General features: G+C 45.8%; 1 protein-coding gene across 1 annotated transcript; it reads right to left on the reverse strand.

Moving 5' to 3' along the window:
- Window positions 1-186876: 186876 nt before the first annotated feature.
- On the reverse strand, window positions 186877-196278 carry RPS13 (ribosomal protein S13). Its single transcript, XM_078681041.1, has 6 exons — window positions 196131-196278; window positions 195489-195537; window positions 194858-194936; window positions 188400-188569; window positions 188156-188256; window positions 186877-186955 (listed from the first exon to the last, which is right to left on the reverse strand). The coding sequence occupies exons 1-6, from the start codon at window positions 196151-196153 to the stop codon at window positions 186922-186924; spliced, it is 456 nt and encodes a 151-aa protein (XP_078537167.1). The 5' UTR covers window positions 196154-196278; the 3' UTR covers window positions 186877-186921.
- Between the last annotated feature and the right edge of the window lie 92080 nt (window positions 196279-288358).

A 288358-nucleotide genomic window follows, 5' to 3' on the forward strand; every position in this document is an offset into this window, starting at 1 on the left:
GGCAGCATCAATCATCAGTCACGGAACTTAGCTCTTCTCAATTTTGCAGTCTAGAGTTACATTTCCGCACCCCAGTAAGAACACTAGCCCCAGGTGCAGCCCACACAGCACAGTATTAGCCATGCCACTAGTGTGTCCAACCACTAAAATAGGATAACCTAGAGAAGTAAATTCCATTGCCACACGTAGAGCGAGCTAGTGATCATGGTCCACCCCTATCTGCACACTTACAAGGTAAAATAGCAGTCCCAGATCACTGTTCTTCTTCGTCTGCCACAGTAGCCGTGTCACGACAACACTTTTAAAAGAGTTTTGCGTGTTCCATTGCAGCCCTAGGATTCGTAAAAATCTTGGAGGCACTCTCCAGCCTGATCCTCAATCGAACCGGGTAGAGCATGGCGTATGGGATTTCCTCCATCTGCAGCATCTTTTTCTCAGGGATGAACTCTCTTCTAGCCGCTTGGACCGCTGTGGTGAAGTCAGGCAAAAATACCAATTCATTCCCCTGATGCATGATCTGACCCTTTTCCCGGGCCAGGCGGAGAAACGTATCTCAGTCACTGTAGTTCAGCAGCCGTGCAATGATAGGCTGCGGTGGGGCGCCAGGGCCAAGGCTTGCTGCCAGTGAGCAGTGGGCTCGCTCCACTATAAGCATAGTGGATAGATTATCAGCACCAAACATCTCTTTGAGCAGCTCCTCCACATATAGCTCCATTTTCCTGATGTTGGGCGACTCTGGCAGCCCTGTGATCCGTAAGTTACTCCTCCTGGACCTCGCTTCCAAGTCTTCGGTCTTTGCTTGGATGACTGCGAGCACCTTCTCCATATTCAAGATTTGATTTGATTTGATTTGGAAATGTATATAGCGCACTATTGCCCCAAGGCGTCTAGGCGCTGCGCGTGTGATTGCCAGAAAGAGAAAAGAAAAGAAAGTTTAGTTAGAGAACAGCCAGGTTTTTAGTGCCTTTCTGAAGGAAAGCAAAGTGGAGCTATTCTTTATGTCAATCGGCGAGTGAATTGCACAATTTCATTGTGCTCAGAACAAAGCCTCCTCCTCCCCAGTGTTCCTTGTTGAATCTGGGTGTTTGGAGGAGTTTGCTCTTCGCTGACCTTAACAATTCTAGCTGGGGAGTACCATATGAAGTGTTGTTTCAGGGAATGAAGGCCATTCCAGTGCCAGGCCTTGAAAGCTAAACATAAGGATTTAAAGTCTATCCTTTTTTTCACTGTTAACCAGTGTAGCTTTCTTAATCCATGGGAAATTGACTGGAATTTTGGAATGTTCAACAGCAATATAGCGGCCGTGTTCTGCATACGCTGCAGTTGCATATTCTATTTATGTAGGCCCATGTACAGGGCATTACCGTAGTCAAGTCTAGCCACGGCTAGAACTGTAACAAGTGTTTTTACTGCCTTTGGTGGAATAAAAGATTGAATTTTCCTAATTGTCTTAAGCGTCAGGAAGACTGTAGATGATACCTATTGATATGGTGTTGAAAGGTCAGGTCAAGGCTTTGTCAGCGACAGTGTGCAGCTCGTCTTCCACCGTGGACACTTGTTGCTCAACTTCGCCTAGCCTGGTGCTCTGCTTGTCAAGCTTCGCTGCCATATGATCCATGCATAGATTTAGCGCATCAATCTTACGATCAAATGACTGCAGGCTGTGTTGCACCACTAGGAGAGTCGATTCCAGGGTTGCGGCAGTGTCAGAGGGGGCCTACGAGTCCAAGAACTGCTTATTCTGCAAACTGCTCGTTTTGGGCATCTCAAATGTCAGGCAAGAATGCCGCTGCCCGCGTCCCAGGCAGGGGGACATCAGCAGGGTAGCCACCTTAGTGGCCACTAGTCGGAGCCCCCCCCTTCCAGGGCGAAGAGGGGAGGCCAGGTGAGCCTCAGCAGCCCCTCTCCGGGGTCACCTATGACACACTGTCGGGGGAGGGCTCAGCTGTTGGGGGCGTGCCAGGTACTTAAGCCCTGGCCGCCTCCTGATCTGACTCTTTTTTCCCGGTCTCTGCCTGCCTGCTGCGCTGCACCCACCCTATCCTCGTACCCAGCTTCTGGGCAGGCGGCGCGGAGATATTGAGCGTTTTAATGTTTTTTTTGTGTTGCAGGCGGAGTTACAGGGCGATCTGGAGGCAGACGGGTACAGTAAGAGTACCTCTGCGGCAGACTGGTACAGTAAGGGTACCTCTGCCTGCCACAGTAAGGGTGCCTGAGCCAAAGACCTGGAGCTGCAGGAGGTTCCGGGAAAACCACGACAGTGCCCCGTTAGTCCTTCGGGCAGTTGGGGGGGCTGAACCAACCGGGGGTGTGCCATACAGCTCCGCCCTGAAAGGGCAGGAGTATAAGATAAGGATCTACAAAGGTGCTGCACTGTTCGGGCGTCGACCCACCGTGCTGGCTGGCTCATTAGGCGGGTGGGGCAGCGAGGGGCTGCCTGCCCTGGATCACCCGTAAGATAACCCACGAACGGCATACTTGTTGTATGAAAATAAACCTGCAGCAGTTCTTTACCCATAAACAATGTGTCCAGTGTAATCATTATATGGGCAAAATGTGTATTATGTTGGGGGAAGCAGATGACTGAGTGGGCACTATGTGTCTTGTCTGGCTTGCCTATGATGTTCAGCACACCAGCAGAGGCAGTAGCCGGCCTCCACCCAGCCGAAATTCAGCAGAGCAGCCCACACAATGCACGGCCAGCAACACACCCCGATATGGAGCACAGGGGGCCTGTTGAACAATATCTCTACTTCTCAGAGTCGGCACGGAGTCCCATGTCTCACACACACAGTCTGCACTCACTTATAATATAATGTAGCTACTAGCCGGGCCGTTAAGCCGCAAAAATCTGTCCCCCGGCGCGTGTAGTCGGCAGCCGCTCAGCCATACAGCAACACGCTAGTCGTAGGCCGCTTCACCCACGAGCTCCTCAGTGGCCCAAATGTCCGAAGTATTGCTGCACTGTCAGCCCCAGTGTCCACAATCCAGCTAGGAACCGCGGGCCCTCAAATAATAAGCGGCAGCACAGAGAGGAATGTTCAGCCATCAGGGCAGCAATACAATGGCCTCAGCGGCTGACCAAGCAGCAATGTACAATAGTACAGGCGTAGGCCTCTCAATCCGTCGCCGTCATGCACGGAGAGGTTCCACGTCAATCTCCCAGCCGTGGCAGAGCAGTGGGATCCCTAGCCCAGCTCACCGGGAGTCAGCGCCACTCACCGCAGTTCACTCTGGCCGGCACCCGCTCCATTCTTCACTCCGCTTCCACCCCTCCGTTACCCGAGTCCCCTACAACCCCCCCACCATATTGAGGTTCCGTGAGAATCATTACGATGTTCCGAACATAAACGAATATGGGCAAGTAAGGTATCTATGAACCGTAAATGGCGAGTTCAGTAAGTGTACGCGTTTTCGCTACACTACTTGGCGGGGTTCGCCTTATTTACGTGTTTCTGCATCCGAACCTTTGGGTTCCATTTTAGATACGGCATCCATTTTGTTTCTTGCCCTCACGTAGTCAGCGAGCAGGAAACTGTCCGCCTCGTGACCCTTTTGGTCCCAAGCCTTACGGAAGATGCATATTCCTTTCATGCATCTTCTATGACCGGGGGAATGACACTGCAAAGGCAGATGGCTCCGCTTGAGGGTAATCCTCCCACGGAGGCCTATTGTTTCAGCCTTGCATGCGCTCGGCTTGAATCCTTTGATCCTGTGATTATGCCTTCCGATATTACCCTCACACTCGCTCCTCTACTGTTGTCTGACTTCCTTGCAGCTGTTCTTGTCTCTACCCTCATCCTTTTACAGCTAGAGTGGAATGTGCCTAATAGTGAGAAGATGTGTATTTACAGTTGGGAACCGGCAAACGTTATTATCAGTGTGTTCCGGGTTTCCGATGCCATGAATGAAGCCTTTTGAAGTTTACTGTGGGAACTGAGCTGTAACCTTTTGTTCGTAATGTTAGTCTATGTCGAAAACTAGTATAAAAGGAGCGACCCACATATGCAATTTGAAGCAGACTCACAGAACTTACAAATTCGTTGTACTTCTTGCGACTTTTGCCTCCCTGCAGTAATAAACGCTGATCTTTGACGCCGAAGGAAGTGTCCCGTGTCTCTGTCACTTGTGCGCCGAACAGGTATCCCATGAAGGTTATAGGTGTTGTTCCCTGGCACCGCTGGTTCTGTTAAAAGTCCAGTCCTTCAGTTGGCGCCCAACGTGGGGCGACATCAGCGGTACCGGTCCAAAGCCTGACGATCGTGAGGAACTTCGTGTGAAATTTCCGAGGAAAAGGTGCACCCCGCTTCATCGATCCGGTTGTCGAAATAAGTGGTCCGAAGATCTTTCCCGCGAAGATTCCCGCCTCCTGACGGCTGCGACGGACCGATGCCCTGACTGTCGACCTGTTTCGGTGCCCGGCATAGACCTTTCGTATAAGCGAGACGATAGACGGGCCTTCCAGGTGACGCCATTGTGCTCTCAGTTAAGTATTTTGGTGGGTCGCTCCCAGTCCTTAGTTGTTGTCGAGCTCTTTAAGCTTTGTTGTATGCATGGTTCCATTGCATTTGTGGTTCTTAGTTGTGGTTCTTAGTAGTTATTTGACAGTTGCAATTGCCAAAAACCGAGGGTTTTGTGTTTCACGAAGATTTAGCACTTCGGTAACCCTTGAAGTTTGATACTAGGTTAGTGTGCACGATGCCTAGCCATAGTGGTTTTCTTGGTTTCTTCAAATGTTGCGCAATGGATTCCCGGTTGGAGGACTCGTGTCCGATACCTCCAGTTGGAACTCCGATATATGAGCTCTATAGTCGACACGGTGTGGGCCCTATTGTATATAATAAATACTGGGTCCGTTACACGAAAAAGGATGGTGTCCTTAGTTGGCCACCACATGGAAGTTTTGATCTCACGATCTTAGATAATCTTGAAGCTAAATTGTTTAAAAAGAAAGCTAGGCCAGCTATGTTTGATTCCTTCCGGTTGTGGCGTAAAGAGGCCAAGCAGAAAGAAATCAAACAGTCTAAAAAGAATAAAAAAGATGGTATGGCTCCGATAATGCAACTTGTACGACAATGTCAGCGAGATAGAGAAGAATCAGAAATTGAAGTCTCTACTAGATTACACCACATGAGGATAGACAAATGTTATCCGGCTTTACCAGCCAGTTCTGATAAGAAAGAGGAGGACCCTAAGGAGGATCCCCTGTTAACGTATTTCATGAACTCGCCACCTCCATATGCACAGGGTGCTGCGGCTCCTGTTGTTCCTCCTGTTGTTCCTCCTGTTGTTCCGGCGGCTGCTGGTCAGCCCGTTGCCGGTCCTACAGTCGTCCCTCCTACTGCTCCCATGCCTGTACCTCCTCAGCCTCATATCACTGTCACCCCGACTACCTTGCCTGCTCCCACTATGCCTTCCTTCGCTTCTAATGTTGTTGCTCCTGCTCTTCTTTCTCCTTCTCCTTCTGTTCGGAATCGAATCCCTAACACTGTTGCTACCCTTTATTCACCGCTTACAGGTCAGTTATTCCCGTCTGATCTTTCCGAAACTCCCCAGAGACGGAGCCAGATCCCTAGTGGAAGGGAAAAAGAGACATTAGTGACTATGGCACATAGATGGATAAGACACCCTGCTAACTACACTCCACGCATGGTCTTCGACACGTTTTCTCAGTTTAATGAGCCTACGCAGAGATTCGTGTTTGAAGAAATGTGTAACTTTTTAAGAGAAGAATGGTATAATAATGATGTAGACATTGTACCGCCCGATATAACTGAGCTTCAGAGTCAATTTTCGAATGGTATGATTGTAGGTGGAGATGTACGACGTGCTTTAGAGCGATTGTTAGCCCATAGGTCGACAGTACCTTCTCGAGTGTCATTTGATGACGACTCTGAGAATTGGAAAGCGGCTCCTGGTCAGTATCCTATGAGAGAGGTTCCGCCACTTTGGGTGCCTGGTGATCCACAACCTCACCCTCCGGTTTTACCGCACTTTCGAAGAGTGTGGATACACCTCCCATGGAAACGATCAGAAGTTTTGCAAGTGAAGCAATCTTTACCTGATCCACGTAAGAATCCGGCTGGTTATTATAAGGAACTATCCCAATTGGTGGAAGCTTCTGTTATGAACCTTGCCGACATCGACATGTTGTTTGGCAATGTCGTACCACAACCAGTTTGGGCGAAAATTCTCCAAGCAAATCACGCAAATGAGTTAGGTGGTGATTGGGCTGCACTAATAGCGGCTGATGCATTACAAGTCGGTGGGGCTAAGCCTGAGCAGTTGATTTTAGATTTACCTCAGAAAATCATTACACTCATGAAAACTCTCATGCCAGCGATGAGGGTGAACTGGGATAAATTATCAGCTTGTAAGCAAAAGAAAGACAAGAGTGTCTCGGATTTCTTTACAAGGTTTGAGGAAGCGTTTGTCGACCACAGCGGTCAGGACATGGGCTCTGAGGGAGGCCAGCGGTTATTTGTCGACAAGTTCGTGTCGAATTTGTTGCCTGAGCTATGCAACAAATTGAAGAATTCAGAAAGTGCATGGGCCGTTTCAACCACCGCACAGATATTAGCGACGGCTCAATACTACGAGAATAGGGAAAAGGAAGACAGTGATCGTGCCGATAAGAAAACGAAGGAGCTCAAAACAAAAGGTTTTGTTGCAGCAAGCGTATCCTCCGCGATCAAATCAAAATGATTCGCAACAGCAGTATCGACCACGAGCACAGCCCAATAGAATGCAGCCACGTTCTGACAACTCTGACTATAGATCTTCACTTGGGTATAACCAGTGTGCATATTGTAGGCGAGAGGGCCATATCAAGTATGATTGTCCTGCTCTACGTGATCGCCTCAATGGTGTGTCGACTAGAGGGGGTCGTGGTGGCCCCCAACAGTCTTTTCGAGGTAGAGGCCGTGGTAACGCCCAAAGTCAGAACGAGCGCCCTCTTAATTCATCGGACGCAAATAATTGTTTTGATCAGCGCAATATGAAGTCCGATAGATCGGCCCAGTACAATGTGGACGATTATTATACAGAACATGAGATTGTGTCAGACGACCGTTACTAGGACAGCCATCGACAAAGAGAGGGAGTAGTGTCAGTTCCAGTTGATCAGAGAGGGCCTTACGTTGCAGTTGCCACATCTGGCGTCGTTGAGCCTTTTCTGTTAGACACTGGTGCAATGAAAAGTTCCATCATGCATTCAAAACTCCCTGGCGCACCTTTGTCCGGCTTAACAAATGTTTCCATTGGATTCTCTGGCGCCCCGGTTAGCAATCCTGTCTCCAGCCCTTTGCCCCTTACTATTGGTCCTCGTGAGCTGGAGGCTCCATTGATTCTATCTACTGGTTGTGGTGAGAATCTCTTGGGTCTGGATTTGTTAAAACGGTTATATGCGACTTTGTATTGCTCTCCTGAGGGAGTGGAGCTTACATTAGGTCGGAGAGTAATTTCTCCTATGTACTTATCGATCGATAAATTCCCACCGGAATTGAGCTCCCTTCCTGCGTCTCTATGGGCCACGGGTCCCAATGATGTGGGCCTATTGGACATCCCTCCTTATGTGATCCAATTAAAACCGAATGTACGACTGCCACGTATACCTCAATATCGTATCTCTCTTGATGGTGAGCGAGCGCTATTGGCGATTGTTCACGACTTGATCCAAAAGGATGTCATTGAAGAAACTCGGGGAAATGTGTGTAACAGTCCTGTGCTACCTATTTTAAAACGAACTGATCCATCTAAACCTCCTGTGTATCGCTTCATAATCGATCTAAGAGAAGTGAATAAAATCGTGATTCCGCAGTTTCCCGTGGTACCTGATATCACGGCTTTGTTGACCCTGATTCCAGCCTCTGCCTCCTGGTTCACGGTGATCGATCTAAAGAATGCTTTCTTTAGTATCCCGATTGCTGAGGAAAGCAGAGACCTATTCGGATTCACATTAGGTGGTCGCAGTTTTAGGCTAAAACGCGCTCCACAGGGCTACTGTGAGAGTCCGTCAATCTACAGTCAAGCACTTAAAAGTCAGCTTGATGCCTTTGTGTTACCGGCAGGTGCGGCTTTGATTCAGTATGTTGATGACCTATTAGTAGCTGCAGATACTGAGATTATTTGCAGAACTGCTACCGTGTCGTTGTTACACCATTTGTGTGACTTACATCATAAGGTGTCACCTTCCAAGCTGCAATATTGTTGTCAAGAAGTAACCTACTTAGGTCACTTATTGTCAAAAGAAGGGAGAAGGTTGACCCCAGAGAGAATTGCAGCGATTGCTCGAATGACTGTGCCAAGAACTCAGAGAGATGTACGTGCCTTTTTAGGCATTACGTCATACTGCAGACAATGGATTCCAAATTTTTCATTATTGGCGAAACCATTGTTAGCTCTCACGTGCAAGGATGTCCCGACTCCTTTGCCTTGGACTGAAGAGTGTCAGAAAGGGTTTTCTGAGTTACGTGATGCGTTGTGTTCGGCTCCTGTGTTAGGGACTCCTGACTACAGTAAGCCGTTTACACTATACGTTCACGAAAGGGATGGTTGCGCGTTGAGTGTTCTGACGCAACACTTTGGCGATAAGCAACGACCATGTGCATATTTTTCTTCGACCTTAGATCCAGTGGCTAGAGCATTGCCGAGTTGTTTAAGAGCGACAGCGGCAGCTGCGGTATCCATTCGACAGTCTGCTGGTTTGGTCATGAATAACATGCTTACGGTAATGGTTCCACACGCAGTCGATACTCTCTTAAACCGGACAAAAACTCAGCACTTGACGAGTGCAAGGTTGTCTGGCTACGAGCTGACGCTCTTGGCAAGTCATATACGGATAAATCGTTGTAATGTGTTAAATCCAGCAACGCTGTTACCGATTAGCATGGAATCAGATGATGTAGCACCGCATGACTGTTATTTAAGAACCGAGGAGGAGACAAAAGGTCGTGTCGACCTGAAAAACACTCCGTTGGTAAACCCCGATGGTACTTTATATGTGGATGGTTCGTGTTTTAAGTTGCCAAATGGTGATGTAACGACTGCGTATGCTGTAGTGACGTTGAGTACGGTTGTGGAAACTGCGAGATTGAGTCAGAATTCGGCCCAAGCGGCCGAGTTAATTGCCTTGACGAGAGCGTGTGTGTTGTCTAGGGGAAAACGGGTGAATGTGTTTACCGACAGCCAGTATGCATTTGGTGTGGCGCATAGTTGTGGGCGTTTGTGGAGAGAACGTGAATTCTTTACGTCACATGGCACGAAGATCCAGCATGGACGACTTGTGAATGATCTTTTGGAAGCACTTACTTTGCCAACAGAAGTGGCGATAGTTAAATGTAGTGCGCATCGGAAGGTGACGGATGATGTTGGCCGTGGTAATGCGTTTGCGGACAAGACTGCCAAGAAGACTGCTAGAGATTTGACAAATCGAATGTATGTTGCAAGTCCAGTTAGATGGCCGGCAGAATCCAGTGTTCGTGAGGACACAATTGAGAGTGTGAAGGAGATACAGAATGAGGCTACTGAAATGGAAAAGACTCGGTGGAAAGAAAGCACTGGGAAGTTAGACGAGAATGGATGTTGGACTGATTTGTCGGAAAAGCAGAGATGGATGTTACCGGATGCGTATGTACTTGCCGTTGTTACGATGGCTCATGGCACAGCACATATTAGCTCGAAAGGCATATGTAAGTTGTTGTCTCCTGTATGGAAGAATGATGGGATCAGTAAGTGTGCGGAGAGAGTGGTCAAGAATTGTATGGTGTGTCTGATGTATAACCCTGGTAAGGGCACTCCCACTCCACCTGGTCATTTCGCTCCCCCCACGTATCCATTTGAGGTCATTCAGTTAGATTTCATCCACATGGAGAGATGCCATAATTTGAAATATGTCTTAGTTGTGGTTTGTGCATTCTCCAGATGGATTGAAGCTTACCCCCTTAAGGATAATACTGCCCTGTCCACAGCAAAAGTTCTGCTCAAAGTGTATTTTACTAGGTATGGAATGCCTCGGGTTGTATGGTCGGACAACGGAAGTGAGTTTGTGGGAAGTGTGATGAAGAGTGTGTGTCGTGGCCTTGGTATCAATCAAAAATTTCACAGTGCCAATCATCCACAATCAGCGGGTTTGGTAGAAGGATACAATGGTACCCTGAAACTGAAACTTGCAAAAATTCAAGCAACTACTGGTTTATCATGGCCTGATGCTCTGCCCCTAGCTCTGTTATCGACAAGGGCGACCGTGCACTCTCGAGTAGGGCTTAGCCCATATGAAATTGTGTTCGGCCGTCCTGCTAATGTTTGGGGGGTTCCGAGGCCTAAAGAGTTTGATAGGATTGAATATCCAATGTTGATTGACTATCTTTATGATCTGACTGCTAAATTGAGTTTGATTCATCAACAGGTCTTTGAGGCACTACCGGCACAGACAGAGGGTCCTGGTCACCGGCTCCAACCCGGTGACTGGGTACTTACCAGGAATTTCGGCCGAAAACGGAATCTAGAGCCGAGATTCGTGGGTCCCCATCAAGTGCTACTTGCAACGAGGACAGCAGTCCGGCTGGAGGGGAGAAAGAACTGGGTTCATGCAACCCACACCAAGAAGATACCGCTTCCTTTACCAGCCGATACATGGGTGAAGAAGGGCATTTCATCGTCTCAGACTGACGTTCCACTGCAATATGTGCCATTTGGTGATGCTCAGTTAAATAAGGACAACTCAGTGCAATCAGACAATCACGCTAAATCATCAGAAACTTTGACTTCGTCATCAGCATTGGAGAATTCAAGCTCTGATCCGTTACCTGAACATTTGAATACTGTTTCATCGTCAGAACAATTGTTTGAAGAGCAGACTCAACCTGGGAAAAGTCGATATTTTCTTCGACCGCGCGATAAAGACTAATAAAAGAGTTCTATTTTTACTCCCCTTCGTGATTTTACAGTACCACTTACTGTTGCTATGAACATTGTGGACATTTTATATTGTGTTTACTTTTTTTTTTCTTCATGCAGCTAAGAGACTATTATTAAATTAAAATAATTCATTTTGACCTATCATCTGGGTTGGCCGTAGGGCCGTGCGGGTACTTCCTTCTGTTTAGCAGCTATCGACACTAGGTCGGTTTCTTTTGTCGATTTCTGGGAACTCCTGGGAATTGGCAATCGCTACTCAGAACGAAGTGCGTCAAGAACGTCACGGACGGTCTTTAGAGGATGGACTTCTCGAAGCTGTCGGAAAGAGAGAAAATGTCGGCGCAAAGATCAAAAGTGTTTTGCACAAAATGTTTTCTATTTCAGATCTATATGTTGTTCCTAACTGTTTCAATGCTTCTGGTGGGTGGAGTATATTTTGGGATTCAATTATTATTGCCTTCCATTTCACCTACCCCTCCTTCCTATAATCTGAATTTCGCTTCCACTGTTTCTCCACATTCCTTTCACCTTCTGCCCCAACATGAACAAGTCAGACGTGCTGAATTTAGGAACAATTCCTTCGTTCAACTCCTGCACCAGCATCAGTTGGTGGTTAATACAACTAATTGTTGGGTGTGTGGGTTAATGCCACATACCATGGATAGGGGTGTTCCGTATTTGGTTCTTCCATATAGTTCCCAAGGGTTAGCACGAGCATTTCAAATTATGTTCCGTAGTGCATTAGATTCTTACCCCAATCGAGAACCGCGCTCAGCAAGTTTTGGTCCTGGTCCGTACCACAAGCCTCTGGCGACAGCGATCGCTGATCTAGACAGAGACATCTTTGACGTATCACTCATCCCAGAGGAGGAGGTACAGGCCTATAAATACCTTAGCGAAGCTGAGTACAGTATATCAGTGGGTGATAGACAGCTTAAAAGCTCGTCTCCGATATGGATTGTACCTCACATGGGCCATTTCTGTCTGCAGGGTCAGGGCCGAAATCCGAGAGCTCATCTTGGGAAGAGTGCTTGTGTAGATACTTATGTTTTACCAATGCTCTCTTCCCCTGTCTTCCTGACTGCCAAGGGTACCTATTTTGTATGTTATGATCGCGCATATACGTGGTTGCCCCATGACTTTTCGGGTACGTGTTATATCGCGAATCTGTTGCCACCGACTTTTACTGTTGCCTCAGATTACCACAAGAGAATTGTGAGAGGTGTCATTAGTAAAGAAGATACTTCCGGTCAAGAAGCAGGAGACTTCTTTAAGGGTTTCCTTCCGTTTTGGGGCCCTATGGTTAATAGCAGGAATCTGAGACAGTTAACTCGCGTGGTAGAGTCGACTGCCAACATAACTGCAAGTGCCCTTGGTAACCTGACAGCAGAGCTTCAAGCGGATAGGCTTATGACGTTGCAGAACCGTATGGTTCTAGACGTAGTACTAGCAGATAGGGGAGGAGTCTGTAAGGTCATCCATTCTAGTTGTTGTATATTCATACCAGATAATGCTCCAACTGTCTATCAAGCCATCACGAAGTTGCATAAAATCTCAGAGTCCATACACGTGGACGAGGGAGATTGGACGCTACTAGGATGGTTTTGGGGTCTAATGTCGACGTGGGGTTGGAAAATTCTGATGGTCATAGGGGTTGTTGTGGCGTTCCTATTCACATGTTGTCTTTGTGTGCAGTGTGGTCCTGCCTTATGTGGCCTCTGTGCTACTACGTGTATAAGAAGGCCATCTGTTACCAAAGGGGCATTGATGGATAAAATAATGTTCCAACAACATCTGAATGACCTGATGAATATCGAGATCGACTCTGACTTCGATTAGTTTTTGCCTACATGAGGGCAAAAGGAGCGTCTGAGGTTCCATGAGAATCATTACGATGTTCCGAACATAAACGAATCTGGGCAAGTAAGGTATCTATGAACCGTAAATGGCGAGTTCAGTAAGTGTACGCGTTTTCGCTACACTACTTGGCGGGGATTGCCTTATTTACGTGTTTCTGCATCCGAACCTTTGGGTTCCATTTTAGATACGGCATCCATTTTGTTTCTTGCCCTCACGTAGTCAGCGAGCAGGAAACTGTCCGCCTCGTGACCCTTTTGGTCCCAAGCCTTACGGAAGATGCATATTCCTTTCATGCATCTTCTATGACCGGGGGAATGACACTGCAAAGGCAGATGGCTCCGCTTGAGGGTAATCCTCCCACGGAGGCCTATTGTTTCAGCCTTGCATGCGCTCGGCTTGAATCCTTTGATCCTGTGATTATGCCTTCCGATATTACCCTCACACTCTCTCCTCTACTGTTGTCTGACTTCCTTGCAGCTGTTCTTGTCTCTACCCTCATCCTTTTACAGCTAGAGTGGAATGTGCCTAATAGTGAGAAGATGTGTATTTACAGTTGGGAACCGGCAAACGTTATTATCAGTGTGTTCCGGGTTTCCGATGCCATGAATGAAGCCTTTTGAAGTTTACTGTCGGAACTGAGCTGTAACCTTTTGTTCGTAATGTTAGTCTATGTCGAAAACTAGTATAAAAGGAGCGACCCACATATGCAATTTGAAGCAGACTCACAGAACTTACAAATTCGTTGTACTTCTTGCGACTTTTGCCTCCCTGCAATAATAAACGCTGATCTTTGACGCCGAAGGAAGTGTCCCGTGTCTCTGTCACTTGTGCGCCGAACAGGTATCCCATGAAGGTTATAGGTGTTGTTCCCTGGCACCGCTGGTTCTGTTAAAAGTCCAGTCCTTCAATATAGAGGGTATCCTAAAAGGAGCACAAGGCCCTAAGACATACAAATAAAGGATGATGTCACATTCACAAGACAAATCACAATTACAATCTCACACCCAGATAAAATTCAACAAGAGGTCAATCAACATCGGAGATCATTAAGTACACAACAAGGAGCTGCATGAACAAAATCCCAAACTAAATCACACAGCGCAGGACATCAACATCTGTTCCTGGAACGTGAATGGTTTGGCATCTAAAATAGGGGAAATAGATTTCGCCGACTTATTTTGCAGTACGATATACTGCTGCTGCAAGAAACTTGGCAGACAACATATACGCCGATTATAGGCTATAAAGAACATTTAAACCCAGCCAAAAAGGAGTCAACACACGGAAGAGCAAAGGGTGGTTTATCAATATATATTGCCACAGAAATCCGATGGGAAGAAGAAAATATCGACTTAGACTCAAGCTGGATGCAATGCATTAAATTTGAAGTTAATATTGCTTGCACATTGATAATAATGAACATCTACATTAACCCAGCCCATAAGCATAAGGGAAGAAACATGCAACAATTGGCCGCCATCATCAAAACTCTAAAAGCAACACACCCTCACGCCAACATAATATTGTCCGGTGACTTCAACATGAACTTGATGCAAGCTCAAGAGAAAAGTCTACCAAATGGAATAACCGTCAACAATACAACAAGACGCGACACATTGGGCAAGAAATGCGTTGCACTGCTAAACAAACAAGCATTATACACTTTAAACGGTCGAGGCCCGCAAGATAGCCCGGCAGCATTCACAAGAGTGACGGGAAAATCAGGTGCAACCATTGACTACACCTTAGCAGACTCAGATCTATTCCCCAGCATTACAAACTTTAATATAATAGAAAGAACAGAAAGTGATCACTATCCCCAATCATTCACATTAACCAACTTCAGGGAAAAGTCTCTTCCATCAAGTGCACTGACGCATTTTACTCAATTGTACAATTTAAATCGGTTATCATGGAATGAAAACACTGTAGATAAAAGTCATGGAGTCCTGTACAGACTTCCTGACTACTACAGGAGCAAAAGCATTGGGGATAGAGGCTTGGGAGTCTTTAGTTAACAGCTTGCACAGTAAGTTTATACGGTAACCAGTCTAAATATCTAGTTTTTATTATCGACTAGACATAATATCGAGTTAAAAATATAGAATAGACATAATATCGACTAGACATAATATAGCCTACCAAAATATCGACTAGAATATTTTAATATCGAATAGAAAGGACATAATATCGAATCAAAAATATAGAATGGACATAATATCGACTAGACATAATATAGACAACAAAAATATCGAATTTTAGGTAATTTAATATTAATTTTTATTTTTGTGTAATATAATTCTGTAGCGGGTTGTGGGTTTATAGGGGAATAGGGTGGGAAGTAATTTAATTATAATTAATTAAATATGTTAATTTATTTATTGTTATTTATTTAGAATTAATTGTTAATTAATTATTATTTGGTAATTAATTAAAATATAATTGGTAATTAATTGTAATTGATTCATTGATAAATATTTTAATTTTAGTAATTTATTTTCTGTAGCGGGTTGTGGGTTTATAGGGTAATAGGGTGGGAGGTAATTTCATTATAATTAATTAAATATGTTAATTAATTAATTGTTAATTATTTTGAATTAATTGGTAATTAATTTTTAATTGATAATTAATTAATTGTTAATTGATAATTAATTTTAAATAATTGTTTAATTGAGAATTATGTGAATAATATTTTTTTTTCTGTCGCGGGTTGTGAGTTTATAGGGGAATAGGGTGGGAAGTAATTTAATTATAATTAATTAAATATGGTAATTAATTAATTGGTATTGGTTTAGAATAAATTGTCAAATAATTTTTAATTGGTAATTAATACATTTTTAATTGATAATACATTTTTAATAATTGATTAATTGATAATTATGTGAATAATATTATTTTTAGTAGCGGGTTGTTGGTTTATAGGAGAATAGGGTGGAAAGTAATTTAATATAATTAATTAAACATGATAATTAATTAATTGGTATTATTTCAAAATACATTGTTAATAAATGTTTTATTGGTAATTAATTCTTAATTGGTAATTAAAATGTATTAATTGATTACTTTATAATTATGTGATTTATATTAATTTATTTTCACTACGGTGGGGATATTAAAATTTACCCCTATGCTATCCAATGTTTTCCCTACTGTTGCACTCTCTGGAGTTGGAATAGTAAATTTTACCCCTACGCAATCCAACGCTTTCCCTACTGTTGCACTCTCTGGAGTTGGAATAGTAAATTTAACCCCTACGCTATCCAATGCTTTCCCTACTGTTGCACTCGCTGGAGTGGGAATAGTAATTTTTACCTCTACGCTATCCAATGCTTTCCCTACTGTTGCACTCACTGGAGTTGGAATAGTAATTTTTACCCCTACGCTATCCAATGCTTTCCCTACTGTTGCACTCGCTGGAGTGGGAATAGTAATTTTTACCTCTACGCTATCCAATGCTTTCCCTACTGTTGCACTCTCTGGAGTGGGAATAGTAATTTTTACCCCTACGCTATCCAACGCTTTCCCTACTGTTGCACTCTCTGGAGTGGGAATAGTAATTTTTACCCCTACGCAATCCAACGCTTTCCCTACTGTTGCACTCTCTGGAGTGGGAATAGTCATTTTTACCCCTACGCTATCCAATGCTTTCCCTACTGTTGCACTCTCTGGAGTGGGAATAGTAATTTTTACCTCTACGCTATCCAATGCTTTCCCTTCTGTTGCACTCACTGGACTTGGAATAGTAATTTTTACCCCTACGCAATCCAACGCTTTCCCTACTGTTGCACTCTCTGGAGTGGGAATAGTAATTTTTACCCCTACGCTATCCAACGCTTTCCCTACTGTTGCACTCTCTGGAATGGGAATAGTAATTTTTACGCCTACACTATCCAACGCTTTCCCTACTGTTGCACTCTCTGGAGTTGGAATAGTAAATTTTACCCCTACGCTATCCAATGCTTTCCCTACTGTTGCACTTGCTGGAGTGGGAATAGTAATTTTTACCTCTACGCTATCCAATGCTTTCCCTACTGTTGCACTCACTGGAGTTGGAATAGTAATTTTTACCCCTACGCTATCCAATGCTTTCCCTACTGTTGCACTCTTTGGAGTGGGAATAGTAATTTTTACCCCTACGCTATCCAACGTTTTCCCTACTGTTGCACTTGCTGGACTTGGAATAGTAATTTTTACCCCTACGCTATCCAACGCTTTACCTACTGTTGCACTCTTTGGAGTGGGAATAGTAATTTTTACCCATATGCTATCCAACGTTTTCCCTACTGTTGCACTCGCTGGAGTGGGAATAGTAATTTTTACCCCTACGCTATCCAACGCTTTCCCTACTGTTGCACTCTGTGGAGTTGAAATAGTAATTTTTACCCCTACGCTATCCAACGCTTTCCCTACTGTTGCACTCTGTGGAGTGGGAATAGTAATTTTTACCCCTACGCTATACAAAGCTTTCTCTACTGTTGTACTCTCTGGAATAGGAATAGTTATTTTTAACCCCTACGCTATCCAACGCTTTCCCTACAGTTGCTCTCACTGGAGTGGGAATAGTAAATTTAAACCTTTCGCTATCCTATGGAAAAAATCTTGTATATGTTTTGTTAATAATATGTATATATAGATATATATAAATATATTTTAAAATATATATTTTTTTTAAGTTACAATCATTATTTATTAATTTTAAGTTTTTTTAAGTATTTTAAGTATGTTTGAATTAATTATATTTATTATTATAGTACTTTAAAATTACTTTTAAGATATTTTAAAAAATCGATATTTTGACTGTCTATATTTTTTCCTATCGATATTTTGGAGTCGATATTTTTGTACTTACCTGTTTGTAGATAGGAAGTCGATTTTTTGGCATTCTATATTTTTACCTCGATATTTTGACTGTCTATATTTTGACTGTCGATATTATGTCAGTGATCCAGTTTATACATAGCTCCAAAAACCAAAAAGTGGCCCGGATCAGCGTGTCAGAATGGTACACCAAAGCACTAAGGACACAAAAACAAAAACTAAACAAAGCATTGAGACAACTGCGAACCCAAGGCCAACAACCTTCCCGGGAGGCCTTGACAATTATCAAACAAATGAAAAGCAACCTAAAAAAAGAGATTCGGGGCGCTAAACCTAAATACAACGAGCAGCTCTGGACAAAAATGCTCTATGTAAGTCGACAAAAAAACTCCAAGCAATTCTGGGCCCAGATTAACGTTTTATCTAATGGAAAAAATCGGCATTTCCACTACGATATAACAGAGCATGCATGGCGAACTCACATAGAAGCTACTTACAATTCACAGACAGCATCCAGAGTTATATCTGAAAACGAAACAGGGAAGGCGATACAAACATACTATAATACCATCAGCGAAATAACAACAAAAGAGCAGAGGATGCTAGAAACACTGAAACGAACCCCGCAGTCACCAAACCATACGACCAGCAACTCGCACCGGAAAAACCATAGCAACTCACAAAATAAAAAGGAAGGAAAATTGCAGCAAATTGAATTGGAAATATCAGGGTCTGACCAACCAGTCGTCGACACCCAGACCTCACAAAAACAAGTAATGAACATCTTAAAAAAGCAGAGATCAGATGGGGTGCCGGGACCTAACGGTCTGCCAAATGCCCTATTCAAAAAAGATCCACAATTCTGGTCCAAATACCTAGCCATACTGTTTGACAACATATTGGAATCCCACACCATCCCGGATTCCTGGGGAGGAAGTATATTGCACCCAATATTCAAATCAGGGGCTCGTGCAAATCCCTCAAACTACAGGCTAATAGCCCTCATAGACGTTGAGGCAAAAATCTACGCTGCAAACCTGCTTAAGGATCTAGAAGACTGGGTGGATAACATCAAACTGATTCCCAACACACAGACAGGCTTTCATGCCGGAATGGGCACTTTAGCAAACATTTCCGCCGTAACACTCCTGGCTAATCAATCCATCATAAACTCCAAAGTACTCTACACCTGTTTTGTGGACCTCAAGGCGGCCTTCGATAAGGTCCCTAGACAAGCATTTTGGGCAAAAATGGAATCCTGGGGCGCACCGAGAAATCTATTGAACGCAATCATAGACCTTTACTCGAAAACATGGGTTCAAATTAAATTGGGAGATGGACAAAGTCTAACAAACAAAATCACCACCATGAATGGTCTAAAACAGGGGTGCATCTTGGCCCCCTGTTTATTTAATATATTCACAGCCGACCTAGATAACCACCTACTTACAACACTGGGCGATCCTCCAAAACTGGGGAACGTGAGAACAGTAAGCTTGCAACATGCAGACGATATTTTGTTGGGCTCCCAAACGCCTCGAGGCCTACAACGCATAATAATCAAACTGGCAGAATACACAGACCTAAACCAACTTCAGATAAACTTTAAAAAAACAAAGGTCATGTGTTTTTCTAGTCCACGGAAAAAAATACCAAAATTCATCTGGACGATTAACAGCAACAGTTTGGACCGCGAGGAGATATACAAGTACTTAGGATTGACTTTGGATAAAAATCTTAACTACAAGCAACTCCAAGAACATCGGAAAACTAAAGCTAAACAACTACTGTTTGCATTTAAAACCCTGCAAAGAAAATTCAGTGTCAGCTCCACCACCCACTAAAAGTCGTGGCATAAAAATTTCTACCTGCAATCACATACGGTTCCGAATTATTAAATGCAAAGGACGCAACATCCTTGAACATCGCCCAAATTAGCCTCTTCAAAAAACTATTCAACATCCCGCGCCATATCTCACAAGACCGGATAAGACTAGAGTTTGGGCTAAAAAATCAGACCATGACAAGACAGGGAGCGCTGGTCAAATACTATTGGAGAATGCGTGCAGCAGAGGACGACTCCCTGGCACACTACTGCTGGCTGGAGGTCGAAAAGCAATCAAAACTGACTAATTTGGTTTATTCGTACATAAGAAAATCGATTGAGGCTTTAAAATTAGAGGAAGCATGGCAGACCATACCGTCCTATTCGGAGTTCAAACAATTGGTAAACAAAACAGTTAACCAAATGTCCCAAGACCAGGATAAAGCCACGCTGTCCACGAAAACGAATGCATGGACGGTTCTGCCGACATATAAAAAGCTAAATCCCCAACCATACCTTTCGGAACACTTAGTAGAATTAATTGATGTTTCATTCGGTTTACAGAGACTGGGAGTGTATCCAACTAAAGATTTAACTCCCCAAATGGAAATGCACATGGACCTCAATGGACTGTCGCCTTTGCGGACAAGGCGACGAATCTGGGCTCCATCTACTCTGTATTTGTCCAGCATTGTTATCTGAACGGAAAAGATTGCTGCTGCCGCTATTGATAAAAGAACAGATAAGGACATGCAGATTAGCAGTAATAAAATGTTTAGGTCGGTCAACAGTGCAATTGGCATGTAAATCATTAAAGCTCTTAAGACTAGCTGCAAAAGCGCTAGAAAAGAAAGACACAGAACTGGACACAGTAAATGTATAGACTTTTTTCAAAGAAAAGATAAGCACAAGAATTCAATTCATTAAGCTAGAACAATTTCATAAGACTAAAAGGCACTAATTGTACCTTCGCTTCCTTTGTTTTATGGATCAAAAAGTTTAAAATGAAAAGTTTACTAATTAACCAGTATTTATATATGAATTTTAAAGTGCTCATGTGTTTTTAGCGGTTAACCCGCTCTTTGTATGATTTAAACCAAATCAAATAAAGTATTTTTACTCTCTCTCTCTCACTCCGCTTCCACAAATTGTTGCATCAGCGGCCCAGCCAGATTCCAATGCATTAGTGCATATACAGGCAGGGAAGCACCCCAGCAGCCACAGTGTAATCAAAGGCCCGCAGATTGCAGGTCCAGCAGCTTTGTCTTCGTGCACTGCCATCAGCCGAGCCTCAACACCTGGCCCAGTGGCCCCGCCACACAACTTCCAGCGGCCGAGGGTACCTCCAGCAGGATCGATCACAGGTTCAATATCGATCCACGGCCACCATCTAATGCAAGCGGCCGCGACCCCACAGCGGTATCTCTTTCAGCTGAGCCTCACAGGGCCACAGAGCAGCCTTCAAATGAACCCAGGCACACTGCGGGCACCGTGCCTCTTAGGATTGCTGGCACTGCCAAGTCAAATTGCTGAATTATGGGTGGATTGTTAAAATGGCTGGCGGAGTTGCACTAATGTGCAGCCATCTTGCTGTGCGCCCTCTAGCACCCCGCCAGGATCTGTTTTCTGAGGCTTATCACAACTGTCCTTGCATTATTCCCCCTCCTCTATAGTAAGTGTCTGTTATAAAATAGAAATCCAATAGATACCATGTGGAGCATGATATTTTTACGCCTAAGCAAATAACTTGACATCACTATGTAGTGTGGATCAAGGTAGTGGTAAAGTAAATGAAACCTTACCTTAGTGTTCTAGTGTTCAACGATGTAGTATCCACGATGCTGAGAGAGCGCAGATCTGAAAAATGTATAAGTGCACCATATTTACAAGCACGTAGTATTAGTTTAAATATAGATTGCACCAGAGTGTTATATTCATAGAGTGAAAATGATAAAAGTGTTTTAATTAGAATAGAAATATATATATATGTGTGGAAAACTAATGTAGAAACGTAAGGATGTTGTGAAACTCCATGTTCTTCATGTCAAGCGACTATGTGAAGGAGAAACGAAACTCTGCAAACCATTGAAAATGTGTAGGCCCATGGCAATTCACAGTAAATGTATAAGTGCTGCTACACTGACATGAGACGTGGACATAACATTTTTCTTCTAGGTATTATTAATCATAGAATTGAAATATATGTTTTATATAGATGTGTTACTTTATAGAAATGTGTGTTAGTTAGAATACTGTTTAAACAAAGAAATTAAATGTTTTCAGAGTGCAGAGGCCTGTTTCATGTAATTTAGTAGGCCTGAATAGATAAAGTTGCTTCTTTGATCTGCATGTGCTCGTTAAGGAGAGATCGCACAGAGCACAAACGAAGACATAGTTTACGACTTAGAGATATGGTAGAGGCCGGAATTTGGGGCCCACAGTAGAACTGTCTATTTGCAGGTGCGAGGAGCCCTAATCAGTTTGGTGATGAATGGGCTTTGTTCAGAGACGCCTGGCACAGGCCTGGAGGAAGCTTCAGGAATTTCCTGGGGGGTACCGACCAGCGGAGAAGAAGCCTGGGAAGCAAGGTCAACTTTAACGAAGGGTCCAGAGGAGCACCAGCATGGAATTTGCCGCCAGAACCGAAACCACGTGAGGGGCGTCTCTAGGGGCGTTCCTATTGGAAATGTGATTTCGTATTAGGGACAGCACCCCGGGGAGGAGACAGAGCAGATGATCTGGGGAGCCTAAGAAAGCGGATGGGTAGGCAGATAGATTGAACTTAAGAGAGCGATTCACCAAGAAGACTAAGAGAAGTGCGTGATCTTCTTTGGAAGTCACCACGGCTGACACCTTTTTAGGTAAAGATCTTGTTAAGTAGGGATGTCACTTAGTCTAGTGTAGGGACAGACTAATCTGAACTTTTCCTTTCTGTAAATGACTCTTAAGTTGCAACTTATAGCGATACTTGCAACTCTCATGGTATTTGAGATAATTTTGATCATTTCCTTTTGCCAATTGAGAGCATTCTGAGAGTTCCTTTTTATATTGATACCTGTATATCTTTTGAATCTTATTCTGAGATGTTTGTATCTTCAGATATTTTTGGCTTTATAATAAATCTTTAAACTTATTTGTAGTCAGTGGTTCTTTAGAGTGGTTTAAGTTCTTAATTGATTAACCTAGTAGTGGATTGCCTTTTACTCAATGACAGGTACCAACGATCCAGTCGATCGGAGCTGGGATCTGGTAAGATAACAACAGACCAGAAATCCCGCGTTAACAGTTGGTAGCAGAGTGAGGATGGTTATCTTCTTGAGGAAGGTAATCTAGACTAGGTTAGTTTACCCCAAGGCCCCTAGACATCGAGAGATGAGCAGCGGAAGAATCGAGTGCCGAAGAGGGTGCTGACGGTGCGAGAGAAGCAGCAGTATCGGAGGAGAGTGAGTATAACAAGGGTCATGCGTGAACAGATTGCGGTGTTTTGTGTTGTATCTGTATTGTAATGTCTTGCGGAGTTGAATGCCTGTAGTGTGATTGAGAGAAGGTTGTGAGCGCGCGCAACCTGGTACTGGTAAACCTGGTAAACGGGTGAACTGGTGAAAAAGCTTAAGTTCGAGGGAGAGCTTAAGTGGTTTTGGGTGTATCGAACATCCAGAGTAGTTGTCGACCAGAGTAAGGAGGTCATGAGGTACCATTGACCGCCGCAGGACCAAGATAGGGGGAGTGTAAGAGTGAGTGTGTGAATAACGGACGCTGGTCGAAAGTTACTGTGTGCAAGTAACCTATCAGAGAAGGCGATTGTCTGGACGTAATCGGAAAGACATTTCGTCAGTTAAGGTAACAACTATAGTTAGGCTGTGGACGTACAGTCAAGGAAAGTGATCGCTTGGACGGAAGTAATCATTTTTCATAGTATGGATGAGACGCATGCATGACCGAGGAGACGAGCTAAGAAAGGAGGGGAACTGCTGCAAAGGGGGACGAGAGACGTCAGCGAGAGCCGCGCTGTGATTGAGCGGTTGGTGTGACGTCGGATAGAGCCGCGCTCTGATTGGGCGGATAGTGTGACGTTGGCGAGAAACCGCGCTCTGATAGGCCAGTTAGCGAGAACAGCGCTGAGATTGGTGGATTGTCACCAGGAAGTAAACGAACGCGGAGAAAAGTAGAATTATTGTATATTTTGATCATGAAGTGCTTTAAATGTTTGAGAGGGATTTTTAAAAGAAAAAGAAGTGACTCTTTTTACGGGGTAGAGGCACCGCCAGAGGGTACACCGGCTCACTATATGGCAACGAATGTTGGTTTGCACACTATATTGTGGATTAGGGATTGGAACAAGCTTACGGAAGGGAATGAGGAACTGCCGTTCCCAAAGTATGGGACGTTTAAGTTAGAGGTGTTACATCGGCTAAAAGCAACCATGTCCTCATTGTAACCTCCGCCTAGACCAACCCAGTTTGAGGCCCTTAATGCATGGGTTAGGGCGGCACATGACAGGAATCTGAATAGGCGTCAAGGAAGGCTGACGCGATCGGTAAGAGCAGTGGGAGATTCCAAATGGGATGAGGACGCCAAGAGATGGAGGGTACAGGCTATTGAGGTAGATAAGTTGTATCCAGTGAGAGAGGTGGTAGGAGGACAGAACCTCATGGAAGAGGATGAGGAGCGCGATTCGGAGGACAATTTGATAAATAGATTGCTGATGGATAGACCGCCTCCGAGAGTTGGGGAGATAGAAAGTAGAGGACTCGCAAGGGAAGAGGGGGCTGCCATAGAGGGGTATGTACCGCTTCCTATATCGGAATGGACACCTATCAAAGGCGAGGAGACACCTCAACATAGTACAGCACAGAGTGTGGTTGGAAGGTTTGTGGTACAGAAGACACCAACCACTGAGAAGGTTGAGTCTTATGGATTGCCAGATGCTCTCCAAGTACCCGTTACCATAGGACCTATAGTATCGATTTACAACCCTGAGAGAGAGAGAGAGGAAGAACAGATACGGTTAGACAGAGAGAGAGTTGAAATGGAAAGGAGAAATAACACGACAAATGCCTGGAGGCAATTGCCAAGACCAGTAACGTGGAACACCCCATTCGATTCAGCAGTGGGTCCCACATCAGGACAGGAGGGTCAGAGAGGACCGATGGACCTAAGGGGACCACGGCCGAAAACTTTTAAAGAGTTGAGAGCTGACTTGAGGGAATGGAATGGGTCCGCAGAAGCACCGAGCAACAGGTCAAGAGCAGAGGCAGAATGGGGAAGTCGAGGCAACGGGACAGTATCTCACTGCGGGGCTAGCGAAAGCAGTCAGGAGCGTGAGGGTCAAAGTCAGGAGAACAGAGGAGTTACACGTCCTATGGATGATAGGGAACAGCAGGAGCGGAACGGTAGAGGTATCGAGTGTGAAGAGATGTCTCGTCTCTGGGAAAAGGGTGGAGACCAAATGGTACTAGCATACAGAGATAGGTTTAGGTGCGCTCATCACGCACTTGGAGAAGATGTACAACACTGGAATAGAGGGAACAGTGAAAGATCTCGCCATACATCGAGTAGTCAGAGATCACAGGCAAACTGTGAGGAAAGGGGGAGTAATGGGATGTCTAGCCATGCACCCAGAGAAACCAGGCAGGATGGGGAATGTAGGACCATGAGGCCCAATGGAGTGTTTCATCATCCACCCAGAGAGGACGGAACTGCATGGGACCTGGAGGGGTGGGAGCATGGGAGGACTCCTCGTAACTCGCCTGAGCCCAGACGTAGGACTCGGAGCTGGGATGGGAGAGATGTGAATGGACCCCCTAGAGTTAGCATACTGAAAGCTGCAGTGAAGGCCAAAAGACTTGATGTTACCAGCTTAAAATCAGATGTGGACGAGATTATAGATGGTACGTTGCCCTTAGAAAGGATTGATTTGTACGAACAAGATGAGTTGCTGTTTATAGCAAAGGACATTACCCGAAAGGCAAGAGCAATTCATGAAAAACTGTCTGAACTGGCAGACAAGTATATGGTAGATTTGTCCAGAACAAAGACCCTACAGAGTAACCATAGGTTGCAGTATTCGGACCAAGATTTAGATGAGAAGAGAACTACAGGATTAAAAACGCACATAAGGGAACTGATAACAGGAATAAGAGTGTGGAGAGATCTGGACAAATGGGAAGAGAGGTGGGCAAAAAGGGGCACTGTCAGACGGAGCACGAGTGTGATGTCTCCAGAAGGAAGGGCAATGGAGATGGAGGCATTTCCTCTGAGAGAAATATCGAATGGGAATTACGTACATGTGCCCTGGAGTAGAGGAGATTTAGCTGCATTTACCAACTCATTGCCGAAGTTAAGAGACAATCCTGTTGAGTGGTACAAGCAGGTAGAAAGGTTTGTGAAGATCTCCAAAGTATTGTGGATTGATTTGAACACATTATTTGACATTGTGGTCCCAGGAGATTTGTGGACAGCATGCAAGACTAGTGTTGAATGGCCAGCTGCAGAGCCAGAAAGGGATGCTGCTACAAATGGACCGGCTGAAATTGTGATGCAAAAGTATGAAAGGGTAATAACTTGGCTGAAAGATAAGGTGCCACCACAAGACATAGATTGGGTAAAAATAGACTGAACAAGACAGGAACCCAAGGAGACAGTTCACGAGTTTTATGAGAGATTGCTGAAAACATTCAAACAATACAGTGGACTCGATGTAATGGACCCCAAAGATATAGGACAGTTTGTATCAAAGTTCGTTTTGGGGATGAGACCTGATATTTGTTTAATGATTCAGCAACATTTAATTTGCTGGCAGAACAGACCACTGGATGAGATTTTGAGGTATGCGAGGTACTGCAGCGATGAAATAGATTCCAAAGCAAAGAAGCTGAAAGAAAAACTAATGGTAGTGCAGATGCAGTCAGCTGGAAAGGGCGGACAGCAGGGAACAGGGACAATGGGACGGAAATCGAGTAATCAGAATAAGGACAGTGAGGATAACTCGAGACCTAGAATAGACTTTGCCACATTAAAGAAGACGACAAAGTGCCATCAGTGTCACCAGGTGGGACATTGGAGACGCGAGTGTCCCTATAACCCTGAAAACGGAGAATTAGAGGTAGAGGAGGAAGTTCAAGAGGTTCCAGTTCAGGGGGTGACAGTGCCAAAGAAAAAGGTGGCCAAAGGGGGGACGTCGGCTCCACGAGCTCAGTTTCCGCAGCCACCTAAGATTGCGACAGGGGGAAAGGTCTTTAGACAAATGCCTCTTTTTATAGAGGAAGAAAGATGCTATTACATTGACCCTTTGACGGGACAACGTGTAAGCAAAGAAGAGGACTGTACCCTCGGGGCAGTTCTAGAAGTGGATCAGAGAGGACCATTTGTTGAGGCAGAGGTAGCAGGGTGTCCCACAACATTCTTGGTGGATACTGGAGCTACTCGATCAACTCTGAGATCTGCAGTGGTTCCTGATCTACCAATGTCGGGGGAAACAATTCAGGTGGTTGGAGTCGCAAATAAGAGAATGACTAGCCCTTTGACGGAACCAGTGTCAGTGAGGATCGGAAACTACATGAATGAACATCAGTTGGTAGTATGTGATTCTAGTCCTGTGTGTCTGTTAGGAAGGGACTTGTTATGCAAGTTGAATTGCACCATATATTGCACACCTCAGGGAGTGGAGGTACAAACCACAGACGATGATGCGACTTTTAAAGTTGTTAATTCGAGAACATGCATAGAACTGTATCCGACTCTGACTGTGGAGGAACTTCCTTGGGACTTACGCGAGGCAGTATCATCAGAAGTATGGGACTTTACCGGAGAAGAGATAGGATTGATCAAAGGGGTAGAGCCAGTGAAGATCATGGTGAAACCGAATGTCACTTATCCAAGAACGCCTCAATACAAACTGTCCCAAGAGACGATTGCAGGAATAAAACCTGTGATCGATTCTATGATTCAACAGGGAATTCTGAAGGAAATCGTGGGTAGTCCATGTAACTCCCCGATTATGGGTTTGCAGAAACCTAGTGGGAAGTTCAGAATAGTTCAAGATCTTCGAAAAATCAATGAGATAGTTGTTTCATGTTGTCCAGTGGTACCGAATCCATCAGTGATACTGTTTCAGATACCATTCCAAGCTGAGTGGTTCACAGTGATAGATCTTTGTCAGGCCTTCTTTTCAATTCCATTAGATGAAGAAAGCCAGTACCTTTTTGCCATTAAAATGGAAGATCGCGTCTTAACATGGTGTAGAATCCCACAAGGGTTCACAGATAGCCCTTCAATCTTCAACCAGCTGTTGAAGAAGAATCTTGAAAGTCTAATACTGCCACAGAACTCAGTTCTGGTCCAGTACATAGACGACCTACTTGTTGCGTCAGAAACAGAGGAAGCGTGTAAGACAGATTCCATCGCCCTACTGAATCATTTAGCTGAAAATGGACATAAGGTATCTCCGAGCAAATTGCAGTACTGTCTGACAGAAGTACAGTCCTTGGGTCACAGGTTGGAAAAAGGAAAGCGCAAGGTGTCACCAGACAGAATAGAAGCGATAATGAAAATGAGTGCACCTACAACACAGAGAGAAGTCAGGATGTTTCTAGGAATGGTTGGTTATTGCCGACAGTGGATAGCTAACTTTTCACTGAAAGCAAAACTCTTACAGAAACTGACGCACAAGGAGGTGAGTGATCTGGTACCATGGGACAATGAGTGCTTGATGGCGTTCCTACAGTTGAGAGATGACTTATGTCGTGCTCCGGCTCTAGGGATGCCAGATTACGAAAAACCTTTTTCACTTTACTGCTGCGAGAGAGAGGGATGTGCTTTGTCAGTTCTTGTTCAAGTCCATGGGAATGGCCGTAGACCAGTTGCATATTTTTCGGCTACTTTAGATCCGGTAGCCGCAGCGTTGCCCGGATGTCTCAAATCCGTTGCTGCAACGGGTGTCAGCATTGAGCGTTGTGAAAGCATCGTTATGGGACACCAGTTAGTGGTGTATGTACCTCATTCTGTGGAATTGTTAATGACCCGGACCAAGACACAGCACTTGACCAATAGTAGGCTCACGCGCTATGAGCAAGTTATTCTTGCTGCTGAGAACGTGACCCTTAAGAGGTGCTCTGTCTTGAATCCTGCTACGTTGATGCCACTTCCCAATGATATAGAAGGCGAAGAATGTGAAGATCACGATTGCCTTGATGTGACTGAACTATGCACGAAGCCCATACCAGATATTGTGGATGAGCCATTGATCGACCCTGATGAAATTTACTTTGTTGATGGCTCATGTTTAAGGGACGATACTGGTCGGTTGAGAGCAGCTTATGCTGTTTGCACCATTACTGGAGTTGTGGAAGCCGCTTGCCTGGAAGGAATACACTCCGCACAGGTAGCAGAAATCATTGCATTAACCCGTGCCTGTATAGCAGGTAATAAAAATAGAGTCACCATATATACTGATAGCCAATATGGTTTCGGTGTTGTTCATGATTTCGGGCAATTGTGGTCTCAGAGAGGTTACATGACCTCCTCTGGTTCGCCAATTCGAAATGGAGAATTTGTGCGGCTGTTGTTGGAAGCATTACAGGGTCCAGCCGCAATTGCTATTGTAAAATGCGTAGCTCATACAAAAAATACTGATTTTGTGTCACAGGGAAACAGGTATGCCGATGAGGTTGCCCGCTATTGTGCGGAGCATGGATATTCTTTCACGAAAGTGGAAATAGATGGGGCTCAGGAGAAAACAGAACTGAATATGATGTTAGAAACTGTAGACACTTGGGAGGATTTAAGAGTAATGCAAGAGAATGCACCAGAATCAGAGAAACGGGCATGGGAAACAGCAGGTTGTGTGAGAAGCGAAATGGATTTTTGGGTTTCAGCAGATGGAAGGGCAGTGTTACCTGAGGAGTTGGCGAGTCCAATGGCACGACAGATACATGGTCCAGTACATTTGGGAAGGGATGCCATGTTGAGGGTATTCAGGCAAACTTGGTATTGCCCTAAGTTTAGGATTGCAGCAGAAGCGGTGTATAAATGATGCGTTACTTGTCAACAGTTGAACGTAGGGAAAAGGACACCAGTTACACTGAGTCACATTGGGAGGTCTGGGGGGCCTTTCAACAGGATGCAATTGGATTTTATTGAGATGCCAAAAGTCAACCGCCTTAGGTATGTTCTGGTGATTGTTTACCTATTTTCCAGATGGGTTGAAGCATACCCTACACGCAGGTGCGATACACTCACAGTAGCAAAGTTGTTGCTTAGAGAGTTGATACCGCGCTTCGGGGTGCCTGCCTCTCTGGAATCGGACAGAGGAACTCATTTTAACAGCGAAATTGTGAAGATGCTTTGCTCTGCATTGAACATTGATCAGAAATTGCATTGTAGCTATCGACCAGAGGCCTCAGGTGTCGTGGAGCAGATAAATGGGACACTGAAATGTCGATTAGCTAAAGTATGCTCATCAACTTCCTTGAGTTGGCCTGATGCTCTTCCTTTAGTCCTTATGAGTATGCGCAGCACACCCGACAGGAGGACAGGTCTCTCTCCACACGAGGTGCTGATGGGGAGGGCAATGAGACTTCCTTCTGTCCCAACTGCAGCATTATTGAACATTACAGATGACCTGATCCTGGATTATTGCAAAGGGTTGTCTGACGCCATTCATTCTGTGTCTCTTCAGGTACAGGCTGCAGAAGTTCCGTCCTCAAGAAACGTATGCCACGACCTGTGCCCAGGAGATTGGGTCCTGGTGAAGAAGCACGTCCGGAAGAATTGTTTAGACGTGCGCTGGAAGGGACCCTATCAGGTGATCTTGGTGACGAACACTGCTGTAAAGTGCGGAGGACTGCCTAATTGGATCCACGCATCCCACACTCGAAAGGTTACAGCACACCTGGAAGAAACAGCTCCTCTCACAGATGAAAATCCAATAGTGGAAGAAGAATCACAAGAGGGGATCAGTCAAGCTGTGGGGGTGTCTGAAGAAGTTGGGAGCGCAACAGATCTAGAAGAAGAAAGGCAGGACGGTAGTGAAACTGAAGTTGCCACAGAAGGAGAAAGTTGTTGTGACTACGACTCAGACACAGACCAGTACCAGAGTGATCAAGAACAGAGTGTGAGGACAAGAAGTAGGAGAACAAGACGTGGAGAAGTTAGTTGGCCCGAAAGAAAACAAAGGCCGAACTTAAAGCTGACTTCAGAAAGAACTCTTGCTCCTATATCGGAAGACTCAGATCCAGAAGAAAGTGCACAAGAACAGGAACAGGAAGGTCCGAGAAGATCAGGGAGAGTGCGAGTGCCTTGCAGAAGATACGCTACTCCTGAGTGGACCTACCTCGCTACAGATGTCCTCAGCAGGACGCAGAACTGGGAGGGTGAGGGAAGTGACCCTGACCAGAACTGACCCAATCATCACAGTGGAAGTAAGGTTCCTGGTACCAGGAGTGGAGGTCGAGAGACTACTGACACTCAACATCGTCTACCCTCCTCTCTTGAGTGGAATAAGAAAATTGATCTTAGAGACAGTTGAATTTCCGTGTTGCTGTTCAAGGTGTCCAATACTGGAGGGAATCCTTCTTCGTATGGAAATATTTGAGCGAGTGGTGGAACTTCTTGGAACACTCATAGTCTCGGACTATTAAAGACTTTGTAAAGAACTTTGTAAATACAGATTGAAAGATAACCTAGCGCCGAGTGGAAGAAGAAAGAATTAGGAACTTCCCTTTTAGTGGATGGAGAAGGGCTAGGGTTGTCTATTGCTACAGAACTCAGAGACTGTTCTTGCGGAGGGAATTATCAGCTTCCAGGTGTGAACTAAAAAGAGAGACATTGTGCAAAGAAAAGAGACACTGGAGTCCAGCAAGAGACTTTGGCTGAGAACGAAAACCAGAGTTGCACTGTTTTGAGATCATGGAGGCTGGCAACCCGAACCGCAGGGCAAAATGCATAGTAGGCACACTTTTAGTGGTAGTGATTTTTCTTATAGTTTTAGTAGTTACTATATCATATGTAGTGGGACATGAAAATGAAGCAAAAGCAAGAGAAGAAGCTAAAAGAGTATCGACACAGAGGCCTACTACTGCTGCACAAGGTAGAGCTAACACAGAGAAGGAGAAGGCTTTGTTAGATGCTGAGGTTAAGAGATTACACACTGACGAATCCCAGGGGAATTTTAAGTCAAATGCTTATGCTAAACTGCTGTACGAATACGTTGATGTCATGGAGGCGAAGAATTGCTACGTCTGTATGAAATTGCCAGCATCGGTAGATGAGGGTATTAGATACCACCATCTTCCATTGACTTATGGGATCACATGTAGTTTGCTGCTGAGCATATTTTATGAACGGGATGGGTTCGAGTATTACTTCTCGAACTTCGATTCTGTGTTGCCAGAGGTGCCAAATTTTAAACATCTCAATAAGTGGGATTATTACAAGAGTGAAGACAGGTTACAGAAATGTTTCCTACCATGGAGAACATTAGACACTTCACATGCTCGGAGGAATAATTTGACTTGTTCCGTGTCAGAAATTGAGAAAAAGTTTATAGGGCAGGTGGATACTCGATACAGGAGACAAAAGATTCTAAAGACTTCAGGTCAATGGGAAACAGATTGGACTGAAGAAGAAAGAGCACACAAGAGCAAGGGTAGCAGTGGTCCAGTAGCATTAGATCGAGAGAAGAAAGGGAAACTATGTATACATAGGGGTCAAACCTATTACGAGAATGTGTTCGTGGGAGAAGTCAGCTGTGAACATGCTTTCCAGTTGGAGTACTACTCCAAGGACTTCTTGAAGGAGATGCAGGTGATCCCCAATGTATATTTTGTTTGTGGAAGAAATGCATATGTGAAACTACCAGATAATTGGTATGGATCATGTTATTTGGCAATTGTCTTCCCGAAAATATATCATGTTGAAGAATTAGAGTCCAAAAAGGGAGGAGCTCAAGCAAGAGGAAGGAGAGATGCAAGCTCTGAAGTAATTGGAGACATATTTGGAGCTGCATTTCCTCTTTTAGGGTTAATACTGAATGACATCAAACTTAGAAGGTTGGCAACAGTTGTAGATAGATTATCTGCCAGCACTGCTAGATCTTTAATGCTGGTGGAGGGAGAGATGCAATCGATAAGGGCAATGGTTCTTCAGAATCGACTTGCTCTAGACGTTCTGTTAGCCAAAGAGGGCGGAGTCTGTAAGGCTTTGAAGGTCCAGGAATGTTGCACTTACATTCCAGACAATTCAAAACCTCTAGAGAAGTACATACGAAACATTACTTCGATTCATCGTGAGATTGAGGATTTGGCGCAGGTAAATGTGTGGGAAAAAGTAGGACAAGGAATGGGAAAGGTTGGAGGTTGGTTTGCCAACCTGGGAAAGGGTTTTGTTTGGTACATACTGAAACCTATCATCATAATAGTGATTTGTGTAATCACTTTGTGGGGATTGGTGCGACTGTACAAATGGTATAGAGCAAACAGGTTGCAGAGATCCATGCGAGAGCAGGGGAAAAGATTAGCTGCGATGCAGGAGAATCAGTACAGGAGTATGAGGGCTCTAGAAGAGATGAAACGAGGGAATATTGCAACGACTTCAGTTTGACAATTTATACCTAAATGAGGGTGTTGCGATGATGATGACTACTGGAAGTCATCAAAGGGGGGATTGAGAGAGCGCAGATCTGAAAAATGTATAAGTGCACCATATTTACAAGCACGTAGTATTAGTTTAAATATAGATTGCACCAGAGTGTTATATTCATAGAGTGAAAATGATAAAAGTGTTTTAATTAGAATAGAAATATATATATATGTGTGGAAAACTAATGTAGAAACGTAAGGATGTTGTGAAACTCCATGTTCTTCATGTCAAGCGACTATGTGAAGGAGAAACGAAACTCTGCAAACCATTGAAAATGTGTAGGCCCATGGCAATTCACAGTAAATGTATAAGTGCTGCTACACTGACATGAGACGTGGACATAACATTTTTCTTCTAGGTATTATTAATCATAGAATTGAAATATATGTTTTATATAGATGTGTTACTTTATAGAAATGTGGGTTAGTTAGAATACTGTTTAAACAAAGAAATTAAATGTTTTCAGAGTGCAGAGGCCTGTTTCATGTAATTTAGTAGGCCTGAATAGATAAAGTTGCTTCTTTGATCTGCATGTGCTCGTTAAGGAGAGATCGCACAGAGCACAAACGAAGACATAGTTTACGACTTAGAGATATGGTAGAGGCCGGAATTTGGGGCCCACAGTAGAACTGTCTATTTGCAGGTGCGAGGAGCCCTAATCAGTTTGGTGATGAATGGGCTTTGTTCAGAGACGCCTGGCACAGGCCTGGAGGAAGCTTCAGGAATTTCCTGGGGGGTACCGACCAGCGGAGAAGAAGCCTGGGAAGCAAGGTCAACTTTAACGAAGGGTCCAGAGGAGCACCAGCATGGAATTTGCCGCCAGAACCGATACCACGTGAGGGGCGTCTCTAGGGGCGTTCCTATTGGAAATGTGATTTTGTATTAGGGACAGCACCTCGGGGAGGAGACAGAGCAGATGATCTGGGGAGCCTAAGAAAGCGGATGGGTAGGCAGATAGATTGAACTTAAGAGAGCGATTCACCAAGAAGACTAAGAGAAGTGCGTGATCTTCTTTGGAAGTCACCACGGCTGACACCTTTTTAGGTAAAGATCTTGTTAAGTAGGGATGTCACTTAGTCTAGTGTAGGGACAGACTAATCTGAACTTTTCCTTTCTGTAAATGACTCTTAAGTTGCAACTTATAGCGATACTTGCAACTCTCATGGTATTTGAGATAATTTTGATCATTTCCTTTTGCCGATTGAGAGCATTCCGAAAGTTCCTTTTTATATTGATACCTGTATATCTTTTGAATCTTATTCTGAGATGTTTGTATCTTCAGATATTTTTGGCTTTATAATAAATCTTTAAACTTATTTGTAGTCAGTGGTTCTTTAGAGTGGTTTAAGTTCTTAATTGATTAACCTAGTAGTGGATTGCCTTTTACTCAATGACAGGTACCAACGATCCAGTCGATCGGAGCTGGGATCTGGTAAGATAACAACAGACCAGAAATCCCGCGTTAACAATGCTGCTCTAGGTTGGTGTTGTAACATACAGTTACACGGAAGTGTAGTACCTTTATTTACACATAACAGAGATGGAAACATTAAACAGATTTCTATTTTTCTGAGTTGTGAAAAGCAAGAAAGAGGTGCTTTCTTCAACTGTTTGAGGTAAAAAACAGTAGGTGGCAAGACAATATATATCCAAAGCAAATTCCAGATCAATCAGCCTGTAAAGGACCAGTTATATAAAAATGTGCATAGGTGTTTGAGGTAAAGCGAGAATTTGCATAACTTAATAAAGAAGGCAGGCAACAAGGAGTATATGTGGTTACTAGGCCTACAAAATCGAAGTAGTGATAAAATACAAAAGGTAACAATACAATTATATAGATAATTCAAAGTAGAAGGTGATTAATGGGTGCTATAAAATGACACTGAAAACCCCAAAACGCAGAAAATTACAATATCCGAATTTACAGTAAGTAATCTGATGCAAAGCTTGGCTTCCATTTTTGAAAAGCGCATTGAAATGGAAAGACCATGCAAATGACCTGTTCAACATCGAGAAACTCAGCCTTCATTAACAAAAAACAAGTAGCAGGTCATTTTTGGTGAGTATTTCGTTAACTTGAGAGCATTCCAACCATTTTAAAGGGAAAGCTAAACGTTTTCCCTTCTGAGATGTCAGCAGATGGGATCTTAGTCCTAAAGAGAAAATATACCACAAAAAAACACAAAGTCAATAGCATAATAATTATTATAATGTGTTGCCCTCCCAGAATAAACGAAAGTCCAGATGTAACCCCCATAACCCAAAAGAAGCACAGGCATGGGGTGCTAATACCCAGGGTCGGACTGGGACAGAACATCAGCCCAGACACGAAACTAACAAACATTTACAATACAATAGGTCTTGCAATTGCGAGTCTTCGAGCCATTGGCACTGTAAATGGCAATGCCTTATATAAAAAAATTAAAAGGCATTGTCATTTACAATACCAACAGCTCAAACCTTTACAAAAGCAACAGCTATTGCATTGCAGAGCGCGGTGTCTGTGAAGGGGCACCACGCTCATTGTTAAAGTAAAAAGAGTGCGGTGTCCCTGAAGTGGGCGCTGCGCTCATTAATAAAGGTACAACAAAAAAAATTATGAAACCGAGCGTGGTGTCCCTGAAGCGGTTGCCGCACTCAGTATTAAATTAAAAATAAATAAATAAATAGAACGCAGTATCTCTGAAACGGGTGCTGGGCTCAGTATTAAAGTTTAAATAAATAAATTGAAACTGAGCACGGTGTCCCTGAAGCGGGCGCTACGCTCAGTATTAAATTAAAAATAAATAGAATGCGGTGTCCCTGAAGCGAGCCCCACGCTTAATATCAAAGCCTAAAATAAAACATTTAAACTGAGCGCAACGACTCTAAAGTGGTAGCTGCACTCAGCATGCATATACAAAAAAAAGCAGCAGCCATTGTCCCAATTGGTGTCCACTATCAAAATAGTGTTCACCCAATAGATGAAGTCGATTGTGTAACAAGCCAAGTAAAAGATCCAGTCCTTATGGGCAGTAACAAATGGAGACAAGGCGGTACTAAGGAGGGACTAACAAGCCTCATAATCAGTCGGAAGCCATCCTTTATGAAAGACAATGACACAAAGCCAATGACAAATTTGGACGGAGAGTGGGCACGCCTGACACACACCCTAATACAGCATGCCTCGCAGCGCGAGAAGCGCATGCGTGCTGCCCTTAGGCTCGACCTAAAAATGGCTTCCATTAGTGAATTAGACAGCTAAAAAGCTGGCCCACTTTGGAAACCGAGGGAGTTAAACATTAGTAAATGTATTTATTTATTTTATTTATATGACTTATAGAGCGCACAATCACCTAACAGGCATCCTGGCGCTGGCAGCAACAGACTGAAATGACACCGAGACTAACCGTCAACTAAATCATGGGGAACAGCCAGGTTTTTAATCTCCTTCTAAAAGGGAAGAACTCTATTCAAAAATGTTGCAAGTTATGAATGCACTTGTATTTGCTGCTGAGAATGTTTGTGGTAATATAAAGCAAAAATAAATAGTAAAAACCGGGCAAACCAGAACTTAAAACCCAAAACCGCCAAAAAACACATACTAATCTGTCAGATCAGCTCAGCAGGCACTTTTGTGAATAATATTGTATTTTGTGAACCACCTTATGCTGGTTCGCAATCGTAGTGGGTCGCTTTGCGACCTACATCATCAATATTAATGATGTAGTTCGCAAATTGTGACCCACTAAGATTCACTGCTATCACAGGAATGGTGGCCTTGCTGGTGTCAGTAGACCACCATGTCTGTGACTGTGATAGAGCGCGCGAGGCCACCCGACCAATAATTTTCGCCGTTTCCGGCTTCAGGGCCCATATACTTTCAAATCACCATATACATTGACCAGGTGACTTCACGAGCTCTACCAATTTGTGTGTGTGTCCCCTACTATTATTTCTCAGTGCACCCGACTTACCATCCACCGATGCGGGTACCTAATGACCACAATGAATCAGGGAGCTAGCTGTAAAAGGAAAGGCAGCAAAATACAAACCCAACCAATAACATTCAAATACTGTTTGAAATGACCACGGACAACGGGAAGTTTTAAAATGTTTATCTAAAGTTCATTTGCTTCATGTATAAGGTACATCAATATAAGGCAATCAATAACCAAGATAACGTAAATGATATAACTGTAAAGAAATAATGACAGAGTAATCATTGAAATACTGATATAAATGTAACGAGAAGATACTATGCTATTCAATAATATTTAAGCATGGGCGGATTATGTAGGTATAACTACAGGAGGGCCTATAAAGAGTAACACGCTTCACTTAAGGTGAACGGGCCTTTAAACAATCTAGGCAATGAGGTTCTAGACCATATCAGAAAATGACAAACTGCAATGCAAAATATAATTTCTAACAAGTGAGAAGACATAGGAACAAACTTATGGAAAAATGCAAATGACTTTCAATAGTTGCGGAAAGACATGGAAAAATAACATGTGCAATGGTAAACTTTATTGAAGCAAAAGTTAGAAATTCAGAAGGTGCAAGATTTAAGAGGTTCAGAGCAATATTTACCTAGAAAGGTGTGGAAACCAAACCCTGGCCACGGGTCAGTTAAGGACAGGAAACCCTCAAGGAAGGATACCCCTCAAAGGACAGCAGGTGCAGAATGGACACCCCGGATAGGACAGAATACCCTCGGATTAGGAATCAGGACAGGACCTCAGGACAGGACAGCAAACCCTCAGGACAGGACCGCTCAGGACAGGACCGGAACCCACAGTTCGGAAGCAACGCCTGCGCTCCACCCGCTCTGCAGTTATCGATCAAGACCCCGATTGGGTCAGCGAACTTCCAGCAAAGTGCTTCGCCAGCACTTTAAGGTTCAGTAGAACCTTAGTCTATGGTCAAATTCGGACAGAGTGCTCTGCAGCGCTCTGTATCTTCAGTCACCTATTGAGTACGATGGGTCAGTGACAGGTCAGCTAAACCAGACAAGTCGGACGGTTCCCTAGGTGAACCCAGGGTAGATATACAGTTTGGGGACAGTGTACCACCCCCCAATGTTGCAAAGTGTCAGAATCCCTCAATTTCGATTGGTCCTAAGGTAGGATTTGGGTAACACACCAATCACAATTCAACATTTCAAGCCTGTATTTGCATGTTTGGGCACCGCCTAGTAAGATTGGGGTTCCCATGAGAAGCTACACGGCAAACAGTAGCGTAATATTACAATGTAACATATAAGGAGCCACATTCGCTGTTCTCGCAGGGCAGAGGTGACTTTCTCAGGAGCATCTCGCCCATCGCTGCCAACTGGCTATGTTCCATCAGTCAAGGTCTACTGTGCTGCCAAAGTTGCGCAGGCGCAGAAGGGACCTCCAATATGGCTCTCCTTTCACTCAGACCCCCATTCCCCGCGGTACATGAAAAGTAAGCGAAAACAAATTAATACATAATAATGTCATCATGAAAACACATCACAGGGTTTGTACTTTCTACTTATCATTATAAAATATACTTATGCAGGTTAAATGTTAGCTACATTGATACAGACACAAGAGCAGTGGCACGAGCAGTACCACATGATGAGCACAGCTATGGATTACGCATGCGCATAAATTTCCCTCCACTTCTGCAGACGCGTCAGGACACGTGAGTGTGGCTGACGCATGCGCAGTAACTAAAATACAAGCGGCGGCCATTTTAAAGTACACGGGTTAAATGCATTAGAAATACACGTAGGCAAGCTTCGCAAACTTTGCCTAAACAAAAATAAACGTTAGTAAAACATACGTTTTTGTTACCTTATTACACATAAACGAGGTTCTTGACTTCGGCAAGCCGCAAAATATGCGAAGCTTTGCTTCATCAACTGCTTTTTAAAAAAACAATCTTTTTTTTTGTTTTTAATGTAACTCATGTTCCTTAAAGGAAAACGGAATGTGTTAAACAAAAAAAGAAATGTTTTTAAAACTAATTTTAGGAATATGCAGTGTTCTCTTGGACCACTGCCTACTCCAGAAAATGATTTTTGGACCATTCACAAAGAGGAGGGTGTCCTTTGCGCACCCCTTCTCGTTTGCGAACAGGTTACCCCTACATTTTAGTAGTTTCGGTTGCAAAACATTAACACATACCATAAGAAATAGCTATTTGGCAGAGACAACCTGTCCACACCCCTTCTAACTAAAGATTCCTAATGGTTTCCAGAACCAAGTTAGCGATTTGATAGCATGTTACTGAATCGTTTAATGGATTTTCTTGTTGCAAACCCTGAAATTTACTGCATTGCAAGGTTTGAGCCCAGAAAATACGTTTGGACATCTGTTCCAAATTCCTCAATGGTAGAGTATGTAAAAATTAAACACATTATTTTTATAATTTTTAAAGCCTGAATATAGGGCTAGAACTGTCCATTGCTAATACATTTTATTCACAAACTTGTAAATTGACAGGACTGATTTTTCGAGATTAAGGCTGTAGGTAACAGGACAGTGGCATGGAAGGCTGTCAACAGAGTGAGCTGAGCAAACTATACAATTAGGACAGATGAAACAGACCACAACAAAGCAAACATGTTCTTATAGAAGGGATAGACAGGAATTTAGACAGCCACAGGTGGCAGGATATTTCCACATGATTCAGTCTATTTGTCTAGCAGAGGAAAAAATATCTAAGGAAATGACATTTAGTTAACCAGTTCAATCTACAGGATAGGGTATAGTTGAGTTTGTTCACCTCTGAAGTGAGCAGGACGAAGGAACTTACACAATTTCTAGGTAATATGATACCTATAATAATAGGTATAATTTTCCAGAAAATGCTTGTCTGACTTGATGCGTTGCAAAAAGAGTAATGACTTCCAAACCTTAGATGGTGAGATTATACATCCATACAATGGTATTGACCAAAAAGCCCTTTAATTTAATAAACATATATAGCATTTGTGAAAAAATAGATTTAAGTTGTAAAATCTGGTAAATCTAACATGAAGAGAATTGGAATTATCTACCGAAAGGAAATCAAATTTGAAAAATTGTAATTGTACCAATAACAATGTAAAAGACTTGTTACCATATTGCCTCAAGAGGTCAATGGCTTTAGCTGCTGGTAGGATGCCACATTCTGGGAGAAAGTTTAGAATGGCCCAGTGCATTGATGAGAGATCATTCAAGAAGCAAAAGGTGTTAACACTGCCAAAACCGAAGTGATGATTTTCGGTAGCCCCACCTCCCTCTGAAACGACACCTGAGGCCAGTGGACCTCGGACCCACCCCAACACCGAAAAACCAGGCCCACAACCTCGGCATCATCCTGGACAGACAATTTCCCATGAAACCACTGGTCAAAGCTATCTTCTGAGCCTGCTTCCACAGTCTCCGCATGCTCCGCAGAATCTTCAAATGTCTCTCCATCAGCAACAGAAAAACAGTAATGCAGGCCCTCATTACCAGCTGTTTGGACTACGGCAATGCCTTATATGCAGGCACCTACAGTGAACTCATTGGAAGACTCCAGAACGCAGCAGCCAGGCTAATTCTCAACCTACCCAAAAGGACCCACATCACCTAAAAGACCACCACTCGCTCCACATTTTAGAAAAGATGCCAGTCCAAACTACTGACCCATGCATACAAAGCCTTCCATAACCAAGGACCTGCATACTTGAACCACCGCCTGAACTTCCACCAACCACCCAAGAACCTCTGATCCACCCACCTCACGCAGACACTGTGCTACCGCCAATGCCGCACTGGAGGAGACGTCTTCTCCCACCTCGCCGCCAAATCCCGGAATGTCATCCCCTCCACCTATGAACATTACCCTCGCTAACAGACTTCAGGAAGAGATTCAAGACCTGCCTCTTTGACTGAAACCCGCAGCTCAGAGCCTGGGTACCCTCACAGATGATAAGCTGTACTACATAAATAAATTCCTATTGATTAGGGGAAAAACTGTTTTGTGGTCTTGCTTCAGATAGCTTTAACTCTCTGGCAGATGCACTGTTACAAATATGTTAACCCCTCAGTTGCAGAGTTCTCCCGCTCCTCAACTGCTGAACCTTCTTTTTCTTTTTTATGTTTGGGGCACTTTGCACTTAAGCCTTCATAACTTATCAAGTCAATAAATATACAGCACCAACTCTAAATCCTTTTTTCACTATATGTTTGGGATTATAAAGGTACCCAGGTTTTGTGCATTTTCTGCAAGGGAGCAAAGAAAATAGCCAAATATAGCAACATATGAGGGGCTTTGGGAAAATGGGAAAAAGTGCTGTGCAAAAAAAGTGCATGGTCTTTCTTCTAAAATCTTTTGCTCTACGAACATTATTATCTTCCAAGCTTACAGAAGCAAGAGTTGTTAAACAATTACCACAATGTTTGCAATTTTCTAAGGGGTAGTCCATTTTTCTTATTTTTGTGATTTTTACCTATTTGGAAAACAGCTGTGAAACCGATGGGTGAACCCGAAAAGCTATACTGAGAGAAATGTATGAAAACTGTAATGATATGAAGTCAATGCGGTATTTGCATGGTCCCTGGTTCAGTCAGTTCCTGACGTAGGCGATAGGACCAGCCACAAAAGTGGGGTACTATTTCAATCTAGAGAAGTGTGGCAATGCTGAGTCATATGAAATTTTGAGGATGCCCACAGATTCCAGACCTTTTCTTCACAAAAGTATGAGGAAAATGCATGATTTTATCTAAAGTTTGACATTTGCATGGCATTCTGGGTAAGAAAACGTAGCAAAATCAATGCAAGCCACACCATCCCTGAATTCGTCAGGGCCTCTAGGTTTCAGAAATACCCTGAACTGCCCGGAGTCAGAAGAGTGCGGCCATTCACCAAGGTGCGTGAAAGGAAACTGGAATTTGCCCTTTGCCACCAAGTCCAAGTTTCAATACACCCAAAATAATCCAAATTTCCACTCATTTGCCATTGGAATGTGGATGCTGTAGGGCACAGGAAGGCAGAAAGACTGCTGGGCTGCAGGTGTGGAAAATAGGCCATATGCCTGGGAAGGCTCCTCTCCTCATAATTGTTTCCTAAACAAATATCACTCTTGTCAAGTGAGCTTTCTTTCTCTATAGGTGGCAGAAATACTGTGGTTGCTTTAAGGGCAAGGTCAGGCCCGATAACCTTCATTTTATTTGACCATTTTTCCCTGGTGTCTAGTGAACTTTCTGCCCTTGACGTGGGCAAAATTTGGGTAAACACTACAGTCTTCCCCTGCAAAGCCAGAAAGTTTGTGGGGCCTTCTAGAGGTAGAGGTCAGACCTGATGCCTGGGTGTGTGGTCCCCTTGTTTTAAAAAAACAAATATGGCTGGTATTGTTAAGCTCAGAAAGGAGTTTTCCTTGGTTTCGAGACCAGCTGCGGAAGCAATGTGAATTCCACCACTATAACCGCGCAGTCTGACCAACCACTGAAATTTTTCGCAGTTTGTGCGAACACTTTGCCTGGGGTTGAGGGTGTCCTTCGAGATGAGCTCAGTTTTCTCTGGACAAAAAGTTTAGGCTTCTCTTTCTTCTCCTCATAACTTTCCTGACTGACCACGGTCCAGGCGCGGATTGGGGCAGATGGGCTTGCCTCTGGTGCAGATTCGGCGCATCCGCTCTGGCATCCTGTTTAAACACTGGATGCGGCAGGAACTGGAGTGCAGGCACCGGATGCCCCTATCGACCCGGAAGAAGAATTAGTGTTTCTGGTCCGAATTCCCCTCCATGCAATCGGCACAAGCTGCAGAGGGTTTTTAGAAAGACCACAATGTTAGTAGCTGCCCATGACTCAGTAGAAAGCCATCCCTGTGGCGCCTCCAAAATAGTGGCGACCATTTTGTCTGAAAGCACTGGGGTAAAAAGTACAATAAAATTCTAGGGGATCATATCTGGTCCTGCAGCTTTCCCAGATACCAAAGAGTCCAATGATTCTTTTACTTCTTCTAGAGTTAGAGGGGAATCTTAGCCTGGCCTATCTTCCTCCCCTTGAGTAAGCCCGTCCACTTGCTCCAAATATTATTTAATAAGATCAGATGTAGGGAATCGATCTTCCTGTTATAAAGTTCTGTAATAATCCGCAAATACTCTTGTAATATGACCTGGGCTATTCACCAACGGACCAGAGCTATCTTGAATTGTCTCGATAACGTTCAACACCTCTTTATGCCTAGTTCTAAGACCCTTATGCTTCCCTACTGTATAACTGTACTCGTAACTCTCTGTCTTATGTAGCTGGTACTTCTCTGCGACATATATTTTGTTAATATCTGAATTAACAGCGATATTCTTCAGAAAGCTTTCAAGATCTACTTGGCCCTCTAAATATTACCTCACATGAAGGGATTCTAGTTTGGCGAGCACCTTATAGTGTTCCTTAATTTAGTTTGTTTTAACTTTCTGACTGTGTATGCTGAAGTAAATTGTTTCACCCCTGATGCCTGCTTTCATTGTGTTCCATACCATCCCTGTAGGAGTACTACCTCTATATATGTTTAAGACATCTGTCAACCACTCCTTCATGAGGTCAGTATAATCAGGATTGAATAGTAATGCCATATCAAAGGTCCATTGATGCTGGCATCTTTCAACTACAGAAAAACGTAATTCAAGGAACAGAGGAATGATATCCGGAAAGACCAAAGTAAATTTGAATACCCTTACTTTTCCAGAAGACAATAGGAAACCAGAAAGTAATCCAGGTGAACATACTTCTGATGTGGAAAAGAAAAATAAGTGATCCTGAGCTGTATAGCCCTGCCCATGCATCCCTTAGCCCATGCAATTTCAAGAGATGCTTAACAACCCGGAACACCTTCGGCTTTTGTCCTCCATAAAGCTGCGTAGAGGGCGATGCTATTTTCATTTAACAGTTGATGTCACCATACAAAAATATTGGTGTTGGCCAAGATGCTACTTCTGTTTTTTTAAATAATCAATAACTGATGCATCATCATTATTAGATACATATAATGAGCAGATTGAATATCTAAACCCTTCAATTTGACATTCTGCTAAAGCCCATCCACCAGCTTTGTCTGAAACACACATTGTTCGCCACATTGAAGCCATCTCTCGCATATTGGAACCCCCTCACAGTTGCCCTTTGCATGCCATTTAACAACACACAGAGCCTCAAGGTCCCCGTAACTTCGTTTTTATCTACAGAAATATGTCTCCTGAAGGCAGACAATGTTGCCCTCAATGTCCTTACCCTTTAGTCACCTGTATACGTTTACACCTATCATTCAATCATTGAACATTAACTGATGCAATATGCAGTATAGCTATAACATAGATGACAGACTGCCCAAACACTGTGCCAAGGAAGTCCACCCAATCGAGACTACCCAATCCACATGTTACACTGAATACTGCAATATACAACCCCATTGATGTAACATTGTCTTCACTCCTCATTTTATAGTGCTTCTTTTCCCACCCACCCCCCGGACCCTTCCTGCTGGTGACTCCCCGTTTCCCCCTTCCCCACCCCTCACTCGATTTCCACCAACCTGTGTGATGCAGTCCGACCCTCCATGAGTGGTCCGTGCAATAGAACATGCATCCCCCCCACCTATATGTCTGCAACCTACCAACTCTGATGAAATCAGATTGACCACAAAGCCCCTTGAATTATCCGGTGATCTAAGGGCCAGATGTACAAAGCTTTTTTTAGCTTGCAAACACAACAATTCGAAGAATCGTATCGTTTGCGACCTGAAAAAAGCATTTTTTAAACGTACAAAGCCAATTTTTGATTTGGTAATCTATTACCGAATCACAAATTGAGTTTGCGAGTCGCTATTTGAAGTGGCATGCCAAGAGTGTCCCTTCCTCACAGCGAGTCGCACTGGTATGTAGGAATGTTATGCAAGCAAGAATGCGGTCTCAAAACATTCACAGTTACCACCAACTTCAAGTTGGTGGTAACCCATTCGCAAACGGGAAGGGGTTCCTTGGGTACCCCTTCCACTTTGTGAATGTGGGCGCCAACATTTTTTAAGAGCAGGCGGTGGTGCCACGGACCACTGCCTACTCTTAAAAAATGAAAAGGAAACTTTTCATTTTTCTTTTTGAAATGCATCCTGTATTCCTTTAAGGAAAATGAGCTGCATTTCAAAATAATTTTAAAAAAACAGCTTTTTTAGGTTTCGCCTGGCGAACAGCTGCGCAGCAGCGTTTCGCCCAGGCGAAATCTTTTGAGAATAGTATGTGGCTTGTGTCCCTCCTCTGTCTTCCATTGGCTAGCTCCATAAATGGAGGCTAGCCATTGGCAGAGAGAGGCGTCCGTCATTCTGCGAGGCGATTCGTGGGCGTTTCCGTCGAATTTTTCTCATCCCGCCCCCTTGCAATCGTCATTGCGGCGGTGGGCGGATGTTTTTTTTTTTTGTCAAGGTTTGTTTTGGGCATTTCTTTGAAGATGGCACCGGGGCCCGTCGACTTCTCGCATCTACTGGTACGGAAGAAGTCCAGGTGAGTGCTTTGTTTTATTTTTCTTGCCTTCTGCCTTTTGATTGTGCCCGTTCCCGCCCCCCCTCCCGCTGTCCGTGTGCCCGTTCAGTATCAGTATCGCTGCCTTTATCTCTGCAACTGTATCTATTTGCCTGTTGCTCCGTCTGTCACTGCATCTATATTTCTCTTATTTGTATGTCTGTCTCGATTGGCTTCTGTGTCCCTTACTTCCGCTGTCACCTTGTATTCTTTCTCAATACAAGCACCGAGTTTGGCTCACAATATTTTGCTGGGACTAGTGTTTTCTAGGCTCAGCCGCCTGACCTGTATCTGCAGGGCTGAAGTGCGATCAGGCCCAGGGCACAATCTGACCTTGCATCTACGGGGATAGCAGTCTTGACCTTTTACTAAATCTTCAGTAGTCAGTGGGTTTCAGGCCTTTTGCGTGTTTTACAGATAAAAAAAAAAATCTTTAACACATGGGTAATTTAAATACGTAATTGCCGACTTTCTGGGGAAAGTCCGGGGGGTGGGGATGTTAGGCTTGCGCTGATATGATCTTCTCCTTTCGGACACCACTGCATTGCACCATTTGTGTTATTAAGCTTATACATTTACTTATTCAAATGAAACCTGCCGCATGTATTATAACCAGAATGCGGTAGTGATGTCCACACAGTTTCATCTGTAAACGCCGCTCCGGTTGCACAGTGCTTATATCATCATTTACAATTAGCTGAAATATTTGTTTTAGATACTGTGGTTTTGCACAAAGAGTATCTGCTTCTCCCCAGTGGAGCTTTGTTTTTGCCAGAGCTTGTTGTACATTGGTGCAGTGGGTTTTTATTATATATTGACTAATTGCTTGACGTTTTCTACCCACACAGGCAAGGGAACCGGTGAGCTACATAAATACTTCGTTAATATACATAATATTGTAAAGCTATCAAGGGGATTCTTATATATATAAATTTTTTATCCCAATGAATTAAAAAGAAGTCACGGGGGACAAGTTGCTATTTGCAAAACACTTTGTCAATTTGTAGTAAGGCAGAGTTAATCTTTGAATGCCTCTGCAATGGTCCAGACTAGCTTGGCCCTTTTATTTTCTCTGGTGTGACACTTATTTTTGCGGATCTGGTATGCTTCCTGTTGCATTTCACGCCACCTTGTGCTAAGCATGTTTGCGTTAGCTGTGTATGATGTTTTAGATTTGTTGGCATTACACATTTAATCATTAAAGAACGCAAAAGTAAAACTGTCTTGAAACTAAAATGACATTTAAACAGTCCTTAGTATGATATAGGATCATACAATACATTATCTAATGGGATGTCTGCATTTGTGTATCATGTTAATCAAGGAGCATCTGAAGTAATAACTTGTTTCTTTGTGTGCAGGCTGTGTACAGCTGCATAGCATAAATGATTCTCCGCGTTCCGGTTGTCTTACCTGTTAACATTCAGGTCAAGCCTTTTCCATCCTTTTCCATCCAGTTGTTGGGCTGCTATGTATATCTATGTAGTGGCCCACAAAGTAAGTGCACAAAAAGTGACCCGTCGCAAGAGGCACTTCGGTCGTATTACACCTGTTATATTTCCTTTTGCACTCTCATGGGTCCTCCAACTCGTTTTTAAACTCCATACAAATCCCTGTTATCTATTGAACCTGTGTGGAGGTTGACCTGACTTGCATGACCTTCAGGTATTAACTCTTCTTTTGATCCACTTGTAGGATTATTTTGTAATACACCCGCTGTTTCATATTTGAACAAGTTGCACCACATTTATCTGCACAGTTGCACCAAATTTATCTGCACAGTTGCATGGCGTTGCCAATCTTTTTCCAGGTACTGTTGCATGCCCTATCCACTATGCTATGTTTTCTGGTAAACACAAAACACTCCAACTTGAAGGTTTCTGCGACAGTTATCAAATTTGCTCAAAGCAAAGCCTCTGTTGCATTTTATATGACAATATTCCCAGTACCTTTGCTGTGGAAGATTTGTGCAGTGCTCAGAGGGTGTTTGGTTGATTGATGCAGGACTTATGATGGTACAATGTTTCCAACCCATTGCTCATCTTTTACCAATCACTCATTGTGTGTATTTCGGTCTTGTAGTGCAAATTGATTAAAGTGAAGTTAAGACTACTACCATGTGTGGGATTGCATTCTGCCATGTGTGGGATTGCTTAATCAAAGTCATGGACTGGAAACATTTGGCCTTTGGTGACATTGAGATCACCCCCTAGTTAAGAGGTAGAATTAGAAGACACTAGGTAGTTGAATTTTCTTGCTAACAAGTATTCAGTTCACCAAGATGAGGCTTGGTGTAGGATACAGTTCTCTGCTGTTCGCTACAGTTCTATATCTACATTTCCAATTGTTATTTTTCCGATTGACTGTAATGTTTGTGTTTGAACTGGATGATAACACATTTATTTGCAACAACTATCATTTCTGTGATTTATGTGTAATGCAAAACGAGCAATGTGACTGATGTTGACATCGGGTGGATAACTTATTTTGGCACAACATGTGTGTATTTCATGTCACCCCTTTCACTACTATAAAAGACTAGATGCAATTAACTTGCAAAGCACTGTAACTTTTCAAAAAGATTTAAGTAAATGGCTTAAAATATGAAATGTAATACTTCCACCCACAGCCTCAACCGCACACTGTATGCCTAATTTACTGGTCTTCCTTAAAAAGCTCAAAATCCACCCTTGTACAGGGAAATTTTAATACAAGTGACCAAATAAAGATCTCTGGGAAGCTCAAATCATGTTTCTAAAATATCACCCCTTGAATTTTAATGAAGTTCTGCTGCTGGAAACTGATCATTGTATGTGCAGATGCGTGCCTATGATCAGCTAAGGGCGAGCAGGCACCGCGATCCCAGTGAAACACTGCTGCTGATGGACCCAGTTAGATGTGGGCACACCACATGCCTTTTACTCACTAGATTTCTATAACAACATATATAAGAAATTTTGTCAAAAGCAATTAACAAAAGCTCAAACTTTTACAAAAGCGAAACCGTTTCATTGTAAATGCTTGTTTAAAAAGCATTCAAAGACATGTTGGTCTACTGACCCCAGCAGGCCCCCATCCCTGTGAATGCCTGGCATTCCCAATGGGTTGCAAATTGCGCCCTGCCTCAGGAATATTATTGAGATAGGTCCTTTGCGACCCACTGGGAATCGCATACAGTGTAAAACACAGTGTTAATCGCAACATAACTGTTTGCGATTTCCTAAAAGCGAATCACAAAACTTTGCTATTAGGAAATCGCAAACTGAAGTTTATGTACATCTGGCCTTAAATCTACATTCCCAATTTACACAAAGCATTCAATCGAACCCCCCTATACAATGCTATTGTTTAGTGATTCCATGACATATAAAGTCAAGTTAGACTGTCCATAATTCCTTTGCCTTAAACTCTGAGTTAAACACTTGACGAAGTCTCCATCATCGTTCAAACGTTAAGTTTAAAAAATCTGGTTGGACAAAGAAGGCATGGCCATCAGTGTTGGGTTTCATATCCTGCCGGGTAAAATGTTTTAGAAAAAACCATGATGGTCCTAGGCTTGGGGCCAAAGAGGTGGCTCCAGGAATGGTCTGTTTCTGTATCTGAGAGAGGAGGAACTTATGTGCCCTCGGTACCTCCTGTTCCCATCTCCACCCCATGATATCTGGAAAGGCACCTTGAAAGCTTAATGATAAATCCTCTCACGTGGTCTCTCTCCACCCCTTCCTTGATACGAAGTGCCCTTAGGTTTTCTGCCGCTGCCAGTTCTCATTGTCCTTTAACTTCCATTGGACATCGACGAGTTGGGACTCATGGGCCAAAGTCCATTCTCTAACTGAAGTGATTTTGAATTCAAGTCCAGCTGTCTGGTCTTCCGCCTCGTCCTGTCATTACTTCCAAACATGTTTCTGAGGTTCTTCGGGTAGCACCCTGCATTTCCCATATAGTCAGTATGAATCTCTTCCCGGTGGGCTGTAATACAATGATTCATAGCCTCCAAAGCAGGTGAATCCGACTCCTCCATTGAACCTTAGTTCTGAAACAAGGTGTTAGGACACCAAGTAATCCCATTATGATTCCTCTCTTGGTACACATTTGCAGGAAGATTTTGAGAATGTCTTAGATACCTTAGACCCAAAATCTCCAACCCAGTCTTCCTTAGCAGATGCTGAATCGCTTGCATCCGAAATAAAACTACTTGATCTCTCCTCATCCAACCACTCCCTTTCCTCAGAGTCCTCCCCTGAAATGTTGGTAAATGAGAAGAAATGCTCAACAGCATCAGTGTCAGAGTCCATATTTTTATATGGTTTGGATTTTCTACCCTCCTTAGTTATAGCTTGGGTGGGCTGCTGCTTCCGACTGCAGGTGCCCTAAGAGGCAGTGTTGCGGCCAACCGCCCTCTCTGATCCCTGATTAAGCAGACTATCAGGTATATGTGTCTCCAATCCTGAAGCCTCTCTCATTGTTGACATTAAAATAACTGCTACCCTGTCATCCTTACAGAGCACAGTATCAAATCCTTTCTTTCCCAGGTTAGCCCCTGCAATAGCACTCACCTACTGGACTGCCCCTTGCATGGTTGCTTCACCTCCCCCAGGTATATAGAACATCCCCAGCAGCAGCTGCTGACCCTGCCAGCGGGCTCTGCAAGCTTACTGTGTTGTCCGATAAGCAGGCCCTCATATCGGCCACCTTGACCCCCTAAACTGTGATACAGCGCCACGGTCAAGAACAGAACACTCCTGGGCTGTGGATTCTGCATGGTAAACTAAGAGGAAACTCAATAAGATGGCATTCTGGAATAACAGTTTTTACAGTGTCGAGGTGCCCTTTGCTGTCTTTGTAGGTATCCCAGAATCCATTCCCACAACCACAGGCCCTTGGCTCGAGGGTAGCAGTAGGAGCTCAGAGTCATTGCTAGCCCTAACAGCCTTGTGTCCAGCATTCTCCCACTCGCCAGTGGGATTGCGCTGTTTCTGCACTAGGTCGGAAATTGTAGGTCTGTGCCCTGAGCAAGAAGAAGCAGCTGATTCTACAGACACTGGCTCTGCTCCAGACCCACCAAGGGCTTCAAAGCGCCTGTTTTTCAGAACTTCCACCGGCCGCCCCTGTTCCACATTTGAGACTGAATCCATAGTGTGGGTTGTCTCCGCAGCCGTTCCTGGTGGTCTACAGCTCATCGCGTCCCCGCCACCTAGAGCTTAGCAGGCTTTGATTTCGGCACCATGCCTCCTACTCCAAGCACAAAGCAGAACCAATGCAGGGAAACTGAGGAGCGGACCCCTAACGGGGCCTCAAAGTATCTGGGGGTACCGAGCTCTGGCCAAAAGAAGCATTATGCTGATAACAGTGCTTTGTTCAAAGTGGGGAAAAATTAGCAGCACTAAGCCGCTCAGTAATGGGCCATCACTAACATCTTTCGACATTTATATCCTAGCTGGGAGTATGTGTCAAAGGGAAAGGGACACCAAATATCCTTTAAAAAACCCCAGCCCCATTTCTCATAATCACATTATGGATACTTTTACACCTTAGTAAGGCCTGACTGACCAGAATAGTACGTTTGGCAATTATGCATTCGATTCCATTTTAAAAATGGTAACAGAACTTAACAGGAATGTCGAGACATATTTAAACATTGCCAATTTAATAGAATAATTGTGAATTCTGAGGGGGCTCTCAATGATTTTTTTATCCGCTGGGGGAACGGCATTAAAAGGTTTGAAGGCCACTGCTTTAAGCACTGATGTGGCTGTGTTTGTGTACTGAACTTTTTCACGTGTATTTCTTTTCCCATTGTTTTTTGTTCCACACCAAATGCAGGGGCATATTACCAAGGGCCATTATTGCCACATTAGCGGGACTTTTTCCCACTAATGCGGCGAGAATTTTATCGCCCTAATACCAAGCTGTCTCTAACACCAGTTAGCGACAGCTTGTAGGCAATAGCGGGCATTTAGGGGCCCACTTTGCATGTCAGCGATAATTATCGCTAATGACATGCAAAGTGGGCGTGCCAAGATGTTAGCGACTGAAAACAGTCGCTAACATCGCTATCTCTTATTACCTACAAAGGCGTAGTTTTGGAAATATTCGCGCTAAGTGCGAATATCTCCAAAATCTAACACCTGCCCAGAGCAGTTCTTAGCCATGTTATCCAATGGGAGTGGATAACATGGCTAAGATCATTGTCACGATAATGTGTGAATATCGCTGTATTTCCAGCGATATTCACGCATTTCGAATGATTTTTATCGTTTCTGAGATAAACCTTGATGATAGCAAGGTATCTCAGCGATATAAATCGTCGTAGCGCGGCGATAAAATTATTCCCGCTAACCCTGCTTAGCGATAAATATCGCTATTGCTAGGTAATATGCCCCGCAGTTCTCTAATTGCAGTGCTGAGTAACACATACTGATAGATGTATTTGTGAGTCTCTCACTCAGTAGCGGTCGGTGGTGGGAGTAGCTGCCAGGCAGTGACGTGGGGAGGGGCAGGGTGGGGGGTAGTAATCTATGGATTACGGAGGATTACAGGTAAGTAAGCATATAAATCAATAAAACGAATTTTGTTGCGTGCACTGCATCGCATTTGGGGATGCAGTGCGCGCAACGAAATTTGTTTTATTTATTTATCTGTTTACTTACCTGTAATCCTCGTAATCCATAGATTACTACCCCCACCCTGCCCCTGCCCCTCCCCCTCACCACGTCACCGCCCGGTAGCTACTCCCACCACTGAGCGCTACTGCTCTCACTATATAATTTTCACTGGATTTTTTAAAATCTTTGCTTGTACTAAGCATGGATGTTGCCATCAATCTATTTGCGTTATTGATGCATGTATTTTTATAATGTTAGAACTTTTTGACAAAGTTTGTCTTCATGTTTTCTGTATGGCTTTTAACTTTGTATCCAAGCCATGCACGATTACATCCAATTTGTATATGTATATATAAAATACACAAAAGATGATGGGGAATGTTTGCAAATAGGCTACGCCACTGCCAATTACTCTGGGTAGCATTTATTTTCACTCACTGTGCCACTCTGGACAGGAGCTCACTTTTATGCAAATTAGTATTAACCCTGCTCCTCATAGGAACAGTCCAATCCAAGTGTCAGACTAGATCCACTCCAGAAAGGATCACAAGCACCACCGCAGAGGTTTCACCTTTGTTAGGCTTCATCAGTGAATATAGGTTGAATTCTGAGACATAGGGGTCGATTCAGATTCGGGAAAAAAAACGTCCGTACGATTTGTATCCGGAGCCCTCTCCGTACGAATCATACCCGTCCGCTCGAGTCGCGAAGTACGATCCGTATTCTGTGAATCCGTCCGAATCGTCGCGATCCGTACGTATTGCAAGGCTGAAACCGTGAACTGTACGTCTCGTACACATACCGTACGACTCGTACACATGCCGTACGACCCGACGAGTGCGATCCGGACCGGGGCATGAGGACGCGATTTGTACGGTCCATGTCAGGTAAGGGCGAGTCATACGGAAAAGCACACAAACATATACACACCGTACGGTCCGTACCCCCCATGATCGCAGGGGTACGCACCGTACCCCTGCGATCATGGGGTGTACGAGCCATACCCCCCCATTGTACGATCGGTGTACGAGCCGTACCCCCATTGTACGATCGGTGTACGAGCCGTACCCCCATTGTACGATCGGTGTACAAGCCGTACCCCCATTGTATGATCGGTGTACGAGTCGTACCCCATGTACGATGGGTGTACGAGCCGTACCCCCATCGTACAATGGGGGTACGGCTCGTACACCCATCGTACATGGGGTACGGCTCGTACACCGATCGTACAATGGGGGTACGGCTCGTACACCCCATGATCGCAGGGGTACGGTGCGTACCCCTGCGATCATGGGGGGTACGCACTGTACCCGGGGGGGGCGTTCCGTACCTGTTTCAGCGCGATCTCTGCTTTTACGGCTGTTTTCAGCTCCCGTAGAAAAAGGGTCGTACGGTGCGTACCCGACACATATCGTACTCGCTGGGTCGTAAAAACCAGCCGCGAACCGTACAGATGTCGCGTACAGCGGGTTCCGAGGGAGAATCGTACGGAGATTAGAGTCGTACGGTGTCTTGTACGACTCTTACGGAGTACGGCTCCTGGTATGAATCGTACTTCATCGTACGTATTGGGGACGTTGCAGGGTACGATTCGTACGGGAAAAACGCTCCGAATGGCTATTCGGAGTGGTTTTTCCCGAATCGGAATAGACCCCATAGTGAGCAAGGGGCCATATTTGGCCATACCCGTGGCCTTTTAGGGATTTATATTAAAAATATAAAAGCGGATGAGAGGAATGCTTGCAATAGTTCACCACTAGCAATTGCTCTGGGTATCATTCCAACCCTTCTTTTTCACCCACTGAGCCACTCCAGATAAAGGCTTGCCTAATGCAGAACAATACTGGCCCTTCTCCTCATTGGAAGAGACCATACTGATCAGCCAAGGGATACCCTGTCGAGATTCAAAGGACTAGATAGACCGTTGGCGTAAAGATGTTCTACATGGATGACCCCCTACATCATACACGTTCAGAAGATAACACAACCTACCATAGACCACCTGATCAGGGAGCTACAGCTTGGATCCTTTGGCACAGTGAGGAAGGGACACAAGTCTGGCCTTACATTTTGCCACTTAGGGGATTACATCAAGCACGCAAACAGTAATTGGAGGAATACTTGCAAATAGTCTAAACCAACTGACCTGCAAATAGTCTATGCCATTGGTAATTTCTCTGAGTAGCCTTCCAGTTCAGGATGGACTGTTCCCAAGAGGAGCAGCGTCAGCACTGATTTGCATAAGACACGCCGCTATAAGGAGTGGCTCAATGGGTAAAAATCAATAGGTTGGAGGAAGGCAGCCCTGGCATGCTGGAACAACTTTGGATGGGCAGCTTGGTTTTGGCAATTTACAGGTAGAGAACCTAACCAGACTCCAGCTTACCGGGTAGGATGGCAATAAACAACCAATGTTGCTTTCGATTGGCAGTAAGGGGAGAAGGTATTATAGCAGTCAGATGTGAATATACCTTACTTCATCCATGGGTGAATGGCTGCATTAAAGGACAAGTTAAGAATACTCTAAGACAGGCTTCTCCAACCAGTAGCTCTTCGGCTACCTGTAATTAGCTCTCCTCAGTTCAGCCCAGCCTACTAAATTAGAAGCTTTTCGTTCATTTAACTGATATATGTCTACAAACATTGAAAAGTTCATATTTTAGGTAAAAAAAATTATGCATTTTCAGAAATAAACTGATGTTTGGAGAAAAATGTCTGAATTTTCAAAAACGTATTTACAGCTGGTCATGCAACATTTGGTAGACGTATTACTAATGTTATTACCTTTTTTATATATTAGTGCTGGCAAACAATCTAATGCACTAAGGTAGTCACTGCTGGTGATCTTGCACATGGTGGTCACTACTACAAAACGTAATATTAGTAGCTCGGGATGACTTTAATTGAACAGAAGTAGCTCTTACTGCTCAAGAGCTGCGGCGGAGACAGATTCTTATTTTATTGGATATTATGGTTCTTTCTTATAGCATTATTAAATACATCTCTCTTGCAGGAATGACTGAGACCATGGTTTACGGTGTTAGAAGGATATCCTGTATGTTAATGTTAGTAGATTTCAGACAGTCGGTTTGCATTCTTTTGTTGTAGTTTGTGCAGCAGAGTTTCTCTTTTCTTTTAGTGAGGGTAAAGACAACAATGTTAACAAGACCTTTTCAAAAGATAAAAGTGCCTCCGATGAACGGAGAACTTGTGAGACTCAGTAAACTGCGGGATCTTTGTGCAGTCCCAGGTGACAAAATTCTGTTCGTGGCTGTCTGAGGCATTCGGCTGTCCCAGGTGAAACCCACACACCCGGGGGTAGAGCACTCGTCATGGAAGACAACACAAGTCAACGAATTTACTTGACCAAAACAATAAAAAGAAAATAAATATTGGACAATGCTGACATCTAGTGGTGAAAGGAACAACTCTAAAATAAAGTTAGTAGATTCTAGTTGCGAAGAGGAGGATATGCCCGAAATCAAATTGAACAAAATGAAGTAGGAATCATTGGCAGCGTTGCCTAATGTGTGGGTAATTTACTTAGTGAATCCCACAGACACCTCGTTATTTTCCCTTTACTCAATTTAGCATTCGTAAACTGTATAAAAGCACAGTTTATCCTTGAGAGAATCCGGTGATGTACACTTTTGACATTCATAAAAACAGCAATAAACGGCTACATTAGAGTTATAATTGACAGACTTAAAAAAAAACGAGAAAGGTTAGATAAAAGTCCAGAAACTTTATCTAAGTCTTTTCAACACATAGTCAACAGGCCGAAAAGTGATTTTCTGCTTTGTTTTTTTTAAATCTGTCCGTTTTACGCCCGCATCGAAGCCCACTCCCAGATGATGTCTCAGTGCAAAAATAATTTGCACCATTGTAGGAAAGTGGATTATTATTTGAAGTGGACAAGTGTCCACCTCAGAGGATAAGCCCATGACCTGCTAGATGTCACACAAATTATATTAAATAAACCTGTTCTCATTCTCCTGTCCCCCACATCTCCCTGCCTTCCACCACCAATTTCATCCCCTCCTTTTGCCATCGAGACACCCAACCTTCCGTGCTCTGCCCTACTCTCTCTTGAAAATAAGCTAGGCTCTCTTATCACCTCCATCTCCCAGCTTGTAGCTTCCATTTCACTTTTAAGCTCCAAGATTTCCACTTTCCCATTCCCCTCAACTCCTTTGGAAAACTCTCACCTTCCCACGAGATGCACCTCGCCCCATCATAGCCAAGCATAACATGTCGTCTGCAAACATCGTTCACTCACACAAGCCCTTGAATGCCACCCTTCTTCAACTTGCATCTCTGGGTAACCCAACTATCTACACTATTCCGACCATCTCGTCTGTCAGAACCAAGCATCCACCTAAACCCTCCTGTGCACCCCCGTATAAGTACAATATCCCTATGCCCCTTCTTAGCCCAATTACCCATGTCACCAAAACAGTCTCTACAGAGCTGCAATGTCTGTTCCACAACTGCAGATCTGCAATAAAACACAAACTCGAAATCTCTCATACCATCACCCATCACAATATTGACATGTTCTTCCTAACAGAGACCTGGTTCAACGATACCTCTCACTCTATGTTTGATCTCCTATTACCCACAGGCTATTCTATTTTTAGGAATGACCGACCTATCAAAGTTGGGGGAGGTGTTGCAGTCATCTGTAGAAACTCCCTTCAACTTAAGGCTTCTCCCATCAGCACCTTCCGCACTTTTGAATGTCTATCTCTTGAGCTTCAACTACACCACCGCTCACCCCTCAGATTCCATGTCATTTACCGCCCACCTGGCAGAGGCCCTTCATTTATGGAGGAACTCACTGACTTCATCAGCGACCAACAGGCGCGGTGCGTCCATTGGGGCGCAGAGGCGTAGCCCCCCTAAGCCCCATGGACCCCCCGCGTCGTCACTAAAATACAATTAGCAATATTAAAATAATCGCGCTACCCGCCGGCCGGGAATCAGGGAGACACCAGACTTTCCCGGAGTGCGCAGGGGGGCTGGAGGGGGTCGGATGGGCCTGCTGCAGCTGCGCCAGTGGATTTTTGAGCCCACCATGCCCGCGCATGCGCAGATTGTTTCCCTGTGAATTTCCCCTTAGAGAGAGGACCAGGGGGGCGGGGCCGCAGCCCCCGGGGTTGCACAGGGCGACTGGGCGAGCAGTCATGGTGCCCCCCAGCCAATCCTGGCTGGGGGGGCACCAAGTACTTAGAAAGCTTAGTCAGACGATCTGATTGTATTTTTACCAACAGAGCACCGTCATAGGCCACGGATGTACGAAAATAAAAAAAACTTGCATCTTTCCCGGTAAATAATGTCAGCATTTCCTCTGGGCTCTTCTTTATTCACCGAGTCATTCTGTTTTTGTTGCGTTTTTTTTGTACAGTGCCACATGACTTGTATTGATTTTTTCCCTAAAAACTTTAAAATACTCCAACGTTTCATTTGCAGCTGGGATTTATGCAAGCATGAAGGCATGAGGGAAAAGGAAGATTTCTGAAAAAGCTTGAACACCCTGCTTAGTTTTGAGCAGCAGCAGGGTTCGGGCGCTGCCGCAGATGTTGTAGAAAGCTGTGCTGCGGACATTGCCCTGTACAATTACAACTGCCTTTGCCAGGACTCTGGGCAAACCTCTTTCAGCAGCACCTTATGGGATGGCCCTTGATGTTCAATTAAAATGGAAGTTTATGACTGTAAGAGATTGCCAGGAATTCTCGTAGTCAGACACTTTTTCTAATGTGAATTTCCCCCAAATGGAAAAGGTGCAGCAATAAATAATCTGGAAATATACCTATGCACAAGTAACGTTCCCCTCAGTGAAAATATTTTTCCCTGAGGAGAAACTTGCTCCATTCTCTGATAAACTATGGAGAGGAAGGGAAGTGTATCCCGTTCTCTTCCTTGAAAACACTTTCTCGTGCCTTAAAAAGCAATACTTATGTACTACTCCTGCTCATCCATATGTTTAGATGTTTGCCATAATACCTCTTTTGGTAAGGTTCAAGCCACATATATGTGCAAAAAGTAAACGTTTGATTTTAAGGAGGTTCGGGCTCGCTCGCTGCGGTGCAATATGCAAATTAGCTTACACCCACCACTGTCAAATGTCACCAGCCGCCCCTGGCGACTAATACTCGTAAAGTGACAATCAGACCTTCGTGGGTGACTTAAATCTCCACTGGGGCTCTCTGCAAGACTCTTCCGCGAACTTGCTGGCCACCTTCCTCTCTACAAACAATCTTATCCAACACTGCACAGAATCAACACACTCTAAGGGCTCAATCCTGGACCTTGTTACTTCTAAAGCAGGCATGCTTTCTATCGCTACCCCTAGTCACATAGACTGGTCAGACCACCTCCTCATCCCATTCTCTCTTCACCTAGCACACTCTATAACTCTTGGCCAACGTAAGAGGGCTACCTCCTGGTTTCGTGACACTAAAAATATTGACACCGTTTCCCTCTGTGAATCAGCTTTGCTGTCACTTCCAAGGCTAGACCCGAACCTAGATGTTGACGATCTCACCTCCCAATGCCTCTCAGTCCTTGCAGTCGGAATCAATAACGTCTCTCCTCTCCAAAGCAAAAAGAAAAGGCCCATTCCCTCAGCACCTTGGTTCAACATATCTCTCTATGAAGAAAGGAAGCACCTAAGACTCCTGGAGAAACAATGGAGGCAAGCGTCCTCCACCGATAATTTGGCCACGCTTCGTTCAGCAGGATCCAAGTACCACATGCACATCTTCCCTGGGAAGGCATCAAACTTCAGATCCCTCCTTGACTCAGCCAAAAATAGACCCCAAAAAACTATTTGATCTCATCAAGAATACTAACTGCTCTCCCCCAACCTCCAAGTTGGAGGATTCTACAAAGAAAGCTGCGGATTTCGCTGTATTCTTTGACGAAAAAGTAAAATCACTTGTGGATCAGGTCGCTCATCCTACCCCTCCAGAGTAGCGCAAATCACTAACCATTTGGCAGAACTTCGACCCCATCTCTGAAGATGTCCTCCTCAAGTGCATCCTCGAAACAAAGCCCTCCAAACATTCTCTTGACCCCCATCCCTAGTGCCATTGCCATTTACTTCTAAACCCATTCTCTTCCCTACTGGACCACTCTGGTCAACCTCTCCCTCTGTCAAGGCTCCCTTCCTGTTCCCTTCAAAACTGGGCAGGTCACCCCTCTGCTTGAAAAACCCACTGCTGATGCGAATGACCTCAACAACTTCCGCCCCATCACTAACCTACCCTTTCTTGCGAAGATCACAGAAAGATGTGTTGCGAAACAGCTCTCTCGTCATATCAAGGACAATGATCTTCTTGACAATTTTCAGTCCGGCTTCCTCCAAAACTGCAGCACTGAAACAGCCCTGCTGCAAGTGATTGATGAGGCACTGCGGATATTCAATTCGGGGGATCTTGTCTTCTAATTCTCCTTGACCTTTCTGCAGCCTTTGACACTGTCAATCACAACACCCTCCTCAACACTCTTCAAAAGAGAATGGGCATGGAGGGCACTGTGCTTAACTGGTTTGCTTCCTTCCTCTCTGATAGATCCCAAATGATCAAAATAGCGGACAGTCTTTCATCTCCTTTGGCGGTGGGTCAAGGTGTTCCCCAAGGCTCTATACTTGCACCCACATTATTCAATCTCTATTTGGAACCACTGGGAAATCTCCTAAGTAAATCCGGGGTCCACTATCATCTCTATGCAGACGACACTCAAATCTACCTCAAGGTTGCCTCCACTCACGATCTCTCCATCCTAAGCTCTACTCTGGACTCCATTTAAAACTGGATGTCAACTCATGAACTGATTCTGAATCCCTCCAAAACTGAATTCCTCCCCCTCTCCTCCTCACTTTCTCCTCCACCGGTTCAATCATGGATGGACCAGATGAATCTACTGAACAATAAACCCATCATTGTCGACAGCGCAAAATCCCTTGGTGTCATACTCGACACAAAACTCAATCTACTCTCCCACATTAATTCAATTGCAAAGTCTGCTCGATACCAACTGCGCCTTCTTTGGGGGATTTGTCGCTTCTTCCCGGAGCATGACCTTAAAACCCTGGTCCAATCGCTGGTCCTCTCCAGACTGGACTACTGCAATTCTCTTCTTACTGGCCTCCCCAAATCCCACCTGTCCCCCCTTAAGTCTAATCTCCATTCAGCAGCTCGTTTCATTTATGGGCAGGCACGGCCCGTGCGGGGCGTTATACCGGGGCAGTGACGTCAGGCGGGGGAGGGTCAGGGTGGGGGGGTTGTAAAAAGCGGGATATGGACCATTACAGGTAAGTACCGAAAAAAAAATAAAACGAATTTCGTTAACTGGGCTGCATCGCCAAATGTGATGCAGCGCGGGCAACAAAATACTTTTTTTTCTTTTTTTTCGGTACTTACCTGTAATGGTCCATATCCCACATTTTACAACCCCCCATCCTGACCCTCCCCCGCCTGACGTCACCGCCCCGGTATAACGCCCTGCACGGGCCGTGCCTGTTTATGGGGCCAAAAGAAGCGACCACATCACACCCATGTTATCCACCCTCCGCTGGCTTTCCATCGAGGCAAAATCTATCTACAAGACTGCCTGCATCACCCACAAAACCTTGCACTCCTCCTCTCCTCGCTACCTGGCGAATAAACTGAAACTCTCTGGAGGCTCAAGACCATCACGAAATGCGGAAAATCTACTGCTGAACCTCCCACTTTCAAGTAGGAAAGATCGATGGCCCAATCCTTTTCAGGCAACGCAGTGAGAATCTGGAACACACTTCCGCCTCAGCTCTGGACCACCACCTCCTCCCAGGCCTTCAAAACTGACCTCAAAGTTCTCCTCCTTCAAAGACACTTCCAAAGTTAATTCATGCCCTCTCTATTATCTGAAGGAAGACCTTTTAGTATTGAAAATGTCTATTCTCCATGACTATGGAAGTGCCTTCCCAGTGTGTTCTTGTGGTTTGAGAGTCTGCCATTTATTGCAGTACTACCCTTTTACCTGTGTTTGGTACTCTTTTGTAACATGCACACGTCACTTTTCTCTTGTATTACACTGTTTGCTACCTCTTACATTTTGTTTGCTTTCGAAACTTGCACAAGTGCCACCATTGCCTACGTAACGTTTGTTCTTGTGTTTGAGTGTCCTCCATTTATTGCAGTATTATACCTCTACTTGTACTTTGTATGCTTTTGTAACCTGCACACGTCACTTTTTCCTCCTGTAATGCACCGTTTGCTACCTCTTGTATTTTGTTTGCTCACGATTGTCACTTTTGCCTCATGTAATGTAACGTTTGCTTTTGTAATTTGTTCACTTGTAATGTTCTCATGTATCAGTTCTGTTCCTATTGTGAAGCGTTCTGACACCTTCGGGTAAAGTCTGCGCTATATAAAAACGCATAAATAAATAAATAAATGTCACAGACCAGTCAGATAGGCACTGTTCAAAGTATTTAAATAGTATAAACACAGTGGCGGTTCCTCCGCAATGGCAATGGCGGAGGAGGGGGTCACCCCACTGCCTGGCTCAGAGCCAGGAAATGAAAAATAAAATGATGTTTTTGCCGAGACATGGGATGGGGAGGATGAGTGCTACGGGCATTCCCTAAGTACTCATCTGTGTTTGGCTAGCTGTCTCAGGCAGACCAAAACACACATGCGCACTTAGGTTTCTCCAGCCTTTATTGATCATCCGTCCATCAATTGTGCGTCTTTTGCTTCATTGACCATCTGGGTTAGAGAAACCTCCACAGACTCCCTTGCCTGAGCAGAGCGTCTTTCTAGCACACGTAGGCCAATCCCCATGCTGCTGTGCTCCCAGGGGTTGCTGGTGCCAGGAAGAGGAGAGGCGGCGCATCGCTGGAGGCGGCCGGCAGCTAAAGGTAATTTTTTTAATTAAATATAATATTTCTAACATCCCCCGCATGACCAGACCCACGCTCCCACCTCCTGTGTTTCCTCCACCCGCCCCACCACCCTTTGTGGCAGGCGTCACTGGGTATTCACAGTAGAAAAGGTCACACACAACACAATAAAACTCCACAACCAATTTTAAAATAAAGAGGAAAAATCTTATGCGCAAATCTGAAAAAGCTGAACCAGAAATATAAATGTTTTCAAATTTTAAGAGAAAATTGGAGATATAGGGGCATATGTACAACAGAAGGACGGAGTGTGGCATTCAGAAAAACTTACTAACGCCACGCTTCGCAATTCTGACAACACAGGGATGAGCAGCCTAGTCCTAATGCAGGCACCTTTGCACCATAGTGCAAGGGTGCCTGCATTAGGGTAAAATATTGTTTATGTGTGGGAAGGTGTCCCTTTGTGCACATAAACAATCACAAATGATGATTAGACTATGTATAATTAGACTATGTATAATGTATTGTACAGCACACATAGACGTTGCAAATCGTGATTTCTTAAATGATTGTTTATGTGCAGAAAAGGACATCTTCCTGCACATAAACAATCATTCATGGTGTTTTGTTGTTTCTATGTGTGCTGCACAATGCAGCACACATAGAAACAGCAAAAACTAGGTGAAATAAAGCATTTCTCCTCGTTTTGCCATCTTAAGACCAGGTTTTCCGTGGACTCAGCTTTGTCATCATCATATAAGCTTTATTTAGACTATTCAAGTCGTAAAAGCTACAAAGCACAAACGTAAAATTCTTAGTTACTCAAGTTTGATTCTGCCTCCTATTTACGCCACCCTTGTAAATTGGGGGCAATGTCAAAATCAATGGGTGTTGCGGCGGAACGCCCACCACAACACCCATTGCCCACCCACTTCATGCTAACAGTAGCCTAAAAGGTGGCCTGATTTACAAGGCAAAAACAAAAATTGATGGACAGAATGCAGAACAATGTCATACATTCACCCCAGTACAGAGATCTGGACCTAAATCCATCGTTTTTTTGCACTCCACACAACCCCAGGTCAGACATGGCCATATGCAAATCAGCCTTGACCCTGTGCCTCATGGGAACAGTCCAGCCCGAACTGCCAAGCCATGTCTTTCCTGGACCGGAATCAAGCATCCATGGACCGGTTTCTGGCTATCAGCCGTCATCAGCCTGGATAGCTTGACTCCAGTGGTGTGGAGAGCATGCCCATCCCACTCGGGGTGACAAATGCAAAAACAACAATTGATGGACAGAATGCAGAACAATGTCATACATTCACCCCAGTAGAGAGATCTGGGCCTAAATCCATCGTTTTTTTGCACTCCACACCACCCCAGGTCAGACATGGCCATATGCAAATCAGCCTTGACCCTGTGCCTCATGGGAACAGTCCAGCCCAACTGCACTCACCCCCAGTTGACTGAGGGGTGAGTGCTTGTATTGTCAACGCTCCGTCCATCATTTCCTTTGTTTTTTCATTGTTCGCCATAGGTTGGCAGGGTATGCTCAGACGTGAGTCCCTTGCTCACTTTGCCACTGGATTCAAGCAAGCCGGGCTGAAGACGGCTGAAATGCCAGAAACCGGTCCTCGGTAGCTTGTTTCCGGTCCAGGGAAGGCATGGCTTGGCAGTTCGGGCTGGACTGTTCCCATGAGGCACAGGGTCAGACTGATTTGCATATGGCCATGTCTGAACTGGGGTGGCAGAGTGGGCTAAAGAACAGTGATGGATTAAACCCAGATCAGTTGGCTGGGGGTGAGTGCTTGTATTGTCAACGCTCCGTCCATCATTTCCTTTGGTTTTTCTTTGTTCGCCATAAGTTGGCAGGGTATGGTCAGACGTGAGTCCCTTGCTCACTTTGCCACTGGATTCAAGCAAGCCGGGCTGAAGACGGCTGAAATGCCAGAAACCGGTCCTCGGTAGCTTGTTTCCGGTCCAGGGAAGGCATGGCTTGGCAGTTCGGGCTGGACTGTTCCCATGAGGCACAGGGTCAGAATGATTTGCATATGGCCATGTATGAACTGGGGTGGCAGAGTGGGCTAAAGAACGGTGATGGAAAAGACTCCAGAGCATACAGAACGCCTCGGCATGACTCATCCTGGACATCCCCCGCCACAACCACATCTCCGCCCACTTGAGAGACCTGCACTGGCTCCCCGCCAGCAAAAGAATCACGTTCAGACTCCTCACCCACGCACACAAGGCTCTCCACGACCTGGGCCCCAAGTACCTCAACAACCGCCTCACTTTCTACACGCCCACCCGCCAGCTGTGATCGACCAGCCTCGCCCTCGCCACCGTCCCACTCATCCGCAGAGCCACCGCCGGAGGAAGATCCTTCTCCTACCTGGCGGCCAAGACATGGAACTCCCTCTCCATCCACCTACGGCTGACCCAGGACCATCTCTCTTAAAGGAAGCAACTCAAGACCTGGCTTTTCAAGCAGTAACGGTCCCCTCCCAGCGCCTTGAAACCCTAGCGGGTGAGTAGCGCACTTTATAAATCTGTTTGATTGATTGATTGATTAAACCCAGATCAGTTGACTGGGGGTGAGTGCTTGTATTGTCAACGCTCCGTCCATCATTTCCTTTGGTTTTTCTTTGTTCGCCATAAGTTGGCAGGGTATGCTCAGACGTGAGTCCCTTGCTCACTTTGCCACTGGATTCAAGCAAGCCAGCCTGAAGACGACTGAAATGCCAGAAACCGGTCCTCGGTAGCTTGTTTCCGGTCCAGGAAAGGCATGGCTTGGCAGTTCGGGCTGGACTGTTCCCATGAGGCACAGGGTCAGACTGATTTGCATATGGCCATGTCTGAACTGGGGTGGCAGAGTGGGCTAAAGAACGGTGATGGATTAAACCCGGATCAGTTGACTTGGGGTGAATGCTTGTATTGTCAACGCTCCATCCATCATTTCCTTTGGTTTTTCTCTGATTTACAAGGCGGCGTTATGCCATGTGAAGTGGCTTAATGCCATCTTGTAAATAAAGCAAAGCCCCTATCGCCTCAGGAACATCATAAAAAGTGATGTTTCCTTGGCGATAGGGGCTTGTAACTATGTCCCATAGATATTAACATTTTAAGAGAAAATAGTGGCAAGGAGTGAAAAGTGCCAATGATAGTGAATGGTCGCAGTAGACCGGGACCTAAATGCAATTTGAGGCTGACCACGATTGGCCTCTGGCCGGATAAACTGAGTGGTGTTGTCCCTGTGAAAGTCTGGAAGTCAAAGTGTTCCAAAGAGTTTAAGTCCCACTTTAGAAAGGGATTTTGTCAATTTTTTGGAGAAAAGAAATTTTCCCTGGGCAGTCCGCCACTGGAAATTGTAGGCGCCGCAATGGAACTGAAAGCCGGACCCTTCAAGCCCGCCAGTTATGATGCAGAATGAGATGTAGTCATTTTACTGGTGGTGCGGGGAGCCTTGAGAAGGACAAAGTTGAAATTCAGTCTGATGCTGTGGAACTGCCAGTCTGGTACTTTTTTAAGGCGGGTCCTACTGAAGCTCTGGAGGAAAAGTTTTTTAGAGGTGTCCAAACTTTTTTCTGATGCCCGAACAACCACATGAGTCCACTTCTAAGGCCCCCGCCACCTCATGGCGGGCAACTTAAAGACTCTTGTGCTGTCAGGCAGAGGCCAACAGCCAAGTACAGTCTATGTTCAATTGCTTCTGGTCAGCTAGGTATTTGCAGGAAAAGGCGCATTGCGGCTTGTTGTGTTCATGTAGCCAGATTGGAGGCTAGCCAACTGACCCCAGGAGTCCACTTCTTTGTCCTGGTTACAAAAGAGAGCAGGCCGAGTCCTTCAGGGCTCTTATCAGGTCACAGACAGCAGGCCCAGTCCTCTTCTGATCTTCCGTAGGGCCATAAAGTGTTCTAAGGATGATGCCTTGGGTGCCATATTTATGAATGTCACTAGCTAGTGGGTGGAGGAGCCTCCTGGGCACTTCCTAACAATGGGGTGCAAGTTCCCAAGGGCAGAACCCACTTTTTCAGTAGTTCCTGTTTTTCTTACTGCAAAACAGGCCTAACGTGCTATGTGTCAGAGCAAAGCCAAGATGACTAAAGTATTTAGCCACACTAAACTTTGACTCCTAGAGCTGAGGGGATGTATGGGAGTGTCCTAGGGAAACAACACTGTCCTCCCACATCGAACACTAAAATCCAGTTTGAAGCAGGCCCTAGACCCACAACAAAACAGGAGACAGAAGTCTAGTACAACAAAGCAGGGTCTCTCAGTGACCAGAGAGGAGAAATCATTATCTGGTCCTGGAATCCTATTTTCTGCCTTTCAAAAGCTCAAACGTTTTACATGTGTCTCAGACAGACCTATCTGGCGGGATTTGAGACTGTTGCACCAATACCATGAGCACAGTCCCTACCCTGAATACTGTGATGAGCTCAGATGAGTCATCCCTGCTCATTCAGGTTAACCTATTGGTCATTCTGATGTACTGTGAAAGTTCACCCTCATTCACACCAAGTGCAGGCCAACCAGCTGTCAGTTACTAATTCTAATTAGCCTCCTAAAGGCTCAGGCAGCAAAAAGGTTAATTCCTAAAAGTTACTTTCTGTTAATATTTAATAAAATCTGAATTCATTTTTTAATCGGATTTTTAATAACTATTAATGTAGTGGTTTAATTAATTTTCTAGCTGGTTCCTATTTTAATCTTTACTCTGGTTTTCTATATAGGACAACTAGGCCTGAGACAGTAACAACAGCTATTAGGACTTTGTCACCGTAGGGATGTTGTAACATTAATTTTCTACATTTCCCACTTTAAAATACATGCACGCTGCCTTGTGTGCTATAAGGTCTACAAAGGGGTGACTTACTAAAGTTTAAAAGGGAGGTCTTTACCTATTAAAAATACTAGTTTTGACGGTTCTCACTGCAGGTTTCACACTGCAGCAGTCAGTCTCCACAGGGTAGGCCTGGAGACATGTTTTTAGTGCCACTGTAGTGGGTGGCACAATAGGTGCTGCAGTCTACAAGTGCAAAAATAACCATCCATTATCTGTATGCCTTTTGCAGTCACAAGTGGCATTAAACTTTCCATGCCATAGATGTATTTCTGCACCATATACTGTAGCCTTATAGCAAAGTTAAAGGTAACAATCACGTTTTAAGCCAATCGTGAGATGTTTTAGGGGACAGAACACATACAATGGGCACTGGGCAGCAGTGTTCCAGTTTTAGAGTTCAAAATGTATAACAGATGTGCCCCCCAAAAAATGAAAGACTGGGGGAGACCTTCCAAAAGCGGGTCACTTTGCAAATGCCATATATTAGGTAGTTCCAAAATCAATGACTCTAGAAGTATAATTAGCAATATTTTTTGCACTGGAGAGAATGTTGCAGTGAGAGTTTAGCAAAGGTTACTGTTGGAAAACGAGGCAGTATCTGTGAGGCCTGCACAAATAACATGTCACGTTTGTCCTTCACTGGGAACCAAACTCCCTATTGTAGCGCTTGACTCTCAGAGGGTAGCGTAGCAGAGCAGCCAAAGGCTTACTCAAGGGAGGTGGTGTAGGATAGTAATCGCAGTTACAAGTACGCAGGGGGTGAGTGCTTGTATTGTCAACGCTCCGTCCATCATTTCCTTTGTTTTTCTTTGTTCGCCATAAGCTGGCAGGGTATGCTCAGACGTGAGTCCCTTGCTCACTTTGCCACTGGATTCAAGCAAGCCGGGCTGAAGACGGCTGAAATGCCAGAAACCGGTCCTCGGTAGCTTGTTTCCGGTCCAGGGAAGGTATGGCTTGGCAGTTCGGGCTGGACTGTTCCCATGAGGCACAGGGTCAGAATGATTTGCATATGGCCATGTATGAACTGGGGTGGCAGAGTGGGCTAAAGAACGGTGATGGATTGAACCCAGATCAGTTCACTGGGGGTGAGTGCTTGTATTGTCAACGCTCCGTCCATCATTTCCTTTGTTTTTTCTTTGTTCGCCATAAGTTGGCAGGGTATGCTCAGACGTGAGTCCCTTGCTCACTTTGCCACTGGATTCAAGCAAGCCGGGCTGAAGACGGCTGAAATGCCAGAAACCGGTCCTCGGTAGCTTGTTTCCGGTCCAGGGAAGGCATGGCTTGGCAGTTCGGGCTGGACTGTACCCATGAGGCACAGGGTCAGACTGATTTGCATATGGCCATGTCTGAACTGGGGTGGCAGAGTGGGCTAAAGAACGGTGATGGAAAAGACTCCAGAGCATACAGAACGCCTCGGCATGACTCATCCTGGACATCCCCCGCCACAACCACATCTCCGCCCACTTGAGAGACCTGCACTGGCTCCCCGCCAGCAAAAGAATCACGTTCAGACTCCTCACCCACGCACACAAGGCTCTCCACGACCTGGGCCCCAAGTACCTCAACAACCGCCTCACTTTCTACACGCCCACCCACCAGCTGTGATCGACCAGCCTCGCCCTCGCCACCGTCCCACTCATCCGCAGAGCCACCGCCGGAGGAAGATCCTTCTCCTACCTGGCGGCCAAGACATGGAACTCCCTCCCCATCCACCTACGGCTGACCCAGGACCATCTCTCCTACAGGAAGCAACTCAAGACCTGGCTTTTCAAGCAGTAACGGACCCCTCCCAGCGCCTTGAAACCCTAGCGGGTGAGTAGCGCACTTTATAAATCTGTTTGATTGATTGATTGATTAAACCCAGATCAGTTGACTGGGGGTGAGTGCTTGTATTGTCAACGCTCCGTCCATCATTTCCTTTGGTTTTTCTTTGTTCACCATAAGTTGGCAGGGTATGCTCAGACGTGAGTCCCTTGCTCACTTTGCCACTGGATTCAAGCAAGCCGGGCTGAAGACGGCTGAAATGCCAGAAACCGGTCCTCGGTAGCTTGTTTCCGGTCCAGGGAAGGCATGGCTTGGCAGTTCGGGCTGGACTGTTCCCATGAGGCACAGGGTCAGACTGATTTGCATATGGCCATGTCTGAACTGGGGTGGCAGAGTGGGCTAAAGAACGGTGATGGATTAAACCCAGATCAGTTGACTCGGGGGTGAGTGCTTGTATTGTCAATGCTCCATCCATAATTTCCTTTGTTTTGTCTTTGTTCGCCATAAGTTGGCAGGGTATGCTCAGACGTGAGTCCCTTGCTCACTTTGCCACTGGATTCAAGCAAGCCGGGCTGAAGATGGCTGAAATGCCAGAAACCGGTCCTCGGTAGCTTGTTTCCGGTCCAGGAAAGGCATGGCTTGGCAGTTCGGGCTGGACTGTTCCCATGAGGCACAGGGTCAGACTGATTTGCATATGGCCATGTCTGAACTGGGGTGGCAGAGTGGGCTAAAGAACGGTGATGGATTAAACCCCGATCAGTTGACTGGGGGTGAGTGCTTGTACTGTCATCGCTCCGTCCATCATGTCCTTTGGTTTTTCTTTGTTCGCCATAAGTTGGCAAGGTATGCTCAGACGTGAGTTCCTTGCTCACTTTGCCACTGGATTCAAGCAAGCCGGGCTGAAGATGGCTGAAATGCCAGAAACCGGTCCTCGGTAGCTTGTTTCCGGTCCAGGGAAGGCATGCCTTGGCAGTTCGGGCTGGACTGTTCCCATGAGGCACAGGGTCAGACTGATTTGCATATGGCCATGTCTGAACTGGGGTGGCAGAGTGGGCTAAAGAACGGTGATGGATTAAACCCAGATCAGTTGACTGGGGGTGAATGCTTGTATTGTCAACGCTCCATCCATCATTTCCTTTGGTTTTTCTCTGATTTACAAGGCGGCGTTATGCCATGTGAAGTGGCTTAATGCCATCTTGTAAATAAAGCAAAGCCCCTATCGCCGCAGGAACATCATAAAAAGTGATGTTTCTTTGGCGATAGGGGCTTGTAACTATGTCCCATAGATATTAACATTTTAAGAGAAAATAGTGGCAAGGAGTGAAAAGTGCCAATGATAGTGAATGGTCGCAGTAGACCGGGACCTAAATGCAATTTGAGGCTGACCACGATTGGCCTCTGGCCGGATAAACTGAGTGGTGTTGTCCCTGTGAAAGTCTGGAAGTCAAAGTGTTCCAAAGAGTTTAAGTCCCACTTTAGAAAGGGATTTTGTCAATTTTTTGGAGAAAAGAAATTTTCCCTGGGCAGTCCGCCACTGGAAATTGTAGGCACCGCAATGGAACTGAAAGCCGGACCCTTAAAGCCCGCCAGTTATGATGCAGAATGAGATGTAGTCATTTTACTGGTGGTGCGGGGAGCCTTGAGAAGGACAAAGTTGAAATTCAGTCTGATGCTGTGGAACTGCCAGTCTGGTACTTTTTTAAGGCGGGTCCTACTGAAGCTCTGGAGGAAAAGTTTTTTAGAGGTGTCCAAACTTTTTTCTGATGCCCGAACAACCACATGAGTCCACTTCTAAGGCCCCCGCCCCCTCATGGCGGGCAACTTAAAGACTCTTGTGCTGTCAGGCAGAGGCCAACAGCCAAGTACAGTCTATGTTCAATTGCTTCTGGTCAGCTAGGTATTTGCAGGAAAAGGCGCATTGCGGCTTGTTGTGTTCATGTAGCCAGATTGGAGGCTAGCCAACTGACCCCAGGAGTCCACTTCTTTGTCCTGGTTACAAAAGAGAGCAGGCCGAGTCCTTCAGGGCTCTTATCAGGTCACAGACAGCAGGCCCAGTCCCCTTCTGATCTTCCGTAGGGCCATAAAGTGTTCTAAGGATGATGCCTTGGGTGCCATATTTATGAATGTCACTAGCTAGTGGGTGGAGGAGCCTCCTGGGCACTTCCTAACAATGGGGTGCAAGTTCCCAAGGGCAGAACCCACTTTTTCAGTAGTTCCTGTTTTTCTTACTGCAAAACAGGCCTAACGTGCTATGTGTCAGAGCAAAGCCAAGATGACTAAAGTATTTAGCCACACTAAACTTTGACTCCTAGAGCTGAGGGGATGTATGGGAGTGTCCTAGGGAAACAACACTGTCCTCCCACATCGAACACTAAAATCCAGTTTGAAGCAGGCCCTAGACCCACAACAAAACAGGAGACAGAAGTCTAGTACAACAAAGCAGGGTCTCTCAGTGACCAGAGAGGAGAAATCATTATCTGGTCCTGGAATCCTATTTTCTGCCTTTCAAAAGCTCAAACGTTTTACATGTGTCTCAGACAGACCTATCAGGCGGGATTTGAGACTGTTGCACCAATACCATGAGCACAGTCCCTACCCTGAATACTGTGATGAGCTCAGATGAGTCATCCCTGCTCATTCAGGTTAACCTATTGGTCATTCTGATGTACTGTGAAAGTTCACCCTCATTCACACCAAGTGCAGGCCAACCAGCTGTCAGTTACTAATTCTAATTAGCCTCCTAAATGCTCAGGCAGCAAAAAGGTTAATTCCTACAAGTTACTTTCTGTTAATATTTAATAAAATCTGAATTCATTTTTTAATCGGATTTTTAATAACTATTAATGTAGTGGTTTAATTAATTTTCTAGCTGGTTCCTATTTTAATCTTTACTCTGGTTTTCTATATAGGACAACTAGGCCTGAGACAGTAAAAACAGCTATTAGGACTTTGTCACCGTAGGGATGTTGCAACATTAATTTTCTACATTTCCCACTTTAAAATACATGCACGCTGCCTTGTGTGCTACAAGGTCTACAAAGGGGTGACTTACTAAAGTTTAAAAGGGAGGTCTTTACCTATTAAAAATACTAGTTTTGACGGTTCTCACTGCAGGTTTCACACTGCAGCAGTCAGTCTCCACAGGGTAGGCCTGGAGACATGTTTTTAGTGCCACTGTAGTGGGTGGCACAATAGGTGCTGCAGTCTACAAGTGCAAAAATAACCATCCATTATCTGTATGCCTTTTGCAGTCACAAGTGGCATTAAACTTTCCATGCCATAGATGTATTTCTGCACCATATACTGTAGCCTTATAGCAAAGTTAAAGGTAACAATCACGTTTTAAGCCAATCGTGAGATGTTTTAGGGGACAGAACACATACAATGGGCACTGGGCAGCAGTGTTCCAGTTTTAGAGTTCAAAATGTATAACAGATGTGCCCCCCAAAAAATGAAAAGACTGGGGGAGACCTTCCAAAAGCGGGTCACTTTGCAAATGCCATATATTAGGTAGTTCCAAAATGAATGACTATAGAAGTATAATTAGCAATATTTTTTGCACTGGAGAGAATGTTGCAGTGAGAGTTTAGCAAAGGTTACTGTTGGAAAAGGAGGCAGTATCTGTGAGGCCTGCACAAATAACATGTCACGTTTGTCCTTCACTGGGAACCAAACTCCCTATTGTAGCGCTTGACTCTCAGAGGGTAGCGTAGCAGAGCAGCCAAAGGCTTACTCAAGGGAGGTGGTGTAGGATAGTAATCGCAGTTACAAGTACGCAGAAATAACCCTCAATAATTGATTGTCCAGTCTGTATTTTGCTTTATAAAAGTAAGAGTACATTTATTAGATACACACACTACTCAATACTATGCACCGATTTACAAATATACATAAGCTGTTGGAATTACTTTGTGATATTGCATAACATCTCCACCCCTCCCGCAGGGGGGGGGTGGCGTCTTGTACTCCCATGTATGCACATCATCTTGCCCTCTAATGCAGTGGGTTGACACAACCTGGAGCGAGGGCCCTGCCAACTGGCACGATCATCACAGTGGCGACCCACCCCATCATCTAAACAAGCATTATAAATAGGTAATCCTGCCCTGGAGACACATAACCCTGACTGAGCATTTTATACTGACGGTACAGTATGCACCTCTACATCTTAGCAGCTAACAGTCTGGGTTGTTCCTTCCCTAGCGCAGTCGCAAGAATACATGTTTGGGCATCACTTTAAATGAGGTACTTTTGATTGCTGATAACAGTTGTATTGCATTGCAATCACAGCCTCTAAAAGGCAACACAGGTAACATCACAGGATTAAGCATTTACAGCCAGACACCCTAGCAGGAATGTCTGGCAACATAACCCCACTTTGCTTATGACTCCACCTTACACAGGTATTTCACATTACACGTATGACTTACAGTCCCTCTAAAAGAAATACCATTGGTAAATGTACTTCTCATGCAGTTGCACCTCTTCACCTCCAGGGGATGCCCTTTTCCAGACATCTCCAAACTCAGCCCTTCACATTTCATTCCTAGGTGCAATCCTTAATGCAACTCCAGCTGAAGAACAAAAGTTCCAGCCACAGGATGCTGTTGGCACCTATGTTGAGCCCTTGAGGGGTTATTCTTTCCAAGTCTCCAGAGACTTAGGGAAGGACTTTCTTTCGTCATGCTGGGGGAGACTGCATTACCTTGCAGCAACCCTGCACCTTGGCACACCTCTTGCGGTGACCCAGTCCTTCATCCTTTTCCTTGCAGGCCGGTCAGGGCCTGCAAGGGATTATGGGGCGAAGTGCTCCTTGCACACATATTATAGCAGCGGCACTCCCGCTGCTCAAGGGGAGAGCCACGCTGCCCCTGGTGACCTCATGCCTCTTCCCCTGGTCTCGGTGGGAGGCCCGGTCCCACCCAGACACCCAGGTGAGTGATGGCAGCTAGGGAGCCCACCCCAGCTGCCCCAGTTGTGTTTCGGAGGCCCGGTCCCAACCAGGCCCCTCACTCCAGGCTCTATGGAGAGCTACTCTGGGAGCCTACCCCAATGGCTCCTGCTGGCTCCCCCACCATCCAGCACTCTCGTGTGCTGCCACGGGAGCCGGCACTCCTCTTCTGGTCATCCCACGCCAGCGAGCAGACACGGAGAATCCCACAGTTCCGGCCGGAGTGCGACGGCACTCCCCCACCTTCCTCCAGTCACGGGGGAGTGCGGCGGCACTCCCATGGCCTCACCACCCACATCGGGCCCCAAGTTGGGATCCAGGGCCCCCAGCACATTTTCATGGGGAGCGCAAAGCCGCTCCCTGACTTGGCTTTGGCTGTGCGGGGCTCGGAGTTGGCATCCCAGGGCCCAGGGAATCTTCACAGGGAGCCGACGGCGCTCCCTGACGACCTTTTCTGCGAGGGGGGTTGCGTGACGGTGCGCCCCCTCCTCTTCAGCGCCATCTCCGGGAGCCAGGGTGGGCTCCTGGCACTCCGTTTTGGGCATGTTCACATGGAGAGCGACGGCGCTCCCCGGCTTGACTTGCTACAGGGGCAGCCCCCGGGACCTGACCCACCCCGGGGGCACATGCAGGACTGGTGGCGGAGCCCCACCCGCTTTGTCATCGGTCCTCTCAGAGATCAAGGTTAGTCTACCTTCTGGGGGGCGTATCTCAGCCCCCAGGCATCCGATTTTCATCATTGTGGCCTCTTCTTGTTCTTGGTAGAGCTCCCCTGGCACTGGGAGCACTTTCTTTCACCCTCTTGGTCTCCATGAGGGTGAATTCGGCAGGGAGCGGTCTTCACTGGCTCCCTGCTCCAGCCTCTCACCTGGCTCTTCTCCTGGGCCTCTCTTCTACTTGTGCAGAGGCCCAGGCTTCTGATTACTGGTCCTGGTCTTCCCTTGTGGTGCAAGTCAGGATCCTAGGCCAGTCTGGAGGTTCTTCCTTCCAGCTGCCCATGGTGCAAGGCTCCAGCACCAGTCGTCCTAAGCAGACCACACCCCAGAGAGTGCTCCTTTTCCTGTGCAAACTATTATAAAGAATTGGGAAGGAGCTGGCAGGAAGTCTCTGTTTGCTCTATCAAACAGCGACACCTCACTTCCCTGCTCCTGCTACCTCCTTCCTGCCAAGGCCTCTGGGTTAGTTCAAAATGGCATCATCCAGGGGTCTCATGCCACATGGTCTCTGAAAGCCCCTTCCCCCTCGCTGCCTTCCTCCAGATCATCTTGGTGCCTGGCACCAGGTGACAGCTGCTGATGGATTAACCTGTAGCTCCACCCATCCCCTCTTCTTAAAGAGGAGGCCTTCTCCTTTGGAAAGCTTGTCGTGCAGGGCTAGGCCTCTGATGCTACAGCTTGGGGTGGACGGTCATTAATTCAGCCTGGCAGGGTCAGCCCCAGCCAGGCCCTGGTTATGAGCTGACTCAGAGAAATATGACATTTCTGGATGACCCAAAAGCAGTAAAAATATGACTTTGGACTCTGAAGAATACTTCTTCTCACATAAGGTACAGTGGACTTTGTGCGTGTCTGGAATTTGTAGGCCCTAGGAAAGTGAAACTAGCTCCTGTGCTCCCCATCCTCATGGGAGAGTAATGGAGTGAAAACAGTAAAGCACACTGGCTTTCCCTCAAATGTTTCTTCTCATTCAATAAAGCCTATCCCACGTCACCACCCAGCTCTGCATAAGTCCTACCACACCATTCACTTTGTAGCTGCTCCTGGGCTGCGCACGCCAGGAATCTCCCCTGCACAGCCCTTACACTTGTGCACACACATGTACACACGGGTCTGCATGTAACCAAGCCGTTGCCCCTTACTCTTGCTGCAGTGCAGCGGCCTACTTGCGCCAGGGGGACACCGGTAAAATACACATGCAGTCCCTTACATCATGAGTTCACTGTGGGTCAACTTATGAAGCTCTCCCACAGCTGGCTCAACAAATAGGTGTTCAAAAAGTGAAAAATCCGGGCGGCTCACATGGTCAGAACCACCTTCTAACAGTTACCAACTGCAATACAGTGTCGAAACAGCATTGTCTGTGTCCCGGAAAAGGAAAAGCAATGTTTGCACGATGCACTGCAAGTCAGCAGCTGGAACCAATGGATATGCAGTTTCTTCAAAAGAAAACAACTGACAATTAGGTCATGCCGTAATGATTTGATCATGATGTTTTAAGACCAGCCCCAAAAACAAAACAACCCCTAATAATCTCCCTTGCACTCCTATGTAAATTCTCAGAACAATGACTGAATATTCAAACAACCAGAATTCAAGCCATTAACAGGATTGTAAGCCTACGTAGGATTTAACTGAAGGTAGTGCAAGGTCATTATATCCTCTATCACCCTCTATCATGTCAATGCAGTGCTTTAAGTTAAGTGCATGTCATTGTTTCCATTTAATTAAAACAATAAAATACTGATTAAAAACACATTAAGCACACAGTTGAAAAAAAACCATCTATATTTTTACATGTTAAAACCTACTAAAGTCATCTAAATGATAGAAAAATAAATATATTTTACCAATCTTGCATCTAAAGACAATGTCTAAAAAAAAATCTCCTTAAAGCTCATGTGTTCTATTGTAATAAAAGTGCACAAATCTAACTCTAATTTTCGTAAAGCAATCTAGCTTCCCCACAAAAATACAACAGCAAGGCAGAATCAGTCTGCCACTGTGCAAATACCCTTAAATGGAGTGCCTCGTGGGTGTTTGAGCAGAATATTGGAAACGATATCTAGATACAAAAATATAGTTATGGTAATATTGTGATTTCAAAAATATTGTGGGCATAAATATTGAAGGTAAGTATATCATGTTTAGTTTTTAGAATGAAAAAATAATTTATTGATCAGTTTAATAAATACAACTCTTTTCAGTAAAAATAGCAAATCAACAATTAATAGACGTTGACACTATGATTAATTGAATTCATAGAAAAACATGCAAGTAGATCTATGGAAAGATGGCTGATTGGGATAGCAAGATTTAGCAAGCACATAGATTACCTCTTGGCCCACAGAGACAGGGGTCTAAATTTTCGAGGCCTATGTTAGTTTATTTTGGTAATTTTTTGTTACGTCAGGCTGTGTACTTTAAGGCTCGGCCTAGCTCACCTCTAACAATTGATACTGTATCTTTCTTCGTACGCTCAGATTTATGTAAGGCGACAATGGATATGCGCTGGTCGATGCGGCAAATAATAGAGCCTATGAAGTCTTTAAATGCACAGATTTCTTTACAGGAACCGGCCTGCCTGAAAGTACTCAGAGGAGGTCAAACTTATGTTTTCTCAGCAATCGAAGAGGCTAAACAGGCACTTAATACATGGCAACAAGAGAAGGGTGGGAAACACTAAACTGACGTATTTCTGCAGTTAGCTGTAAAATTGTCTTGAGTTGATTAATCAACTATAATGTTACTACTGGTAATGTGGTAGTGTGGTAGGGGCTATAGCTGCGGGGGCTCCTCGGGAGGTTGCGCTGTCTCCCTTTGGCTGCTTATAAGGCAGCCTTTTTGCTAGAGGGGTAATTCTTCCTCCAAGTTACTGGAGTGGGTTTCTGGATGTAGGGTGGGGTAGTTTGGGTGGAAAATCGGGGGGAAATATGTTCAGCAAGACAGCTAAAAAAATATTGATAATTAAAACAATGAGGGAAGAAATAAACTTAGCAACGTGATGAGCTATATTAAGCAGGAAAATAAATATCTTTATGTTGAGTAAAATTAAATGTATTATTTGGAATGTTTCTGGCTTAAACAGTAAACTTAAGAGGCAATTAGTACGGGAGGAATTGAAAACATAATCAGCAGTTGGTAGTATTAACGGAAACACATTTAGCTTATAAGGATCGGAAACTATTCGGCCAGCTTGGCTATGAAACAATGATATGTACTTCACAATCATGCTCTATTAGGGGGGTGGCTATCTTAATCAAAAGGGATTTTGTTTTGTCCCTTTAAAGACTCTAACAGATCGAGCCGGCAGATGGGCCTTGGCCCAGGTTGAAATACAAACTAAAAAGTATGTTATGGGTGCTGTATATGGCCCTAATGTAGATGAATCACTGTTCTTTGACTCACTGAATATGGAACTCTTAAATTGGGAAGGTGAAAAAATGATTATGGGGCACTTTAATTGTATTATTGATTATAGTATAGATACTAGCCGACAGACAGCTAACCGTAGAATGAAAAAATCAAGATCAGCTATAAAAGAAATGGGGAGATTACATTTAGTGATTGATTTGTGGAGATATCTACATCCTAACACTACAGGTTTTACTTATTATTCATCTCTGCATCAGTCATACTCAAGTATTGATATGGCATGGGTTTCTAACGGTATTGCTAGCACAGCTGAGATGATGGTATGCCCGCGCATAACTTCTGATCACAATCCCCTTATGTTAGAATTCCAGGTCACATCTGTAGAAATGAAACTCAAAACTTTCACCTTCCCAAAACATTTGCTCACTAACGAGACCTATATAGAGTTTATTAACCCGTTTGCTGCTTCGAACGTTCAGCGCCAGTGCTGAACGTTCGAAGAAACGGGTGCGGCCGCGTCGGCCGTTGGACGTGCGCAGCACCAGGGAGGTAGCTCGCGCGACGGCAGCAGCGAACGGGTTAATAAGCAGCTTAAACTTTTCTTTCAAGAAAACAAGGACACTTCTACACCTATTATAATATGGGACACATGGAAAGCAGTGGTTCGCGGTCTGACATTGCAATTTATATTGCAGCAAAATAGAATAAAGCAAACCCAAAAACAACAAGATACTCTGCTCATGATACAGGCTGCAGCAGCCCACATTAATGTAGTACAGCAACAACAAGAGTTGTTGCTACGTAAACTAATTGATTTAAGGGTATCAGCCAAAAAAGCACTAAGAGAAAGGATGGTGAATAGATTTAATAAATACCACTCTATACAATATGAATTTGGGGAACATATGGAAAAGGTCTTGGCGCATAAGGTAGCCGACGAACAGGCTAAAACTTATATTAAAGCAATTAAATCAGCTAATGGGACCATACATACAGAACCGAAGGGCATTTTACAACCATTTTTTTTTTTACTATAAGAAACTATATACCTCTGAGATCTCTCCCAACGACCAAGATATACAACAGTATTTTCAGAATATACAATCACCCACATTAAGAGAAGAAGATATAACTAGAATGGGTAACGATATTAGTTACGAAGAAATACATTTGGCAATATCTGCACTTCCTTCGGGTAAAGCTACAGGTGAGGACACTATCCCTCTGGAATTTTTTTAAGTCTTTAAAGAACACCTATTCAAACCCTTCAGGGAGTTAATACAATATATTGGTCAAAACGGAGTAGTACCAGAATCTTGGAACCTGACACGAATCGTTGTTTTTCTAAAGAAGGATAAATCTCCTACTGATTGTGGCTCTTATAGGCCCATTTCACTTATTAATTCAGATGCCAAAATTGTTGCCAACATTTTGGCTACACGATTAGCACCTGTAATGACTGAACTTGTATCAACTCATCAACATGGCTTAATTCAAGGAAGAGAGACTTCGTCTCATATAAATACTGCCATCTCTGCTTTCGATCTAGCCGAAAAAAGAAAGATTCACTTGGGTATGCTGCTTTTAGATGCACAAAAGGCCTTTGATCGGGTGGATTGGAAGTTTTTATGGGTAGTATTGGAGCGAACAGGTTTAGGGGGGAGATTTAAACTTTGGGTTCAAGCTCTGTATGGTAACCCTAGAGCCAAACTGATGTATTTGGGTATACAATCGGAAATATTTTCTATATTCCGTGGTACCCGCCAAGGTTGCCCACTTTCTCCCCTTTTATTTGCACTTTATATTGAACCTTTTATTTTTTCGCTACAAGCTAACCTCCAAATTATCCCACTGAGGCAAGACACAAATATTCTAAAAGTAACAGCTTATGCAGATGATCTGGCTATATTTTCATCTGATCCGGTGGGAGCAATGTCAGAAATAGAGAAAGAGGCAGATGGGTTTGGAAAAGTGGCTGGATATAAGCTAAATGCACACAAAACACAGGTGGTGGTAAATTTTAACACGGGGGATAGCTTAAGGGGGGTAAGTACTGTAGCTGTGTATCTGGGGGTTAGAATAGCAGCGAAGGTTAGTCAAATAATTTCACTAAACTATGAGCTATTGATTAAAGAAACAGCTATTCAACTGAAAAAATGGCAAACTCCCGATTGGTATCATTGGTCGGGCCAATATAATCAAAATGAAGATATTGCCAAAATGTACTTAGGAGGGTCAGCCATTGAGGTAAGGCAGCAATGTGAAGGGGTCAGTGAGACTGCTGACCCCACCCCACTCTGTGACGAGGTGTCACTGATTGACACTTAGCCCTGAGCACTTCAGGGCTTAAAATTGAAGTGCCCAGGTCTTAGACAATAGGTGACACTCCCCCTCATCATGAGAGGCAGGGCCTTGAGGCACTGTTACCAGGCTGAGGAGATCACTCCCACAGAGCTGTGAAATCCTCAGCCTGACTAAGTTCAGCTCAGGCAGCTGGGAGTCTGAGCATTTAGCGCATTTCTAGCTTCTGGCTGCCTGACCTGAAATAGAAAAGTGTCTGTCAGGCTGATCTTTGTTCAGCCTGATAGACACTCTTCTTGCCCGGAAGAAGGTGGGGATAGTCACCTCATAGACCATACAGACGTGCACCATACAGACGTGCCACCGCTGTATGGACATAGAACCTATAATCAGACGTATATCTTGGAGAACAGGAACATGAACCAGATGAACTTGCAATAGCAGCAGTACGGACACTGCAGCAGAGGAGAAAATATACCAAGATAAACATACCGTGACATGTGGCTTTAGGCAAGTGAATTTAGAATCATAGTTCAACTGCACACTTAGAAGTCTGTTTGGATAATCTTCTCACTACGATACAGAAATAGAAAATATACATTTAGATGGCATATACATCAGCCAAAGTGAAAGACTCCTATTAATGCTACACCATGATATTTTAAGCTCAAGTTTGTTTTAGTGCCACAGTGGAGAAACAGTGGTACAGATAGTCATTAAAAACATGACGAGGTAACATGTTGCCTGGTCTATTGTGATACGGTTCGAGATGCAAATCAAATAGGAAAAGTGCTTCTACCACTGAGGTAAATAAAGAGACAACTTTAATTTAAATCTCTGATACAGTCAGAAAACATCACTGTGCCATTGAGACAGTAAAAGCACAGATTTAAGGACTGCAAAGTGGCCAGGAGAATGATTGAAGAAGCTGTAGGAGCGAAGGCCGCACAACCATAGTATAAAAACACTAATACAAATATGCAAAATGCAACACAGAAATTAATAATATTGAATTGCTGGAACAGTTGGTGTAAATAGTGATCAAAATTTTGAAAATGTGGTTGAGTCAAATATTACTTCTAAAAACAGCCCCCGCCTTTTATTGGGGTATATCGGAGTTAGCAATAATAATCCAAGCACCCTTGTATAAATCTCTTCTCAGTTAAGTGAAACATTTGCTGTGAAGGAGAGAAGCAAAGAAAGTAAATTCAAATGTGTGATCGGAAACACATCAGATAAGAAAGAGTGGTCAGCCAGGAGAATGGAAAGGTGACTTTTAGGGCTATAGTGGGCTTCCAGAAACTCTCTTTGAGATTTCCATTGATGAAACATGAGCTGAAGGAGAACTAAATGTGAGGGGGTATTCTTAATGCACAGACTCCCAGCTGCCTGGGCTGAACTTAGTCAGGCTGAGGATTTCACAGCTCTGTGGGAGTGATCTCCTCAGCCTGGTAACAGTTCCTCAGATGCTGTGCCTGAGGAATTTGAGGGAATTTAAAATAATCATATTCCACAGAACTCTTCTCTTCTATACCCAAGCCACTATATTAACATGTTTTTTATCCAAGATAACAGAGAAAAACAATTAATTAAAAACACAGTCCTAGATATAAAATATAAAAAGAAAATATTGGTATACTTACACGTTTATTTTACTAGTTAATACAATCAAGATCCCAGAAGTACCATACTTTTCTAAATGTACCCTGACACCCAAAAGTTCAGAATAAATACTTTCAAGAGTTGACCTTTAGGCATTTTCTTAACTTAGCCTTCAAATATTGGCGCCATTGATGATTTCAAGGTTGTTGTGATAATGGGCCTAGCAGCAACCATGGCAAGGATTTTTTTTAATTGAATATTAGATAGGCCCCTTTATTGAAAGAACAATCAAACATGACTAGGACTGGATTTTAAGTAATGTGTACCTGAATGAATTGACTCATGGTTTTCAAGATTCTCTGCAAAATTCTGTGAAACAATGTCAGGTCCAGAACATATGCAACCAATCTCTCACCAGATTTGGACACCTTGAGCACTATGGATGGGGCTGGCACCTACTTTATGTTGGAGTGCAGGTGATAAATGAAGTATCCATTCGCTGATCTAATAATGCATGTTATAGAAATTGGCGCATCTAATTGTAGAAATATTAAAATAATTGCTCTGTTATTACGATTCCTACCCATTATTATGTATTTTAGCAGAAGAATTGACCTAGGAATGGTGCTGTAACAATTTGCACCAAAATGCTATAACTTTGTGCACAGACTTAAATAGCAACTTGAGAACCTCAGTCCAATTGTCAATGTTGCCGGTTCTATCAATAGCACTCATCAGTTGAGCTTAAAACATTCAAAAACAGCTTTCATAAGTAACCTCCTGCCTAATAAATCATTGTTTAGGCTTCCAATCGCTGGATAAAATCTAGCAGGAGAAAACAACATGGCGCCCTTTAGCACTTCAGAGATGCAAAGATTTTGCAAGACAAAGTAGGAATAAGTTAGCGTCCCTTCCATATGCATGGATACCTCTGTCCATTGTGCTTCGGTCACTATGCCTATATATTAGAGACAGATCTCTGTGCTAATAAAGAAGCGGCAGTGTTTGACATGATTGGCACATCTATCCTAAACACGGTAAACATAGTCTACACATAGTCTAAAGGACCGGGAAGGAAAGCGCTGACGTGAAGACGTGATCAAAAGGAGGAATCCGAAATGAAACAACCTGTAAATGTAATAAGGGTCAGTTGAATTGACTGAATGTGGAGTGGGAGGGTGGGGAATTTAGGGGAAAACGGGTTGGTAAAAGGTTGATGAGAGAAATGTATTTTATGGAAAGCTATGGGTACGGTTGATGTTACACACTAGAATGTAGTTAATTCTAATAATTAATTTGAAAAAAGACCATTATTTTGCTAAGGAACGAAGTCTGAAAATATCTGCATCAACTACAGTGCATTTTCAGAAAAAACGGGTTATCTTCTCCGAGTAGTTCCACACAATGTTAAATCTAAAATCCTGCAGGGAAAGTAATAAACGAAGGGATGAACAGGGGTCTGTATTTATTGGTCTTCAACTCAGCCTATTTGCTGGCTTTTCTAGCGAGATTTGTTGGGGCGTGTGCTGCAGTGTAACCACGCTGCGGTAACATTCAGACTTACAGTAAAAGTCGCCATGTACTATGCCTCGGCACGTTAAAACTGTCAACACTCTGTAAAGGAAATTACACTGTAGAGCATTTTTTTATAACTTTCCGCCAGAAATTATTCGCAAGCAAGACTCGAAGAAAAAATAAACTGTGACATAGACAGGCTGCTTCTAAAGTCAATTGCTTGCAATGCACACATGCTGATAATTATGGCGTGAAAAATGAATCTGTGGGCGGCAAACACCAAAGTGTTTGCAAAAAAAAACATACTACAGATGTATGTGCAAAGCACAACAATAGAACTGTAGCTCATGTGGAGTTTTGTAAGTGTTTGCCAATGGGAGCTCCATCTCTCTGAAATAACCCCTGCCTTCTTTCCTCAATGCAGCAAATTAACCCTGAATTCTTGCCAATTCCCTTAAAATAAAGACGTTTGTACATAGAAACAAAAATGTACTTTTTTGCATTGTGAAAAGTATATTTCGTGACATTATTGAACATCCCCAGCTCAGAAAGGAAAATATGCACCTGCCCTCAGACGTGTAACCAAAACCACGGCAATACATATCAACTAGAGTCCCCGGGTGTGTCACATTATTTTAATTTCCACTGAGGGACTTACAGGAAGTGACAAGTGCTACTGGAAATATTTATTATTTACTAAAGTGTATATCATGTATTGAATTATGTAATCAAATCTATAGTCCAGAGCATAGGTTAATAAGATATCCATACATCAATACATTGTGCAACTTGTAGTCTCCTGCTCTTACTAGAGCGATTTCATATCTTTAGAAATTCAAGGTTAGGTGGCAAATAATGTAAAAAGAGAGAAAGAAATGAGACATAATGCAAAATAGATATCTGTCACTAGTGGAATTAGAGGCTTCATATTTGAGATTCGGAAAAGTATTCTTTAAGAAAATAATTGTATTTAGTGACAAATACATGTGTTTATAATAAAAAGTCTAGAAAGAATAAGTGGCCTCAATGGTAGCTATCCATGTAGATGGTCTTACAGCAGTGGGCCGTTACAGTGAAGGACACAGGAAACCAGCTTAGGAAAAATAGATGTATATGTCAGAGAGACAGGCGACTTTTCTTGAGGCTATCGAAGATTTAAGGATGTTTCTATTTCATTTCACACAAAAAGAATTCTACATTTTATTATCCACCATTGTGAGGCGCAAGTTCTTAAAAAGAGAGGGGGTCGTGGGACGAGAAGCAAGCACTCTGTGCAGAAAGCACAAGAGGAAACATAACTTGGCTACAATGTTTGGTGACAGCCTCAGATATGCGAGACAAGGAACCTAACAAATGTAGATAAAGAAGTAAAAGAAGGGACACCTAAAAAAACAAAAAACTAACAAGAGGCAGCACTACGCACAGAAGTCAAGGGGGAGTTCTGAATTGTTACCCTCCATTTAGAAGGCCATAGCAACAAGGCACTGTGAGAAGAACAAAAAAAGGCAGGATATGGCACTGCAGGGAAAATACAGCAAGGTTACCACCATAGTAAAACCATCTAGATCATTTGAGCGGGAGAGTGAAAAATAATAAGGATTGGGATGGATGCCTCACACTGTGATAGGAATATGAAAAGGACATGTAAGTAGGCCAACACAAGGAGGAGCATCTCCTTCTACTTTAAGGTTGGAACAGTCATTCTGAGTCCCAACTTGCCATAGCCCATTACATCCATTACTCCACACTCACTTTGAAGGGATTATATCAGTAGAGTTTAAAGGTATTAGTAGGGGCGTGGCCAAGCAAGATGGCAGACGTTACGCATTTCTAGGGGTTTCACGACTGACCCCAGCTACTCCTTTGGAATCCTGTGATTAATAGACTCCTGTCAGCAGGTTTAAAACATCAGCCTCTGTGAAGCCATCGTTGCCTGATTCCTACCTGATTTCTGATAAAAAACTGACCCTGGGTGCCGCATCTGCGCAGCTACACCGAAGGACTGTGTGATAGGGCCAATGTGCACCAGGCAGGGGTGTCTGCTGTGAGCCAGTTGAAGTTGCAGGGGCCTGACTGGGGGCACACCTTATCCCATGTCTGAGTGGCCTGCTGAGGAGGGATGTTCTCCCCCGGCGAACGGGGGGACGCACTGTCCCGCTGGGGTTAGGGACGAGACAGCAGCCATAGGGGGAAGTCCGGGCCCGGGAAGAGACTGCCACACTGGATGGGCCCATACAAGAGGGATGGTCCTTCCCCCTCGTGCCCGCCTGGCCCCTCTGTGCCAGTCTGTCGGTCTCCTGTGATTGCATGCGCTCCGGGTGGTAGGTCGTGCAGCGCTAAGACATCCTTGCTCTCTGGACCTGTAAAGGGGAGTTTGTATATGTGCAGCCTGGGTGGGACCCACGGGCTCCTGATGTGTGGTCTTGCCTCTGAACCCAGTGAGCGGCCAAGATGGTTCCCGAGGGAGCCTGGGAGCCGTGACTCTGCCCCCTGGGAATAGCCGCAGCAACAGGCGGGCTGCGACCTGTGGAGCCCGGGAAGAGGGCGTTGCCGCGACGCTGAGGCTAACGGATGGCCTGGCCCGGGGAGCAGGGGCCCAGAGGTGAGGCGGCGGCCTGACCGGCCAAGAGCAGCCTAGAGGGGGACAGGGGGTCCTGCTGCTACCTCTCCCCAGTGACTTCCACTAGCACACCCTGAGAACTTCTGAAAGGGGAGCGCCTTGAGCATGTGGCCCCCAGGAGTGGCGCCTGGAGTCCTGGGTGCAGCGGACCGGGATGAGAGGCATTGGGGAGCCGGCCACATCAGTGACCTCACAAGAGTGGAGCGTGAAGGAGCAGGGACCCATACATCGCTTCGCCTGCTGTGTCAACCTGCCACAGGCACTCCTTGGGTGGTGCACAGCAACTCTGGGCCTGACCCTCGCTCGTTGACTCTCCCCGGTACCCCTCTGGGACTCTGAACTTCCAGGGCTGAGTATGCAGGGCCAGCCAGATCCCCCCGGTGGGGAGAAGACTGGGACGGACCTGGGGAGATCGGAGAGGACCCAAAATTGACTGGAACTGGGCCCACATACCGGCAACAGAAGACTGCTAGCATGGTAAAAGACAGGCCCCAAAGAGGGGACCAACATACTAAAATGGACCAGTTTACGGTCCAGGGCACATCAGCGCGCTCTGAGCCTCCGGGGGCCTCTGCGCTGGCTGCGGCAGGCCCCGCGGGCAAGCCCACGGGTACTCAGATTCTCGCTGCCATAGAGGCCTCGAGTCAGCAGACCCAGGCCAAAATGAACGCAGTTTCGCTGGATGTGGGCATGCTGGGGGTCGACCTGCTGGCAGTGTGGAGAGATCCCTAGCTACGGATCAAAAGGTGTCAACGCTGTAGACGGAGGTCTCCTCCCTGAGGCTGCCTTAACGGAATTGACAGAAAAAACGGCCACACTAGAGCACCGCGCTGAGGACGCAAAGGGGCGCTCCCGTAGATGTAACCTCCGCTTCGTGTGCTTCCTGGAGGGGGTAGAGGGCCCTGCACCCAAACTGTTCCTGAAGAAATGGATTAGGACGACTTTCCCCTCGGCGTCTCTCTCCTCCTGCTTTGTGATAGAGCGGGCGCACCGGGTGCTGGATCCCCCTCGGTTGGTGCATGCGTGTCGCACTATCCTTTCTAAGATCCTCGACTACAGAGAATGCAATCACATCCTTCGAGAGACCCGACGCTGCGGCGATCCAGCCTTTCTAGAACAACTCCATACGTATTTTTCCCAATTACAAACGAATGGTCAACAACTTTCGGTGGTGTGAAGCAGAAGCTTAGGGCAATAAACTTAAAATACATGTTGCTTTACCCTGCCAAACCAGAGTAATCCACCGGGACAAAGCCCAATACTTCACTACCCCTGAAGCAGCCTGGGACTAGTTGGAGGTGAGAGGGGAGAAATGGATGCCCACCCCCGAGGGCTCTGGCAGACTACCCGTAGAGCCCTAGGCCCTGCGCAAGACGGTGAAGTGTGACAGCCTTCTCAACCTGGACAGCACAAAATGGATGCTGCAAGCCAGAGACACATTTCTGCCCTCCTGCTGCTGAGCCAAGCTTGAGCAGAGGAAGGCAGCACAATAGGCATCCTGTCACAGGGCGGTCTGACCACCTCCCAGACAGGATTTAGTGTATTGGGGCTGGGTGGGTGCACTCTGAGAGTGCCTGAAAGTTTGCACTTGGGCCACATTTGTGCATAGTCCAGCGCAAACCAGTTGTGGGAGCCATTGACTCCTTCTCTGGCGCGAAACTGGACAAAGGACATGGGTGTAGCCAAGCCTCGGTCCTGCCCCTTCCCTAGGAGGGTCCCTTGAATCTGTCCAACCCTCTCCTGTGGGTACAAAAGGGCTTACCTGGCTGCAAGACTTTAGATATCACGTGGACAAGATTCTTCTAGAAGAAACCACTGACCTTCGACCGTCTGGACACCTTGAACTTCGCTGGACCTCAACTAGGCTCGACTTCGTCCCCATTTCCATCTGAAGCTTAGTTTGTGCCTTTGCTCCATACAGGACCAGTGGTGCACTTAAGACAACTGAAGAATCTCCCTTGGAGTGAATGAGTCACTCCCCTGCATTCGCAGGCACCGAACCGCAACTGACCGGTCTGTTGCACCAGCGGACACCGAAGATTTCAGCAACACAGGAGGTGGGTTTCTGAAGGTCCCTGAGGTCGATCTGCAATCTCACCCAAGTTTGAGGCCAGTATCCCTGGTGAGGCCTGCATAACCCGAACCCCTGTGCACTGTGTCCATTTGCAGTTGCATATGCTGTTTGGCAATTCCCGAGTTTGTGCATTGGACTCTGTGTAGCCTGACCCTGAGCAGTATTTGCACCAAAGAACTCTGGCCACCTCTCACCGAGTGCTCCGTGGGCTGGTGCTCTGCAATCTAGCTCGAGGTCCCCTCGCAACTCCTGGTCATTCGGCCTCTGGGTCCTCCTGAGGGTCATCTTGATTTCTCATGGGCTTTCCTGGTTGCTCCAGACGTGCCCTGACTCCCCATTGTTTGGTGAATCCCCTGGACCAAGCTGGTCCACACCGTAACCTGTTTGACCTTCCTGTGTGGGTTGCTTTTGCCAAGGCTTGTTTTTTAACTTTTATTTATTGGTATTTCAGAATTAAAACAATACACATTCTGATGCAAAAACAAACATGCCAGGTGTACATACATATGCAAGATATTCAGCTGATCGGAGTACTTACAGTAATCCGAAAACATCATGTGCCCACTATAACAGTGTGAATTGACATCACCAGAATCAAGAAGCAGTAAACATTTAGAGGCAAAAATAGCGCAATACTATATTCAAGTTCTATCCTAGTTTGTCAAGGCTTGTTGGTTCTCCCTTCGGACACCAACCCCTCAGCACTCAACATCCTTCGTGGGACAGCTCACCTCCGGCTCCTGGTCATCCTGGACGTCTCGTGGTCCTCGTGGCTGCAGAGTCAGGCATCCTTTCTCCGCACTGAAAGCACCAGACAATTGGTGGGCATTCGTCTCCCGAGCCCCTGGTCATTCTGAAGTGACCCAGACTCTGTCCCCTATGCTTTCAGGTTCCTTCCTTCCAGAATCCAGGCTTGTATTCCACCGGACCCTTTTCACCTTCACGGCAGCAGTACTTCTTCACCCGGCTCCTCTGGTATGGGTAACTCAGGTACCATGGTATCCACGGGTGGGGTGGCTTTTTAACCTCTTAAGTTCCAAAGGGTTCGCGAAGTCCTCCTAGAAGGGTCCTTAAACTTAAAGTGTAACCGCAGCTTCCCCATAGATTTGTACGGAGCCCGCAGTGTTGTTCCCACACTGCACCCGGCCTCCGTGGGGTCCCTGTCTACTCACCTTGGGTGGCTCCTTGGGGTCCCAGCGATTCTATGTGCCCTAGACCTTGTCTTGATCTCAGTCGTGACTGTTATACCACTATTTTAGTATATGGTTTGTCTCCCCCTGGAGATCAATGTGTACTGTGCTACTTACAACTCTTCTATTGATCTCGTTTTGTGTGCTTTGTGTTCTATCCTCGTGTAGAGGATAGTGAGTGTTATATTAATAACACAACGGAACAAAAGAAAAAAAGCGCCTTGGAAAAACATAGAAATAAAAGACCTAAAACAGCAAATTAGAAAGCTGCAACGTACCTGGCTCAAAACAAACGCCAAACAAGACAAACTTCACCTACATAAAATTAACAGATTATACAAGTCGGCTATCAAAAAAGCTAAGAAAAGGTACTATTCAGACAGAATTCAAAATGCTAAGGGGCAGATTTATGTTAACTGGCGCATCCCCAGGGATGCGCCAGTTAATGTGCGCCACAGTGCGCCACAGCTCCGCCACTCATGGTGCGCCGCATTTACAATGCGGCGCACCATGGGGCAAAAACGGCACAGATGCGTGACACATCTGTGCCGTTAAGGTGGCGCATTGCTGGAGTTGCGTCGCAAGCGCGACGCAGCTCCAGCAAGGCTCGGGGGTGCCCCATCTTAACAATGCTGCGTCAAGACCTACGCCTGCTTCAAGCAGGCGCAGTCTTTTGACGCAGCATTGGCCTGAAAGTGACTGAGTGAAATCTTATAGATTTCACTCAGCCACTTTTGCGAGGCGCAACTGCCCCGGAACGCCCACCATGCGCCGGAACGCCCACAAGCGGCGCAGGGCTTTACAACGTGACGCATCTGCCTAGATGCATCACGTTGTAAATCGTTCGTAGGGATGCGCCATGTTTACGCCCCCTTGCGTGACGCAACAGCGGCGTAAACGTGGCGCAAGGGCCTCATAAATCTGCCCCTAAATGTGCAAATAAAGAATTCTATAAAATACTCAATGAATTTTGCAAACCAAATTGTCTAGAAGGAACTCATCCTGTTACTCAAGATTTCACAGACAAACTGGCAAATCATTACACGGACAAAGCAGACACGTTGGAATCGTACTTAAAACAGAAACAAAGCACCAGCACTAACCCTTGTACAAAACAACCATCCAAGAATGCTCTAATCAAGCCCCTCCGTTCCTTCCAACACATCTCACATGATTAATTTATGGACCTGGTCAAAGCAAGCAGGCCTACCGGCAGCCCTTCTGACCCCTGTCCGCCACAAATTTTCAAGACAATTCTTTTAACACCCTCTGCTGCCACTCCACTAAGAAGAATCATCAACGATTCCTTAACTACTGGAATATTTCCAGAAGAACTCAAAAAGTCATACATACGCCCTTTACTGAAGAAAACAAACTTGGACCCGCTGAACCCCGACAACTACAGACCCATTACAAATTGACCGTTCCTGGGCAAACTGATAGAAAGAGCAGTGTTCGCCCAGATGTCACAATTCATTGAAGAGAATGACATACTTTCAGACTTCCAAACAGGATTTCGTTCGGGAATAGGCACTGAATCTGCACTCCTTGCCATTCGGGATGACCTAAAGAATACAGTTGACCGCAACGGGGTTGCTGCGCTTCTCCTCTTGGACCTCTCAGCTGCCTTTGACACGGTTGACCATGACTCTCTGTAACGAAGACTCTACGAAGCCGGCATAGAGGGCACTGCCCTAGACTGGATTGCGTCCTACCTTCGAAACAGAACTAATGTCATCCATACCCCACCTTTCTCGTCCAAACCGTACTCCACAAAAGCAGGGGTGCATCAAGGTTCTATCATCTCGCCCATGCTTTTCAACATCTACATGAAGTCATTACCAGTACTGATCAATAAATTTCACCTTACGTGCTATAACTATGCAGATGACACGCAAATACTCCTTCAACTGGAATGCCCCAAAGCCATTGGAAAATCGGCAATTTTCAGCTGTCTCAGAGCCGTGGATCAATGGATGGCCTGCAGCCATCTCAAATTGAATGTTTAAAAAACTGAAATACTCACGTGTGGCGATTGGAAACATTACAACCCGCTTGCCGCATGGCCTGATGAACTGGGATCACTGCTTAAAGTATCAAAGGAAGTAAGAAACCTCGGAATGACCATGGACTCCAAGCTGTCGATGAATGCCCAAGTGGATAAACTAGCAAGATCAAGCTTTGCTACTACAAAAACGCTGCGACAAATTATCCCTCATTTGGGATTTCCACACAAGGTCCAAGCTACCATCTCCCTTGTTCTGTCCAAACTCGATTACGCCAATAGCCTCTACCACGGATCACCTTTAACGACCATGAAAGACTACAACAGATTCAGAACTCGGCTGTCAGACTACTCTTGTATATCAAACCGCTAGACCACATCTCCCTGCCTTGAAAGCCCTGCATTGGTTACCGGTTGCCAGAAGGTCCACGTTCAATCTGCTTTGTATCACCCACAAAGCAATACATGGAATGGGACCACTCGTCATCAGGAATAAAATCACCAAACACATTCAACAAAGGAACCTCCGCTCGAAAGGAGCATCTCGCCTAAAAATGCCACCATACAAGAAAAAACCATGGGTGGCACATCCTTCTCTGTTCAAGCAGCCAAGCTATGGAACTCTTTACCCCCAACATAAGGTCCACCGACAACAATCCTTATCTTCAGAAAACTACTCAAGATTTGGCTCTTCCCCCACACAAGCACCATACGTAAACAGAAATTTACAGCATATCCCTCTGTATACAAGACTTTTTTTTAACTATAGATATGTACCTATCTTTGTGTATTACTTTGTATAAACATGTAAAATAATTATGTTGTTGAGAGAAAAAAAATAATAATAATAAATAAATATCATCTTTGGTCTACATTTACATGCTTCCATTGTGCATCTATGTACTTCCAATGTACTTGGATCTGTGTGTCTGTTACTTTTCTCCTGAAAAAGCATATCCAATGTACTACCCTATTACTCATCCTGTGCCTCTATAAATATCTTTAATCTACATATACTTACCTCCTTTATGTATCTATGTACTTTCAATGTAATTATGGATCTATATATTTATCACTTTCTTCTAATTTAGCATTTCCAATGCACTACCCTATTTCTCAGACTATACTTCGCTCAATATATCTTCTAGCCCAACCTTCGGACTCATCTCAAACTTCTTCTACTACTCCTTCCAATGCACTACCCTATCTCTCATCCTATACATCTAGCAATATATCCTCTACATCCACTCTCTCAGTTATCCCTAACCCCATACCACTACTATGATTGCCAAAATAACCCTTTCTAGACTCTCTCCTACTCTACCCCTCCTTGCATCATCTGACACCTCTTTTACTATACCGATCCCCTAAAAAACCTTTCTAAACTCTTCCCTCTGAGTCCTCCCCTCCAAAACTCCTTTTTACTCACCCAAAAGCCTCCTCCTACTGCTAAGACCTAAAAAAAATCCTTCACTCTTTTATCTCTCCACTATCCTTTTCAATTGAAATTAACAGACTAACATGTTCACTTCTCAAATTCCATATTAAACTATACTAATATACTACCCAAGTAACTGAATAACATATCCACTACTCAAATTACTTCATATTTTTTTACTATACTATACTAATTTTCAACAGTAATCCTTTATGGGTTCTGGAGTGGTGTGCTACGCGCCAGAAAAGCGCTTCAACACCCATCAGAGTTAACAAGTGCTATATGAATGCAAATCTTTCTTCCCCTTTTATCCCTCCGCTAACCTTCTCACTCCAAGTAACTGACTAATATCCACCACTGAAATTACTTCATACTTCATATTTCACCATATTAATTCACCACTAATCTTTTGTAGGCTTCCTGTATACTGTGCGCCAACAAGCGCTATATAAATACAAACGTTTGTCCTCCTCTATCCTTCTGCTATCATTCCAAATCCAATTAACTGACTAACCTATCCACCACTTAAAATGTACTTGCATGTTTCACTATACTAATTCAACACTAATCCTCTATGGGTCCCGGAGTAGCGTGCTACTCACCGGAAAAGCGCTTCGACACCTCGTCAGGTGTAGTAAGCGCTATATAAATGCAGGCTGTTCTGGGAGATCTGTTGCATCCTCCATGGGCTCCTCTGTCCGGCAGGAGCATATGGAACAGAGCTTGAACTTCCTTGAGGGACTTTTAGGTGGAACTGCACCGCTTGAGGTTTCCACTCTTTGAAAGGCCACATGGTGATTAGGCCTCTTGCTATATTTCTTCCTTGGACCCTGCCTCCTCACTTACCTGTGGGGAGCCCCTCTGAGGTCCCTCGCCAGCCTGGTAGCCTGGGACACTGCTGTCATATTCATAGGACTTGAATGGTGACACTTGATCGGTAGATTGAGCTCACTCCCCGCCCCAAGGGTGAGCTGAGTCGGCTTTGCACTGGACCATAGGTGGGCGGATACCTAGAGGCCTATTTTTGCTGAGGGGATCTGTGGACTTGATTTTGACGCTGCTTTGGAGTATTCAATCTCCTAACCCCATGGGTAGAAGTAAACAATCAGGAGCCCCACAGGGGAACACCAAGGAACAGTAAATGATCGCGGGGTCAGTGGTACAGCGAAGCACACGCCATGCATCTGGCCGGGTGGACCAGACCCCTGGTCGGACTGTTGAGGAACTTTCAAGAGCAGAACTTCTGGCTGCCATTCAGGGCTCGAGACAGGCACTGGAAAATAAAATAGAGACAGGGGCCCTTGGGGTAAAACTACTCCGCTTAGATCAAAACAAAGTCTCTGAAAAAGGTTTGAGTAGCCGAGGGTTCGATAGAAGGCCTAGAGATAGAGATAGCCACCTTAAGAAAGCAGGTGACTACGGCTGCATAACGAGCCGGAGTTTTGGAGGTCCGGGTGGAGGAAGCAGAGGGGAGATCTCTTCGCAACATTGTCCGAAGGGGTCCTCTTCAGGCACACGTACAGTGAAGCAGATGCATAAGGGCATTCTATCCTTTTACAGGGAACTTTAGATGGCAGGGAGATCACCCTGCTAAATTCAATGCACCCAATGTAGATGAGTGGCATTTCTTTCTAGAGTTACAAGACATTTTAGAGAGAAATCAAGAGGCTTGTATACTTTGGGCAGGGGACTTGAACTGTATCCTCAATGGGTCACTTGATCATTTTCCACCATTAATTGTGGATTCGCTTAGAAGGGTTATGCATAATTTAGGTCTACTGGATGTCTTGCGGTCCCTACACCCTGAGAGTTTGGAATTCACCCGTCACTCTCTAACCCATTATACCTATAGTGGATTAGACTGCATCCTGGTGAGTGGTCTGAACAATTCCTGTTTCCCCGCATTAACACACAAGTAGGTTTTTACTGGACCACGCCACTACACTGTTGTCACTAGCATGGAAGGATGGGCTGATTGGCTTTAGGTCCTGGTGCATACCACCTGACCTTCTCAGGGAGCCGGTTTGCAAGAATGATTTGTTGGGGGCTCTGGAGACCACCTGACCACAGATTGGGGGACAATGACCACTAGAGAAGTTGAGTGGGAAGCATTCAAAGCCAAAATTAGGGGCGCCTGCATAGGGATTGTCTGCGGACTCCCGAGAAGCTTGATAACAAACCTCAAGGTCCTGGAGGGGCAGCTGGCTGACTTCAGCAGTGGGATATGCTCTCTGCTGGGGTGCATGCAACAACTCTAGAGGTACACAGGGAGCTAAACTCACTATGGGATTCATTTGACAAGACCCCCTTGAAGCCCTACCGTCAGCTACTGCATAGAGAAGGAGAGAAATCACACAGTGGTTCTGGTCTGGATCTGTAGAAAGGAAACTGAGATCCCACACATATTACACATCCATAACGCGCAGGAGTGTATACAGAAGAGACGGAGAGACATTCTTTCGTATCTGCTAAACCATTTTAAGTTAGTATATCAGGCAGGGATGGACGTTTCTTATGACAGAATAGAAAGATTGTTGATTGGGTTGGGGCTGCTACAATTGCAGGATACCATAATAGCAGAATTGGAGAGAGATCTTTCCTTAGAAGAAGTGGGTGTTGCCATGAAGGCGCACAATAGAACCAAGGCTCCGGGAGATGATGGGCTCTCGGCTGAATTTTATCACACTTACTCTGCTCTCCTATAGGAGAAATTGCTTGAGGTTTTCCTGGAAGCAAACCATGAGTGAAGGGAGTGTGTGCTTAATAACATTTAGAAAAGGAGCTTCCACTATATTGTTTTGTTTCTGGCTTAAATTCAGGCAATCCAATGTTAACAAATATAACAATGATGAACAAAAAATTTGATTCAGTTGTCAGGAGTCTTAAGAATGTGTCCAGTATCCAACTTTCATTGATTTTTCAATACAATTAATTTTACAGTCAGCCCAGCCAGTGGGTTTTGTCCTCTAAGACATCATCAGGGCTGTAAATCAAATGAAAAGATATTTTCATCACTCATATAAGGGCTATTTGACATTATTACAAAGACATTTATAGATATATCTATAAAACCACCTGTAGTGCCCTCCGCACCTCAAGACTCCACACATATTAATGACATCTATCTTTTTAACAGAAAAACAAATTTTCATTTTCCAATGTTGTCATCATTAGTGCAATATGTACATAGCCGTACACACCACGATTCCCTGGCTATTTACAAAACCTTTTTTTTATTGTATTAACCCCTTCCTAGGACTTTTTTTTGCTATTTTTCACATTTTAATTTATATTACAAAAATACCCTAACTAAATTTGTAAAATCTAAATGTCAGTTTGTTTACAAAGGTTTCCCATTAAAAACGTTTTCCCAATACAAAAACTATTGCACATAACCATTATTGAATTTCAACTAACTTTTGCTTTCCAAACTTGTGTGACTTTTAAATAGCAAGACGTTTAGCCACCGGTTTCAGTGTATTGATGGGTAATAAATCCCTTTACAGGTGGTGTAGTACCCCCTAAATCATTCATGATTATAACATGACAATTATCAGCACAATATAAATTATCTTCGACCCAAAATCACATTTAACGGTCTGTATTCTTTTTTTTGTTTGTTTTTTTTGTCCTCATTAGCCTCAGATTTACTATCTACAGCACTTCTATCTGAAAAAAAACCTTCCCTTGTGCCGGGACAGAAAATTCTGATCCGCCCTTATCCAAAACCCTTCCAGTTGCATGCACTTCAATGCATTTTCCCTTATATTCGTCTCTCCCTACTGAACACCCATGGAAAAAACAGTAACCGAAGATGGGAGGACGATAAAGGAATGGGAATGATATGTGCCATAGTGAGGTTTAGTTTGGGCGTAATCATTGGACCATACCTTCCTATCCACTTCCTGATCACTATCTATTCTGTTTCGTCCATTCCACCATTGGGAGCCAAAAGGCGTATCTCTTCTTTTCTAAAGAGACTGCAACCATCCTAAAAAAATATCCTAAAGATGCTCTCCATTCAATATATATGGGAGAATTCGAGTTAGTCCAGTTCTTGCATATGTCTCTACGTGCCAGCAGCACTGCATAAAATATTAACTTCCGCTTATCCTCCTTATCTTGTTCACTCACTTCCGGGCCACACCAATGAAAACAAGTATAGGGCTTTCCAGGAGCTTTATCTTCAAAATTTCTGTCAGTGCCTTATTAATTTTCATTTCATTTATAATCTTTATTTTGGCTCAATAGAGCCATAAAAGATGCATAAAACCAAGAATTACAACAAAGTCTATATAGAGAATTAAAAATAAAGCTGTCCATATCTTACATATAACACGGATACAGAGTGGAAATCGTAACATTAAAAACATAGTTTAAATATGCTAAAAAGGCATCTAAATATAAAAAGCACATAAGAATCATTACTTAAGTGCCTTATTCACCTCGACCCAGAATACCTGTATCTTTGGAGATCTCTGGAATTTCAACTCACTTATGCTTTTCAAACTTGTGTGACTTTTAAATAGCAAGAAGTAGAGCCTCCCGTTTCAGTGTTGTCATGGTTAATAAATCCCTTTTCGTGTGGTCTAGAAACCCCTAAATCCTCTATAATTAAAACATGTCATTAATCAGCCTAAAATAAATGATCTACCTCTCAAAATCATTTAATGGTCTGTATCTTATTGAAAAGTAGGGCTTAGTCTCCTACGGTTTCCCTATCCAGGCCTTTAATCAACAAATTCCTCATGCTCCAATTCCGTCCACTAATCTTATGAGAATCTGCATATTTACCCACTACCAATAGGGGGAAGAATCCACATTCAATTGTTGCCCACTTCGCTACTGATATTGACTATTCTGTAAATCACCTAATAGTCTACCTCGATTCAGTGTATCCATGCACTTTTGCATGTAGGAGATTAATAGATTGAAGATGAAGGTGCAATCACGATTGTTACTTGGGTAAATACCGGATACTGAAGGGTGATTGTTTTAAAATATATTGGTATGGAAGGCGGTGAACAACAGGATATGATATATGTCTAGTTGATTCTTGATTTTATGGATGTATGATGTAACAACGCATACTTTTACATCGCATGCCTTTACAACGCGGTATTTACAACGAATACCTTTACAACGCATAGTGCTTTGGGGCGCTGGATAGTGAATAGTTTAATTTACTATTCCAACTCCAGTCCCCGTGGACACTAGGGAAGGTGTTGGACTGTAAATTAAACTTATTCCCTATCCTAGAGCGCCCCCCAGCGCAATGCGTTGTAATGGTTTGCGTTGTAAAAGTTGCGTCGTAAAGGCACTGCGTGGTAAAAGTTGCGTTGTAAAGGATGTTTCCCTGATTTTATTACATCATGTGCTTGTTTTAAGATTCTGTACAATGTATGGATTGTCAAAGTACATGATGGACACAGCCTGGATGAATACACCATTGGCCTATAGTTCTTTGATGGCTGTAAATGTTGTTTGTTTAAAGGGTCAGTACAAAAGAGAGTCGGTCTGAGTTACAGGTATATTGATATCATACAGTTCTGTAATATTTAGTTCAACGCACAATCACCATCAAATTCAAAATGCTTGAAAGAAAATTATAAATTATTCATTTAATTTCTCATTGGCATTTATTCATGCAAAGTCAATGTATGATTAATTTGCAGCCAATAGTTCCTAATAGCAAACAGAAGTACTAATATGTAATTGTGAAATCATTACAATCGGTATTCGAATTAGGTGCTCTCAGTGAAGAAGGGAGGGGTAAGTGAAAAAGTGAAGGGGACAGGGTAAAGGTGTTGTGACATAATTATTGCATCATGTTAAAATTAGAAAAACCTCTACAAACAAGTTAATGAGCAAAGGTTCCCAAGTTACATCACACATAGACAAGGAGAATTAATCTCATATTTGGATCCTATGGTGTGTAGAGAAGCAGCGTAGTTCTACGTTTCGACCCCTGGTTACGCTAAAGGGTGGGTTCTGGCCTCATGTTGGGGTCTTCGTCAGGAAGGAGGGGAGAGCCTATGGAATAATGTAAACTTGAATTCAGTACTAGGCGGTGATAATGCATGATTTTATGGGGGAAGAGATGTGGAAATACCTACATCGTGAGACGGTCACCATCTGTTCCGTCTAAAAGTGGGCTCACACCAAGCTCCAAGGATTACTGGAAAAAGTAAAAAATGCCATCAGGGCCCTCGTTCAGATTAATTATAGGGGGTGGAAAGGTTGGGGAAAAGAAGGGAAACTTACTTTCGTGACGTACTCGCAGTCACTAGGCCATTTTGAGCAGATAGATCAATCCTCTCAACTGCGGTCCTGATGAGCTTCTTACTATGATTTAAAAAGAAGCGTCATGTCAGACTCGACTGCAGGCAGTGGAAAAATACATAGACATAAACATGTCTGAGCGCATATGGAATGCCCCCGAGTGAGCTATCTCTATCGTGTGATCGGCTTCCAAAGGGTTCTGGTAGTGTTTACCTTGGATTGGGGATCTCCCAGGAGGGTTACTGCTCCGCCAGCGTTCTGCATCGGACTGTGCTCGCGGTGCAGGCGCTCGATGCTAGTAAGCAAGAGGGGCTCGTCTCACGGGTCCAATCGGAAACGAGGAGTGACTCATGGGCTGCGAGGCTTAAGGGAGCGTCTGTAAAGGTTACAGAAAGAATTCTGTGGGGAAGGCTTACCGGGTTGCATGCCCCTGGTGTAAGCGAGTGGAATGGTTGGTCACATAGGTGACCCTGGCTTGATCGTAAATAAACCTAGGGCAGTGAGGTAGTTGAGTAGCCAGTCAGACAACCCTGGCTTCACATTGAATACAAATAATGTAAACAAACAGGATAAAAAGGCCAACAATTTAAGAGGTCAACGAATATATAATGCACATTGAGTCTCAGTATACATTTAGCAGGCAAATTAAATGTAAACTACATCAGTCAAAAGTTCCATGTGGTCCCGACATTGAACCTAAATGTACATTTGGAAGATAAGACAAATGTTCCATGTAATCCCGACCTGGATAAACATGTAAGATCTTTAGTTAGTCAAGTGCAAGTATACAGGGAGTGGTCTATTCAGAAACAGTACAAGGGGAACATTCCCGTTATCCATAGTCTATTCTGGATTGAGTCCTCCCATTTGTGAGAAATTGGCATCGAGTTCATTCAACCCCCTACTTATGGTCTGAAATTTCTGCATCCATTTGCATTCTCTTGTGTTGAGGATGGAGTTCAAATTACCCCCCCGTGGTCCGAGGGAGATTTTTTCAATTACTAGCCAACTAAGGGACTCAGGTGCATGGTTTCTTTCTTTGAAATGGTCTACCAGGGGAGCCCCCGGTGTGGTGCAGCGGATTCTGCTGCAATGTTGAAAAATACGACTTTTGACTTTTTGCTGTGTCTGTCCAATGTACATGAGGCCACACGGACACAGAATCGCATAAATGACCCCACTTGAGTTACAATTGGTCAGGGACTTCAGATCTATTGTGAGGTTGTTGTACTGTACTTGTTTGGTTTCTAGGCACATCGGGCATGCTTTGCATTTGGTGCACTTAAAATGGCCCACTAACTCCGGTAATTTCCATAGATTCCGAATTGTGGGTGCCGGAGGGGTGTCTAACAGTGATCTCACCACAGAGTCTCTGACATTCCTGGATCTTTTGAAGGCGTGCATGGGAGGTTCAGGGACCTTGAGAGTGTCTGCTACCAAACCCCAATGTTTATTTACAATTTTACGTATGGCATTGCTTTCGGTGCAGAAGGTGGTAACGCATATCATACGTTCTTGTGGTGTTGTTCTTATCCTAGATTCAAGTAGGGTTGATCTGTCCTGGAACCATGCTCTTTTTCTTGATCTCTTGACCAGACGTTTAGGATAGCCTCTATCTATCAGGCGAATGATAAGGTCATCTGATTCCTTAAAAAAGTCCTCTTTGAGGGAACAGTTTCTCCGGAGGCGGAGGAACTGTCCGAAGGGCAAGTTGTCCCTTAATCCTCTTGTATGATGACTTGTGTAGCGTAAGAGGGAGTTTCTTTCCGATGATTTTCTGTAGAGGGTGGTGTAGAGATATCCCTCCTTCTCCTTAATACTAATGTCCAGGAAATCAATCGACTCTCTGTTCAATTGCATGGTAAACTTGATGTCTTCTGATTGATTATTCAGCCAGGTTAGGAATGCATGGAGAGATTCCTCTTGTCCAGTCCATACCATGAGGACATCATCGATGTATCGATGCCATGATGTAATCATCTCCCTGTATGGATTATGTTCTGAAAGGATACAATCCTGTTCCAATTCCGACACATAGAGAATGGCCAGGTCTGGAGCAAAGGCCGCGCCCATGGCTACTCCTTTGCTTTGTTCGAAGAAGTTGTTTTGGAAAATAAAAAAGTTCTTAGTCATTGCAATTTCTAATAGTTCCACCAGGAATTCAGTAGGTACTGGAGTGGGTTGTTCCCGGCCATTGAGTACTCTCCTCATACACTCCAAAGCTGGTCTCTGGGGGATACTGGTGTATAAGGAGACAATATCCATGGTTACCAGAATCTGATCTTGCTTGTTGAATGCTTTCTGATCAATGAGATTGATAACTTGCATAGTGTCTCTTAGGTAGGAGGGGGTGGCCTCTGCTAAGGGCTTCAAGAATATATCGATATACTTGCAGAGTGGTTCTAGCAGAGAACCGCATCCGGATATGATGGGTCTCCCCGGTGGTTTGACTGGGTTCTTGTGCACTTTCGGTAAGACATATATGGTTGGTGTTCTGGGTTGTTCCACATTGAGGTATTGAAATTCTTTTTTGGACAGGAAACCCATCTCTAATGCCTTAGTCGTAATAGCTATGATGTCTGTACGTATATCTTTGGTGGGATCTCGCCTTAATGGTCTATAGCTGACACCATCAGTTTTATTTACGATCAAGCCAGGGTCACCTATGTGACCAACCATTCCACTCGCTTACACCAGGGGCATGCAACCCGGTAAGCCTTCCCCACAGAATTCTTTCTGTAACCTTTACAGACGCTCCCTTAAGCCTCGCAGCCCATGAGTCACTCCTCGTTTCCGATTGGACCCGTGAGACGAGCCCCTCTTGCTTACTAGCATCGAGCGCCTGCACCGCGAGCACAGTCCGATGCAGAACGCCGGCGAAACAGTAACCCTCCAGGGAGATCCCCAATCCAAGGTAAACACTACCAGAACCCTTTGGAAGCCGATCACACGATAGAGATAGCTCACTCGGGGGCATTCCATATGCGCTCAGACATGTTTATGTCTATGTATTTTTCCACTGCCTGCAGTCGAGTCTGACATGACGCTTCTTTTTAAATCATAGTAAGAAGCTCATCAGGACCGCAGTTGAGAGGATTGATCTATCTGCTCAAAATGGCCTAGTGACTGCGAGTACGTCACGAAAGTAAGTTTCCCTTCTTTTCCCCAACCTTTCCACCCCCTATAATTAATCTGAACGAGGGCCCTGATGGCATTTTTTACTTTTTCCAGTAATCCTTGGAGCTTGGTGTGAGCCCACTTTTAGACGGAACAGATGGTGACCGTCTCACGATGTAGGTATTTCCACATCTCTTCCCCCATAAAATCATGCATTATCACCGCCTAGTACTGAATTCAAGTTTACATTATTCCATAGGCTCTCCCCTCCTTCCTGACGAAGACCCCAACATGAGGCCAGAACCCACCCTTTAGCGTAACCAGGGGTCGAAACGTAGAACTACGCTGCTTCTCTACACACCATAGGATCCAAATATGAGATTAATTCTCCTTGTCTATGTGTGATGTAACTTGGGAACCTTTGCTCATTAACTTGTTTGTAGAGGTTTTTCTAATTTTAACATGATGCAATAATTATGTCACAACACCTTTACCCTGTCCCCTTCACTTTTTCACTTACCCCTCCCTTCTTCACTGAGAGCACCTAATTCGAATACCGATTGTAATGATTTCACAATTACATATTAGTACTTCTGTTTGCTATTAGGAACTATTGGCTGCAAATTGATCATACATTGACTTTGCATGAATAAATGCCAATGAGAAATGAAATGAATAATTTATAATTTTCTTTCAAGCATTTTGAATTTGATGGTGATTGTGCGTTGAACTAAATATTACAGAACTGTATGATATCAATATACCTGTAACTCAGACCGACTCTCTTTTGTACTGATCTATGGACCCAGGTCCTGAGTTTTAAGGGCCTACCCCTCCTACACTCACACGTTTGTTTAAAGGGTACATTATATATGACCACTAGAGGTAAGCTTTTTTTTCAGCAATTAGACATACGCACGAAATGCACAAAATTAGTACCTGGATTATTACATAGACTCACGGGTCTCTGGAGCTTTAAAGTTTTTGTCATAAGTGGCTGTGCTCCCAGTTAATTTTTTTGGAATCAGTTGGTCGAAGGCATAAATGGGAGTCACGCTATATTAACAGTGTGTTATGACAAGAAGCCCTGGGTTTGGCAGCATTATCTTACCGACCTTAGAGGAAACTCTCTGAATATATTTTTCAGTAAATATACAAGAATTAACTAGCTATTGAAAGTGCGTATGATATGATCTGAATCATTGCAGAACTCATTTGCACAGACTTATGTGTAAATGTTTTTGATCTGAGCATGATCCCGTACTTAGCTGATTTCGAGATTGGTACGCCGGATGATTTATTATGGTCGCTCTGTACAAATAGTCTGTTTTATTAAGCTGTGGATTGGCCGTGGTCTTTGGCCGACTGGAGAGGAAACTCTGGGAGTATATTTTTATTTAAAAACAGAAAATCCAGATGAGGGGTGTGTGGCCAAGCAACATGGCCCACAGAAAGTGAGCTCCTAAGGCTCCCGGCCGGCCTGCCACATAATTCTGAATATATCCTGCATGTGGGCGCCCTTAAGTGGCATCAGATCTCTGGGTGGGGCTCCTCTTGCTTTGGTGGTCCTGAAAGAGAGCCTGGGGCCCTGAGGATGCTGCATGGATGGAGAAATCCTGGTGAGGGGCAGTCCAGCCTGAGTTGGCTTGTGTGAGGCCCGGGCATCTTGGCTGAAGCTGGACGGGGGGTCTAGTGGAAGAGACCCCCTTACCCAATCGGCCATCTGGACCGTGGGGCCGGGGTTGCCGATAATTTGCCTGGTGGCCGCTGACACATCCTGGACGGGAGTTGGAGGAGGGGGCAGCCCCCTGTGCCTGCCCGGTGTGGGGGCTCCGCTGGCCTGATGTGCGTGCAGGAGGCTGCCTAAGTGACGTGGCAGGGCTGCGCTGGTCCTGAGGCTGCCCTGTAACTGTCCCCGCAGCGACAAGAGAGTTGAGACCCTCGGTGGTCTGCGGCTCAACGTGGAGTCAAGAGATCGGCAGCAGAAGATCGGCCGAGCTGCCAGGGCCGAGAGCCCTGTAGATCCCGAGGAATCCTGAACCGGGACTGCTGGTAGCCCTGCATACGGAGGTGAGGCGAGGTGAGCAGCCGGGGCCCCGGACGAGAATTGAGTGTGGGGCCCCCCTTCTGGCGTGCCTAAAATCACGGCTGCATCTAAAGGCAGTGTGGCCGGCTCAGGCTGAGGGGCTGGATCGGAGCCTGGGAGCCCCGGGACAGGCTTGCTGGCGTGCTACTCTGCGGGTGAAGGGCAGAGGAGAAGGCTGAAGAGTGCTGCTGAGGTACTAGGCTGAAATTGCACAGGAGCCTCGTGGGGGTAGAAGCAGAGGAAGGGACTACCCACCGGTGCGCCTCGGTCCCGATTGGGCCCCTGGGAAACTGCGTGGTCCACATGAACAGCTGTGGCGGAGCCCGGCAATCCTAGCAAAAGAGGACCCTGCTAGGGGAATGCAACCCTTGGAGGCACTGCACAGGCAGGGCGAGCTGCAAGTTGGAGTGGGCGATTAAAGTGGCAGGGCCTCACACATCTGCGGACCTAAGTTGGTCGCTTGTCCAGGCACCGGAAGACCATAACTGTGGTTGTAGAGTACTGGTAAGCTGTAGTACTTCTTCCATTTCCATTGTTCAACAGGTATTCCACAGGTGATGTATATATGTTCTCAGGCGCGCACTTTTGAAGAGAATGTTTCTCTTCAAAAGTGCATCGCTCGTGATGTAGCTTAACTTCTGTATGTTAACTGTTTTGCTTAGAGGGTTAGCTATTGGTCTTCCATTGATGCAGTCGTGCTCCTGTAATATGCTGCCTAACTTGTTACAATAAACTTTAAAGGTTTATTTCAACTATCCAGCCTTTTGTGGATCTTTATAAATGTAAAGCCTCATATTACATTTGGCGACGACGGGAAAACAGCATTTTACCATCATTTGCGCAATTGCTATTCAAAAGGATTTAAAGAAGACATCGTCATACCTTTCTCCTGCAGCGGAAGAAAACCCGGATTCGCTGAGCCGAAAATCAGCCTCTTTCCGGATTTTTAACATTTTGCGAGCCTTTTCAGCATTTGATTGGTCTACGTGTGATCCTCTCACTACACGAACGGAAACGTCACCGTGACGACAGAAGTAAACGTCAGCACGTTTACCCACGTTTCGGCGGCCATCTTTGTTTCCCTAACACACTCGTTTCCCTGGTAACTGAAATGAGGATCGGCACGCTTGAACTCAGCTCGTTTGTTTTTGATTTTTACACATTCATATATCAAGACAATCTTCGCGCAGGAGTGCAAAAGGTATTTATTGACTTGCTTTTATGTTTTATTCCTTCTATAAACAGCTAAGTTATTTAAGGAAGAGATAATTTTTTCCGTTTGCTGAAGTATATTTAAAGACATGGCTACCATTCAACAAATTGTTTACCTGGACCATTTCCTACCCACGCCAGGCAAACCAAAGGAGGCATGGAAACTTTGGTTTAAAAATTTTGAAAACTATTTAGTGGCTATTGGTGCCGATGAATATTCTGCAAAGAGGAAACTTGCAATTTTATACAGTCATTTAGGCTCTGCTGGAAGGGAAATTTTTAACAATTTACCCATTTTACAACCTCCTTCCGGTAATGGAGAAGGATGGAATGAGTACACTGGTGCAATTTTAAGACTGAACAGAAAATGTTTAGAGGAACCTAGTGTCATGATGGAACGTTTTACTTTCATGAAAAGAAAGCAAGACCAACATGAGTCTGTTGAGGAGTTCATATCGGCGTTAAGAAATTTAGCAGCAGAATGTAACTTTGGTCCCTATTTGGATACTGTTTTGCGGGACCAGTTTGTTTATAAATGTTTCCACAAGAAGATTCAGGAAAGAATACTTAGTTGTCGAGACCCTTCGTTGAGTTAAGTCATAGATATGGCAAAAAGCGTGGAAAGATCTATAGTGTCTTCAAGGTGTATCTCTGATGGGAATCTTTCACGTACTGATAATGAGATACAAGTTAATACTTTATTAACAAAGAACAAGCCAGTCACAACTTTTCAGAAGAAATCTAATGCATATTGCTTTAGATGTGGATCTAAAACTCACCTTAGCAATAGTCCCACTTGTCCGGCTTTGGGTAAAAAATGTACATTTTGCAACAAATTTGGTCATTTCAATATGGTTTGTAGAAATAAGAAATCTATTCGTGTTAACATGCTTTCTACACTTGAAGATGATAATGTTGATATCTCTGACTCTATTTCTTCTATTGATTCGGATTTACATGATGTTCCCATAACTGTTGATAATTTGAATAAGAAAATATTGTCCATTGATCTAGTTGAGACATCAACAGACAATATTCGTGCTAAAGACCCAACATGTGTTGTATATGTTGGTGACATTAAGTTAGATATGATGGCTGACTCTGGGGCTCCCGTAACCATCATTTCTGATGTCCTGTTCAATTCATGTTGGAGCAAGAGTACACAACTTTTACCATTAGATATTGTTCCTAAAGGTTATGGAGGTAAGGATATTGATATGTTGGGGTATTTTATATCCATTATTTCTTGTCTGGGCAGGTGTACCTCCACAAAAGTTTATGTGGCTATAGATGGTAAGTGTATCGTAGGTTGGCAAGATTTGGCCAAAATGGGTTTAAAATTAGTACCAGGTTCTAGTACACCTGTACAAATAAATGATACCCCAATTTATGAGATAAATGACAATGAAAGCAAAGAAATTCATGACTTACTTTCTGAATTTCCTGAAGTTTTCAAGGAGTCTGTTGGACATATTACAAAGTTTGAACACTTAATAAGGTTAAAACCGGGTGCCATTCCCATTGTCCACAAGTTAAGAAATGTACCTTTGAATGTCAGAGATGAATTAAAAAAAGTCTTAGATAATTTGGTATCGAGGGAATCATTGTACCCACTGATTCATCTCTCTGGGTCAGTCCTATAGTTGTAGTTAAGAAAAAGGACTCAAGTATCCGTTTGTGTGCAGACTTGCGCTCTTTAAACCAGAATATTATGGTTGACTGTCATCCGTTACCAAAAATACAAGAATTGCTCACAGGCATTTCTGAATCAAAGTTATTTTCCCTTCTTGATCTCAGAAGTGCGTACCATCAGATTCCCCTCACAAAGTCATCGTCTGAACTTACCACTTTCATAACTCCTTTTGGAGCATTTAGATATCTACGAATTCCCTTTGGTTTGGCATCCGCTGCCAGCATGTTCCAAAAATTCATGGATTCCATATTAATTGACATTAGGAATGTACAGGCTTATCAGGATGATGTGCTTATACATTCCAAGGATAAATCTGAACACTTAAAAATTTTAAGGAAGGTACTGTTCCGTTTTAAAGAGGTTGGCATAACTCTTGGTAAAAAGAAATGTAAATTTATGGTTGAGGAGTTAGATTATCTCGGGCATAGCATTTCCCTAGAAGTAATCAAACCCAAACTTTGCTTAACTAAAACCATTTCGGATGTTCCTATTTCCAAAGATAAGGATAGACTAAAATCATTCTTAGGTTTAGCAGAATATTATTCTCGCTTCATTAAGAATTACGCACAAATAGTTCAACCTCTTCGCTTACTACTTAAAAAAGAGGGGAAATTCATATGGTCTGATGAAGCGAATTATGCTTTTAATCTTGTGAAGAGAGTTATTATTGAAGCACCAGCCTTGTCTTCTTTCAACCCCAACTAAAAATGCATCATTTCTGTTGATGCAAGCCAGAGAGGTTTGAGGGCAGTACTTTGTCAACAGGATGGATACAAATAATATACTGTGGGTTTTGCTTCAAGATCTCTTAATTGTGCTGAGTTAAACTACAGCACCATTGAGAGGGAAGCTCTTGCCTGTTCTTGGGCCATAGAGAAGTTCAAGATATATATTTAGGGATCACATTTCGTGCTCCTTAGTGACCACAAACCACTCTTGAATCTTCTTTGTGGTAATGGAACGGGTAAGGCTTCCTCCAGATTGGCAAGGATTTTGTCAAGACTTCATGAGTATAACTTCACGATTAAACATATTTCAGGAGGAAAAAATCTTAGGGCGGATGCCCTATCCAGACTTAGTTTGGTAAATATTGATGTTAAACAACATGAAGAAGATGATATAGAGTGTGTAGTGGCCTCTATAGAAGAACTGGTACTATCACCTTTTTCCATCTCTGAAAGTGATTGGCGTAAAAGTTATTCTAATGACACTGTGTTAGATTCTGTTAAGAATTTAATTGTTTCAGGTTGGCCCAATATTCGTTCCCTACCCGCTTCCTTGAAAGTTTATTCACAAGTTTCAGAAGAACTTTCAATTGTCAATGATGTTATTTTTAGGGGTGATTTATGTGTTCCTCCCTTTGACATAAGGAGGAAAATTATTGAATCATCTCATCAAGGACACTTGGGTATTGGTAGTACCTCTAGAAAGATAAAGGAACATTTCTGGTGGCCTGGACTTGACTCATGGATTGATCAATGTTCCACATGTCTAGTATCGGATAAACATTGGAAAGTACCTCAGTTACCCTTGCATACTGTTCCGTTGCCAAAAGAAGCTTGGCATAAATTGACAATTGACTTTTCGGGTCCTTTTCTTGTTTTACCTAATAGCAAACGATACATTATTGCTTTAATTGATTATTATTCCAAATGGTGTGAATTTGATTTTTGTGAGAACCCAAACTCATTTACTGTAGTTCAATTTTTAAAAAAGATATTTTTAAATGAAGGTCCTTCCAGGGAAATTGTGAGTGATAATGGCTCACATTTTTGTTCATCCATTGTTGAAAAGTTTTTAAATTCTCATGATATCAAACATTTGAAGGTTGCCCTTTACTCACCGTCCTCAAATGGTTTAATAGAAAGAATGAACAAATTTATTAAAGAGGGCATACAAACCGCTAATGCTTCTAATATGGATGTGGAGGAGTTCCTTAGAAGCAAACTATGGTCTTATTTGGTCACTCCCCATTGCACCACAGGAATTTCCCCTTTTAGGTTGCTTAAGAAACGCACTCCAAATGGGAATATTTGCCCATCTTGGATCAAAGAACTTAAAATTAATGATAATTTTTGTTTGGCTTGTCATGATAGAGATATCGTTAAGGAAAACGTTTCCTCCAAGCAATTGGTTCAACAGAAGAATTTTGATTCTAAAATAATTTCTTCCAAACCAGATTTCGTAGTGGGAGATTGGGTTATGGTCAAATTTGATAACAGAGTCACGAAAGGTGTCGTCAAAGTTTTCATTTCCCACTCAAGTCCTGAAAGTCTCTGAAGGGTCTCTTTTTCTGGATAAGAAAGGGTGGTGGAATAAACAAGTTATTGTAAAACTCACATCTAAACAAGCCAAAAAGATTTGTACATCCAAACATTCTGTTGATGTTCCTTCCTGCTCTTATTTTCCCCTAGGGGCATCTTCTGATGATAATTACTTGTGTAATTCTCGGAATGCTTGTTCATCTGATGTTAGTACTGGTCAGGATGTTGATTCTAATTGTGACTCTCACGCAACATCCAGTACTTCAAATGATTGTATTACCTCTAACACCTCAAATCCTGGTTTACCTGTTCCCCAAAGATGCATAGGAATTGTTCCTTTCCCTCACGTTTTAAAGACTATTATTTTCATTGAACCCCCTGCTCTTCATCAACCTCTCTTTCATTTATTTAAGGAAGGGAGAAGATGTAGAGTACTGGTAAGCTGTAGTACTTCTTCCATTTCCATTGTTCAACAGGTATTCCACAGGTGATGTATATATGTTCTCAAGCGCACACTTTTGAAGAGAATGTTTCTCTTCAAAAGTGCATCGCTCGTGATGTAGCTTAACTTCTGTATGCTAACTGTATTGCTTAGAGGGTTAGCTGTTGGTCTTCCATTGATGCAGTCGTGCTCCTGTAATCTGCTGCCTAACTTGTTACAATAAACTTTAAAGGTTTATTTCAACTATCCAGCCTTTTGTGGATCTTTATAAATGTAAAGCCTCACTTTACAGTGGTGTAGCAGAGAGAGGACTGTGGACACTTTGGGGCCAGTATCATCCCGTCTGGCATCAGGTTTGTGGGAACCGCAGAGATACAAGCAGGCCCGACTGAGAGAAAGGGGTTGAAATGGCCATCACCGCCTCTGACATCCAGTAGTCGGAGGTAAAGATCCTAGACAAAGGTCTACATCACTGAGGCATCCGTGCTGAGAACAGTCACTGGACATACTGGAGGCCCGGCCAGATGGGGAAGGACAAACCTACTCGCACGTCCAACCCTAACACCCAGTGCCTCCCTTCGCAGTATATTACAAGGCAGACAAGTACCGATGGGGACAGCAAAGCTGCCGGTGAGCTATCTCGAGCAGAGAGTCTGGCAGCCATCCAGGGGTCCAGAACTGCCTTGGAGAAGCCGATCGAGACTGTTTCAATCGACCTGAATTTGCTCAGGATAGACTTATGCAAGGTCGCAGGCAAGGTCTCTACGGCAGAGGGTGACATCATACAGCTCCAAGGTGAGGTGGCTGCCCTAAAATAGCAGTTGCCACAGCTGTCCAACTCCAGAGGGCATTGGAATGCCTGGCTGAAGCTGAGGAGGGCCGGGCGTGCTGCAGTGACACTAGAGTCCTGGGGATTCAAGAATGAGGAGGGCAAAACCAAACGCTTCCTAGAATACTGGATACGTACCAAGTTCTGCCTGGGGGGGCTCTCGGAGGTGTTTGTGGTGGAGAGGGCATACCGGGCATTTGTACCACCGCCCCTGCCAGGTGCCCCTCCCAGGCGCCCCTCCCAGGCAATAATTACCAATATCCTAAATTACTGGGATAGAAACTGCAGCACAGGAGGCCTTGGACCTAAGACATTAGAATGCAAAAGTATCAGTATACCCTGACTATAGTAGACAGGTCTAGGAGCAGAGACACTCCTTTCTTAGAGAGAAGCAGAAGCTCCAGAACTGCACCTACCGTATATGCTGCTTTATCCCACCAAGTCGAAGGTGATCTCGAAGGGGAAGGCTCACTTTTTCAAATCTCCTGAGAAAGTGTGGGAGTGGTTAGAGATCCGAGGGGACGCTTTTCCCCCATAGGAGCGGAAAGGGCTCCGGAAAGACTGGATCGAGACCTCCGAGGACTCGTGAGGACCAGCACAGGACCCACTCATTGGATAGCAACCAGGCCGAACGACAGAGAATCACGATGGGGGATGATGGAACCATGCAGGTGGAGACCCCGGGTCCGGGGGACTCTCCACCACAGACGTCGGGAGGAAAATCCGCTCTGGAAACGGTCCCTGTAACTCTACTCCAGACAGACAAAGTGATTCCAGAGACCAACATGGACTCAGCTTTGCCTCCACCGGAACTTGGGTGATTGGATTGCCTCTGTAATCTGGGACTCATTGCCGGTTGGTGGACATAAACAGAATCCCCAAGGAACACCCAGCCGCATAGGCGGCGGGTGGATGGGGGAGTGCTGGGTGAGTGGATGGGGGCTCTTTGTCAGGTGGGTGGTACTGGTCTGCTGTTGAGCTGGTAGCCTGCCAGCACAAATAGTTGCTCTGGGAGGCTTTGGACCAGGGGCGGATGGGCTTTACTCAGAGGGGAGTTTTCTTGATTGGCATCCTTACTCTAGTGGCTGGGCAACGCTGGGAGCCTAAAAATGTTAGGGGAATATTTTACGGCCCGGGTTTGGCTGATGAGGCGGCCGTGTAAGCGCTGGCACAAGCATCGGGAGGGCTTAACCACATGCGCGCACTGTTGCAGGTCATTTGCCCATGGGTGGGGGGAGTTACAGGGGGTTGTTCACTTTACATGTTCATATGTTAGTTAAACAGCATACAGTAGATAGGTCGACTAGGCGTGGGATGAAACGGGAGCTCATCTACACAGTACACCACCAAGACAATGGGGACTAAGATCTAGAGCTTTAATGTAAGATGGCTGGGCACAGGCACTAAGCACTACAGGGTCCTTTCATGCCTCCAGAGGCACCATATATTGGTGGCACGCCTACAGAAAACTCATCTGGAAGAGGCAGGAGCTCAGAGGCTTGTGAAAAAATGGAGGGGGCAGATTTTTCACTCCTCATATTCTACTTATGCCAGGGGGGTGCTTGTGTGGGTTGCACCAGGGACACCGTTCGTTTTGCAATACATGTAGGCGGACATTAATGTAAGATACATTCTCCTAAGAGCAAAGATAGATGGTAGGGAACTAGCATTACTAAATATATATGCCCCAAATGTAGACAACCCGGACTTTTACCACTCCCTTCAGGAAGTATTAATCTCGGAATTGGAGGTGCCCCTTATGTGAGTGGGCAATTTTAATTGCGTGTTGGACCCTGAGCTCGATAGATGACATCAGTGATGTCATTTGAGATGTCATCAGTGATGTCACTGACCATGTCATGAATGATGTAATATGTGACATCATCAGCAGTGGATTGCGGGTGCGCGAAATATAGTTAGTACAACTAACTATATAGGAGCAATTTCAATGGTTTGTATGAGTGAAATGTCCAGCTAACTATAACACCCCTAAAACTTATAGTTTTTTGAGTGAATTTCAAAGGTTTTTTAAATGCTAATTCCTAACTATATAAGGCCTGAAACCTATGTTTTTTTCAGTGAATAACAAAGGTTTTTATGTGCTAATTCCTAACTATATAAGGCCTGAAACCTATGGTTTTTTCAGTGAATTTGCAAGTTTTTTTTAATGCTAATTACTAACTATACAAGGCCTGAAACCTATGGTTTTTTCAGTGAATTTGCAAGGTTTTTTTAATGCTAATTACTAACTATATAAGGCCTGAAACCTATGGTTTTTTCAGTGAATTCGCAAGGTTTTTAAAATGCTAATTCTATTAGCGGATAATGTTTAAATATGTTAATATCCTTGTGGGACCACCTGAGCAGCCCTAGGGGGTCAGGTTGTTTCTACCCTGCCCCCTTTTTGCATTCTACACGTTTGTTTTTCTGCTTCTTTTGTGCCTCGGTCTACCTAGCACAAGATGAATGCCAACACTTCCTGGTTAGAAGTATTGACAGCCAATGAGCATGCTGCTTTCCTGTGAAAGGCATGCTGATTGGCTGCCACTGTCTGTCAACACTCCAAACCAGGAAGTGTTGGCAGCCATCTTGTGCCTCGGTAGAACCAAGGCACAAGAAAGCAGTGAAACAAAGGTGCAAAACATGCAAAGGGGGCAGGGTAGAAGCCCCCTGACCCCGTAGGCCTGCTCAGGGGGTCCCACAAGGACCCCCCAGGCCAGAAATATTTTTTTTCTGTTTTTCCCCTTGGTACGCTCAGGGTACGCGTACCTGTAAGCGTACATGGCATCGCACCCAGAGCGTACTCCGCGAAATTAAAAAAAAATAATAATAGTTTTTTTGCCCTTCGGGGTCCTCCTAGACCCCCCTGCGAAAACCTAGGGGGTCAGGGGGTCTCTACCCTGCCCCCTTTTAGTGTTTCCCCATTTTCTTTTTCACCTCTTGTGTCTCTTTTCTACCGAGACACAAGATGGCGGACTCTCCGGACCCTTTGGAATGTTGACAGACACCCGAGAGCCAATCAGCTTTCCGCCCGCGATCTTCCGTGGCGTGCCGGGTGCGCTCTCCGGTACGCGTACCGGTAAGCGCTCGAAGCGCGCATATAGATATGTATGTGTTTTTGAAGTTAATTTTCATAAAAACCACTGGAGCAATTTTCACCAAATATAGAAAAGACACTTCTGCGTACCAGTCCCTACAATTTTGCAAAGTTTGGTGTAATTCCATTCAGCGGTTCGGGCTGTAGCCGTGTATGAACGTCCTATGGAAATTAACATGGGGAAAACACGTTTTGGGACCCCCCTTTTTTCCCCTCGGCCGCTGCTTGACGAATCCCCCCAAAACTTTCAGGGAAGGAGCAGAACTGAGCTGGCCAAAATTTGGGAAAATTGCATGCAATTTCCTCAAATCGACGCCAAAGTTATTCCCAATAGAATGTTAGAATGTTGCGGATTTCCTATGGTAACTAGGTCCTAACTATATATACCTACTGGCTATCGCCAGTAGATTATATATATATATATATATATATATATATATATATATATATATATATATATATATATATAAAAATAATGTTGTCATAAGAAACTCGGACAAGGGAGGGAATATAGTACTCTGGCCTCTCTCCCAATACTTAGCTGAAGCTAACACCCAACTCAATGACATCCAATGTTATCATCACAGTTCTCCCATTAATTACAAACATATGCAGGATAACTTGTGTAGTAAATTACTGGTGTGGAAAAGTCTTGGACTTTTAAACTTGGAAGAGTTTAAATTCCTAAAAAAAGAACATCCAAGAACACCGGTTATATATTTTATACCGAAGATACACAAAGATAAGGAAAAGCCTCCAGGAAGGCCAATAATTTCAGCATGCGATGGCCCCTTGAAAATTTGTCGAAATATATAGACTTTTTCCTGCAAGAACATGTACGAAAGCTGGAGTCGTATGTGAGGGATACTGGAGACTTTTTACTGAAGATTGGCAATGTGAAATGGCAGGATGGCTACCATCTAATAACTCTTGATGTATCATCGCTGTACACATGTATTAAGAACCCTGATGGTCTAAGGGCAGTGGAATATTTTCTCGCAAAAAGGTCAATTGAGTATACTCAGCACAACAAAATGCTCTTGGACATGTTAATTTTCTGTTTAGAGCACAATTACTTTCTTTTCAACAAACAGATGTTTCGCCAGGTTCAGGGAGTTGCCATGGGGGCCAGCTTCTCCCCCAGTTATGCCTGTCTTTTTATGGGCTGTTGGGAGGAGCTGGTCTTCAGAAGGCAATACAACAACACATACAGGGACAACATTGTATCCTGGTTGAGATATATAGACGACCTGATAATAGTTTGGAAAGGAACACTTGAGAAGGCTAAAAAGTTCATTGAATGCATTTATGAAAATGATGTCAATTTAAAGTTTACATCTCTGTAAAGGGTCAGGGTCAGGGGGAGTAGTAGCAACCGAGACAGAGTCAGGAAATAGTGCACGTAAAGAGGGTTTTATTTTTAAATAAGCTTTCCGCCTTTTGCTAGTCACTCTTAATTTGGCGAACTCGTTTGGCTCCGTCCTGACTCCTCTTGGGAAAACCAAGTACTCCAGAATGAAGCCGTCCCGATGTTCTACTGGGTCCGTCTGACCGGTCTTGGCAACGGGTTGGCTCGTCGGGGTCTGGCTCCTCTCTCCGTCCGGACCGTTGGAAAAAAGAAAAAGGAAATCACTGGGGCGTCCTTGACAGGACTGTTGGGGCCGGGAGTGAGGGAAACCAAGTGCTCTGATATTTACAAAACCTGCAGTGCTCGTGAGGGGAAGGGGCACAGAGGCTGTACAATATTTACACTGGCTATTGGGAGTTCGGCTGGCCGCTACGCCCCACCCAGCCCGCTACTTTGCCCCGTACCTTTGTCAGCCACGCTCCTCCCGTGGGAACGTGGCAGGGCGAGTCGCCGAGTCGGTGGCCTCCTGGCTTGATGTAATCAGTTGGGCTCCGCTCGTCTCCTTCCTCTTCTTCTCCAACGCTCGTCTGGTCCGCTCTCCGTCTCCACTCCAACACTCCTTCCGCCTCCGGGGAAACACCGTCCGTCCTCTTACAGGTTCTTCCGCCTTTTGGCTCAGCGTCGCTCTCAGGGGGCGGGGCCATGACGTCCTGTAGTCCAGGGTAAAGGGACCCTGCTCCTTTTCCTCCGGGCGGTACCACGCATTTTCGCCTTCCGTTGGAAACCACTCCCCTGGGTCTGAAGCATCAGTCTGTGCAAGAGGGACAGAAAGGGGGGTCAACGGTACTGCGGACCACCAGTCCAAGGCAACATCCGTGTCGATATCCGAGGGACCCGCCTCCCCGTCACACACCTCCCCCCCTGGACTCTCCCGATCGGGGAGAGGGATGACCCTGGACAGATAATCCGCGGTCCCATTCTCGGAACCCTTTTTGTGCTGCACAGTGAACGAATAGGGCTGCAATGTTAAGAACCACCTGAGTACCCTGGAGTTAAGGGACCTGTTCTGGTACATCCATTTCAGGGGAGCATGGTCTGTTTGCAGTATGAACGGCTTACCCTCCAAATAGTACTGTAACTTCTCAATGGCCCATTTAATTGCGAGGCACTCACGCTCAACAGTGGAGTATTTACGCTCCCTAGGGAATAACTTCCGGCTGGTGTACAAGATCGGGTGTTCGATACCTTCACTATCCACTTGTGACAATACGGCCCCTATGCCGATGTTGGATGCGTCCGTGGCCAAAATGAACGTTTTGGTGAAATCAGGGGACTCAAGTACAGGGGCTGACGTTATGGTGTTTTTCAACAGCTGGAAAGCTACCAGGGCTTCCTGGGGGGGGGTTCTGTATTTCCCTGGTCCTCACGTCTTTCCTTAGGAGGTCAGTTAAAGGGGCGGCCACCTCTGCGAACTTAGGAATGAATCTTCTATAGTATCCAATCAGGCCGAGGAAGGCCCTGAGCTCCCTTTTGGAGGACGGAAAACCAGTGTCCCTAATGGCCTTAACTTTCTCTTCCTGGGGAGCGATGGTCCCTTCTCCCAAAACGTAGCCTAGGTACTTGACTTTTGTAAAGGCAGCACGTGATTTTTTTGGGTTGACGTGAAGTCCTGCGTCCTGTAGGGCCTTGATGATCTCCTGTAGATGCTGCAGGTGCTCTCTCCATGTTTTGCTGTGGACCACTATGTCATCCAAGTAGGCTGAGCAAAACGAGGGATAGGGTTTCAGTACCTGATTCATGAGCCGTTGAAAGGTGGCAGGGGCCCCATGGAGTCCGAAAGGGAGCACCGTGAACTCAAAGAGCCCCTCATCGGTGATGAATGCGTTTTTTTTTCTATCCTCTTCTCGGAGGGGCACCTGCCAATACCCTTTAGTTAAATCTATGGTTGTTATATATACTGCATCTCCTAGCTTCTCAATTAGCTCATCGACGCGGGGGATGGGATAGGCGTCGAAAGCGGATATTGTATTCAGGGCTCTGAAGTCCATACAGAAGCGTTTTGTTCCGTCCGGTTTGGGGACCATCACTATCGGAGAGGCCCAGTTACTGGTGGAGGGCCTTATTACACCTAGCTCCAACATGTCCCGTACCTCTCGTCTCACCGCCTCTCGTCTGGGCGCTGGGATCCGATAGGGCCGTTGTTTCACTATTTTGCCTGGAGTCGTTTCGATGCGATGTTCCACCAGTGTTGTCTTTCCTGGCAAATCTGAAAATATGGACGTAAAGGGGAGCAAGGCGTCACTCAATTCTTGCTTCATTACGTCCGTAAGCTCTGGGTTCACCATTAGCTGCTTGATGGTGGTTTCCTCCGTTCTCTTGTTGGGTACAGCAAAATGGGCACTCCGGGGAGGAGTACCGATCCATTTCTTTAGCAAATTTATGTGGTATGTTTGCGTTTTAGACGGGGAAAGCCGTAGTCTATAGGTGGCATCACCTAGGGTCTCTGTTACTTCATAGGGTCCGATCCATTCGTTTTTATTCGAGATGGAAGGCAATAATACGAGGGCCCATTCCCCGACCTTCAGTCTTCTCAGTCTTGTTCCCCGGTCGTAGTATTTCTTTTGTCTCTTCTTCTGTTGTTCGAGGTTAGTATATGCCAGATTTCGAAGTTTCCCCAGTTTGGACCGAAGTTGAGCAGTATATTCCAAAGGCGAGCTTCTTTCCTGTTCTTCTTGTGTTTCCCAAGCATCTTTTGTTATTTCGAGTAGCGTTCTCGGAAGCCTCCCGTACAGCAGTTCGAATGCAGAACAGCCTAAGCTGCTCTGTTTCTGAGCCCTGAGCACATACAAGGCCAGCGGGAGCAAATGGTCCCAGGCTGGACCTTCTGAGGTCAGCATCTTCTTTAGCGTCATCTTCAGCGTCTGGTTATACCTCTCGACGAGGCCGTCTGTCTGAGGGTGATAGACGGAGGTCTTCAGATGATGGATATCCAGAGTCTTGCAGACCTCCTTCATGAGGCGGGACGTAAAAGGTGTTCCTTGGTCTGTTACGACCTCTTTTGGAAACCCCACCCTGGAAAACAACTCCACAAACTTCTCAGCTATGTTGGCTATAGTGGGGGTTCTTAAGGGAAATGCCTCTATGAATCTTGTCGCGTAGTCCACTATAACCAGCGCGTATAGATGCCCTCTGGGTGACTTTGGTAGAGGCCCGATAAGGTCCATTCCCACCCGTTCGAAGGGGACCCCAACAACAGGCATAGGATGTAAGGGAGCTGCCTGGGGTCGATGGGTATTCCTTCTCTGGCAGATCTCACACTTTCTACAATATTCCTGCACGTCTCTGTAGATTCCTGGCCAGTAGAAATGCCTTACAATACTCTCTGTGGTCTTCTCTTTCCCCGCATGCCCTGCCGTCAGATGGGCATGCGCGAAGAACAGTACCTGCTCTCGAAAGGACAACGGAACCAAGAGCTGTAGTTAGTTTCCGGCTGCGGCTTCTCTGTATAGTAGGTCTTTTTTTATAACGAACCTAGGAAAGGTGGGGTTAGGGCCATCCTGTACTGCATGGGCTGCCTCCCAGGCGTTATACAAGGATCTGTCCTACGACTGGGCAAACCTAAAACTGCGGTCAAGGACCCAGGGTTCGGTAGTGATCAGAGCGGACTGGGGACATGGCCTAGGCAAGGGCTGCTCAGACAGGGTTCTCCGGAATAAGTCCAGAAAGTCGGGGTTATCTACTCCTAGGATCATGTCCTCAGGGAGGGATGGCATTACCCCTACCCTCACTGTACAAACCGGTAGGTCAATAGGGCAAATGGACACCTGAGCAACAGGATAAGGCCTAATGTCCCCATGCACACAACGGATGTGTACAATGACATCCTGTACGTATTGGTTAGGGAGGATAAGCCGTTCTTGCACTACCGACTGTCTGCAGCCCGAGTCCAGTAGTGCTTTAATGTTGTACCCGTTTACCTTTATACTCACGTAAAATGAGGACCCCAACTCAGCAGAGTAAAGGACTGCCTTGGGTAGATAGCCCACTTCCATGGGCTCCTCGGTTTGTCTTTTCCTGGGACAAAGGCGGGCGATATGGCCCCACTCGCCACATTCAAAACATTGCGGCCCACGCATTAAGGGGGCCTCCATCCGTGTAGGCCGTGGTCTGAATGGTTCGGGAGCAGGTCTCGTTTTTTTCTCCACTTTGCAGGCGGATAGGGGTTTTGGATTTCTCTCTTGTTCCCAACCGATGCCCCTGGGCTGAGCTCTAGCATAGTTGGCTGCCATCTCAATGGCCTGTTCTACAGTGAGTCCCGAGTGTTGTCTCAGCCACCTCTGGGATCCGTAGGGGAGAGCTTCCATGAATTGCTCTAAGTATATTCGAGCCAGTACTTCCTCTTTGGTGCTGGTTTCGGGCTTCAACCATTTGTCCGCCATCATTTTCAGCCTGAAGAAAAGGGTTTTGGGGTTCTCACCGGGGATCCCCTTCTCTTTGCGGAACCGGACTCTGTATGCCTCAGGGTCTAACCCCAGGTGATCCAGGATCACATTTTTGATCAGTGCATATGGGGCGTTACCAGCAGGATTTGCAACTTGATATGCGAACTGGGCTTCTCCAGTTAGCAGCGGGGCCAAGAAGAAGGGCCACTTTTCTTCAGGCCACCCCAGCGCTCTGGCTGCTCGCTCAAAGTTCATTAAGAACGCATCAGGGTCTTCACCTTGCACATATTTCTGCAGTGCAATTCCTGTGGGGCTGGGGACATGTGCTCTACTCTCCAGGGGAACGATACAACTAGGAGGCGCCATGGTTTTCTGCATATTTTCCATCTGAGCGGAGATAGTGGACTTGAACAGGTCCCGGTCGGCTTGGGCCGAAGTCATCTGCCTCTCCACCGCCCATTCCAATTTCTCCTGCCCCTTAATGAGATGTTGTAAAAGGGCATCCATCTCAGGATCACAGATGGACTGGGATGGATATCCCACTTCTGACACCAGTTGTAAAGGGGCAGGGTCAGGGGGAGTAGTAGCAACCGAGACAGAGTCAGGAAATAGTGCACGTAAAGAGGGTTTTATTTTTAAATAAGCTTTCCGCCTTTTGCTAGTCACTCTTAATTTGGCGAACTCGTTTGGCTCCATCCTGACTCCTCTTGGGAAAACCGAGTACTCCAGAATGAAGCCGTCCCGATGTTCTACTGGGTCCGTCTGACCGGTCTTGGCAGCGGGTTGGCTCGTCGGGGTCTGGCTCCTCTCTCCGTCCGGACCGTTGGAAAAAAGAAAAAGGAAATCACTGGGGCGTCCTTGACAGGACTGTTGGGGCCGGGAGTGAGGGAAACCAAGTGCTCTGATATTTACAAAACCTGCAGTGCTCGTGAGGGGAAGGGGCACAGAGGCTGTACAATATTTACAGTGGCTATTGGGAGTTCGGCTGGCCGCTACGCCCCACCCAGCCCGCTACTTTGCCCCGTACCTTTGTCAGCCACGCTCCTCCCGTGGGAACGTGGCAGGGCGAGTCGCCGAGTCGGTGGCCTCCTGGCTTGATGTAATCAGCTGGGCTCCGCTCGTCTCCTTCCTCTTCTTCTCCAACGCTCGTCTGGTCCGCTCTCCGTCTCCACTCCAACACTCCTTCTGCCTCCGGGGAAACGCCGTCCGTCCTCTTACAGGTTCTTCCGCCTTTTGGCTCAGCGTCGCTCTCAGGGGGCGGGGCCATGACGTCCTGTAGTCCAGGGTTAAAGGGACCCTGCTCCTTTTCCTCCGGGCGGTACCACGCATTTTCGCCTTCCGTTGGAAACCACTCCCCTGGGTCTGAAGCATCAGTCTGTGCAAGGGGGACAGAAAGGGGGGTCAACGGTACTGCGGACCACCAGTCCAAGGCAACATCCGTGTCGATATCCGAGGGACCCGCCTCCCCGTCACAATCTCAAATTAGTAATTGTCAGGTATCCTTCCTTGATGTACAAGTCAACATAGAGAAAGAAAAGATCAACACTACATTATACAGGAAAGAAACAGCAGGCAATATGTTGCTTCATGCAACAAGTGCGCATCCTACACATTTAATACACAGCATTCCCTACGGGGAAATGCTGAGGCAGCGGAGAATATGTAGTGATGATGGAGAATTACATAGACACCAACAGGAGAGCAAGATTAGATTGTTGGACCGGGGATACAGTCCCAAAACGATTGAGACAGCGATCAGGAAATCTAGATTGAGGGCAAGAGAAGATCTCCTTGAAGTAGCAGGTACCACCTCAAATGAAGAGAAGGGAGGGATACAGACAACAAATGATACCCCCAGACTCATCCCGACGCATAGTCGGCAACATAGAGATTTACGTAAAATTATACAACGTAATTGGCACATTGTGATCGGTGGTTCTCTCCCACAGTACCCAGCAATCACATACAGGAAGTTTACCTCTATGGCAGATATTTTGGTTAAAAGCAGCCCTGAATATAAGGACAACACCGGAAGGTCATTGGCCCGAAAGGGATTTTATAAGTGCCCTAGCTGTAAAGCGTGCTCACATGGCGTCAATAAAACTACATTCATGACAGCCTTCAGCTCAAAACCCCAGACAATCAAGTACCATCTCACATGTAAGAGTGAGTATGTGGTGTACATCCTTGAGTGCAGTTGCAATCTTAAGTACGTAGGAAGTACGAAGTTACCCGGCCACAAGAGGGTTTTACAGCATATCAGGGCTATCAATAACAATGATCCAAGTTACCCGGTAGCATGGCATTTCTGGGAAACCCATGGGGGTAAATCCAAAGATCTAAAGTACTACCTAATAGACAGTGTCCCAATACAGAGAAGAGGAGGGGACAGGGAGGGCATGCTACGCCGGTTAGAGACCCACTACATATTACTATTAGATACGAAACAGCCAAATGGATTGAATATGAGTGATGACTTACATACATATTTGGAATAAATGTCCCTGATGATGTCCATTTTGATCGTGGAGTTACATGAAACAGAGTGCGTGTAACATGATATATCTATGATATGACAAGGTGTAATCAGCAAGATCTGTTCAGAATTACTCATTGGTTCTCTAGTAACATTATGTAGAAAAGGGCACAATAGTTCATTCATAAGAAAATGATTGTGTAAATAATATGAAATCATATATATACACACACATATATATTTTTTTACTACAGAAGTTTTTATCCAGAGATATGTATATTTTTCTATTGACAACGACTTTTATGGAGATTTTAGATATTGAAATGAATTAATTAATTATTGATCAGCCAATTTTAAATATTGGTTATAATTAATTGTGGGAATCATTTATGTGATGTTATAAAGTCGAAAAAAAGCATAGCCTGGAAGACTGTCTCTATTATGAATTTGTGGATAATTTGCTATAGGTTGTGAATAAGTAGGAATCTTTCTAAATTAATTTAGAAATACTGGGGTGCCAGGTGTTGGGCACAGTTCATTTATTTTTAGCACTTCTCTTCAGAATACATTATTATGATATTATTTATGGGGGTTCAGGGGATACAACTGTTAATAGCAATTCTTAGACAAACTAGTAAATTATATTTAAAGGTCGATTCTTTCAGTGGCAAATGAAAGAATATCACAAAAAACATAAATTATTGCAAGAACATGCATACTGACTTATATGGGGACGGCATTTAAACCGAATGATTCTATTGAGATATAAAAACTTGTCAGCAAGCAGGAGGTATGAAACAATGTATTTTACCGTGATAGCTATGTTCGCCCGCGAATGCATTTAAGCAAGTATTGGACAGAGTAAATGTATTTTACATGTATACAAAACCTCCTTTGAAAAAGCAACAAATGGAAAAAAATCGCCAAATTGTTAAATATTTCTTTTATATCTATTGTTGTACAGTCACTTTAAATAGAGGTGTGTCTCATGACATTGTTGTCATGTGATCAAGGCAGGGATCTGCCGAAACGCGTCGTGATGGCTGGTGGCAAAATTGAAATAAACTAAAGCACTGAATTTGGGTCTACCTCGTCTCATTTGCAAGTCCCTTGGGAAGTTGTGGTGGAGGCGAGCTTTTGGAGCATATATGTATATATATATATATATATGTATATATATATATTTATATTACCTACTGGCGGTCACCAGTAGGTAGTTATAGTTAGGACCTACGTTCCATAGGAAATCCACAACATTCTATTTGGATTAACTTTGGCGCTGGTGGACGAATCTTCGCGAATTTTTCCAAGAAAATGGCCTGCTCCGTTCCACTCCTTCCCTGAAAGTGTGGGGGTGATTCATCAAGTGGGGGCCGAGAAACATTTTCCATATGGACCTTTAGCCAGGGCTACAGCCCGAACAGCTGAACGGAATTACACCAAATTTGGCAGAGAGGTAGAGTTCAGTTCGCAGATTGTGCTTTTTGTTAAATCGTGTAAATCCGTTCTGGAGTTCCTGAGAAAATCCAAAGTAAATTCATAGTGATATCTAGAGGCACGCTTATGGAAATCCGTACAATTACGAGCACGAGCTGCATGCTGATTGGATGTCAACTGTCTGTCAACACTCCAAACCAGGAAGTGTTGGCAGCCATCTTGTGCCTCGGTAGCACCGAGTCACAAGAAAACTGTAAAAGAAAGTTGAAAAATAAGGAAAGGGGGCAGGGTAGAAACATGTTGACCCTCTAGGCCGGCTCAGGGGGTCCCACATGGATCTTTAGGCCCCAAAATTGTATTTATTTTTTTAAATAAAAAAAACGCGGATTACGTGTATGGTACTCCTACATGGTGGAAAAGGAAAAAAAAATAGAAGTCCAAATTATTCTTAATTAGCTCCCGGGGGGGCCAAATCCTGGGGGCAATTTTTTCCTATAATGGGGGGCTTGTAAGGTGCCCCGGGGAACGCCACCCCCCGGGGTTTTATTTTGAAGTATGCGGGGCGCTCACGGCACCACCACATGCCCCGGGGACCGCCACCTTTCTGGGGCAGTAATATTTAAAATAGGGGGGTCTGTAACAGCACGGACCCCCCAGCCCCGGGGACCACCACCTCTCGGGGCTTTTTTAATGTTGGGAGGGGGTCACACGGCCTCCCTCCTGGAGCTCGTGATGGCCCTGGGGTTCAACACCTCCCAGGGCCAGCTCCTGCAGTGTCCAGGGGTGCCTACCCCCGGGGCACTGCTGTTTTCTATGGTAGGGCGGGAGCGTCGCTGCTTCCACTTTAGCACAGCAAACCGCTTTCCTATTTGAAAGAGAGAACAAGTTAATATGCTGTCTTTTTTAAGTAGGAAAGCAGATTGCTTTTTGTTAGAGAGAGGAGCATATAAAAACTGCTCTCTCTGACAAAGCAATGCCAGCTCTCGAACAACGCGGGGAGCTGGCTGGGACAGTGGGGGTATTAGGGTTCCCCACACAGTCCCAAATGTTATTTTTTGAGCCCTGGGGATGGGGTCCCTTTGCAGCTCCTTAAACATTCGTGTGGCGACGCACTCTAGTTTCCCAGAGCGTGCGCCCAGTGCATTCTGGGAACGTAGGCGGCCACGGGAGTTGCCACAAGTCTAGCAATGGGCAAGTAGCGTTCCCGGCGCCCGGTACATTAAATCCTCACATTCTTAACTCTGTGTGGTTATTTATTTTATTTTTTTGTCAAATCTGTTTATTAGCATTTAGAATTTCGTTTAATAGTACAGCACGTGTGGCATTCTATATAACTCGTTCACTTATCAACGTCAAACATTCTGCCGTTTGCTGGTGGCCACAAGGCGTTAAGCATATGCTCCCAGCGCTCCGCCATAGGTTCCCTGTGAAGTCCCACCGTTTCCTCCCTGCGTATGGCAGTCCATTCCACTCAGGCCCATGCCTGGAAGGAGGAGGTCCACACCTGCACGTCGGGCGGGTCGTGCGCCTTCCATCTCCTCGTGAGGAGGTGCGCTGCCACTACCATCCCCAGGTCTAAGAAGCGGGACGACACCTTGTCTTTGGGCGGTCTCGGGAAGTGGTGTAGGAGGTATTCAGGCCAGTTAAAGAGAATAGTACGCCCAGTGCCGTTTCTGAGCAGCTCGCTAATGTCGCTCCAGTATGTGCCCAGCCCAGGACAGTTCCACAAGAGATGAAAAAAATCTGCTCCCACCTCCCCGCACCTGGGGCAGGATGCGTCAGACCTGTGGAAATACTTGTTGATGAGTTCAGGTTTGAGATAGGCCCTGTGAACAACATAGAGCTGAATTTGACAAAAGTGCATGTTTCTGGGGATGCGCACCGGACTTTTAAGGATTTTCTCCCATTCTTTATCAGCGAGCGCCAGTCCCAAGTCCCGTTCCCGTTTGCCTCGAAGTGCGGCCAGACTGAGCTCCGTGTGTGTCCGTATGGACGCGGCAAACCACCTGACCAGGTGTCTACCTCTGCCCATAACATGAAGATATTGCAAGGTTAGATGTTGCTCAGGTTCCGCCGTGACGTCTCCCCATCTGGCCGCCATTCTCGCTATTAGGGAGCAATGTAGCAGGAACCCCCCTGGAGGAAGCCCCACGTCAGAGACCAGTGTCTCATAAGGCACCAGGGCACCATACCTATAGAGGTCCCCCAGTGTCTGGACATCTGCCTCCTGCCACTGCTCTAACATAGGGCATGTGAGACCCCTTCGCCACCTGATGAACCCTCCATGGGTATCGCCGGTGCGTATGGAAGCACCTTTCGTGTGAGGAACAGTGCTCTGCGGAAGCATTTGTACGCTACCGCCAGCAGCAGCGGGGCGGGTCGCTAAGTCGCCCTATCCGCCAGCCAACGGGCGTTCCTTTGGAGCTGCGCGGCCAAGTAGTAGTGCTCAAAGCAGGGAGCGGCCAGTCCACCCCTGTTCTTCGGTAGGAACAACTTACCCAGCGCCAGTCGATGTCGGGACGTGCCCCAGATAAAATCTCACAGGACCTTGTTGAGCGTGGAGAAAAAGGAGGCCGGTACAAATAGGGGAAGATTAACGAAATAGTACAGTAGGCGGGGAAGCATGACCATTTTAGCAAGGGCAACTCTGCCCGTGGGCATCAGTGGGAGCGTGGACCAGAAGCAGATCTGAGATCTGAGCGCTGTCACACCCGTCCTAGATTTCCATCGAAGAGTTCAGCCGGCTGGTGGTAGATCGGAATCCCCAAATACTTGTCGGCCTTCCAATGGGACTCTTATGCCATCTAGACAGTACCCCGGATCGTCCACCCCGCTGCCGAATGGGTACAGGCAGGACTTGCCTGAATTCACGCGCAGCCCCGAGACAGCCGTGAATCGACGCAACAGCCGGACCAGTTGTTCCGGTATGCATCCCACATCTCTCACGAACACCAACAGGTCATCGCATATAATGATACCTGATGGGTAGCATCTCCCAGGGGAATTCCGTCTCCCAGGGTCTGCCTCATGGCTGCAGCCAGTGGTTCCATGGCTAGTGCAAACAGCAGCGGGGACAGAGGACACCCCTGCCGAGTTCCCCTGCCCACCGCTACCGCTTCTGAGACATAAAGTCCCAATTGTACACGGACCGCTGGGTTGCGATATAGGAGGTCAACCATCTGCAAGAAGTCCACGTCGAGTTCGAATCTCTCCAGCACCACCGACAGGTAGCCCCATCCAGGCAGTCAAAGGCCTTTTCCAGATCTAACACCAGGCACCCTGCTCTTGGCCATTCCCTTGCCGCTACCCGGAAGTACCTCCGGAGGTTCAGAGACGTGGATCTCGCTGGCACGAAACCATTTTGATCTGGGTGGATTAAGTGGGGGACCACCGGCGCCAGTCGTTCTGCAAGTATTTTTGCGAAGATTTTATAGTCAACGTTAAGCATGGCCAACGGTCGATAGGAACCCAAGGCTGTGGGGTCTCTATTCGGCTTTGGCAGGGATACCAGGAATGCTTCTCGCATGGATGGGGAAACAAGCCTACGTCAATCGCTGTGTGTTGGACTTTGGCCCTTAGGGCAGGTTCACCCCTAGACTTTTCGCTTTAAATGGTGACCTGGCAATGGTGATTTTTGGGATTCTGCGCACTTTCACTGTGTCCCAGTGGAAAGTGCGTGCGCACTCTGAGTGCATGTGCTGAGCTAGGCCTGCCCGCCCATAGGAATGCATGGAGAATGTATGTGTCCCTGGTAGTTCCTGATGTGTGGGGTGTACAGGCTTGAGTCTGGTATGTGTGAACTCGTGAGAATGAATGCTGCGCAACGGTATGTGCGGCTTGTATGTGTCTAGTAGGGAAGCGCCCTTTCTAGACATGGCTGTACGTGTGCAGTGAGGGTGCTGGAGTGTGATTGGCTGGAGCTGGCTGGCATGCCAGGCTCCAGGAAGTCTGGATGGGTCTGCCCGGTGGTGAGTGTGAGATTAGCATGAGTGATGTGTGGGAGGAGTGTACCTGTGTCCTGGATGGGCTGGGTTTTCCCTACACAATGCTGGCTCCGCCCCCCTGTGGTGTGTCTAATGACCCAAGCCCTGCCAGTGAATAGAGAGGGTGGTTGAGGTAAACAGAGTACTCAAGAACCAGCTGCGACTGGTTCCGCCCCCACCCTGCACCTTCAGACAAAGGAAAATGGTGTATAAAAATGGGGCTGTGTCCCCACAGATGTGGTTCTCTCTTTTCCAGGATCCTGAGGGGGCTGTTGCTGCTGCTGGGCCAGAGGACCGCCACTTGGGGTGTCTCCCTGCCTGGAGACCCAGTGAGCTGGCTCTGGACCCAGCCTTGCCCCCTGCCCCCCCTGGAAGGACTTTTGCTGGACTTTGTTGTCCCTAGCGCTGGGGAGCGCTTCCTGATTTTCCTAGCGCCTGGGAGCGCTTTGTTTTGCTTGTAGCGCTGAGCGCGCTTTATTGCGACCCCCTAGCGCTTGTGAGCGCTCATTCTTCTCACCTAGCGCCTTGAAGCGCTGTAATTATCCCTAGCGCAGGGAGCGCTTTAAATTGCCGATAGCGCTTGGGAGCGCTTTGCCTGCCCTAGCGAGTGCCCACCTCGCTTATTAGTAGTTTGCTGCTTTTACCTCGAGGGAGCCCACTCCTCGGTAAAATTCATCCCCCGCCTAGAAGTGCTGGAGACGGGCCGCCGTGCTGCCCGCGACGACCCGGAAGTGGTTGGCCGGCCGGCCAATCAGGGAGCTTGCCGACGGAAGTCCCGCCCCCGCGACCCGGATGTCAGGCAGGCCGGGGGCAGGACAGAGAGTGAAGCCGGAAGCTGCTGCCTTCACGGGGCTCCCGGGACCGAGGGAGAGCCCCGGAGTGCCGCCAGGAGTCAGAGGCAGAGAGCTCTGCAGCCGCCGACGAGACGCGGTGAGTGTTTCCCGGGAGGAGGGGGGCGTCGGGGCCAGTGCGAAGCCTCTGTGAGTCCGAGTCCCCAGGGAGAGACTCCGCCGGCCCCCGAGTCCACGAGGGACTCCAGCTAAAGGGGCGTCTGCCCAGTTCAGAGCCCGGTGGGGCTGAAGTGCTGAGCTCCAAGTGCCCCATGTGTTGAGGAGCCGAGAGAGGCTCAAGGCGACCCCTGCTTGGTTCCAGAGTTCCCCGAGAGGAACTCCACCACCCGCATCAGTGATTAGGAGCTCCAAGACTCCTAGGCCCCATTGTTGTTGCGAGCCCGGAGAGGCTCTAGAGACGGCGCACTTTGTGTTGAGCCTGGAAGGCTCAAGGGGGCATCAGTTGTTTTGAAGAGCCCAGAGAGGCTCGTGAGTCCCACATTGTTGTTTAGAGCCCTGAGAGGCTCAGAGGGGACATTTTATTGCTTCAGAGCCTGGAAGGCTCCAACATTGACCTCAAACATTGTTGCACCAGTTGCCCAGCACATTGTGGGCAACTGCTCCGTTTAGGCCCCCCTGACATTGGACACAGGGCGTCCTAGCCCCTGCGAGGCCAGTTGGCCTAGGGACAGTCACAGGTGGTGACTTACGTGAGTTTGGCGCAATTGTTATTGTTCTGCACCTCTGAATGTGTTTTTATGCGTCATGTGCTTTGTTTTTACACCCCTACAGGTATTGTGATACATAGGTGGTTGTTTTCTCCCTAGTACAGGTGGTGCTAGTGAGGTCCTGTTACCAGTGATTACTGGTTGTGTGCTCTATTTTTATATTTTGTGCTACAGTGATTTACATTCTAAGTGCTATTTCTGAAAGTGTTACTTCTGATTCCTGACAGTGGTCCAGGTGGCCCTGTCTTGTAAATATCCCCTGTAAATTCTGCCCGTGCCTCTGGCACATTGTAAAGTGTGTGTTTTATCTAATGTGTTTTGGTGTAATACAAAGGCTATTTTTATATAACCTTGTGTGGAGTTTCCTTTGTGGTGGGCCTTTGGGTGTTGTTGCTGGGGTGCGTGCGCAAATACTTAACTTACATCGCCTCCAAGTTTAGCCTTGCTGCTCGCGGCACGTTACCTAGAGTGTGAGCAGGGGTTATCTTGGCGTGTAACTCCCTTGCCCTGACTTGGTGGTGGTGGTCTCTGACTGACTTTGGCGAAAGCCCTGGCCAGCCGGGGATCCCATTTCCAACACTGTGTTATATAACTGAAGGAGTCGGGCACTAGAATTTCCCTATTTGCCTTGTAGTATTCGGCTGGCAGGCCATCCGGGCCTGGGGTTTTCCCCAGTCGCTAAAGCTTGAATCACGTCCCCCACTTCCTCCAGCACGAGAGGGGCATTAAGCGCTTCTCTGTGCTCCTCAGAGGCCTTGGGCAGGGCAACAGCGTCCAGGAATTCGTCCATCACTTGTCTGGGGCCAGTACCGCGAGCCGTGTAGAACTGCTTGTAGTGGTCTGTCAGGGCTCGATGTATTTCACGCTGCGTGTATACTATCTCCCCTCTCCCTGCGCGCAGGGCTCCTATCGGGACACCGCGGCCCGCTTTTTGCACCAGCCAGGCCAGCAGCCGACCCGCTCTATCAGCCTTGGAGTGCGTCCTGGCTGTGTGCGCCGCGTAGTTGTGGCATCTGAGCTGCTCCATGAGAGCCGCATGTTTGCCACGGAGGTCGCTTAGCGTGCGTGAATGCCCACCAGCCCCCTCACCCTCCCTCTCGTACCGTAGGAGTTCGGACTCTAGGCGCACCAGGGAAGCAGACAACGTTTTACGGATGTTCCACGTGGCTCCCATGCAGTGCCTACAAATGGCTGCTTTATGTGCATCCCATTCAACCATGGGGTCGCTCGCCGTCCCTGTATTTTCCTCGAAGTAGGCTAGAAGGGCTGTGCCCAGCGAAGAGCGGAACTCAGCGTCCTCGAGCGCGGCAGGCTGCAGCCTCCACGTGGGTACCGGCGGCCGATCCGCCCCCCAGCTAATTTGGAACCATAGGGGGTTATGATCTGAGTGTGTCCTACCCAGGTATTCCGCTTGGCCAGGAGCGGGAGCAGTGATTGGGAGCCAATTATACGGTCTAGCCGGACATGCAGGTCATGAACTGACGAATAGTAGGAGTAGATTTTATCTGCAGGGTGCTGCACGTGCCATAGATCATGTACCCCCCAGTGTGAGAGCCAGTCCCCAAATGCCTGCGCATTCGACATTACCGCTGTGGCCCGGGGGGGGTGGGGGGGGGGGGGGGGGGGAAAGATCTGTCTAGGGCTATATCTAGTATCAGGTTGAAGTACCCGCCAAGCAGCCAGGGAACGCCAGCATGCGGATGGAGGATGTGATTTAAGCTCGCTAGGAAGGAGAGTTGGTCTGTGTTAGGTGCATAGATAGAACCCAGCAGGACTTCCTGGCCATTCAGTCACCCCCGCACTAAGGAGTACCTCCCCTCTGGGTCCACCTGGGTCCCTGCGCAAATGAAGGGAACTCCCGCCCTCACCCAAATCAGTGTACCACGCACATGTGCAGAAAAGTTTGTGCCGTAGATTTGCCCCCTCCAGCGCCTGTGGAGCCCATCCAGTTCCACCTGGGTCATATGCTTCTCCTGGAGGAGAGCAATCCCCACCACATGCCTCTGCAGATAGGAGACGACAGAGTATCGACGTGATGGGGTGTGCATGCCGCGGATGTTCCACGTCATTATGTTAGTGTACGTCATGTGCTGGGACGTAGCACGCCCGGTTGGGGCCAGGGGGACGCACCGGGGGGGGGGGGCCGTGGGCGCCATCAAGGAGGGGGGAGTCCATGTGTCGCATCTGAAACTTGTGAACTGTGACAAACAGTGTAACAAAATGGGCGAATTCCCAACGGGGCATATGTCCAAACCGAAAAGGAATCTACCGCTTGGTGTCGTGTGGACCCAGCACAGTGGCTATGTGGGTGAGCGCGCAGCCAACAGGCAAACCATGCTGCACCCCTATCTCAAACCCCTAGGTGTCCAAGAGGCGCTCAAGGAATGCTAAGGTGTGAAGCGCGTGGAGCCGGTGCGACCCCCCAGCAGAGGAGCCCAACGTGAGCTGTTTGCGCAGCGCCGCTGAATCGCTAGCTTAGGAACCCGCCTGCATACACTAAGCTGTGCATCCTCGCAGGGCAGCACACGCACCAGTGGCTAAAAGTACATAGCAGCAATGCGCAAAACAACAGCAATAAAAGGATATATACAATATCACATTCAGAGACAGGAGTTCCTGCCTGGCCTCCGTAGTCCATAATACAGTCACACAATCTGGTCAGCCGTCTGGGGCGTCACAACGGGTAGGCCCATATCTTCCGAAAGCACAGTGGATGGGGAGGATGAACCGCTTGTGTCCAGTTCGCTCCGCGGCCGGGCATCCAGGCGGGCTGCCGTGCTCGCCACTCCCAGGGTCGCAACCGCGTCAAGTGCTTCCTGCCGTTCTAGTCGCATCTTCTCCAGGCTGGGTGCGACCTGACCGAGTCCGGCACCTCGACAAGCTCCTCTCCTTCTGCGCCTCTTTGACCGCTGCACTTGCCATCCGCCTTCCTCTGGGCCCACGGGTCTCGTTCCTGACCATTGTCCCGTCTCTTCCAGCCAGTCCCAGACGTCCGATAAAGTATCGAAGAAGCAGGCACCTTCCTTAGAGACTACACGGAGGCGAACAGCAGGAAATAGGGCAGTTCCAGTTCTCTCAGCTGCCTCTTCACGGCCATGTATGTGCTTCTTCTCCTCTGCACCGCTGCCGTATAGTCCGGGAAAAACATTACTCGGCTGTTCCCCACTTTGAGGTCACCCAACTTCCTGGTTTCGCGGAGCACCACCTCGCGGTCCCGATAGTTGAGGAGCTTGAAGAGGAACAGATGAGGCCGTGCTCTGGGGCGCGGGGCTTGCGTCGGCACTCTGTGTGCTCTCTCTACCACAAACTGCGGGGAGAGCGTCCCCCGAGGCAAGAGTTCCCGCAGCCAGTTCTCGGTGTACAACTCCGGGTCTTTCCCTTCTTCCCCCTCCGGCAGTCCAACCACTCGAACGTTACTGCGCTGAGAGCGCCCTTCTGCGGTTTCAATACGGTACTCCAGTAGGTGAATCCTGTCAGTCAAATCCTGCAGCACGGTAGCGTGATTCTGTACCACAGGTTGCAGTTCTTGGACCGTCTGACGTTGTGCGGCGACAGATTCCGACAGCTTACGATGGTCTGCATGCAGTAGGTTGAAGTCGGAGGTGACTTTATCTATCCGGGCTTATAGGTTTGTTCCAAAGTGGTTCCAATACTCTCCACCGCCGCTAGTACAGAGTCCATTTTGGCTGCCAGGGCTGCCGCCGGCTCCGTGTCGTCCCGCCTATGCTCCTGCGCGGAGCCCAGATTACTCGCCGGGTGCTGCTTAGATTGGGATTTATCCCTGAGTCTGCCCATCTCCAGCTGCTGCGCCGTAGGCATCCACATGTGGTGACGCACCGCCAGAGAGCAGGGAGAGAATCGCAGCGTCCAAATCTGTTGCCAAGCCGGCAGTGTCGGGAGGAAGCTATGTAAAGAAACAGGCTTTCTTCGCCAGGCGCCCTGTCATCTGCCCCAGAGGGAGTGTGCCGTCCGCCCCGACTCTGGGGCCCCCGTGAGCGTGCCCCCTCAGCAATAAGCAGCCTCTGCTCCCAACCTGCAACCCAGGTTCTATGGGCCTCAGTAACGTGTACTTATGGACTCAGCTCACTCAGCACAGCCCCGACCACCCGACGCCCAAGTAGGGCGCTGAGGCCACCGCCAGAGAAGAGTCCGCTGACCACAATGGCCTGGGTTCAGAAGAGAGGCCACTTCACCAGTCCGGTGGTACCAATCGCAGCGAGCTGCCCTACCCCCGCGCGCTAGGCGCCAGTTCCGTCGGGCCGCAGCACCAGGTATCCGATGCCTACCCTGAGGGTGTCTTCAGTAGTCGTTCCACTTCCACCACGCCCATCAGCAATGCAACACTCCTAGTTTCACTAGGGATCCCCTTACCGGTGCCCCCTCCCCGGCCAAAGGCACCAGTGCCGCCCAGATGTCCTCAGGCAGAAGGGCCCCACGGCGTCGCGGTGCAGGGGTTCAAGTCAACTGGCCCAGGCCCAAACGCCCGTCTCCTTCCCCCTTCGCAGTGCTGCCCGCTCACCAGGTGCGTGTACCTCCAGGAGCAGCAGCAGCTAAGATGGCGCACACACCAGAATCAAGATGGCGCCCGGGCCTCAATATGCTAGGGCACTGGTGCATGGCACGTCCCAGGGGGCACTACCAGGGGGGCCCCCCCAATCGCTTCTTCACAGTCAGCCACGAACACTTTTAGTGGTGGACTGTCGCCATGGCCTCCATAGCCCACACACCGCCTTGCTCCTCCACTGTGGCAGCTAGATTGACGCCAAGCTATGGCCAGCCCAGTGACGCACACCGCTGACCCCCGCCGTCATCCGGGCAGCCTCCCCTCACAGTCTCTCCCGATGTGGCCTCGAGACCAATTTCTCTGACGTGTATCAGGCCAGGTGCGGGGCCCCCAGAGTTAGATCTTGCCAATGGTGCAGTAGCGTTGAGGCAGTTCCACATTATAGCGCCATCTAGGCCTCGCAATCACTGCTGGAGCGTCTCAGGGCGACCCCCTCCAACATGCGGCGTCTCCTCCATGGGGCTTCTCCCGTCCGCCCTGAGCCCCGCTCCTCTCCGTGTAGGCCACCCGACAGTACCTGTAGAACGCAGAATCCTCCACACGCCAGCCGGTCCGCGGCCGAGGCATCCGCAAGGCCTCACGGGCTCCGGGCTCCGGGCTTCGGGGGAGGGCAATAGGCTCCAGTCTCCACAGGCTGCAGGGGCCGCCGCGCCGTCTGTTCACGCCGGCTCACCCCCTGGCTATCTGCTCCTCCGATCGCCGCTGCCCACCGCCTCTCCGCTCATACCCTCCAGTAGCACCAGGCGCTCAGCGGGACTCTCAGGGCGTCAGGGCCCCGACCACAGCGGCGTGCTGCTCCCTCAACCGCCGCCAGGCCCCAGGGCAGTTTTCGCGCCTCTTCCAGCGTGGGTTTCACCTCCTTCGCCCGTCTGCAGGCTCCACAGCTCCAAGCCGAGATCTGCCAGTGCTTACGGGCTCTCCGCTTCTCAGAAGAGATGCTTCTTCTGAGAAAGTCAAAGTAGAATGATTAAAATGGGACCGAACTTTCAACAGTTGGAGTAGGAAGTGTTATGAACCAATCAAATCTCTTCGTTTAAAGTCCTATGGCTTTGCGTACGCTTACGCTGTGCTTACGGTGCTCTTACGATGCGAGTACGCTCGACGTTCCACCGTGATTTGTGTAATTGCTTTTAAAAGTAATATACGATTGTTCAAAGTTTTAAAAAACTATTTTCATAACTACCCTATATAATGTATACTGTTAGTAGGTTCATTAGATACATAAATATATGTTTTTAAACAATTAAAAACATTCGCGTCTTTCGCGTACGGGGTGCCGTACATGACATCACACGGAAGCTTTGATGCTACGCGTAACGTGAAAGCGTATTCGTAGCGTATGCTGAGAATGATTAGCAGTACAAACTATGGTGTGATCACTCTCTCACTGTCAAATCAGAGCACAGGGCGCACTATGAGAATGGTTACAAGTGGTCACTCATTGGAGATCCGATTCAGCTGTGTGGCTTATCCACGTTATCATAACGTTACCTTTTAGCCTGCTTAAGTTTGAGGTTTGCATGAAATACTATGCTATAGGCAGATATGGATCTTTAGACAGCTCTTATCTCCATGAAGCTTGGTTATTACCATTTACATATAGGTTCCTGAGGGAGGGAAAAGAAGTTTATCGGAATGGCGAGGATTGCACAATAGCACCAGATCATTTGTTAATTTGTAAACACATACAATTGCATGGCTCTTGTAATCAAGATGCGCCTAATTTAGCCTGAGTCTTGAAAGGCACTCAGACACCTGCTATCATAACAACGTTTAGTTTACTGGCAAATGGGAGTTATTTACTTTGAAATAATGCAGATTGTTGTGCGATGTTAGCAGGCATCGCTTACATGATTACCGTAACTGAGTGTGTGGTTTGCTATAAAAAAGTTGTGTTTACTCCTCTGCATGGGAAGCTGGATGTTTCCATCTGGCCGTCGATTCCGACCTTGAAAGAAGAGTCAACCAAATGAGCCGTATAAGAGCACTATTGTCTCAAAAAGAGGTTGCTCTTACATCTGCTAGAGAAACACTTGTCCTTTATGTAGCAAACACCCGCACAGAAGTGCATGCTTTATTAAATACAGACGTGCCCCTGCATTTTGGGGAGTTAATTCAGACTATGTTTAATGCGTCCTCGACTACGGGGTTACCTTACTTTTTTAAAGTTATAAGAAGTGGCCTTGTGACTTCTTTTCAAACTATATTTGGTGTCTTCTCGGCATTTTTACATTCAATTTTTTTCAGCATCTTTGGTGGATTCCCCTTAATACTTGCATTAGTTGCCGGTGTGCTTCTATTAATTTGTTTACTTAAATATGGATGCACATCCTGCAGCACACGACAATATTTCTCGGCTGTTGCTGCTCCGCAACCGAATGCTTAGTTATTACGGAGCACTGCCTCTGGATACATTGAGTGCAGATTATGGATTATGGTTTCGATTTTCCTGTTTCACATGCGTTCAACCTGTCTTTCATTGCCTGAGCTGCAATTTCGACTGGGCCCTGGATTTGTGTCTCTGCAGTACGGTGTCTCCCAACGCGGATTATGACCAGCTGATGAGCCCCTTAGTGGTTCATGACTTGCTCTGTTCTGGAGGCGGGATTATGGCTTTAGCAGCGATACATGGAATAATGGGACGTTGGAATGTTTTTGCAGCGGCGCATGACTTCTTGGCACGCAGTTACATTGAAGATGACCCGAGTTTTTCTCCAATGGTGATAGCGGCTCCGGTCGTTGAGGAACATGTATGTTCATTCCCATTATTGAATTGGATGGCTGAAATGTTTTCAGATGAGAACAATGACTTCCTCTTGGAGGCTGTTGCTACATACTGTGCTTATACACTGTTGGAATAAGACTCTTTGATTTTTCTACCTATTCTTTATTATTTAGTTACTGGTTTCTAAGAAACAGCGAATAATTTCTTCGGCAAATTTGAACTCGACTCTGGTTTTCAGGCTTGGACTCTGCGTTCATAATTCACCCACGTTTATATCACGTGCTTCGATCAAGGAAGGGTGTCGTGGGGCTGAGCCTTGCACTCACACCGTGTTAAGTTAGCATGGGTTTATTAGAAGCTTAAACGCCATTTTTGCTTTCCTGCTCTGCTTTGCACACGACACGCACCTGCGATATTGTTTAGAGAAGGCTGAGTATTTTGCTTCACATGAGAATAATTTGTTATGCTACATTTGTAGACTGCCTCGCTAGTTTAGTGTGTATAGTGAGAGCATGGAACATCAAGGTTATCTTGGACACTGTGACTGTTATTCGGAACGATCCTCGCACGTTCGAGCCATAACACATATTCAGCTGTGGCCACCTCTGATACTAGCGCGTTTAATAATGTACTGTGCAGGCATGATTACACACAGTTGCAGAACATTCGTATCCTGACAGTTTGTGCAGAACTCAATGTGATCCACTACTGCTGAGTACCAGAGGTATGGGTCCGCCCATGTAATCCTATGAGACCTTCTGTAGTTATAAACTAACCTGCTAGGTAGAGAGGGTGAAATCTAGGTATATTTTAAATCTGTTTCCCTTTAGCATTATAAGATGCGTTCTCCCTTTGTATTTTATGGAATAGTAACAATGCTGACAACCTTGATCTGATAATATGTTTGCTTGTATTATCTAAGGTACTGCGCTTGAGATTACGGCATTAGAAATAAACATTTCAAACTTGCACGTGTCTTTATTTACTTCTGGTTTTGGACTGGTGTAAGACTATAATGAAAGAGTGCTCTTGTTATCCACCTTACTTGAGGTAATCTAAGTTGCATGTTCTGGGTTGACTAGTCATTGGTGTTTTTGCTATAGTACGGAGAACCAATGAGTCACTGATTGCTAGTCTGTTAGGGGGTTTGGGTACTAAGGTGGGTTTCGGAACACCGTAAATCACTGAGGTCCAAAGTCTTTATGCACAGTTCTGTGTAGGTACAGAATCCCTGCAACAGTAGTTACAACAAAAAGGCTCGATAAAGGGCTTTGGGTTTGAATCAAAATATGAAATTGAAGAATAATTGATAACCCCAGACAAAAAAAGGAGCAAGTGTGCAAATTTCACTGTGCCTTCGGCCGGGGTAGTTGTTACAATAAAAAGGCTCGATAAAGGCCTGCACTTTGAATAGGAATATGAAATAGAAGAATAGTTGATAATCACAGCTAAGGAATGCAGCAAGTAGTTGTGTGTATGTGTTGATTGAGTGGAAGATATCCCTTCACACCCAGAAACCTCAACATTCTTAGCTGATCTTTCCACTTTAGGCCTTGAAATGTATAACAAGGGCCCTACACATAAAGGAGGTCACACTTTGGACATACTCTTCTCCAACTGCCCCGATATACGATGCTATCCTGCTACCCAAATAAGCTGGTCTGACCACAATTTAGTGGAATTTAAACCCTCCCATAAGCCACCGCTCCCACCCATCTGGAGACGACAGTGGCATAAATTAACAGTAGAAGAGTTGGAGAGGGTATGGAAGAACCCAATCTTCACTGAGATAGATAACGTGGATTCGGCTCTCTCCAAACTTATTGACTCTCGCACAATGGCAGTAGACACTTTAGCACCGCTAAAACTGCATAAACAGCATCCCACCTCAAAGCAAGAAATATGGTACATCGAAGCACTTAGAGTAGAGAAGCAGGGATGTAGAAAGATAGAGAAGAAGTGGAGAAAAACCCAAACAGAGGAGAATAAAAGAGCACATCAAGAGGCTCAATCGAATTATTATAAAAATATAAGGCTGGCTAGAAAAAACAGTCTTATCCAGCAACTTGATGAAGTAGGCAATTCCTCTAAAGAGCTTTACAAGATACTACAGACCTTTGTAAAACCGATGGCCTGTGAAAGTTCGGATGATTTTTATCAGCCCCTCTGTGACGACATCTCCCTGTTTTTTGAGAACAAAATAAACACGATCTATGATAAAATCATGATAGCCTCCAGTAACATGAACAGCTCTCCTAGTCCACCTAAATCACCCATACTTGGGGACCATTCATTTACCACCTTTCCATCTATTAACGATACTGATTTCTTCAATCTTATCAGTCACATAAAATCTGGGTCCCCGGATGATTTTTTGCCTGCCAAAATGATTGCCCCCTTGAGCACTTTGATTGGACCGGAGGTCACATTTGTATTAAATCTTTCACTCAAGGAAGTACCTACGGAATGGAAGAGAGCGGTGGTGAACCCTACTCGTAAGAACACGGCATACCCATGGACGGATCTCTCTAACCTCCGACCCATCTCCCTCTTGCCATACTTTAGCAAGATGGCTGAGAAGCATGTGAACACCTGTCTGTCAAAATACATCGAGACAGCGGGAGGTCTGGACCCCTCGCAATCGGGGTTCAGACCCAATCACAGCACCGAATCTGCCCTCCTCTCAGTGACGGATACGATCAGGATGGCACTAGATGGAGGGGGCTCAATGATTCTGGTGCTGTTAGATTTGTCCGCGGCCTTCGACACGGCGTCACATGAGATTCTTCTCGGCCGCCTGCGGGAGGTGGGCATAGGGGGTGTGGCGCTGTCCTGGGTAGAGATTTTTCTCACAGGCCGCTCACAAAGTGTCAGATTGGGCTCCCTTCAATCCATCTCTAGGGAGCTCACCAAGGGAGTGCCACAAGGCTCATGTCTAAGCCCTACACTATTTATTGTGTATGTGGCACCCTTGGCTGGCATTGTGAGAGAATATGGGTTCACCCCGGTGTCCTACGCTGATGACACCCAGCTCCTGTTCCCTTTCCAGTCCCTTACTCCAGCAATAAGGAAATCTTTTGCGGATGGTATGAGGGCGGTTTCTAACTGGATGGCTGTAAACTGCCTTCAATGCAATGTAGGCAAAACAGAGGTGATGTTATTCGGAGAGGCCCCGCTTCTGTGGTCCCCCGAATGGTGGCCTCTAGATCTCGGGCCAGTGCCAAGTCCAAAACAGACCGTTAAAAACCTCGGAGTACGCCTGGATCAGGCACTGGTGCTTAAAGAACATGCCAATCAAGTTGCTGGTCTATGCTTCCACACCCTTCGGACTTCTGCGACGTGTTTTTCCACTCCTGCCTGACTATCAATGCAAGACTCTGGTCCAGACGTTGGTGATCAGTAGACTGGACTACTGCAATGGCCTGCTCATCTCGGCCAATGAGGAACAACTTAATCGTTTGCAAGTAGTCCAGAACACCGCAGCAAGACTGGTACTCAATGCCTTGCCTAGAACCCCCTCCCGCCCGCTTTTGGACAGCCTTCACTGGCTGCCTGTTCGGCAGCGGGTTAAATACAAAATCTGCTGTACCATACACAAATGCCTCTTTGGCACAGGCCCTAAATACCTATTAGACAAGTTCATCCCTTACAATCCTGGACGTTCCCTGCGTTCAAGCAACCAGCAATTGCTTCAGGTCCCCAGGATTAAGAGGGTAAGACAGGGAGGGCGTGCCCTCTCCTACAAAGGTCCCATTCTTTGGAACTCACTTCCACTTGCCCTAAAGACCAACTTAAATTTTCAATCCTTTAGGAAGGTCCTTAAAACAGATCTATACTCGACATCATAGTTCGCTGGTAGTTTTACTATTCAGTTATCAGTCTGGCATCTGCACCTATGCGCAAGCGCGGAGATACCCCTATGGGGGTCGATTCCTGCGCTATATAAGAAAATAAATAAATAAATAAATAAAGGTGAAAAAGGTGAAAAAGGTGAAAAATAAGAAATGCTGGAGACATGAAAACTACCCACTGCCTTGTCAGTGAAGTGGATCTTTGGATTTCCAGCTCATTACACAGATAGGTGTTGGATTCCTCAGTGGGAGCAAGAGAAACAAGTACCACATCTACGTAAGCAAGCTAGTGCACAAAGGACACACAGTGTGTGGTAGAAAGGATGCAAGAAAGGACGCAAGTGTGCAAATTAACCACTGCCATTCACGGGTAGTAGTTACGAAGAAGGCTGAATAAAGGGCCTGCACTTTGAATTTGAATTAAAGAGGAATAATTGAGAACCCCAGCCAAGAAGGGCAGCAAGTAGGTGTGTGTATGTGTGGATGATGTGTTGATTGAGCGGAAGATGAATAAGGTGAAAAATAAGAAAGGCTGCAGACATGCAAACTTTCCACTTCTTTGTAAGGGAAGTGGGTGTTTAGTTTTCCAGTGCATATATATATATTGCTTAAACTCCGTTAGACGCTGCCGCGTCTCAGTCACATCTCTCGAACTGCAAAACGGATAAGACAGACCCAGATTTCGTGCAAATTCAGTGGTTTATTCCATAAAACAGAATAGCACCCAGCAAGCCCGCATGACGTGTTTCGCCTCTAGCCAGAGGCTTGATCACATGATACATTGCTTGGAAAGTGATGAGGGTACTGATAGGGTCTGTACATAAAAGGGTGGCGCTAGATGGTTCTGGCCATACCTCAATTAACCCTTTAGTGGCTGGTACATTTAACAACTTGTTTTAACATTGAAGGCTTAGTGCCCGGTGTTGTTTTAAAAACATTTGGTCATATGGTTAATGCATAATAAAAAACAAACACACAATTATAGTATAAAATTATGTTGTGATAGGGGTAACTCCAATCTCAAAAACTGTGCAAGTGAGCCGAGCAAAAACGTTTCCATCAATCTGCAATATGTGAATACTTGCTGATTACATAAAACGTAACAATAAATGACCTAGTGTCTTTGTTTGTTATACCATTGCTAGCCCCTCAAAAGAGATTGTTTCTTAGACTAACTCATCTAATTACCTACACAATACATCACAATTATACTAACAATACAATTCTGTACAAAAAGTCTCAATCAATATAGTCATTGAAATCATTTTGATCTTCACCAGAAACGAAAAGGACCAATATATCAACACATAGTTATGTTAGGGTTTGGTTAAAGTCCACATTTTTGTCCATCAATGGTTTAGACTCTAAATAAGTATACATCCTCATATTAAATCCTGCCAATAAAAGTGCTTAAAAAGTGCAAAAAATGTGTGATAAACATCTTTAAAAACATTTTCTTTCAGCTCATGGGAGGATTTGAAGGGAGGAATTTTAGTTTTTAATCATTTCATCAACACCCTTACCCCATGGTGTTAAAGAGACAGTTCATTCAAAACTTGATGTAAATAGAATAAAGTGCATTGTGCAATCGTAAGACTAGATGACCACTGTTAATATAATAAGTAGAGACTGCTAGGAAAATACCGTTGATATGTTACAGACAGGTATATAGGTCTTCACTCGCATTAAGACCTCGCGGTGTCTTGCAGTCCAATTCAATGATATATCTAGTTTCTAATAAACGGAGCTTGGCATCTCTGTTTCCTCCTCTTTTGAGTGGCATAACGCAGTCGATGGCATAGTATTGCAAGACTGAAGGATCACTGTTGTGTCGGATCTCAAAATGGCGGGCCACCGGGTAGGCTTGGTCTTTACCCACGATGGCCCGGTTGTGCTGCAGTATCCGCTTGTGAACGGGCAAGCGGGTACTACCCACGTACCTGAGTTCACACGGACACTGCAGCACATAGACTGCGAATTCAGTCCTGCACGACATGCGTTTCTTAATTTTGACAGGCCAACTTCTGAAAGGCACAGTGTACTGCGTTTTATTGCAGCCATGTCTGCACGCTTTGCAGACAGAGCACTTTTTGAAGCCTCCGCTAAGAGCGCCCCAAGTCGCCGAAATCGGTTTCTCCAGTATGTTACTCACCAGATGATTCGACATGGATTGGGATTTCCTATATGTAATATCTGGCTTGTTGGTAATAAATTTCCCAATAACCGGGTCCCCAGTTATTAAATTCCAGTTTTTATAGAAAATCCGCCGGATTTCCTTATGCTGTTTATTGTATGTCGTGATGACCCTAGGTTGAATTTTAGTGTCCTCCACTGCATGAACTCTAGTTTTGTTTTTAATTACAAGGCTTGCTTCTCTTGTAACAGAAAGAGATCTATTGATTGCCCGCTGGATAGTCTTGACAGAATACCCTCGGGACAAGAAGCGTTGTTTGCTCTCCTCCTGAGCCTTGTAACAGTCTAGATCATCACTGCAGATACGCCTGATCCGCAGCATCTCCCCGAAGGGGATGCTGTTGATAAGGTGTTGGGGATGCTGGCTGGATGCATGTAGCACCGTGTTGCCTGCCGTGGGCTTTCTATGGAGCTTTGTATGAAGAATCAAATCTGCAACATACACTTCAGTGTCCAAAAAGACCACCGATTTGGCATCAATATGAGAGGTAAAACACAAGTTTAAACAGTTATCATTCAGTGCATTTACAAAAACATTGGCTTCTGAAGATGTACCTCGCCACACCATGAATATATCATCGATATATCTAAGGTAGAGCGGAACATGTTGTTGCATTATTGTCTCATGGATGCTGCCAAGGGTCTGCTCCTCCCAGAGTCCCATGTGAAGACATGCTAGACTCGGGGAGAAGCACGACCCCATAGCTACCCCTCTAACCTGCTGGTAAATCTGGTTATCGAACAGGAAGTAATTCTGTTCCAGGCACACTTGAATCATAGATAGTAACATTCTATTGTGCGCAGAGAAGTTCATTGGTCTCTTGTTTAAGTAGAATTCAACAGCCTTTATCCCATCAGCATGTTTGATTGATGTGTAAAGGGAAGACACATCAAGGGTTATCAATAAACAGTCAGTGCTCCAAACTACATTATTCACTTTTTTGATAAAGTCAAAGGTGTCCTGAACAAATGAAGGAAGTCCTTTTACCCATTCCTGGAGGAAAAAATCAATATATTTTGAAATGTTTTCTGTTGAGCTGTTAATTGCCGATATGATCGGCCTGCCCGGTGGTTTATTTAAATCTTTATGTATTTTGGGTATTAGATAAAATGATGGAATAACCGGGAAATCTTTCTTCATGAATTTGTATTCATCATTAGAAATTAGTTTGGCACTTCTCCATGCCATGAGTTTCTGGTTTTGGTCTTCCCACGATGCTTTTAAAGTTGGCAAATTACTTTTTTTATAGCATGTACCATCTGAGAGTTGACTTTCAGCCTCAGCTATATATAAGAGCACGAGGCCATAACACAATGTTCCCTACCTTTATCCGCTTGGCGGATGATTATGTTTTTATCTAATTCCAATTTTTTGATTAGATTTTGGTAGCATTGGTTTTTGTTGTTAATCATCATATGTTTTTTATTCGTCGATATGTATAGCTGTTTAAGTTCTTTCACGACCAAATCATGGTAAACATCTATGTTGTCATTGGTTAACACAGGTTGGAAAGTTGATTTAGGTTTGAATGGAGTGTTACTCATACCTTGGTCTTCCCTTGAGGTCACCAAAGGCAAATCCAATACCGGTTCCACTTCCTGTTGTAGACTCCAGATCTCATCAAAGGCACCACGATCCCCGGCTTCCAATAAAGAGGGGCTTTTTTGTGTCCCTGCTTGTTTTTTTCCTTTCTTAGCTTGGAGAGCAAAACATTTTTGCAGTTTGAGTTTACGTACGAAACGGTAAGTGTCCATTCTTACATCCACATAATTAAAGTTGGAAGGTGGACAATAGGATAATCCTAAGCCTAGGATCAGCTCATCATTGGTAGACAGAGTGATATTCGAGAGCTTAACAGCGGATTTGGGACTTAGTTCAAATTTGTTTTGCGTTTTGATCTGTTCCATCTGCCTCTGGCTGATAGGTTCGAGCTGGGCTGCTTTGCGCTGGCGGCATTTCCTTCGGGCATGTCGTTTTTGATTTGCCCAGTTTTGTTTGCCTGAGTCTTGCTTAGGACTCTTGGTCTTAAAGTGTCTCGCCGGTCTTGACATAGGCAGCTCACTTCCTGCGCCAGAGACAGTTTTATTGGCCCTACCGTGGAGGGTCCTGCCACCTCGTTTTCTGCCTCACTGCCCGAAGTCAAACTTGCATCCGTCGATGAAATTGAGACAGTTTTGTTGCCCTCATTTGACTGTCGTACTTTTCGTGCCCGGGCTTTCACATTTTCGTACTTTTTTGCGTACGTAAAAATGTGGCCGTTTACATAGTCAAGGCGGTCACGCTCAAATTTGAAAGCTTTGCGTTTTTTTTATCACCTCCTCATCCTTTTTAACCCTCTGCATCATCTCATTTCTAAACTTGTACGCCTGCTCACTTGGCCCAAATCCTTGAATTTCCACTTCGAGTAAATCAATTTCTGCTTGTAATTTCACTCTGTCGCTTTCAGCGTATTACACTAGGAGGGCCATTAGTTTAGCCGAACAGTCCAAGTTAGTTTCCGCCCATCTTGTTAACATTTGTGGATCAGGTGTCTCGTAGATGGGGGCTAATGTAATTCTCAGCCCCCTCGGCACTCTTCCAACCGCCAGATACCTCGATAAAGATTTGTTTTCCCACCATTTACCTTGCTCCTTTTTTATAAGTTTCTCCATTTTTTTTTAACATATCTCTTAGAGTGGGGTTAGCCTCAATGGTATTACTCGAGGGTGTTTGTCCATGCGGGTCCAAATCCCCAGCCGGGGATTTATCAAACATACTGCCCGCCGCCTCCTCTCTGTGCCGCAACGTATCCGCGGACATTTTGCTGACAACTATACAGTTGTATTATTAGGGTCAATGTACTTTGGATATAAACACTGAGACTACCGTAGCGTCTTTTGTCTCGGGACGCCGAATACTGGTGCGCTAGTGTAGTCTGCACAACTCCTTACTGGAACTTTTCTGAAAGGGTCCTACCTGTCTCGGGCTGACTTAAAAGCTGTTCGGTACTGAGCCGTCGCCGATCAGCTGTGACTCCTGTTTTCAGGGCAGGAAATCCACTCGGTGTCCAGGGGCTTTTCGCGGTCTGCTTCTCGCCGAAGCTCTGTAGATTTGTGTTTCCGGGTTACAGAAACAACTGCTTCCTGCCGCCAAGCCAATCCAAACGAAGGAGGGGTCTGTCTTCCACCACAGAAGCCGGTCACGGTGGTATTATTGCTTAAACTCCGTTAGACGCTGCCGCGACTCAGTCACATCTCTCGAACTGCAAAACGGATAAGACAGACCCAGATTTCGTGCAAATTCAGTGGTTTATTCCATAAAACAGAATAGCACCCAGCAAGCCCGCATGACGCGTTTCGCCTCTAGCCAGAGGCTTGATCACGTGATACATTGCTTGGAAAGTGATAAGGGTACTTATAGGGTCTGTACATAAAAGGGTGGCGCTAGATGGTTCTGGCCATACCTCAATTAACCCTTTAGTGGCTGGTACATTTAACAACTTGTTTTAACATTGAAGGCTTAGTGCCCGGTGTTGTTTTAAAAACATTTGGTCATATGGTTAATGCATAATAAAAAACACACAATTATAGTATAAAATTATGTTGTGATAGGGGTAACTCCAATCTCAAAAACTGTGCAAGTAAGCCGAGCAAAAACGTTTCCATCAATCTGCAATATGTGAATACTTGCTGATTACATAAAAAGTAACAATAAATATATATATATATATATATATATATATATATATATATATATATATATATTCACTGAAAAAAACATAGGTTTCACACACATTATAGTTAGGAATTAGCATTTAGGAATGATGTCATTTGAGATGTAATCAGTGATGTTATGAGTGATGTCACTGACCATGGCATGAGTGATGTAATATGTGACGTCATCAGCAGTGGATTGCGGGCGCGCGAGTTATAGTTAAAAACCTTGTAAATTCACTGAAAAAACCATAGGTTTCACACACGTTATAGTTAGGAATTGGCATTTAGGAATTATGTCATTTGAGATGTAATCAGTGATGTCATGAGTGATGTCACTGACCATGGCATGAGTGATGTAATATGTGACGTCATCAGCAGTGGATTGCGGGCGCGCGAGTTATAGTTAGCTGAACTATAACGGGGGAATTTCAAAGATTTTGTATGAGTGAAATGTCTAGCTAACTATAACATGTGTGAAACCTATATATGTATATAAATATATATATATACACACACACACACACACACACACACACACACACATACATGCATACCATTAGCTAAGACTGCACTGCCATCCTGGAACTCTTTGCCCTCGCCCCCCTCCCCCCCCCCACTGTGTCTCCTCTTTTGGAAGCTTGCAGCTGACCTCTTACTGCCTGAAAGAAGCAGAAAAATTACTTCATTTAGCTCAGACTTTAGAGGTGCAGGTGAGAAGCAAAGCATTTGTTTTAATTCTGCTTTCCAGGATGACTTGACCTTTGTCCCAAAAAGTGGTACATGGATTTAAAATTTTAGAAAACCTTAGGACACCGGAACAGTCCTCTGAGAACCTAGACTACCCGGGGAAATCAGAGACTCCCTGCCCCTTTTCTCTGACTCTTGTTACTGCTTTCTCGCTCTGTGAAAGGTTTTCAGTTGTTTTCTTCCTCCTTTCCCATTTGTGTGTGTTTTTTTACCCTCTCTTGCACTTGGGAAATGTCTGGTGGTGTTAAATAAATGCCAGTCCCCCACAAAAGAGTGCTGGTGACCCCCACCGGCTCAAATTAAGCACTGCTAGCTACAAAGAACTCTGACACCGTGACCCGAAGAGAAGCCTCAGTAAATGTCGGATTTGTAAGTGAACTCAGACTCCTTCTTTGGGGCCTTTGTCCAAGATGGTCATGTCACAAACTATTCCAAAATTATTTTTCCGCTTTTCATGTCAAAACACCTGCACATACTCCTCAGTCTCTCTAGTCAAGGAGTAGCAGCCTGATCTTGTTGGCTCAACATTTGCCTCTGGGTTTCTCCTCATCAACTGATCTTGTTCTGTTTTCGACAGGAAAAACCCTGTGAAGTCAGATTTCCAATGGATCAAAGAAATGTCTCTTCTTTCCTTATAAATAAAGGTTGCTGGTTAAGCTGTGGGGGGCTGGGAGGTCAAAAATGTGATGGTAGTGATGGGGTCATCCTCAACTCTACCCTCTCAATGACGAAGCAGGTCAACGCGGTCTCCTCCTCCTGCTTCAACACCCTCCGCATGCTTCGCTGGATCTTCAAGTGGATCCCCACCGAAACGAGAAGGATGGTCACCCAGGCCCTCGTCAGCAGCAGACTAGACTACGGAAACGCACTCTAAACAGGAGCTACGGTTGAACTCCTGAAACGGCTCCAACGCATCCAGAACGCCTCTGCACGCCTGATCATTGACATACCTCGCCACAGCCACATCACACCCCACCTGAGAGACCTGCACTGGCTCCCTGTCAACAAGAGGATAACCTTCAAACTCCTCACCCATGCACACAAGGTACTCCACAACACCGGACCAGCGTACCTCAACAGCCGACTCAGCCTCTACAACCCCACCCGCCCTCGCCACCATCCCCCGTATTCAAAGAGTGACCGCCGGCGGCTGATCATTCTCCCACCTCGCCGCCAAGACATGGAACACCCTCCCCATCCGCCTAGGGCAGATCCAAGACCTTTGGACCTTCAGAAGACTTCTCAAGACCTGGATCTTCGAACAAGTAGCAGCCCCCCACCGCCTTGAGACCCTCAAGGGGATGTAGTGCGCTTTACAAATGCTTTGATTGATTGATTGAGTGCTGCAGGGCGCGGCTGACCATTCTACAACTTGCATTACCCCAGTAAGCTGCAAGGAAAGGCACTGCCTTGAAAGCTGGATGGACTGCCGGGACCCTGCCATGCTTCCATGACCTTATGAACTTGCAGCCTTCTGCAGCGTGGGACAAGTTTGAATGATGTTGGTTTCCAGCCCACCCTTGTGTGACTACCCTCACCATCTTGGAAATGATCTTTGCCTCTGCATTCAGCAGCTATGCCAAATTCAAAGTTGAGGATTTAAGACTGCGGACGATAAACATACATTGCATGTTCTCCTGATGGGAGGTTCGAGATTCAGGGCTTGGCTTTCACTTGAACCACTGCATGAGAGGTGGCCTGTAGTAGAGTTGTAACTTGCATTGCAGAGAGTTATTTCTATGTATCCTGAACACGGTTATGTATTTAGTTTTTAGAGTTAAGAATGAAAAACAAACCTATACGGTGCCTGGCATATAAAAGAAGCACCACAATCTAAGCACCTGATTCATCAGGATTAATCAAGGACGTGGCAAACGTAACCGACTAGACTTAGAAAACGTGGAAAAAAAACTGAATAAAGCAAATGGTGCTGTAAGGGATGGTTTTTCATATTTTTTTCGTTTGACCAGTTATGGTCAAAGGTGCTAGTATATTTGACATCCATCATATTTCAAAGGAAGATGAAGATACTTTTTTTTGTCATTTAGCATTCGAATATTGACTAGCCCACTGACCAAAATGATTTCTTTAACAACACTCCGAGTAGCACGATTTCCTTCAGGTGTGGGTTCCTCGGTCGAAGTTCCCGGGCTCCTAATAGAGACCCCAGGTACCCTTAATAACCAAGCAAAGCCTGGTTCCCACTGAGGGATCAACGCAGCTCCCCCCATGACGACTAAATTAAATATTTCTCTTACTTTAGCTGGGTTGCTTAGTGCCCTGAACTTGTTGCGTTTCGTGTAATACTAATGAAATTAATTTCCCAGGTCTGCAGTACAGTATATACACGTTGTCATATTTAATTACAAGTAGCACTTGTCAATGCGCCTTGGGAGCAGTGGTAATACTGGCCATCACATTTAAAATTCATTATTCATAAAAGGCATTCTTGCGCAGTGGATTTGCTGCGAATAAAAGCGTTAAAATCAGAGATAAAACGAGGAAAGTGACTTAGTGTGGTGATAAAACTCTGGGGAATGGTATTAAGTAATCAGTAATTAGTTTTTGAGGCGCAGATTCAAGTTTGGGAAGGGTTATACGAGGTAAAAGTAAGTCTTCCAGGATTCTCACATATTTTCTGCAACTTGCAAGCATTTAAGTGCCTGATCGTGTAAAAGAAAGTGCAGATGCCTCCAAGCATGTGTAAATGCCCCTTTTTTGGTATTATGACTTCAGAAGAAATCTCCTGGGGGCATCACAAGAAGGACAGCAGCACAAAAGGAGCCACGATTCAGCCCTATAGTTGCATAATCTGCAGGCCCCTTCCTCTCCACATGAGGCCCTTTGGTTAAAATCGATGGTTCGCAGGCCTAGAAGGCGCATAAACATAATGGCCCACATGCATCAATATCGGCTTTTGCGTTTTCTAAATTGCGAAAAATAGCGATTTGCAATTTAGAAATCGCAAAAGCCTATGCATGAATATTTTCGGGTTTTTTTGCAATTCGGTAAAAATCGCTATTTTTACCGAATTACATAAAAAATGCAAATTTTCAATTGCGAATTCACAATTCCCATTCATTCCTATGGGCCAAAATGCCCATAGGAATGAATGGGAATTGCGAATTCGCAATTTGAAATCGGAATTCATCAATGCATTTCAAGGGTGGAGAGGGGGGTGCAAATGACCCCCCCCGTGCACCCATGAAATGTACTTTTCAGTATAAGTTACAGACACACATGTCCTAAGGACATGTGTGTCTGTAACTTAACAGTTTAAAAAATGCATTTTTGTGCATTTTTTAACAATTTCGCAAATTACCACGAGGTTGAACTTCGTGGTAATTTGCACTTCCAATTTGAAAAATCGCACATTTTTATGAAATGATGCATAGCATTTTAGAAATCGCACAATTGCGATTTCTTATGTGCTATCGCAATTTTAGAAATTGCAAAAAAATTGCAATTTCTAAAATAGCATGATGCATCCAAAACAGCACTTTTGGAATCGCAAACGTCCGATTTTAAGGAATCGCACCGTTTGCGACTCCAAAAATGCTTGATGCATGTGGGCCAAGATTCCTGTGAGCCAGCGAGTTTAAGCTATCTGAAAGGTATGGTTGGGGTAACCCTGGGAGATAGGAGTCATGCAGAACAGACAGAATAGTTGACGAATTTAATGTCCTTAAGTCCAGCTGGTAGGAAATTTGTCTCACCTGCTTCTTTATGGCCCTTTTCCAAACTGCGTAGGAAATCAAGTTTAATTTTAGCGCTGATTCGTCAATTTGTAGGGATCTTTTACACTTTCAATTTGTCAGTTCCTTGGATTCCTGGGACTCATGGAGGTTTCTTTTAGGCACGCTTTAAGGGTGTTGTCCAGGGCTTTTAGTACCCTCATGTAGTACTTCAAGGTATCTGCTTCCATGAAAGAGATATGATCTTCACGGACCCAATGCACCATGTTAAAAAAAAATTGGGGGCAGCGGCCAAAAATCTGGACCTTAGTTTTGTCCTGATTAATTGTAAGGGCATTAGCTTTATTATATTCGTCAAGCTTACTCAGGGCACTTTTAAGGCCAGATCTGGCATGATCCATTATGACGATGTCGTCAGCGTATTATAAAATGTGCAGTTTCGATTTTGATTGGCCCAGTTGAGGCAGAAGCAGGCTGCTGTGCTCCAAGTATCTCCCAAGGTCGACGGTATAGAGATTGAACAGGAGGGGTGAAAAAACGCATCATTGCTTCAGGCCGCCTGTGGTGGAAATATTTGCAGAGACAGTCGAAGGGCCTGTTCTCACTCGCACCCATGTATTCTTGTGCAAAGAAATGAGGGCTCTGAGCAGATTCCCTGGGATTGCCCAAGTGTCTAATTTCCGCCATAGAGTGTTGAGGACCATTTAATCGAAAGTGGCACTATAATTCTATGAAGCAGCAGAAAAGAAGACATCTTTTTTGGGCTGCTTGATGTTTCAGGATAGTTAGGGCGGTGATGTTATCAATTGTGGAGGCAATGTCAAATATGATTCTGCTGATTATATTAATCTGTGTAGATAGGGAAGAAATGGCGTGGCCAGCTATTTCATTCGTCCTTCTCCACATATGCTAGAGGGGTCCTGATCTGGGTGGCGCCCGGGGTACCGTTCGCAATCCAATACATGGAGGCAGACATTCAGGGTCGCTACTTGCTTATTAGAGCCAAGCTGGATGGTAGGGATCTGGTGATTTTGAATTCCTATGCACCCAACATAGACGACCCGATGTTTTACGGGTCTCTGCAGAACGCTCTGATTCACGACCTGGGCACCCGTTGCTTTGGTTTGGGGACTTCAACTGCATCCTTGATCCCAAATTAGATAGATACCCACCCCGGGCGAGCACTAAACCCAGTATGACGAAACAGCTTAAAGAGCTGATGGAAAATGTGGGGGCGGTGGATACCTGGTGCCTCAGACACCCGACACAGAAAGTATACACATGCTTCTCCCTCACACAGAACACACACAGTCACCTGGACAGAGTATTGATAGCAAACGCCGATCCCGCCATGACGGTAGACATAACGAATCACACCCGTTTCCTGTCTGACCATTCCCCAGTGGCTTGCATAGTGCAATGGGGGTCTGGGGTTGTCCGCCCCCATGGACTTGGAGGCTTCCGGTGGACATCCTCCAGGACCAGGTAGGAAAAGTTCACGTGGGAAAAGCCATTGAAGATTACATTGAGATTAACTGGGGGCAGGGAAACCTTTCCCTGGCCACCAAGTGGGAGGCCCTAAAGGCGGTGGTGTGGGGCGCCCGCATGGGACTGACCTACGGGGTCCGGAAGCAGCTGCTCCACGATCTCCAGCAGGCGGAGAGTGCCCTCTGAGCGCCCAACGGGTGGTAGACCCCAACGAATTGCAAAGGCGAGAAGAACAGATCGCACAGGTCGAACCTTAGATAGGGTCGACAAATACACCCTAGGTCAGTATCGGCAGCGTCTCCACAGAGAGGGGTACAAGTCGGGGAGGCTCTTGGCCTGGATTTTGAAACAGGAACAGACCCCCGAACGTATTGTTGCCCTTAGGGACAGCGGCGGCGAGCTGGTCCACTCTGAGAAGGCCCTCCTGGGGGTTCTCCACTCCCACCTGCAGCAGGTATACTCCGCAGATGGAAACATCTCTGAGGCCTCTTATCTCCCCTATCTACAGGGGCTACCTGTCCCGACCCTCTCGGATTCAGATAGGGAGGATTTAGACGCAGGCATTACTTTGCTTGAGGTTTGTGGGGCGTTGGCCCGCCTAGCGAGCGCCAGATCCCCGGGAAGCGATGGGTTTCCTTCAGAATTTTACCAAGAATTCAGGGAGAACTTAGCCCCACTCCTCCTACAGGTGTTCCTGGAGGCGTTCGAAAGGGAAGAACTGCCACAGATTATGGCCCAAGGGGAAATCTGTCTGATCCTTAAACAAGGGGGGGGACAGGCATGATCCCTCCTCATATAGGCCGATCACAATGATAAACTCAGATAATAAAAATCTCACAAAACTTTTGGCCAATAGGCTGGTGCCCCACATGGCGTATCTAGTACACCAAGACCACTGTGGCTTTATCCCCGGGCGTAACATGGCAATGAACCTGAGGAGGCTGGCGCATATCCAACACGAGGTGCAGAATAGGGAAGAACAGACGGTCTTGGTCTCTATAGACCTTGCCAAGGCCTTCGACACCATCGACTGGGGATACTTGCAAGAGGTCCTCCGGACGATGGGCTTTGGGCCCGATTTTGCGAGATGGATCAGAATCCTCTATAGTTCCCCTAGGGCGCGAGTGCGTCTGGGGGGTGCTAGGTCGGAGGAGGGGCGGTTGGGTCGGGGCACGAGACAGGGGTGCCCCCTCTCGCCGCTGTTCTTTGCCCTGGCCATGGAGCCATTTGCGGTCTGGGTTCGTGCGGAACTGCAACAGTGGGGCATTCAAGTGGGCGACACCTGTAATGTTCTGTCGTTATACGCGGATGATGCGCTGTTTTACCTAAAAAAAACAGGGAAGCACTCTCGAGGTTTTTGCGCCTCCTGGATCAGTTTGGTGACGTGTCGGGCCTTCGCCTTAATCGGGAAAAGTCCCTCATCTTCCCGTTATCTGGCTTCGGAGCGGTGCCGCTGGAGGACTTACCGGAGCTTGGACTGAAATGGGAACTAACTAGTTTCCGATATTTGGGAATTCATGTGACCTCGACGGAGGACCAGTCCCTCGCCCGCAATGCGGATAGGGTGCTCGCGTCCCTCCGGCACTCCATATTATTCTGGAAAACCTTACCCCTGTCCCTCATGGGGCGGCTAGCGATCGCCAAGATGGTGATGCTGCCTAGGTTGTTATATGTCCTCCAGAACTCCTTGTGTCCCCTTCCCCCTAGGGTTTTCCGGACCCTGAATACATTGCTCACGTCCCTGCTCTGGGGGGGCGGTGCAGTATAGTGGCCCTAAGCACCTTTGTATGCTCCTACGAGGAGGGGGGGGCTAGAAGCCCCGCGTTTCGATCTCTACTATTATGCGGCGCAGCTCCTCCCGGCAGCTAGGTGGTTTGTGGATGCGGACACATGGGAGACCCAGCTGCTAGCGGGGAGAGCCTCGGCACAGGAGCTCCAGGTGGCGTTGATGCGAGGGTCTGGAGCTGACACTGCACTCCCCTATGTGGTGCGGCAGGTCGCTGCTATTTGGCAACGCTTCATCGAAAGGGTCCTCCGCAGGGCCCCATTTCATAGGGAGCTGCCGATTTGGATCTTGGCACCTATGATGGACCTAGAGCAGCATATGTCCTTCCAGGCGTGGAGGGAAGGGGGATGGGAGACCCTCGCCGATCTGTACCACTCGGAGAGCTTTCTGACTTACGAGCAGGCGGAGGAGTCGTTCGCCCTCGGGAGAGGTCGGTACTTACACTATCAGGGACTGCGCTCAATAGTGCGCTCTGTCTGGCCGCAGTGCCCGGAGATACCCCTGATGACCCACACGTTACATATACTGTTATCCTGTGGCAAAGGACGCAGGTTGATAACCTTGCTCTATGCCGCTATGAACCCCCGGTTCCACCTGCGTGGGCGGCCTGGGAGGCGGACTTGGGGGCACCCCTGGACCAGGGGCAACGTAAGCGTATAGGGCTATTGACTCGGCGGGTGTCTTGTAACGCTCGTTTCAAGCTCATCCATTTCACTTTATGCACCGCACCTACCTCACCCCGAAGTCGGTGAGTCGTTATGCAAGAGACAGGGGAGACAGTTGCCCCAGATGTGGAGTGGGAGCTGCAGGATTCTTACACCTTGCTTGGGAATGCCCGCTGGTGGGGAGCTTCTGGACAAGGGTAGTCGGTCGTGTATCGGCCACAACGGGCCTTCAATTGAACTGTCCCCCCTACACTGCCTGTTGGGACTAGTACCAAACCTAGAAAAAAGAAACTCCCATTTAAACTATTGCATTTAATGTTGGTGCTGGCTCGACGTCGAGTGGCCATCAACATGGATGGGACAGAGGGCCCCCGGGATGGACGCTTGGCTTAGGGACGTGAGGAAATGGACACTCGCGGATGAAACGCACATGCAGGCCACCCGGAAGGATGAGAAATTGCAGGATGATCTGTTAGCATGGCGCATACTGTGTACAGAGGCATTCACTACTGGCGAACAATCATCACATAGTGACTCGGATGGGACCAGTGGCGAACTGTTCTCTGCACCAGGGTCAGAGTCTGAAGGAGGGAGGGGGGGGAGTGATGAGGGGATGCCTGTAGTAGGTACGACATGGAGCCTGACTGTTTACCCTCACGTTGTCCACTATACTTGGATTCATGCTATGATTATCACATGGACTTTCATGCTGACTCTTTTTGCTGTTCCTGATGTTGTCCACACCTGTAATGTGCCATTTATTTATTATTTATTTTAAAAGTTTTATATAGCGCGGACAAGATCTTTGCAGATATCAGAGCGCTTTACATAGAGGGGTACATGAGGGGGCATAGTCATACAAATAAATCAAATCAAATAAATCAATAGATCAAATAGTACAAATAGGTTACAATAGGTTACATAGAGGGGTACATATAATGAGTCTATCGATCTGTGCCCACACGTTTTATGCCTGGAGGGGGGTGGGGGGAGGAGGGGTTGCGGGTTTGTATCTGTGACTGAAAAATAAAATAAAGTTTATTAAAAAAAATCTGTGTAGATAACTAACAACTGTTTTCTGTATAGATGGAGTAGGACTAAATATTCTATGCGCCCCATGGCAATCTACATGAGACTTTGAGTGATGGAAGCCGGGTGGCTCTCAAATGCTTTCATCTGTTTCCCTGCACGCATATTTGCGTGCAGAGAAACAGATGAAAACTCCTCTTTCTGCAAGCAGGAGCTGGGTGACAGCAAAGTTATCTTTGCTTTTGCTGTCAGCTCCCAGCAAGCAAAAGCTATGAGCTAATTCCTGAGGGAGGGTACTTCAGGAGGTAGTATGAGACGGATCTGCGGGGCTGGCGGTCCCCAGGGCCATCCATGGCTTCTCCTTAAGGAGAGCCGCAAGTGCCCCTCCATTGTAATACTTAGCCCCGGAGAGGTGGTGGTGGTCCTCAGGGTTGTGGGGAAGCCCGTATGGGCCCCTGCATAAATAGTAAAGGTTTTGCCCGGCAAGATGGTGGTCCATGGGACTGTGAGGGAACCAAGCTGTCCTCCCTGCATTTATTTATAGAGATTTGCATTGGGGAGGTGGCAGTCCCCAGGGCACAGGGATGCCATGCAGGCTGAAGCGGTGTCCCAAGATGGCTGTCAACACTTCCTGGTTTGAAGTGTTGCAGGCAATCACATTTCAGTACGGGGACTGTCGGATTCTTGGAGGATCTACAACCCCATAAATCCTTATTTTTTTATTTCGCTAAAACTACTGAACCAATTTACACCAAATTAAAAAAGGGGTTCTTTCTGGAAAAAGAGCTACCTTTCTGCCAAATATGGTGTAATTTCGTCCTGTGGTTCAGGATGTAGTCACTACTAAAATCTCCATGGGAATTAACATGGGAGAAACACTTTTTTTACCCCCCGTTTTTCTCGCCCCCATTTGATGGATCACCCCAAAACTTTCCATGTGCAACAAAATTCGTCAAATAGTGGCAAAGATTTATGGCCTAATTAATAATCTGGCAGTCCATGGACCACCAGACTCGTGGGGAAGCGGCAGTGGTGGTCCAACCGCCATCGCACCAGCAGTCAGGCTGCTGTATTATAAGTGTGGTGGTCAGACCACCATTTGAACTCTGCAACCACCAGGCAACCGCATCCCTGGTGGTTGCATGGCAGTCAGGGACTCAGCATATGCTGGCAGTGCTGCTGCGGCACCACCATGCTTATTTTGAGTTTCCCGACCACCAGCCTCACATGGCGGGTCAGCACTCCCATGTAAAAGCTGGTGGTGGGAAAACGGGCCCCCGAGCCTCATGCATGGAGGTGCATGCTCTGGGCACATGCTGTGCCCCCCTGTTTGCAAGCACCCCTCCCAGTTCCCGCACAGCATGGACTTCACAACCCATGCCATGCTTAAAACGTGCTGTGGCGGTCAAACTGCAAGGCAGAATTAAAGGTTCATTGAGCATTTTTAATGCACAACCGCCGGACCGTACACTACCCACATGCCATGCTACGATTTTTACCGTAATCTGGCAGGCAGGCAGCATTTGTGTTTGGTGGTACGGGCGGTGGTGAACCACCCCGCTCCCACTCCTTCAAACTTGTAATGAGGCCCATAGGCGAATCAAAAAAAGCTTTTCCTATGGAAACATGGTCCTAACTATAACTACTTACTAGAGACCACCATATATTACCTACTGGCAGTCGCCAATAGGTAGGTGATTATAGTTAGGACCTAGTTTCCATAAGAAAAGCGTTTTTTGTTTTGCCAATAACTTTGGCGCCATTTGACGAATTCTCACAAACCTTTCAAAACTAGTTTGCCACTCACTTCAGCTAATGTCTTGAAAGTTTTGGAGTGATCCATCAAGGGGAAGCTGAGAAAACGGAGGGCCCTAAACACATTTTCCTTATGCAATTTTCCATAGGGATTTTAGACACAGCTACTTTGGACCAATTGGATACATCTTCAGGAAACTTTCACCCAAAAAATTCTTTTTCACCTAGTTTCTTCATGTAAAGTGTTGGGGTGATACAGGTAAAACACTCCCCACCCTACTCCTTTTTAAACTCAACAACCTACAGATAAATAAAAATATAACACTCCAATATATTACTAAACGAAAAATATGAACTCTACAAAAAATAACTTAACACAAAAAATCTAACAAACATTTAATAAAAATCAAAATTAGGTATTATATTCAATATTAATACTTCAATATTTTTAGCAAAGTAAAATGATGTTGTTACCTGCTAAATCATATCCCTCAATATTATTGTCATTATGAGATTTTATAACAATACTATAGGACAAAAATATTTTATAACAACATTAGGGGTGAACACCATTAAATATAGCAATCCATAATCCTGCAAAAAGCAACGTAAATTCCTCCAGAACTTTAAACTGATAATGCTGAGGTTCCTCGCCAACTTTCAGAAATACTTGACTTGCTGGGTGGATGGGACTATGAAAATAAGCATCATTGAGATCAAGAGTGACTAAAAAATAAATATCTCCTATAGCAATCAATGGAATTTTTATTGTAATGCATACAAATATCTTCACGGATGAGGCCTTACTGTCGAAAGGTACCTGTCTGGGAGTTAGACTCCAACTGCTGCTCGATTCGAAGGACACGCGCCTCTAGCTGAGCAACAAGAGCAGAACGATCACACTCCTGGGCCTCTTAGCCTAGTCTTGCATTGTTGCTTTACTCGCAGCCCATAGGATTCCCATACAGGCAACGGGGACTACATTGAAGTTAAAGTAAGTTCGTAGCTCAGACTCAAGGGATTGAGTGAACGATTTGTTTTGAAAGTATCAGGTATTTATACGCCACATGGGGTGCTGTCCCACCGTAGGGTGCCTAAGATGGAGAAGTAAAGGGGAATGGTCCGAAATACCGCAGGCCAGAATCTGAATCTGATTCAACAATTGGCAGTCAAGGGCAGTAAGAAGGCAAGGTCTATCCAAGAGTGAGTGTGGTTAGCCACCGAGGTGTGTGTGAATTGCCGACGACAGGGGTGCCAGAATCTCCAAGCATCGCAGTGAGACTGCAGGCGCCAATCCCACGGGAGACCGTGGGGGTGCCAGAACTGTCCAGGTCAGGGTCAGGCACTGCTTTAAAGTTGCCCCTATTACTGCGAGCCCTTGTGGAAGGCAGGTGGCTTTGTCCCTCCGAAGCGATATAGCGTCACTGCGGGTCACATGTTACGTATTTGACCACAAGCGAAAAGGAACGATGCAAGTATCCTGAGCAGCTAATAACTGCTTGTGGTCTGGATTTACGACGGATAAAGTAGGTTTTACAGCGGAGCAGCATTAGGGTATTAGGGTGCGATCGCAATGTTGGTCTCCTTGGTCACGCCCCTTTTTACCTTTTTTGGACCCTATATTTACTTTCTGGCTGTGCATTTTAACCCTGTTTGGCAGTAGTAACGTGCCTGTGCCCCCTTTTAACATGGTTGAATTGGCATAATCCTAATTGGCATATTTAACTTGTCTATAAATTCCTAGTATATGGTACAAAATGTGCCCAAGGCCTGGATGATAAATGCCACTAGTAGACTGCAGCGTCTATTGTGCCATCTACTACAGTGTTAACATGGTTTCGTGCCCACCACTTTAGCCTCACTAGAGCAGTGTAAAAACTGCAATTCAGCCTGACAAAATAAACCTTTTTGACAGGTCTCAGCCTTCCTTTTAAATATATAAATCACACCTAATTGTGCCTTGCATCCCACAAGCAGGGTGCATGATACTTAAAAGACGGAGTGTAGAAAAGTGATGTTGCCATATACTTACAAAGTCTAGCAACTAACAGCTATGTACACTGTGAGACAGCCTGATGGCCAAATGAGAAACACTGGTAGAAAATAGTAAATATTAATTCTCCTATCTCAGGGTGGGGACCAGCTAGGCATATGATTCAACAACTCATTTTAATATATATTTAAAGCCCAAGTAAATGGTGAATTTGGAATGTAATAAATATTGAGGTAAAGTAACTTTTAAAAAGTTACCTTTTCCCTGTCTAAAGCAACTGGAGTCTAGTTAGCATAAATCTCCTGCTTCAGCCCTCTGAGTACTTGGCCTGAGTGAGGTTTGAAAACTGCTTCCAGAGCAGAGACAAAAGCCTGGTTGTGTGGAGGGGTTTTGTTCCTCTATTAGGATGCCTATTTAGGTTGTGCCCAGGAACTTACTTTACTACAAACTGACCTTCTCTGTCACAGGTAGATGTCAGGTGACACCTAGACGGGTCCCTTCTTTTGTTCCCCCAGTCAGGGATGCATCAATCCCAATGGGAGGGGTGCTGCCCCCAGACCTGGTTTGGAGTGATCATCGAGGTGAGGCTGCTCATTACCATGGCCATCTCCGGTTGGGCACACAGGCTCTGAACAAGGGGAGGAGGGTTTCACCATTTTGAATTTTAGTAATGAAGGGAACAGTAGGATTGTTTGAAGTAGGGCAGACATGAACTGCTGCAATAAAAGGTAGGGCTACCCCTGAAACTTTTAAAAAAGTCATAGAATTCATCTCAGCAGTCAAAAATGTTTTAGGGAGCAGAAGAGCCCCCTATCTAGAGATATGGCTCTCTCCTCCCCTCTCCGGCACAGATTTCAGATGCCGTGCACCAAGCACACATCTTTGCACGATAGTGCAAGGGTATGTGCTAGGGTCTACTATAGGTTTTGTACTGGAAGGGTACCCTTCAGTACAAAATGCAATGCTTAGACACACTTTACAACTTTTCCTACTTCGTAAGTGTGCTGCACAGTGCCGCATGCATGCAAATTCGGAAAAAAATTGAGAAATAAAAACATTTCCCCTCTCGACGCCTCATTTCAAATGGCATTAACTTTTGGTGCTAAACCCTGTATACCATTGGATTGTTTTGCATCAAAATGCATGGGTGGTAGCGAGAGAATGCCCACGTAATGCCCCCTGGCACTAAGTAACGCAAAGCAGTGCTTCAAGCTGCTTTGCATTATTTCAGGGTACTTTCCAGCCCAAAACAAGTTTTGCACTGGAAAGTAAATTAGGAAAAAAAATATTTGTGCTGGTTAGCATGGTACAAAATGTTTGTAAACCTACCCCTCAGTTTGGTATTTTTACTGTTTTGTGATTTGACAATATTGCTGTTTTGGTACTGCAAAAATACTTTATGCATTGCCCTATGTTAAGCCTGTCATCTGTCTCCCATAACTACCAGGAGGATGAGCTCAGGTTAATATAGTGTCTTTGAGGTTTCACCCTGACAAGGATTGTGATTGTTCCTCAACTAGTAAACCAATTTCTTAAACTCCCCACACAATATAGCCATTAACAGTGCTTGACCCACATCCTGGAAAAGGAAGGGTGGAACGTTAACCTGTTTATTAGCTTGTCACACTGTACCTGAGCTGGTAAAGCCCAGGTCACAGAAACAAAGGAGGGCCTCACATGGCAAGGGCTCTCCTTTAAAGTTTTAATGGGAAAAGACCAGGAAGCTGTGCCAGATGGAAGCAAAGCTTAGGCTCCCAGGGAAGATCTTTCCATGGGCACCTTGAAATCGCTATGTTGGAATGCCCCAGAATATTGTACACGAGGGCTGGGATGGAGGTAGAGTGATAATGTGGCATCGTCAGATTGGGCAGAGAAACCTACTTCCTAGAACTTCCCATCTCCACTCAAAGCACATGCACAAGGGAAAGACTGAGAAGACACTGAATCTGGGAGCAATAACAATTAAAGAATTCTCAGCTGGAAGGAGAAGCTTCCTGATGCCACTATAAGGATGGACTGAAGGAATTTAACTCGAGGTAACCCCAAGACTAAGATGGGGTTCTCTGCCCCTTATACCTCGAGGAACAGTTCGGGGAATAGACATGATGGGGTGCCTTGGAGTGTTCCCTGGTCTGGGAGACCTCCATTAGGAAAGTTGCCATCACTCTAAGAACACATGGGTACTCTGTAAGAAAGCCAAAGCCATGAAACTTGGGGAGTATTGCTAGGAGAGTGGTCTGCTTGTTTGCTGTGCAGGGGCAACACAGTCTGTCCCCACAAGCATAGGAAAGCAACAGGAGCAAGGCAGAAGATGGGTCTGACACAGGGAGCCAATACATTCAACTCCCACAAAAAGCACCTGTCAGAGAAAAAGGCCTGAAGAAAATGCTCCTGGTTGCTAGGAGTGGCCACTGGGTGCAAAAATAGCCCAAGGGCATGTAAAGTGGCCCTATAGGGCCAGAGAAAACAAGAGATAAAGGGCCATATGTAGGTAGCTTAATACCGTTCGGTAAAGGCCGAAAATCTGTAAATGTGCCGTTACCGACCGGTATTTAGCTTTTTCCAATGTAGGTGGCTGGATTTAAGGATTCGGTAATTTACCGATTCAGTAATTTAAGGAATTGGTAAATTACCGAATCCTCAAAAAACCGAATCGGTAAATTACCGAACCCTTAAATCCTATGTAGGGAGCACTCAAGTGAGTGCATTTTTGAGTTAAGGATTCGTTATTTACCACCAACTACAAGTTGGTGGTAAATATCGAAAACCTTTAAAAAAGCAATTTTGTGCTTTTTTACAAGTGCCATGTGGCAGACATACATGCCCTTAGGGCATGTATGTGTGCCACATGTGCACACATGCACAATTCAGGGGTGCAACAGGGTGTCAATGTGAGACACTGCCACCCTTGAATATGTTCCCCCCTATTACCGATTCGGTATTTACCGAATCGGTAATAGTGAATGGCTTCCCATTGATTCCTATGGGCCTCCAGGTCGGTAATACCGAATATTACCGAATCGGTAAAATTTACCAAATTTTTACCTACATACTATTTACCGATTCTGAAATACCGAATCGGTAAAATTCGGTATTTCAGAATCGGTAAATAGAAGTTACCTACATATGGCCCAAAGTCTTGTCCCCTGGGTGAGTTGGGTGGAGAACAGAGTGTAGTGCTTCACAGATACATTCTGAAATTGCCACATGGAAGTCCAAGCGCGCCGGGTTTGGCAAAGCTTCATTTATTGAATTTAGATTAGGAGGGGAGTGTTGGGTCCGCTCCCTGAGATATCTCACAGCCCTCGGACCTCCTCCCCTGAGGCCCAACGCAATCCCTGGAGTTCCAGGGGACCCCACTCTCCAGGACAGAAGACGACCCAGTCCCATGTCTGAAGGGAGCAGAGTGTGAAAACATACTGTCTCCTACCCACAGGCAGGAGAGAACCACGTTGTTCCCGCCTGCAAGTGGGAGACAGAGAGCACTGCTGAGAGTGCTGTTGGCTCCTGCGCCAGACCATGAAGGTACACGGGGAGCTGGCAGTGGCCATAGAGGCAGTAGGACCCGCAACACCCAATGGGACAACATGGGTCAGACCAAGGCGCCAGGTATCTAAAAAAACTATTTTAAATGCAAGAAAGCTTTGTTTTAGGAAGCGCCAGAGCCACTGTTTGGATATTCAAAGATCAGCCAAGAAACCCTCTATAAACCTCACCGAGGGCTCATCATTTGCATAGTTAACTTCCTGTTGTTCTCCAAGAATGGCAGAGGCACCACCTCCATTACCCAAGTGTTTCCCGCAGCTGCAGGAAGTGCAACAGCCCCCCATCCGTGTTGCCCAAAACTCACCCCAAGTCTCCTAGGGGGGCGGCATTTATGCCCCCAGGAGAAGTTTAATTGGATTCAAAGCACCCCTGCAGCTGAATATTTTGCTCTTGGGCAAGGACCCCTGTGAGTGGGTACTGGAACTGCAGAAGAAGGTTAGTAAAAGTAAAGACTAGACTCTGTGACACGCAATTGAACATTTTATTGATAATGCTGATAGTTAATGCATTGTTTTACAGTATAATGAATGCTATTGACAATTTGTGCTGCCCACATTAACTTCAATGGTGGGTTATAACTTGTAGTGAATATTGCTACTGCCCCTCATTAACTGTAATTGTGTTGCAATGGTGGGTTATAACATGTATTGCAGATTAGTACCATCCTCATTGATTTCAGTGAGGTTATGATGGTGAAGTGTGACTTGTAGCTGCTATTACTCCTGTAGTGAACCCCCTGAAAAATCAAGTAGGCCTACCTTTATTGATAAGGACTTCCCCTTATATTGTGTTAATCCATTTAGTATGGGAGGTATTGTGGTTATAGGGTTTAGGACCCGCAGTGGGTGTAATGTCATGATTGTGTCACCAAAGGTATTTCTATCTAGCTTTTCAAAAATAGATGAAATTAATGCATAGTGTTTAGTAGTGTGCGTGTACTAAATGTACTTTTCCTTTTCAAAAGAAAAGGCACTGCCTTGACAATGATTCACTGAATGTTATTGTTGCGTACCAGCAAGCTGGGGTTACTATCCCACACCACCTGCCCGGAGTATGCCTTATATTACTCTGCTCTCGAGAGAGTCAAGTGCCACAATGGAGTAATTGGCTTGAAGTAAAATGACAATTGCAGACTTATTACTTGTTGAATGACTCACATGGTTTGTGTCAGAACCCTGTTCAGAGGGCCATGTGGAAAGCAGGGGTACTGGGCCAACATGTCTGAGTTGAGGCCTTATACTCCCAATGTCCCAGGGGCTGACCTACTGTAGATCCTAGGCAACTGGACTAAGTACCCCTTCAGCATTTGGCTGTCAGTGGTAATGTGGGTTTGGCAGTGCAATGCTCCCTCAGGGGGGAGGTAGATACAGGGGGTGAACCCAGGCTCACAACTCAATATACACGCAGCAGCACTAAATTATTGTTCAGACAAATACTCACATTTATAGAAAAAGAGGTATTTTAATTTTACTGCTATTAACACAAAGGGAAATATGACAACCACAAACAACTTTCATCATCCCCCTGGGGTCAGGACTGTAGTGTTTCTAAAGCAATTCCTTGGGTGCCACGTCCTCCTCGCAGCAGCAATTGTGGTTATTCCCCATTCACTATAGGCAACATCCAGGGTAAGCCCCACTAGTAGTTGAATCGGTCTTAAAATCAAGTGTTCCCCTGCTGAAATGCTATCTTGCAACCAAGTTCCCCCCAGGCCGACTGGCCCGAAATCAGTCTTATCTGCACCTGCTGGATCGAAGTGACCAGAGTTTGCGTGTGCCCCCTCCACGGATGCTGGAGCAGTAGCAGCTGGCTCTGGTGAATTCACTGTATGTGGCCCAGGTGGGCAGTGCTCAATGGCCCTTAGGTTCCGCACACGTGGCCTTGCAGCCCAAGTGACCAATGTTTCTTCATTGTGCCTTCAAGCTAGGTAAGTTCTTTGGTCAGTCCCATGGTGAGTGGTGTGGTTGAAGTAGTGCAAAGGTCCTGAACTTGAGCCTCTGTCATGGTGCAAGTCCCCATAGCGGCTCTTCTTCTCTGGTTAGGATACCGATCAGATCACATTTCTTGCTTGGTCCCGGTGACATCCTCTCTATTCAGGACCACCGTCTCTCCATTGCACATGGGCTCCGACTTAACCAGCACAGCAAATTCCTTCACAGTGCTAACTCGTGGCATACAGGGCTGCTGTCTCACCTCTGCACAAGAGCTACAGGCCACTCAGCACAGCAATCTGTCCACGTCAGCTCCTCTTGGTATACAGGGTCCCCAGTCCCTCACTGCACAGGGGAAATGATCCATTCGGCACATCGATGACCACAGCTTTCTTCACTGCAGCCCCCAAGCATACCTTGTCGCCAGTTCCTCACTTTACATTTGGCATAGGTACGATCACCGCTCACTACACAGCAGTCCTCCTCTGGCACACATGGGTTACTGACTTTTTTCCCACATATGGTCCACCACCCGATCTGTGCAACAGTAGCCTCCTCACACCTCGTAAATGGACTCCACTCAACAGGATTCCCCACTAGACCTTACTTACTCCAACACTCTCCTCTTCGTCACTGGGCACACTGGTTTGGTCAAACAGGCTGGCACTGGTGTCCCAGGGCAGGTAGTCTTTGATTTCCTAGACAATGCCTCCTCACCCAGCCGGGAGACTAGCAGGCTGTGGGCCCCAGTCCTGGTCACAGGCACAAGTCTTGCAGAGCTTTTTCTCCTTGCACAGCCCCACTGACTTCTTGACAGTTGACCATCTTTGGGATCTCAAGCACTTTTTAGTTTATTTAGAGACACCAAATGTGGGGGCGTAGCTTGGATGGCGAGGAGGATAGACGCCTAAGTCCGGAGCATCCACCACCCCGAGCAAACTAGCGGCGATAACAGCGGCAATACTGCCCACAACCAGGAACTAAGCACAAGGGAAGGTATCGGAAGCCGCAAGGCACACAAGGGAAGAACCGATCCAGACCGGGAAGACCGAGAAAGTGAAGAAAACGAGGAAGAAGAGCGAGCGGGGTGCCGTGAAAATGAGCGCAAGATGTCGGCGCGCGATGTGAGGAGGAGCAGCCCACCAGCAGCCCAGTAGAGAAAGGGAGATGTGGCGGAATAAACCTCAGATCAGAGCCACAAGCGATACATACAGCGCGGTGAACAAGAGCTGGTAAGCAAAGCGGGACTAAAACGCCGTCGGGGGAGGAGGTATGTGCATCGCTACGAAAGCGAATCCGAAACCCAAACCGAAACCCAAACCCATTGGGCGCGGCCATTTCCCAGACAAGCAGAGCAGCGGCAAGGTGGCGACTCCAAATAGAGTTGAGTCAAGAAAGCAAGGACCGAAGCCTAGAACCTGCAAAGCCCCCATGAACCCCCGGCGGAATTTATGACACAACCTTGAGCATCCGCGAAACAAAAGCCGGAGCCTGTTTTCAACCTGCAACAACCGATCACAGCGAGCGGACGGAAACAGGAAGCAACAAAGGGCGGGCCATTTTTTTTTTTCTCAGTTAAGACACGGAACTGGCAGAGGACGGCAAACACCGAGCAAATATACAGTGCAGGAAAGCGCAAGTGTCCCGAACGAAACCAGGGCAAAGACTCGCAACGGGAAGCAAGAAAGTGTCATTATTGGCGACCTCCCAACTAACCGCCCAGATATACCGGGTGCACAACGGAAACAGAAATGAGTCAGGAAGGCGGCCATCTTGGGTTGGGCACAGTGAGCCGAGACAACCAAAACGCGGCTGTGATCTAGGCGCAGCCAGGCAAACGAGGAAGACAACTGTAGTACTGAAGCTTGATGAGAGCGCCAAACTAGCCAGAGCAAGGGAACACGGCACGCCGCAAGCCAGCCGCACACCCAGCGAAGCACATAGACCTCCCCCAGTAGCACACAGGCGGAACATTTACCTCGCACAACACACTACGCAAACAGAACAAAGGAAGAAGCAGCAAAGACGCACAGCAGTCGAGGGACAAACGGAAAACAGACACAGGAGACGCAAGCAAAGAGGGAAACCCCAAACCCGAGGGCACGCAGCCGGGCACAAAGCGACCACGGCCGAAACAGAACAAGACCCAAGCCACTTAGGCAAGGCAAAGAAAGCGGTCTGAGCTGGCGGGGGCGAAGACAAGAACCAGAACAGTCAAGTGGCCAAGCAGGTTCCGCGAAGAATCCACACCCACGCAAAGAGGTTTGTCTACAAAAGTAGCGAGGGAAGACCCTGCCAAACAACAAAAAGACGGCAGACTGCACACATATCTGGTCAGAAGAGGCTTTGGAACAATGACGGGTCGCGACGAGAAGAACGCCAACGACACCAAAAAGGTCAGGAAAGACAATCTGGACTCACCAACAAAGCTAAAAAGCGACCAAAAAAACGAAACAACATTAGGCACACTCCTAAGTAAAATCAATGAAGGAAACGACCTAGCCAAAGCCACGAAAATGTCAATAGACAATATGCAACTTGAGCTGACGGCCATAAGGGCCGACCAATGCAAAACAAACGGCAGACTTGACGTGGCAGAAAGAAGGATCGGCGACCTAGAGGACGCCAACCAATATAGCCCACAAAGACCTGGGGCTGGTGATAAAAACGACAAACAACATACAGAAGCTGCTGGCGGAGCAAGACAACAGAAGCAGGAAAGGGGAAATAAGGCTCCTGGGGATACCAGAGGGAGAAGAAGCCCCCTTAGGATCATGCGCAGCCCTACTAGAGGACCTCCTGCCAAAGCTGACAGGCCTGAAGTTCGACAGACCTTTTGAAGTAGATAAGGCCTACAGGGTCCCAGCAACAAAACCCCTGCAAGGCAGAGGCCTAAGACCAATCATATGCAAGCCGCTCCGGGCCCACCACACTGAAGCAATCTTCACCCTTGCCAGGGAAGGGTAGAATCTTAAAGTGAACGGACAGAAGATCATCATCACGCAGGACTTCTCTAAGCTCACAGTTGAAACCAGAAAAGGCTTCCTAGCCATGAGAGATAGACTGCGGAAAGATATCACTTTTAGCTTCGCCGGACCAGCAAGAATGAAGATAACTGACACACGAGGCACCCTAATTTTCGATGAACCCAGTGAACTGAGGAGGTATCTGAGGGGGCCAGTACCAGAGGACATGGAAGCACAGAGTCCAGGAGCCCCCAAAAGAAGAGCCCCATCAGATGCAGCCGAAGGAGGAGAGGAGGAATGCTGACCCTACAAAAGGAAGGCCCATGGGCCAACAAATGACGGTCAACTACATCCAAAGACAATAACCTGATCTACCTCAGGCCAGCACATAAGGCCACGTGCATGTGTAAGAGACACTAAATCCCTACTCGCGAACAACAACTACCTCATTGAACCGACGACAATTAAGAAGACGCAAGACAATGAACCCATATCCTTTTCCCTTGAACTTTTTGTATACAATGCTCGCTGCAGTCAACAATAACAAGTACATCACAGCAACATGCAGCGCGCAATCAAGACAATGGGCTATCAAGCTTAGAACTCGGGGGTGGGGGAGGGAGGGCCCTTGCTGTCGCACGCCCATAGATCGAAGTACGGGGGGAGGGGGAGGGGGAGGGGAGGGAGCAGTCACCAGCTCCAGTACAGAAGTATGCATTTCTATCTTTCCATGCTTTTTCTATTTCTATTCTCCTACTAGTACCCATCTATCACCCAGGGGGGGTCACCTCAGCCAGGTTACACGAGTCCAAACTTTTCAGTAGACACAGCAGAGCAACAACAAATGAGAACACAGGTCAGCCACAGAATGCGAAGATAGCGCACAAACCACAAGCCATAAGAGAAAGCGAAAACAAAACTCCACCATGACCATACCAACACAAAGCAATCTGTCCACTGACCTTAAGGTAATATCCCTCAACGTGAAAGGCCTAAACCACCCTGTAAAGCGAAGGAAGACTCTAGAGTACTTAGCGAAACTAAAAGGAGATGTGTATGTCCTTCAGGAAACTAGACTCTCGCAAGAGGATGCAAAGCGTCTCAAAGCTAGGTGGATAGGCGAAGTCTTCTGCTCACCAGCCAAACAGAAAAAAACTAGGGGTAATCACCATAGTAAGCAAAAGAGCCAACCTAACCCTAGAGAGCAGCCACGTAGATAATGAAGGGAGCCTACTCGTCACGAGCCTGAAGAGAGGGGAGGAGACCATACACGTGGCCAACGTATATGGGCCCAATGCAGACGACAGACTTCTGGCATACTGTAGAATCCAGACTAGCAGATCTCCCACAAGGAGACCTCCTCCTGCTAGCAGGAGACATGAACCAGGTCCTAGATCAGCCCACGGACAGGCACCCATACAGACCTAGTCATGACTCCCAGAACCTAAACATCCTCAAGAACATTTGCACCAAGCTCCAACTCAGAGACCCGTGGAGGCTACAACACCCAGCAGCAAGGGAATACACTTTCTACTCACAGCCCCACAACTCGTACAGTAGAATTGACTACATCTTAATGTCAGCCACGCACACACACCTGATTGACCAAACAGACATAGCCCCAATCACCATCTCAGACCACGCACACATATCCCTCTCCATAAGTGGCAGACACAATGACACACCGAGTCGCAGATGGAGACTCAACAGCGACATCCTGCAACACCCAGGCAACATAACAGAAATCGAGGGGGCCATAAAGGACTGAATTGTATGGAGAAGCACACCTATATTAGTTCGTCTTAGGTGACGTAACTTAATATATATTCCTATTTATTTACAAGCGTGCAGCCGAGGTGGCACGTATGTCCGCACACCGTGCCTCACACTGTACTACCTAACTTGAGTGGTCTAGCCACTCAACCTCTGCGCACTGTTGCTCTATGTGACCTATTCACACTATATTGACTTTTTAGTCATTATTATTCAAAAGAAATCTTTTTCAAACTATACAATCTTAAACATAAACCATAAGTTTATCCATTGTAAACATAATTTTTAATTTGATTTCAAACATCAATTCAAAAAATCAATTGCATATTTCAAATTGTTTCATACAGTATACAAACAATATTCCATTTTCATGAAAGTATAATGTGTTGATGATGCCAGCCATTAATCAGAATCTTGTAAATAGTGGTATTCATGATATGTACCCATTCAGTTTCAGGCCCCTGAGGAAGAGTCTTCTCAGACTCGAAATGCATCGGGCATCATCAACACGTTATACTTTCATGAAAATGGAATATTGTTTGTATACTGTATGAAACAATTTGAAATATGCAATTGATTTTTTGAATTGATGTTTGAAATCAAATTAAAATTATGTTTACAATGGATAAACTTATGGTTTATGTTTAAGATTGTATAGTTTGAAAAAGATTTCTTTTGAATAATAATGACTAAAAAGTCAATATAGTGTGAATAGGTCACATAGAGCAACCGTGCGCAGAGGTTGAGTGGCTAGACCACTCAAGTTAGGCCATAAAGGACTACCTAGAACTCAACGACAACACCGAGGTGGACAAAGGCATCATTTGGGACGCCCTAAAAGCCACAGTACGAGGCAAGCTATTAAACATCAAAGCCAGGATGAACAGGGGGAGAAACAAGAAAATAGCCGAACTAGAAGAACAGATCAGCAACTTAGAAAAAGGGCACTGCGCTAACCTTACAGACAGAAACTCTAACTACCCTGACAAAGAAAAAGTATGAGCTCAATAAGATATTAAGCGAAAGAGCAGGCACGTGGATCAACAACTACAAAGCCATAAATCTCTGCTCCGCCAACAAAGCAGGGAAAGCATTAGCGTCATACCTGAAAGCGAAACAGAGACAACATTCAATTGCGGCAATAACTGATAAGGCAAACAAATCACAAACATCCAACAAGGGAATCCTAGAAGGTTCAAACAGTTCTACCAGGAGCTGTACAGCGCGGACAGGAACCTAGCCACCGACAGCGGGGCGGAACTGCTGAGCAAGATTGCACTACCGACACTGACAGAAGAACAGAAGGAAACACTAGAAAGTGACATCACAGAGGCAGAGATAGACACAGCTATAACAGAACTCAAAGCAAACAAAGCACCAGGGCCCGATGGATACACGGCGGCGTTCTACAAGAAATTTTCGGGACAACTAAAACACACTATGGCTGCCGTCTTCACCCAATGCATCCGCAAAGGACGCATGACAGACTCCATGGCTGAAGCAAGCATTATCGTTATCACCAAAGAGGGCAAAGACCCCAATACCCGCAAAGCTATCGCCCAATATCGCTCATCAATGTAGACTGCAAAATGTACGCAAAAATCCTAGCAAACAGACTAAACGGTGCCCTGCCATACCTCATTCACAACTCACAAGTAGGCTACCTCAAAAACAGACTATCCCAGGACAATACCAGACTCCTCTGCCACCTCATCAACCAAACAACACATAGCACGGACCAAGCGGTAATGATTGCCCTAGATGCGGAGAAAGCCTTCGACAGAGTCTCTTGGCCATTCCTCAACCTGTGCATGGAGAAATTTGGCCTAGGCACCAAATACAGGGGCATGGTTATAGCACTGTACAATAGTCCTAAAGCTAGGGTTGTCGTGAACGGGGGCTCATCGGAACTACTAACACTGGAGAGAGGGACAAGGCAAGGATGCCCACTATCGCCGGCCCTGTTCCTGCTGGCGTTGGAACCACTGCTGGTTATGATAAGGGATAACCCGGCCATTAGAAGTCCAAATCAAAGACAAGACGGTGAAGCTCGCAGCATACGCGGACGACGTGCTTATCACGACAAAAGAACCGTCCACCTCTATTGTTGCGCTGATGCAAACCATAGAAGAATACGCAAGAGTCTCAGGTTACAAACTAAACCGAGACAAATCGGAGTGCAAACCCATGAATGTTCACACAACAAAAGCGGTACTTGGCAACTCGGGCCTAACATGGCAAACAAAACCCCTGAAATACTTGGGACTCCTCTTCGACAAAGACCTTAGGAACACCCTGATCATAATGAGGAAGCCACCCTGAAGAAGGTAAAGGAGAGACTAGACCTGTGGTCCCCCAAATACATAACCTGGTGGGGGAGAGTGGAAACAATTAAAATGATGGTGACACCACTCATCATATACACACTAAGCATGCTGCCTTTGACAACCACAGAAGATTTCCACAAAAAACTCGACAAACTGATAAACAGATTCATATGGAAAGACAAACGACCCAGGATTAGTCTACAGAAACTGAGACTCAGCAAAGACCTGGGTGGACTAAACATCATGAATTTCAAAACTTTCCAAACCGCCTGCCGAGCTAAACAAGGAATCTTCTGGATTACCAACACACAAGACTATGAGCCGGTATGGCTAGAACTTGAAACGAACATTCTAGACGGGCTGAATCCCATTGCCATTCTCACAGCGAACAAACACCCTGCGATGCAAAACCCCATCATCAAACACACTAAGACAGGCCTACTAAGAGTAGACAAGCAGATGGGACAACGTATCAGTGGCACCAAATGGGAGTCAATCTGGTTTAATACAAGAATACAATACAAAGGGAAAACGATGAACTACGAAGCCTGGATCAAGAGAGGTATAACCACCCCATCACAACTGGAAAAAGACAATACCCCACTCACCTTCCACACCCTCAAACAGGCACACAACCTACCGGACATAGAACTCTACACTTTCCTTAAAGTCAAAACAGCCATAACTAAGGCGAACCTAAACAAGGAAACACCCACTATCATACAGTACATGAACAACCTCAATATGGCAGGTCATCAGACATCGCAGATCTACAAACTCCTGAGCCCCAAAACTTCAAAACTAAACACTAAGGCGACAAACTTTTGGGAAACACTGTACAGCAGACACTTTAGTGAGGATGAAAAGGGTAGACTATGGAAGTCAGCCACATCTAACAAAATTACGCCACAACTCGCACAGACAAAATACTGGCTCCTACATAAGGCCTTCTGGACTCCTGCCAGGCTAGCAGAAGCAGGCATAAGGGATAGCGACACATGTTGGAATTGCCGCAAGAAGAAAGGGGACCTAGAACACCTCATCTTCGAATGCCGCAAAGTGAGGACTTTCTGGAGGAAAGTGAGTGAGTTCATCAACACTGTCATAGGGAAAAACATACAACCAGGGTTCATTGTCTAGCCACAGCATTCATGGCGCCAGACTTAGAAAGTAAAGAAGCCAGAGACCTAATAGACCTACTTACCGCAGCAGTCAAAACCATATTAGCGAACTGGAAAAACACAGCCAAAGCAACATTCAAGGTCTGGGTTAACTGGGTCACTTTCCTCAGAGGTAAACTTTCACCCAACCACGTGGCCAACAATGGGATGTGGGCGGCGCTTGACGCGCATCTGGGGTCACACAAACCCCCGTGAGCGAATATCCCAACAACAACTACCGCCAGCACGCAGCTAGACCAAAGAGGGCAACAATATAGTATTGATGGACTCCGCCCCCCCCCCCTCTTTTTCTCTCTTCCTCCTCCTTTCACGCTTCTCGGGCGGCTCACAGAACTTACAGTGAAATCCAGCCTATGCAGAGAATGCAAGCAGAATTTATGTAACCAAGAACGCGCCAAGAACCCCCCCCCCTGCATTACTACTGTACTGTATTGGAAAATGTATTTTCTCAATACAAAACGTTTGAAATAAAGAGACACCAAATGTGATTTAGAGTTTGAGTCTTTGGAGTTTGTTGGGGCTCACGCTATTTTTTTTTAAGTGCCTATTCCTCTGCTCTCTGTTCCTCCATAAAGCAGTCTGTCACAGAAGGAGTGACTCCTAAGCCCCACAACACAGGCTATGGGAGTGACTAGAGTTCACACCTGGATGTCAGCCACAGTGATATGTTATCAAAAGTTAGCCCAGGGCCTGAGCCCTACCCTTTATGATTCCCATTATCAGTCCCATCACCTTCCTGAGATATGTCCAATCCCCTTCCTTGTTATCTCTTTCTGAATCAAAGAGAGCCTTTTAAAGTGCACGGGGGAGCCTGGATCTTCCTTCTCCAGGCTACAGGAATGCAGCAACACACATCTGTCTGGGGGATTCCTCACCCTCCTTCCATCTTGTTTTACCATGCAGCCCTGTGTCTCCCAAAATAGAACTCAGAGTCCTCCATGTATTGTACCATTCACAGACACACAGACACACATACACCCAAGCACATGCACATAACATGCACGCACTCCAAGTGTGTTACATTGTCTGTGCATGTTGCCTTTGTGCGTAAAAACTGGACTTATTGTATGCTGGAGTAAATTGGAAATGACCAACTTTACACCTGTATCCAGGCTCCTAAACGTCAGGCACCCCACCACTTGGCATCAATTGTCAGAACCCTGTTCAAAGGACCACAGGGCAAGCAGGGGTTACTGGCCCAAAATCTGGGGGTAGAGACCTTTTACTCCTGACGACTCAGGACCCAACGACTAGTACCTTTCAGCACTAGACTCTCAGTGGCCCTTGTAGGTCGAGCAATCTTCTTTTGTTTGCCCCTCCCCTGAAGCATGATTTCTTTATCATCCCTTTGACTGGAGCACTTGTATACTTCCATGGTTCAACATCAGAGAAGATCATATTCCTTTTTTTGTCATTACTCCATTTGACTACATGTGTTTCTTGCTCTTCCCCAGAGTGCTGCTTCGCCTCCCACACGTTGCCCCATTACAGTCTCGTCTGTTCACGACCCTGCATCTCCCCGTCCAGCTCAACATTTTTGTCTTTTTTAATTTAAGCAATCCCCATCCCGCACCTCCATCGTCCCCTTCAGTTCCTTGTTTGCTGAATATCAGCAAAATGCATTAGCAAAGCCAAGAAGACTCCCAGCCTCGCTCAAAGAAGTTTTTCAAATTCATGTATTTTTAACGATTGGCAGCTAGCTGCATGCTGCCGTAGTGTCTGCAGATGTCCCCATGTCATGCTCAATGGACAGGAGGGTACTTTGGTACCAACTCTCCCTCGACTTGCCCAAAGGTGAATAAATAAAAATCTGCTCAATGTATTTATTTTGAAAGCGGACAGCTCCCAGTTCCTTACACTGTCCCTTTAGCCCTCTTTCTATGCTTTTCCCAAGGATCCAGGATCAAACCCGTATTTATCATTTGTATTTATTTGTGGAAGTCCCTCAAGTTAGTGGCCTCATGGCTAGTCTACTCGATTTGTAAATAAACGTACTGGTCTGACCGGGCATACGCCAGCCCCAATTATAGTTCCAACTGCCTTAGTTAATATGAAACACCCCTCTGTCATTGCACCCGATCACTGTACGATTCTATTTTCTATTTTAAACTTCACCATGCACAGCCCGAAAAGCTGTTCTAATTTTTTTAATAGCATATTTTATTAGCATCTCAATCTTGTTAACTCTGGTAGTATATTGTTCAAGGAACTGAAACATAATACAGTCCTATATCCGTACCCACCCCAAGTGGCACCCCATTAGCAAAGCATTAGAAAACACTATAAATCACATTGCCATAATGACACCACTGGCGCCCTCCCAGGACCATGCACCGGTCCAGGCCTATCTTCCGTTCCTCTAGTGGTGGGGCATCTGCTGGATTCCATTGTTTGGCGAGATCGCTCTGTGTCCATGCCAGTCCCATCCATAGTAGGGCCTTTTGTACCCGTTGCCCTCAATGTCGTCTCAGGTGTGTAGCAGTGTGAGTTTAGGGTCGGTAGCCAGCTGCCACCACAGGAGCCTGCCCAGACAGACCAGAATTCCCATCCAGAAAGAGAGTAAGAATATGGCAGCTCCAGACCGTGTGGAGGAAGTCTCCCTGGTGAGCCTTGCACCCACATAGTTTGGAGCGTGTGAGGTAGACTATGTGTAGGTACTTGAATTACATGAGAGGGAATTGGGCGGCTATGGCCACGTTTCTGGGGGAGCTTAGGGCCTCTCGTCAAATGTCGTCTGTCTGTCAAAGGTCCCTTGTCCAGGCGGCTCATAGGTCGTGAAGAGTCTGGGGTGTGCATGACCAGTGATTTGTAGATTATGGAAACAGCCAGTTTGTGTTGGATGGGGGATTATTTAGCACCTAGGCCTCCAGGGGACTTCACTCCGGGAGCTCCTTCAGGTTAGAGCTGAATGGCATCTCCGATTTCAGTAGTGGTCGAATTGAGTTCTGTGCAACTCATACTCTTCTTGCAAGCTCGAGATGAGCTTGATAATTCATCCAGTCATGCTGTCTTCCCTGGGTGGTGGTTCTATATAGGTCCCAATCTTTGAAACCTTCTAGGGAGGACACCTGTCGGCGGTATCATCTGGTTCATAGCTGGCTTTCACCCGTAAGGCTCCTACTCCAGTCCTGATTGTGCAAAGGATCACTCCAGATTTGTGTCGTCAGGGGGCACTTAAGGCAAGAGGCCTTCCATTTCACTAGGGTGCAAACGTGATCACCTGCATAGCCCATCTGCTCCCATGCCACTCCAAAGTACCACCAAATGTGGCGCACTGTTTTAGGAGAGTATTTCTGGCGCGGCCAAGCCACCTTCAAAGGTTGACTTGTAGCATTTAATTCATGCAATTCTGAGCGGATGGCATTTCCAAAGACAGCACTGCACAGCCTCGTTTAGATGCATAAATAAAGTCTTGAGTATGGTATACATGTAGTTTTGCAGCTAATGTAGTAGGCGAGGGATTCAAACCATTTTTAGATTTCTGAGCTACCCATGAGCGAGAGTGGAAGCATGACCAGAAGTCGAAGTCATTATACAGTCTGGCCATGTGTGGTTGTAGGTTCTCCTCCCAAGCCCCTCGACTGTCTTTAGTGATGTAGACTCCCAGTTACTGAAAGCCATTTATGCACACCCGGAGGTCTGTGGCCCAGGACAACAATTATGTCCAGCTCCCCACGGGTATAGAGTAGATTTAGTAATGTTAATGTGTAAACTGGTGTACTCCCCAAATGTCTGCAGGACCTGGATGGCACTTGGGCCTGACAAGGGTGGATCTGACAGGAAGATTAGCCCATCAGCAGCATATAAAGTGTCTAAAGTTCAGGGACACCACTAAAAGCCCTGCAACTGTGCCTCCACCTGCGCCCCCTCCACTAGAAGCTCAATTGCCAAAGTGACTAATAGCGTGGAAACGGGACACCCCTGTCGTGTGCATTATATGGGGAGGGCCCGGGACACGAGCCCCCCAACCGACAAGGGCAATGAGGTCAATATATCAGAGTTTGACCAAACTAATGTAATTCAGTCCAAAGTTCCTTTTAGTGAGAAGAGTCAAAAGATCTGGCCCCTCAACAGACTCAAAGGCCTTACAAAAGTCCACTGGAAGTATTCACTTATCCCAGGTATTGGGCCTGCCAAGGCCTGAGTGTTCTGTACCCTTCGGATATTATGTCACACAGCCCAGCCAGGCATAAAGCTCGGTTGGTCTGGGTGGACTAAGGATCCTGCCACCTTCAGCAATCTGTTGTCTAGGGCCTCTGCCAAAGTCTTAACTTTGGTGTTTAGTAAGAAGATATGGTGGTAGGAAGAGCAGTGAGTCATGGGCTGACCAGGCTTGGGGATCCCCACTACATCCACCAAGTGTAGTCAGACCGCTTGGAGTGCCTCTTGGAACAGGTCTGCCATTACTGGGCTCAGCAGGGTCCAGTAAGCCTTCAGGAATACTACTGAGAACCTGTTCAGACCCAGGGGTTTACCTGGTTGGAGTTGGGCCAGGGCCTCCCCAAGTACTTCTGGAGTTACCACCTCCTCAAGGGACGTTCTCTCCTCAGTTGTGAGGCAGAGGGTCGGCAGTCTTCTAAAAATAGATGCCATTACAGGGTCAGAGGGTCCTGTAGTTTTGGAATAGCGCTTGGAGTAATAGGCCACAAATTATACTGCCATCAAGGGTGTTTCAGTGATGTCTGTACCCCAGTAACCCACCATTGGATTTGCCACAGTAGCTGAGCACAGACTGGAAAGTTTTGCTAGCTTGGTCTCCCCAGTGATCAATGCGCCTCTGCCGCACCTGCCTTGACTCGACTAGGAGTGTCTGTTAAATTAAGGATTGGGTGCTTACATTGTTTTTAAGGAGGGCTGCCTTCTGAGTCTTCGCATATCGCTTTTCCTTTTTCCAGCAGTTGGGCTTCGCACCTCGCACTCCTTTTGATTGTGCTGCTTCGCCCCAGTTTGCTAGCTGATGATGACCCCACTCAGTGTGGCCTTGAAAGCCTCCCACAGCGTCTCCAGTGAGGTAATAGATCCTTTGTTGTGCATTATGCATTGATCGATTTCTTCTCAGAGATGCTCTCTTGCTCACAATTGTTTGAGTAGCCACATATTGAGCCTCAATCCAAAGTATGCCATCTGGGGAGTGGTCAGACATGCCTGTGAGCTGCTCTAAATTTTGACCATGGAAGAAAGTAACATGCGGTGCAAACAGTGCACTAATAAACATAACAGGAATTCTTAAAAAAAATATCCCTGACAATCTTATAAACGTCCTCCATTGTCAAAATTTTTGCCACACGTTCTCCGATTTGTTTGGATCTAGAGAGAATGGTGAGAGTAAAAAAAACACTTTAGCCCAGTCTCTGAAGATCAAAACTGAAATCCAGAAGAACGCTTACTGTACAATTACAGCAGACCTAGGGTTATTGCTGATTGTTCTACTTAGCTGAAGATTGATCAGGGATGAAAACACAATTTTGAGCAATCCTACTTCGCACTTGAGAAAAAAAACAGAAAATGCTTCATGGCACCATTAAGAAAGTTAACCGCTTCCGTGCGGCGCCAATTCCCCCCTGTGCTGGACATTCGAGAACAGGGTGCGGTCGTGACGGAACCGTTCCGTCATCAGCACAGCTCAACCGTGACTGATGACGGAATGGTTCCGTCACAAGCATCAAAGGGGTTAATACACTGTACATGACGTTAAGACACCATCGCTCCAACAAACTTCTCAGTTATGTTCGGTCAGTAATAGGAGAGTACACCTCGAGAACGCTACGAGGCATTAAGAAAACAAGGAAACATGGTTGGCCAAAGGTGCAGGATGCAGAATCAGAATGCCACGTAGAAACAAACACAAAATGGTGGCACGCTAATCACACCGCGCGGCCCCCAGCACGCCTGTGCTTGAAATACATCATTGAGCAGCACTGTTATTCGTCAGGAAAATCTCCGCTGTACATCCTCGCATCCATCACAAACCGGTAAGCCTTGCGTGCATTATGTGGCTCGCACACAACTTTTGAAGATTCAAAACGACAGTTTAAATGCGCATTGGAGAGTGTGGAGAATAAACAGTAAAATAAAGTGAAAAAGAATCAAATAGCCTCACCACACATGTCCAGCTTCATCAGAAGGTAGATAGTCTGAATTCCACCCGGGCTGATGAAAACACACAGGTGCCAGCCAAAGACTGTCCACATTGTGCGCATTATCCCCCGAAAAAAACAACTGGGTAAAAATGTAACTGTGACAAAATCACACCATGTAGGCAAGTAGAGCAAAGCCATGCCTCTGTACATCTAAAGTGGACTGCAGGTAACACCCTCTCTGGCAAATCAGTCTCCACACGCAGCAAAGTTCTTTTGAAGAATCAACATTCAGGCTGACCATAGCGGACAGACCAGTTTAGGCAGAACCAAGAGTACAGAGATTTTGCGCAGGCCTCCTGGACATGTAACTCTTGGTGTGCATGCTGTCTTTTGTTCCAACGCTGCAGTAATAGGCACACAATCTGCGCAACATCAATGTAATGAAAGAAACAGGCTTACTGTACTTGTAGGTCACACTGCGCAGCATTCATGGGGTACCTAGTTGTAGAAGCCTCTTGAGACAGGGTACAGCACACTTGTGTGGGGGCTGTCCGATGTGATGGACACTGGTGGGGCTGCACAGCGTGCTGTCACTGTACCAGTTTCATATATGGTCCTTGTAGCATAAAGTCTTTAGAGTGACACAGGTGTGTGTCATCATGTAACCAGTTTGTTTCGTTGTGTACCCGTCGCTTGTGTTAGTCGCTTCTTTATGTAGTGGCTCCTTCCCAGCATGATGTAGGAGGTATCTTGAAATATTTCTTGCCCTCTTGAACCACTGTAGAGCGTGGGAGCATCCTCACCTATTCGCCAGTAATAAGTGTAGTAATCAGGGACCACGCTGGAGATATTAAGTCAACGTAGGTTTATTCAGGCATCAGGAAAGCAGGTAGAACATGTCCAGGTATAAGTCACAGCAAACACCACCGGGAGCCCTGCTAGCTGCTCCGTCCCATCCATCAACTGCCATCCTTCCTTCAGTCACCCAAACATTCCATTCAGAACACTGCCTCAGCAGCCAGGGAAACATGGAAGAGGCAATCCATAACATCAGGATACTACATACCTCTTCCCTAAAATACAGGACAATAGGTGCGTTTTACAGACACATCGGAGGTGGTCGCACAATAGTATATAACTAAGTAAATAGACAACCAAGATAAGTAAAAGTCAAAATAAGTTTATATTAGGTTGACTATTGTGCACTTCAGTTTTTCAGTATGTGCACAGCTTTGAGCAACTGTGCAGGTCTTTGTGGTATTCCATATGATCATAATCTATTTATATGGTTACTGCACTGGGTTGTCCAGTCTGATATTTTGTTTACAGTTCATGGTCATGAGCAGGCATGTTTGGTGAGAGTAGTCTGGAAGATCTGCTCAGATGGACTTTGCCGCTATAGCGATGTCCTTTGTGAGGGTACGTTTCACGATAAATGTTATAGGTGTGAGGAATATCTGTTTAATATACATATAAAAAATAAATGAAATAAATATTTATTCAAAAAAATTATAAAAACAACAAGGGGGTCCAAGACAAGTCGACCAGGGACCTTGGGAATCGATTATTTTAAACAACAGTCCCTAGAGAAGTTCAAAATAGGAAACCATGCAATAAATATAGACTCAATCGTTGCTATATTAAGTGGACATGTCTAGCCGGATAGAGGTCTAATATTTATTTATAAATAGATGAACAGTGGTTAAACAATACATAAGATGGGACACAAGCCTGTGTCCTACTCAACCAAACCGGTACAGCACAAGAAACGAAAGAACAGGAGGCTTAGGCAAAGCTTGTGGTTTGTTACATAGGAAAATTTCACAGTGTCTGAGAACAAATCACGAAGAACACCTTTACAATGTACAAATCGAAAAATGTTGAGTGTCTAAGGTGTTTTAAAGTGTGACCGGTGTTTCGCTCCATTGGAGAAATATACAGATCATCATCGGGACATTCAATTCATGCCGGTTAAGTAGAGCCTTGTTAACCTGGGAGAGCAAGGTGAAGAAGGAATATAGGGGATGGGGGGGGGGGGGGGAGGCATTTGCCCTACTCTGGTTGGCTGGGTTCCCCCATCTGCAAGATGGCCGGGACTGGGAGCCATGCTTCACCTCTCCTCCCCCACCTAAAGGGTGCGGTTGGCAACGGTGGGCACACCTCTCTTCCTCACTTGTTTTTCCTGCCGGTTCTCTTGCTTAAAGTGGGGGTCAGAACCGGTGGGGGCCAGTTGCTAAAAGCAGCAACAGGCCTGAGGAAGCTGGCAAAGGCGGCAAGCCTCTGAAGCTTCCCCCTTAGTGTACCCTGCCCATCCTGGGGGAGAAGGCGTTGCACCTCGTCCCAGAATGTGGATTGTTTCAGACTCCAAGAGCATCAGGCTCTTGACCCAGGGGTCCAGAAACATGACTGTTGGTGGCAGCTGGCGAGCAGCCACTCATCCTGGATACTAGTAGGTCATTTTTCAGGGGGCATCTCTAAGATGCCCTCTGCTCATTTTTCATTAAATCCCACACTGGCATCAGTGTGGGTTTAATATACTGAGAAGTTTGATACCAAACTTCTCAGTTTTCAGTAAAGCCATTATGGTACTGTGGAGTTCGTAATGAAAAACTCCCAGCACCATATACTTTTAATGACATTACTGCACTTAAAATGTCTAAGAATTGGCTTAGACATTTTGGGGTACAGGGCTCACACCTGTACACTCACCACTGGTATAGTGCACCGAGCTAGAGGGATTGCTGACCTATGCCAGGGCAGTGGGTTGTGTGCCATGTCGCCTCTTCACTCTGGTCTCAACCAAAACACTCAGCCTGCAAACCAGTGTGCGAGTGTAAAGGTACAGGGCTTCTTAGGGTAGCACAATAAGTGCTGCAGCCCTTAGACATCTTCCCTGGTCCCAATGCCAGAGGTACCTGTAGTACCATTCACCAGGAACTGGCCAGAGTGCGCCAATTGGGTTTGGTCTTCAATGCAGTTTTAGGGAAAGAACATAGGGCCTGGGTACCGGATTCGCGGGAGCCCAGGACACACTTAAAGTACATCAACAGTTCAGCAAAAAGTGGGGGCAACCACGCAGAAAGAGGGCATTTTCTTACAGTCAAGTTTGGTTTTACTTTTCTAGTCAAGGTTTATATGAGGACATCATGCTTACGATAATATACATTTACCAGTGAATTTTATTGACCTAGCTCCACCCAGTACTAAGATGACCCTTCTCTCGCTCGATACAGCAGGTGGTCTTTGATAGGGTTGACTGAGGATAAATTCAAAAGGCCCTTGCAACAAAAAAAAAACCCGAACAGCCTGCTTGTGTTTTGTATGATACAGGCCCAGTGATGTCCTCCTTCATTGTGGCCAATGATGCAAATCTTGCAGCTCAAATTAAAACCAATGGGAAATTGTTGCATAACATTCACCTTACGCAGGGGGTGAGACAGGGATGTATCCTTATCTTATTATTGCCCTGGCTATTGAGCCCCTCGTTCTGAGAACCACCAATAATCGAGGTCAAAGGTGGGGTGCTTTTTGTCCTTCCTGACTAACCTGAGAGTCCATCTTAGCACTTTTTGAAAACACGTGAGCCTTCTCTTCCTTGTCTGGCTTTCGCATCAACTACACCAAGTCCACAGGGATAAAAGTAGCAGAGCCAACCCAGAGCATATCATACTGCCTTCAGGCTGCAGGTGTCAGATATACAGACACCCTTACATTATCTAGGCATATGACTATCGGCACAGTGCAATGCTTTGAATAATTGCAATCTGCCCCCTTTGCTATCCATCTTTTTAAAGATCGTTTTTGTTGGGACGTGCATGCATGATCTGTCCTGGATTAGTAGGCTCAATAGAATCAAGATGAACTTGCTCTCCTTCCGCTACATGTAGCTTAAACACTGCCTTTGGTTATTCCCAGGGAGACTTTGAAAGATACATTCTCGCCTCCCAAACCTTCATATTGGAGGGTAAATCTCAGTCATCAAGGCCACCCTCTTTAACGGATAAATGAAAGAAGGTTTTTGTTTACTCCACCCTTTCTATCACACAAGCAACAGAACAGATTTAATCAGAAGAGGAAACCTTGCTTGCAAAGAATATTTTTAATGTGCTCACAACATGGTATCTGACTCCGGTTAGTCAAAGCAATGTTCAGAACAATTGACATTTGATGGAGGGAAGGTCAGGGAAAGGGCAAGGGTACAGTGGCTAATATTTGGTGGACATGTCCAAAGGCTCAATCTTATTTGGCAGCCTTATTGATTCTCCCTAAGGATATAGCAGGAGTTGCTCTCCCATTTGATTCAATAGTGATCTTGCTGGGCCAATCAGGTGCAGATAGTGTATTCCATGCATTCACGAATGGAGGGAGACATTCTACAATTTCTCTTAGCAGGTAATTTACCTTAGCCTATTGATAGAAGCCTCACCACCACTGGGCCTGTGGTTGACAAATGTCTGGCGTGTTTTATCATACCTGGCTGCTAAAACATGGAACTCACTCCCCGCTTACCTTCGCCTTACCCAGAACCACCTAGCATTCAGAAAGAACTTTAAAACGTGGATATTTGACAAGTAATCCTCCTCCCCTTTCTAAGCGCCTTGAGACCCTCTGGGTATGTAGTGCGCTATATAAATCCCCTGACTTGACTTGACGATGGAGAAACGGACTGCCCACATTTTAAAAGACTTGGAAACCATTTAAGGAATATATTAAGAATCAGAATAGGGGCAGGAAAATGTTTTGTTCCTGATTTGGTAAAGAAGAGCAGGTACCACAGAATGTCTGGCTCTTTCTAACATGACAGTCATCCAATGGATTATGATTTTAACAATTATTGCCTGGTGTAATCAAAGGAAAAACAGCTGCTTATCTCTGCTGGGAAGCCGCACAGGGGCGACTACGTATTTGTGATTATCCTGGATTACAAGCATAGGGGACAAACAAAGCATGTTCAGAAAACACCAGATGAGGGATCTCAACAGTCAATGGTAACTTAATAGGCCCCAAGCAAACAATTAGCATACACATGGTCCAAGATCAATATGTAAAAATGAGCACCCTAGCTTTTGAAATGGTCTTTGGTGGTTGCCATGCTTAAATATCTTAAATACAAAATGAACTTTTTACATTTGGCATCGTAATGCAGCGAAGAAAAGTATTGAACTATTAAAGATTACACCACGTTACGTGTACTATATACCAGCAGTTCAGAAATTGGACCACAATCAATTGGGGGTTTTAGAAGGCCGATAAGGATGTGCTTTAAAGTGTGCATGGGCAAAAAAGGAAGCTCGCTGCTTTTATGCTATACTGCAAATGCTCAAGGAGGAACAAATATATTGTAGTCCGTTTTTCAAAGACAGACGACAGCACCAACTTTGAGGGACAAATCTGGTTATTCCATTGCTTACCATATAAGTAGCAAACACGGAGCAAGAAGCATCTGATCCATTCAAAAAAATCTAATGTGCCAGTTCATTAAAAACACAACACATGGAATGATTTATAAGCAATAGCTAATTCATGTCATTTCTACAATGGCTTCAAAATCCCCAAGAACAGAGTGCAGATCCTGCTGTGATGGCTGACAGCTTCTGCATGCAGATATGCATCCGAAAAGGTATCATTATAGAGCATTAGACTGTACGTCGGACATAACAGTATGAAATGTCCACTTCTAGTCTGAGGTTCACAGCCTGGAAAAGCGCTCTCCCTGCCATGCTTCACCCCACCAGCCCATTCCAGACCACTGATAACATACTGTCTGAACAACTTTCCCCAACAAATCTAGCAATCTGTGCAGAAGGCTTTGAGACGTACACCTATTGATAGTGTCAAAAATCCAGCTCATCTTTACAGAAAATTACTGAATAGGCAAACTTAGTACTGGAAAGGCGGTGCCTGCATCGAAGGTGTTCGTACCTGCTAGTGTTATAAAAATACACGAAGGCAGTGTTTCTATTACTGTGTATTACAGTTTAGTCTTCTTACCCTGTTCTGGGGCTTGGATTAGAATGTTTCCAGTTATGTAAATGGATATGGACAGGTCTACGCAAAATGTTTGGGATGGACATAGCAAGTTTAGATCCATAGAGGATGTTGGTTGCATGTAGGTGCAGCAGGAAGATGTCACTATTTCACAGGTCTCTTGGTGTAGACAAAGCCAGTTCTGAGGCCTTCACGCATTAAACTCCAGTGGATGTCCGTTATTCGTTTTTTCTGGATAGTTTGAGTTTTCGCAGCATGTCTGGATACATTTTGCGGCTCTTTTATGCAGTAGGAATTTGGACTATATATTCCCATGGCGTTGCAGTGCGAGGCCATAATTGGGAGAGAGGGGCGTGGGAAGGGCTAACGTCCGTAGGGCCAGTCAGAATTTAGTAGTTCGAAGATTCCTTACGGTTTAACTGTGAACGTCGCCATTATTAGCCACTATGTGGAGCTCCAGGGCTGTGGTTAAGGCATAGTCTGTTTTCTTGGGTAAACAGATAAGAGCTGCGCTAGTCCTTTGTTTTTTGGATTGCTTTTACTTTGCACATAAGACTCGGAAGAAAACCCATTGACAGATATCTATAAATCATTAGGCTCTGGGCATGGCTCCGGGCGGCTTCACTGCTCTTTTACAAATTAGACACTCGGTCACCCAACTGCACACCCTAACTGTGGCACTATGCAGTCTTATTTTCTTCGCAAAATTCCTTAAACCCCGATCTTCCAGATCTATTCCACTATGCATTCCCCTTCACCCCCCCCCCCCCCCCCCCCCCACTCCCCCCATTACAACATTAGCCAGGGTTGGGCGAGTTGTGGGATTAAATCAGATGAGAAACATTGGACATGATCTTTACCTGAACGAATAACTTTGCACAAGAGGAACACAGGAGAGACAAAGATGATATATGTGGCAGTAAAGTCCTTGACGCCGCACTTCAGATACAACTGCTCAGCGAAGCGTTGAGGACACTGTAGGTGTATGCATGCTATTCCATATATTGTGGTGCTCCCCCAAATGAACATTTTTGGGACAATCATGGCCACTATTGACCAAATTGAGGACAGAACTCGAGAAAACCTCTATCTATTCTTACAGGGGTTTATACAGAGGATTACTCTTCTCTAGGGGGAGAAGAATCAAATAATCTTCTAGCTCTAGCAACTAAGCGGACTATTTAGATAGTCTGTGGGGCAAGCCAAGTTTTTAAAGAGCCTGACATTCCTTTTTTTGTAGCAGTTGCAAGTAATCACAGAAACAGTTTTAAGATTGCACTTTATTTTTACAGCTTCTTTTTGGTGGGATGAGTCCTACAGGGCTCAGAAGGCTTACTACTGATTGATGATTTGTTACTTAGGCCCCCATTTAGATTTACGATAAAAACAGTGGTTTAGCGTTCTTAGTTCCATTATGCAGAGTTCAGGGTTCTGCATGAGTGGAGTTAATAAAGACTAAGCACCATATTTAAAAGAGCCCACATATTTAAGATGCTTTTTGGAGGTTTCACAGACAAGCATGCTGCCATGTCGTGCGCATGAAGTTTTAATTATTTAGTGTGCTTGAACAGTAAGAGTTGACTATGCAGTGCTGGACAGGAAACATTTTACTCTAGGATTCCAAGAATCTGGGATAGTGAGAGAAAGGAGGGCAGACTACAGGGGGATGAGTCATTAAGTGCAGAATCGGACAGATATCACATTTACAATACAAAAATTATGGATTACTTGCTTGGTCCCACAAACGCTATATTTTAAATTAATGTAGACACTATTAGCTAGCCTTCTGGCTTTAGAACTAAAGACGTTCAAGTCCAAAATTAGATATACTTCCCAAAAAATATTCTGCTAAAGTAAAGAAGCTATTAGGAGGAATATTGCAATGGATCTTGGTAGCATCATGGGAAAAGAGGGCCATTAGAAGCTAATTTAATTAGCGGCCGGCATCCACATGTACTATCCAACACTTGCCCTCAAATACTCCAAGCTGGACTCAACAGCATATTAACTCAGTAAAAAAAATTGGGGATGTTCTATCCATTAGAAGTCTAGGTAGTCAGAAAATGTCCTTGTGCAATATATTTTAACCATACAGAGAAAATTGGGATAGTGAAAAAAAACAAAAAGGCAGATAGACATCGTACAGGAACACACAAGGTAAAGTCAAATATGGAAACAAAAGAGCGGTCTGTAATTTAGTTGAAAAGTTTATTTGTTAGCAGGGCAAAATATAATTATGCTACCAGGGCTGAAGCCGTTGAAGATTCACTGTAAGGAAGAAAAAAGACCAATTAGGACACGGGCTAACAAAGAGTATATAACATTTCTAAACCAGAATAACTAATTAGATTTGCTTTACATGGTTAGTTTCTCCATCCAAATGGGTAATTTTAACTGCTTAACCTAATCCCCTTTCCACTTTTTAGTTAGGAGTTTATGGAAGCATGAGGTAATCGACAACCAAATTAGCATCAATTACAACTTCCCCATTCCTTCGACTTTAATACATGCACTGCATCCAGGAAAGGCAGGCAAAGATTATAAACTGTAGCTATAGATTTGTGGCCTTAATATGCGTTAAGGCTTTAAAATGTAGGTTTTCTAAATCTAGATTTGTTCAACGCAAGAGATAAAACCATTAAAACATAATGCATTAAACCTTCATAGGAGAAGGTTGAGTAGGTAACATACAATATAATATGCACCTACAAGTCAGCCTACAAAAGTTCTAAACCACAAATTCAAAGTATAAAGGGTCTACCACTGAAAGGAATGATGGGCGTGGCAGGTCCTTTCATAAGCCATTAACGCTTGACTAGTTTACTTCGCGGACAACTTAGGTCCAGACTAAACTGATTGCATGGCATTGTGCTAATACATATAACACTAAAGCAACTTTTATTGTAGCATGGATGGACTGATGACTTTGTACATGGGTTCAATGTGGACGGTGCATTACTAATTTTAACAGCGAATACCCAACAATTGGCAAGAGTCACCCAAGGATCCAGCAGACACCAAATCAGGAACATTAAATATGCATCAGGTGGAATCTCCTTCCAAAAGCTATAGTCTAATTCACAACTGACAAATCACTTTACAAATGTTGCCCGCCCAACAAGTCTTACATTTGACAAAGTAATCTCCAGTTGGCATCCTAATATTGGAAAGCTTTCCCAGTATACTTCTGGATAATCATTTTGGGCACGGAACTCCGGTAGGAGTGGACATTACTTTTCTGTCCGTTGTTACGAACGTACATTAAAACACAGTCCCACAGTTTTTCTATATTTAATGCTTAATGATTAACTTATATCCTTTACTCTGTTCTCCCCATACATCTAATCTGTTGAGACCCTTTAAAGCTGGTGTACTGCAGCCCGATGAACCTGTATCTAAAGCAGTCTTGTATCTGTCAAAAGCGCTCCAATTCCACCACACTAAACACGTTTGTAGGAGAATACTCACTACTTCCAGTTTGGCGGTAGCACTCTCCTAGTCTTGTAATAGCGGGCCAGCCTGTGAATTCTGCTTTCGATCAGAATGAGACGAAATTTAGCATCCTTGTCCTGAAAGTTGAAAAATAAAACCTTAACATTTCTCGAAGGGGGGCAAACACTATCCAATAAGCCAATACAATTGTTTAAGCAACTAATGTTGCGAGGCCAACATTGAAAATGTTCAGCCGTTTAATTAAAATGGTATTCATTACCTTACGGTTTCTCTCAAGATGCTTGCGCACCGCAACAGCCTTTTTGATCAAATGATACAGATCTTCGGGAAGGTCTGGGGCAAGTCCTTTGGATTTAAGTATTCTCAGGATTTTGTTGCCAGTAACAAAGCGAACCTGAGCAACACCATGTGAATCTCTCAGAATCACACCTAGAAAAAGGTTTTGCAGGACATAGAAGGTTACAACTCTGAGTACGAACAATTCAAATTGTGCAGCAAATGACGTTCAAACTCACTAAGACTATAATCCACACAGGCGAAGAACCTTTGTTGTTAAACATGCATATATTCAAATTAATTGCAGTGTTTTGTCCAAGCTCTGTAGGTAAAGTAATATCAAAACACCAACCATGCTAAAACTGGGTACAATCCACACCTGTGGAGTTATTGGAACAACCAATGTTAATACCTTTAAAAGAAAAGGGTGAATGCTGCAGGACCACTGTAGCAAAATGGCCACAGTTGTGCACCAGTCATCCAGCATTCAAGCGACCAACATGGGCACAAGGAGTCAAGCAGGATAAATTAAAGCAATGATCTAATTTTTTGGGGGGTGGAAGGGTCTGTCACCTCAGCCAGGCAAGTGCCAAAGTCCAAGGCTCAAGTAATAAGGATAGCCCAACCAATATTTGCCCGTTTAACCATATTTCTAGACATTTAGTGAAATTAATTGCAGTATGTGAAGTTCTCATCAGCTCTCCCTACAATCACCACTTAAACCGTAATTAAATTAGTCAATTAGGTAGAGTACATGAAATTAACTATTTTCTTGCCAGTTTAAAAGATTTGTCAGGAGACTCCTAGTACTGCAATCTCCACACAGTTTGCTACCTCCTTCCTTCAGATGCCACAAGCAGGCAACCCACAACCAATCCATCCAGGCAGATAAGCATTTTAGAGAAAGTAAATCATTCTAACGTACAAGTGTTTACAACTTTAGGTTCATTTAAAAAATAAGCTTGACGTTTGCATTGAATCCGAATCCAGTATCTCAGTGATGTGGAATTCTTATAGCCCAACGCCCGCCCTGCCCATATTGTTCGGGGTCAGAGGCAACAAGTTCTTATGTGCATTTTGTCATTGGGTCAAGTAGGCCACAACCCCCTACAACACAAACCCTTTGGATGCTAGTTTACAGTACCGCATTATGGATCAGGGAAAGGCATTGCCTGCAGTTAAGGTACTATGTGCCCATGTGTTAATGCGGTTCAAACTTGTATTGATAGTTTATTAATGTAAAGCCTTTATTAGGGTGGAAGCTATAAAATGTAAGCTCAGACTGCACTGAGTGGTTCAATTACAACCTTGTTGATTCTTCTTGTTTTACTATGTGTTTGAAGTAATTTTTTAACCAATGTGTAATGTTTTTAATTATATTTTTTATATGAATTGTAACTGAATTGTGGAATAAATCTAACTCAAATTGTTTACCAATACATGTTGTTGACAAGTATTATATTATTTTCTTTCGCCTCTAGAACTACCTTAATGTGTTAATAATTTGCAACTGTCCGTGTGTTACTGGTATTGAGAATTAGTACACATAACTTTGCCTTTCCCACCGATAGTATGGTATGCTGTCTTCCAATATTGATACATAAATAGGACGATACTGTCCATCAACCTGGGACATTTTTGTTCTTTAACTACTCAATTATAAAAAGGTACACACGTTTTTCAATATTTAGCAATATGAGGCTATGCATAATGCTCCCAGAATGCTCTGATTAGATGCAAATATTTGCAGAAGCTTGATTAGATCGAGTGTCTGCTTTCAAAATAAAATGTTCACCAAAAATTGCAAACATATTTCAACAAACTACTGTAATATTGTAGGTACCATTTCTTTGCCGCATCAATTAGTAAAATGTAGTGATGTAGGCTAGCATTTTCCAAAAATATTCATTTTTTAATAATTCTTTTTATTAAACAAATCAGCCAAAATCAAATTACAGAAGAGAATTGCCATATCAATCACAAAATATAACACTTCAGGGGTATAGGACGGTAGAGCACACATCAGGAACCTCGTGGGGAAGGGGGCACATCAAGTACAGCATCCCTGGGTGGCACACAGATCTCTCATCTATAACAATTCCAAGGTACCAATATCAATGCCCACTTTGGAGGGCGTCCCCTCACCATGAAAACAGTCTTTTCCCTAAACATACTCCATTCTAAGTTGTTTTCCCATACCTCCAAGGTGGGGGGGGGGGGGGTGTTCTGCTACCCACAGCTGGGCAATATTTCTTTTCGCTATCATGAAGCCCAATGTAGCCCACTGTGTCTGTGCAGAGTTTAGGTCTCTGGGCTCCCATATGTTCAAAAGGCATCTCCTCGCTTCAGGCAGCAAGGAGATCCCCAATACCTCCTGTACGGTGTTGTGAATCTTGCGCCAAAAATGATATATTCAAATTCCCAGGTGATATGAAGGAAAGTGCCTGTAAGGACACATTAGTCTACAAAAACCGGTGTCAGATAGACCCATATGCATAAGCCGGGGCATCGTAACAGACCCTATGCAGTATCTTTAGCTGAACAAGCCGCAATCCAGCAGGAATGGCGACCACCCTAGGAGAGGACACGGCAGACTGCCAGTCCACGGCATCTAATTCTATACCATCTTGGACCCACCTAGCCCTCAACTCCTCAAGAGGATTAGCCCTATGGTGAATTAGCTTCTTATATATCAAGGAGATCGTTTTTTTCAGGGAGGTGTCCATCAAGAATTCTATCCTCGAGAGGCCAGGGCTCCGGGAGATCCGCCTTTCCAAGTAGTGCCGCCTGGAGCGAGTGCCGAACCTGTGCATAACGGAAGTACTCTGAGCTAGTCAACTCAAATTCCGCCTGCATTTCTGCGATTGACTTGATCTTCCCTTTGCCCCAGATATCCTTAATGAAGGAGATCCCTATCAGGTCCAACCTATCAACCCCCTTCGACCTCCAGAGCTTACCTAACTTCTCAGAGTCAAAAAGCAGGGTGGCCAAGGTCAGTATATCTTTCCACCACAAAGAACTCGTGACATCATGCTAGATCCGGACAGCATGCTTGGTCAGCCCAGTCAAGTCCAGCCTAGTCGGTTTAGAGTACAGTGCCCTGCTGTATCTACCCCCCGGGAAATGCCATTTATCCATGACATAGCCCAGGTCGGCGATTGGGCCAAACGTTCCGTGGTTGATCGCAGCCAGCTGTACCAAAAATATACTGATTTGAAAATCAGTGTAACCAGTTAATATAATTATGGGAAACAAAAAAACAAGCATCGGTAAAGCCAGTAGGTTTGACATTTTTGGGTCAGCCTTTTGGTTTACAATGCGTGACTTGTTTTGGCATGGTTTTTGTAAAACTAATGGTGAGGGAGCTGCCGAGCCCTCACCATTATAACAAACATTAGCAAAAGCACACATTGCCACACTAGTTCCTGGGACGGAACAAAATTAGTGTATCCGTATGCACAAAATGCTGGCAATCAGTGAAGCTAGCCGATAGAGACAGAATTTTAATAAACACAAATGGTAAACGCCAGATCTAATTAGGGGCCCAGTTATTAAAGTCTCAAAACTGCACCCACGTCCTTGCATTAAGTGCAGATATACAGCTTTCGTGAATTCACAAGACTTTACAGAAGCAGACCAAGAAACAGTACTCCCATAAAATATTTGTGAACTATATTTTAGCATGAGCAAATATGCAGGTGTAGATTTGCTCATGAGAAAATCTGAGCGTTTGGAAGTTCACTTTCCCTCCAACCACTTTTTTCCCCCAACCGTGGAAGTCGTTTTATATCAGCCATTGTCATTAGCAGATTTCCAACCCTTCTCAGTATGGGAAAAGATTAGAGAAGAGTTGGTGAAAACCCTTAAAATATGCAAGTTGGGCTTGCAAACACAAAAGGGCATTCTAAAAGTGGCAACATAAGGGAATTGCTAGTATTCAAACCCTACTATGGAAGGAGCATAACCAGAGAGGCTTTTTCAGAGCTATTATATAAAGGAGATTGCTGCCATAATTTGCTGCCGCATAACATGGCACAAAAGGGACAAGTTGGTTTTTTAATGAAATTCCACACCCCTGATCTGCATGTGTTAAATATATTAAACCTACTGGCTTTGTTAATGCTAGTGTTCCCTACAGCACCAGAAATTCGTATCTGGAAGGAAAAAAAAAATGAATAGAACCAGGTTTAAGGTATTCTCTATGTCAGCTTTGATTGCCTTTTGTTGAAGACCCATCATCTCCAATACATAGGCACTGGCAATGCCCATTGGCCCGGCTTTAAAATAACATAGTATGGGAATGGATATGTAAGTTTGTGGAAGCAAAGTACTGTAGAATAATACTGGCTTAGTTTGAAAGGTCAGATACCAGACCTAGAAAAATCCAGGCAAGTTACTGACTGCCCCCCTCCCATCTGTGCTTCTGCCAAAGGAAAAAAACTATGCAGTTTGCCAAGACACTTTAATAGTATTACACTGTCATGTGTGTGCCCCTAAGAGTTCAAATTCAGGCATCTGAATAAATAAACGCAACTGTGTGGAGAGAAGGACTTTGTTGTGGAAGCACCAACTTATGCCCAATCAAAACATACTTACTTGTGGCTCACAGCATGTGGGAGAGCTAAAGCCATCTTCTGGTGACCGAATGGTCTGAGAACTCCTGCGCTGTCAAGCCGGATCATAACAAGCATTTGTAATAGGTCTTGAATTTGAGAGTTTGAGCTATTGGCATTGCATTTAGGTGTTTTAAAACAGATGAAAGGTAGCGCCAATAGCGTAAACTCTTGCAAGTGTGAGACCTTTTGTGTGCTATTAAGTTTTTTTTGTTTAAACGTTGGGAGAGCATGTCCTGTCTGCAACAGCAGGCAGGACAAAGCTATTTGAGGAACGTGCTTGGATGCTGTAATTAAAGCCTACAGAGTAACAAAGGTTAACAAGGGGTGTTCCTCATGTGTGCTCTATCCCCCAAGTACTGCCTATCAAAGTACATCGGTTGTTTGATATTCTGGGGCCTCCAGATGTGGGTCGGCGCGGAGGCAATCCGTCCAGGATCACACACCACCTGCATGCAAGTGCCTACAGCATCTACACTGTCGTAATCTCAATTTTAAGCAGGGCTCAAAAAATCCACTCGACTACTCGCATTTACGAGCTAAATTTAATGAGGGCACCCTTTCTGGCGAGTAGGAAAACAAACTAACGTTTGTCCTCTTGTCTGTGAAAATGGAGAAAATGTGACAAGGTAACAGGATTTAAAGGAATTTGTATTGCTCAGTAGGTTAATGAGCAATAAAGATGCCTTTAAGTCTTGTCACATTTGCTCCGCTTTCAGACGGAGGTTAAGTAGTTTGCATTTAGGGCGAGGAGATTTTTCAAGGTACTAGTCCTGGAGGACTCGTACCATTTTGGGGATTTTTTGAGCCATGCTAAGGGAATGGCATACTCTTCAAATTTGCACCAAACTCTTGCCAGATGCATAAAAACTGTTTACAAAGCTTAACGTTGCGAGGGACCTACAGTGTTGCTTTCTGCACACACATAGCATGCCCTGCTCAGGAGGGGTATATGCGCCCATATCCCTCCCGGATGAACCATATTGGCGTAGCATATATCAGATATAACTTTCCTTCGCTAACAGGCTGCGATCCCTCGGATATAAATCACTGTAAAGGTGGGCAGGAAGATGGCCAGGAGGTATTAGCTATACGCTCTGCAGGACACGTAGGTTTGTGTCGTGCTGTGGATTTCCCAACGGCCATTACCTCTGCATTTCAGCTCAGGTTTTGCAGGCAATCAAAACTTTGATTAAACCTTCAGACTTTTTTAGAGTCGGTTCAGGCTGTAACCCAGCTGGCCCACTAAAGTGCCAGAGTAAGAAACAAATAAATTGTAGCGAGATAACCGGCGCACCAGAGAAAAATAGATTCTGCTTCGTGGACAGATTAACAAAATGTTGGCTTTGCTAAAGTTTGAAATATAGATGACCCCTGCAAATTAAAACAAGCACGGGTGCGATAATTGCAAACAGATGGCGCCGCTGCTCGCTCCAGAGACTCATAGGCTACGGGAGGGGACAATTAAAGATAAGGCGGGACATACCAGAGCCTTTGACCATTTGCGTGCTTTTTGTGAAAGCCTTACGCAATGGCCAATCAAATGCGAGGCAGTTAAAAAATAAAAATACTCTGGGATTTGGAAGTCCCAACAATAAGCTTCGCAGAGCAGCTCGTACTCAGGCGAGACCTGAAAACCACACAACAGCTCAAGGAAGCTCTAACCAAGCCTACTTAAACCAATAAAGGCACACTTGACACGCACAGCTTAACATAACTGGGATTCTAGAAACCGAGCATACATACACACACATACACACAGTGTTTAAAGTTCAATAGCAGCTGAAATACATACTACACATTACATGGTTTTTTATATTTATCTTACCAATTTGGGAAGGAGTGAGACCCTTTTTTGCTAGCTTGAAAATCTGTTCCTTCACATCATCTGATGTGAGCTTCAACCACTGTGAAGAAAGTTTATTAAAATATTTACATGCAATGTAACCAGGACCAAATGCAAAACCAAATATAAAAATAGATCGCCGTCATCAACATGCGCCCATCAAGTGACCAAGGCGCCATCCAAATCCATAAAAATTAATTTTTAGGCATGCAATTTTAAAATAAGGATTGTGTACAAAAAGTAGTAAATGGGGCTCGATTCAGTCGTACACAACCAGCCCTCACCAATTTGCGCCACTAGAGGAAAGAACAAAAGTACTAACGCCACATTGTTTCGGGAAATTTAATCGACTGCCCTTCAATTAGTATTGGATAGATCTCTAAACATTCACCTGGACAGCCACATGAAAGTCGTATACCAACACAGCATGCAGTAATTTGTATGCCAGGTTTTTAAGTTACAATGTTTAAGTTAGCAGATGCTAAATATTCAACACGTTCGCAAGCATCCTGACCAGTAAGTTGTAACTCAGATATAACGTAAAGTACAAATGATTTCACATCACATTTTTTGGGGTAATGTTAATTAACCACAAGAATAAGAGGTAACTTACAGTTGGCACGCTTCGCCTGTACGGCAATGCAGATTGGGACAAGCCCTTTCTGTAAAGGAACGTGAAAGAAAATGACGTATCAAACAGAGAAGTGGTAGAACGTAAGATGTGTTTTTCTGAAGCTACAGTATGGAGTATCTACAAAACTTGTGGCACACCAGGTGTATGACCTCAACAGTGGGATTTTATTTACTACGCGCCACTACTCCTCGCTCTCTTTTAACAGTGCAAGTCAATAATAGGACTGAGAGCAAGATGCCTGGGGAACAAGATGCTCACACCACGAGGGGAAGCGTGACATCTCCAAAGTGTCCCTGGTGCAGCCAGTACCCGGTAGCGACACTAAACGTGCACACAGAATAGAAGTTAATGATCATTATTGCACGTTTACACGTGGGTTTATCATGAAGAAAATACACGAGCGGAGTGAGAAGCATCAAGTCTACATTGAGAGCTCATTATAATAACGAGCGCTCTAAAGCCAGCAGTCGCTCCACTTAACCACGTCCTACACCCCCCACCCGCAAACCAAACTCCCTTTCCACGCTGCTAGCTGTCCGATACTGCTCTCATGAGACGGTTCTCCAGCCGCTGTTCCGTATCCCCTTCAGGGTACATTCACAACCCTCACGCCCCGCTTACCCGGGAGCGTGCATGCGACCCATGATGGCGGCGGGAGGAAAAGAGAGACCGCTGGAACGTTCCCGGATGAACACCAAACTAGAAGGAAGTGACGTATCTTCTACGTCTTTACGTAACTGCTTTGGTAGGCTCGTCACAACGTCACACAGGTTTCCTATAGGGACGCACGCTCTTCACGTTGCGAGCTCCCTTAACGGTACTTATTAGACGGTCGTTTGGGATTATTGACCCAAGTGCAAATTCGGAGGTTCTGCTTCGTCAGAGTAGAAATTACAGGATTTAAAATTAGGTGTTGGTTGCATATCAGATGGAAAAAATATATTTAGTTCAGCGCTGTAAAACATTTTATAGATTTACGAAGATTAGCTATGATGTTCTATAGCAGAAAAAACGCCCTTTTGATCCAATTGAAAACATGTTTATAGAGTTTCTGAACCACCCTTTGCAAATCATGGTTGCTACATACTGCGGAAGCTTATTTTTAGTCTTTCGTTTATGTCATTGAAGGCGGATTGAAAAGGCTCGGGCTTGAATGGGCGAGAGAGCATACTTGCCAAATTTTCTGTTTGCTTATGTGAGAAATTTCAATGTTGCACCTCGAAGGACGATCTGTGGTCGGTAGAAGAAAGTCAGGAATTGCAGCCGATTATTTTTAATGTAATAGTCTAAAAATTGCCTTACAACAGCTGAACGTTCCTTAAATGATTGTATACTATTTCTCATCGACAGACTAAATACCAAATCTTAAAAGTTGTATTTCCTGAAATTATTTGCTGATTGTACACATTAGACGCCGCAACCTAATATTTATCGCTCCAGTCATATATATTTTGTTTTCCGAGGAGATACGATGAATGGTCTACATTAATATGGAGGAAGTTTAAAACTCTTGACAGTAGGCTGGGCAGCAACACTGGGGTCTGCCTGGGAACAGTCTGAATGTCTGTTAATTGCCCCATCATGTGTCACACCTTGAACTAATGCTGGCATTTTAGCCACCAAATATAGTAGATTGCACATACCACAAGTCTCACTCATTGCAAGTGAGACTCACTCATTTATACGAAAAGTCAAGCTCTCACTCATAGCAGACCAAATAACACACCTGCAGGGAAGGGCTAAAACCTGATCGCTGAATGTACCTGTGCTTAATAATCTGCTTGGTTCACAGTAGCTCCTCATTGGCATAGAACCTTAAGGAAGCAACATAATCAATAATAGAAACATTGAACAGAATCTTTAATTTTTTGGGAGGAGATGTTCGGGACACATAGGCACGGCGTTCAATAGCTTATCTGAGGCATTTGTCTTCATTTGCAAGGTTTTGTTGGTATTGGTAGTTTAACATTTATTTTGATTGCTTCATCATTTAAAAAATGCCCAAACCTGTCTTGTCACTGATGTCAAAGTTTACATGACATTACATCGTCTTACTCTTAACCAGTCCTCCAAAGAATGTTCAAATAAGAACGCTCAGAGGTTGTATATGAGACCTATACTTTCACCAGTTAACATTGCTAGAATATGAAATAGCAGAAAAGTCAGGTCCAGCTGAAGGAGCAGCATTTCAATATTGTGAATCTATTATGAAATGAAGGCCAAGCATCAGTAGGCGAGGGCAGCAGAGGCAAACAACTTACTTACCTTTGGTAAAGCACTTTCTGATGGAAACTCCATCTAACTGCACATTCCTCACATTTACACCCTGGTGCCAGAATGGATCCGGAAAAAGTTTTCAGACCCATGCCTCCCCTGAAGTGACAGTGTGTTACTCATATAAGCATCACCCCTGCATGCTGGCATCAATTTTTTGTCTTTTCCCTTTCTGTGGCTTCAGACGCAGAGTGTAAAACAAATGTTGGTGATAGTATGCTGATCTCTAACTTGGGACCTTTTTAGATGTTGGAGAAGTGTGGCTCACTGGTTAGAAGCGGCAGACCCTGGAGCAGAGGTCGACCCGGGACCAGGGTTCAATTCCCGACGCGGCAGGGTCTTGGGTCAATGTCTGCGGACTCGATAATTCTCACTTAGGTGCCTACGCTAACCATGGGTCCCACTCTGCAACTCTGGGCAATAGCTTGCTTAATCTCCACAACGGCCCCAGCAACGCCGGGGATGCCTGGCTTCACCTTGGGGTGCCCTCTCACAGGGAAAGCCAGGACGGGTTCCCCAGCGGTATACAGCGCCAGGACACCACGTAACGAGGTAACAGTGCGCTTTACAAGTATACATACATTACATGTTATAGACCACTCCACAGAACAAAATGTGGGCGGGCAGAGAGAAATCTGCGGTTGGATTATCCACCAGAAAAGGCATTATCAAAGGTAAGTAACATGTTTCTGCTCGATACTTCATACCACAGATTCCTCACCTTCAGCACAGACTCCAAAGTATTCCCTCCATCATCAACATCACACAGCTGTATTCGATCTTTTGTAAAACAGACCATTAAAGCACATGAATACATATAACATTTCCGGACCAATATACATGGTTAAAACAAGTATTAAGGGGGCGTGACTTAGCGGGCGAAGATGGTGGACGCAGCCTTCTAGAGCTCCCACCGGCCCGACATTAATCCGCTCATTTATCCTGGCTCCCGGACCTGATCTGCAGCCCACAAGCATAGACACAGTGGCGGACAGCGGGGGGCGCCTTCCGGTGCGACGTGTGGAGCTCCCAGGCCCCCTGGAGTGGTGATAGCGGCGGCCTTAGGCCTAGTCCCGGCGTGCGCAGCCGGGGCCTCGATTTTGGCGACTCCCAGACGGGAGATCCTGGCGTTGGCCCGCCGCCTTGACTTTTGGTTCTGGCCCTGGGCCTCAGATTGGCGGTGGAGCAGAGAGTGGACGCCCAGCTGTGCCCTCTGTCATCGGTAGGGCTGCCCGAGCTGTGGGGGGGTCGGTGGAGAGCTGCGGCCTGCGCTGCGATCCGGAGACCGGGGCCTCGAGTTTGAAGGTCCCTGGCTGTTGGTGGTGGTATCCGGAGGCGGCCCGGGTGGCGAAGCGGGCGGCCCTGCCCGGCGTACTGGGCGTATCGCTGTTGTACTTGCTGGAATCCCTGACCGGTGGAAGGCTTGCAGCTCCCGCAGGTGTGGTGCCAGAGACCCGAGAGCGTCTGTGAGCAGTGGCAGCAGTGGTGAGGAGAGAGAAGTGAGTGCCCCAGGGGCCCCCGTGTGTGTGGACGAGGGGTTGGGGGGCCGCGACCTGCGACTGGTGTGCCCGAGGACTACCCTAGATGTTTGGACAGTGGAGTGAAGGGGCCCCTGCAGTACGAGGCCTGCGGCCGGCCACTAGAGGGTCTGGAGTGGAACCCCGAGGGCCTAACGCGACCACGCACACAGTATTTCGGACATGACCAGAGGCGGAGGGGGCAGTGGGCCCGCCAAGCAGGGGCCCATCGACAAATACACCGGGCCGAGTGGGGGTCCCGGAGCATCTGGAGGAGGCCAGGGCGCGGGGCCGGACAACGCGGCGCTCATGGCTGTGATAACCCAATCCAGGGACATGCTAGACGCCAAGATAGGAGCGGTTGGGGCCGATGTGACCTTGCTGCGTCAGGAACTTCGCAATGCAGTGACTCGCATCACGGAGGCGGAATCCAGAATCTCGAGTGTGGTTGGCGGTATGGGGACCTTAAAGCAGAAAGTGGCCGCGATGGAGAAAATTAAAAAAGGCCTGGCGCTCCGGGTGGAAGATGCCAAAGGGCGGGCGCGCAGGAACAACCTTCGCTTTGTGGGTTTTCCCGAAGGATGCGAGAAGGGGAATATAGAACACTTCTTGTCCCAGTGGTTGGAGAGCTGGCTCCCCCCAGATGCTCTGTCACGCTGTTTTGTGATAGAGCGTGCACATAGAGCCCTGACGCAGAAGCCGCCTGCCGGGAAGCGGTCCCGACCTGTGATCGCTAAGATTTTGAACTTCCATGACAGGGACACTATCTTACGAGAGGCGAGGGCAAAGGACGCTCTTACGTTCGAGAACCAGAAGATCATGATCTTTCCTGATTATACTAAGATGGTACAGCAACAACGACACTCTTTCACAGCGGCCAAGGCGAAACTGCGAGGCCTGAAGCTCCAGTATTCTTTACTTTATCCGGCCCGCCTACGGGTGATATTCCAGTCACGGACACACTTCTTTGATACCCCAGAGGAGGTCTTCAAGTGGACGGATGAGACGGTGAGGGTCCGGTCGCATGCCGAACCGGGCTTGAATCCGGGTCCGTCAAGGGGTTCATCACAGGAGCGGGGCGACCAAAGTGTCGGAGTAAGAGGCACAGGAGATCTAGGTCGTGGAAGCGTTCCTCCTCTCGCAGTGGTGCACAGGACGGGGGGCGCCTGCTGACTCTGACCACTCCGGAAAGGAACATTGAAGGACATCGGGGTGTGAGTTGGTCTGCTGGTATCGTGGACTCCGGCTGGGAGTGGTCGGCTGGCTGTGCCCTGCTGCTCGGACGGCTGAGGACTGAGAATATTGAAACTGTTCGCTCTGCACATTTGTGACCGTGTGGGGCTGCGGGGTGGGGTTCGGGGAGCTTGTCTACAGGGGCTATTTGCCTCCTACATGGGTGGGAGTTGGCGGGGGGGTTCTTCTTGGTTGAGTGGGTAGTTGGGATCCATTGGTATGGTTGGTCTTGGGCGCTCTGTTTTGGGCCTGAGGTTGCCCATGCCGCGACAGATACTTCTGTGTTCTATGAGGTATAGGGGTGGGGGGCAGGGGGACGGGGACAGGGAGTTGAGGGGGGCGTTCTGGGGGCGTGCGGGTGGAGGGGTTAGTGGGGGTTGGTGGGGGGTGCACGTGATTTCTAATGCCTTGCTAATACTTGTGTTGTGTACTCGGGCCTGCTGCTGGGTGATCTTGTCTTGTGTTCCCTGGGATCATGGCTGACGCATCAACTCCGGGACCCCCTAGGGCGTCCATGCGCATATTGAGTTGGAATGTTGGGGGGATGTTAGATAAAATTAAGAGGGGTGCCATTCTGCGATGGGGGAAGAGGGAAGTGACAGAGGTACTACTGCTACAAGAAACGCATATGATGGGGACGAAAGTACTCAGTCTGCAGCGATTTGGCTACCAACAGGTTTTCCATGCTGGCTTTTCTAGGGGGGTCGCCATCTTGGTCCATCGCAGGTTGGCTTATGTTCATGAGCGGCAGTGGCAAGACCCACAGGGTCGGTATGTCTTTGTGAAGGGAATGGTGAGTACAGAACCTGTTGTGTTTGGGAGTATATATGCCCCCCCCCCCAATTGCAGTGGTCCCTGGCTGAGAGGCTGTTTGCGGTGTGGGCGGAAATCCCGGAGTCCCTAGCAGTACTGGGAGGTGATTGGAATGATGTGATGGATGCCGGTATAGATCGTCAGAGACCGCAGGAGACGCTGACTGTTGCTACCTCCACCCGGCTGAGTGCGATGGTAGAAGGGTTGGGCTGGGTAGATGCTTGGCGACACTTGCATGCTACGGCTCGAGAGTATACCTATGTTTCAGCTGTGCATGGCTCCTTCTCGCGACTGGATTGTGTCCTGTGCGTATTTGAGTAGAGTGCGAGGGGAAGATATCCTGCCTAGGGGGTTATCTGACCATTCCCCAGTGGCCGTAGATATTGAATTGCACAGGAGGAGGCAACCGTTTCGATGGGGGATGTCCCCATGGCATCTTCAGCAGGCTGATTATGTACACCATATGCGGGGGGCGATAGCTCATTATTGGCAGGAGAACCTTGGTGCGGACATAGATGTGACGGTAGTCTGGGAGGCCATGAAGCCCACATTGCGGGGAATAGACATAGCGTGGTGTGCGGCGGCCCGTCGCCGACGCAAGGAGGCCATAGTTGCAGCAGCTGCGCGCGTGGAGGTTCTGGAGCGGCGGTGCCAGGGGGAGGGGGACGATGTGGCGGTGCGGCTACTCCTACAGGCGCAGCAGTCCTATGCGTCCGTGTTGTCAGATGAGGCCCGACAGGCATGGCTGGCCACGCGAAGTAGGATTTACAAGTGGGGCGACAAGTCCTGTACTATGCTTCATAGGCTGTGTCAGGGTGCCCTGCAGCCGCTTACACTGCCGGGACTCACAGATGGAGATGGAGTCACGGTGACAGACCCAGTGGAGTTGGCGGCTAGTTTTGCTCGATATTATGCGGAGCAATATGCGCCGCAGGATTGCCTCCCGGTTGATGTGGTCGATAAGTTTATTACTGACCTGCCCCCAAGGGCCGTCTCTGACGAGACGCGAGCGGCGTTGGACCTCCCTCTCACGGCGGAGGAGCTGGGAGATGCGTTGGCACAGCTCAACACCCGAAAAGCACCCGGGCCGAGTGGCTTCCCGTGTGAATTCTACAAGAAATTCCAGCTCCAATTGGGGTCCCACTACGGGGCTGTGTTGGAGGCGGCGCGAGAGCTGGGTCGGCTGCCAGCAGACTGGCACCACGCCGAGGTGGTAGTGTTCCAGAAACCAGGTAGGCCCCCTGACCGACATGATTCGTATCGCCCTATATCTTTGCTTAACATTGAGGCTAAGCTGCTGGCAAAAGCGTTGGCGAACCGTCTTCTCCCATACGTGGCTGATCTGGTTCACCCAGACCAGGCTGGCTTCATGCCGCACAGGGCGACGCAACACAACATCAGACGGGCGCAGACGGCAGTAGATGCGATGGGGGCCACGGGAGAGCAGGCCGCCCTACTGTTGGCGGATATTGATAGGGCATTCGACTCCGTGAGCTGGATCTACTTGTTTGCGCTTCTGCCCCATCTTAACCTGGGCCCTGTGTTTATTTCGTATCTCAAGCTGTTGTACACCGACATTACGGCGTCCGTGCGAGTCTCCGGGGCGGTTTCCGAGAGGTTTCCGATTGGTCGAGGAACCCGCCAGGGTTGCCCACTGTCCCCGTACTTATTTGCGCTCGTCATGGAGCCCCTGGCCTCTTGGGTGCGAATCGATGCGCAGCTTCGGGGCTTCAGGTGGGATGGGGGACTCACTGACAGGATCGCACTTTATGCGGACGACGTCCTCTTCTTCCTTACGGACCTGGATAGATCGGGCCCAAGGGTACTGGAAATCATGTGCATATTTGGCGAGGTTTCGGGTCTGTATCTTAACCCGCGTAAATCCACCATGTGGGTGCTGGGAGATGGGGCATATGCGGGTTCCTGGGCGTCAGCCTTACAGGTGGCGGTCGGAGGCTTATTATACCTCGGCGTGTTCCTGTCCGAGTCTGCAGCGGTCTCTTGGGAGCGCAACGTGATACCGGTCTGGGAAAGAGTTCAGTCGGACATTAGAATGTTGTCCCAGATGCCTCTTACTCTATACGGTAGGTCTGCGATTTTTAAAATGGTTGCACTCCCACGCCTTATGTATCAGCTGCAGAACCATCCACACCCGATCGCACCCCAGTGGTTCTGGCAGGTTAATTCTGTACTGGGGTGCTTCTTGTGGGCTGGGGGTGCCGCCAGAGTGGCGCTGCGTACCTGTTTCCTGTCCACATACTGTGGTGGTCTTGCAACATCTGACGTGCTGTCATACTATCAGGCCTCCCACTTGTTAGTATTGAATGAATGGTGGTACGGTGAAAGGGAAGACCCAGCATACGCCTTAGAGCGCTCGTTGATGGGTGTTCACACACTGCACATGATCTTGTATTCGGCCAGACTACGGAGGCGGTTGCCCCGTGCCACGCAAGTGGTGTTTACGATATGGCGACAGGCGCTGCGTCGCATGGGCTGGTAGGGCAGATTGACAGCGGAGACTCCTCTGTGGAATAACGGGCGACTCCCCACATTGGCCTCGTTGCCGGGTTCGGCGGATGGGATTCTATAGGGATCTCCTCGCTGGGAGATGTTGTGTCCAGAGTAGCCCTCAAATCATTCCAGGAGCTTAGAGGCGAGTTCCATATGCCTAACACCCAATTTTTCCAATACCTGCAGTTCCGCCACGCGCTTGGGCCCAGTTTGGTAGGTCTGGAGTCGCTGCCGGAGTTTAGCCCCTTGGAAGCGAAGGTTTTAATGGGGGACCTAGGAGACAAGAAGGTGTCACGTATTTACCAAACCCTAGTCATTCATTTTTCCTCCTCCCTACTTGCATTAAAGGAAGCCTGGGAAGGGGATGTTGGACCCCTGGATGAAGATGATTGGAGGGAGGCTTTGGAGTCCCCGCGAGGGACTGCTATTGCGGTGCGCCTCAGACGAGTCCAATTTAAGTATCTGCATAGGGCCTACTATACGTGAGAGCGACTGTGGAAAGCGGGTATGATTGGGTCCCCAGAGTGTTTGCGATGTGGAGTTGAGATGGGTACTCTGCTGCATACTGTGTGGTCTTGTGATGGCCTGACCCGGTTCTGGAGGGGTGTATGGAGCTGTCTGTCGGAGGTGCTGGGTTGGGATCTTCCCCGTACTCATCGTCTGGCCCTTCTCCATGTGCTGGAGGGCGTTGGGGGGAATACCTACAAGCGTCACCTTTTACTGCTGGGTCTTGTCGTGGCCAAACGGGATTTGGCGCAAGCATGGAAGAGTGATCGAGCCCCCCGCTGAACGTATGGAAGGCAGGGATGGATTATTGTATGGGGCTGGAGCGCCCAGTGTTTGAGGCTAGAGGATGCCCCCGAAAACATTACAAGATATGGAAGAGGTGGGCGGAATATAGGGGTTTAACTCTAGTCCCTCCAGTGGAACCTGACGATGGTGTGGATTTGGTAGATGGGCCCCAGGAATGAAGAGACGCTTGTTTCCTGGCTCGATACAAACAGCTACTAGAGGCTTACTGTGATTACGTGCACTGGGTTAGGGAGGGATAAGGGGTGGGTAAGTGGGTCGCTGGGTGGACGTGGGTGGTGGGGGGGGACAGGTGGGGTTGTTTTTGATTGGGTCTGTGACATGCTCATATCTGCTTTGATGTTTTGCAGGGCTCTCCTGACTGTGGAGGACTGCATATATGCCTTACCTGATCAATAAAATAAAAATTTTGTTGTGAAAAAAAAAACAAGTATTAAACACATTTCCTGTGATCCAAATAAAACCATTAAAATCATTAGAAAAACAATTAATGATTAAAATTGCACAATACTTAGTAGGATGTAAACTCGCCTTTTTACTCTTCCTACTACAGGCCCTTAAAAATGAAGCGACACAGAAACAAACATATGGGTCCAATAAGGCCTTTAGAAAGTACATTGCAACTCAGCAGTGCCTAAAATGATGGTACCTCAGGATTGGAAGTATGAATGTTTTCCTTTCCTCAGAATACTTTTTACAGAATAGTACAATATGTATCTCTGACTGCACTGCATGGTTAGTGCAAGGACAGGGAAACAAATCTGTTAGTCTGTATTTATTTTGTGGGTATCCCAGGAGTAACTGAATCATATTCAGTCTGAAGCGCAATAGAATAAATCTATGCTGCACATTGTTTATAGGAGATAAATAATGAAAACCTTCTCCTGGTATTGATGGAACTATATCGCATGCAATGGTGGAGTGATGGATACGTTTTTTTCCCTTTGTCCATAACTTAATCTTTGAGTATGTAAATCTGTTATCCATTTCTTCGTGACCTCTTTACAACACTCAGGATCCTGAAAAAGTTTTCCCAGCCTAGAGCTTTCAATTCAGTCTCTACGTAATTTAGCCACCTGATCCTTTTGTAGTGATCTGGGTTACAACAATCCCTAATAATAGTTCGAGTCAAGTCCACCGCAGTTCTTTGCTATACTGAAAGCCACAGAAGAACTGTGGACAACCTTATGGTGTCACTCACATAGAGAAGCCCCAATTCTAAATGTAAAATATAATTTGGGGCTGATTGGGGTAAAGACACAAGATTTTTAAACAAGCATTGGCATAGCCAATAGGTCACGCCTTTGGGAACTTCTAAGTATTTAGTTATGCAGCACAATATCCTTGGTGCAACAACATTTACTATTGCATGGTTAAACACTTACACAGTACCAAAGGCGAGACCTATTGGCTATGCCAATGCTTGTTCTGTCAAGTGAACAGCAGTCGCATTATGAGGGGAAATCCCTAAATTTCAGGAAATGAGAGTCAATCTGAAAATTTACCGGAAGGGTAGATTCTATCTCCTTTTGCCCTTATCGGAGGCACTGCACTGCACTACACAGCAGAGCATCTGTTAAAGCCGAGGGTGCGTCTGTCTCTGAGAACTACAACTTTTTTCTCAGATGAAGTATGTTGTCTCACAAAAGCTATATATTTTCCTTCACCTATAAGTCCACACCGTTCTCCTTGCCCAAGACATATGTCAAGAAGGAGAGCAAAAAACTACAGGAAGAGATCTATTGCTGTGATTTATAAGACCCCTTATGCGAGCTTAACCTTTGCATGTCAGACACCTAGGAAAGCTTCCTCTTCTAAATCTTAAGTTTGAGACTGACTGAGGCTTGAAGGGGCAGAAAAGGACATCCTTGATGGTTAGGGGTCCCTATCACGATCATATCTTCTAAACTTCTGAGATTTCTTAACCTCCTACTCCAAGTTTGCAAGAACAGCTGGATGAGTGAGGATAAACTCTTCCTGCATGCTTGTGTTTTGCTAAACCCTGTCTAACTCTATCCTGCACCCTAGCCATCAACTAGTGCACGCTTCATAGCCCAGTGAAGAGGAGAATTGTACACACGGAATATTTTACTACACGTCAATCACAATCAGCAATTGTATGCACATCGGAATGCACAGCATGAGAATAAGAATCCTTGACCAGCGGCTTTGGGCATTCAAGCTACCAGGAGCACTATGTAGAGATGCATCTGCACTGCAATAAACAGAAAGATTCTTTCCCTGTCTGTATCAGTTAAGGTTTATCAATGTGGCATTAAAAATGTCCTGGCCTTCCAGCTCACATGGCCATGGGGCATGTTCCAGTCTCATTTGGAAGCAGCACGCCACTTGCCCTCCCTTGTTAGCAGGGGTCTACGCTTGAAACCATATTCAAGTCTTAGAATGAACCTGCTGATACCATGACTGTCTTCCTGCCACGTCTCTACTGCAATCATGACCTGAGGTTGGACAATATCAACGGAAAACAAGGTGCAACATAGACCCTACAAATAAGGCATAACCTTTCTCTCATGCAAGGTATTCAAAAAAAGGAAAACTTGAATGCGCCTTGCTGAAATATTGGAGGCACTTAGTTTTGGGTGGAAGTGAATCATCGCACTTGAGTAGGTCTGAGGCGAGGAAGAAGCCCAGCTGATATCCCTGGCTTGCCACATTTACAGAAGCAATTTATACCCTTGTGCCTCGGGTCATATGTCTGTCATGATTAGGAAAAGATAGAAACAGTATGACGTGCAGAGAGTGAAATAGACACAGCACTGGTGGGGAGCTGAATTGTGGCACGAGTGCCCCAGCTGTCTTTGTTTGGTGTTTCGACCCTGCAAAGGATTTGTGCCTTTAATTTCCACATTTGTTGATCTGTGAGAAAGAAGAGTTCTGGGCAAGTACCCAATCCTAGGGGCTGTGTAGCCATGAGCACTTTCAAGTTGTGTGCCATTGGATGCTCCAATGAACCATGGTATTGGTGGTCAGGTGACATTGGATCACGCCAAAGACTGCACAGGCGGCTTCAGGAATATGCTGATAAGTATAAAACATATCTGTCCTTGAGGTCACGTTGGTGTTTTTACAGATTCCCCATTTAAGCAACACCACATTGACCTCTAGGTTACGTTTTGGAATGCTACAGGGCTGTGTGTGAGATCCCTGATGAACTACGGCTGCCCCCCACGCGATCAGATCTCGGACAGGTGGATCATGGTTATGGAGAAATGATCTTCTCTTAATTCTAGTTGGATGGGCTCACCTCAAAATGTCACTGTGCCAAAGATAGTTTGTGGTAAGCGGTATTCACTGCTAGTATAACTGAACATATCCATGCGACATGATAGTCGGTTACAGTCAGAAGTCAGCAGTTGAAGCTATAAATCTCTCTTGTCCAAAAGTAGTCTTTGTGTACATGCTACTTGAGAGTGGTGAAGAGTATAAACATCCAGCGCTGATTGGTTGTAGTTCCAGCATTGCTGACAGGACAAGAGGCACCCGGACCCCTTGCATAGTGAGGACCTTGATCTCCTCAAAGTGAGTGTTGTGCAGTGACTTGTTAGAATGTCACACAGTATTGTCCTTCAGAAAAACTGTTCTGTCACTACTACTACATGGATGTCTGGCTTCATTGCTGGTTGGATGCCAGCAGGATAGTGAGGTGTGCAATACCCAGAGTGGTGAAATCGTGGATGAGCTGCCTTTACAACTGTAAATTTTGTAGCAAATATAACTTTTGCAACAGTGGTAACGGTCATGAATTGCACAGAGTTGTGCACAGGGTTGCAGAATTTCTACAAAGGTGTGGGGGTTCTTCAAAGTGAGTGTGAGACCGTGATGCCACTTTGGGTGAATGTGTGAGCAGGTCTGTGGATTGGTAGCTCTCGCCAAGTGCTAGGCATGTTTGTGTTTCACAGTTTATTCATTTGTTTATTTATTTTTGGGCATTTATATGCAGCACAACTATCACTTCTAAGGAGTCTTTGGGCGCTGGCACCTAATGACACTCTATTTTACAGCCTAGATGGAATTATTTGTGGTGCATTAGTCAGGATTGTGAGCTAGGAATAGGTTTCTAAGGAGTGACATTGGCGGTGTCCTTTTCATTGGTTCTGTCTGCTCGTCTGAGGTTCGATGATGCATACGGAGTCATTAGCATGTGCATCATCCACTGGTACAGCCTTCTCACTGCTGGAGACCATTGTATGAGAGGATGCCTGGTGCCATGCCTTTTCCTCTTCATCAAGGTGCCAGGCACCTCAGGCAATGGAGAAGGTAGCGACTCGTGGTGGCAGGCACTTGGATGTGCAGCACAATTTGCTTTATGTGCAGGCAGGCTCACCTCAAATGAAGGAGGTGCTAATGCTGCCTCTTCTCCTCTCAAGCCAGTCACACCCTTGGTGCAGGAGAAGGCAGAGGTTGTGTGGCAGCTGATGCAGCTCCTGTCACTGGAACCTCTGCCACGACAGTGAAGCGAGTGCAGGGAAACAGCTAATGCTTAAAGCTTCGTTCCTACCACTGGTGAGGGATGGACCAGTCGCTGCAGTGGCTAGCTTCAGTCCTTTGACTTGCTGTGTAGTATGGCGGGATACAGCAGCTTCTTGTCAGTTTGGCTGTCCCTCATCTCTTTTGGTACCAGGGCCACATGGCTACTTTCGTTGCCCAGGAGTGGTATTGACTCTAGTCCACACAAGCAGTTGCTGTGCAAAGCCTTGCGTGAAGAGGGCTAATCCCAGGCGTTCCTCACCACTTGTATGCTGTAGGGCAGTACCACTGCCCTTCCTGCCAACAATACTGGAGGTAGGGGGCACCTGTGGCTCAGGTAGTGTGGCATCAGCCATGACAGGGACCCTCTGCGTTCAAAGCTCACAATTGACACTCCTGGCTCTTGTTATGAGCCTGTTCATCCCCAGAGCACTGGCAGTGCATCAAGAAGCTTCTTGGGATGTTTCTCCAGTACTCCATACTCCCCTCTTCCTCGCTACGTGCCTGACTTTATTCTTTGGCTTGCTGGGATGTGGGATGGCTCTGTTTACAGGCAATATGTTCGAAAACGCGTAGACCTTATTTGTTGAGCCATAAGATTATTATAATTTTGTATGAAAAAAATATTCTAACTTTTGCAAAATTTTACAAATTAATGGTCTATGGCATTTTGTGAATATTGTAATTGAAGTGTAAATAGTATGTGGTGGTTGTGTATGTGAGAGATAGAATGAATGAGGATTGTGAGTATGGAATGAATATAAATGTGTAGAGGGTAATGTTTTATGAAAAATCTGAATAATATTTTGTATGTTTTATATAGGTGTTTCTGAAATGTAAAATTGGTGAAATTTAATCAAGACAATGAATCTAAAGTAAAAGAAAAAAGATTAATTCTGACAAAAAGCTGTGAGCATACATATTGTTTAATTCATATGTGTTGCTAAATCAAAACAAGAGTAAGAAGAACAGTATTGGCATTATTTTCGTCTGGCATTAGTCAGTGGCTTGGCCTTGCTGTTGGGAGCCCGGACCCAGTGGTGGTTTTTCGTCTCTTTACAGGCAGGCACCGAACATAGTCTGGAACCACGGAACATCTCACAATGATGAGCATAGTCATCTCCAGTCTGTGTCAAAGTTTTGCTTCCTGTCGCCGGACAAACCCCAAGTACCACTCTGCTTACCAAATTCTGGGAACCGTCAACGTCATCAGCACGGGTAGAGAAGTGGGTGTGCATACCTGAAGACGATACTGGGCCAGAGCAGCTGCCAAGGTAGGGATCAAGCCTCATCCAGGCTGCAGCTGCACACAAGGTCTGGTCTAGCTCGTTTCCATTAAAGTGTAGGGCGCCGGTGATAGAAGGACCGACACAAATAGAGTATTAGTAAGTAAATTAGGCGCAAGCAACCATGTATTGTAATAACATTTTTATAGCGCTTCATACTTCTCCTAAGGTGCCGAAGTATCACCCATTCGTGTGACCTGGTGATGTAATTGTTGCTTATATGTGTGCAGTGCTTTATATGGGCTGGTACTGGGCTTCTTTATTTTGAAAGGGGAAGTACCTGCACTTATCAGCAGAGGAAATACTTTCAATTGCATAGTACTGCTACTTCTCGGAAGCAACCAGGTGCTGTGGTATCCGGTACCTGCACTACTATTTTTCCGTTTTGGGCATTCTATGTGTGTATTTTTGCATGTGAAGTGTGAGGTCTTTCTAAGAGGTGACATCCTAGATAGCATGTCCTCATAGACACAACACAAGCTATCCCCAAAAATAAGCACTGAATAAATGCTGCCCATTTCGTTTCCACCATAGAATGGCAAGATTCTGCTCAGCATGCTTGCAGTGCCATCTTCCTTGTTAAATGGATATGAGGCAAAGACCACCCCACCAGAAAAGGCAAACGAGGGATCGTGTCCCTTTAAGAGAGTGGGGCGGCAGAAGTTGGGCTTTGTCTGCTGCCACGCCCACATCTTCCTCTGGTGGTCCATGCAGAGTAATTGGGATAGGAGTTCGGAGCGCATTTTACTATGGAGCTGTGGCCTCGGGCGCTCGAGGTGCTGTTCAGGAGGGGTACTGCACGCTGCGTGACGTGACCTCCTCGAAGCAGTGAGGGAAGAGGTGACAGACATCCATAGACGTAAGTAAGACCAGAGCACAGGTTTACTTTTTTTAAATTTCCAGAACAGAAACAAGTGTAACTTTAAAATGGTCTGCATAGGTTAGTTGGAAGGAACAGCATCCACTTTGGTTAATTAAATGTAAATGTAAATGTGTGGGACTTGTAAAGCGCACTGCTGCCCGTAAGCGTCCTGGCGCTGAAGACCGCTGGGGAACCCGTCCTGGCTTTCCCTGTGAGATGGTCCCTTCTGGGTATCTCCAAGGTGAAACCAGGCATCCCCGGCGTCTGTGGGGGGCCGTTGTAGAGATGAGGCAAGCTTAATGCCCAGAGTTGCCGAGTGTGATCCCTGGTTAGAGTAGGCACCGAGGCGAGAATTATCGAGGAAACGAGATACCTTTACACTGTACTGTGTGTTGACTTTTAAGAAACCGCGAAACGACTTGCATGTACTTGTTTCCAAGTTTATTTAAAAAGTGTTGACACTGCACATGTATTTAGACTGCAATGCTCATTTATTTACCTATAACCGACATTGACTTGCATTTAGAGTACATTGTATATACATCTTTAAAAACAGAGAAATTTAAATGCACATTTGGTTGTAAATTTTGCGAAATTCGTGGTATTGAGAGAATAAAAACAAGCACTGGCCGCGCGCCTCACGCTCAAAGTTAAACAAGCGGGCGCGCCTCAAATGTGTTGGCAAAAGTTAAAGCGTTTCTCTTGTGGGAGCGAGCCACGGGCACCATGTGTTTGTAAGTTATTTACAAACATATGATGTCAAGCTCGCTCCCGCAAGGGGATCGCCAAATGTGCATGCGTTGCCATTGAAGGCAATGGAACACGTGCACCTTTTTGGCTGAAAAGCTGAAGTAATGGCTAAAGATCTTTTTGCCTATGCAGCGCATGCACGCTGGTAGGTGAGACCTTAAAAGGAGTCTTCTATTTGCTGTAACAAAGCAGCATTAACCATCACCCAGACACATGCCCCATTTTTTACGTCCGACTTTGTTTAAGTTAAATAAATATTTTTGATTACATCCGTGGGCTTCCGCCCAACAATCTTTTAACAGCAGTAAGGCTCCTTTGCATACCCTGGCCTCTTGTTTTCACTAATTTAGAACACAAGTGATCCTTTTTAAAGAGCACTCCAAGATATGAGAAGGAGTCAACCACCTCGATTTTTTTGCCTGTCAGCTAAAAGTGGGGATGTTTCTCACCTCTATTCGGTCTGGCCACAATTATAAATGATTTGGATTCATTCACTTTTAGATCAACTGTCGCGGGTATATACGTGTTCTGGCGCTGTACATGGAATACACCACAATGTATCAAAATCGTTTAATTAGTGCGGTGCTCTTGAGGGGGAGATATACCCCGCTTCTCCCAATTATCAATCCAATGATTGAAACATTTTTGTACAGAAATCAAGGCACACGCATAACACAATTAAAACTGCAGTTCGTAGTTATCTTGAAAACAAAGCACGATGCTGAAATTCTCGTCCTTCTTTTAGTTCCTTTATTTCTTTTTAGTCTTGTGCCAACGCGTTTTGTCACAACAGGAGTATATCCCTTACGGCTTCCTCAGGGCTAAAATATACCAAAAATATCTATATTGTAATACAATCATAGGGACTTTAAGTCCATATTCATCACTGAATGCACCCAGTGCAAAGACAAAATTACAAAAATATACATAGTCACTCCATGTGACATCCTGAACCACCACCTATCAATATTGTACTAACATCCTAAACATTCTAGCACTAAATGCAACAACTTTCTTTACTAGTATTACTTCAAGCTCATTACACCATGAGATTCGTCTTGTATATTTCATATCCATATATGTGCTAGCTATCCTTGTTATAAATGGAATTCCCCCCTTTTTAGGTCTCGCGACCTATCGATGCGCGCAAGCGCATCGAGCGGAGCGAGAATTCAAGTAGGCAAACTGCTCGTGAAACCACCAGCTTTTTGCTGGCGTTTTCACGAAGTTCACGTGAACCACGTGATCAACACGAACGCGCATCAGCCTCCCTCCCTCCTAATTGCATCTTGCCGCAGAGCACATCAAAGGGCTTCGCCCAGCGTGCGCTCTGCGGCTTCTCGGCTTCTCCTCCCCTAATTATTCTCTCGCCTTTTACACGGAGGCGCAGCAGACATCCAGGCTGATCCGCCTCGTCCTCCCCTCTCTCCTCCCCTCTCTCCCCACACCCCGCACACAGCCTTCCATGGATTTCTCCTCCCCCTCCCCAGCCAGCTTCCTCCTCATGGCTTCTTCTGCATTAGCTGACTTTAATAGGACGGACTCCGACCGGTTAAATGAGATCAAAGGCCACTTGGAAATTGCCTTACTAGAATTTTTTTTTTACGTAAGTACAGCATATATTCCAAGATTATTTCTCTTGTATTATCAGTGCGTGCATTCTTTGTTCATACTGTGTTTAGGCCCCATTACATGCTACATTATTAGGAAGGGACGGGGCTGGAGGACGTTTCACATTTTTTACGTAAGTACAGAATATATTCCAAGATTATTTCTCTTGTATTATCAGTGCGTGCATTCTTTGTTCATACTGTGTTTAGGCCCCATTACATGCTACATTATTAGGAAGGGACGGGGCTGGAGGACGTTTCCCATTTCTCTACGATGATGCATGATTTTCTTACCTAAGCAGCTTCCATTCCCGGTCGAAATATTAGATGATGCTTTGTGACTTGGCACGCATCATGTGCCCCGGGTCTTCTTGATTTGATGCGTGCTCGTCTCTGATGGAAGAGTGCCTTCTTAGGCGGTACTCGTCATTACGCCTATGATTTCCCACCCCAACCCCCATCCCCCCACGGTTTCTTTTTAAGGTCTGAAAGGCTGTTCGCCAGTGATGCAGCAACTTCTACAGCTTGCTTTGCGCCTGGTGCACCCCACGCCCTATTCAAGAATGTTTTTCCAGTCTGAGGGCATTGCTCAGAATCCACCCCCCTCCCAGTGATTCTGTCCTCCCCCTGACTGCTCTCTCTCTCGTTGGCACCCAGCCCGCCCCTGTTTACATCGATCCACACACATGACCTTGCAGGCTCTTGCTGACAGCCAACTTCAATAGCAAAACGGACTCGCACCCTATCACTTTGACATTCTTCTTACCCATAACTTATTTACCTCAGCAACGGGGACTCCACACTGCAACATGACCCCAGGCACCCTTTATGTTGCAACTCTACTCTACTACTTTATTCATGTTGTTCACCTGTTCGTTTGTACCCCACATTCTTTATACTTTAAAAAAAATGTTGCATGAGAGTTGTTCGGATCATATTTCTCTCTCACTCTTTAGCATCTCAATTAAAAACTTTAATAATATTGTTCGCATCTGTGTTTTTACATTGGAATTAACACATTCATTTCTAAAATGAAGAAACAACTTTTATTCAACACCATGCAAGTTAGTACAATTATTAAGAGTTTTATGATAGTTTTGCACATTTGAAATACCTATGAGTGGTTAAGAAAACGATAAATACATGTGCAAAACAAACCATGAGAAATGCTTTTGCCGCCGAGTGGCAGGTATAATTTGCAAGTGATAGTATTGCAGTATTAATCAACATCGTTGAAAATTGTTAACATTGTTGCACCAAGGATATTGTGCTGCAAAACTAAATACTTATAAGGTCCCACAAGCGAGACCTATTGGCAATGCCAATGCTTGTTTCTTTATGATTACAATTTCTAGCAGTACTTTAAGTTTATAGATGAGTACTAGCCACAAAAATTATAATGTTCCTTTTCTAGATACCACTTTTGGAATCTTTCTGACCCTACACTTAAAAATTATTATAACTGAATTGAGATAAGCAGCAAGCTAGATTTACCCTCCGAGATCGTACAAGATAACAGGAGGTAAGCGACATTCTTTACAAAGATAATCTCAAGTGAGTGACTAACTGAAAACCACTAAAGGTACCTGAGGTACATATAATACAAGCGTAAACTACAGTCAGTTCAACTGAACTTATAGTTGTGTGTCTAGGGCTTAGCACACTCTTTCTACAACTCGAGAGTTTAGTAGGCCATACTAGATTAGGTAGGTGCATACACCACACCACACTAGTGATGTCTTCAAGGCCAGGAATCAGTCGGTCCCTTTCAGATGTCGGTAAGATACTGGCATCCCAGTATGGCAAACTCCCATTCTTGGAATGTAGAGCATTGTGTACTACTAGGAGATTGAAGACAGGCAAAAGTGCAAACACCCAATGCCTCATAAAGGTACTTCTGTTGGATGATTTCAGACAGGCCTCAGGGTCGGGAGGGGTAGGCAGATGGGGTGGGGCAGCAGATGAGGAAAGGCTCAGGGGTGAACATACCCAGGTCCTGCCCTCTGAAGCTGACCAGGAAGGTGTCAATGACCTTAACCTGGAAGAAGCATTCCTCCTGGAGGTGAGGAAGATGGCAATGACGGCCCTCTCTTTACTCCACCTGGTAGAGTTGGAGGTATGCCTAGAAGGTCAAGATCTCCTTCTGAGGAGTCTTACCATTCAGACATATCTGTAGGTACCTCTGTTTCTTCTCACAGGAGGGAATACTCTCAGGAGAAGAGAGAAAGGCAACTCAAGTATGAGGAGGCCCAGCTGAGAATTAGAAGACAGCAGGTAGCCTTAGAAAGGGAGTCCATAGAGCTTCAGAGAACTAGAAAGAAGCTGGGGCTAGAGCCCCATCGTGGCAGGAACTTCCCTAGTGGTTGAGAGAGATCTCATGACCATAGGAACCTAAGCAAGATTGTCCCTTCCTACCAGAGTATGGATGACATCCACAAATGGATTACCCCACTGGAAAGGGCCTGTAAAGTTCAGAGGGTCCCCCAGGAGCAGTGAGCAGCATTCTTGCGGCTCTCTTTTGCAGACAAAGGTAGAGACAAGCTCCTCACTGTTAGAGAAGAGGATGCTGATGATTATCATGTCTTGAAGAGTGCACTGATTGAAGGGTTTGGCTCAAACACTGAGGAGTATAGAATAAAGTTCAGAGATACCCAAAAGGCACAGACTCAAGACTGGGTTGACTTTGTTGATTGTGCTACTAAGGCTCTGGAGGGCTGGTTACTTGGCAGTAAGGTGTGTGATTTTAAAGAATTGTACAACTTAGTTATGAGGGAACAGATCCTTAATAATTGTCAAAATCAGCGGTTGCATCAGTACATGGTGGACTCTGATCTGACCTCTCCCCAAGAATTGGGAAAGAAGGCAGACAAATGGGTCAGAACCAGGGTGAAGCAGAAGGTTCAGAACCAAGGTGGTGACCAGAAGAAGCAAGATTCTAAGAACTCTGATAATGGTGGGGAAAAGGGTAAAGACCAGAAGTCTTCTCAAGGGCCCCAAAAATCTGCATCTAGTGGGGAGTCCCGATCATCCAAAGGAAAAGACCAAAAGGAACCATGGTGTAAAATCTGTAAACAGAAAACCCATTGGACTAGTGATTGTAATAAGTCCAAAGACTCAACTCCAGCCACTATTTCCCCTATGTTCAGCTCCAAGTGGTGGTACTCAGAATAAGGGTGTAGTAGGGTTAACCCTGGGTTCCGAGATGGACTCTGGCCTTGTCAGAGTTCCAACTCAGGCTGTACTGATCTGTGATGGAGGCATGGATATGTCCTCCTTTGTGAGTTCCAGTAACCTGGGCAAATACAGACAGCAGCTTTTGATTAATGGAAAATAGGCTTTGGCATACAGGGACACGGGGGCAAGTGTCACAATGGTGACACAAGACCTTGTGGCTCCTGAGCAGATCATACTTGGTGAAATGTACCAAGTGACCAATGCTAGCAATGCCAGGACTGACCTTGCCCTGGCAGTTGTTATTTTCTCCTGGGGAGGGGTAACTGGCCTCAGGAAGATTGGGGTAAGTGCAGACCTCCCTGTTGAATGCTTGCTTGGCAATGATTTAGAGACTTCAGCTGAGGCTGAAGTGGAGCCCAGGACCCATGCAGAAATGTTAGGAATCCCTGCACGTGTTCACTGTGACCAGGTCACAGGCCACAATGTCAAAATCTGAACAGGCCCTGGATTCTGGAAGAATGGACCAGGTGCCTTCCAAGAAAAGGAGCAGTAGTGTTAAGGCAGAGCCTTCTCCCCTGACTCAGAATACAGATCAATCTCTTGAGGGAGATTATCTAATTCCTGAAGAAGGAACTGTCCCAGATGAGCTTGAGCCTATTCGGGTTGAGTTCTTAGGGACAGAGAGCAGCTGAACTGCCCTTCTCTTGAACCCCTCAGACAGCAGGCTGCTGCTGAGAATGCTAGTGGAACTCATAAGATATATTGGGATGATGGACTCCTGTATTCAGAGAGTAGAGATCCCAAGCCTGGTGCAGCCAGGAGGTTGGTTATACCTCTGAAGTTTAGGGGCTTCCTATTAACACTAGCCCATGATATTCCTCTAGCAGGTCACCTGGGCCAAAACAAGACTTGGGACAGGATTGCCCCTCACTTTCATTGGTCCCACATGTCTGAAGACACCAAGGAGTTTTGTCGCTCCTGTGTCACCTATAAAGCCAGTGGTAAGGTAGGTGGTACAGCAAAAGCCCCCCTGATACCACTACCTGTGGTGGGGGTTCCCTTTGAAAGAGTGGGGATTGACATAGTTGGTCCCATGGATCCTCAGAAAGCCTCTGGGCACAGATTTATCTTGGTGGTGGACCATGCCACTAGGTACCCAGAAGCTATTCCACTTAGGACCACCACAGCTCCTGTGGTGGCAAGGGCCCTCTTGGGAGTATTCTCAAGGGTGGGTTTTCCTAAGGAGGTAGTATAAGACAGAGGTACCAACTTCATGTCTAGTTACTTGACTGCAAGGTGAAAGGAGTGTGGCGTGAATTACAAATTCACCACCCCCTATCACCCACAATGCAATGGTTTAGTAGAAAGGTTCAACAAAATCTTGAAGGGCATGATCAAAGGTCTCCCAGAAAAGCTTAGGCGCAGATGGGACATCCTTTTGCCCTGCCTTTTATTTGCATACAGGAAGGTTCCTAAGAAGGGGGTTGGTTACAGCCCTTTTGAACTTCTGTTTGGGCATCCTGAAAGAGGTCCATTGTGTCTGGTAAAGGAGGGATGGGAGTTACCTCTGAAACTCTCGCTAGGCCAGTCTTACTACACAGGCAACTCTTAGACAGCAGCCACCGCTACTGGGACCCAAACGAGGGGGAACCTCCTACACACCCGGTGATACGCGCCATTCTGCATATGGGAGTGGGCAGACACCAGGTCACATGGCTCTACAAAGCCGTTCGAGAATGGATTCTCAACCCACTACATTCATTGCGTCAGACATGGGAAACTGAAATGGGGCGGGTGTTTAATGATAGAGAGTGGGACACGGCATTAGAATACCCTACAAAGGTCTCCAGGAACGCATGTTTCAGGAACATTCAATTCAATAACCTCCACAGAGCATGCCTAACACCACACCGTCTCCACCATTTTTATCCTGACACGCACTTTGCATGCCCCTGATGTCAAACCCCTAAAGCAGACTTCAAGCACATGTTCTGGGACTGCCCCACTATTCAGGAATACTGCGATTGCGTACACCGGACACCTCGGGTGACGACTAACATTACAACCATGTCCACGTGGGAAGCATGCACCCATGGGATCTTCCGCAGGCGGAAGATCGAAAAAGTGTAGAACCGCTTTGTATCCCTAGCCATTCTCTTAGCAAAAAGAGGAATAGCCACGCACTGGAGGGCCCCGTTGGGACCCCAGAAGCAGCTTGGGTATGCACCATGAAAAAATGGGGTAAGGCAGAAGAAGAGGTGTTGAGAGAAGAGGAAGTGAAGGGAATCCGCAAACGTCCCATATCTCTAGAATGGGCACAATTATTACATCAATTCACACACGAAACAACGCCGGCGGAAGTAACGGTAGACTCCCAATCCCAGACCCCACCCCTATAACCTATAGGGCTGACGGCAGATGACACAAGACAGAGCCCAATCACCTAAAACTGGTGCTCTACCAAAGTCATATCAGGTGATCTCAACAACTACACCGGGGTGACCCACCATGAGGGGCCCCCACATATGTAACACCGCTCGCTACTAAGGTAACGCAACCGTCCACATAATCGTTCTCTTAGATATACATTCCGATAGCTCCCCAACGTTTCCCTTAGTTTTACACCCCCCCCCCACCCCAGTTGGCATTTGGTATTTCCTCATCGGCTGTTATGAATCCGATGATAGTTGGACGGGAACGCATTCAGGTAAACTCAGACGTGATAACACAGGGAAAGAAAACATGGGAGTAACATAGCTGTGCACGCTCATTGGAAGCAAGCCTAGCCAGATTATAGTAAAATACCACAGAGGAACACAAACTGGTAGGAGGGTCCCTCCCAGAAACGTTTCACAGTGTCTAGTTTTATAATGCTTGTTGTACAGTGATGATGTGCATGCTATTTATCACAATCATTTTGTTCCTAACTGCAGTCACGTGAATGTATTTCAATGATATAAGATGTTAATATGTAACAAGAAATGTAAAAATAACAATAAATACATTTTAAACATCATAAAGTTAAAAACAAACAATTAATGATGAGTTCATGGCGATAGCGGTTACAAGTAATCCGATGACAATCTCTTGAAGCAATTTGATCACTGAGTGCTATGATGCCAAAACATAACAGTATTTCAGTCAGATTACTACCAACCACAGAGCAGACATCTACATAGTCCTTATAAATGTTAACTTCAATTTCTAAAATTAAACAGTATCATATTATATTTCCACATAAAAGAGTCTTTAGTCCTAGGCATGGTAATATAATCAATATACAAAGTAATAATTTTCCAACACTATTCCGAGGCCGAACAGACGTGGAAATATACTTTTACACCATTAAGCAAATGAATTCATCATTTAAAAGTTGTAGATGTTGTAACGCAGCCCGACACTTTTGAATATTTAAAAATCGTAAAAGTGGTTTTAAACAGGCACATCTTGATTTAGTATAAAGTTTACAAAAAAACAAAATGCGAAGTGCTCTGAACTGACTTTGAGTCACATGGACACAGATCCAGGTTAGCATCACAGTGCACATCACGTGGGTATGAAACTAATAGGTGAGAAGTACCAATCCCGAATCTTACCAAAAGAACATTTTAGCATGACTGAAATAAAAGGAGAGGTAGGGCGCAATACCTGGAGTGCAGACTAACAAAGAATGGTCAACAACCCTTTTTTTCCCCCCTCTCCAGGTTATCTCTAACCAGATACAAATGGGTTGAAAATTCTTTTTTCAGCCTGGCTCTCGATATTTTGGCTATGTTTTCAAGATTTTTGAGGCAGTCTGACAATCCTAATTTTTCAAGCTGGCCATTATTATAAGTGATCCAAGTGATTTTAAAAAAAAACAATCCAATTTTAAACAATCTAAAATGAGGGCATGATTCAAGACTGCTTCTTCTTTCGCCCAAATGTTGTGCAGTAAAGGAGCTAGATGTATGCAAAATTACAGCAGGGTCACACCCAGTACACTATGGCAAATGGTGGCAGCAGTACTTTTAGGTATTGTGAAAAGGTGTTTCATCAACGTGTTCTCTGCCCTCTGTAGGCCCTTAATATTACTAGAGCCCCAAACTAACGCACCATACAGAGTAACAGTACACGTACGAGCCTTATAGGTATCAATAATTGCTTTGATGGGCCTAGAGCCTAACTTTTTAGTAAATCTAAAGATAGCCTCCACATTTTGATTGAAGCCCCTAATCTTAGCTTCAACTAGATGACATCAGGAACTTTTTTGATCGAACAAAATCCCTAAATAGGAAAAGGAGGTCGGCACATAAGACAATTTTTCATTTATTATGTCTCATGTCTTTAAAATCTTGGGAGATTTGCCCACCACCATGATATGTGATTTCGCTACATTGGTTTTAAGGCCAAGATCATTCATGAATTTATTAAAGCTAGTTAAAAGCCTCTGCAGCCCCACCCCGGTTCTGGACATCAATACACAGTCGTCCGCATATAACAGTTCTTATAGTGACCTACAACTCACTAGCGGATCGTCCACGTTCCCTTTTTTTATTTGAATTTCTAAGTCATTTATATATAAACAGAATAAAAAGGGCGCAAGAACGCAGCACTGACGTACCCCGCGATCCATCCTTATTGGAGCAGTAAGTTCACCACCTGCTCCATATCGAACTCTACCTATTACTTCCTGATGCATGGCTGCCAGAAAATGCATGATGGGTGGATCAATGCCTATAGTCAACATTTTCTCCCAGAGCCTTCCTCTCTGCACCCAGTCAAAGGCAGACGTCAAGTCCATGAATCCTAGATAAAGAGATCCAGGCTTGGCAGGTGTGTATTTACCTATGACCAGCTGCAGGTTGAGGCACTGTTCGGCTGTGCCTCCTGAAGCCATATTGATGTCAGAAAAGCTCCAACTTTCTGTTACCCAATCCTCCAATCTCTCCAATATTACTCAACCCATAATCTTACAGGTACAATCAATTAGAGATATGGGCCGGTATCATTTAGGGTCCGACCTGTCTCCCTTTTAAAAAATGGGAACTATTGTCACTACTCAGGGGGACCCTGGGCCACATAGCATTTACAAATGTTTGTTAACAGTGGAAGCCACAGGGGGATTTTGGCTAGGAACAGTTCCGCAGGGATACTGTCAGGACCCGAGGCATTGTTCTTCACAGTCTGGGAGAGACATCGTAGTTTTATTGTGTGTTGTCTGGGGAGGTGCATCTTTCTTGGCCCTACTACATGCCTTTGATTTTTTGGGTGGTTGGGCATAAGGTGTCCGAGAACTCCCCCTGTTGAGAATTACTAGTGTTACTAGTATTGGCTGCATTCCTACGTTTGTTTGGGGTGTCAGGTGCTAAGATCCCTGCTTCTTGCTCCTTACTTTTATGATTGCCATCACCGCCAGCAAGCTCCACAGCTAAATCAAGCCCAGGGTCATTCTCTGTTGGTGCACCATTTTCTAAAGCTCTTTGAGTTGCCTCCAGTCTCTCCTCCACAGACTCAATTTCGCTTGCTATTGCCCCCACTGCTGTTGTCAAAAAGCTAGTAATTGATGTAGTTAAAGGGCGACCCTTAGCAGAGGGCATTGCAGTTTTGTGCTTTCCCATCTCCTGACCTGTAGCAGAAATGTCCCAGAAATCTTCCTTAGTCAAAACGACAGCCCTCAAATCCTAAGCGGTAGCCAAGGTACCTGGCCCAGCCCAGCCTCCTGGCGCTAAGACTGCTGGGTGATGTAGCCCCGTTGGGCTCGTTGGATCCACCGTCAGGATTAAAGTGACCTGTGCTGCTCAAGTGCTCGGAGCTCCATGCAAGGATTGCTGCTATTGTCAAGGGCATCCGCCCCGCGGGAGCCTGCAGCCGGTGCGCGTAGGGGCCTCCTGGTGCTATGACTGCCGGGTGATGTAGTCCCGTTGGACTCGTTGGATCCGCCAGTAGGATTAAAGTGACCTGTGCTGCTAAAGTGCTCCGTGCAAGGATTGCTGGTATTGTCAAGGACAGCCCAATTTAAGGCCCAGTTATCCCTGGGGCCTGCTCACCATCTGTTCTTGCACCTGGCTGGCTACAGGAGAAGGGAACGCCCGTCCTACACCTCCCCGTGGGGTGGAGTACAATCCACAGCTGAATAAAAGAAAGATCCCCTGGGGTAACCAAATCTACGTGTTAAGGTAAGAGAAGAGTTCTCTCATTCGCACCTTACTATTTATCTCACTCACTTTCTTCTCTCACATTTCATTCTCTGGTAGGTACTTGTGCCACATATAATCGGGGGACAGATAACACAACATATAATTCAAAGGCAACTGTATAGATTTAGTATAATATCACATTTATTTTATTACAAAAAACAGTTAAAAATGTTCTGTCTGAAGACACTTTATCTACAGTTCAACAAATTAAAACAAAATAGAATAAAAACAGTTACTTTTTATGACAAAGTTCATAATGAAACACAATATAGCAGCAAGAGAGAGTTTCAAAAACAGACCGGACTAATTGGTCTTGTAGATAAACACATCCAGGCCCGGACTGGCCGTTGTGGGCACCGGGCAATCCCCCGGTCGGCCGCAAGGGTGGGGGCCGGTTTTGGGCCCTGGGGGCCGTTTTTGTTGCAGAGCCGTTTTTGCAGCGAAGCTGCAAAAACGGCCCTGTAACAAAATCGGCTGAAAAGCGGCCCAGGTAAAGTGCTCGCCCCCCTCCCGCCCAGGGGGCGGGGGGGGGGGGCGGCTGAGCACTTTGCCTGGGCCGGTTTTGGTTCCCAGTCCAGCCCTGAACACATCTATTCAAAAAAAAGGGGGGGGGCGTGTAACTCGCATTGCCAGGTGGTTAATACATTTTCCTCCTTTCTCCAACAATGCTGAGTAGATAGATTGTGTATATAGTTAGGGCGTCGACGCGTTTCAATGGTTTTCTTAGTTTATGCCATCTTTATCAAGACCAAATAATGACTCTCTTTATCAGTTGTTTCGAGAATAAATCTTCTTAGAAAAGGGAAAACAGTCTTAGTCTTCCAGTGACTCCTATGTTATCTGTAAGGTGTGGGTTTTATGAAGAATACTCGTTCGTAATTCGATCTAGTTCGAAGCTTCAATTAAGTGGTTGGCACCTTTAAAGTTACATTTAAGCCAATCCAGTTTTTAGAGGTATTCTCTTGAGAGGCGGTATTTTCCTTTATATTGACGAAAGAGAAAGTCCTAAATGTGGAGCACCTTTCGTAATCCTGTGGCAGTGCGGATGAATGCCGCTGTAGCTGGCCGTTTTGAAATATTTTTTTATAATTTCGATTGAGCTCGCCCTCCGTCAAAGCGGTCGGGAACATGCACGGGCCTCGTACGTCTGCTTCGTATCGCTGCTGTACAGCACAACAGTTATGCCTCCAATATGATTGCGAACCGGTACCTTCTGCCTCTGTTAATCACTGCCTGCGGCGTTGCACTTTCAATTTTACCGGTGCCAGTCAGACCCTCTGTCGCGCAGCACCGAGGCCCTCATGCAGCGTCCAGAGGACGAAGGCTCACCTCAGCTCACACCACAGTCCGGTGGTGCCTGGCGTATCTTTGCAGGCAGATTAGCGTGCTATGCCTCAACGCCTCTGAGCGCGACTTTCCAGCCTGGCGGACTCGCTACGTCTGCCCCAGCGTGTGTAGGCCTCAAGGCGCGGCCTCGTGTAATTTCTTTATCTGCCGCCGGTCCCGCCTCTTCTGATCTTCATACCTAGTGCATGATTCTGTGCACTTGCGGTCTCCACACAGTCCCCGGAGCCTCAGCTATGCATCCGCCTCCACTGCAGCATGGATGCTCAGGTCCTGCAGCAATTTTGTGGGGTTTCGCTTTCCCGAGCCCTGGAGCTCCCGATTCAGGCATCTTCCGCGGCAAACAAAAATGAACACTGAAGTGTACATATAGCATTTATCAGACTGGTTAATAGAGGAGTAAGTTCACTTTTGAAAACCTTATATAATTCATTCGACATACCATCAGGGCCTGTAGCCTTCCCCTTTTTTTAGCCCCCTAACAAAATTGTATACTTCTGTAGAGCTGATCCCTTGATTAAGATACTGCTACTTATCCTGAGATAATATAAGGAGAGTATCCTCTTGTAGCCAATTATATATTTATTCTTCTGTGGCCATTAAGTCATTGGTATATAGATCTTGAAAGAAATTAACAACAGCTCTCCCAATATCAAGGTCCACTAAGCACCGTTCACTAGTTTCGTCAATTTCATGTTCCTTGATTATATTTCTAGCATTGTCTGCTAGCATTACACTTCTACTGCACCACCTCTTCTAAATATTCTATTAAGGAACCCTTGGCATCTTTGATTTGGTTTTGTAAATTTATTTTTCAACAGGATCGTTGCAACTAGTCAGCTCCTTATGAGATTCACCAATTTTCAGCTCTAACTCCTTCACCTTATTATTAGTTTCTTTCCTTCTATATGCTGTGTAACTAATCAACCTCCCTCAAATATAAGCTGTATAAGCACCCCATAAAATATTTATATGGGCAGAGTCCTAATTTATTTCTAAATATTCTATTATAATCTCCTGCTCCCTTAATAGTGACCTATCAAGGGCCAATCTACGTGGATGTGGGGTGCTTTCAATGGAAAGCTCTAGTTTTATAGAGTGGTCAGAGAGATGCTCCGGTTGATGAATTCTCTTTTAGCTTATTCCTAAAATTGTACATCTGTCAAGAAAAAATCTATTCGCGAGGCATGGCCATATTTCTTGTTATAACGAGTAAAATCCCAATTCAGACCCACCCTTTGTCACCAGGGGTATATCAAATAATGGATACACTCCCTCATTTTTAGTGGTTAAACAGTTGGTCTAGAATTGGACTCATCTAGTGCTGGGTCTAGCAATGCGTTAAAATCTCCACCTATTATAAGATTCTTAGTATCGATGAGTTGATAGCAAAGCTCCCTGAGCGGGGTCAGATCATCTACATTTGGGCCAAAATAACCTACAAATGAGTAACTTATGCAATGTATTTTGACAATGGCAATCAGTCATCCCACCCTAGGGTCTGCCGTGTAATTTTCAAACCTTGCTTGTGCCAAGTTTTTTTAGTTAAATTGCTACCCCTTTCATGTTACACGTTTGATTAGTGCAGGCAAATGGTTTTATCCACTTGTGTCACCTTAGGATTTTTCCCCATTCCTCTTAACGTAAATGTGTTTCCTGCAACATTATTTATTTATTTATTTATTTATTTGCTTATATAGAGCAGGACTCGACCCCCTGAGGGGTATCTCCGCGCTTATGTTCTTCTAAGGTGCCTAAGCCAAAATCATAAGGTGTGCAAATTTTATGATGTCAAGAACAGGTATGTCTTTAGAGATTTCCTGAAGGCCTGGAGGTTGGTGTTTTGCCTCAAGGTAAGGGGCAGCGTGTTCCAAAGGGTGGGGCCCTTATATGACAGTGCTCGACCACCGTGTCTTGCCTTCTTGACATGTGGGATCTGGAGCAACAGTTGGTTACTAGAGCGCAGGAGACGGCCAGGCTTATAAAGGTTACATTTTTCTGTCAAGTATTTGGGACACGAGCCAACAAGGCTTTTATGTATCACGCAGCAGATTTTAAACTTAACCCGCTGACGAATGGGCAGCCAGTGAAGTTTGTCCAGGAGGGGGCGTGAAGGAGACCTGGCTGGAGCGTTAAGAACCAGTCTGGCCGCCATATTTTGAGCTACCTGCACTCTGCTAAGCTGCTCTTCATTAGCAGATATAAAAAAGGCCGTTGCAGTAGTCTAACCTACTGACCACAAGCGTATGATATTATCAGACTGTTTTAGAAGTTCTAAAATCTTCCTTCTCCTACTTGGTTCCCTCAGACCATTTATATTCCAGGTTAAGACCCTAAGGCTGTGGATTCTGTTTGGTTCCATCATTTTGTCCCTGGTTCTTCCATCATTTTGATCTTCCAGCACTTTTGTTTTTTTATAAACCATGTCGCAAACGAGGACTTTTCATTTTTTCATTTTCTCCCTCATGCTCCCCACCCAGTGATTGACTAATCTACTATTTACATTTGTTGTGTATAACCCTCCTAAACTTGTCCCACCATTTCCCTCTCTGGGAAACCCTCCTTGTAACCAACAAGGGCAATTCGTCATGCCCATTGAGATTTGTCTCTCCAGTTTTATTCTTAGTGTAGCTGGCAATTTCAGTTGTGCACTAGCTCCTAGTGTTTTTAATTCTTGGATATATTTCCCTAGCTCCCACTGTCGATTTTGGGTGACTTTAGCAATGTCTGACCTGATGCGAAAAGACCATTAATCTTTTTCAAAAGTATTTGCTTTCAGAGCTTCTGAAAGAAGCAGCTCCTTAACTGAATAAGCGCAAACATTTATTTGGATCCTAGGTTTGTCTCCATTAGGGTTTTTCTTAAAGGGATGCTGATGCGCCCTCTGCATATCCTGATGAAGATCTATGGTGTTGACTGATGGTATGCACTCTCTAATTAATTTTATGGCATACTACTTCAGATTCCTGCCTTCTGCCTCCTCTGGAATATTAAGAATACGTAAGTTGTTTCTTCTGGAGTTATTTTCTAGGGATTCCATTTTCTCTTGCAGTTCCTTTCCCCCCATCTTTAAAGCCTGGATCGCTTTACTGTTATTTTCCACCTCCTCACGTAATACATCTATGCAGGACTCCATAGTACTTAGTCTCAGTAAGGTCTGTCATTTTCACCTCAAGGCTCTCACAGGCCCCCTGTATTTGAGCTTGGTTAGCCTCTGATATCGCAAATTTGGTTTTAATCTCCTCTGTAAGTGTGAGTAATTGCGCCCCTATATCTACCTGGACTGTAAGTTTTGATATTTTATTTCTCTCTACTTGAAATAAAGATTTTGCTGCCTCCGACATACGGAACATGTCGGCCAACTAGCAAACCATCTGGGAGTGTGTTGTAAGTCACCTACATTCAATGCAACTGTCTTGTTTTTTCTTGTATTTTTTTTCTCGCATGGCTGTTTCTTCAACACGCACTCCATCTTCACCTTCCTACAGTAGAGGCAGGATCTCTCCCTTTTAACAACTTGAAAGGGCTAACTTCAGTAACAGAATGCGGTGTGATGCAATATACCCACAATCTTTCTCAAAGTGCACTCAACCATCCACTGCCATTCTTAACAGCTTCAACAACATACCTTTTCAACACTTAATTGAATCCCTAAACTTGACCATTTTCATGTGGTTTTTATAAAGAAGTTGTTACATGTTTTATACAACAATGATTAAGGAAAAATTCCATTTCAGATGAAGTTAGATGCACCCCATTGTCTGTGATGAGCGTAGAGGGACCTCCTTCTCATGCAAACACTTCCTTAAAAAATTCTATTACTGCACCAGTGGTAGCCTGAGATACAAATTCCACCTCAGGCAATTTAGAGTGATAATCAACCATGACTAAAGCAAAACACGAATTTACAGGTAGGAAACTAAATGGTCCAGAGATGTCAAAAGCAATCTTTTGCCACAATTCTTTAGGCCAAGTCACACTTTTCAAAGGAGGAACTTTCACTTTTAATATTCTTTCGCTAGATACACAAACATCACATTCTGTAACTGTGTGATCAATGAATCTATCCATTCCAGGCCACCAAAAATAATTCTGCACCAACCTTTTCATGGCAGATATACCAGAATGAGTTGTATGCACAATCTTTAGTATCAACTCTTGTATCCCTTTAGGAGGAATACACTTACCTCCTTTGAACAACGAATACCTTCAATTTCTAGTTCATTGGCAACAATAAATAGTGCCAGGAATTCAGAATTTACATTTCTCTTTCTTGGCCATCCTTCCTACAAAAATGTATTTACGTGTTCCCAATAATTATCCTTACGTTCGCTCTCCTTCCATAATTCTTCAGGAATTTCCCCAAACTGCTCAGGAACGATATCATTGATATTGACCACAATCTCATGTTCATGACGCACTTCAAAAACAATTTGTTGACATGGAAACCATGATAAAAAATCTGCTGTTACATTTCTGTTCCCTGGTACATAGTCATAAAATTGCATTCTTGTAATTTGGATGTTAATCGCGCAATACGTGTTGTGGAATTCCAACCACCACCAGGGTATAAAATGTTCACTAGTGGTTTGCGATCAGTTTGTAGCACAAATTTACTGCCCCAAACATAGTTACGATAATGTGGAATGGCCCACGCCCATGCACATAGTTCTCTTTCGATAACTGCATACTTGGGTTCAGCCTCATTAAGGGTGCGAGTAGCAAATGCATATTTCCATTCTTCTTTGCCATTCCTCTGCGATAACACTCTCCAATACCTTACAAACTAGTGTCACATGTTATTAATCATTTTTTTTAATGCAAAATGGTTTTAAATTGTGAGCTTTAACAAACTCACATTTTATATCTTCAAAAACTATCTGTTCGTCTGACAAATCAAAGAGCATATTCTTTCTCAAGAGTTTTCATTCTTAGAAAAAATCTATATGTCATCTTGGAAACGCTTGACATACTGATCAACATCCCTGAATACATGAAACATTGCCCTCTGAAAAACTGAAGTGGTAGAAGCTAAGCCAAATATCATTCTAGTATAGTGATATAACCCTTGGGGAGTAATACATGCTGTCAATTGTTTTGACTCCTCTGACAATTTAATCTGGTGATATGCAGATCTTAAATTTAAAGTAGAAAATGTTTTTGCACCTTTCAACATGGACACAACTTCGTTTATGTTGGGTAGAGGGTGACAATCAACTAGGACATTAGCATTCAATGCTCTCAAATCCACACATACCCTACATTTTTTATAAAGTTTGCATACTAAAAACAATTGGAGAAACCCATTCTGATGACTCAATCGCCTCAATAATGCCCTCATTAACTAGCTCTTTGAGCATATCTCTTAATTCATCTAGCACATTTATGGGAACCCCACATAGCTTCTGTTTAACTGGTACAACATTGCCCTTAAGTTTAATTTTGTGTGTGTAATTCTTTAACTCCCCCCAGCTTGTCTATGAAAACATTTTTGAAACGTTCCATAAGATTTACAACCCCATCACCACTCTCAATAGTAGAAATTTGTCTGCCCAGTCTTCATCACTTAGTAACCCAGGTTCTCTTAAACATGGGCTCAACACAATACCCAATTTCCACTGATCTCTCCACCCCAATACATTCACTCCCTACACAGCACTATATAATTTGATCAGTACACATCTCCTCCTGAATACCAAAGGGACACCTAAAAAATTCCATTTTAATAGTAGAGCCATCAAAAATCTCTGCCACAATGTCTGATGGTTTTAATTCATCACGTTTATATGTATCACTCAACTTCTCATTGTAATACGGTCTTGTAATGATTGCCAAAGGAGAACCTGAATCCACCATAAGTACTAACTCCACACCAACCATACTTACCAAACATTTTGGAGATCTCTTCACCATATCTTCACTTGCATACATTTCATTATCAATTATAGACAACACAATGCCCTTTCTGGTTTCACTAACATCTACACAATTGCATCTAGTTTTAAATATGCACCTTTCAGCAGTGCATGATACTTTCCCATGTATTTGATTTGAACTTTTCCTTATGTCCCTGCATATATTAGCAAAATGACCGATACTGCCACATTTTGTTTACACTCTCTGTTAATGGTAGGACATCCTGCAGATGAAGCAATGTGTGTTCTACTGTAACACAGTTTGTTTTTATTATTTATCTTTTTATTATGACAGAGCATTAAAACACACATTGCATTACAATTATGAAAGACACAACCAAAGACAATTACAGTGAGTCATTGGTTAATCTTCATTTACTGCTTTTTGGCACAGAAACGGTTAGCCTTCCACTAATCTGGGAGCACTTTCAATCGACCTCTGGAATAATCAAAGGATATCTTATCTCTCCATTGGGGGCCGTGCATGGATTCCCTCTACAGACATTCCATTTGTCCCATATTTCCCCCCATTTTCTTGGGCACCTCTGTTCACATAGACTGACTTTTCCACCACCATACACCAGTCCATATCTCTCTTCCAGTCCCAAAGAGTTGGTCGGATATCTGCTCCCTAGTGACAGGCTATGTTATGTTTCACTAACATTAGACCTAGGGTAGTCCAGGTTGTAACGCACAGTTTGTTTGTACGACCTCTCATATTGTCTACCATTGCTAGTGTTGTTCTCTTTCGATGCATTCTGTCCTTAGGAAAAGGCACTTGAAACAAAGTTATCAGTACACTTTACCACACACACTTCCTCACTCACTTTTACACTCATACTAATCTTTCTAACAGTTTTCATCCATTTTTCAGACTGTTCTAGTGCCTTTGCAGTCGAAATAGCTTCTGTCAATTTGGGCTCTCCCATAACCCATTATTGTTTTTTGATTGTTTTTATTTGTTTATTGAGTTTTCTTTACATAGGACTGAGCATAAGAGAGAAAAGAAAAGGGGAGACAAAGGATTCAAATAAAAACATAATGAAGAAAACACCAGCATGATAATAACAATATGTAGATAGGCATATATACAGCAGTGACATGTGACCATCAGTTGCCACCGTACATAACCTGAAGTACAGAGTCAGCACATAATTTGTACATTTCAGTCCAAACCCGCAGACATCAATTGTGGAGGTACAAAGTAACAAAGCAAACACCAATATAGTCAACTTGAGAAGTACTAGTTATCGACCATGCATAATGAGGGCATAAATTACAATAGTAGGGGGCAGTCAGGGCTCATTTCCAGACTCCACTTGGTGCTCCAGAAGACACAGTTTGAATGGACCCCAAATATCCTGAGGTCAGGACGAGAGTGGGAGCAGTTCGGCATACATATATGCTTGGTCCTGGCAGAGTATAATGTCGATGATCCACTCTTTGAATTTGGGCACACGACCGCGGCTCCAACGGCAGGCCACATGTCGTCAGGCGAGAAGGAGAGTAAATGTGACAAACTTGCAGTACGTCACTGTTATCTCCTCCGTATACCCTAGTAATACGAGAAGGGGGGAAGATGGAATTTGCAGGGAGGTCATTAACTCCAGTGCAGTGAAAACCTGCTGCCAGTAGGTAAGGGCAGAGCTACAACCCCAAGCAAGGTGAAGAAAGCCAGCAGCTTCCGCCCTACATCTGTTGCATGGGTCTGTTTCACTTAGTGTGTATTTATGTAGATTGACTGGGATATATAGATGCAATGCAAAAACTTGCAGTGGGTAATACTTAGCCAACTGCTGGAAGAGACCTGCTCAGTTTGCTTACAGCAATACAACCACTGTTGTTCCGTGACCTCGCGCCCGAGTTCAGCGGCCCACTTATCTTGGGATGCGCAGGGGCTGTAGATCACGTCTATGTACAAGCTATGATAGAGTGTGGATACCAGATGAGACGAACTGCCAGTGCGCAGGACTTGATGCAGTGGAGCGACAATAGGGGTCTCTTGAGGGTATCAGGGTGTATACTCCTTAAAACCAGGCAGACATAGAGAAAGACATCCATGGGGGAGGGTGGTGTATTTCTAAATAACTGCTGTACAGTGCGAAACGTGCCATTGAGGTAGAAGTCACCCTAGCAGTGAATGTTATGTTTAGCTTTAGCCTTGTTGAAGACACCTTCCTGCAAGACAGGCATCTTTGGATGATATGTAAGCGGGAGTACCAGGGAATATAATATGGGAGCTTGTAAGCGGCGAGCAATGCGACTCCACGCCATAACTGTGCAGTCTACAGATGTCGGGCGTGGTATGCGGTGTGAGGTTACAGAGAATATGACCCAGTCAAGCGGGATAGGGTCCGATAGCCAATATTCAGTTGCAACGTGAGGCGTGTATCCGGGAGGGTGGAACCAATAATGGACATAGGGTGCTTGAGCACAGATATAATATAGTTCTAAGTTAGGGACATCAAAGCCCCACTGAGAGTAAGGTCATGTGAGTGTATCCCACTGCAAGCGTGGTTTTTTACCGCCCCAAACTAATCTTATTAGCTCTGAACAGAGTTGAGAGAAGAAAGGCCTACCCGGATCATACAGAATATTTAAGAATAAATACAAGAGCTTGGGGAGGACAACCATTTTAATGAGCGAGATCCGTCCCGCCATCGTGGGGGGTAGAGTTCCATCGTGTGATACTGCTAGTGATATGTTCTAGTGTATATCCATAATTGAGCCTCATTAACACTTCTCGAGCGATGGTGACATGTATCCCCAAATATTTCACATCAGTGGCGCACCATTCTATTGGAAAATCAGTAGGGAATTGCACCACAGAAGTTGTGAGTGGAAACATTTGAGATTTAGCCCAATTAATGTGAATACCGGAGAGTCCACCGAATCTAACAAACTCACAGAGGATCGGGTTGAGGTTCTGCTGGGGGCCTTTAACATACAAGGTAACATCATCGGCATATAGTGAAGTAAGAATCGGGCAAAGGAAACATCAAAGGGCCTTTTCCTGATGGTGCTGTCTGATTTTAGCTGCTAGATGCTCTGTTGCGAGGGCAAACAGGAGGGGAGAGAGGGGGTAGCCCTGAAAAGTGCCCCGAGTGAGGCAGAAGGAGGGGGAGGTATGGCCATTGATTAAAACCCTCGTTGTGGGAGAGGCATAAAGAAGGCGTATCCATGCTAAGAAGCCTATGGAGAGCCCCATGCATTTAAGGAAAGTAAAAAAGTCCCATTCCACAGAATCGAAGGCCTTCGTGGGATCTAAAAAGACTGCCAATAGTGCCAATTTGGGGTCTACTGTTTGCAGAATGGAGAAAAGAGTACGGAAGTTATGGGAAGTCGCCCTCCGGGGAATAAAGCTCACCTAATCAGGCAATATTAGTTTCTCTATCAATAAACTGAGGTGGTTGGCTAATAGTTTTGCAAGGATTTTTGCATCTATGTTAATGAGGGAGAGGGGGCAATAGGAATCGCAGTGGTCTGCAGGCTTTCCAGGCTTCAGGAGGGAGGTAATAAGCGCCTCTCTCATTGAACCGGGAAGGATCTGTGCCTCCTGAGCCTCCATGTAGACCTCCCTCAACACCTGGAGCAGTTGTTCGAGATATGTCTTGTAGAAATCAATGGGAAGGCCATCAGAACCCAGGGCCTTGCCCGATTTCATCTGCATGATGGCCGCTCTGAACTCCTCATCGCCGAACGGACCTGCCAAGAATTCCCTTTGAATATCGCCCAACCACCCTAACGTGATATTTTCAAGAAATGGAGTAAAATCCGCTAAAGTGTGTAAGATGGCAAGACTATCTCTGTGATGTGTCCCCGAACTGTCCACCATGTCCAGAATGTAACTGGAAAAGCGGGGCAAGTGGATTTCCGTCATTAACGCCCTGACAGACCTCTCGCCCTCCCCATATATGCGAGCAGTTAAGTATTTGCTGCGAAATTGAACCTCCCGCTCAGCTCTGGTGGTATATTCAGTGAGTTTATCTCTAAGTGTAACCTACTGAGCTCTGATTGCATCTTGCCACATATCTTTTTCCAGTTGCTTTAACTACCCCTTAAGGCGGCGCAGGCTGCGGCAAATATCTCTGAGGACTCCAAAGCTTTTCGATATACAGAAACCACACACCGTAACTTTAAAAGCCTCCCAAAGTGTACTCATATGGGTGACTGAGCCCCTATTCCTCCTAGAGAATTTAGAAATCTCCTCTCCAAGTTCCGCTTTGAAGGCAGAGTCTAATAGCGCTTCTGGCATTAGCCGCTAGGTTCATGGGGAGGCAATTAAGTTAGGGGGCGCAATCGTCATGCATACCAGAGCATGATCCGAGTGGGTTCTGGCCATGTGCACCACGAGAGAATCCAAGGAACAACCCCTCGGGATACAATCCAATAATCAAGCCGCGACCAGGAAGCATGTGCTGTAGTGTAATAGGTGCCTTCTCTCGCATCAGGGTGCACATGGTGCCAAGCATCAACCAGCCCATGGTCAGGAAGCAAACTCGCTAGTGTTTCATGAATTTTAGTGTAATGGTGAGGGAGAGGGTTGGACCTGTCAGTAGAAGGGCACAGAGCAGTATTAAAGTCTCCCCCCCATATTGATGCGAGTAGATCCCACTTTAAGAATATGTCCCCATAGGGTAGTAAAGTAGTCTGGGTCATCAGTGTTCGGCCCGTAGCAACAGACAAGTGTAACTGACTGTGTACCCAGTGTGCCCCAGAGCATACAACTCCTACCGGAAGAGTTGCTGAAAACACCGCTGTGAGAACCAACCAGTCAGCCCCTTTGGTGTAGTGCATGTGAGGGGCTATCTCGCCTATTACAAAAAAATAAATATGTGTACATGTACTGTTTAAGTGGGGGGTATATCTGGAGCTTAGTGACTTACAACCCTAAAGATTTTCTTTAGAAAAAGAATTTATGGGCTTTAAGGATTTGGGGGAAAAAAGAAAAACATTTTATGGGTAATACAAGTTGAATAACCTTTCCCATTCCTATATATGAAAGTGGACTTAGCCCGTATTGATCAGGTCTTTTGGTGTTCGGTCACACACTAAGGAACACCTGTCTAGGCTCAGATTCAGTACAAAACAAGTTGAAGTAATCTAGGGATCCACAAATGGGCAGGGTTGATTACTTCATTGCACAAGAGCAGGTATTATTATTTAACATAGCTACCTTGGCTCCGGTACTAAATCAGGCTGTTAAGCTAAAGGTCACTAGAGAATCCAAAGACAAAACAGGTATTCGAGGGGAAGTATCAAAATCACACCTTCCCTAAGTTCTTATTTTGAAGCAAGGGATATTGAAAAACTGCCTGATTTAAAAAAAACTCAGACCCTATCTCGCCAGTAAAATACCCATAACATGGAACAGTTTAACGAAGCCCAACCAATCTCAGGGGAAGAGATGGGCCTCCCTCTCTCGAATCGGTTTCAAGTTCTTTCAGAAGATTCAATGGGAAGTGATTTTTGTTCCCACCTCTGGTCCAGCCTATGGCTCTGTGCAATTTTAAATGGAGGACATTTCATGCAGGGAAGCCAGTTCCGTGACTGGTGCTAGAGCCGGATCCATCACAAAGCGCCTGTCTATTTCTCGGATGATTATTTGCAGACTCTCTGCAAAGCAAAAATATGCCTCACATGAGAACAGTCGGAGACTGGTAAAATAGCCGGAGGCTCTGGTTCATCCGGTCCTCAGGGTAGACCGGAAATGCATCACCAATCCTGTCCGCCAATAAGCATCATTTGAATGTCACTTTGAACAGATATGAGACTAATTAAATACACGGATGTGTGTAAGAATTTGTACTACATTGTGACGAAGCAGCTGATTGACACAGCATTGAAATATTTGTTTCTTTGTGTGACGGTGTTAGTATTTTGTGAAAAGATGTGTGATCCCCAGTGTGGTTATTTCATCCCCAGTGTGGTTATTTTGGTCTGCAGAGATTATATGGGCCCCTAAAGTTTCTTTTTGTTGTATGCAAATTATAATTCGAGGAAGAGAGCGTTAATGGTACACGGGCAAAAGCAAAGGAAATATCAAAAACTAACAATCGGTTAAGGTTCTATGGGACATTTCAAGTACCATTTTTTCCTACAAAAATATATTTTAATATAGTGAACTGAAAAAAATGATAAAAGAATGGGGAAGGGAGGGCGATTCCACCGTCTAAACATAGATGAAAAACAAAAAGGGAGTAACCAACAAGAGATTGTGTTTGGAGAACTGATTTCAAATTATCTAAATTTTAAAGTTCAAAGGTGAACAGTAGATTGTACTTTTTAAATAGGAAGGAATTTGAGGTACCGCACTATTTTATGCAGAATAGCAACAAAAATTGCTGCAAAAATGCTGCAAAATTACCAAATTTGTGTAGCAAATTTTGATAATCCATGCTGTAAAATCCTGGTGGGGTCTGTTTAGGGGTGGCAAGGTTATTTTTTTATGGCTTAAGGGTGGGTAAGGACATAGGGTGGTATGGCTAAATTATTAAGGGGAAACTGAGCGGGGTCCCCCCACAAAAAAACAATTTGAGATTATATACATCACTTACCTTATTTATACTCACCTGCGTTGTGAAGGCATGCATTGAAAAAAAATGTGTGTTAAAGGCATGTGTTATAATGTTGCACAAACTTGTCAAACGCCAGCTGGGGAAAATTTAACGTAATCAAATAATACTATCAGGGGCTGTACTTCCAGCCGATGGTCTGTCATGTCTGCAACAATCCTTATAACATTCTGCCAGTAGTTTTTTGTTTTGTTTTACGATTCAGCAAGAAAATGCACACAAATAGATCAATATTGCAGAGGCTGTGTGATACAAATAGAAGCTGCACACCTCTAAAATCCAAAAAGGAAAGAAACCATAGAAAACGGCAACAAAGAAATACATACATGAGTACATTTGATAAATGCAACCATTTACCAATTAAGATACAGAAATACAAAATATTGAAAAAATTGTAAATGATGCGAATGTAAACACGGAAGGATAATAAAGGTAGGGGTGAATGGGGTTGAAAGAGCTAGGATATCATGAAAATGGTGTCTTATAATCAGGGCTTTAACTGGGGGTCTCTCATAGGGGTGTAGCCAATGTAATTAAGGGTGTGGCTTTCAACACTTAAGCTATAAATCTGTATTTAGTATAGCCTGACTGGCATTTTGATGCTTCTGTCCATACATCCAGATATATGATACAACAAGTAACATTACACCTACAAGAAGCTCGGGCTATTGGCTTTGTCAATGGTTGTAAGTTGCATAGAAGAAATAAGCAACTATGTCTTCATTGCATATAATATTGAAAATGCTGCAATTCTTGTGTGCGACGTGGTGTAAGACTAAAGCTGCTGACTTTTAAGCTGAGAGAGCAGGTTCAAGCCCAACGTCGGATCAACAGCCTGGGATTCAAAAAATAAATGTCATTGTGTAATTGTAGGAAGCTGGCTCTTTATATACTACACCAAAGTAAGGTATATTGTGCACAGAGTCTTGTGGATCCCAAAAGCTTACAGAGGTTAAAGTAGATAATTCCTTACTCTCTATTTGTGGTAGTGTGGGCGAGCAGTAAAGCTATATTAGAGGGTAGTGTTAAGCATTTATTGTACACACTCAGACAAGAAATGATGTCACACACTCAAAGACTGAACTCTGACCAATTTGTTTTGTGTACAAATATTATTTAGTTGCATTTTATTTCTAGAACCAAGCCAGACTTGGTGCAGGTAAGTAAATATAGTACCTTTCTGATAATACATTTGAATGTAGATTCAGGTAGGTTAAATGTTCAGAAACAGTTGAAATCACTTTTCAGTTCCTTTCCAATTACTTTGTGATTACTTTTTAAGGTACTTTTCAGATGTCTTTTTCTACTCAGTGTGATATACCTTGTTTTCACACTGGGACATATCCTGGATGAAAGGTGAATAAAACAGTTTGTATCGAAAACATAGTTTCTCAGGTTACCATACACAACACCCTCAACACAGAAGTTTTTCCGAGGAGAACAGTCAATGCAATCCTATGGAGAAAAATGGGGTTATGGTTTTGCAGGCAAGTAAACTGTTCTTGATGATTGAGTTTCTGGGGGTTAGAATGAGGGTTCCTCCAGGGTCGAGGACGCACTCAAAAAGCACCCTCAGCGGCAGAGGCTGGTGCCCTGTTGTTTTCAATGGGGATTGCCGGGTTTGGTTTTTGGCTACAGTCTCGGTCCAGGAAGTCTTCCGGGAGAACCAACAGCTGGGCAGGTAAGTTGGAGGGTTTGGAGACATAGGTGCACCTTAGGTCTGCTTCTCCAGGGCGCAGGGCGGCTGGATGCAGGGGTGCCTTTTGAGGTCGGATTTCGCCTTACTGGCCCACTCGCAGTTGGGGTGGTCTACGTGCAGAGGCGGCAGGCGACGTCAGGGAGAACTGGAGGGGTCAACCCATGGTGGACGTGGAGTCTGGAGCACTGGGGAACCGCAGGATCTCTGGAAACTGCAAACTGCCGACAGGCTGGTAGGGTTGGGGCCAAGTCAGTTCTTCTCTGCAGTCTCCTCTGTGGGTCTCTTCTTTCATCCATCCGTAGAATCAGGGGCGCAACTAGGTCTTCATTTCGGGGGGGGGCTAACATGGCAAAAGAAGGGGCGTGGCTAATGTTAATCAATGGGGCGGAGCTAAAATGGCAGATAATCAGGATCGGTTAATGCCCCCTCACACCTTAAAACCCATACCCGCCCTGAACCCTAAAATTACCCCCGGCACCCCAAAACCCATACCCATCCTGATCCCTAAAATTATCCCCCCCTGGTACCCCAAAACCCATACTCACCCCACACCCTAAAATTACCCCCTGGCACCCCAAAACCCATTACCACCCTGAACCCTAAAATCACCCCCCTGGAGCCCCAAAGCCCCTACCCGCCCTGAACCCTTAAATTACCCCTGGCACCCCAAAACCCATACCCACCCTGAACCCTAAAATGACCCCTGGCACCCCAAAACCCATACCCGCAGTGATCCCTAAAATTACACCCTTGCCCCCCAAAACCCATACTCACCCTGAATCTTAAAGTTACCCCTGACACACCAAAACACATACCCACGCTGAACCCTAACATTAACCCCCTCACACCCCAAAACCCATACCCATGCTGATCCCTAAAATTATCCCCCCCCCGGCACCCCAAAACCCATACCCACCCCACACCCTAAAATTACCCCCTGGCACCCCAAAACCCATTACCACCCTGAACCTTCAATTACCCCTGGCACCCCAGAAACCATACCCATGCTGAACCATAAATTCCCTCATTGCCCTCCAAAACCCATACCCACCCTGAACCTTAAAATTACCCCAGGCACCCCAAAACCCATACCCATGCAGAACCATAAATTCCCCTCTGGCACCCCATAACCACCCTGAACCCTAAAATAGCCCCCTAACATCCCAAAACCCACACCTGCCCTAAACCCTAAAATTACCCCTGGCACTATAAAACACATACCCACGCTGAACCCTAAAATTAATCCCATGGTACCCCATAACCCACACCGAACCCTAAAAGTATCCCCCCACCCCTGGCACCCCAAAACCCATACTCACCCCACACCCTAAAATTACCCTCTGGCTCCCAAAAACCCATACCCATGCTGAACCATAAATTCCCCCGGCACCCCAAAACCCATACCCACCCTAAACCCTAAAATTGCCCCCTGGAACCCCAAAACCCATACCCGCTCAGAACCCTAAAATTAACCCCTGGCACCCCAATTTGTAACCCACCATGAACCATAAAATTACTCACTGGCTCCCTAAAACCCACACCCACTCTGAACTCTAAAGTTACCCACTAGCACCCCCCAAAAAAAAATGAACACTACAAACTTACATTACAGTTGCATATTTGGAGGGGACTGTCCTCTTTGACGTTTCTATGCATGTAAGTCAACAACAACATTCACAGTAACCTAGATATGCAGGCAGTAGGTAATGATGTGCTGAAAAATGCATTAAAGTTACTGGAACTTACATAAAAAACTGCTGCCTGCTCCTCTGATACTATACTGTGGAGTCGGGCTGATCAGCAGCACTGCGTCCTGGCATCCAGCCCCTCGAAGGTCTCAGAGTAGATAGGTCTCCTGGATTCTCCTTGCCTGGGTCCCCTCTGCTTCTTAGCTGCTGCCCTTGGATGATAAAATAGAAAGATCCATGGCCCTGTTCACCATTTATCTGGTGAGCAGTGCGGTGGATGTGAATTCCATCCAAGTGCACAGACAGCAGGGTGAAAGGGATGGCAGTGCAGGTGATGCTTTTCCTTTGAAAATTAATTTCTGCTGGTGTCTTAGCCCAGGGTTTGCTGTCTGTGCACTTGTATGGAATACACATCTATACAAGTGCACAGACAGCACACCCTGGGCTATGACGCCAGCAGAAATTCCCATACAAAAGAAAAGCGTCACCTGCACTGGCCATGCCTTCCCCCCTGCTGTGCACTTCACACCCCATGCATATAACCCATCAAGTGCTTAGGTGAAATCCCTGCCTTCAGGCAAGGATTTCACCTCGGCGGCACCACTCTAAAGGAAATCAAGAGGTGAGGGCAGAGGGGGTTCACTCGAGGAAACTGTTCAGAGGCTGGCTGTCTGCTCGGGCTGCTGGGCCTCTCAGAATGCATAATAAAAATCACATTCTCGGCTCCGATGCGCAGCGTTAGTTAATGATTTCAGTGCGTGTCATCTTAGCCCGGGCAGAGGAGGCGACGGGGGGGGCTGAAACCCGGTGAGCCCAATGGGTGTTGCGCGCCTGCGTAGAATTCAGTAAAGCCATTATGGTGCTGTGGAGTCCGTAAGGAGAAACTCCCAGACCTTATACTTTTTTATGGCTTTATTGCACTTACAATGTCTAAGACTTGACCTAGACACTGTAGGGGTACAATGTTCATGCAAATGTACCCTCGCCACTGGTATAGTACACTCAGCTAGAGGGGTGTCTAATCAGTGCTTAATTTGTAAAAAATATTAAGTCCAGGTGCTCAAATTGCTATAGAAGGCCACTCCCACTTCCCCCAAGCTCCACCCACTTACTCCACTGGCTCCACCGACTTACTCTAGTCGTGAGATATCAAAGGAGGGTGGGTGGTAGAAGCAGAATGGTAGTGGATGCTGTGATAGTTTGCTTGGGGGCATTCATAATTTAGGGTGCTTATGGGTGGGGGCATAGGTTGTTGAGATTATTAGTAAGGCGGGGATTGTTTTTTTTGTATTTCTGAAAGCTAGCTGCATGCCTCTCCTAATAAATCACCTTTTTTCTCTCTAACGGTTGTCCTGTATCTTTCTGCACTATCTTGCTGCCAGAGTCGGTATGTGCATTATGTGGGCAGTATGGCTATGGCGATATTTTTATTTTGACTTCACTATTTTTCACCACAACCCAGAGTGAACAGTATGAAATTCTAAAGCATAATGATGAGTACGATTGCTCAGCCTGCTCTGTTAGGAGAATCTGCGCTCTCTCTACTGCGTCTAGCACAAAATTGTTACTGTTTTTTATCTTAGACGATCGTGGTTTGCCACAAAAGCATGGCCACCACGACATTTGACATTCAGGCACAAAGCACAATGCATCTGTGATGATGTGTGACATGAGAGTCTGCTCATAAGCGGGGCCTCGGGACATCCAGCAAACAAACACAAACATGGCCAGCAGCAGGAAATGTTAGCTAAATTCCGCCACCTGGATGGCCCTCCTTGATCTCCTGGACGTTCGGAGTGTTCACATTTTTGAATAACTTGTTCAACAAATCAGAACGCACGGTGGGTTAAAGCAATGTCTGCTCTGCGTGTCCAGAAAGTATGCTTCCAATACAATTTCTGATCTTTGAGCAGAATTCGGTCTGTCTACAGGAAGCCCAAGAAAACCCAGCAAAAGTTATGCTGATGCAACTGTATTCTTTTTTAAAAGGTATCCGGTAATGTTTTTGCAGATCATGTTCATAAACGTTAGTTAAGAAAGCTCAGCCTTTCATCCGTCTGAACGCAATAAACCCTTATACTAATTTATCCACAATTAAATAATTCTACATAGTCCATTAATAGTGGCATACAACACAACAGTTGACAACCACGAAGAATTGTCACTTAAAATACATTTATAGGTAGAGATTTGGGGACATGGGCCCCAACTTCTACTAAGAAATGACATTATGTGCCCTCCGGTGGGTGTTCACTTAAAACCATACCTTGAAAAACATAGGTGGCAGAAATAGGAGCAGCAATGTTTAAGTGATCTGCATCGTAGAGTTGAAGGGTAGTAAACTTGAGCACAGCTGTACCATTTTGTGCTTGAGCTAGGGAATGCCTCAGTACCACAACACCTGCATGCACAATTATGAGGCTTGATGACCGATATAAACTTACAACTGGTGCATACCGAAATGAAATGAAATGAAATGAAAAAGAAACTTAATAAAGCGCACTGCGGCCAAGCGGCATACCGACATATTGCACACCGGGGACAAATTGAACAAGAATTATAAATACCAATATATCCGGATTCTTCCAGAAGAGAAGATGAATGTGAAATGCAAAGAAAAAATAGCATATTTTTATGTTGTGTGAATGATCAACGATTATTAGAAGGGGTTAAGTTAAGGTCAAGGCCCTGCCACGCAGGCTCCCACAGATACCCATTCCAGAAAGATTGCCATTGGAATTATACGTTGAATGCATTAGCAACGCCGAAAACAACGTATTGTTACTGTCTAGTAAGCCTGGACCTCGGCTGCTGCTGTTTGGAGCCATAGGGGTCACGAAAAGTGTGTAAAACGGTGACAACAGTAGCCACTGCTGTTACCGGGGTTGTGGAACCTGTCAGGTTTGTGGAAGAGCTGGACAAAACAGAGAAATGACAAAAAGGGCGGCATGAACGTGTCCAAATTAAATTAGAGGTAACACAGTAAGTAACCAAACAGCTGGAACAAGCAAGTCAAATGCCTGCTGGAGCCAAAAGTGCCATAGCCTTCCGCAAAAATGACCATACGCATAAGGAGTTTATAACCGCTGCGAATGCGAAGAGGACAACGGGTCTTCAGTCGAGATGTACAGCTCCCACACATAAGTTGTCAGTTACGCTTGTTTTACGTGTGTACAGACAGAGCACAATTCACTTCTTCTATATAAAAAACTGGTGAATGTATTTTCCTCACATGCTTATATTGAACCAAAGGCAATTTGCACACGGTGTCCGGTGCCAGAGGAATGATTGCTCGGGCCTCTGTTCACACTTCTTCATTCATACCAAACAAGTCCCATGGGTGATTCGAACGCTATACAAGAGCAGATAACATAACAAGTCAGTCAGTTATTGAACCATGCACAAACTGACCGTCACCGGCACGCTCAAGAAAAAAGCAGCGTTTCGGTTACTGGTGGGTGGCAGCACCGGCACTGACTGCCTTTATTAATACGCCTCCAATGCTGCTGCTGCCCTCTCAACGTCGTGCTGAACTGCTGGTCACTGTGACTTGTGCGGTGCATGAGCCGGGCATGACATTTTCAAAACATTCTACGCACACTGCCTTGGTGCAGACCATACCCTCACAGAACCAAATCCAACCCAACCAGTGTCCCGCCCACTGGCAACACTGAACGAAGGGCTGCCGCATCGCCTGAGCAGGACTGGGAACAGACACCGGCCATGGCAAACCGCTCAAATGGCCCCCCAGGGTGAGGGGGGTGGGGGGGGGGGGGGTGCAGCCGAGCAGTTTGCGAGGGCCAGTTTTAGCCGATATTGTTACAGGGGGCCGATATTGCCGCCCCCCCGGTAACAAAAACGACCCCTACTGGCCCAAAACCGGGCCCCACAGTAGCGGCATACTGGGAAAGCGCCCGGTGCCCGCTATGGCCAGTGCAGCCCTGCGCATCACTGCCTAAGGCAAATTCGCTTGGAGATGGTAATGGTTGGATTTTATCAGAAGTAATTATAACTTTTGCCATAGATGTGCAGACATATGTAGACCCGGCCCTTATAAATGAGTGCTGGTGCTAAGCACCGGAAAGCACTGGCTCAAATTAAGCTGGGTATCTTACCCATGCCAGGCCAGTGGGTTCTAGGCATGGCACACAGGGTTGTGTGCCATGTCGACTCTTCACTTTTCTCTGCACCAAAATACGCAGTCTGCAATGGCAATGTGTGTGTGTGTGTGTGTGTGTGTGTGTGTGTGTGTGTGTGTATTAAGGTACAGCACCGCCAAATGAGGCACAATACATGGTGCAGCCCTTCAAGACCTTACCTGGTCACAGTGCTCTTGGTACCCAGGGAAGCTTTTATAAGTGACTTACAGAGAGGTGCCAATTGTGAGTACTAATGTACAGTTTTGGGAAAGAACAGAGGGCCTGGGAACCTGATTGGCAGAGACCCACTGCACAGCAAGCCAGAGTGCATCAGAAATCTGGCAAAAAGTGGGGGTTACTGCAACAGAAACCCAGCTTCCTACCGTAATGTAACTGATGCTTATGAAAAAGCGCACCAAAATCTTCTGCCGAATTTGTGCTGTATAAAAGTGAAATAAAAGTCTCTTTGAAGTTACATAAAAAGCAGTGAAGGCTGGTACCACTACAGGCAAGTTCTTTTCATGCCGAGGGATAGGGTAAAAATGGAGCGCCTGAAAGGGGAACTGTTTCAGCACCTACTTTTAAGAACCGCTGGTGCTGAGTACAGGCAGGACCCTGACCACTTAAAGCCCTGATTATAATTGCGGGATGTGTTCGAGCCCAACCGTATGCACGTATCTCAGAGCAACATCTGCCATAATATAAGCAAGCAAGAACAGTCTGGATGGAGAAATCCGGAGCACTCCTTGCCACAGTGCAAACAGTTATGTGGGTGAGTCCGGGCTATCCTGTGTTGGCTGGCTGAGGTTGCGTGTGCCCGGTGTAGGTTGCGTATATACAATTAAGTAATGTATGTCATCCCATAACTGTTAACTCCGTCCCTACATCCGTTTCCTAAGCCGCGTGCAATGATGATGCCCGCAGTGTGCGGACGTGACGTCAGCGAGGTCACATAAGCCCCACCCCGGCGCACTGTCAGTTTTCTTCAGAGAACTTTTCCGCGCCACAACGTGGAGCCATCACAAACAAAACTGTGAGAATAAGAAAACAGTGTGCGAAAAAGCAAATAGACAGAAAGGGAAGAAACGAAAAGTGAGGAACAGCACCATTTGGAAAAGTGCCAGGCTCTGTGGTATTGAAAGCCATAGAAGGAAAAGAGCAGAACACCGCTCTAAGCAACCTTGCAAAGCGAAGGCGATAAAGAAAAACCAAAGGGGATGATGGACGGAGCGTTGACAATACAAACACTCACCCCCAGTCAACTGATCTGGGTTTAATCCATCACCGTTCTTTAGCTCACTCCGCCACCCCAGTTCAGACATGGCCATATGCAAATCAGTCTGACCCTGTGCCTCATGGGAACAGTCCAGCCCGAACTGCCAAGCCATGTCCTCCCTGGACCGGAACCAAGCTTCCCAGGACCGGTTTCTGGCATTACAGCCGTCTTCAGCCGAGCTTGCTTGAATCCAGTGGCAAAGTGAGCAAGGGACTCACGTCTGAGCATACCCTGCCAACCTTAGGGCGAAAAAGAAAAACCAAAGGGGATGATGGACGGAACGTTGACAATACAAAAAAAAAACTCACCCCCAGTCAACTGATCTGGGTTTAATCCATCACCGTTCTTTAGCTCACTCCGCCACCCCAGTTCAGACATGGCCATATGCAAATCAGTCTGACCCTGTGCCTCATGGGAACAGTCCAGCCCGAACTGCCAAGCCATGTCCTCCCTGGACCGGAACCAAGCTTCCCAGGACCGGTTTCTGGCATTACAGCCGTCTTCAGCCGGGCTTGCTTGAATCCAGTGGCAAAGTGAGCAAGGGACTCACGTCTGAGCATACCCTGCCAACCTTAGGGCGAAAAAGAAAAACCAAAGGGGATGATGGACGGAGCGTTGACAATACAAACACTCACCCCCAGTCAACTGATCTGTGTTTAATCCATCACCGTTCTTTAGCTCACTCCGCCACCCCAGTTCAGACATGGCCATATGCAAATCAGTCTGACCCTGTGCCTCATGGGAACAGTCCAGCCCGAACTGCCTGGAGGCAGAAAAAACATGTGAAAAATGTCATAGCAGACGACAAAGTCTGCAACCACAATCTAGAACAGTGAAGGGCAACCAGTCCGGAACAGATGAGTAACCACAAATTATCCCAAGACAACACCATCAAGGAGGGTTGTATCTCCTGTAAAGAGTGAAGGTCTGAGGCACAGCCAAGAGACCCCAACTCAGAGGACTGCAGAGGAGTCAGAAACCCCAAGCAATGAAAAAGGGAGAAGATTAGGAGTAGGCCTCACATTGGAAGAACCAGGGTGTAGGGATGCCGAAGTACACATGAACCTACCGTCCAATTACCAGAAAGGAAGGAGCATAACTAATAGACAGAACGAAGCATCCCGCCAAGGAGGAAGTGAAGGAGGGCACTTGCAAAAGAGAAAACCTCCCGGAGGGAGGCGAGTGCAAAAGACCAAGCTGAAGGTCCTCCCAGAAGGGGGAGGAAGGGAGGGCCGTGAAGGAATCTACGGCTAGAATCGGCTCTACCAGATACAACGTTACCTAAGGTAAGTAACTTCTACATCTGATAAGACTACTAGCCGCAGATTCCTTAACGTAGAATAGATACCCTAGCCATATCCAGTGGGGAGGAGGGTCTGCAAGAGAAAACTCACCAGCTTGAAAGAACACAAGGCCCCAACAGGGGATGTGTCATTAGGACAGGAAGTACGGCCCAGTCCCCATTAAGCAGAAGTAAGCAAGAACAAGGAGAAGGGAAGGCCAGGATACCACGAGCCTACCCGAGGGGCAAAGGGCATCCGCCAGAAACCCCGGAGGGACAGACCGCACCAAGAGAGTACCAAAGGAAGAAAAGAACCACCCGAAAAATCCAAGGAGAAGAGGTGGAAACGGAGGCAGAGCCCGCATCAGGAGAACACACCCAGCAAAGGGGACAGCTGAACGGGCATCAGCACCTAGGCAGGGAACAAGGCAGGAATGGCCCTACGGCCGAGAAGCGCATACGTGAGAAGGAAGACACAGTCGCGCAAATCTCCAGCAGATCAAGGGACAGGAGCACACGGGTATGCGCTGAGGCCCACGGAGGTGAACCATAATGACCAGGCGTGGGCAGCAGGCAACTGGTAAGTACTACGAAGTAGTGTGCCCAGAACAGCGACCCCCGGGAAGCAAGAACATGTAGTACAGACCCAAATCTGTCAACCAGAACCCAGGAGAACACCAGAAATATCCCAGCCCCCTGGGACACAAGGCAGAGGACCAGGCCGAAACATCGGACAACAAGGAGGAAACACCACGACCCAACACCATAGACAGCATGACAAAAGTCGGTCTGGCGATCCAGAGGCTGAAGAGGGAAGGCAGAACACACAGAAGCAGATATCCCGCAGGAACAAAGGGCAAAATGTACAACAGGCAAGCCCTGTAGAAGAAGGATAGATACACCATCGGCTACCTGGAGCAGCGCAAGCTGCACTCAGGCGGAAGAAAAAGAAGGACCGCACCAAACGGTATACAGTGACGCCAGGAAACGCGAGGACCCAGAGAAGGTATTCACACCCGCCCAGCTTAGGACAGAGCTATAAATAGCCAACAAGTACCCCACCTAGGGTATGACACGCCCGAAACAAAACAGGGGAACACTTCTTAGGGAAACCCGCAGCAGAGGTCAAGAACAAAAGACCTGTGGATATCACCGCAGGTGGCTTACCAATCAGCCAAAAAAATACACAGATGGTCCAACCTGAGGACCTATACGACTTCACTAACAGCCAAAAACACACACACCACAAAAGCTGAAGGGCTATACCAGCAGCCAAAAGTACAGAGGAACCGACTGAAGGACCTGAAGGCATTCCAAATCACACACAGCACACAGACGGGCCAACCAAAACACGAAGCCCAGAGAGAAAGATGAGATAAACGCCTCCCATCAGACACCTGAGGACGGACAAGCCGAAGCTTATGGAGGGGGAGAACGGAGCCCTGCAAGGAGTCGTTGAATAGTGCAGTCCGCGTGGTGTTAAACAAAAGAACACCATCAAAAGGCAGGTCAACAAGACGCTCATGAATATTCTCCGGAAATATGCTATCCCGCAACCAAGCATGGCGGCAGAGGGCAACAGCACTCGCCATAGCGCGGGCGAGAGAATCAGAGACATCCAAAGCAGAACGGAGAATAAAGACTGCTAACTCCCGACCATCCAGCACATGGTGCCACAGATCAGCGCGGACACCTTCGTGGGAGATGCGAGACAGAAGGTACTCCGCGGAATCCCATAGGCCGGAGGTAGCCATGGCCAACACACAAAGTGTGTTGAGTGCACGCAGCACTAGTGGGCGCAAAAAGGTTACGCCCCCAGGAGTTCAACCACCAGGCCACCTGTGACGAAGGGAGCAACACTGAAGGCAAGGAAGGAAAAGCAGTCTGCAGGACAGGGCCCTGGGCAGAGAGTTGGGAAAAAAGACAGACTGGATCGTGTGGGGCAGGGCGGTGGAGGAGTGGCTGAGGCACCAGATCCCCCATAGCAGGACGTCCCCAGGCCCCTAGAAGAGCGTTGTGGAGCGAAGCTTCAAATGGAAGAAGTGGCTCCCTGGTGGAGAACCTCCAACAAGTGGTCAGTTCGATTGGAGCGACCGGGCTGCCCATTTGTAAAATGCCGGTGTCTGTGGAAATGGCCCGAACAAAGGACACACTTGCCTCCGTGGGGCGTCATGGGGGCAAGAGCAACTCTTCCGTGGGCGAAGGCTGCAAACTAAGCCGCCCATACCCTTGCCCTGCCGGAGGAAGAAACGGCCAGCCCCTGAAGGATGGAAGACCCATGGTCGAGTGAGGGGCCTGAGAGCCCTCCGGAGAAGGCCGAACAGCCTGCGGGGCAATCAACTGCGAGGTGCGGAAGAGCGAATCTGGGGGCTCTGGACACGGAGACAGCATAGAACCTGCCCTGGAAGCTGCCGGTGAAAAGGCAACGACGCAGCGTCCAGTCACCGGTGAAGAGGAGACAAGGAGACGACAATCCTCCGGAGAGGAAGGGACTTCCGAAGAGTCGTCGATCCGACATCGGGACAGCACTGAGGAGTCCGCAATGGGCACCAGAGCTTCCTCGATTGGTGCTAAAGTGTCCACCATGGCTGCCGAGTCGGCCTCCACCACCACCTGCCTCACAGGAGAAAGGGGCGGGGTCGGCGCTGAAGCGGCACTGGCTCGACCTCCGACGAGGCAGCCGTCTGCATAGATGACCGAAAGGCACCCGGGGAGGCACCCCGGGTCCCGGCCTCCACCCACGGAGCCGCCAGGGCCAGGGAGGAAAGGCATCGGCTCCGGAAAGGCGTTGGCTCACCCTCTGGTAAGACAGCCACCTGCCCAGAGGACCGAGGGGGACTCGGGGACAAGCCGTGAGTTCCGGCGACCTCCTGTGACACCACAGGGTACCTCGGGGGTGAGGGGGGTTTGCAGCGAGGCAGGGGTGCCGTGGGTCAAAGATGGGAAGCCTGTAGGGCCGCACCTCGATGACACCACCCTTCCAAAATATGAAGCCGAACTCATCGGCGCCGGGGGCGAATCCGCCTGCGAGTCAGTGAAATGCCCAGTGCATGGCGAGGGATCTGCGGACATCTCAGGAAGAGGAGGGGGGCCCAAAGAAGCCTGCAGAGCCGTACCGTAGGCCTTCATTTGGTCCCTAGTCGCCCCAAAGGCCAGGAAACCGCGGGTAGGGCGGCAACAGGTGAGGACGCATGTCCCGAGAGGAACCCGCACCCTCTGCAGAATGAGGACAGGGCCTCGGTGACAAGCTGCAGGACTTACCGGCGGATGAGCAACGCCCGTGGGGTGAAAGACGATGCCGCAGCCAGAATCGGCGACTCCAAAACCCCTCCGAGGTAGGGACGAGACCGATCTGGACAAACAAAAGCAATTTCATCTGGCGCTCCCCCTGGGACTTTGGCTTGAGATGCTGACAAGCGTTGCAGTCCGTAGAATCATGGTGCTCGCCCAGACATCCTATACAAATAGAGTGGGGGTCTGTCACCAACATCTGACGCGTACAATAAGTACATGCCTTGAAACCCGAAGGCACTGCAAACTGGTCCCAATGCAAAAGCATTAAAAGAGGCCTGAAAACAGGGCGAGGGAACACACTCCAGATCCGCGTTGCACGTGGAAATAGAAGGGAACTGACGTCAGCGCACCGGGGTGGGGCTTATGTGACCTCGCTGACGTCACGTCCGCGGACGACCTCAGGGTGGGGTCACGAGGCACTGCACCCGGCAAAAAAAATTCCGGATCCAGTCTCACGCCTGGGAATAATTCTATTTTAAGGAATCTGCGGCTAGTAGTCTCTATCAGATACTGGGGTCGGACACATTTTTTCACCTGACTCATTTGCCCCTGCTGAGCTGAGACATTGAGCCCATGATGGTGGCAGAGGTGGGGGCGATGGACCAAGCAACTGGAGACCATCCGTGGTGAGCCTTCTGATCACAAACAGACTGTCTGCTGAAAAGATCTTCAGGCGATAAAAAAAAAGGTAAGTTAGACACACCACTTTAAGCCAGGCCAATGCTGGTGCGCAGTGAGCACAAGCCGAGTACTATTGCGGGCTGATTTTTTCGTTTACATTTGCTTCCACCTGTTATCCTTTCACAGGTGGCCTCCAAAATACCAGCACTGGAGTTAAGATGAATAAGCAAAAAGATGCCTTTAAATTTTGTTTTTAGGTCTTGCCTAGCCAGCGCTTGCGCTGTCTCTTCGAGACATGCTGTATTCAGGATGTGGTGTATAATTGGGGGGGTTTACCCAAAAAGAGTCCCTGGGACCTGGGTTGGCTAGGTATTATGAGGAAGGGGTCCCAAAGGGATAGAGAACACAAATTGTAACTTAATAAAGAAAATAATCACGTAGACATTGAATCAAACCACATTGTTTTAATCACAATGGGGACGTGTATCAAATAACGACAATAATCAAGTATTTGAAATGAAAAGGTGGAGCAATGCCCCGGAAGGGGGGGGGAGTGCGTGATAATGTGAGGATACTGTGATAAGGAAGGGTTAAAGGTGACAGAATAATCAGTACTTCAAACCAAAATAGTTATAATGGTTACACATTATGTACAAGAAAAAACAAGAGAACTTAAATTTCAAATCAAGACATATCATACTCCACACAGTACAATATATGAACAGTTGGGCCGTGGAGTTGACGATTAAAAACAGATAGTTGTCGACGTTTCGACCCTCTCAGATATGCAGGTCTTATTGTATCCTTGCAGCGGGGTCTTCTTCAGGACAGGGGAGTAGGGGCAGACCACCTATTTAATATACAATTGCTGGTATTATTGTGCGAGTTAAAGCTAAAGGAAATAAATTACGTTGACTAGATTTAGGAAAGCACACGGCCCAAATTACGTAGGAAGGGAAAACATGCACCAATATGGAACGCATTGTGACCCCCTGATTATGGGGTGCCATTAATCGGATATCACATCACCGTGAATGGTGGGATATAATTCAAAAAAGAGAGAGAGCGTGGAAGGCTGTTAATCCATCACGTATATTGACCCCCTGATTATCGGGTGTCATTTATCGCATATTACATCACCGTGAATGGTGGGATATAATTCAAAAGAGAGGGAGCGTGGAAAACTAGTGATCCGTCACCAGGTGGTGTATGATTGGCATGACAATTCCGGACTAGTATACAGTGGAATATCTGTCGTTACCTTACTAAAAACGATTCAGGGGTTGAGAAGGTAAGGGACATCCGGTCTGATGTTCCTGTGGAAAAATATAGAGAGGGTCCGACATGTTGCTATATGCCGGGACGGACACACCTTACAATTATTGCGGCATAACGGCGGAGAGCACTGAGGAACTTACCCCGTCAGGCTGAAAGCAATGTTCGGTTTCTGGATAGATCGTCAAACAGATCTGTGCATTAAGTAAAGAGAGAATATAATCGTAAGGGGCGCTACCTCTAACGTTGAAACATTGAACATGTGAGCCCGGACGTGCCGCATGTCAAGCTTACCGGAGGCCGAATGAATCTGGCATGGAATCCGCTCGAGTTCGCAATGGCGAGGCTCGGTTCCTGATTCATTATGTTACCATGGTAGCGGAGTCACGTGGTGACCCGCACTTGTATGGAGCTAAACAAAAGACTAACTCACTGTTTGGCGGTTGCTAGGAAACCGCGTAAATGGATAATAAGGGAAATTGTAGTAAGATGATAAACTTACTATGGGTGAGTGCTAATTAAAAGGAAACATTCCGTGAAACCACACGGGGGTAATGATCGAATTTGGATGTCTGTAATCCGGGGAAAGATCAACCAATATGAGCCAATATTTAACGGTGACAACAGAGTTCAATTAGCATAGGTAGTGCCATAGTTGATTATAAAACAAGTAAGTATAACATGTCAAGTGCCAGGAGGGATAATTACAGGTGCATCGTATCACTTAATGGCGTACCTCTCACATGAGGGTAAAGGCCAGTTGGTACTTTAACGAATGATGTAACTGACATATACATCTGCCTGCTAGAGGCAATCTGTCAATAACTGGCGTACCTCTCACATGAGGGTAAAGGCCAATGGTAGGGCGAAGTTTGCCACATCAAACGCACAGAAAAACAGACACCAGGGGATCCATATCAATATAATAGCTGAATGGCGTACCTCTTACATAAGGGTAAAGGCCATAGTATCACACATTGAATGGACTCCATATTCAAGGCAAAGTGGCCAGCTGAGAGAAGGAGCTATCATGCTCATTGAGACCCTTTTCAATGGAGTTAAAGAAAAACATCCATTTTAGTTCACGGGTGTTTAGGATACTCGAGATGTTCCCACCCCGGGGTCCCAGAACCGCTCTTTCTATGACTACCCATCTGAGACTATCTGGTGAGTGTGAGGACGTGGTGAAATGATCAACCAAGGGGGCTCCCTGTACCTCACACCTAATTCTGCTCATGTGTTGGAGAATGCGCACCTTGATTTTCTGTTGCGTTTGGCCTATGTATATCTGTTGGCATGGGCAGAGTATCGCATAGATAACGTTCGAGGAATTACAGTTCGTCTGTGCCTTCAGCTGAATTTTCAATTGACCGTATTGGAATTCCTTTCCTTGGATGGTGGTCTCACAGGTTTTGCAGTTTCCACATTTCGAGTGGCCGGTCACTGGAGGCAGGTTCCACAGAGTTGCAATCGTGGGATCCTGAGGTGTCGGTAACAGGGATCTTACCACGAAATCTTTCACACTTTTGGCCTTTTTGAAAGCGTGTAGAGGTGCTGATGGTTGATCAATATCGTCCGATATCAATTTCCAGTGGCGATTGATAATCCGTTTGATTTGGTTACTTCTAGTGTTGAATGTGGTGACACAAACGATCCTTGTTTCCTGTTGGTTCCTGTTGGTATTTGGAGATAATAGTTCCTCGCGGGGATAAAACCAAGCTCTTTTTCTGGATTGCTTGACTAGACGCCTGGGGTACCCTCTTGCCAGCAGTCGATTGGTGAGCTCATCAGATTCCGTGAGGTAATGCTCCCGGTCCGAACAGTTTCTGCGGATTCGGAGAAATTGCCCGAAGGGCAAATTGTCCCAGAGGGCTCTGGGATGATGACTGTCGTAATATAGCAAGGAATTCCTCTCTGCTGGTTTTCGATAGAGCTTCGTCAGTAGGACTCCTGCATTCTCATAGATGGTGAGATCTAAGAAGTTTATCATGTGATTGTCGGATTCTATTGTAAACTTCAGAAAGTCAGATTGATGATTCAGCCAGGTGAAGAAGGACAATAGATCGTCTGGATTCCCATTCCAAATTATGAGGATATCATCAATATATCTCATCCAGAGACCAAGTTGGTCTCTGAATGGATTTACTGGATTAAGTATGGTGTCCTCCTCAAATGCAGCCATATAGAGAATGGCTACATCTGGAGCAAAAGGAGCCCCCATTGCTACACCAGACGTTTGGATATAGAACTTGTTCTTGAAAATAAAAAAGTTTTTAGTCATCGCAATCCGGAGCAAGGACACGATGAATTCAGTGGGTACTTGCACCGGTGCCGGGCGGCGTTGTAGGCAGCGTGTTATTACATTCAAGGCTTCTTGTTGCGGGATAGATGTATAGAGCGACACCACGTCGCATGTCGCCAATCTTTGGAGCTCTGAGTCGAAGGGAGAATTCTCAACAATATTGATCGTATGCATCGTATCTCGTAGATAGGTAGGAGTGGATTCCGCCAACGGTTTCAGAAAAAAGTCGATGTACTTGCCTAGGGGCTCAAGTATGGAACCACATCCAGACACAATCGGTCTACCCGGTGGGTTGTTCATACTTTTATGGATCTTGGGTATCGTATAGATTGTAGCCAACCGGGGATGTTTTTGGTTCAAAAAATTGAATTCCGATTCAGAGAGGAACCCCAATTCCAGTCCTGCTTGAGTTATTTCAAGAATTTCAAGGGCAATTGCTTTAGATGGGTCAGCTCGCAAAAGTTGATAACTTACTCCGTCATTAAGTTGACGAAAGACCTCGGATTCATATGAGGACACGTCTTGGACAACAATGGCTCCCCCTTTGTCCGCCGGTTTAATAACCACTTGGTCATTGTGGGCAAGTGATTGTAAGGCCGCCTTCTCTTCTTTGCTCGTGTTATACCGGACGAATGATTTGGTACCTAAAAGTTGTTGAACATCGCGCCATACTACCTCCTCAAACGCCAGAATCTTATGTGACATGGTGCTGTTGTAAGGAACAAAAGTAGACGGAGGTCTGAGGCCGGTTACCGATGGTTGAATTCTCGGTTCTGAGTTTCGAAAAAAATACTTCAGCCTGACCTTACGAAAGAACTGGTAAAGTTCTGCGCGGATGGTGAAGTTGTCAGGGTTATTTGTAGGAACGTATGATAGCCCTTTGTCCAATACTTTGATTTCATTCTCGCTGAGAGTTTGTTTGGATATGTTGACACGGAGAACGAGTAACTCGAAACAAAACATACAGATGGTGAATGGTTCGGAGGGACGTTTTGAAATGAAACTATTGGGGGGTTCCCCCCGTTGCCCAGTAGCCCTGTTGTCAACATATCCAAACAAACTCTCAGCGAGAATGAAATCAAAGTATTGGACAAAGGGCTATCATACGTTCCTACAAATAACCCTGACAACTTCACCATCCGCGCAGAACTTTACCAGTTCTTTCGTAAGGTCAGGCTGAAGTATTTTTTTCGAAACTCAGAACCGAGAATTCAACCATCGGTAACCGGCCTCAGACCTCCGTCTACTTTTGTTCCTTACAACAGCACCATGTCACATAAGATTCTGGCGTTTGAGGAGGTAGTATGGCGCGATGTTCAACAACTTTTAGGTACCAAATCATTCGTCCGGTATAACACGAGCAAAGAAGAGAAGGCGGCCTTACAATCACTTGCCCACAATGACCAAGTGGTTATTAAACCGGCGGACAAAGGGGGAGCCATTGTTGTCCAAGACGTGTCCTCATATGAATCCGAGGTCTTTCGTCAACTTAATGACGGAGTAAGTTATCAACTTTTGCGAGCTGACCCATCTAAAGCAATTGCCCTTGAAATTCTTGAAATAACTCAAGCAGGACTGGAATTGGGGTTCCTCTCTGAATCGGAATTCAATTTTTTGAACCAAAAACATCCCCGGTTGGCTACAATCTATACGATACCCAAGATCCATAAAAGTATGAACAACCCACCGGGTAGACCGATTGTGTCTGGATGTGGTTCCATACTTGAGCCCCTAGGCAAGTACATCGACTTTTTTCTGAAACCGTTGGCGGAATCCACTCCTACCTATCTACGAGATACGATGCATACGATCAATATTGTTGAGAATTCTCCCTTCGACTCAGAGCTCCAAAGATTGGTGACATGCGACGTGGTGTCGCTCTATACATCTATCCCGCAACAAGAAGCCTTGAATGTAATAACACGCTGCCTACAACGCCGCCCGGCACCGGTGCAAGTACCCACTGAATTCATCGTGTCCTTGCTCCGGATTGCGATGACTAAAAACTTTTTTATTTTCAAGAACAAGTTCTATATCCAAACGTCTGGTGCAGCAATGGGGGCTCCTTTTGCTCCAGATGTAGCCATTCTCTATATGGCCGCATTTGAGGAGGACACCATACTTAATCCAGTAAATCCATTCAGAGACCAACTTGGTCTCTGGATGAGATATATGGATGATATCCTCATAATTTGGAATGGGAATCCAGACGATCTATTGTCCTTCTTCACCTGGCTGAATCATCAATCTGACTTTCTGAAGTTTACAATAGAATCCGACAATCACATGATAAACTTCTTAGATCTCACCATCTATGAGAATGCAGGAGTCCTACTGACGAAGCTCTATCGAAAACCAGCAGAGAGGAATTCCTTGCTATATTACGACAGTCATCATCCCAGAGCCCTCCGGGACAATTTGCCCTTCGGGCAATTTCTCCGAATCCGCAGAAACTGTTCGGACCGGGAGCATTACCTCACGGAATCTGATGAGCTCACCAATCGACTGCTGGCAAGAGGGTACCCCAGGCGTCTAGTCAAGCAATCCAGAAAAAGAGCTTGGTTTTATCCCCGCGAGGAACTATTATCTCCAAATACCAACAGGAACCAACAGGAAACAAGGATCGTTTGTGTCACCACATTCAACACTAGAAGTAACCAAATCAAACGGATTATCAATCGCCACTGGAAATTGATATCGGACGATATCGATCAACCATCAGCACCTCTACACGCTTTCAAAAAGGCCAAAAGTGTGAAAGATTTCGTGGTAAGATCCCTGTTACCGACACCTCAGGATCCCACGATTGCAACTCTGTGGAACCTGCCTCCAGTGACCGGCCACTCGAAATGTGGAAACTGCAAAACCTGTGAGACCACCATCCAAGGAAAGGAATTCCAATACGGTCAATTGAAAATTCAGCTGAAGGCACAGACGAACTGTAATTCCTCGAACGTTATCTATGCGATACTCTGCCCATGCCAACAGATATACATAGGCCAAACGCAACAGAAAATCAAGGTGCGCATTCTCCAACACATGAGCAGAATTAGGTGTGAGGTACAGGGAGCCCCCTTGGTTGATCATTTCACCACGTCCTCACACTCACCAGATAGTCTCAGATGGGTAGTCATAGAAAGAGCGGTTCTGGGACCCCGGGGTGGGAACATCTCGAGTATCCTAAACACCCGTGAACTAAAATGGATGTTTTTCTTTAACTCCATTGAAAAGGGTCTCAATGAGTATGATAGCTCCTTCTCTCAGCTGGCCACTTTGCCTTGAATATGGAGTCCATTCAATGTGTGATACTATGGCCTTTAACCTTATGTAAGAGGTACGCCATTCAGCTATTATATTGATATGGATCCCCTGGTGTCTGTTTTTCTGTGCGTTTGATGTGGCAAACTTCGCCCTACCATTGGCCTTTACCCTCATGTGAGAGGTACGCCAGTTATTGACAGATTGCCTCTAGCAGGCAGATGTATATGTCAGTTACATCATTCGTTAAAGTACCAACTGGCCTTTACCCTCATGTGAGAGGTACGCCATTAAGTGATACGATGCACCTGTAATTATCCCTCCTGGCACTTGACATGTTATACTTACTTGTTTTATAATCAACTATGGCACTACCTATGCTAATTGAACTCTGTTGTCACCGTTAAATATTGGCTCATATTGGTTGATCTTTCCCCGGATTACAGACATCCTAATTCGATCATTACCCCCGTGTGGTTTCACGGAATGTTTCCTTTTAATTGGCACTCACCCATAGTAAGTTTATCATCTTACTACAATTTCCCTTATTATCCATTTACGCGGTTTCCTAGCAACCGCCAAACAGTGAGTTAGTCTTTTGTTTAGCTCCATACAAGTGCGGGTCACCACGTGACTCCGCTACCATTGTAACATAATGAATCAGGAACCGAGCCTCGCCATTGCGAACTCGAGCGGATTCCATGCCAGATTCATTCGGCCTCCGGTAAGCTTGACATGCGGCACGTCCGGGCTCACATGTTCAATGTTTCAACGTTAGAGGTAGCGCCCCGTACGATTATATTCTCTCTTTACTTAATGCACAGATCTGTTTGACGATCTATCCAGAAACCGAACATTGCTTTCAGCCTGACGGGGTAAGTTCCTCAGTGCTCTCCGCCATTATGCCGCAATAATTGTAAGGTGTGTCCGTCCGGGCATATAGCAACATGTCGGACCCTCTCTATATTTTTCCACAGGAACATCAGACCGGATGTCCCTTACCTTCTCAACCCCTGAATCGTTTTTAGTAAGGTAACGACAGATATTCCACTGTATACTAGTCCGGAATTGTCATGCCAATCATACACCACCTGGTGACGGATCACTAGTTTTCCACGCTCCCTCTCTTTTGAATTATATCCCACCATTCACGGTGATGTAATATGCGATAAATGACACCCGATAATCAGGGGGTCAAAATACGTGATGGATTAACAGCCTTCCACGCTCTCTCTCTTTTTTGAATTATATCCCACCATTCACGGTGATGTGATATCCGATTAATGGCACCCCATAATCAGGGGGTCACAATGCGTTCCATATTGGTGCATGTTTTCCCTTCCTACGTAATTTGGGCCGTGTGCTTTCCTAAATCTAGTCAACGTAATTTATTTCCTTTAGCTTTAACTCGCACAATAATACCAGCAATTGTATATTAAAGAGGTGGTCTGCCCCTACTCCCCTGTCCTGAAGAAGACCCCGCTGCAAGGATACAATAAGACCTGCATATCTGAGAGGGTCGAAACGTCGACAACTATCTGTTTTTAATCGTCAACTCCACGGCCCAACTGTTCATATATTGTACTGTGTGGAGTATGATATGTCTTGATTTGAAATTTAAGTTCTCTCGTTTTTTCTTGTACATAATGTGTAACCATTATAACTATTTTGGTTTGAAGTACTGATTATTCTGTCACCTTTAACCCTTCCTTATCACAGTATCCTCACATTATCACGCACTCCCCCCCCTTCCGGGGCATTGCTCCACCTTTTCATTTCAAATACTTGATTATTGTCGTTATTTGATACACGTCCCCATTGTGATTAAAACAATGTGGTTTGATTCAATGTCTACGTGATTATTTTCTTTATTAAGTTACAATTTGTGTTCTCTATCCCTTTGGGACCCCTTCCTCGTATTCAGGATGTGGGCAAAAAGCTCCGCCCACTTTCCGCCCAACTTTTTAATTGGCTCCTATACTTTGTAAATGGTGGCTTTTCATTGATGAAGTCTTAGTAGTCCCTCCTTAGTACTGCCTTCTCTTCTTGTAACCGCCCATGAGGCCACCTCCTGTTACATGTGTTGTTACTCCCTAGGTTTTAATTACAGCCTCAGAGCACTATTTTCTTAAAGGGCTTCAGGCAGGACGCATGCTTGGTCCTAAGCAAGGCTGGCAGTGGTTACTTTACTCACTAGCACATCTCACATTATTATGAGACCTATAAATTTCCCTTCATCGGCGCCACACAGAGTACAGCCTAACCCGGAATTAATATAATAATAATCTTGTCACATTTCAAAGCTACTAATTGCATATATGGATACAGCTATTCAAATGTACTTGTGCTACTGTCTTGCATGCAATGCATTATGGGTAGATTAGATTTACCATATCTTCTGTAGAGTCCCTGCAATTTATAATGCCAATAACTCCTACTTTGCAGAGCGCAGTACTGTATGAGGCCAAAAGAGGTCCCACGGGACCTCTTTTGGCCACATATATTACTGCACCCTGCAACATGGCTTGGTGAAATACATTGCCATTTATAATGCCATTAACTCCTACTTCGCAGGGTGCAGTACCATATGTGGCCAAAAGAGGTCCCATTGTAGTGTAGTTCCTATATTCCAATAGGCTCTGCGCATTGGAATAATATATTCAGCAGTGTAGACGTAGGACTGAGGTTAACTAGGTCTCTACTAACTATATTAGACTTAAAGTTTGCAAGCTAGCTCAGAGGTCACTAGAAACTTTCTTGAATAAACGAGGAGGAGTTTAACCTCCCTGGATAGACAAGAAGGGATTAGCTTCTGACAACCATAAAACATGACAACTTTGCTCCCTCAGAATAAGAGTGTATCTCTAAAGTCGTGTGAAAACAATGGACAGTTATTTCACTTAGTCAAGTGTGCATACTTAGTTTCACCAGAGTGCAGAGAAAAGAGAGACGGGCGTTTTCAATAAAAGATGTTATTTATTGAGCAGTCTTCTTTCTCATACAAGAGAAATGAATTGCCACAGTTGCAATACTCATAGTAAAGTAAAGTGTGTACAGTAAAAGGAGGATTATAAAATAATACTGTAAAAGCATTGATATGGTTTCTTAGCCATATGATACTTTAAAATAGATAAAATATATATACATATATACATTGACTAACGTACTCAACTGGTGCTTCTAAATACGCCTACCCCTGTGTACCTGACCTAAGCCTAATACGTGGGAAGGAGTAAATAAGTAGCAGTTTAAGTTAAGTTGGTTTTGCCAAGAATCTGACTCAAGAATTCTCTTTAAGGGTTTAGTCAGCTGTGTACCTGGGTAATTAGAAAGCAGGAGGTCTTGTATCTCTCTCTCAGGACTCGATATCCCAGTAACCCGCGAAGGTATCTGGAAACACCAGAGCTGGATTTCTCGGCAGGAGAAAAGATAGCGTCTCTCTCAGTGCGTCAAAAGGGAGGGGCAGCGTCCGTGGGCTCTCGCATCAGCTGGGCACTCGGGCAAGTAGATAGCTGCTCTGCTCCAAAATCACCACCGTGTGTTTGCTTAAGGCAACGTTGGTATATTTATACCTGAAAGGTGCCGGGTTTGACGTAAGGTTGGACATAAGACGTCAATAAAGATGTCACTAAGAACTGGCCGTTCTTACAGTGCTCTACAGGAGTTCTAGGATGAAATCAAAACAAAAGCAAGGGGGATTTCCCAGGTTGCTGGAGGTTTGGTTTGTTTAGAGAACTCGTGCTTTCTAGGAGGCCGGGGAAGTAGCCTTGCTTAAAGTGACAGCATGTGCTACGACTGAATATGGATATGATTACTATGCCGTTGTAGGGATATTATTGATTATAACCGGACAAGGGCATAAAATAGAAATATCGATTTAGGTTCCTAAATAAAAACACAATACCCACTCCACGATCTAATGTCCATCATTACTAAAACTAAGCAATAGTAAACATATAAAAGTGCATGTGTATTTCAACCCACCCCAAAATACATTTTTAGCATTTGAAATGATGCATAGATATACACGAAAAATGATTATAGGTACTGTACGCTATTCAAGCAGTGTAATCATTCAGTAAAAAAGATGCATATATATATCAGCATGAATGATTTGCGAAATTTACACATGAAATGGCTCTTAATACAGAAAAGAAGGTCGAGACCATTCCAAGACATATAAATACAGTTGCTGTAAATGTGCTAGAGGCTGAGGTAATATATTGTCTCTAGAGTTCCTAAAAATAGAAGCTCTGTTCTCTAAGAATAGTTCTACTTTAAGCAGAGTACATGTGCCAGAAAACAGGTAAATATTTTGGAATTGGGAAAAAATAATTTTTTTTCAGGGGAGAGAAAAAAAATATAGTTCCAAATATGTTCAGTAGCTTTTGTTTATCAAAGCCGAAGGCGGAATTCAGAGTTCAGGGAACGCTGTGTACTAGTTTGCTTAAAAGTTATTATTTTTGTTCAGGGGAGAACATCATTTCAGACAGACTTGCAAAAAAGTGGTCTACCGCTTCAGGTGAAAGTTCGACCAAGTTGGAAAATGCCGCAACTGTGCAGTCGTGAGAATGATTGCTATCATTGATGTCAGGATCAGCAATGCTCACAGAAGGTCGTACCTGGGTGAGGTTGCTCTCATCTCGTACTTCACTACCCTCTAATCGTAGTGGTGAAGTCTCAACGAATGCCGTCATCAGAATGGGTAGCCGCTGGGGACAACACGATGCATGAGCCGTTACAGGACTTAGCAAAGTATCTGTATGCAATGGTACTGCTGATGGTAGTGTAAGACAGACGTCCAACACGCATTCTTCTCCGCATAGCATACATCGAAGCACAGGTAAGATGCAATTCTGCCAGATAGGTCTGAATGAAATAAACCAGGTCATATTTAGATCTCTTAGCCGGGCTAATCGAGGGACTTTAGTTATGCGGTCCCGATAGCTAATAGCTAGGATCGTTTCTTCCATCGTTGCTGGAGTCTTGTCTGCGAATTGGCTTGCCATATCGAAGCAGAAGTATCAAAAATAAAATACCTGCTACGAGTCCCAACAGAAGTGGTAGGCCGCCAAAGACAGAGTGAACAAAATTAGGAAAAATGCCCAGAACTGTTTTGAAGGGTGTTAACAGTCCCGAAAAAATTGTCTTAAATATATGTGGGATACCGCTGGTATCAGACATACTTAGGATTTGGCTTAGCATTTCTGCGAAATCCACGGGGCAATTTGTTGATAAAAGGCTATGTATCTCTGCCGTTGTCCTTGCAACTTGCAGATCTCAAGAACTACCGCCCCATCTCGCTGCTCCCATTTCCGGCAAAAGTCATCGAGAAGACCATCAACAAGCAACTGGCCGCCTTCCTCGAGACGAACGGCTCCCTCGATCTCTCGCAGTCTGGCTTCCGAGCCAACCACAGCACCGAGACCGCCCTGATCGCAGCTACCGATGACATCCGAGCCCTGCTCGACAACGGAGAAACAGCGGCCCTCATCCTCCTGGACCTTTCCGCGGCCTTCGACACTGTCTGCCACCGTACCCTAGTACAGCGCCTCAGCAACGTCGGAATCCAGGAGAAGGCACTGGAGTGGATCATCTCCTTCCTCGCCGGAAGGACACAGAGAGTCCGCCTCCCCCCGTTCAGATCGGAGGCCACCAAAGTCATCTGCGGCGTCCCCCAAGGCTCCTCGCTCAGCCCAACACTCTTCAACGTCTATATGAGCCCCCTTGCAACCATCGCACGCCAGCACAACCTCAACATCATCTCCTACGCCGACGACACCCAGCTGATCCTCTCCCTCACCAACGACCCTGCCACCGCCAGAGCCAACCTACACGAAGGGATGACAGACGTTGCCAACTGGATGATGAACAGCCGCCTGAAACTGAACTCGGACAAGACGGAAGTCCTCATCCTGGGATCTTCTCCCTCCGCCTGGGACGACTCCTGGTGGCCCCCCGCCCTGGGCAGCGCACCCAAACCCACAGAACACGCACGCAACCTGGGTTTCATCCTGGACTCCTCCCTCTCCATGACCAGAAAAGTCAACGCCGTCTCCTCGTCGTGTTTCAACATCCTGCGCATGCTTCGTAAGATCTTCCGATGGATCCCCACCGAGACCAGGAAGACGGTCACCCAGGCCCTCGTCACCAGCCGTCTGGACTACGGCAACTCCCTCTATGCCGGAACCACCGCCAAACTCCAGAAGAGACTCCAGCGGATCCAGAACACCTCAGCACGACTCATCCTGGACATCCCCCGCCGCAGCCACATCTCCGGGCACCTGAGAGACCTGCACTGGCTCCCGGTCAACAAGAGAATAACCTTCCGGCTCCTCACCCACGCACACAAAGCCCTACACAACCAAGGCCCAGGATACCTCAACAGCCGCCTCAACTTCTATGTCCCCAAACGCCAGCTTCGATCGACCAACCTCGCCCTCGCCGCCGTCCCCCGCATCCGAAGAGCCACCACAGGAGGAAGGTCCTTCTCCCACCTGGCCGCCAAGACGTGGAACTCCCTTCCGACCCACCTCCGCCTGACACAGGACCACCTCGCCTTCAGGAAGCAGCTCAAGACCTGGCTGTTCGAGCAGTAGCAGCCCCGCCCCCCCTCCCCAGCGCTTTGAGACCCTCCGGGTGAGTAGTGCGCTATATAAATGCTGTGATTGATTGATTGATTGAGATCATACGTTTCTTTTGATGACGTCAAGGGCACAGTTGTCTGTAAAAGAACAGACTTTATTCTGCTTAAAGTATCAATTCGAATAGAAGAGATATTCAAAAAAGGCCAAATTTTCGCCTCAATGTCTGGAGTGCTGTTTGTATACAATGCTTGCATACAGCAAGTGACCATGGAACTAACGCTCACGAGATAAGCTTTTCCTGGCACCATGCCACAACATCTGTGGTCCACTATTAGAATATAGCTCCCGTTAGAAAGCCGTCTAAAGAATGGCTCTATTCGTGTTGAGGTGTGCCATGCTGGTGACATGAAAGGTTATTTGAAGTCCCCTCACAGGCCCCATGCAAGTTAATACCTTGACATAGAAGTATACCGCTCAGTGATCTTTTACAATTGTTACCACTAAGAAATACATTCTGTTCCTTTTCACTATAACATGTGTGTTTGTAAGGTAATTTCCATGATGACTTAATGTACCCTTTACCCAACCTTTCATACTGGCCTGCTGGAATATACTCTTGACAGTATTTAAATTGGAAAGTTGTTATTGGAATTGTTATTATTCCATGTATTATCCATTCAATGACAGGTCTTTCTGACATTGTCAATGGTAATCTCTCAAGTTTTTCAATGCTCAGAATCGTATAGTCTGCTCCTTTTTGTGCCAAACAGATTTGTGTATCAGTAAGGTTAAAGATAGAGAATAATGACGTTGTGTTGATTAAACGCCAGGGCACGTAGCCTGAACGCAGATTTTGCAACGTCCAGCCAAGCTGTACAATAGAACGCAATTGGGACTGAGCGTGTTGTAACATTAGTAAGTCCTGCTCTATTATATCAATAGCAGATGATACAATACTGTCCAGTGAATATATTCTGGAAGACAGAGTCATTAACCCATTGTCCACAACAGAAAGTGATTTTTCCAAATTAATACGGTCAATTTCCCGTACTTTTTCTGCTGTTTCAATTTGCATTACTTTCCAAGCTTTGTTGTATGCAGCGTATACCCTGGCCGCTATGAAACGTTTTTGACGCTGTTTGCGTGGTCCCATTATGAAATAACGCAAGTCAGCACCGTCTTTAAGTAAAGTCAAGTGTTGCTTAATTTCTGCCAGTGTGGATTTCTGTAGCCATTCGAGGCAGAGTTTTCCTACACTGTATGTTGTAACTATGCCTGGATGTTGTCTCTGGGAGTATCTAGGGTCTACCCTGGTCAATTTGAACCCCTGTATTTTGTTCAGGAATCTATCTTGACAGTTATTTGTGTCTGTGGGACAGATCAACCATTTTTTCCAATCAGGATGTGTTCTGTTTTGGTTAAAAATATGGGATACGTCTATCTCAACATCTGTAGTGCTATTACTGTCAGGTGTTGGCTTTGGAATAGACGGTTTGTTTAAGTCTTTAATTTTGGCTAGGCCAAGACAGGTTGTCTGTTGAATGGTGTCATTCAAGAATATAATTTGTTCTGGGATCATGCAGGCTCTAAATAATGCTTCTATACCTTGGACCTGCCAATCCTTGGTACCCCAGATGGTTTTTGTCTCAAAGTTCTTTTTCCAAAAATAGAAACCAAATGAAGTCATTTTATCATAAAATGTTTCTGAATAAATCAATTTAGTATTTGTCAGCATTGTTTTCATTCCTGTCTTATTTAACATTTTGAAATAAAACGTTTCTGCATCACTTGTGTTAAACCCTGAGAAGTGTGGGAATTTTTCGTAAAATGTTTTTGAACTACCTTTTGGTGGAGTTGCACAATGTTCCCATTGATTATAATTAAAAACATTTCTAGGTTGAGCTGATTTATGCAAATAGTGATGTGCAAAGTGGTTGTAGCAGTACATTTCTTCATAATTAGATGAACCCATGTTCTGTAAATTTTGCTGACATTACTAAATCTGACATCATATCATTAATACTTTCAAAGTCCCAATCATCAGAGAATGTACTCGGTTTTACAAAGTCACTTAATGAAACCTTAAACTGGTGTGGATATTTCAAGAGCTCGACCGGGCCAAAGATTTCGTAATCAGTTTTGTCCCAAGCTACCCCACTGGGTATTGGATTGGCTGTGACATTCACTGATGATAGTTCTCTTTTCTCGATGTGAGATGACTTGTGTGGCTTTAGGACCAAGTTGATGTTCTGACTTGCTGTGTCCATTGTACTGTATTTTCCCTCAATGAATTTTCCCAAACAAAGAACCATGATGAGCCAAAGCAGGAGGAAAAGTACACCTAACACAATCCAAAATTCAATCCATGGAGAAATCAGATAGGTTTCTTTGAGTTGATGAAAGAGTTCTGTTACTTTGTCTTTAACAGTTTTTGTTGTTGGCTGTTCTTCAGGCTCTCTTGGATCCTCAGAAAAGTCATCGAAATTGATGAAGTAGCCAGATGCAGTTCTGTCAATTGTTGGAATCGCTTCCGGATTTTCATTTGCTTTAAGAATTTTCTTTGTTTCATTAGCATAGGCTGAGGCTACATCGTTGTAGACAGGTGTTTCTTGACGAACTGTTGCAATTTGGGTTTCAAGAGGCACAAGTTCCATGGCATTGTTGCACAGTCCTTTTTTATTCACTGTAGGTTTATCAAATGTGATTAGTCTCTCATTTTGAACCTCTTGTATTGTAGCAAGTTTTGGTGTTCTGCTACTTCTTGGGAGTCCACTGGGCCTACTACTTATTATTGGCCACATGATTGTGGTTTTACCAGGTCGATGGATACAACTCGGTTCTCCTTTTTACCAGCAAGGGGCGGTAGTACTACTGATCTTGTTCCGCTGACAGCTAAGACAGGTACTGCTTTTCTGTAAGAAGGCTCAAATTCCTTCTTCACCGCGATTTTCTCTCTGACCAGATCCCCAATCTTTGGAATCCAGACAGGCCTTGCTGGGACAGGTGGTTTCTCTTCAGTGGCTGTTGGCTGCTGTTTTAACTTTATGTTGCTCAGGTCTTTTCTTGTTTCATTTACGTCCTGTAAAATAGCCAAACGATCTTTGATATCAAAGCATTTTTCTTCTACCACTGAAGTCTGACTATCTAAGTCCTGAATATGCATTCTAGTACCGAACAATAGTTCGTACGGACTGAAACCTTTTAGAGAATTTCTTGGCAGATTGTTAAGACTACGTTGGACACTTGTTAAATGTTGGACCCACCCATTACCCGAACCTAATACCCTCGCCGTTATAGATTGCTTTATGTCTCGTTTTTTTCTTTCCACAATCCCATTTCCCTCAGGACGGAAGTGACAAGAGTACCGCAATGCAATGCCCATGCTGGTCATGGCCTCCTTATAAGCTCGAGAGCTAAAAGCAGGACCCTGGTCAGAATGTAGCATGCCAATTGCGTATGTGCCGATATAGACTCGCAAATCTTTTACAACAGTTCTGGCGTCAGCCGAGTGCTGGTGTCTACACTTTTAGTGAATCTAGTCTTAAATAATATAAATTGGGACGCATTTTTCCAGTTTGATTTTGCGTATAGATCGCCTTATGCTTTTTAATAGGGGTCCTGGCAATACTCTGGCCGGTTCGCCACTGCGATCTCTGTTGCAGTTTGGACAGCTCATTGCAAATTTGTAGTTGTGCAGGCTCATCCCCGGCCACCAGTATTCTGATTGTAATTCTGTCAGATTCTTCGATCATCTGGTGCCTTAGACCTAATCCCATATGTGCTTCTTGGATCAAGAAGATTCTCCTGTTCGTGTTTGGAATTACTCTATCCCCCACTCCAGGGATTCGAGCAAAAGGAACGGAGTTTGCATCAATTATGTATGTATAATTGAGTGGATAGTTCACGGGTAGTGCTGCACGGTCACCTTTTGAAGACGTTTTTACCGCCAGAATGGTTTCCCCGTCTATGTATTTTTCGGAACGCTTTTTTGTGGCTACGGAAGCCGGTTTAGTTGCTTCCGCTGTGGCTGTGTCAGCCAATGAATTCCCTGCAGCGTGAACGCCATCACGCTGATGACTCAGTGCATGTATCACGTGAGTCTTTTGTACTTCTTTCTGCAAAAGAACTACCTGTCCCCAAAGCTTTTTATGCTTTATTGTGGCACCTGTGTCATCTTTGTAACCGTTTTGAACCCAGTTCTGCAAATCATTATTGTAGGATTTGACGCAGGAATGCGAATCGCACACTATTAGTGTGGGGAATTCGCGATCGGCAATATCGAGCGCCATTTTTAAAGCTAATAAATCAGTTCGTTGACCTGAATTATCTTTTACAGATTGAGACATAGTTACCAGTGGTCTCAATTTACCTCCGTGCCACCGGTTTTTAACAACCGAGCACGTAGCATTGTAAGCTTGCTTTCCCCAAACTGAGGGTTGAGCAGATCCGTCTGTATATATTACACAGGCGTGAAGTTGAAGAGGCAGAATTTCGATTGGCAGAGGATATTCTCTTTCATATGTTAGATATTTTAATTTTTTCATTTCCGGGTCAAAATAGTATTTCACTTTTTCTGTAGCAAGAGAATTTTCCCATTGTATCCATTTTGGATCTAATGCCACGGTAGTTAAATTGCGTGGGCTTGTTAACGCCTCAAAGGCTGATTCTGCTGTTAAAACAGTTATCCTTTTGCCTTGGGCTTGGTCTCGTTCATTTGCTACAGCTGTTTGAACCGTATTTACAACATTTTCTGCAAGACTGAATGTTTTTTCAGCTTGTGTGTACAAGTGTGATTTGTAAGCTATTGGTACCTTTTCTCCCTCATTAGAGGTCAGGTACGTGAATCCCCATCTTCCTGGGATGACTCGGATTACAAGGTTGCGTGTGTTATCGTGAGTTTGCAATTTTGTTTTACCTAACATGTCTGTTTGCAATGATCTCAAAATTTCTGTGTGTTTTTGAGTCCAATTGATTAGTTTAAAATCAGGTTTTATTAGTTCATAGAGAGGTTTAACCCTATCTGCATAATTTAGAATGTAAGTTCTTCCGAAATTCAGGAAACCTAGTATTGATTGTAAGTTCCTCAGGGTTTTAGGTGCTTGGAGTACAGCGCATTTCTCTAAGAAATTGTCTGCTAGGCTTTTGCCTTCACTTGATAATTCATACCCTAAAAACAGGACAGTTAGATGGGCAATTCGTGACTTTTTAAAGTTGAATTTGTAACCCTCTGCTGCGAACCCAAGTATTATGGTGTTCACTCTTTTCAAGTGAGTATCCAAGTCATCATCTGTTAGATAGATGTCATCGACATAAGATAATGCTTCATCATCATATATTTGTAGTAACTCTGTAACCCTTGCTGAGAATAATCCTGGGCTATTCTTGAATCCCTGTGGGAGTCGACAGAAATTTACTGCGACCCCATTATTGAGAAAGCGGTCAAATACCTGCTTTCAGGTGCTATGTTTTGACAAAAGAATCCATTAGAGATGTCTAATGTTGTTTTGTATTTTTTGCGCACGATGTTATTCATTAGTGCTGCACTGTGTGAGTTTTGTACTGCAAATGTCTTGCAACATGAGTTAAGGTGTCTGTAGTCCAAAACTAGACGATATGAATCGTCTGGCTTGGAGACAGGAAACAAAGGATTGTTCATTTGTGAGGTGCATGTTTCAATCACCCCCTGGTATTCAAGTTGATCTAAGATCTCCCTGACCTGTTTTTTAGCTTCTTGCTTAATTGGGTACTGCCTTTGTGCAGTTGGCTGACATTTTAATTGGATTTTGTGAGGAGGAGAGTCCTCATCCCATCCTACATGATTTTTATATAATGCAGGAGCTTGGGCTACTGCCCATTTTCTTGCATATGTATATTTTTTATGAATTGGAATATGATTTGAGAAGGCAGGCATAATCATTTCTTCGCCATGAGGGCACTCCCTGACAAACTCTGGTGGCCAGTCTTTTTCAGCTAAAAGGATGTCATAGCCTTTGGAAAGATTATCCCAAAATAGACCCCTTATTTTCCTAGTCTTATCTCCCTCTATACGTAATGTTATCTCGTATATTTTATGAGGTTCGCTAACTCTGGTATCTGCAGTTTCCACCTGAATGTATTCATTCGTGTCCACTGTCTCCAGATGATTCATCAGGATCCTGCGAGCTATGGTCACTTCTGCTGCGCTGTCTAGCATTGTCTGGGCCCACTCTCCGTTTTTCAGTTGTGTCCTCAGTATCCTCGGCATGTTTAACTATTTTAATGCTGGCTACCTTCTTTCTTGGAAATTGTAATTTTTTACTTTGATGAGCAGGTTCCTTGTCTTTGGACTTGACGTGCTCTTCCCTGTGTTCTGACCGTCCTCTTCTTTCCGATTTCTGCGAGGAAGTCTGAAAAGATCGAGAGGGACGTGTATCAATGTCTTGATATCTATCAGGTTTCTTCAGATTATCCCTATTTCTAAGGTTGTATCTTTTCTCAGAGGGCTCCCTCTGGGGAGACTTGTGTCCTTGGTCCGGAGATCTTTCTCTCCTTCGAGGAGACCTTCCTCTAGACTGGAATCTTTTTTTTTTGGGAGTGGATTGTTTATTTCCATCCCAGCTCTTTTTTCGAGTGTTTAGATTATTTTTAATAAATATTTTTTCAGGATTTTCAGTTAGTTGGGGTTTTACTGGTTTCCCACCCAAACTATCTCTTCCTGGTTCTTCATAGGATTTTTCTATGATTCTGTCATGTTCAATTGGTTGGTCTGCTATATCTGTTTCTTTCAATTTCTGGCGGATCACCACAGATGCTGCTTCTCCTTTTATGTTGGCTAATAATATAGCCGAGACCTGCCTGAAGTCTTTCAGTAATTTCATACCCAGAGTTAAAGCAGGTTCTGCACCGTATTCATTTTGAATCTGTCTTAGCACAGCTGGTATTATCGCCATAGACGGAACACCATGTGTTTTTGTGTAAATGGAAGCAAAGACTGTGCCCCAAGTTTCACAGTCCTCCACATGTGGTGCGATCCCCATTGGAAGACAGATAGTCAGAATTCTGTGTTTCTCAGTAGTATCCGGAAATACTGCCTCTATTTGAGTGATTTTTTGTGCTAACCAGAATGGAATTTGTTCCTGTTTTGCGGGTACTTTACCCAGACATGACTGTATGTTCTGTGGTGTAATTTTGTTTGTGTTCCCCTGATGAGGGGTCAGCTGTGGAATGTTAATAGCTGGTTGGACTGTTGAAGTCCGCATTACATATTGGACTAATTGTCTATGTATTTTAATTTGTACTTTTAGCTGGACTAAAAGTTCTGGTACCGACATTTTTTCGATGTCTGGATGTGGTGTGTAGCTGGCTAGAACCGGCCATGTTGCTCCTGGTCTACCTAGTGGACCGAGCCTGGTGATGTGATTATTATGTTTTAGGGCGCCTTTAAACCAGAGCAGGTGCTCTTGGTATTTTAATGGGATTTCAACCTCCTCGAAAGGAGTGTATTCATCCGGAGGTTCCTCTATTTTGTAATAGTGGAAGTCGTGTGTGACAGCGTTTGCTGCTGGAAAGTTTATCCATGTGTAGAATACCTCTGTCTGTCGATATTCATGGGCCTCAATTACGAATACGACTATTCGACCTCTCAGTGTTAGTTGTCAGGATATCATGGCGTGAAGGGTATCCGGAACACACAGCCGCAAAAGGAACAGACCCCGTCACGGACGACTAAGGAACTACAAGACCCGGCATGCCCAGCGCGAGCATCACGCACCCGGAAATGCGTACTTAATGCGCATTGGATCAAGGTACGCTGTCGAATATTTTGAACTCTAGCCGGAGGTTCGTTGTGTTCCGTTTTCCCCTTGGTACGCGGAGCTCGGAATTGGGAGCCGACCGGCATCGGGAGGAAGCACCGCAGTTCGGAACTACGGTGTTCTGGCATCGGAAACGAGCGGAGTTTCGTTTCTTGCTGCAGTTTTGAGTCCTGGTTGAGCTGGGGGTTTAAAGCTCCCGGGACGGACAGGAACAGAGACGCACACCAAGGAGGTGGTTGCAGCGTCTCTGTTTTGGGTTATCATTGCAGATTGTTTTCGACCCCTCGGTGGAACGCATTGAAAAGTGTTCCCGAGGAAAGTGACATTAAAGAGGACGCCTCACCGTGCACCCCCCATCAGTCGTATCGAACGGCATTTTCGGCCGTTTCTCTGCACAGTGTCCTCTGTTGGCCGGACACCGGGACCGGTGTCCATGCAGAGGACGGTTGGACCACGGCACTGCTGAATTAAGTGCTACACGGCTGATGGGTAACGTATTTGAGACCTTAAGTGCGAGCATAGTGTCGCCTTACTATTGTTGGACCTAAGCTATGTGTGTTTGTGCTTAAATAAACAAGACCATAGCCGTCTTTTTGTTGCCAGAGGTCTTATTAACGGTATCCTCGATCCCGAGAAGTAGGGGGGTGGATTACATTAGTCCACTTTCTATAAGTTTAAGAGTTATAGTTTTTCTTATGTTGACCGGAATGATTATAGCATTCGAGTCATTCTGTAGGAGACTCGTGTCATCCTCTAGGAGTTGAGCTGCTATTCTAGCTGTCTCCCTTTCTTCTTAGTTTTCCCCCATTTTACTGGCAGAAAAGTTTTTGTTGCAGATCAAGTTTCAAGGAAACAAAGATTAGGTGCACAATATTTTTGGAACACTGTATCATTCAACGTTGACTAAACCAAAAACTATACATAGAAATCTCTTCCTACTAAGTTCCGGCGGATTTTAACCTTTTACCCACTTCAGACGTCTTTTGGAGTATTTACGGGAAAAAGGGTCTGTGTGAAAAAGCACGACTGAGTTACTCTAACGTCTTGCATTAGATTTATCGCCTTACCAAACGTTGGGCGCCATGTAGTGTAGTTCCTATATTCCCAATAGGCTCTGCGCATTGGAATAATATATTCAGCAGTGTAGACGTAGGACTGAGGTTAACTAGGTCTCTACTGACTATATTAGACTTAAGGTTTGCCAGCTAGCTCAGAGGTCACTAGAAACTTTCTCGAATAAACGAGGAGGAGTTTAACCTCCCTGGATAGACAAGAAGGGATCAGCTTCTGACAACCATAAAACATGACAACTTTGCTCCCTCAGAATAAGAGTGTATCTCTAGAGTCGTGTGAAAACAATAGACAGCTATTTCACTCAGTCAAGTGTGCATACTTAGTTTCACCAGAGTGCTGAGAAAAGAGAGACGGGCGTTTTCAATAAAAGATGTTATTTATTGAGCAGTCTTCTTTCTCATACAAGAGAAATGAATTGCCACAGTTGCAATACTCATAGTAAAGTAAAGTGCGTACAGTAAAAGGAGGATTATAAAATAATACTGTAAAAGCATTGATATGGTTTCTTAGCCATATGATACTTTAAAATAGATAAAATATATATGCATATATACATTGACTAACATACTCAACTGGTGCTTCTAAATACGCCTACCCCTGTGTACCTGACCTAAGCCTAATACGTGGGAAGGAGTAAATAAGTAGCAGTTTAATTTAAGTTGGTTTTGCCAAGAATCTGACTCAAGAATTCTCTTTAAGGGTTTAGTCAGCTCCGTACCTGGGTAATTAGAAAGCAGTAGGTCTTGTATCTCTCTCTCAGGACTCGATATCCCAGTAACCCGCGAAGGTATCTGGAAACACCGGAGCTGGATTTCTCGGCAGGAGAAAAGACAGCGTCTCTCTCAGTGCGTCAAAAGGGAGGGGCAGCGTCCGTGGGCTCTCGCATCAGCTGGGCTCTCGGGCAAGTAGATAGCTGCTCTGCTCCAAAACCACCACCGTGTGTTTGCTTAAGGCAACGTTGGTATATTTATACCTGAAAGGTGCCGGGTTTGACGTAAGGTTGGACATAAGACGTCAATAAAGATGTCACTAAGAACTGGCCGTTCTTACAGTGCTTTACAGGAGTTCTAGGATGAAATCAAAACAAAAGCAAGGGGGATTTCCCAGGTTGCTGGAGGTTTGGTTTGTTTAGAGAACTCGTTGTGCTTTCTAGGAGCCGGGGAAGTAGCCTTGCTTAATGTGACAGCATGTGCTACGACTGAATATGGATGTGATTACTATGCCGTTGTAGGGATATTATTGATTATAACCGGACAAGGGCATAAAATAGAAATATCGATTTAGGTTCCTAGATAAAAACACAATACCATGGGACCTCTTTTAGCCACATATGGTACTGCACCCTGCAACATAGCTAGTTAAAAACATTGGTATTTATAATGCCAAAAACTCCAACTCCAACAAATGTGAGACCGATTGCATTTCCAATGTAATAGGTCTTGCATTTGTTAAAGTTAGAGCTGTTGGTGTTGAAACTTTTTACTGTTTTTTACTGTTTTTTACTTTTGCTTATTTATACCATTGATAATAAAGCTATGCAAATATAATAACTCCACTGCAAATCAAAACAAATGTAAAAAAGGACAAGTTATTTAACTTCGGTAACGCCTTATTTGGTAGAGACCTGATCTAGCTGCAGATTCCTTCCAGGTTTCGGGCTGGATCTGGAAGATCTTTATTAGTAGTACCTCTGTGCGTCAGCGTTGTGTTCGCCGTAATTGTGACGTCCGCATCGTCAATATAACCACCAGTCTGGCGCGCTGACATCAGTACTTTTCATGACTTTCCACGCCAGAAGAGCGAAGCCATGAAGTGACTGACCAGGGTGTGTTAAAAAAAATGAACAGCTAGGGCCCAGAAGGGGAACATCCCCGACACTAAAAATAATTCCGCAGTGCGGGGAGGATGGGTGGGTCGACAAGGAAGCTGTGACTAGATCATGTCTCTACCACATAAGGCGTTATCGAAGGTAAGTAACTTGTCCATCTGATAGAGACATCTAGCCGCAGATTCCTTACCTATGAACAGATAGCGAAGAAATACCATCCCCAGAGGAGGGACTGTGGAAAAGTTTAGACAAGGAAATCCTGCAAGACAGAGCAACCAAACAGGCCTTCTCTACGTACTTGGGAATCCCGGCAGTAGTGTCTGGCAAACGTGTGCAGAGATGCTCACATGGCTGCTTGGCAAATATCAGAAACGGGGACACCACGCTGGAGAGCCATGGTGGCCGCTTTTGCCCTGAAAGAATGGGCTCTCAGCCCTTCAGGGGGATCTTTCTTCGCTAAGGCCTAACAGATTTTGATACAGAGGATAACCCGGCCTGAAATAGTCCTCTTTTGGACAGCACACTCTTTCTTTTCACCCATGTACCCTATAAAGAGTTGGTCGTCCACCCAGAACTCTTTGGTTAGATCAAGATAGAACAATAATGCTCTTTTTAGGTTCAGACGATGGAGACGCTCCTCTTCCTTGGAAGGGTGTGGAGGTGCATAGTAGGTGGGCAGAGTAACAGACTGTCCCAGATGGAAAGATGTTACCACCATAGGAAGAAAAGATGCCAGTGTCCAGAGTACCACTTTGTCTGGGAAGACTGTGAGGTAAGGAGACTTTGATGATAGTGCCTGCAATTCGCTCACCTTCCTGGCAGAGGTTATTGCCACTAAGAACGCTGGTTTGAAGGTGAGCAGCCGTAGAGGGCAGTTGAGCAGCAGCTCAAACAGAGCACACATTAGAAAAGTTAAAACCAAGTTAAGGTCCCACTATGGCATAATGAAGGGTGAAGGGGGAAACAAGTGTGTTAGCCCCTTCAAGAACCTCTGCACCAGAGGTGATTTGAAAAGAGAAGTCTGGTCAGGCAGCCGAAGAAAAGAAGAAAGGCCCAAAAGATAACCGTTCAAGGTGCCCAGAGCAGAACCCTACTGGGCCAAGGAAAGAATAAACAGGAGGACATCAGATAAAGATGCAGCAAGAGGGTCAATAGACCGGTCTGTACAATATTCACAAAGCTTGTTCCATCGGCAGGCGTATACCGATTTCATGGAGGGACACCTGGCTGCCAAGATACCCTGACAGACTTTGGGAGGAAGGTCAAAAGCTGTCAACTGTCACCGTTCAATCTCCACGCAAGGAGGCAGAGAGTAGACAGGTTCGGGTGGAGGCCCTCCTCTGCTGCTGCGACAGAAGATCTTCCCGAAGAGGCAACTTGATCAGAGAAACGATGCTCATTTCTAGAAGCTTGGGATACCAAACTCTCAGTGCCCAGTCCGGAGCCACAAGAATGACTTGTGCCTGGTCGCTCCTAATCTTCTTGAGCACTCTGGGCAGGAGAGGTATGGGCTGAAAGGCGTATTGAAGGCTTGAGCTCCACTCGCAACGAAAAGCGTAGCGGGGCGAGGGACGCCTGGGAAACTCCAATGACGATAACTGCTTACATTGCGCGTTCTCTTCAAAGGCGAACAGATCTAACCAAGGCTCTCCCCACGCTGAAATAGACCTTGTACCACCTCCGGATAGAGACGCCACTCGTGATCCACAATGCACCTTCGGCTGAGCTGTTCAGCCCTGACTTTCACAGAACCAGTCAGGTGTTAAACCACCAGGGAAAGGCTCTGTTGTTCCAGCCAAGTCCAGAGATGCAGAGCCTCTTGACAAAGAGTCCACAACCCCACCCTGCCCTGCTTGTTGCAGTACCACATGGTATTTGTCTTGTCCGTGATCACTTGGACTAGCCTTCCCTGCATGAACTGTAAAAAGGCTTTCAGTCAGCAGATCAAAATAGAGAGAGAGGACTAGATAGGCTAGTCCGGATCCCCTGGTTTATATGCAGTAATATCAAGAAAGGACTAGCTTAGTTGTGTTGGCGAGACTCAGAGGGTACGTCTGTGGGCAAACCATTTGGTTTGGTCATGAAGCCCTCACCCACCAACCTAGTTGGTGGCATGCTTCATCATCGGGCCCACCACAGTGACACCGAATGTGTCCCGGGTGTGCTGCGACTCCAGATTACTGAGGAGCTGGTATACTTACTGAGTGTGCTGTGATAAGTGGGTGTGAACGTGATGTAAAAGCTATGCAGGTGGTCCCAGTTCCCGAGGGTATAAGGATAATTTTAATATCTGGGCCCCTGCTAGCAGATAAAAAGGCAAGTGGACGTTGTGGAGTGAATTATGAGCTCCTACGTCCTATGTGGTCTACATGTTTCAGCCAGGCCTTTTGTTTACAACTGGCTTTCCTCAGGACCAATGAGTATGTGTGGGTGATAAAGTAAATAAACTATATTAAGTGGTTGGTGTGTGTTAAAAAAGTGTCGCACTCGCTAAGGTGCTATACGTGTTAGAGGGGGATTCCCTCTGCTTTACTGTACATATAACATAGAGACACAAACAGACATACAAGGTAGAGCCAATGAGAATTGTATTTTTGTAACACAACATGTTGCCGGCTTCTAAGGTGCGTGAACGACCTAGAGCGGCAGGTAGAACGTGGCCATGAGGATTTGCATGGCAGGTGTGATTATAGCGTTATTTTACAGCGTAGTGGCGGTGGTGGGCTAAACAGCGATGCTAGCGTAGCGTGAGGTGCAGGTAAGTATAATACATAATTCCTCACACTTGCTATTTGCTGTTAAAGCCTCCTGGGTCACCTGGCAGGGAGAGAAGACCCTAGGCATTGTAAAAAGGCATAGGTTAGGGCTGAACCTGTGGAAGAAAGATACTGCTGCTTACCCAGATCGTAGAGGTGAATCAGCATGGTTACTCACGGAATTGCCGATCTGCGTGCTCCTGCGACCTATCGTCCTGCTCCGGTGTCCCGAGTGAGAGTTTAGAGCTTCGAGGACGGCTTTATATAGCCTGTTTCATTCGCAGCACCTGGGGCAGGAAATAGAGGGTGTGGTCGCGCAGAAAGCGTGGAGTCATCTCCCGTACTGCGCATGTGTGCTAGACAAGTGCTGGTAGCGGTCAATGCTGGTTTCGCGCATGCACGGAGTATAGACTCTGTGCTGGTGCGCTTGCGCAATACGTGCTAGTGCGGTTCAGTGGTGATGGCAGCGCTAGGGAGTAACTAACCATGTTGCGGTCAAGTAAAAGGCTAGGCCTATAAGCCAATCGTGATGGGGACTGGATGGTGAATTTAAAAATAAGAGTTAAAACGAGATTAGAGGGGATTAAAAATAGTACAGACTTGGGACAGACCACGAGTCAGAGCGAGTCTAGGAATGGAACAAGGGGCTGGTTAGTTTAGCGAAACCAGCATTGACCGCTACCAGCACTTGTCTAGCACACATGCGCAGTACGGGAGATGACTCCACGCTTTCTGCGCGACCACACCCTCTATTTCCTGCCCCAGGTGCTGCGAATGAAACAGGCTATTTAAAGCCGTCCTCGAAGCTCTAAACTCTCACTCGGGACACCGGAGCAGGACGATAGGTCACAGGAGCACGCAGATCGGCAATTCCGTGAGTAACCATGCTGATTCACCTCTACGATCTGGGTAAGCAGCAGTATCTTTCTTCCACAGGTTCAGCCCTAACCTATGCCTTTTTGCAATGCCTAGGGTCTTCTCTCCCTGCCAGGTGACCCAGGAGGCTTTAACAGCAAATAGCAAGTGTGAGGAATTATGTATTATACTTACCTGCACCTCACGCTACGCTCGCATTGCTGTTTAGCCCACCACCGCCACTACGCTGTAAAATAACGCTATAATCACACCTACCATGCAAATCCTCATGGCCACGTTCTACCTGCCGCTCTAGGTCGTTCACGCACCTTAGAAGCCGGCAACATGTTGTGTTACAAAAATACAATTCTCATTGGCTCTACCTTGTATGTCTGTTTGTGTCTCTATGTTATATGTACAGTAAAGCAGAGGGAATCCCCCTCTAACACGTATAGCACCTTAGCGAGTGCGACACTTTTTTAACACACACCAACCACTTAATATAGTTTATTTACTTTATCACCCACACATACTCATTGGTCCTGAGGAAAGCCAGTTGTAAACAAAAGGCCTGGCTGAAACATGTAGACCACATAGGACGTAGGAGCTCATAATTCACTCCACAACGTCCACTTGCCTTTTTATCTGCTAGCAGGGGCCCAGATATTAAAATTATCCTTATACCCTCGGGAACTGGGACCACCTGCATAGCTTTTAACATCACGTTCACACCCACTTATCACAGCACACTCAGTAAGTATACCAGCTCCTCAGTAATCTGGAGTCGCAGCACACCCGGGACACATTCGGTGTCACTGTGGTGGGCCCGATGATGAAGCATGCCACCAACTAGGTTGGTGGGTGAGGGCTTCATAACCAAACCAATGGTTTGCCCACAGACGTACCCTCTGAGTCTCGCCAACACAACTAAGCTAGTCCTTTCTTGATATTACTGCAAAAGGCTTTCAGTGCCAGTCAGATTGCCCAAAGCTCTAACAGATTGATATGAGGCCTGGATTCTGCCGGAGACCAGAGTCATCCAATCTCCACCTCTCCCAGATGGCCACCCCATCCCAGAAGAGATGCATCTGTCACTACTGTGAGGTCTGGGTGGGGAAGGGAGAGGGGTCTGCCCTTGACACAATTGCGGTTCATCAGCCACCACTGCTGGTCGTTCGCAGTGCCTTCCGAGATCTGAACCAGGTCTGTGATATGTCTGTCCTTGATGCTGAGCCCATTGGAACTTCAGGTCCCATTGCAGAACCTGCATGTGCCACCGTGCATAGGTCACTAGCAGGCTGCAGGAGGCCATGAGGCCCAACAGCCTCAGTCATTCTCACCCGAATCCAGGATAGAGGCTGATACATCGGTATCATAGCCTGAATATCCTGGACTCGCCGTTCAGGAGGATAGGCCGGGAGCTGGATCGTGTCCAGAACCGCTCCAATGAAAAGGAGCGTCTGAGGTGGAGTGAGGTATGACTTCCGCATGTTGATAGTAAACCCCAGCGAATGCAGGAGGTTCGCCGTAGCCTGGAGGTGGGAGACAACTGTTTAGGGCAAGCCCACCTTCCACAACTAGTTGTCGAGATAGGGGAAGACTGGAATCACTGATCTCCGCAGGTGGGCTGCGACCACCGCCACCACCTTCATGAAAACCCGGGGGCGCTGGTGAGGCCGATGGGAAGCACTGCAAATTGAAAAGGCTCATGGCCCACCATGAACCGCAGGTAGTGACGATGGGCAGGCAGGATGGGGATATGAAAATAGGAATCTTACAAGTCCAGCGCTACCAACCAGTCTACCGGGTCCAAGGCAGACAGGATCTGAGCATGGGTGAGCATCTTGAATTTCTCCTTTTTGAGGAAGTAATTGAGGGCCTCCGTCCTTCTTTGAGACCAAAAAGTAGCCGGAATAGCAACCACTGCCTACTTTACGCCTGGGAACCCTCTCTATAGCTCCCTTGGCCAAGAGTTTTAACTTCCTCGCGGAGCCAAGCAAGGTGATCCTCCGTTTGCCGCTCGTACACTGGATGCATAGATGGACGATTTGTCTCGAAGGGGAGGGATTAGCCCTTTGGAATATTTGCTACACCCATCTGCCCGATGTAATGTTTTGCCAGTGGCGTACTCTGCCACCAACTGGCTGACAGTGATCCTGGGGGATAGGACTAGGAAGGTTTTGTGGTGGAGGAGGGGATCATTGCTTGGCTCGACTTCTGGTTTCCTGACCCATGGGGCCAGGTTGAACAGCGTCCACGGCCTGGTGGAGGTTGCTCAACTTGCGGGGCCCGCTGGCCGGAATAGGGTTGGCTCGGCTGATAGCCCTCTTCCTTAGGCACAAAAGAAAGAAAAGGCGGCTGAGGCCCAAGGGTTGTGGTGAGGCCCAAAGACTTGGCCGTGGTTTGTGAGTCTTTGAAACGCTCAAGGGTAGTATCCGCCTTGTCTCCGAAGAGACATGAGCCATCAAAGGGCATGTCCATGAGGTTAGCCTGGACATCCCCCGAAAACCCAGACATTCTCAACCAGGCGTGGCGACGAATGGCCGCTACTGAGGAAATCGCTCTGCCCAGCGAGTTAGTCATGTCCAAGCCACATCTGATGGCGAACTTAGCTGCTTCTCTCCTGTCTCAGATAGCTTGGGAGAGTAGAGGCCGGTCCTCCTTAGAGACTGGGCAGCACCTGCAAAACCGTATCCCATATCAAATGGGAGTAACGGCCCAAAAGGCATGCAGTGTTCAGCGACCCCAATGCCAGACTGGAGGAAGAAAACATTTTCTTTCTGATGCTCTCCAGTCTCTTGGATTCACTGTACAGGGTGCGGAAGGGAACTTTCCATTGAAAGTTGAAGCCTGGACCACCAAGCTTTGAGGGGTAGGGTGGATGGTGAGGAAAAGTGGGTCGCCCAGTGCGGGGCCTTGATGGCAGGCGATTGTCCTATTCACAGTAGCCGCTGGGTTTGGACCAGGTTCCCAGAAGGACGTCTGTTAAGGCCTCATTGAAAGGCAGTAGGGGTTCTGAGCTGTAGTCCCCAGGCTGCAGGACCGGTCAAAACGTTAGTAGCCACTGTAGGGTGCTGCAGGTCGAGGAACTCTGCAGCCCTTTGCACCACCATGGCAAATGATGCTCCCTCCTCTGTAGCCAGGGTAGGAAGGGAAAGCATGTCAGAGTCTGGGGAGGTGTCCAAACCACTGGCATCACCCAGGGATCCTGCTGACATTCCCAATCCTCCTCCTCCATCCCTAACCCTTGAGAATAGGGCAAGGTGAACACCATGGATCCATACGGCTCCGTCGGCTTCGACGTTGAGGGGCGCCTGATCAGCTCTGTGTCACCAGGGATGAGGATCAGGGAGGCTCTGCCGGTGGGCGCCAGCTGTGCTGAGGACCCAGGCATCAGACGCGATGCCAGGGAAGGTCACTGTGGAGGTGCAACCAGTGTCACTCCGGACCTGGGAACTGGTCAATTGGAGGCTGTAGCGCCAGGCCCCAGAGCCGCAGACTGGGGAACCACAGGGACCCCTCCATCTTCGGAGCCTGTGGAGCCCAAGGCGCACCAACAGTGTCAGGCCGCCCAAATATGACGCACATGGCATCATGAAACTCCTTCAGTTAGGCGGTTGTCACTCGCAGACCTGGAAAGGGAGGGAAATGCAGAGCAGACTCAGGTACCTGCTCCGTGGAGCGGGGCCTTAAACGCAGAGGTTCCTCCACCGTGTCACGAGACGGGCGGGGCTTAGTCAAAGCACGCTTCAACTTCTTGTGGTGCCTCTTACTTGACTTTGATGACTCAGACGAATAGGACAATGATTCACCGGAGTGGGGTTTGGACCTTCCTCTCAACCAGGACCCGGACCGAGACTTCAGCGTTGCTGTATGCCGGGCCGTGAGAATCTCTAGGGACCGCTCCCTCAAAGCCGTCGGCGCCATGATTCAGCAGTTGGTCACGCTCCAAGCACCAGAGACACACTAAACGGGGGGCAAGGTGACAGGCACCACACGGCTTGAACCCTGAAGTCTTCTTACTTGACATGTTCTAACCACACCAGTAGGTTGCGTCGTTTGGCTCAGTATCGGCTGCGCCAAACCGGACGTGCCTGGTGCCTATAAAGGTGTTGCCAGAGTGTGCTGACATCAGTTTCTTTTTGCAACTTTCCACATCAGAAGCTCAGAGCCACAAAGAATGCGGACACACTAGTCTGTAATTCTAAGGTCCTGAGTAGGGTGACCCTATGTAATCTGCTTGCACAGGGGGGAGGATGCAGGGGTTGGTAATCTATCTATGACTAGATAGAGTCCCTACCAGATAAGGCGTTACCAAAGGTATGTAACATGTTCATCTGATAGAGACTTCCAACTGCAAATTCCTTCCCTCAGAATAGATACCCAAGCAAAGCCTACCCGGAGGTAGGTCTGCGAAAAAAAATAAACCAAAAAGTCCTGCAGGACCGAATGGGTAAAGTGCCAACATGGCAGGCCTGACCATCCATACAGTAATGTTTGATAAACATGTGCAAGGACGCCCACAGTGCTACCTGACAAAAGTCCAGGACAGGCACTTCGCAATCTAATGCAATGATCACAGCCTTCGCTCTGGTTGAATGAGAATGCAAGCCCTCAGGGGGTTTCTTCTTGGCTAATGTGTAGCAGATCGTTATGCAGAGAACTATCCATCATGAGATACTTTTCTGCATAGCCTTCCCTTTCTTGGCCCAACATACCCTTCAAAGAGTTCATCATGCAACCGAAACTCTTTTGTGAGCTCTAGGTAGCACAACAATGTTCTTTTCGGATCCAGACCAGTGCTTAATTTGAGCCGGTGGTTTCCGGTGCTCCGCACCTGCACTTTACTGTTAATACTGGCACTTATAGCAGTGTGACACATGGTGGTGCTGTCTGTCCAATTTAGAGAGGAGCACAACACTTCTATTAGTTCAGTATACATTAGATATGAAAAATACTTACCACCCAGGCCATTCTTTTTCCTTTCGGGGCTTGGAATAGTCTGAACTATCACACCTCTAAGAGTATGATGGTTAGTAGTTATGTTGGTACAGTCGCTGGCAGCGCTGGCAGGGGTATTGTTGGCATAAACTGAATTGGCTTCCTGACGAGGGCCTTGGCACATTGTTTTACAAATTAAGCACTGGTCTAGACAATGGAGTCTCTCTTTTCCGTTAGAGGGGTGAGGTGGAGCAGAGAAGGTAGGCTAGGTGATTATCTGGTCCTACCTGAAAAGATTTTACAAGCTTCGGGAGGAAGGAAGCCTGGGTCCTGAGAACCAGAATGTCTGGGTAAAAGGTGGTATATGGAGAGTGTACCGAGAGTGCCGGCAGTTCGCCGACTCTCCTGGCCGCTGTCATGGCCACTAGAAAAGTCGTCTTGATGGTAAGCAGGCAAAGTGGGCAGTCTACAGCAGCTTGAAAGGCACACACATAGAAAAAGTCGAGACCAGGAAGGTCCCATTGGGGGACGATGAATGGCATGGAAGGAAAGGTGTTGAAGATGTTTGAGGAACCTACTCACAACAAGTGACTTAAAAAAGGTTGGTCAGGCAACCGAAAGAATGTCGAAATGGCAGACAAGTAACTTTTAACAGTGCCCAGAGCCGATCCCTGCTGGGCCAGAGAAAGAACAAACAATAAAACCTGGGATAAGGTCACGGAAAGAGAATCAATATCCTTGAATGCACACCATGCCACAAACCTGTTCCAATGGCAGGCATATACAGCGTTGGTGGAGGAACACAGGGCTGCCGGAATAACATCGCAGACTTCAGGAGGAAGGTTGAAAGCTGTCAACTGTTGCCGCTCAGTCTCCAAGCATGAATACAGAACATCCACAGAAGATCCTATCGAAGGGGAAGCCTGAACAGAGGATTGATGATCATGCTCAGGAGCTAGCAACAGTCTGGAGCCACAAGAATGACTTTGGCCTGGTTGTTCCAGATTTTCTTGAAAACTCTGGGCAGATGTGGTATCGGCTGAAAGGCGTACAGGAGGCCGGAGGTCCACTCAAGATGAAAAGTGTCTCCAAGTAAGAGCTGCCTTGGAAACTTCAACGCGCAGAACTGCTGACACCTTGAATGCACACCATGCCACAAACCTGTTCCAATGGCAGGCATATACACCCTTGGTGGAGGAACACAGGGCTGCCGGAATAACATCGCAGACTTCAGGAGGAAGGTTGAAAGCTGTCAACTGTTGCCGCTCAGTCTCCAAGCATGAATACAGAACATCCACAGAAGATCCTATGGAAGGGGAAGCCTGAACAGAGGATTGATGATCATGCTCAGGAGCTAGCAAAAGTCTGGAGCCACAAGAATGACTTTGGCCTGGTTGTTCCAGATTTTCTTGAGAACTCTGGGCAGATGTGGTATCGGCTGAAAGGCGTACAGGAGGCCAGAGGTCCACTCAAGATGAAAAGTGTCTCCAAGTGAGAGCCGCCTTGGAAACTTCAACGCGCAGAACTGCTGACATTGCGCGTTCTCGGTGGTGGGAAACCGATCTAACCAAGGCCCACCCCATTCATGAAAGAGACTTTGCACAACCTCCGGATGGAGACGCCATTTGTGATTCACTAGGCATTGACGGCTGAGTTAATCTATTCTGGCATTCAGAGAACCCACCAGGTGTTTAACCACCAGGAAAATTCCCGAAAGTTCCAGACAGATTCAGAGGCAGACACACCCTGCACTGTTTATTGCAGTACCACATAGCGGTGGTGTTGTTCATGAACCACTGTACCAGTCTTACTTTGATAGAAGAAATAAAGGCTTTCAATGCCAACCGGATCGCCTGGAGCTCCAACAGGCGAATGTCAAGCCTAGACTCTACCCAAGACCAGAGTCCCTTAAAATACCCCTCTTCCAAATGGCTGCCCCAAACCAGAAGTAACATCAGTCACTTCAGTCTGGCTGGGGAAGGGAAAGGAGTCTGCCACTGACCCAATCGCAGTTCGTTAGCCACTACTACAGATCACTCTGAGATGTGGACCAGGGGGGACAGGTTCCCCCGATTCTGTTCCCACTGGAATTTCAGGTCCCACTACAGAGCCTTCACAAGCCAATGGGCATGTGTCACCAGAAGGATGCAGGAGGCCCAACAGCCTCAGAGTCAGTCTCACAGAAATCCAGGATAAAAGGCTTAAACATCAGTGTCAGATTGAATAGCCTAGACTCGTCGTTCAGGAGGATAGCCCCAAAACTGCACTGTGTCCAGAACATCCCTGATTAAATGGAGCATCTGGGAGGTTGTCAGGGGTGCCTTTAGTTAATTGATAGTGAACCCCTATGAATACAGGAGGTCTGCTGGAGTCTTGAGGTGAGAAACAACTGCCTAGGACCATCTTTATTAGCCAATGGTCAAGGTAGGGGAAGACTGGAACCCCCTGCCCTCCGCAGATGTGCAGCAACTACTGCCATCACTTTGGCGAACACCCGAGGGGCACTGGTGAGGCTAAAGGGGAGCACAGTAAAATGGAAGGCCTCTTGGCCCACCATGACCCTCAAATAGCACCTGTGAGCAAGCAGGACAGGAATGTGGAAGCATGTGTCCTGCAAGTCCAACAATACCATCCAGTCTCCAGAGTCCAGGATAAACCGGACATGAGCTAAGGTGAGCATCATGAATTCCTCCTTTTTCAGAAAGAAGTGGAGGAGGTGCAGGTCTAGGATAGGACAGAGGCCTCCGTCCTTTTAGGGCACCAGAAAGTAGTGGAAATAGTAACCTCAACCTACTTTTGATGCCAGCACCTTTTTTTATGGCCCCTTTGGCAAAAAGAGCTGACACTTCCTGACGGAGCAAGGAGAGATTGTCCTCCCGTCAGCAGGTCATAAGAGGGCAGCATGGGCAAACGAGTCTCCAGAAAGGGGATAGAGTAGCCCCTCTGGACTATTTGTAAAACCCACTTGTCCGATGTTATGAACTGCCAGAGGGCCAGGTGATGATGTAGCCTTCCTCCCAATGGTTGGCCGTGCTGGTGAAAGGGCAAACTAAAGTGGTTTGGAGGCTGCAGCTGCCGGTAGGATGGTGGACTGACGCAAACTGTGGCTGGTGGTTTCAGATGGTCTATGGGAATCACAGCCACAAAAAGGCTGGGAAGCCAATTTGCCTTGTTGGCTGGGTGGGAAGGGATGCAGTAGGTAGCCACTGGAGGGGCGAAAAGTGGTCTGGGGTGGGTGAGGGGCCATGGATAGACGCAAGGACCTAGCTCTACCTCTGCTGTCCTTAAAGCGCTACAGCGCTGAGTCCGCCTTCTCACCAAAGATGTGACAGCCATCAAAGGGCATGTCCATGAGCGAACCTTGGACTTCCCTTGAGAAACCAGTGGTTCTCAGGCAGGCGTAGCATCTTTGTTACTGATGATGAATTAGCTCTGCCCAGCGAGTCAGTCGTATCAAGTCCACATCAGATGGTGAACTTAGCTGTTTCTTGACAGTCAGCAATAGCTTGGGAGGGCATGGTCCAGGCCTCCTCAGGGACAACAGGTAGCACTTGTGCCTTCAAATCACACACAGTGTGGATGTATAGGCCTAAAAGGCATGCAGTGTTTACTGACCACATTGCTAGGCTGGCAGAAAAGAAAATCCTCTTACCGAAGGTATACAGCGTTGTGGATTCCCTATGCGGCGGAGTGGTAGGGAACACACCAGGATGGATTCAAGAAGTGGAGTCTTGGACCACCAAGCTCTCTGGGGTGTGGTGAGGAAACTGGGGTTCCTAGGAGCGGGGCACTGGTGTGGGTAACTGTCCTGTGCACAAGAGCCCCTGTGCAGGGCTTGGACCAGGCCCAAGGGAAGACATCTGTGAGGGCTTCATTGAATGGGAGTAAAGGTTCAGAAGAGGCGACTTCTGGCTGTATCACCTCTGTCGAAGATGTTTATCTTGACTGCTACTGTGGGCATATGAATGTCCAAGACCACTGCGACCCTCCGCACCACCATTTTGAATGAGGCCCCCTCCTCCATAGCCATGGTAGGGGAGAGACAAAACCGTGTCTAGTGAGGTGCCCAAACTCTCCAGTTCCTCGTACCAATTGACCTGTGTCATCAAGGAGATGATGTTAACCATAAGGGTCCTCTGATCCCTCCCAAAGGTCACCCTCTCTAGGCCTGTCAAAGGAAAAAGGATCTGGCTTGAAAGGCATGGTACAGGTCAGCGCCAGAGACTGCATTAGACAATGCCCATCCGGCTCCATGTAGTAGTTGGGCATGGCAATGGGGCATGTGCTGCCATGGTGTCAGTGGACGACAGTACTGGAGCAGGCACAGAGGAAGGTTGCGGTCTTGCAGGCAGTGCCACTCTGGATCTAGCACTGGATATAATGGGCCTGACTGGTGCAGAGGGCTGACCTGCTAGCTAAAAACCAGTAAGGGCCCCTCCCATACCCGTAGGGCCCATGGAACCTCCGGAGGAGTCGGGCCATCCAAATATGAGATGCATGGCCTCATAGAGCTTTTGGAGTCGGGTGGGGCTAGCTCTGTCTCCATGAAACCTGACCCTAGGACAGGCTCCACCACAGAGCGAGGCCTAGAGTGCCGACGCTTCCACGCCAGATCAGATGACTTGGACTGGTGCGGAGAATTCTAAGACTGCTTTGCCTTTTTAGACTTCTTGTGAGACTTAACCAACGACTTGGATCAAGACAACGAACGTCGGGAGTGGCTCCATGCGAGATGCTGGGAGTTTTCACCCGACTGGGATCTAGAGCGTCAAGGGGTCGTCCAATGCCAGGCAGCGAGGAGCTTGAGAGACCATTCCCGCTTTCGGGTTCGTGACGTGGT

The sequence above is a fragment of the Lissotriton helveticus genome, chromosome 3_1, assembly GCF_964261635.1.
Source record: "Lissotriton helveticus chromosome 3_1, aLisHel1.1, whole genome shotgun sequence".
Classification (NCBI taxonomy): domain Eukaryota; kingdom Metazoa; phylum Chordata; class Amphibia; order Caudata; family Salamandridae; genus Lissotriton; species Lissotriton helveticus.

What these genes read in the sequence shown, in the direction of transcription:
- RPS13 (XM_078681041.1), bottom strand. Translation starts at nt 196,153, where the DNA reads ATGGGTCGCATGCACGCTCCCGG. An exon ending in GGTCGCATGCACGCTCCCGG is followed by an intron (nt 195,538 to 196,130) that starts GTAAGCGGGGCG and finishes GTTCCTTTACAG; the next exon opens with AAAGGGCTTGTCCCAATCTG. An exon ending in CTACCGCCAAACTGGAAGTA is followed by an intron (nt 186,956 to 188,155) that starts GTGAGTATTCTC and finishes TCTTCCTTACAG; the next exon opens with TGAATCTTCAACGGCTTCAG.